The sequence below is a fragment of the Pomacea canaliculata genome, linkage group LG4 (assembly GCF_003073045.1).
Source record: "Pomacea canaliculata isolate SZHN2017 linkage group LG4, ASM307304v1, whole genome shotgun sequence".
NCBI lineage: Eukaryota > Metazoa > Mollusca > Gastropoda > Architaenioglossa > Ampullariidae > Pomacea > Pomacea canaliculata.
In genome coordinates this window covers 24,921,474-25,176,727 of record NC_037593.1, presented here as the reverse complement: position 1 = coordinate 25,176,727, position 255,254 = coordinate 24,921,474, and the positions used below count along the sequence as shown (strand labels likewise).

The 255,254-nt window shown below is 41.1% G+C and overlaps 9 protein-coding genes and 1 long non-coding RNA gene across 35 annotated transcripts; 5 read left to right on the top strand and 5 right to left on the bottom strand.

The window, feature by feature from the left end:
* Positions 1–7,709: 7,709 nt before the first annotated feature.
* On the bottom strand, positions 7,710–12,093 carry LOC112562332. Its single transcript, XR_003098843.1, has 3 exons — positions 11,261–12,093; positions 8,768–8,858; positions 7,710–8,058 (listed from the first exon to the last, which is right to left on the bottom strand). It is a non-coding gene; the product is annotated as an uncharacterized LOC112562332 (long non-coding RNA).
* Positions 9,806–67,076, top strand: LOC112562329 (GATA-binding factor A-like). 9 transcript variants are annotated; one of them, XM_025235537.1, is made up of 7 exons: positions 9,806–10,636; positions 24,077–25,350; positions 45,627–45,953; positions 46,193–46,246; positions 60,224–60,346; positions 60,606–61,167; positions 61,585–67,076. In XM_025235537.1, the coding sequence occupies exons 3-7, from the start codon at positions 45,906–45,908 to the stop codon at positions 61,980–61,982; spliced, it is 1,185 nt and encodes a 394-aa protein (XP_025091322.1). In that variant the 5' UTR covers positions 9,806–10,636; positions 24,077–25,350; positions 45,627–45,905; the 3' UTR covers positions 61,983–67,076. The 9 variants fall into 9 exon arrangements, with proteins under 9 accessions (XP_025091322.1, XP_025091323.1, XP_025091326.1 ...); XM_025235538.1 differs by lacking the exon at positions 9,806–10,636 and adding an exon at positions 16,337–16,939; XM_025235541.1 differs by lacking the exon at positions 9,806–10,636 and adding an exon at positions 16,966–17,181.
* Positions 67,077–67,887: 811 nt separating this feature from the next.
* LOC112562330 (poly(U)-specific endoribonuclease-D-like) lies at positions 67,888–70,184 on the top strand. Its single transcript, XM_025235545.1, has 5 exons — positions 67,888–68,021; positions 68,317–68,443; positions 69,193–69,340; positions 69,587–69,787; positions 70,045–70,184. Exons 2-5 carry the CDS (start codon positions 68,407–68,409, stop codon positions 70,130–70,132), a joined length of 474 nt encoding a protein of 157 aa, XP_025091330.1. The 5' UTR covers positions 67,888–68,021; positions 68,317–68,406; the 3' UTR covers positions 70,133–70,184.
* On the top strand, positions 70,131–71,479 carry LOC112562331 (poly(U)-specific endoribonuclease-A-like). Its single transcript, XM_025235547.1, has 2 exons — positions 70,131–70,270; positions 70,491–71,479. The coding sequence occupies exons 1-2, from the start codon at positions 70,202–70,204 to the stop codon at positions 70,710–70,712; spliced, it is 291 nt and encodes a 96-aa protein (XP_025091332.1). The 5' UTR covers positions 70,131–70,201; the 3' UTR covers positions 70,713–71,479.
* A 16,885-nt stretch (positions 71,480–88,364) lies between these two features.
* On the top strand, positions 88,365–102,901 carry LOC112562474 (atrial natriuretic peptide-converting enzyme-like). Its single transcript, XM_025235755.1, has 17 exons — positions 88,365–88,431; positions 89,246–89,443; positions 94,947–95,016; positions 95,166–95,434; positions 95,611–95,715; positions 96,279–96,389; positions 96,764–96,871; positions 97,356–97,463; positions 97,719–97,826; positions 98,141–98,251; positions 99,030–99,153; positions 99,306–99,410; positions 99,841–99,890; positions 100,119–100,290; positions 101,305–101,618; positions 101,950–102,106; positions 102,752–102,901. The coding sequence occupies exons 1-16, from the start codon at positions 88,365–88,367 to the stop codon at positions 101,988–101,990; spliced, it is 2,061 nt and encodes a 686-aa protein (XP_025091540.1). The 3' UTR covers positions 101,991–102,106; positions 102,752–102,901.
* A 429-nt stretch (positions 102,902–103,330) lies between these two features.
* Positions 103,331–172,041, bottom strand: LOC112562032 (neo-calmodulin-like). 10 transcript variants are annotated; one of them, XM_025234999.1, is made up of 6 exons: positions 158,534–159,241; positions 148,713–149,141; positions 119,214–119,244; positions 105,418–105,561; positions 104,573–104,827; positions 103,331–103,939 (listed from the first exon to the last, which is right to left on the bottom strand). In XM_025234999.1, the coding sequence occupies exons 2-6, from the start codon at positions 148,737–148,739 to the stop codon at positions 103,899–103,901; spliced, it is 498 nt and encodes a 165-aa protein (XP_025090784.1). In that variant the 5' UTR covers positions 148,740–149,141; positions 158,534–159,241; the 3' UTR covers positions 103,331–103,898. The 10 variants fall into 10 exon arrangements, with proteins under 10 accessions (XP_025090784.1, XP_025090783.1, XP_025090785.1 ...); XM_025234998.1 differs by lacking the exons at positions 148,713–149,141; positions 158,534–159,241 and adding an exon at positions 171,994–172,041; XM_025235000.1 differs by lacking the exon at positions 148,713–149,141 and having other exon boundaries at positions 158,534–159,233.
* A 4,373-nt stretch (positions 172,042–176,414) lies between these two features.
* Positions 176,415–183,554, bottom strand: LOC112563020. Of its 2 annotated transcripts, none has more exons than XM_025236704.1 (8): positions 182,619–183,554; positions 180,427–181,121; positions 180,087–180,203; positions 179,316–179,641; positions 178,437–178,529; positions 177,798–178,010; positions 177,415–177,483; positions 176,415–177,195 (listed from the first exon to the last, which is right to left on the bottom strand). In XM_025236704.1, exons 1-8 carry the CDS (start codon positions 182,789–182,791, stop codon positions 177,088–177,090), a joined length of 1,794 nt encoding a protein of 597 aa, XP_025092489.1. In that variant the 5' UTR covers positions 182,792–183,554; the 3' UTR covers positions 176,415–177,087. The 2 variants fall into 2 exon arrangements, with proteins under 2 accessions (XP_025092489.1, XP_025092490.1); XM_025236705.1 differs by lacking the exon at positions 182,619–183,554 and adding an exon at positions 181,630–181,802.
* Positions 181,889–213,053, top strand: LOC112563019 (oxysterol-binding protein-related protein 1-like). Of its 5 annotated transcripts, none has more exons than XM_025236700.1 (26): positions 181,889–181,983; positions 185,977–186,178; positions 187,410–187,495; positions 188,063–188,137; positions 188,891–189,002; positions 189,509–189,594; positions 190,232–190,376; positions 190,683–190,795; positions 190,932–191,069; positions 191,469–191,570; positions 191,879–192,001; positions 192,790–192,934; positions 193,152–193,258; positions 193,727–193,910; positions 194,591–194,681; positions 204,808–204,883; positions 205,482–205,616; positions 206,330–206,427; positions 206,796–206,972; positions 207,298–207,376; positions 207,718–207,833; positions 208,413–208,533; positions 209,523–209,657; positions 209,857–209,980; positions 210,307–210,397; positions 210,753–213,053. In XM_025236700.1, exons 2-26 carry the CDS (start codon positions 186,007–186,009, stop codon positions 210,841–210,843), a joined length of 2,922 nt encoding a protein of 973 aa, XP_025092485.1. In that variant the 5' UTR covers positions 181,889–181,983; positions 185,977–186,006; the 3' UTR covers positions 210,844–213,053. The 5 variants fall into 5 exon arrangements, with proteins under 5 accessions (XP_025092485.1, XP_025092483.1, XP_025092487.1 ...); XM_025236698.1 differs by having other exon boundaries at positions 181,964–181,983; positions 185,997–186,178; XM_025236702.1 differs by lacking the exon at positions 181,889–181,983 and adding an exon at positions 183,704–183,955.
* LOC112563021 lies at positions 211,929–222,166 on the bottom strand. Of its 3 annotated transcripts, none has more exons than XM_025236706.1 (4): positions 220,711–222,166; positions 216,309–216,703; positions 214,458–215,748; positions 211,929–212,067 (listed from the first exon to the last, which is right to left on the bottom strand). In XM_025236706.1, exons 2-3 carry the CDS (start codon positions 216,633–216,635, stop codon positions 214,462–214,464), a joined length of 1,614 nt encoding a protein of 537 aa, XP_025092491.1. In that variant the 5' UTR covers positions 216,636–216,703; positions 220,711–222,166; the 3' UTR covers positions 211,929–212,067; positions 214,458–214,461. The 3 variants fall into 3 exon arrangements, with proteins under 3 accessions (XP_025092491.1, XP_025092492.1, XP_025092493.1); XM_025236707.1 differs by lacking the exon at positions 220,711–222,166 and adding an exon at positions 219,977–220,512; XM_025236708.1 differs by lacking the exon at positions 220,711–222,166 and adding an exon at positions 217,849–218,382.
* A 595-nt stretch (positions 222,167–222,761) lies between these two features.
* On the bottom strand, positions 222,762–236,767 carry LOC112563017 (cAMP-responsive element-binding protein-like 2). Of its 2 annotated transcripts, none has more exons than XM_025236697.1 (3): positions 236,571–236,759; positions 233,843–234,061; positions 222,762–226,490 (listed from the first exon to the last, which is right to left on the bottom strand). In XM_025236697.1, the coding sequence occupies exons 1-3, from the start codon at positions 236,640–236,642 to the stop codon at positions 226,359–226,361; spliced, it is 423 nt and encodes a 140-aa protein (XP_025092482.1). In that variant the 5' UTR covers positions 236,643–236,759; the 3' UTR covers positions 222,762–226,358. The 2 variants fall into 2 exon arrangements, with proteins under 2 accessions (XP_025092482.1, XP_025092481.1); XM_025236696.1 differs by lacking the exon at positions 222,762–226,490 and adding an exon at positions 227,023–231,857 and having other exon boundaries at positions 236,571–236,767.
* Positions 236,768–255,254: the final 18,487 nt, after the last annotated feature.

The following is a 255,254-nucleotide window of genomic DNA, read 5'->3' as shown; positions in this document are numbered from 1 at the left end:
GGATGATCTCGGCAGAGTGAGATGTCAAGTGATACGACATACCCCATCAGTTAAGTATCCAGACAATCCAGACGAGATACGAGGCTGATTGTGTCGCTTAGTAGATTTAAAAGTTGTCTGCTGTTTCTAGTTCATTCTAGGATCCAATTTGTCAGAGGTAGGCTGTAAACTGATTCACTTTGACGTACCTACGACATCACATGCGACAGTTTAAGTTCTCGCTTGGGCCTGTACTGGGTGAAAACTCGTTCAAGATTGGGAGCACTAATTATTAGGAAAAGATTTGAGCGCTTGTCTTGAGTTACGTGCCTAGAAACGTTGACCGCCTACTTAGGCTCGCGCCTATACTGGTCTCGTTTTCTATATTTAAACTTCATTAAACAATTTCATAGAAGGTGAGTGTTTTACAAGGTGGGAATACATCTGTTCTATCGTTCCACAGGCAAAAGACGTTCAATACCAGCACGACCAAAGCACGCACAAACACACACGACCACCATAAGACATCACGAACACACGTTTTTTGAGAGACGATGTCATACATCTGTAAGTTATAGCCCCCGAAGCGCCAGGGAGACAAAAAACCGAGAGGTATAGGGAATGGCCTGTATGTGTGTATCTGATACGTCATTAAGGCTGTTTATTTGGCTTAGCCCTCCGCCGCTACTTTGGTGGACTTGAGTCGCAAGTAGAAGTCCACAGCGGAGACAGCCCGCGATTGTGATAGCCATTACCTAAACACTCGGTGAAGACGTGAGACAGTCGACACGCAGAAAACAGTCTGAGCTTTCATGTGCCAACAAAACCTTACTACTCTAGTGCATTTTCTCGGATGCTGACAGGCGTGGATTTGGTGTGGCAGCGTTGCTGTACTCTTTCATCATGAACCACGCGAGATTGCTAAATCGGTTTCCCGTAGCTGGTTTGGTGGTAGAATCTCTCATGGACTTAAGAAATCCGCGAAATGTGAAGAAAACGGGTGATTGCTTGATTTGGCGACTGCTGCTGCCTGGTGAGTGTTTAACGACGACCGACGACGACGATATGTTATGAGAGATCGAGCGGCTGCGAAGTGCAACACTGGACGACGTGCCTACTGTTCGGGCTGTTAGCTCTCTGTCATTCACCTATCTGGCTCGTTGACTCTTGGATCCAGACTCTTCGATAGATTGGACGAGACTTCATTGATGCATGCCATGTTCGCATTCAGCGTGGATGTTCGCATGTTCTTGCCCCTCGTGCTAGACAAAGCGTTGTTGGAAATATATAAAGTTAATGACTTGAATGCGAAGATCTTCTCATAATGTGAAACAAGCTAAGATTCTGTCTCAACTATGCTCTTACTTCGTCTGAAGCTAGCTTTTTCTCTGCTAACAATTTCTCATTCGTGGTTCTGATGTGATTTTGCATTACTTTCAGCACAACTTTACACTGGTGGATAATTAAGATTATGGTTCTTATTGGTGTGCCCCCCCCCTTTTTTTTTTTTTTTGAAGGGATATGACTATTGACAGCGTCATTTTGTTCCAACCCCTCTAATATCAAGGATAATTCTGTGTGCTTGTAACTCCACTGTATGAACGACGAAAACTGTTGATAAAACTCCTTCACTTCGTTGTCTTCGTCTATGAAGGTCAAAGGACATACTTGGACAACGGTGACATTCAGAGGCTGCTCAGAGACATACGTGGAGACTAACTTACTGGATACAGGTTACAGGTACTGACGGCTCTTACCTGTATACGACAACACCCAGACCATCCTCATGTCCGGCTCCCACCATTGTACCAGAGTTTATAGTCCTCGTCAGTTGTTGTCCCGCTAACCATGGCCATCTGACCGCTTCCACAATGTCCCACCGGTACCTTCCGATGCGTTGTTTATCTGTTTTCGGATTGGTGTCATGTACAGATGCTCCACGCACCAATGAACGTTTTCTCTCAACTTTATATTTGCTTTCGTTTCTAATCATCGAAATAATTTGTTTTTATTATTATTCGAATACTTTTCCTAGCTTTGGTTCCCATACACGTGGCTATATGCGCGGATGAGTGTGTAAATTAAAACCAAGAAAAACAAACAAACAAACAAATACATAAAATGTTTATGTTTTTAGTCGTAAAGGTGAGAGTGTGTGGCTGGCTGGCGGCGAGCCAATTAAAACTGTGACACGTCTCGACCAGCTGCGGTGAGGGCCCCCCAATCTCGCGGTGTTATCGCCGTTATCAGGCGCTACTGCACGATAACGGACACAAGCCCCGATTTACTGGCTTCGCACGGTTGACCTTTCCGCCTCGTGCAAAGCACGCGCACAGCCTGTTAAAACAAGTGTATAACCCTCTAGCCTTGTAGTCTCAAGCTTGTCTTTCTTTCTCTCCTCCTTTTTCAACTAAAGAGTGCTTGTGTTTATCTTTTCACGTATCGGAGGGACAGGCGGTGTTCTGCATCTGGTGTATGTAATTCGCGGATGAAGACAACATGATTTTTCTAAACTCTTCTTTTTTTGACCCCAACTTATGCAATTTTTTTTCAATCTCTTTCCATCCCCGTTTTTGTTGTTTTGTTTTTTGTTTTTTGGGTTTTTTTTTGGTTTTGTTTTGTTTTGTGTTTGTTTGTTTGTTGTTTTGTTTTTGTTTTTTGTTTTTTTAGATCAAAGAGATAAAGGAATGGAATATTTTAGCTTTGAAGGTTCGGTGATTATCGAAACTTCAAATTTCTGGACATTGACTGAGAATAATGTGAATAAAAGGACACACGTATTAAAAGAGATTGTCCAATGGGTAGATACATGTCATGATTCCAGTCAGGAAAATTTATATTGAAATGTATTATTTCTCACTTCACAACTTCAGCAGTTCAGTAAATGATTTAATAAATGTCTGGTTTTAAACTTACTGATCGACCGACATAAACATAGAAAACAGGAAAGCTTGAAAAGAATAAAAGAGAATAGCTTCCATAAAGTCTCCGCTCTCCTACAATTAAAAAGCTAACGTACAGACACGCATACACGTAACGAAACAGTGTCACATGATAAATTTGAGGAAAGGCGATGTGAGTGACATGCGGCTTTAGACGATGAGCGACGATTTCAACAAAACCTTCCACGATTAGGTGAAGGGTCCGACCTGCCAAGGACAAAATTCGGTGAACGCTGAGTGCGAAAGATGGAGGAGTTGAGTTTATTACGAGAACTCTTCAAGATCCTTCTCACCCTCCAAATGATAGCGATTCATGGCCATTGTTTCAAATGTCCACCCACCGGGTCTCACCTTGACAGAAGTTTGTTGGGGGGCGAGTCAAGCGAAATCTCCCAACTGCTCCCCGTCACTAGCTACCCCGCCGAGAGCGAGTGATAACTGTGGTGAAGTATCTTGATATGACATGTTTGGTACCCGGCAGCAGCATAGGTTGTGTCCCCTTGACGGGGGCCGCGTCACCAAACCCCACCCGTCTCCCGTCGTCGCACTCGTTGGGTCATAGAGGTCAGGGTGAAGGGCCGTAATCTCGAGCTGGCTATTTCTTGAACAGAAAGTAAACACTCCAAGCGCAGGGAAGGCCACCAGCTTAGTGGAGGATCCACTGTGGAAAATGTCGGCGAGGTTGGTCTGACCTTTGGAGGGAGACAAACTTCGTAGGCAGAGATTTTGGCAAAGGTGGAATTCTCTCAAACACTCTTCCTTGCTGTTTTCTTTTCGCATCGAAGTACAGCTCGTTGATTCGTTCACTCACTCTCTCTGTCTCCCTTCCTCACTCTTCTACTCAAACGCTCACCCTTTAGTCACTCACTGACTCACACCAATTAAAATCACATAATAACAATCAAGTCAAATGGACAAAAAATACCTCAATAAGGCAAAAGAGACATGTCAATCAGTTTGTCACGAAAACCAACAAAACATCCTAAAACAAAAAGAAAGAATGGGAGGACGATTCTGCGTGTTGGGAGTGATAGTCGGAGTCGAGGTGTTGAAGGCGATGTAATCCTAGTCTTGCGTTTGTCCCATGAGATAAACTGTTATTTGTCTCTCATTCTCTCTTTCTAGCTTCATCTTGTATGTCTTTAGAAGCAAGGACTTCACATTCTGGAAATAAATAAACATGCATCGCTACATGAACAATAACTGTACCAAGGTGGAGACTAGACCAACGGCAAAAGGGAGACAAATGTGCTCAATCGTTCCTGTTGTCTTCCAGCGTTGTCTCCCACTGCTGTTGATAAATTTTTATGTTCATCTTGTTGACGATAATGAAGATTTCGAAGCCCACACTTAAGAGATAAAATTCCTATTATACACTTCTTAAACTATTGTAAAAAAAAACTTACAAACTATCTTGGGTCTCTGTTTTGTTTAATGAATGATTGGGATTTATTGACATTCATTGAACTAAAGATAAAATCAAAATTAAAAACTTTAAAAAAAAACATTTTTTTTCTCTGAACTAAACTAGCAGTCTTGTTGTACATAAGACAAGAATGAAAGATAAACCCCAAGGTGCTTTTATGGATGTAGTGACACATCCAGCATACCTTGCTCACCTGAGTACCCGTGTATGATTTTTTTCTTTCTTTTTTCTTTGCTCTGACATGATAGGACGTTAGTGTCTGAGAATTGTTTGCGAAATACATCTATATATATATTTTTTTTACCCAGTACCTATTATTTATAGATGAATGAAGACTGAAGTAGGACTAGGGGCTTTTCCTTCAGGGTGGACTTTCCCGAGGGTGTTTGTCTGTTATGGTGTCAGAGTGCCATAAAGACCTCCCCACCGGACCCCTTCTTGCACACAGAGTTTACGATATAACCAGCGATTATTCTCTTGCGTGGGAGTGATAGGATGTGTTTGAGCAAGGGGTCGCTTCACTTGCAAGCGGATTTACAGAGTTTATGGACAGCACTCGACAGTGTGACCATGAGACAGGATATGGCCGCACGCAACCTCCGGCGGAGAACTTGTTTACCATTGGCAAGAACACAGAGCTGTGTCGGACCGCAGCTCCATGCAGCCTCAGCCCACCCGACACCCGCCTGGGATTATTATCCTACAGAATGTGCTTGCTGATCTTGACAAGATTAAAATTAAAATCTGGGAGTCAGCTTGGTTCCCACCTGCGAACGGTTGGGATGTTTACATGGAGTGTTCCAACGGAGGTAAACTACCAAATGTGAGTCCACCTAGAGTGTAGCTGGATGCTCATGAAGTCTATATCATATTGATGTCGAAAAAAAAAAAAAAGAAAGAAAACTACACTGGAAGTTTTTCCTTCAAAGAAGTGTCACCAACGTTTTGGTTTTTTTTTTTTTTTTTTTGTTCACCACCATTTAAGAAGACCGATTATCTTCACTCAAGGCGATGCAAACGTTAATAACATGTGTGTTTCTAGAAAAAATGAGTGTGAAAGAGAACACAGAAGATGAAAGAATTCTCATGAAGTCAACTGTGAACTTGGGAGATGTCGACACACCAGTTGTCCGTCTCATCATGGCAAGTCATCGGCAGATAAACAGGTCAGTAATTTTCTTACAAATGTGTTCATTCTTTTTTTATTTTATTTTTTAATTAATTTATTTATTTTTATTTATATATTTTTTTTTTTTGAAATACTTTCTAAGATATCAATATCTGTAAGAAATTATTCTACAATGTCCGCCATTAAAACCCTCGTCATTGACGTAAACTCCAAAACGAGATCCGAAGAAATACGGGGATCGGGGAGTGTAACAGGGTGTCTCCCCCTTTCATTTTTGTCTTCCTTTTTATATTCTTCTTCCCCTCCTCCTCATTTTACCTTCCTTGTCTTCAAACACGGTATCCAGCGTGTAATTAAAAGTATTACACGCCACATATTATCACACAGGTCTGCAGGTCTATTTTCCTTTTCCCTGGACAGGAATATTTCCTGTGATCCCGCCTCCATTTCGAATGTGAAGAAGAAGTGTAAGTCATGTTTACCCAAGTGAAAGATGTTGTCACTGAGCTCAGTGTCGGCTGAGTGCGTCTCCTTCTCCTGACAAGTGTTTTCTAAGCGCCCCACCGAACATTTGGTTTTGTTTGCTTCCATCGAGATGGTAAACATGAGTTAATGTGCGAGAGGCGGGTGTCGATCATACTTGCTACACACAAGTCGTTGTTAGTCGCATAACCCTGACAGAAGTGTGATGGGAAGGGTCGCCAAAGAATAAAGGAAAGAAAAAAAATCCTGTGTGTTCTTACAGGTAAGCGCCGCCAAGTGCTTGTGAGTGTAGACGGTGTAATTCAGGATGTTGTTGGTGTTATTATTGTTGTTGTTATGACAACTAGCTTTCATTTCCTTGCCTGCTGGTTTATTAGGTTAGTGGTAATTTTTTCTTGGTGATCTTGTTTTAAGGGAGTCAATTTTTCTCTTTTTTTCTTTCATTAATTTATTCATTTTTTTATATATTTTTTGTTTCTTGTTTAGGAGCAGAAATGTTCATTAGTTCTTTCTCCGGGTGTTTCCAAGGTGAATGAAGCTGTTTTATCAAGAAAAGGTTTGAGACAGGGGTGAGTACCCAGGAAACTCTGTGGTTATAGTCGATTATGACATTATGTGGGGTTTCTATGATAAACTATTTTGGATGCACATCTGGTATTCCTGACATTTGAGAAGCAGAACAAAATATTATCTTAAATTTAACATAACCACTGAAGATTTGTTCAGCTGCAAAAAAGCTATGTAGTGGTGGTGGTGGTGGTGGTGTTTCAATGAAAAATGAGCGCCAAGCAACTCATTGAAAACTTGACTAAAACAGTATTTTAATGAGTGTTTGTTAACGAAGAGGTTGTCATGTAATCCTTCTTGTCATTGCACGGCGAAGAAATATTTTATTACAGGAATAGTACACTCGTCGAGTTTATAATAGTTCACCAGAACAAAATAATTTATATATTGTGTGATTTTTAAAAATCCGGTATGTTGCGGGATGAGAAGTCTGATTCGGAAACCTGTTTATATCGACATAACATCTGATCTAGGATGAAAGAAAGTTTCGTGATAACTGCCAAAAACAACAACTTTGGAATAAGTTTATTTATGTGACATCCTACAAAATCCTAGGTCTTCAGTGCTCATCATCATGACTTACACAGTACAGCTAAGAGTCAAAGGCCAGCTGGTTAAGAACTAGGTCCGGTTTCTATAAATAAACCTAACTGTGTCAACAAGTTTCATAAAGTGAAGTATTAAATATTAAACAAATATACGTGAGTATTTATATCTATATATATATTCAAAAATATACAAACTCTTCTTATTTGTAGCTTCTTCCCTTCCCCATTCTTCTTCCGGTTTTGCAGTGTTGATTCATCTGCAACTTCCTATCTGTGAACCCTGTGTTTTCTGGCAGCATCCTCATATAACTGTTCAACTGGAATCTCTTGCCTCCTCAGTTTTGTGGTGGAGGTGACTTGAGATGAAAGCGAGCAGCTGCCTCAAGTGGCGCCTCTCCAGTTATCTCCCCTGCACTGCGGTATATTGCTTGGACTCGACGACAGTGGGGATAAGCAATCTGGCTGTGGCCTCAGCAACAAGAAATATATTTGGGGGCCTTCATGCAAAAGCTCCAGCCTTAAAAAAATCTTTTAACGTTTTATTTCACTCTCAAGAGGCTTCCGGATGAAATCAGATTAATTCTTTGTCAGATGTCAGGGGCTCCTGTCCAATTTATAAAGTAAGAAAGATAGAGTTTAAGGGTTCTAGGTATGGGTTTTATTTTCAGAGGTGTGCAGGTTTCCTGTCTTCTTTTTTTAGGATTTTTCTTACCTTATAGGAATGCCGTGACATGATGACACTGTTGTCTTAAAAGTTTTGTATGTTAAGAATGTTAACACGGAGACCGGATTGTCTTCACGGAGACACTTTCTTTTGTCCCTCAGTGTCCTTTATTGTCTTTCTCATCTTCCCACATGTCTGTCCCACCTAACTTCTGGGTAGTCCCATCGTGTCCTGGACAAGAATCACTTGGCCATTGGTGCCAACAGCGCTGTCCAGTCGTGTGCTGCCTTTAGTGATGTCAGCATGAGAACCACAACTTTCTTCACATGGAACAAAAGAATGCAGACTGTGGATGAAGACTAGTTTCTACTTCTAACTATTTCGTGATGATTTTAAGTAAATAAATTTGCAAAACACACAAGTGGCTTAGTGCCACTGATAAGGCATGGCTACAAAGATAATTTGTCTTCAGTCCACCAACCCCAGTCATTGTAGAGTTTTGTTGCTCTCGTCCATAACTGCAGTGATGTATGTAACTTTTGTGTCGGTCCATCTGCCTTCCTGCCTTTCTGTCATTCGGTCAGTTTGTCATACTGTCTTTCTCTGTGTCTGACAGTCTTACTTTTAGTCTGTCTTTCTGTCGTCCAACATGTCTTTCTGTCTGATTGCCTCTCTTCCTGATTGTCATTTAGTCTTTCTTTCTGTCTTTAGTCCTACTTCCAGTCTGTCTGCTTTTCTGTCGTCCAACTTGTCTTTCTGTCTGTCTTTCTAAATGAATGGATAAAAACCTAAAACCATTTTCTCCCTCGCCAAGCTCTTACTGACCAAATATTGCATAAGCTCCTTTGAATCAGCAAGTAATGTGTTCGCTAGCAGTTAAATTAAAATTTGCCTACAAAACTACGAGAATAATGTTAAGAAAGAATCTAACAATCGATTATAATAGAATCACAATAAGCCATTTACTTATTAATTATGAGGTGAGTTTGAATCCCTCCTAGATACTATCCCACACAGGAGAAGCAGTACCTGCTGGAAGTCATATGTATGATCACATCTCCAGTGACTGTTTCCTCTTATGGAATGTGCCTGTTATTTGTTTCAATATTTCTTCTGGCCACTGAAATTAAAAAACAGTGAAAATGCAAAGGTGATATAAAAGACATTACAATTTGATAACGGCAGACAAATTTTAAAAACATCCATTTGCTATACTAACGATGCATTGCGTTGAAGTCACTGTATTTACCAAATTATAATTCATAAATATGTTTACATTCATTATTTAGAGAAATATTACAACTTGGTTTGGTTCTAAATGTATTTCAAAACATAGCATTATTGAAAAACATAATTCAAATATTAAAAATTAAAGAATTTATAGCAATTACAAATTAATAAATAAAGAGTTCAAATGTAATCGTTAATCACTTAGAAATTGTCACATTTCACATTCGAAGACTGTCTGACTAATGTTGCAATAAATAGCCTTTAATATTTACAGCGTCAACAATATAAACATAAATCAAAAATATACAACATATTTGTGGAATTTACAACTTGTTCAAATTCCTGTATAACAACCCAAGGAACCAGTTATTGGTGATGAAACAATAATATTTAAATATTTTCTTTTCATAAAACATCATTTTGTTACTGTCTATCTGTTTGCGCAAACTTTGTACCTGGCCGGTTATAATTTTTTGTTCACTTTATTGTGATTTTAATTACATTCAACAAATATTAATTGAAAATGTAATTTAATTTATTTGCACGAATACAAAGTAGCTGTAAAATTATTTCTTGCCTCAGTCTTCTAATAGTGCTCACCATGTTAATCCCCGTGTGATCATGCTTAAAATGAATTTACACATCATCGCTTGTATCCTCACCGTGCACGAGCTTTTTATATTAAAATGTGGATATTTACAATCAATAAGCACACAGCTAATTAGGATGGCAATCTTTGTACTTACCTCCCCTAACTACACATTCCAAATGCCTAGAGCAGATCATTACAACTGCAACTCTGTGTCCTGTGCTAGACATCCCCTCCACTCTCTTCCCCTCCCCACCCAACACACTTCAACCGCCATTTATGACGCAGACACTTCTTCCACCAACCGGCGTTTGTTTATCATCATGCATGATATTCGATGAAGTAACTTCTTTATCGCCGCTCATCATCACCGTTCCCCACCTTCCCTACAACATTGCCGTCAGGTCTGACCTAGGTTTTCCCAACACGTCCCGATCTGCCAATCACTCGTCGCCTTGCCAGTCACGTGATTAAGCAGTTGGCCGTGCTCGGCAATCTCCGGCCACGTTCGGAGACTCCCGAGAGCGAGCAGTCAAAATTTTGTAGACGCAAAGTGTCGAAGATAACCCGATACTGGCCATAAACATCTTACACATCTACGAGCAAGGATTTGCGCTTTGAAGTGGCTTTATCTTGACCTTAAAAGCAAGCTAGAGTGGAAACTATTAATCCCCACACGGAAGGGGATCCCCCGAAGTTTGCGATCAGAAAAATCAAGATAAAGATTTTTAAGCGGGGCAAGAGATATCCACCCCGATCTCATCCAGCCAGCCATTACAAGTAAACTTGGCATACTTCTTCTCCGATTGCACGAAGGAGTGGCTACCGAAATAATAATTTTTTTAAAAAAAGGCGCTGACACCGAGAACGTGTGTCACATGCAGAAAATGATAATCTGCTTGCATATGGCGCAGGCTTGGGTTCTGTGAGAAATACCTGACATCTCTGAGTGTTATGTCAACGCCCGCTCCACACGGCCATTGCGGCATGATTCATAGTGGGACACAGGAGAAATATTGGCCGGCAAGGATCCGATGATTGGTTGTTGGTTTCGAATTTCACAACACTTCACAACGTTGGTGAGTACGGCCCACTTCATCATTGCATTTCAGATGTAAATATTTTTCAAAACTTTTATAGAAATGTCACATACTCGTACAACTAGTAACTGCGGGATTTTTTTGGCTCCTTGGACACTCCGTTTTCTGATTGTGTTAGGTTTGGTGGTATAACTATTATGTAACTGAAGAAGAATAGGAAATAATGAAAACAATCATAAAATGTAGGTTTGTGCGAGGACTAGAGGAAAGCGACTATATTAGAAATCCAACTGTAGTATATAAACAATTAATAAAAACGATCGCATCGGTTTGAAATGTATTGCAGTGATTAACCTTTGTACAAAAAAAAACCAAAAACAAAAACAAAAACAAACAAACAAATCTTGTGTCACAGAACAGTATGTTAAAAATATGAATCCTTGTTTTCCTTGCTAACATGTTTGGGATGTCTTGTGGGATCGTGAGGGTCTGTTCATGTATGTAAGCTGCTGCTGAACAGAAATATTTGAAAACAGCTGTCCCTGGTGCATGTGGTATTCTAGGAAGTACGTCGATAGACTGCGTAAAAAAGAACATAAACAAAAAAAGGAAAAATGAACATTTGGAAGAAACAGATAAGGAGTTTTTTAGCTGTTTACTTACCGAGCAAGTTTCTCAAGGATTTTGTGCGAAACACTGAATGTCTCACGGAGAAGGTTGACCTCAGATGTCACTGTTGGGCATTGGTTAACCTGGAGTTAAACTTTCAGTTTGAGTTCTCTTACCCGAATTATTCTGAACCAACCACCCCAGCTCGTACACCCCAACAGTGGTTCCTGTGTAGCTGACAGCTGAGTTTTGCCTGGTTTGGCCGAGGTGTACACGTGTGCCCCATGACAGTAAAGTCCTTATCTCTTGCGATGACAACACCATCCTGCACCCTGGGTGACCCTCATACTCCCACTTCTCCCCTCCCACACGACTGTAACACCCCCACAGCCTTCTCGTCCGTTCGCATCCTCTCTCCATCTACCCCCCTTTCCTCACCATCACCACCGGTTCGTGCGGTGTTTGAAGGAGGATGAAGATGTTTGGTAACCTTTGACCTCACTCACGAAAAGTCTTCATCGTCGGCAATATTTCTTGGCTTTAGGACTCTGTCCATCCTCTGCTTGGCGCGGGTGGTTTCCTATCCTCCTGCCTGACGACCAGACCTCACCTCCCAAACTCGGGTATACTCCCGCCACTCTCCACCCATCCCATGTCCAAAACTCGGACTGCTTCGGTCCACCTTGCCATCATAAACCGGGTGGTTTTTACCGCCCGCCTCTTGAGAGCTGTGACCCCAGCAGCCGGCACAAGTGATGGATGTGTTAATACACAAAGCTGTGAACGATTCTGAAGGGCAGCACCGCTGGGGTGTGTGCTTTGCTCTTGACTGGGGTGGCGGGTAGGTATCCCCGGTGCAGGCACGCGCGCGGACTCTGCTGGCCAGGCACCCAGACGTGCAGGTGGTCAGGTAGATGACCGGGTAGACAATATCGAGAACGGTGGGTACTAACACACCTGAGTACGATCTGATCTCATTGACCAAAGAAAGATGTCGGGTGCATGCAGCACAGTTAGCCGCTCTGGTCTTGACATTCTGTATACCTTCTTCTGTACTGCACATAATTATCAAATATTCTAGCAATATTCTGAAATGTGCTTCCTTCAAGATATATGACTTTTACAGCAACAAAGAAAGCATACATGGAGACAACCTTCAAAAAATACTATAAGCACAAACATATCTGCAACAACAAATAATAATACCACCACCACCACCACCAACAACAACAACAAGAACAGTACACTTAGTAAGTAACTGTTTAGTGTACAAACAGTTTCTACATGGAATTAGGTTTACAATGTCTGCTTCCATCTGATAAAACTACCAGAATTGAGGAATGATAATCATGTGATACATCATTGTTTTCCTTTATATTTCTGGTGGGAGATTTTTTTTTTATAATTCCTTGTTAAAATAATTTCTTATTCTATATTTCATCGTTTCCTTAATCCATTGATCAGACAATTCATCATTATAATTCATTATAGGAAAATCCGTAGTATTGTTGTGCTCTTCCTTTTTCTTGTCATCATTGTAAAACTTCATTCGTCTGCTGTAATAAGTCCTACAACGGAGAGATACAAAGAGGTGAATAAAAGTAGCAAAATAAAACAAATATGAGATTAAACATAATGAACAGGGAGGCATTTACAATCATATTCTTTACTGGTCAAAACTTATAACCACTCGTAGAAAATATTGCTACAAAAAATACTGAGCTTGTTTGTAAGAATGAGTTTTTTAGGGGGAGTGTTGCACATTTTTATTCAACCTGGATGAAATATGAAAGTGTATAGGAGCATGGAATATGCATGCGTGTTCGAGAGTACGGATGCTGGTATCCTGGGAAGTAACACGCGGGTGGACGGCAAACTCTTTTTTGTCGGTCTGATGTCAGCCTTAAACGAGCGGGTGTCAGACGATAATTGAGGACAAATACGGGTACTTTTAACATGTGACAACATTCTGGTTTAGTAGTTAATGAAGTCAATAGATATTTCCTGCTAGACATGTAGCCACTGGAAAATATTTCTTACAAAGGATGTCTGCAGAGAAATTTCTGCAGTTGTTATGAAGTCTTTTTCATGGACGGAGTCAGTGAAGATTGTTAGCCAGGGGAGAGTCGTCAAAAGTCGGTACAGAGGTTACCCAGGAAGTCAATGACGAGTCGGGTAGGAAGGCCGGGTGGTTATGGGACTGGTGTCCTAATCCGAAGACGCACCTTTTCGATACCCGTGTGGCGCCGGGAACTTTCCCCAGTCGACCCAGATTTGAAGGAGAGGGGTACCTGACTCCAGAGAGGGTCACTTCTCTAACGACTTCAAAAAAGGTCACCTAATGACCTTTACCTCTTAAGAGAGAAACAAGTCGAAGGAGAGTGTCCAAAACAAGGAGTAGTCAATGGAATGGTTATTAGCTACAAGTATTATGATGATGATGATGATGAGGAGGATGTGGAAGAGGAGGATACGATTTTTGACGCGTTCCTGATAAGGCGTATGCAAATTATTTTTAATTTTACATTGTGTAAGCAAATAAACTCTCTTGCCGACCAAAAGGACGAAAGCAAATGATGGCTGCTTCAAACCCCGTTCAACAGTTTACTCGATATCGGTCGAAGTTTTTCATAGGTAGTGCAGACTTGAAAAAAAATCTCTTAAAAAATCATTCATTGGAGGAGCCAGGAATCCAGAAAACTACACGATCTGATGTTCTCACGAGCTAGACAGCTATACCATCTGATTTTATGCTTATGACACCCGCGTCAGCACGCAGATGCAAAATATCCTTCTTCCCGCTTGTGTTTCCGAGGTTCTTTCACCATATTTAAGACATCAGACATTTTATTCATCCACCCGCTGAAGGGTGTGGAGAAAATGACTTTATACACAAATAGGTTCAAACACAAAGTTTCCTCAGATAAAGCTGGACTAGCTATGGACAGAGCTTGAATAAAAGTAAATAACAGTGTTTCACAACAGGAAAAACAATAATAAGACTAAGATACAGAGAGACAATATATCACAATAGGCTTCCTGTTGGGTCATAATTTTATATTTGTAGGTCTTACAATAATGGGCCTCATGCTTTGCTAAGAGACAGCGCTGAAGACATTTTTAAAATCATTATTGTGTCAGTAAACAACACAATGACTGAGTGCTCTCCTACCACTGGCACAAAATGTCAACAAGCAAGTTGTTGAGTTTTCGCCAGTGTTGTCCATAGGAATGGAAATCCCATGGGAATCCCATGGGAAACGTCCCATGGGATGGGATGGGATGGGACAGCACACATTTGTATTTCCCATGGTAGTCGATACTTGATATTGCAAAATAAATTTACTGTTATTTCATTCATCAAGGATTTAAATCTTTCCTCTGAATCATCTATTGTATGTGAAGTAGCAGGAATTATAGAACAAAAGCCGAAAAGTGGTTTTCAGTGTTGTCCATAGGATTGTTAATACCATGGGAATCCCATGGGAAACATCCGGTGGGATGGGACGGGATGGGACAGGCATAAATTGCCATGGGATGGGATGGGACGGAATAGAAAAATATGTCCCATGGACAACCCTGGTTTTCGCTGTCAAGTAGAAGAACTAAACTTTATTTAATTACATGCAAATAACAACCAATACCAATACTAATTAAAGCCGACAATGCTTTCGTGTTTGTCACAAGATTTTATATGAATGTTAATGTCTCGAGAATCTGTAATATTTTCACAACACTAAGCACCGCAGGAAAAGGACAAGAGTTTCTTTTCAAGGAAATTTGTTTGTAAGCCAAACTAAAACATTGAGATTAGCGGGCAACAGATATCAACAGAACAACTAAGTACCGTTACAGCTATTTCCCATTACAAAGAGGAAATTAGAGATATTTTAATATTCTATTTAAAAATATAAAATTAATTTTATTGTGAGCCTCGTAATTCCAAGAAGGTACCAAAATCTAAGGTACTTAAATATATTTGCAGTGTAACCATTACACCTTTGAGGGTGTTAGCTGATACAGAGAAAGTCTGTCTAAAAATAGCAAGCATGTCGTTAATCTCCTCTTGACAGAAGACACTTCACAAAAACTGCAATACGAGGTGCAGGTACCCGTATTGAACCAACGGGGTGTACAATAAGACCCGGGAGCTACAACGACCAACGGAAGTCACTAATACATTTAGTACTGTTCTATGAGGTGCAGGGTGCATGCCAGGGATTTCTACCCGTTTGATTTGTATAAGCTGATTAATATATAATTATATATATCTCAAAGTTGTATCGATTATATATATATAGCCTTAAATAAATATAAAGCAGCTTTAGAGCCTAAATATTTACAGTCCATATATTTTATATTGCCTAAATATCTATGTGTGCGTTTGGCTGTTGCTATAATATGTTTTATATTTTGTCAGTAAAATATTCTTCCATTTGAAACTTTTAACGAGTATGATTTTATGGAAGATTAATTGACGATTTTATGAACAAGAAACTCCTGTCTTTCCGACAATTTTTTGTTTTGAAACAAGAATCACACACGTGATTAGGTGCAAATAAAAATTGAATTGGAATTTCAAGAACATAAAATGTTTAAATTTTGAACGCTTTACAGAAATGTTTCAAGTGTCCGCGTGTGGAAGCTGTGTCTGTAAATACAGCAGCAAGAATTAATCGTTTCAATGTTTGTTGTTGTGAAGATTAGTGTCAGAAACAAAACAACTCTTGTTCAAAAGTCATCAGCTTGCTGTATAAAACGATGTACAGATGCTGCTCTGAGATCGTAGACAAACATGCTGAAGTAAGTAGTAAATGTTTGAAAGTCCATTCTTTACTAAAATTGTCTAGACAACATCCTCATATTCTTCTTTTCAGGATTTTCCCGTCTTCTACTATTGCTGCTTGCGTTGATGACAAATTTTCTCATCATCAATCAATACTATAAGGAATTAAAAATTCAAAAATCATTTTCGTCTATGTGAGAAATATTTCATTTCTTGACACGAGGAAAAAATTGGAAATAAAACGCATTTTCCGACGATCATGCGTATATAAAAAAATGAATATCCATCTAGGATGCCCGATTCCAAACTTCTATATCAGGATTTGCCACTTGTCCCGTTATACTGACGCGAGCTTCTGTTGTCAGAGGGACAGACAGAGCAGTCAACAACAACGACAACAACAACAAAAAAGCCACCGTCGTGTTCGACCATTACTGACTGCACACGTCGCTGGCTGTGAGGATTATTACACAAATGGCCGTCAGGGCAATGATTTAGTGTAGACAGCGACAGGACTGGTGTAGACATGTTGGAGCAGACCTTCCCCACCCGCTCATGATCGGACTCGAGCGCTCGACGGGTATATATAAATATAAAAAAAAAATTAAAAACACACGCGCACGAAGATCAGGTTCCAAAAGCCTTGCGTCCACCTCAAAATGGAAACAATCGCAGTTTGCAGCGCCGCTGACCTTTGCTACACTAACGTCTGCACTGAAGTCTTTCCTCGCCGCTCCGGTTGACCTTCTGGCCGCCCGCGGTCCCGCCTACCAATCAGCGGCCACCTTTACACACTTATGCAAATGAGGGGCTGGGAAACGAGGTCAAAGGTATCGCTGGGACGGTTAGTGGCTTTCCGGCAAAGCTTGGGCCCGCATAAAGGGTCGTAAAATTTTATTCGACATCGAGAGGACGGAAATCATCTCTGACTACAAACCTATCCGAAGGTATAGTTTTGCTTTGAGTGCGGGTGGGGACTGGATGAATTTTTTTTTTAAGATAACAACTGCTGCGAGTCCCTGTGGTCTCCGGCGGTCGTGGGCGAGTTTGCTGATGGCCTTGTTTGACGTTGTTGTGTAGTCGATGTCGGTGCGGCGTGGCGTGACAGCTGATGGCTGCAGACACGACTGTCACCCACAGGCCAGACGTCTACATCGAGGCCGTGCCCGGTCGAGAGAATTGCAGGCAGGTAACAAATCCGACACATTCCAGCCAAAAAAAGACAGTCTTGCACTCGTCCGCCATCTTGAGAAATCGTTCTTGGGTGTTGTTCTGGCACTGGTGTATGTTGTGATGGCTTGGCAGTAGGCGTTGTAACCGTGACAGGATCGGTCCAGCTTCGGAGGTTCTCGACAAGAGTGGTCTCCGCAACACGTCCTCCCTCCACGGGCCTGTCCCCGGACTGATGTGAGTCGCCGCTTGAATGTTTGTGCGGTCAGGAAACAGTTATCTCGCCTATCTGAGGGCCACAGCTTTGAACAGGGAGCACAGGTTTTTATCACTGGGGTCCCCCAGAGTAATGAAACGTTCCTTCTGATTTATCACTGCCATAATCGTGCACGTCAAACTTACGCACCTGTCAGCCCTGGAAATACACACACACACACGCACACACACACACCCTGATTGCGATAAACCCTTCGGCCGATAGCACCATCCAAGATTGTCTTAGGCCGCAACAAAGTAGCTCTTACCTGCACATTAATTCCTCCTTACCTGGCCTGTGTTTAGATTGCGTTTGTCAGGTTATTCAGCTACCCGGCGGCTGGGAAACTTTTTTTCTTAAAGTCCACCCTGGGCCATCAGTCATCGGTCACTTATGACCTTTCTCAATCTTCATTATTGTAGTTTCAGATTATGACTGATACATCTTGATTTTTCTTCTAGTATGGTTGACTTTTAGTCATGAGTTGCTGATATCAGATCCATCTTGGCATCAGTTTGTCCAACTGGAAACATCAAGTCTTTGAAAACGAAAGCAAAGCCAAGCTGATTTGCTAAATAATCTGGGCGAAGATGAGTCCGGGGCAAAGACCTTGTTTCCCACCAGGACGCGGCATGATCTGGATTTTCACTGTCCATGTCGGGTGGACTAATCAGGAAGTTTGGGTAGCAGGAAGTGGTGTGAGTACCTGGACAACGTTCTTAAAACCTGATTAATCACCATTCAGAGTCAAGGTGTTGTGTCATTAACGATATGTGATCTTTCTCTAAGTGAGAAAATATCCCAGAATGACTCCACTTACTGGAAATACACTCATACTGTGAGTTCCTAAATACAAATATTTGTTTGCTTTTCTCTAGGAAAACAAAGTATTTCATAAATTACTATTTTTAAAATGAATTTATTTCATGTATGTTCAACAAACAAAATATGGATTGAAATAACTCGCTTCTTTATTTGATTTTGATGCTGTTATTTGTTTCAAGGAATTACATATTACAATATGACGAAGATATTGCTTAAGAACAAATATGTTTACTTTTTGAAGAAAGCAGACTGACTGCATTTTATAGAGTTAATACTTAAGATGTCTAAACACCATCAGTCAATTTATCTGTCTGTAAGGTGGTTCTTAACAGGAGAACTATGCCGGAGGTTTGACAAAATTTTATTTTTCTCTTCTGTGAAGACTTTACCAGCCTTGACTAAACCTTCATTTATATTTGTCAGGTAAAGAACAAACAAAACAGGGTACAAATATTTTGTGTGTGTTATACAATATCCTTCAAGAATAATGACTGGTGTTTTACTTGCGACGATCAACTTGGAACATTCTTTGAAAATATATTTTTGCTCATGGATGACTTGTAAAGGTGTGAATGGAACAGTTAGTGGTGCTACGAGTTTGGTTAGGAAATGGTAGATCTCTTGTCTATTTGTAAACAGAAACTATTTCTACCTATTTCTCCGATTCAAAGCAGGCTGCATGTGATTCTGGAGCGAGTGTATGAATCGTGTGAATGCATCATTTCACAAAACCAATGTTTGTAGCCTTGTACTTAATATTATGACAGAGCAGATAAACCAAACATTTGCGCTCAGTAAGAATTGCAAAAAATAATGTCACAGGCAAATTTGTGAATAGAAACTGGCGAAATAACGAGAAAAATTACCGTTAAGAGATTATGAGGATAAAACTTGTAAACAATTGAATTAGCAATCGTAGACTTACATTTACACAGCATGACAAACTCGAATTAATTAATGTGTACATCTATGCAAGCATGCACGTGATTCTTTATAGTCTCATAAATCTTGTTTTTCTATACCAAATAATTGACTAATGCTTTTATGATAGAACTACATACAATTATAAGTTGCTATAAAATCTCTTATACTGGAGTTATCATTTCGCGCTTTTTTTGTACAAAATATCATGTCTTAATTTGTGTACATTTACAGATAATTAATGGCAAAACTGAATTAATATTTTCTCTACGTGGATTGATTTTCACGGTTACAAAAGAATAAGCTTTCATAAATTTGGGATAGTCTGTGCATAGACCTTCAGTGATTAATCACACAATTTTTTATTTATCTAGTGTTTACTCCTAAGGACAATTTAGAAAAACTTAACATCTGCACATTATAATTTTTTAATTCCTTTTTTTTAATTTTACGCACTTTTGCTTACAAAGTAGTATAATAGAGTTCTCTTAGGTACAGATAAACAAAGATAAAATGTTGAATTGTTTGCATACAAAATAGTATCGTACTATTGATGTCCGGTGCACTTAGTAACAAAAACTCTTCAAAAGCCAGCGAAATCGAAGTGAATGTTTGACTACGCGAGCTGTACACAAATCGTTGGCAGGATATTCCTACACCACAACTGTCTGATTGAGCAACAGATGTGGTGCAGCCTGCAGAATAAAGTTCGATGCACTGTGACACAGGGTTCGACAGAACCTACATATCCGGATCAATAGACTTTTCCACTGTCGCTGGCCGGGTGGCTTACCTGTCCACCCAAACTGTTGGGTAGTCACAGGTAGGCATGACGGCAAAATTCTTTCTTAACCTTATCGTCGTTTGAAATTTTGGATTGTCCTTTGTGTAGTTTGGGGGTCTAGTCACACTTCTGAGGCTGTTACATTATTTTATATTAAACATATCACCATACCTACTTTCGTTCAGTAAGTGGAAGTGATGAGCCTCGTCGCTTCATCTTTAAAACTCGTTGAGTACATAGGACAAAGAAATTCACTACAAAAATGTAGATTTTGAATTAATAAATATTTATTTTTGTAACGATTTACTTCATCTTACATAACTCTTATTTATATTAATTGTAAAGTCGTTGTTCTGAGAGGATTTTTTTTTCTCCTTCTGCGGAAAGACGAAGAAGTGAATGAGTGACTGAGCGGCGCAAACTATTTCTTGGGAAATGACAACTTTTATAGTTATTTATTTCCTATTTCGATTGATATTAGTAAAACACTATCAACATACTTTGTTGTTGTCATCTCAAAGTCTTTTCATAGCACAGCTTGTCATAAGTTGTTAATGGACTGTGGAGTTTAAGCATCAGTACTTGTGTGATTTGGTAAAAGTTTTATGTTCATTAGTTATGTTTACAACGGAGTAATGCAAAGTCAGCGGGAAAATAATAGTTTTTGGATGTATCTGTTGACATAATGGAATAGTTTTGGGAATTTCGTTCATAAAGAATTTGTTTTTGTTCCTTATGAATTATTTATTTCTTTGTTTATTTCTTTGTTTATTTCTTTGTTTATTTCTTTGTTTATTTATTTCTTTAGTTAGTTTTAGGAGAATGTTTCTCGTCTTGAACATCACATAAGAGTATCTTCTTCTTGTTAATCACAATGTATGTAAGTAAATCTGTGTGTGGTAGAAGCTGATGAATAAGCAGCCCAAACATTTCATAAGAATTTTATTATATCCTGTGTTTACTCGATGATTTTGTTGGAGAAGGGAATTTTTATTTATTTATTTTTTGGTCAAATTAATGGCGTGCATGTTAGCTAGGACCCAAAATCCACTTATCACACATCAAAATTAGTAGTTTTGTCATGAATAACCAAAATAGATTGTTTGAAGCACATTAGTTTTATATAAATACCAGCATCTTAATTTTCGAGCAATGATAGTTTTATTTTCATTTTTTGCATTCTTGAAATTTTGTTTTCCTTTCTTTATTAAATTCGCAAGTTTTTTTTTTCTTCCTTTCCTTGGGTTTTCAGTCTCTCTTCGATATTCTCCGATACTTTAAAAAAAAATAATTTATAGATATAACAATTTTGGTCTCCTTCTGCATTTATTAAATTTGCTCAAACATACGGACAACACATTCACATACATCCAGGGACACACACACACACACCCGACAAGACTTTCAGAAGGCGACAGGTAGGTTAACCATGTCATATATAAGCTCCTAAGCTTTCTCCTCCTTATACAGATGGGACTCGACAGGTAAACACCAATTGACTAATGGATTTTAATAAAGGGTTGCAACGTCGTCCTCCTCGTGTCTCAGCTAGTTCAGGGTGGCTGACACCCGTGTCACATTCTGTCGTCTGCCTCTCGCCATGATTGCGGGAAAAGTGTGACTGGGAGTTGTACCCGCGTTACAACGATGTTACACTGAAGTTACAGTTTTTCCTGATTTTGAAAGGAAATAGAATAAATTATTAAGGAAAAATTTCAAATAAAAAACTCATTTATTATGATAAAGAAGAAACAGTAATAGCTTTGGTAACAGATACAGAGCTATTTAGAAATTTTATTTTGTATTTTTACGACTGGAAACCTACATTTTTACTTTTAGAATTTTCGTGAATTTTGTCGAGCATTTGTTTTATTCTTTTAGTTTTGTTTTTGTCGATTAAATACAGCGTTTGTTACTGTATTCCACAATTACTTTTTTTAATGTTTCTTCTTGGCCTGATATGCTTACCTTCCCTCCAACAACATCATCCTGAATTATCCCCTCCCTCGTGTACCTATGCAGCCACCCATGCACCCAGTCGACCACAAACAAAATTCCAAATCACAAAAGTCTGCTCCATGAGATCCGAGCTCCGGGTATCACTGTGTACCCGGTTTCTAAGCAATTCAGGCCAACAATTGTTAGACATCTTGAGGACTGTTACAGAGACTCGGTAGAAGAAATTGTCTACCTGTAGATGGATTGTGACAGGTAACTAGGCGTTGCACATGCCAAACAGTTTGAAATTGTAAGGGTAGTAGACGTGGTTGTCGGTGAATATGTGGCGGTTTGGAGAAACGAATCCGGATGTCCTGGACTGGACAAGTTACAAGAACAGAAAGAAATAGTTCTGCTCTATTATTAAGTTCTGGAAAAATACGACTTTCGTTTTTGAGATGAACTGACTACAAATAATGGGCTGCAAAATCTGAAAGAAGTGTCTTGTGTGTCGTGCACCTACCATAGTCACAGTCCTGATGTCGGCAATGTATGTGAATATATTTAACTACTAACAATGGGAGAATTTGTGCAAAATACTAATTTGCGGTGTCAAAGCTTCTAACTTGTGATTTTTCTGCAAATGGGGATGTGTGTGGGTGATATGGCGACAACAAAATATGTGGTGCACTCAGATGTTCAGAAAGATTAACTGAAACCAAGCTTTGCTCACTCATTTGAAATTTTTATTCGTTAAGTTTACAGTTGGTCTTCATGCTGTCAAGGCTACTTTGTCTGGAGGGAACGAAACTAATGATCTAATAATAACAGGGTACACTATATATTTATGTTTATGTTACCTTTGTAAGTAGCGAGATCATCAATGAGGCACTTCTACACTTTAGTATTATTTTGTGTTTATAATTGTTTATATGTTTGTGTTTGGAGGAGTTAGAAATGGGCATAGAAATATTTTGGTTGGAATATTCTACCATGTTTATCGTCACGAAGCGTGAGATTGGAGTGTGCGTGCGTGCGTGTGTATGTGTGTGAGTGAAAGAGAGAAAGAAAGTGAGCGTGTATGTATGTTCACATCTGTCGTTCACTGCCCCGCTCAGCCTCTCTGTGGCCCAGTAGACGAGGCCAGCAGGCCATGATCTGTGTGAGTGTAGTCGCGCACCTAGCGTGTGTGGAATTCCATTATTATGTTATTTATTGACACCCGGGGTTCGTGTGGACGCCTGCGCTCTGTGGGCCTGCAACACACGACAGCACGGAGCTGAATTCGTCTGTCACTACAAACGGAAGTGGGTCTCCACTAACACTATGCCCCTGACCACGCATGCGCGTGTGAGTAGGAATCAGCCTCGTGCACTTTGGAAGCGCGTGATTTCCAGAAGCATTCTTTACAGAATAATAAAGATAATCAGATGAACAGTGAACATAACTTCTTTTCCCTGCATTTTTTATATTTTTTTTATTTATTTATTTATTTTTTTTTTTGAAGAACTAGTGGGGTGAAAATTTTGTTTTTTTTTTTCAAATTATTGGACGCACTAAAATATTAGTGAATATCCATCTTATGTTCTAATACAAACATCGTCAGGCACAGACGAGATATAACATTGTAATGATGCCAGATGACTAATTAACATCTTCCTAGCTCTGCCCTGGCCGTGGTTTTACTATGATATTGTAGAATTCATCTCTTTCTGTGAATTCCAATATTTGTATCAGGAGAACGGAATAGGGTAAGAATGTATTTAGGAAAAAATAGTTTGCACCCTGCTAACGCTTTTTAACCATTGTTCTGATTTTACAACAATTTTACTACAGGGGAAAAAACTTTCCAACTGAGTGACAGTAGTTTATAAATGTCGGAAAATGCGGATCAGCTGAACGAAGTCTGTTTGAGGTCACATGATCCAGGAGTGGCTGGGTTGTCAAATACTAATAACACTTGCGCCTTGAAACAGTGATTAAAGAATGAATTTCTGTGTTGTTATGGAGACGATGTTCATAGCAAAGCGCTGTGTCCTGTGTTGGTATGAATAAGAGTTGGTTGCCTTTTCTGCCTTGTAAATATTTATTTATTTATTAGATATTTAGACTTCTGTCTTTCTTTGTTGCTTTCTTTGTACATGGCTGATCTCTGACAGAGTTTGGAGGGAAAATAACTGTCTGTTGCAGACCCGTCGCCCTCACCTGCACTTCCGAAAGCACACGACACTCGGGTGTCATCGTGACGTAGGCAGCGCCGGGTCCCAGTGACATCATGTCCGACCACTTGTCAGACAAGAACGACAGGTGGGGCGACAGCTCCTCGGGAGCGTCGTCAGCAAGCCCCGTGCCCACCGACCTGTCCGGGCGACGGGGGGAGCGGGGAGCGGCTTCCCCGGGTGTCATCGTCAAGATGGAGAGACGAGAGACACCACCCTCGCACCTGGTAATGCCGAACTCGAACGGGTATTCTCCCTGTCTCGGCCTCCCACCAGTCCTTCCGACACAGCGAGATGTCGGCGGTGCCCCACTCGGTGCAGTCTCAGGTCATCCATGGACCTCTGACCATGACCTCCTCCGTGTCGGCCAGGAGCCTGGTGCAAGGTCTGGCTGCCAACGCCTATCACCACGATGACCATGGAAGCGGAGGAACCCTCGTGAAGGCTGCTTACGCTGGAGCAGGATCCATGCGACCTCAGGGGATGGGATTTGAGGGGCCGGGGCACCTCCTGCCGACGGAAGACGTGGAGGTGTTTTTCCACCATCTGGACAATCGCCCCACAGCGACAACCGTGGCTCTGGCGGGATTCACCCTGGCCTCAGTGGGTGCCGCTGCCAACAGCAGCTCAGAGTCGGGTACGAGCTTCACCCCGCTAACCAACGCCACCCTGTCGTCTGGCCAGACAGTCTACCACAACGGCGACACCGTGGGGCTGAGTGGGGGCAGCTTGATCACCCTGCAGCCCCCTACCTACTCCGACAACTCTTCTTACCTCCCCCAATGCCATCGCTTCTGGTTCCAAGCTCTACGCCCAACCTGGTGTCCGTGGGAGGATACGTCAGTTCCGGGTCCGCCGGAAGTCACATCTCTTCGCAGCATCTGCAGCATTCCTCAGCCGAACCTTCAACCTACCAACTGTGGGGACTTCACCCATCCTCTGACCCCCACTCACACGCGCAGGCGTACACCCCGCTCCCGCCAGCCTCCACCCTCACGTCCAAGCACGGCGGCACCTACCTCACGATAGGGGAATCTGGGTTGCCTCCCCTCTCCCAGTCCGACCAGGGAGGGGGAGGGGGTGGAAGAGACGGTCTTTCGCTTTCCCAGAGTCACGGAAGCGATGGGTACCCGGAGTATGTGACGAACGAGGGAGGATCAAAGTGGAGCACCTTCAACCTGACGCCCATGGGCCACAGGCCCCACGACACGTCGTCGCCAGCTTCATCCGTCAACATGAGCAGCGGTGAGTAGTGCTTAGTCTTCCTCTCTTCTCATACAGAGTTGCCCTTGTTGATGCGCGTGTCGTGAGGCGTCCATGAAAAAAAGTGCACTGTGTCGCCAGTGGAAAACTTAAAGAAGTAAAATTTAAAGTTTTTGAAGGTTATCATCTTTTTATCAGAAAGGCTTTTTTCAGTAAAAGTAGGTGGGGTCAGCAGGCTGGTGAATTCGTCCTAACCCCGTTGTAGCAATGCTCGGTAGTACAATGAGAATGAGACAAATGTTTGACTACCGCGTCACGTGATCTTTCCTGTCCAATGATAGTGTTTTATGTCAGCTGGAGATACAAACTTCTCCTCTTTTTGAAAAAGCCAAGACGCTGCAAGGAAAATGACTTCGTTGTTTGATATGTTACCTTCCACATGATTTACTTTGGATAAAATGCGAATGGTCCGTCTACTCTTGCCGGTATTGAGCGACCGGAGGTATATCCCTACTAACAGCTCATCGATTAAAGAGCAGTCGTTCCACAACTGATTAGGTGCAATCAAGCGTGGGATGTGAGTTATACTGACATCTCAGAAACGTTTATTTATAGGAATTAGGTGTTAGTACGATCCCATGGAGGTGAAGGGAGTGGAGCTGAGCGGATTGAGGGAGTGGGACGTGGAGCTGTGGGCCACTCACGAGCTGCCTTTATGATAAAAATATTTTAGGGCTTTTACTTTGAATCGATTAAAAATTCTCCCAGTTTTGATGTACCCCATTGGTTCAATGGAGAGTAGACTATTGGTCCCACGTGTATCAAGTTTGTCCAAGCCTCTAGGAGTGGATTGTCCTACTTCTTTAATTTGTAACACACTATAGCAGGATCTTAAAGGACTACACACATCGAAGCTCCCATCACCTGCCGTACACAGACGACCCTGACCCACGTCGCCATCATGACAAACTCGAGCGAAGCGCAGGCTGCGTGATCAGAGGTCAGCCGCCGGGGTAGGTGACCTATGACCTCACTGCACGTCATCTCGAAAACTTCATAATGTCTACAAAATTCGTGGCTGCACTTGACCACATGAAGTGTTGTTGCTGTACTTGGCCAGCTGGAGTGCCGTTGACCGCGATTTTAACCTCGAGGTTCTAGGTGTTGGATTTGTTTTTGTGGAGGGAATAGGGAGGGGGTCTGTGAGGCAGGTGGCGCTCTTGTTAGTCCAGAAAGGAATGAGATATTCAGAAAGGTGTTGTAATGTAAGGAACATGCGCCTTGAGTTTCTAGTTCACTTTTTTTTTCGTAGACTTTGGTCCCGTAAATTTAAGATTGCCCCTCCTCTTTCCAGACACCCTTCCTTCCTCTTGAAGTTGGGGTAGCGCTCCTCCCCGGTAACTACGACGTCCGGGTACACACAACCCTAACCCTGACGTGTCTCTGGGACAACCAGAACGAGGCTGGTCTACCCGGAGAGACAGGCATGCGGCTCCGCTAAGTGGGTCAAGACAGGGGCCGTGAAAAATTAAAACAAAAAAACACCTTAATGGCAAACTTATGCCAGGGACCCCAAGGTGTTGTGGGTGTTCTCGTCTTGGCCACCATATTATGTCTCCGTATTTTGCATCCTAATTGGTGATGTTCACATGACAACAACAACCTCTAGGTCATCTTGTTTTGCAACGAGTGCGTGGGTAAAGGAGTGCTGGATGGTGTTAACAGGTGGTTAAGGAAGTCTGAGGTGTAGATATAATTTTATAGACATAGTTGTTTCAGGACAAAAATACCCATCATTCGTGTTTTGAATTATTTCGCATACACTTACATATTAATGGGAGTTAACGTGTATGTCTTCCTCAATAACTCTTTTTTCAATATATGTCATGCAAACAAACAAACACACATGCAATTAGCACTTCCATTAATTGTCACCTTGGTGCTGAGCATATCCAAGTTTCCGTAATCCTATTTTGAATTTCACAAAGCGGATTGGAGAAAATTGCAAACTTTGAGCTAGAAATAAAAAAATAATAACAAATAATCATAATAGTATATTATTATGAATCTCCGGTTGCTTGTGATGCACATAATTCCAGTGATTACAATATTATAATGAAGAAAAAAAATCATGAATCGTTTGAACAAAGCAGACATGTATATGCAGACCTCTGAACAATGGCAATTATACACAGTATTTTATAAAATGACAATGAATACAAACTAATTATATCTGAGTGTCGAGGAGAGCATTCATCAACAGCACATCATGCCCCGATTAGTTATCTTTTCCAGAGGTTTACATCTTTCCTCTTCGAATTCAACTCATGCAGACGACGCTATTTTTAGAAACACTACCCTTACGTCACTTCCTGTTTTCTCGAGAAATTCAGATGTGATTATGAGAAAAAGATTGATATAATATTTCTCGTGCCTCTTCGTCATAAAATACCACTGGAATATGTTTTTGCGATACTTTTTACTCTGTTTCCAGGGATTTTCGCTGAGCCCTCAGTTGTCCTTTGAGACACTGGGGGGAACCATGGCTTGACCATATATAGCAAACTTATTTGTAAGTTCATTTTGAACGGCCCGAAAATGATGATATAAATATCATACTGGCCATTGGAGGAAAATAAGGTTCTCATCTCTGATATAAATTTTTTTAAAAGTTAGAAAGCAATTAGTCTAAAGTCTATAAACTAAGATTGAAAAACATACATGAATTATCTTAATTGCATTGGTGTCACTGTTTGAAAGGATATTAACAGTTAATTGTAAACTGGACAGTAGTAAACTTTCAGAGAACGAGAAACAAGCCAACATGGCGAACATCGAGAAAGTATTGTTTGTGATTGTCGAAATGATTTCAAGTCTCCACTTGTCTCAGGGATTCCAGCCAACAATTTCTACTTGGAATGATTCCATTTAAAAGTTTCCACTTGTAGGAGTGATTCCACTTTACAAACTGTTCCTTGTCACATGATTTCTGCTGACACTCTCCCCTTTTGGGTTTTATGGGGGGTGGGATGGGTGGAAGGGAGGTAATTCCAGTGCACATCTTGTATCTTGTCACTTGTGGAAGTGATTACAATTTGTTTGTTTTGAAGTGTGATTCTAAATAATATCTTGTGAATCGTCCAAGTGATTGTGACATACATTAGGCACTGATGGGATACAGTGTCTGCACAGCACTCTGCACACAAAAGGTTATTGCCCCTGTTTTGCGCATGTGATTGATTTTATGCTCTCTCGAAAAAACATTTCTCCAAGGGTGTTATCCTGTTGTTTAGAAACGGAAACAGCCTGGATCAGCATACTTCATGTCAGATGTACACTTATCAGGGGCGTTGACAGGTGCCTGCAACAAAAATGCAATGTTATTATTTTATTTTTTTTAATTTCAACATTTCATTGACAGAGATGTACGCCACTGCAGTAAACAAACTCGTTGAATGGCTAAACATGGACAATGAATGTCCTTTTCACGCAGAGCTTTGACACTGGGGTAGAACTAATGTTGGAGTGGGTATAACCACTGGCAAAAAAATTTCAAGTCTTGAAATTAACAAGAAATCCTGACAAGGAGCTCGAATTAAAAAATATCTGCACTGAGTTGTATTTGAGGTTCTCAAAACATTTTTCTACTTAATCAGCTTTATTCATTGAATAGCAATATAGTTTTTATTGGCAACTTTAACAAAAGGAAAGTATTTTCAACAAAAATTTGTAAATGAAAACTTTTCACAAAACTATTGTAAGATTATGAGTAGTTTATTCGTTTACGACTTGTAAATATTCAGTGTTTATTTGTTTGTATTGGCTCTGGTTCGTGATAAATACTTTGTTCTGTAAGCATGACGCAAATTTAGAATATATGTAACAATAATGAAGAGTAGGATTTCCCCTTTATTTCATGTATTTTATTTCTGATTTTACATCATTCACTTTTGGATTCTTTCATTGTCCCTGCTGCGCTCTGCTTCTCCAACCCTGCTCATCACACGGACGCATATATATATATACTCACATTTATACTCACATACACATGAACGTACGCACGCATGCACGCATACAGTAGCTGTGACTGTTGTTTAACACCGTGTCAGCAGCAGAGGAGGAATCATAGTGAGGGCAAGTGACAATATGCTGTAGTAAAGGTCTAGAAGAGTGAGCAATGTTTTTGAAATAACTGGATTGAGTTCATCATGGAACAGTTTTCTCAGCAGTCACCCACCCACTTCCGTTACTGAGAGCCACGCATGCGCAGAAAGATTTATAAAAACCACCGACAATTCTGACAAAATGAAGACGCCTTCACCTTCTAAGCTACTGTCAATGAAATAGCTTGTTAATTATAATGTAATTACAAGTATTAATTATTGTTTAATAATACGTGTCTACCGATATTCTCGTAAACGTTTAACATGTCTAATAATAGCGCTTAATTTTCATAATAATTTTAATGTCTTAAAAACTTGGAAAAACAAGATTGTGTGGCCCACATTTTTTTAAAAGATGTTTTAAGAAGTTAAGAATTATTTAGTCTTTTTTTACGTTATAACATACATCGTATATATATATACATACAAATAACACGAATTAAGTATGATTTACTTAATTTTGTTTACTATTTATATACAGATAGATTAAAGCATTTTGTTTATCCAATTTTTCCCCCAGACCCAAACAATGTTCTGTTGTCCTACTTCTTTCTTGCCTTTGAACCTCTAAAATTACTTTCTGTAGGTTTTTTTTAGAATTTTCTATTTTGGCAACTACAGATGTTTTTCTCGTCAATGTTTTATAAATTAGTGAGAAAACCTTTCTTTGTTATTCCCTTTGTTTCAGACTCTCTTTTTCTTTCTTTCTCTCTCTCTGTACACATCCTTATTTCTTTCTATGATGTTAATGCCTTGTTTACAATTAATGTAGCGTTTCCTTTTCTTCTACTTTGATGGAGGGCTACATGAAAAAAACCTTTGCTTATTCTGTTACCTTCATAAATAAAGATTTGTCATTGATCATTTGTCATTCGCTTTTCCCAACAACCTCGGCGATGACAAGAAGCCGACCAACGGAGGGAGGACGGGTTAGGGGTGAGGTGGGGTGGAGGCCTGACACACTCTTAACCTGCACGCGCTACAAGCACCCCGGGTACCGCGATCCCACAGACCAGCTCTGCACAGGCAGGGGCTCTGGCACAGGGTCTTAGTCTTGTTGACTCGCTTTTGTGTCAACTCGCTGTAAACCTGTCACGCCTGACAGATGGACGAGGTCTGCTGCTCTAATAAGCTTCTCAGGCCAGCGAGGCGGGGGTCGATCTGAGGGTTTTGCTCTCACACACCAGCGCCACAGGTCTGCTCTGTCCTTCCACACAAACAGATGTCGGTTATGGTCTTGATGACGAATCTTACTTTTCTTATTTATAATTATTTTTCTTTCTTTTGTTCGTTGGTTTGTTTGTTTGTTGATTTGTTTGTTTTGTTTTGTTGGTTTGTTTGTTGTTGTTTGTTGGTTGGTTGGTTGTTGGTTTGTCTGTTGGTGGTTGTTGGTTGGTTGTGGTTGTTGGTGGTTGGTTGGTTGTTGGTTGGTTGGTTGTTGGTGTTGTGTTGTTGTTGGTTGCTGGTTGGTCTGTATGTTGTTTTTGTTTTGGTTGTTTGTTTTGGTTGGCGGTTGTGTGGTTGGTTGTCTGTATGTTGGTTTGTTTGCTTGTTTGTATATTCTTTCTTTGTCTCTTTTTGTTTTATTCACATAGATTATTTGATGTAGGACTTTAGTTAGGGCAAATTGAGATAGTTTTGCCTAGTGTGTAGTTTGTTTTGCTTTTTGTTGTTTTGTTTTCGTGGTTTTTTTGGTTTTTTTTTCGAAATGCAGAAATGCATGAAAATAATGGTCGGTCGGTCGGTCGGTTGCTAGCAGTGTGTTCTCCCTGCAGGAAAGAGGGATAATGAAAGATGAGAAGACCTGAGTTGACGGGAAGAAACCTTGTAATTCTTGTCAATAGATGCCTCATCTGCAGAAAAAATAAAGGAAGATGTGCCTGGAGACGATAACCGAGTCGTGGACTCGAGGCTAATCCATGTTTACCACCAATGCGCTAGCGGGACCCCTTGCACTTATAGAAGTAACTGTAGGTACCCTGTGTAAAGTGAAAGGAGAACAAGAGTTTGACAGCCATGACATACGAGTGTACAGCTCAACAAAAAGCACACCGAGCTATAATTTTGCAGTTTTATATATTGTTCTCTCCTGTACTTCCTCCTGTATTCTTCGCGTTCTGCCCTTCATCTGTTATTGTCTCTTTTCTTCTTGAACACTTCTGACTAGTTTTTTGTTTGTTTGTGCTTTTTGTTTGTTGGCTTGGCTGTTGTTATTTTGTTTCTTTGTCATCTGATGTCTGCAGTTGCCTCATGATGCTTTTGATTCTCACTTCGAAAAGACATTGTTTAAGGTCTATCTAAAAAAAAAGAGTTTATTACTCTATCTAAAGTGCCCCATTCCCGCATGCCGCCATATAAGTAGACAAACCTCACTACAAAGATATAAGTCTAGTCCTTGACATAAGTCACAGCGATGATATTCTCACCAAAACAGAAGTGCTCTCTAATCAAGCCATCTGCCAATCAATCGGTCAATTAGCCAAGCGAGCAGTCAACCAACCATCCAACTAGTCATTTTTTAAAAAATTATTTCTCGAAAGTGAAGTGACGTATAGAGACTTTAAAGTACAACATCGCTCCCATCAAGTCTCAAGTTTCATGTTACCTCCGTCCACACTTTGAGCGTTGGACTACGTCACACTACGTCACAAGACCTCTACTATCAGTCAAGCTTAACTTTACCTACGTCCGTTACACGTCACATGACACATGACTGCTGTCATCCATTTTTCCTGGTGAAATGGTATAGTTTAGGTGGATTTTTGACATTTAAGAAGCTGTCAACAAATAGAAAAAAAATTCTTTGTAACCTTAATCCACATTTTATTTGTTACTGTCAGTTGTGACATCACCTTGTACCCCAGGCCCTCCTACACAGCATCACGCACTCCATTTTCTGAACTCAGCATTTTGCCGACATTTGCTTGACACGTGGACAGAAAACGGTTTCTTATTCATTCTTTAACGCGATCACTCCACGCCTCCGAGTTTTCTTTTCTTTTTGTCTGTCTGCTGTCATGACTCTGTTCTGCTGGCACTGGCACTGGCACTGGCAGTGGCACTGAGCATGAATCGACGTGAACTTTTTCCATTCACAAGTCGAACCCAAACAAAAGGCAGCAGTGGCAGTGATAAAGGCCTGCAGTGTCATTAGTGGCGAGTATGTTCTGTCTTTCTCTCTATCCCACGCCAGACAGGCCGGACTTTGCTGATAACAGTCGATGCTGATAAACTGTGTTTCCATACATCCCTCCCGACTGCGGGACAAGCAGTACGTGTCAATCGATGATGTGTGCGATGTATGTGTGACTGCTGGTCACTGTGTATCTCTCTTTCAGTCTCTCTCTCTCTCTGTGTTCGAGCGCGTGCATGTTTTGGTAATTGTTTGTGTGTGCATGTGTGTGTGTGAACTCAAGCGTCTCTGTATCTTGTATCTTAACTTTTGTACATTTGTTTGTGTGTGTGCGCTCTCTCTCTCTCTCTCTCTCTGAATTCGTTGAAAGTTCATCCACATATAAAACCCTCTCTAAGGCTCATAAAGCAAACATGTCGATAAACACATCACGACCTGTAAACATATCGTCCATGGAGCTGTAGTACCAAGACACATGTCGCCACAACTCCGACGGTCCCATCTCCACCAGGTGGAACGACTACCCCAACCACTACCTCAACCACTACGTCCTTGGAGCCTACCGACCTCGTCCTCTACACGGCACAATAATATATCACCAAACATCTCCACCGTCTTTTCCAGCTCCCTGCAAAAACAAACCACGTGATTGTGCTGTGCATCACGTCCATGTACCCGGTTCTTCCATTAGGGTATTTGCCCTGGACTACGAGGCAGCCTGCAGTTGTAAGTAGCAACCGAAGAATTCGGATATCCACCCTGCACTGGTGTGGGTAGCGCGTGTTTGAGGCGCTCATTGCCGGGTGTTTTCAATACTTCGTCGGCCAACGGACGAGGTCGAGCGAACTCTGCTTCGCGGAATTTCAAAGCAATCCGATGTTTGCCAGTCTGTTCCGTCTTCAATGACAACAGAAGCAGGATTGCTAATATGCGAAGGTTATCGCCACTTTTTTTTAGACAATCGAACCACCCCCATCTACCCTTCCATTCTTTCCAGATTTTGCAATAACATTCTCTAAAAGTGTTGGTGGGATTGTTTCTAATTTGGCTACCTTTTGATGACTTTAAATATTTATGATCAGATGTTTTGTTGTAATATTTAACTTGGAAATTTTGTCGTGTAACGGTGTGCAGTCGAATTATTCTTACTTAAAATCTTTTTTTTATTTACTAAGGGTTGGAATACTGGGTAGAGTGGCGTCCACTCTGTCCCCCTAAGTAAATAATGGCCAGAAGGATTTTCGTGTACTTTCTTGCAATTTTATATTTGAGAAATTAATTTGAAAGGAGTCTTTAATCGTGATGTGCAACCAGTCGGGTATGAGTGTAATAAGCCAGCAAGGCTGATTTTTTTTTTATTCGTTGCCCACAATTATTCCAGGAATAGCTACAGTCTGTCATGAAGAGGAAGGAATTAAAAAAAAAAACTTAGTTGGACATGCCCCCGTCTGGTATGTTTGAAAAATACCCCTGTGACAGTTAACAAACACATGGAGATCCAGACACCCAACCTGCGAACAGCACTCATATTTTTTCAAGTGTCGGGTATAAAACATTTAGGAGGGCAAAATACAGCTGAGAGTTTGGCCAAGTACAGATAAAGGTGCGCTAAAACTGCAATCCCAGAGAGTAAGTGCATCCACCTGGCAGATGACAGGTGTGACCAAAAGAAATTCAGCTGCGTTTCTTCTTGGAGCTGTATAAGTGGTGAGGCCAGCGGAAAAATTCAGCTTTTTCCATTTTGTTGTTTGTTACCAGTAACAACCCTCAAACAACTGTGTCCATTAGACAAGCTTACCTACAGATAAATATACACAGAACAATATTTTATTATCTGTACATAAATGTCACTGAAAATCGCCCGAAAGGTAGACTGCATTGTTCTGTCAACATCAAAGGTCCACAAAAATACAAATTTGTTTTCTCCAAAAGTGTCCTCAGCCCATCATCGTCATTATCATCCATTTCTTAACTGGTACTAACTAATCACCAGTAAAGCTGGTTCATCGATACCGGGCGTAGGTGGAGATGAAGGGGACCAGGGTAGACGTATCATTTATTGGGTCAAATGTCAAACGGTCGGTCTTGCACGGTGTTGAGCAGATCCTCCATGAAACGACCAGCAGCATCCTCCTGGTTCGTCATTCAATGTATACACACTAACACATTTTGTATGCTGATGTCACATTATGGACAGAAGTTAGAGGGAATGTTCAAGGTATGTAGTTAGAGTTCTGTGTGTGTCAAACTAGATTATCCTCCGTCACTGGAGGCGGCGGGTGTGTAAAGCGTTACAAGAAGATAAGAGTGTGTGAGAGAAAGAGGGTGTTACAATCAGATAATGTGAGATAATGCCGTGTGAGTGTAGAGGATGTTAAGGTTACAAGCAAAATTGAGAACGGTGGAAATGCTAGTTTGAATTCGTGGTTCTTGCTGATTCGCCAGTAAGTTCGTACGGACTTACAACCGGAATTTTTCGGGTCTGACCTTTGACCTCCCTTGCTGCACCTTGCACGCACTGCGCACGCCATACCTGGAGGTTAAAGTTCTGTGCACGCACTAAATCAGGCAAAGGGTACAACCACCCGTCTAAATATATTAGTGGCCCTGCCACATTACCGGCTTCCTTCTTCGAAACATCGAGTTGACCGCTCCTCACCTGCCTTCCCCTGCAAAACACTCGCCTCGGCTTCGTGCAAAGTCACGTGACCACTTATTTTCCCGACGAGGACCGAATGACTCCGATTCGTCAGTCTTACATGTTGTGAGATTAGTTGAGGATGGAGGGAAAGTGGAGTGAAACTATTTTCGAATGATTATTTCACTGATGCTGAGGTTGCCTTCAGTGATCGTCACCTGTGTGCTTGTGACACGTGACTTGACATCTTCGCAATTCTGTGCGAGTAATTAGACGGTGTAGTTCTTACTCAGTCGTCTACGGTGCGGCGTTTGAGGCTTCATTTCCCCGGGTGATTATTCGCGAGTTTCACCAAAATTAAATGTAATTTTGTGTAGTTTTGCGACCTACTGCCGAAAATTACGGACAAGTCGAGTATAATAGAAAAAAAAAAAAACAAGGAAAAATATATAATAAGTCATAAATCCTATATTATATGATTTGGTAATTTATTTTATTTACTGTTATAAATATAGATACAAACCTGTTACAAAAGCTAAATTTGGGAAAAGGTTTCAGAGCAGTAGGGAGTCTACATTGCTGGTATTGCAATTTAAAATTTCTGAAGCATGCTTTTGTATTACAGTCTGCAGTATACAAAGTAATATTGTTTTACTTTCATGTGTATTGAACTTGGTCAATAGTATTAAGGTTCGCTGGAAAGGAAACCCGAGTTATTCGTGGATTTTTCATATTTGTCTGGTCCTGTGCCCCAGATCCCTCGAAATATCAAGGGTCGACTGTTCTAACAAATTATTCATGCAAAACAATTTATCTTCAGTAGAAATGTAATGAGAAAGGGGCATACTGGGGCAGCTGACAGTGATGGGAGGTGGAGGGCTGAGTTTGCAACTAATTTTGTTGTGCATTAATATTTGTCAGATAATCTCGTGGCAAGTCCACAAGAACCCATTTCTTAACAATAATTTGGTACACATTTACTCTGCTTTGACACACGAGGGGAAAAAAGGACTTTGATGAATCGTGGGTCGTTGATGACTTAATGGATCACAATCGTCACTTGATGGTCATCTAAAAGATACAGATTCCTCCTTGACAAATTTTTGTAGCTTGGATAAAGTAACAGCTGCAATAGTACCCGTATGTATACTTATATGTGTCTGTAGACCCTGTGTGTGCCTGTAGTCTGTGTGTGTGTGTGCTTGCCCTGCTGTCTGTCCGTTTTCTTTCTCTCTATCCGTCATTGTTTGGTGGATTTGTTTTTGTTCTTTTGCACTTCGTGATACACGTTCAATAGATGTGTGACCTATTGACCCACGAGAAAGCATGCTGGTCGAGGGGATTTGCAGAGCGTTGCGATCATCACGTAGCGCAGGTCTCTGAAGGCCGGTAACTAGTTAAGAAATTTCCAGAACTTTGGCGAGGATGGGTGAGAGCCCGACAGCTGCCTGGGAGACCTCGCTTTACCTGAGCAAGACACCTGGGCGAGGCTGCCAGCTGTCACGACTTCATGCTCCATCTCGCCCTCCTCAAGTTGTCCCAGGGTTCGCCGAGACTCACACGCCCTTTGAGTGAAGGAGAGGGGGATGGTTGCCAGAACAAAAATGATCTTCGCAAGCTAGATTCCTTTAAATCATGTTATCTGCATTTTCTCTCCGTCATCGTCGTCGTTGTCGTCATCATCATCATCATCGACATCTTTTCCTTCTTCTCCTTCCTTATCTTCTATTGTTTTACTTGTCATTTTGCCCACAGTTTGATCAGCTTCAGGAGCACCTGTCCTCGTGTGGCTTCTGATCGAATGAGAGAGACTGTTCGATAACAGTTTGGTGAGAGAGTGAGTAGTGTAAAACAGGGCTTCTGTTTAGGCAAAAAATTTCGTACAGTACGCATTAAAAGTTCGGAGGACCCCTTCAATTTTCGCCAATGGGGTCCCCTTCAAATTTGGGAAAAGAACAGGGACCCCTTAAAAATCTGAAGAAGGGGTCCCTGGGACCCCAAAGAATTTAGCCTTAGGTAAGCCCTGGTAAAAGATCCTGATACACACTAAACCTCGACCAAACGAAAGTAGAAGCAATCACTTTTTTGAGACTTACTTTCCATTTCAAGTTTACATGTAATAAAATTATCCATTACTGGACTACATGTAGCAAAATTATCCTTTACTGGACTACATGTACCAAAATCGTCTGCAAGCCGTCTTCAAATGACAGAGTGCGAACTGAACGAAAACATGGATCACCTATAGCACTATAAATAGCACTGACGCTCTTGCAGTGCTAACACTAACATTCCTAACACTTACTAACATAACCTGTGTAATGGTGACGTGTAACACTCACATCCTCTCATGTCCTTTTCCTGTTTGTCCCCGGATCGCCGTAGAAAAGGTCTCTTGACTGCTTTGTCTACCCAAAGTTTAGCTTATATCTGTTAGTGTCCGTTAGCAAGTCGGGCCAGCGATAAATCCCTAGATTAGTCGTGTGGCTATCAATACTATCAATATGACCCGAGAAATTTCGCGAAGATTTTCGTTATCTGATTATGTAATATATCTCCATCTTGTTGTCTCTGATTATTCATTTCAAGCTTTGGAATAACATTTGCTTGACCGGAAGTGTTGCATGTTGTACACGTAGTTAAATGACTTCTAAAGAAATTCTGATGAAGATGTGTTAAGCTAGTTCTTACATTCCCAAATAAATATAAACATTCGTCCAGGTTTGGCAAAGTTTTTTCATGTAAAAAAAAAAAAAAAAAAAAAGGTAAAGGTCATCCCTTAAACTTTTCAGGTCGTTAGGGAGTGAGGTGTTAAAGACCTCACTTTGCTCGGGGTTAGCTTTACCAGAGGGCGGTGCCCATTTCCTCTCCCTCGCTGCCTTACCTTCCTCTTCTATGGAATCAGGTACCCATTCTCACCAGCTTGGTTGACTTTGTGAAGTTTTCTGCGGTACTTTGGTATCGAACCAGCGCGCTCTCAGTTCAGACGCCCCTTACTTCCTCTCCCTCTCTCTCCTCTTAGTGGTAGCTGTCGTTGCTGTTGTCCACAAAGTTGTCGTTCTGGAATTTGTTTCATGCTACATTTTAGTCGTTTTAGAATTCAAGGAGAAAAAGTGTCTCAGTATCATCAGGATTTTTTTTTCTCCGTCTCTTTAACTTTCTTTAATTTGCTATCATCAAGGTATGTTTTCCCCCCTTTAAACTTTCCTCCTCCTTTGGTTCAAGCCTCTTTATTTCCACACAGATTAAGTTTATTATGTATGTCATAAAGTTCGCTTCTACGCATTGTTCTATGCTAGACCTTGTTTTCGCTTCAGACAACCCCCTGCTTCCTTTACAAAAACCACCCCCACTCCTTCCCTCCCTCCTTCTCTTTGTGAGTTTCCTGCGCGTGTTTTCTGATAGCATTGCAAAAAGTCGCAGCGACCATCTGCGAGTTCTGACACAACCCAAGCTTTCGTCCCTGTTAGACGACCTGGCCGGCCAGTCCAGTGCCAGCCTGGAGGACAGGACCTGGGCCCCTCCTGCCCCTCCTGCCCCTCCTCCTCCTGCCCCTCTCCCCTACAACCATCCCACCTGCTTTTTCTCCTTCTCTTCTACACGTCATCGTGTGGCAGTTTTTCATGGCCATGCCATTGCCCTCGATGTAGGCATGAAAATCGTCTCCTAGATTGATTTTTGTTTCTTGTCATCGCTTGTCATTGTCACTTCCAGCTTGGAGATTCATGCCGTGATTTTCCAGTTTCTCTTCATTCATACAAAATAACTTGTTTGTTTGTTGGTCTGGTTTTTTTTTTTTTTTGGCTTTTTTTTTTTTTTTTTTTTTTTTTTGTTTTTTGTTTGCTCGTCTTTTTTTTATAATGTGTTAATTTGTATTTGGCTTGATTTATTAATATATTTTCATTGGTGTGTTTGTTCTGCTCCTTTCTTTGTTGTTGTTTTTGTCGTTCTTGAGTGTGGGTGTTGTGTGTGTTTGTGTTTGTTGTTTGTTTGTTTGTTTTGTTTTCATTTCATTTACGCACCCACTCACTCACCTCATACCCTACTCAGCCTCCGTTACACACATATTATATATTTTTCTGGCTGCCTGGGTATGAAAACTGTCATTACCATTGTAAACAATTTGCCTAATCTGTGGTAACAAAAAATTTGAATAGAACATGTCTCCCTCGCAGTCTGCTGTAAAAAACTTAAGCAGGACGCCACAACCGTAGGTCAGCTGTCATACAACTTCCTTCAGAAGACTGAGGACGGGTGGGCCATCCGATAAAAGAAGCCTTCGTAACCTCTGCATTTCTGCTGATCTGCTGATCTTGGCCACAGACATCTGTTTACCAAAAATAAAAAGGTCTCTCCTTTGCTTGCTTATTTCTGCTAATTATCTAGCTCTCGTCCTGATTGGTCTTACAAACACGACCGCACAGCGACACGTCAGACCCTTGTTCACTACGCCGCACTTTGAATCATGAAAAGACCTGAATGCGATTGTCCGCTACCTTGCATATCATTGTTCCGATAACATACCTATTATTTTCTGATAAAAACTTTATATCGATTTCTTTCTGTGTCTGCTCTCGACGACCGAGGGCTTTCGTGGATGGAAATACGTACAGGCTACTGGACTTCAAAAAGGTTTCAGCGATAGAGGAACATAGAGGATCAGACTCAGCGGGAGTCTGGTGGCGCAGCTGCCTGTGACAGCGTACCCACATCTTATTTCTGCTCCTCTCCAGGACTTGGTGAAATATAGCTCGCGCTACAGACCATTAGACCTGACAACGTGCCAGTCATAAGTTGCGACCAGATGACAAGATAATGGAGAAGGAAAACGATCTTTGGCTGTGGTCGGTTAGTATCACTAAGACAAGCCAGAGATAACTGCTTGCGCCACAACGGGAGGGAAGTAAAAGTGGTGGAAAAAAACGTAAAAACCTCCCGGATTTAGATTCTTCGTATTTATTTAAGATGTTTCGCTTGTCTACATTGGGTTTTCATTTCGATCAGTTTTAAAGACCAAGTCGAAGAGATTTATACAACAGCGCTTTGCTCCGGTTAGTGACAATGTGCTTCTATACTGTACAGGTTAAATAATAAGTCTGGGTTTTGTGCGTGGGGAAAAAAGTGTAAAGAAATTTCTGATGAAATGTAGAGAACACGGTTTGATAATAGTGATTGTTGAATTCGTTTCATACTGGAGAAGTGTGCATCACTAAATGAATTTTGTTTGGCTGTGTCAAATGACTGACGACGACAAATAGACCGAGTAAGCAGAAAGTTAGGAAAGAAAACGAAACTTTAATTTATCATTATACCAAAAGAAGTCATCAGTTTGCGATTCATATAAAATTTTTATAAACTTTTTTTTATCCATTTTATCATATTTGACAGTCTAGACTATAATAAGACGCACAAGAGAACACTAGTGACCATGCTATGCGAAAAAAAAATCTTTATCAAAACTGGAACATACCTTATTATTCTGCACATTTATTGGAGATGAATTTTTCGCACTTGAAATTATGTAAAAAAAATGTATGCGGTGGACTAACTGAATGCAAACATGGGAGGTGCTGGCGAGCTGCTTGTTTGTCCGAATGCATTCCTCGTATGAAGTGAAGGTAACAGATATAAATTCCGCATACTCGTAACCAGCAAGCTTTGTAAAGGAGGGGCGACTGATTCTCGCAGCAATAAGTTAATTCCACCATCCGCGAGACGCGAGTGCATAACACGTAACCCGCTGGTGTCATGACCGGGTGAGCTGGCTTCAGAACCACGCTGTGCTTTTTGCCCGGGTAACCCTGTGTGTACAGGGGCTGGGTGGGGAGTGCAGGGAAGGGGTTGGCGGGTGGCAGCCAGCTGGTCCTGCGATTAGAGGTCCCCGGCGAGTGAACAAGGGAGATAAGCCTGGCTTTATTGTGGCGCGAGAGTAAGAAACACCTGAAGTGAGGTTTTCTATCGAGGTCCTCGCACTGATATCCGCATGGCTGAACGGGGGCCGCTTGGCTGTTCCTGTCAACAAGAAACCGCCCCTTGCCTCCTCGGCCAACCTTCGCCCGTCGTAACGAGGACATGCGCGAGATAAACAAGGTTACGATTTGATAAGAATTATCTTTTCTTGAGAGAATGTGGGTCAAAAAGAGAGCAACGACATGAGCCGTTTGGTTAACGCACGGGACTGAAGGTATGAGGCCAGTGAGTGATTCCAGTGCGTGCAGTTGGTGTGGAATTGTTTTCAAAGAGTTTTCGAAAAACATAAATAAATTGTAGTCTTTATAAGTGTGTCTTTAATTGCTGTTTAAATGCTTACAAAGGTGATACACGGACTCAGGTGAAGGGGGGAGCGGACTATGCAGACAGGTGTGACAAACGAGGCCAGTATAAGTCCGCTAGTACAAAAAACTTTAGCTAATCTTACGGGAGGCCACCAGCTTGTCTGTAGGAAAGGAAATCAACTTAATAAGAAAAATTCACGAGATAAAGGATGATAGGCTGGAAGTGTGTCCGGTGATTAAAAGTGGTGACGTGAAAGCAAGGGTTGCAATATTACACTGTATATCGAAAGAACTCTTAACTGGCAAAGTGACGGTCGCGAACAGATAGCAAAAGTGTAATTTCTCATCGAGGTATACAGTGTTGTGCTGGCCATGTTGCTTCGCCTGGTGTGACGAGGAGACGACTCTTACGATATTCTTTGCCTGAAATTAATTTTGTATCGAACACAGAGAATTAAAGAGATGAATCTAATTTGGTTTTTTTTTCAATCGCTTTTTTTCTCTTTTCATTCCTTCGGCTCAATATACGAAGGACTTTTTCCCTTCTTTAAACTCGGATTACGTATGTATCCAGGGGATTTAGGCAACAGGTGCAACGAAGGAATTATGTCTCCTCCACGCTATTCGACTGTCTATCACTCACACATTGACGCCTTTCCCTGCCACTCGCCACAGGTGTTTCACAATCAATAAAAAATCCTGTTATAGGCCGTAGGGGGAAAATGCGGACTTTACTGCTGTTTTCTGGTGATTTTCGTTACTTGTATTTGAGTGGAACTATTTGTTACCTTCACAGACAACGGATCTTCAATTAATTGTTAAGATCCGAAAGTCTACGATGAAGATGGCTCTAAAAATCTCAGATGGCTGTGTGGGATGTTTAGGTTTTCCAGGTTTTAATTTATTCGCATTTGATTACTTGCAAGATCAATATTTTCCCAATAACCTCCTGCTTCTGATCTTAACATTTTAAATTGACTGCAAGAATTCGTTTAATCCTTTGACTTGTCTTTCATAAAATGAGCAAATATTTTAACTAATTGTGAACACTGTTGGCGGGGGAGGGGAGACATCTTCCTTTACACCCCATTAACCCAAAATATTTATTACTATTTGACTAAATAGATAAATAGGATGATAATGGCGTAGCGGAAATCGGGTAGGAAAGAAAAAGTAAACGAACAAGCAACTCTTTAACGAGAATTAAAGAGAAATAATTCTGAGAAGAGATTCCACAGCACATGCATCATCATCATCATTTCACTTTAATCTCCCCTCTCCAACCCCACAATAAAAATCTTTCACATTCTTGCTCCTAAAATAACAGTTAAATAAAAGCTCGCATTAGCCTTATAACTATCAAAAGTATCATCGATACAACAATGAGACCTTTCATCTGTGTGCGAAGTGTGACGTACAAGGATCGATGTGACACACAAACTTGTTTCTCCTGTCCGGCCACTTGAAGACACAGGAGATATATCTTCAGTTCTCTTTGAAGAGGAAAAAAACTGTTGACGGGAAATCGATGCCAAGTACAACTGCTGATGCCGGCGCGTTGCGCACGTGGCAGGGAGACTAGAGAGCGCACGCACAGCAAAATTCGCGCGTGCATCTCAATCAGCGAAAAAAATAATAAAATTGGGGGAAAAAAGAGTGTGTGAATGGCGAAGTTGACTGAGGACAGTCAATACTCTCCGCGCGCTTATCTGACGAGGGCAGCACCGCGACATTGTGACGACGAAGGGTTTCGCGTGCACCTGGGCTTGAGCAAACAGTTGCAGCTCGCGTTGCCGTGGAAGCGGGAGGCGGCAGTGGCCATCCTCACGATTAGAGAGCACGTTTGGCGGAGTAGCTGCGCTTGATGGGCTTGAAGAGTTAAATGGAAGAGCGCACTCAGGGAGATAACTCGTCTCCTTTGGTATTTCAGGCTGTGAGCAGAGAGAAGGGTAATTGCTTCAGCAGGAAGAAACATAGGGAGGAATAAAAGAACGGTGGATGAACGGAAGACAGCTAGGGGAAACAAACAAAAACAAAACAAAACAAAACAAACACAGAAGATTACAGGTAAAAAAGGGCAGAGGAGAGGATATCCAGGAATGAGTAATATTCAGTCACCAGTTGTTTTACCCCCAGAGTAAAGAAACCCAGAATGTATGCAAGGGACACAACTTAGGAATTATTTATCTCTCAGTTTTAAATCAGGTTTAAGCGAACAAAAAAGGTCGTTAATTGGAATGTTTGAATTTGTTTTAGAGTTGAAACTATAAACAAAGCTTTTCAGTTGCTTGTCTTTCTAGACACTCTGCTAATGAAAATTAGAATGAAAATAATTACATACTCTAGCAAGAAAAAGCAAAGAAATAATGATAAAGAAAAAATATTAGAAAAAGCAATTATACGGTTAGAAAGTAAAAATAAGTTAAATAAGAAGAAATTTATATAAATGTGTTTATGAAAAATATATGTTCTATTTATAAAAAAAAATGTCAAAAGAAAGCTTTTCAGTTGTTTAATTCTAAACTTTGAAACTTTAGCATTTCCATCAACATTAAATCATCGTCATCAACAGTTACAGCAGTTATTGTTACTGTTGTTGTTGCTATGTGTGTTGTTTGGAGGAATACTTTATATGGATATCTGCTGTTTATTTGCCATATTTCTGATTATTTTTCAATCATCTCTGAATATGTTTTGCCGACCAAAACGTTCTTCATGAAGTCCTGACATGAACTCGAATTTCCGTTCAGAGTTTGTCAGTGTAGCTGAACAAGACTTTTTCGACCTGTACTCCTCTCCCTTGATGAGTCTCAAACTGATGTTTTTTTAATACCACCCTCCCCACACCCATCTCTTCTTCTTCTTCTTCTTCTTCTTCTTTTTTTTTTTTTTTTTTTTTTTTTTTTTTTTTTTTTTGCAGGATTCCCATCGCTGTCTTAGCTGGAGTTATTCGTTCAAAGCTCTTAACTCTTTTTTCTTCTTACCATATATCCCAGGGTACACCTCTACTCCTCTGTGCCAGCTTCGTACACTCTCTTTCTATTGACTTACAACCCATCCCCGTTTTCCTCCCGATCAGAGCAGCCCGTTCTGCGACCTGTCTCAAGGGGTGTCTGCAGGCACGTTCAGCGTCGCCCCGAGATTCTCACCTCTACCTGGGTATCAGATTATGCGAACATAATTCAGCGGCAGGGTGCGGAGTGCACCCACGAGTTGATGGGGTTGGCAACTGTTTCTGAGTACTCCATGGTTTCTGGGTCGTAATATTTCAGTGGCATAAACCAAAAAACAACATAAAAAATGAATGAGAAAGGAAGATAAAAGAGATTTTATTGCTTTTCAGTACTTTCATATTTATTCTCAGGACCAAAATATGTTGACTGCACGCACTGGAACCTGTCGTATCATAAATGTAGAAAGAATGTTATGCTGGAAATGTAGAATGAACATTGTAGAATAAATGTAAATCAATGTTGTGTCAGAAATATAGAATGGATATTGTATCATAAACTTAGAATTGATGTTTTGTAGTAAGTAAAGATGGAAAGAGCTCAAATAAATCGCTACAGACGAATACAACTTTCCTCTTGAAAACAGATGAGACTACGTGCCACCAGGTTTCATCATGTATTTTTCGTTGTAATATTTGCAAAACAACTTTTTTGCTGTTTACCTTTCTATGTATACACTACAATATATTTTGCAAGCCATTTAGTTTGTGTTTTGTGTCTTCCGCTAAACTCCATTTTCAGCTTTTTTGTAATTTTCTTGTACACAATATCCCTTAAAACATTCGGATGAAATCCTGTTGTCTGAGCAATATTTTTAAACTGCTGATCAGTGATATATTTCTAATGTCATTTTGTACAGCTGGCTTGACATTGCCTTCGTTTTGACTTTCGTGAGAAAAATTATCCCAGCAGTCGTGATTTGGTCGATTGTTGTAACATTGTTTGCTGTATGGAAAAAGATTGTATCCAGACTGTCTTCTGACTAGTCCCTGGCATTAAGGTTGGGAACCCTAAGTTCCAATCGTTTTCGCTGACTGCAATCTCATTCAATTTCCAGATTTTAAAAGAAGCATTTGTTGTCTTTCTCACTGTTGACAGAAAACAACGAGTATTATTTTGAGGGTCGGGAGTGCGTCAACTGCGGAGCCATCTCCACTCCACTATGGCGGCGGGACGGAACCGGAAACTACCTCTGCAACGCATGCGCCTGTGCAAGGTCAACAGCGTGGATCGATCGATGATGAAGGCCACTGGTCAGCCCTCCCCCAGTCTCCACCCTCCCCATGCCACTTCCCCCGATCCACCCGTACCTCAGGGAGGGAGGTTAGGAGGCAGCCACCCACCCTTCCACAAACAGCCTCCTCCCTGCCGCCGGGGATGCAGCAGCCTCTTGCCTCAAGTCGACGGCTGCTAAACACTTTCAAGGTACTCCAGCATGGGTGGTCCGCTGAATGGTGGACTGGAAAAGTGGACTGGACGTTGTGGGTGGATGGGCAGATGATTGAAAGGATGGATGGGGAAACTAATATTTTCTTCTCCTTCTCTCTATCTGGTTGTTTCTAGTCCTCTCTGCGCCTTTCGACATGCGTGTGTGGGTGTGTGACCAATGTACTAAATGGCGATTTCAATGTATTTCTAATATGATTCCATGTTTGATTTGGTAGGACCAAGATGATGACTCCAACAAGAAATTCTTGTCAGACTCCAAGTTCGAGAAGGTAGACATTCCTTTTGATCGTTTATTATTTACATGGATTATTTAACCGTGAAAATGTGTGTGCGTTTGTGTGAATATCGACTATGTGTATGTGTGTGTGTATGTGTATGTGTATGTGTCAAACTGATCGGTCGTCTACACCAATTTTTTTTTTAATCTTTGAATCTGCCTTTTACAAGTAATAGATGTTCTTTTGCAATATTATTTATTTCTTATTAATAATAATCGTCATTATCATCATGCATTTTCATTATACCAATTATCGTGTACTCACCCCCAACACACAAACAACAACTCGCCCAGGATGTGAACACCTGAACAATCTATGTAGTCAAACATGGATATTCGTTGTCGGTTCTTTTTGAATTTCCTACTCGAGGAGCCACGTGACCACGGGTAAGATGGATTAGATGTGGCCCCGCCAGGCGTCGCTGGCTCATAGACTATATATATATATGTAGTGTCTGGCATCAGCAGCCCTGACGCGTATCGCAGACCCGCGCGCGCCGATGCTTCGGCCAGATCGTGCCCGTGTTTTCGTGACCTCGTGACCTCTCACCACACTCCGCCGCAGGGACCGACAATGAACCCTTTCTTCGGCCCCTCCATGCTGCCAGCTGCTGCAGCCGTGCTGGAGACATTCCATCGCTGTCATTAAAATGTCGTTGTCATCAGTTGCTGGATGATCTGTATTACACATATTCAAATATGTATATAATACGTTGTCATTTCTTTTTCTTCCTTCGTGCTCTTTTTTTTCGCTTGATAATCCTTTATTCGTTGATAATCCAACTTGGAGAGATTTTTCTGTTTTGCTTTAGGTCACAGCTCCGCGTTCTTCACCTTCTACCTCTTGTATTCTTTTTCTTCGTTCATTTTTGCTTGTTCCTTTAATCGCATGTTTTCTCTCCTTTGCCTTTCTTGACCTTTGTCCAAGAGTTTCCTGACTTGTTTTTATTTATTTTTCTTTTATTTGTAGACTTCATCATTCCATCTTCTCTGTCCATCAACCTTTGTTCTTTGATCCTCAACCTCTCTTTTCCTATCATCACTCTTTTATCTCTAATCTTCAAGCTTCTTTCTTTTTTTCTTAACCTGCCATTTTTCTTCATCTCTTGTTTTTCACTTTGTTCCTGCTTGTGATTTTGTTTCATTAACTGCCATTTTCCGTTCTTCTTCGATGGTCCTATTGTACTTGTCACACGGTCTTTGATACTTCATTTCATAATATCCTCCGCCCCTATCAAATACATCTAAAAACCGCTCATCTACCACCACCACAACTCTACAGTTCCTTTACTCATCATCCCACAAATCCACTTTCTCTTCCAGTTCTTTATTCATCCATATTTATCATTGCTCCCAGTAATTTTTTAGTGTTCTTTTCTGGGGTTTTTTTCGCGACAATCTTAGCGGAAACATCGAGGGTGCGAGTGGGAATCGGTTGTCTGCTGTGTGTGAGGGGAATGTTTCCCCCAAATTCTTGTAGGGAATTATTGTCAGTGACGTGCAGTGCGTCTTATCCTACCCGGGGCAGGGTTACAGAATCTTGCCTATCTGTGCTTAAACTTCTCTCGTAAAAGTCACCATGAGGTATGTACATAAGATAAATTGCATTTTAAACAAGAGTCATTAACAACTAAAATATCTCGGTTGAGGACTGCAAGTTCTTGGAACCATTAGTGCTATATATAAGGCTAAACGCCATGTCAAAAGAGTAAAGTTTTAGAAAAAAGATAAAGAAAGAAAAAAAGAAAGCTTACTAGGGGACCTTCTCAGCCGGTCAGACAACCGGACACGGTGACGAGAGTTCACCTTTGCTACGCTTCGTCACACTGCTCCTCTACGACTGGCAGACATGAAAAATCAAGGAAGGAAGACATTAACGGGACGGTTGGGGGGAGGCGGAGGTAAGGATAAGAGAATGGGTGTGGGATTTCTGAGTAGTATGATCCTAACCAGAAGGGAGTGGTTTGAAAGACTTGGGGAGCAGCTGGAACTAATCTGGACGTGAACTTTAACCCTACGTTCGTCCTCTTGGGTAGCGAACTGCAGCGGGTTGTAGATCATACGGGTGTTAGATGTGATAAAACATGTAAGTCTTGCTCATCACTAGACACGAAGACACTGATTTATATCGAAATCGCAGAATGGTACAAGCAAAGAGCACACATCAGAAAAAAATCCTAAAAATACTTTAGCACATAAGAACACAAACGTACACACTTTGTATTCTCTCTCTCTCCTCTCTATTTATCTTTTTTTTTTTTCGATGACTTGTGATGATCATGACTCTGTCGACGAGGTAATTTAGGTGCAGGACCTGTCTGTGAAGATGAATCAACTCCTACGCTGGTCACTGCACAACCACACCCTTGGGTAGGGGAACGAATCTTGCTACATCCGGGTCAGATAAATCTTAACACTAATTTTTCAAATGGGTGGGGGATGTTTTCGGATGGAGAAACGGCAGATATTTCCCTTGTGTTTTCATTCCTACATTTTACTGCCACCCTCCAGTTTGTGTCGACATTTTTTTCGAACCTGGGATTTTCGCGCATGCTCAAACGAAAACAAGTGTGATGTCTGTCGCACCATCTCCGGGACTTGCTGAATCACGTGACCCGAATCAGCAGTCCAGTAGAAGTTGTTGGTGTGAGCAAACAGCGACCAAGGGTGGACGAGGGAAGATCATCGCCAAGTAAGGCAGGAAGGAAGATGGTAAGGAAGAATACCCGGTGAGGGTCGGACCAGACACGGGGTTATGGAAGCAGACGTCTCGAGGTGTCGACACTTTGGTGCCTATCAGATGCCGCGCCCCAAGCGGGTGTAGCTATACAGCACCTGCACAACCGAGATCACCGCTGTACAAATATTGGTCCCAAAACTTTGCTTTCTTTGTTTACAAAAAAATTAAATAGTTGCGAAAATGCTAATAGTTAAATGTTGCTCTTAAAAGTTATTGTTGAACTCTTCATATATTAGTCTTCAGCATGGAAAATGACCGAATCGCTCGCAAGGTGTATCGTCGTGCCTGTCGTATAGGTGCACCTCTGTGAGGCCTGTAGAAGTCTTCAACAAAAATAGCGCTGTTTGATGTGCTGAATTAAACGGTATCGTTGAAGTTTTTCGCGAGCCGCCGCCATTGAAACCTGACCCAGGTGCGGCAATTCAGTCGGGCGAAGACCAAACACGAGTAACTGCCCCTGCTGTCATCGGGCGAGCCGCGATGCCGCTCTGCTTCAGATTTAAATCGCGGCCATATTTTTGCGCCGCAGCCCCTAGCGCCCTCTGTCTCGAACGACCGTCGGCAGTCACTCTAGCGGCTCCCTCTACCCAGCACCCCATTCAAGGCGCCTAGAGTTGTCTTTCTTTTCAAGCGTAACTCTCCGCACCAGGAATTTTCGGTAGCTCACGAGGTGGAGGAGGAGAGGGGAAAAAATTTAACTTGGCGTCTGGTGGTTTAAAAATCGTCTGCCGGGGGACAGTTAGTGTTTGTGCCTGTTGAAAAGCGTGCTAGGGTCGTTATAATCACGGGGTCTCTCTCTCGCGAGGCCAGACCAGCTGAAGGAACCGAGTCTTGAAGAACAGTCAGATGGTGGTTTTTTGGATGCAAACCAACATAGAGGTTGGATTCAACTGTGAAAATCGGAGTTTTCAATGAGTGAGGATCACTGCCACTTGTTCGGAGAAGTAAAAGAGTGACAAGCCCTTAATGTTGTGATGTAGCCTCTCTACCTACACCATACCCGTCCTGGAGGTCCGAGTCGACTTGTCTTCAAAGACCGCAGCTTCAGTGGGATACAAGCGAAGTCTGGTTACGAAGACGAAGGAGCTGAGGTGGACTCCCTACCTGAAGGTTGTCGCTGGCTGTTCTCTCCTGCTGAAGGTTTACTGGATGTTGTGAAGTTGCTAAGTGTAGACAATAGTGCCGTCGACGAGCAGTGAGAACATTTTGTCGTCCACAAACATGTGTTGACAGCTTTCATCAGACAGGTGAAAAGTGTGTTTTCTAGAGAAGGTGTGGAAGTTGATGCTGTTACTGACAGACAGATGCTCGGGGTTTCATCATCGTAAAACAGATGTAGACAGCAACATCATCATCAGACAGGTTAGACGTCTTTGCCATCATCCCTCAGGTTTAAGCAGCAGTGTCACCATCAGACAGGTGTGGACAACTGTGTCGTCGTTGGACAGGTGTAGATAGTGGTAGCCGTCGTCAGAAGAAGGTGCAAGATGCTGACCCTGGACACAAATATTCCTCGTCAGGTAAACATTATTAAGCTTCTTGCATGCTGCATGGGTCAGGTCCACAGTATAGAGTAATGTTAACACTTCTTTTTCATCTTCTTCGTTCCTATTCGCCCCCAGTGGAGCATAGGGCCGCAAATGTTAACACTGCTTCAAGTAAACTGTATGTGGGCATCCATACACCTGAAGCATGTGAGGTTGTCTCTTTGCCACGGTACAGACCCGCTGGTACCCTCGAGTTCTAGCCTTTTGTTTTCATCTATAACTAGGGCATCAGGGGGATCCCAGGTGCAGTCACCCTAGAACTACCTCGATGGTAGCCCGTTACCTGGGGTTCCTAACTCATTCATCATGCTTACATAGGAGAGGTTTTGAGTACATGTGGACGGACCACAGACTACACACCCTGTTCACTTCTTTCCTAGATGCTCCTGATAGACGCCTGGAAGCTTCATGCAGTTTCATTCGCTCTCACGCACGCGCGAACGAATGTATATATTCACAGTTTCGCGTCCACGCTTGCACACACACACACATACGAACGCATGAGCGTGAATGAGTGAGCAGAACTCACGCTCGCATGCAGGCAAGTGCTGCTCGAACGCTTATCAGACTGACGTTGCCGCGGCAACTAAGATGGCGATGTTGAAACTTATCCGTCATCACCACGTCGACCGGAGCACACAGCTCCACTGTGCCGAGCCGCCACCGAGTTTATGTTGGCATAATTAAGACACCGTTATGCTGCATTTTCTGGTTGCCGGCCGATAGGGTTCTGAAAAAAATATTTCCTTCTCCTGGTAGGGAGTTAAATTTTCTTACCTCAGATGCTCACAAGTGTGTTGTGTGTGTTTGTGTGTTCGCGTGTGCGTCCATGTATGTGAATTTTTGTGTATATTTTGTGGGGGAGGGAGGTGAGAGGGTTGTGTGTGGGTGTTTGACGGGAGGAAGTACAGAGTTAATCCAGTGCACATGCATTCAGAAAGGCGGCAGAACGTTTGAAGTCGTTGTGAATACTTCCGTCTGTTTTTAGATCCCACCCCCTCAACACCCCCCTCTCACACACATGCACTCACATATACATGTACATCCTTTTCAACCCTGATTCCAGCCCTGCCCTCGCCACCACCATCAAGCCCAGGCGCCTTGTGAAGAGATCTGTTGTCCTCTTATAATTAAGTTGTGCTTGTGGCTAAATATTATCACTTGAGCCTGGGACACAAACATCAGTCTGATGTTCTCACGACAGCAGATGATTCTTGTGACATGAAATCATTTCATGACGGGTAATGATTCTTCTGACAAGGAATAATTCTTATGATAATTAACGACTCTTATGACAAGGGTTAATTTTTGCATGTCTGTGTGACAGTGAAAACGAGATTTTTTTTTTCTTCCTCTGTAAAGAGGGTTAGGGTCATCAAACTGAACAAATGTTGTCGGGTTGTCGTTGGAGAAAGGTACAGGTAAAATTCTAAGAGGGAAAAGGAGGTAGGACATTTTGCAGAGTCCGTAGAAGGGGACTTTATCATCTTTTGTGTCATCGACACGATTAGACTGAGGAGATAGAATAATTGATTGGAGAAGTAGTGGTAGCCGTAAGTGGTCGGAGAAAGGAGAAAAGTGAGGTCAAAGGGAATGGTAAATAAATATAGTAAGAGAGCGCCATCTAGCGCCGGATTCAACTCACGTACATCCAGCTGTAAGGTTGGTAGGACTTAAAAATGACAGGACATCGCCAGGTAAAAAAAGAAACCATGTCAAAGTCATTGGCTCTGAGCGAGACCTTGCATTTGAGCAGCGAATTGAGGGCTAGGTGTGTAGGGTGGGTAGGGTGAGGAGGATCTGCCATTGTCCTCCTGTCGTCAGATGAGCTCCAACACTGGTCTGGCACACTTCACTTGTACCCGCTTACGACAAGTGTCATCTCCATGTGAATAGAGGAATTACTTACGTGACGAGGGTCACTATCACCTGCAAGATGCATCTTCAGGTTTTCCTTTTTCACAATAATGCTCTTTTCTCTCTGTCCATTTTTTTTCTCCCCTTCTGTCTTCACATCTCTCTTTTGTCGCACTCACGCACACACACATGCAATACAATTTTATTCATCCACAAGAGCTCTCTCTCTTGATGACCTCATAAAGCCATCCGACTTATTCATATACCCACCAGAAATAGCGGGACTGACAGTAGTCTAAGTTGATGAATTGTTCAGTTTGCTCGCACACCGAAGAGAAATGATCGTTTGAATGAGTCCATCTTGCGAGCTCCAGAGTGCTCGGCGCTAATGAAATATTGGCATTACACACACACCAAGTTATGAGACGAACAAACACAGGTCTCGGGGTGGGGACTGTCCTCATTGTACCCACCCAGGCCGACATTTTGTCGAGTGCGTGCAAGCAAACACAGATTTGCACCGAGTGCTGGCAGCAAAGGATCAGCTGTGGTTAGGGGCGTTTGGCTGGATCAAGTTTTTAGCTTCCTCCTCAGGTGTGCCGGCTTCGTCTATCTTTCTCTCCACCCTCGACATATCCCCTTCTCCCACCTCTGTCTGTCAGTCTGTCTATCTGTCTTGTTTGTCTGTCAGTCGATCTATCTGTCTTGTATGTATGTCGGTCTTTCAGTCTGTTGATACCGCTAGCTACCACACTGAAAAGTAATTTGAAGAAATTATAATTTTTTTTTTCCTGAGCCAGCCTGGGCTCGAGACTGCTCGAACGTATGAAATGTCCAACATTTCTTTTTTTTTCTATTCATCATCGGCAGAAATACAAGATTTTTTTTCTCGACTACAGCTTTGGCTGCTTCTGCTTCTTGTTTCACCACAGTCATCTCTCAGAGGATAAAATGAATCTTCTTTGTAAATTCTGAGGCCCTATAGTATGAGACTGAGGGGTGGAAGCCATTACTATTATCGTCGTCATCTTCTTCATCACCTTCCCCACTTTTTATCATTTTTTTTTCTTCTTCATCCTGCTCTTTATCATCTTCTACTGCTTAATTGTCATCATCTGTTTCTCCGTCATCATCATCAATGATTATAACAATCAAATAGTAACTAAACTTTATATTTTTCATCTCTTCATTCCATCTGTCTCTCCTTCCATCCATTACTCCATCTCTTTTCACCGTATATTTGCAAACTCCTGTCTCACACACCATCCCCCCACCACCCCTGCCCTCCAACAGCTCCCACCCCCGGCCAACAACACCTTCCACGTACTTGATGAAATTGTCTTCATGGCAGGCAGGTGCAAGTCTCCATTTCATCAGAATTACACCCACCACCACCACCAACCCCAATTTAAAGATCGGTCATACCCAGAATACCTTCACCCACCCATCTTTCTCCTGTCCTGCCTCTTCTTTCCTCTAGTTTTCCCTTCTACCTTCCCCACCACCCTACCCACCTTCCTGTTTCTCAGTTTCTCGTCTTACCTGCCAAACTCGTGCAGTCAACCTCAACTCCATGAGACTCACCATCTTCATGTTTCTCTCGGCATTAGCAAGATGCCAGACGTCTGAGGGGAGAGATTTCTTGCCGAAGTAATTTGTCCAGCTATCGTCTGTCGGACAGGGAGTGCGGCAGTTCGGGGAGAAATTCAGGAAAATTCAGGATATGAGTTTCACGATGAACTCTGTCTGTTTTCATTTCATGCGCCGTCAGGCCATTTTTTTGAATAAAAGTGTATGGGGTACTTGAACCTGGACTCCGTTGTCAGTCACCGGGTGTCGTGTACCCGGTGGGGCTGGCGTTTTGAAATGATCCTAGAAGGTATTTTAACTGACTAAACACTGCGGTGTCGGTGTCTTTACCTCCTGTGTACTTAAGTCGTCTGGGTACATAAACGTGTGCGCATGTGTATCGATACAAGACCCTCGCTCTTTTTTTCTGTTAAGGTGGACGTACACACGTTTAGACACGCACATACACATGCACGCGCGCGCAAACACACACAGCCTCTCTATCACACACGCATGAATACACAAACAAACACACTCGCACGCTTGTGTAATTGCACAGACGATCACATCTACACGCACATTCACACACGTACGCATCCTCCGACACAAAAACATACACTGTGATTTATGTTAAAACAGTCGTCATCGTTGTCATCATCATCTTTATCGTCGTCCTGGACATCATCATCTATCTATCTATTCCTCTTCGTGCATCAGGTTGCACATAAGGCCTCAACCAGAGTCCGCCACCGATGTCGATCGGCTGAAACCCGCTCTAGGTGACCCCATGTCCAGCCCTTTCCTTTCATCTCCCTTTCCACTGTTCTTCTCCAAGTTTCCTTTGGGCGGCCTCGTTTTCTTCGGCCGTCTGGAGTCCATCGTAGGGCGACTCTGGAAAGGTCTGCTGTCTGCTGGCGGAGCACATGTCCAATCCATCGCCAACGCCTTCGTTGAACCTGCGTGGTGATGGACTCGGTTTCACTTCTTCGGTGGAGTTCTTCGTTGGTGATGGTGTTTGGGCCAAAAGATGTTAAGTATGCGCCTGAGGCATCTGTTTTGGAAGACGTCAAGCTTGTTACTGATGGTTTTGGTCATCTTCCAAGATTCTGATCCGTAAAGGAGGGTGCTGATCACATTTGACTTGAAGATTCTCAGCTTGATCTTCTGGCTGATGTTTTTTGTCTTCCATGTGCTCCTGAGTGAGGCAAAGGCCTGACTGGCTTTCGCCAGTCGGGCTCGAATCTCTACCTCCGCATCCCCAGTGTTTGACATTTTGGACCAAGATAGGTGAAACTGTCAACTTCCTCAATCTCTTCTCCATTTAGTTTGATGCTGTCTTGGACTCTGGCGTTCACTCTCATACTGTTAGTCTTTTTGTGCTGACCTTCAAGCCAAGGTTTCCAGCTGTTTCTGAGAAGGCCTTTGTTTTTTCCTGCATGTCTTGGTGGCGGTGTGACAACAGGGCAATGTCATCAGCAAGTCTAAGTCTTCCAGTGCTGTTTGCTGTCATAGTCATGGTCCATCTGAGCCCTCTCCTCTCGCTGTCGGTGGAAGTCTTCATGATCCAGTCATGGCAGGATGAAGAGGAACGGCGACAGAATGCAGCCCTGCTTCACCCGGTACTGACGTTGAAGGGGTCTGTGAGCTCCGTGTCACAGACAACCTGGGATTTGAAATCGCTGTACAGCATTGCAATGACTGAACAAGTTTTGCAGGGACTCCGTAATGCCTCAGGATCTTCCATAAGGACTCGCGGTGGATGCTGTCAAAAGCCTTCTCCAGGTCGATGAAATTGATGTACAGCGGTGTGTTCCACTCGTTGCACTGCTCCAGAATCTGTCGCAGAATGAAGATGTGTTCGGAGCAGGATCGCCCAGGGCGAAATCCTGCTTGCTGTGGTCGGAGGTCTTTCTCAAGAGTTGCCGTCAGTCTTGACAAACAATCTTGCTGAAGACCTTGCTGGTGAGGGAAAGAAGTGTTATGCCCTCCAATTATTGCAGTCTCAAGATCTCCTTTCTTGGGTAACTTGAAGATGAGCCCTGTCTTCCACGCAACAGGGACCTGCCCTGATTCCCAAATTTGCCTGAAGATTTCAGTCAGCTTGGGAGCTGTCACATTCACGTCTGCTTTCAACATCTCTGCTGTTATTCCATCTGCCCCTGGTGCTTTGCCGCTCTTCATTGTCTTGACTGCTGCTGTCACTTCTTCCAGGCTTGGTGGGTCTGTGCAGATGTCAAGGTCTATAGCTGCTGGCTGGATGTCTGCAAGCTGAGGGGGATCTGGTCTGTTCAGAACTGACTCAAAATGTTCCCTCCAGCGCTGTAGTTTTCCTGCCTCTCCCTCGACGACATTACCGTTCACGTCTTTCACTGGCACATCACTGTTCTTAAACCCGTTGTTTAGCTGTTTGTTTATCTTGTACAGTGTCTTCAGGTCATTTTTACTTGCTGCATTTTCTGCTTCATCTGCCAGTTTCTCTATGTGGTATCTTTTGTCGGTTCTTGTCATCCTCTTTACCTCTTTGTTTAGTTTTGCGTATCTTTGTCTGAGTTGTTCCTTCAGGCGTTCTGATCTGGTGCTGTTGATTCTTTGTTTGGCTGACTTTCTCTCTTCTATCTTCTTCCATGTCTCTTCTCTGATCCACTGTTCTTTCTTTTCCGTTGGAAACCCAGTATTTTCTCTCCTGATTCCTGTAAGACTCGATTGAAGTCGTCTAAGGTCATCTCTTGTTGCTCTCCTAGTGCCTGGAACCTGTTCTTTACTTCCATAGCAAAGGCCCTTTCGGTGGCTGGATTTTTCAGTTTGCCGGAGTCCACTCTCTGCTGACGTGCCTGTTTTCCTCGTGATCGACGTAGCTTCAGAGAAACTGTGGCTATCACAAGAGTGTGGTCACTGGCAATGTCTGCTCCTCTGTAGGCTCTAACATCTTGAAGTGAGCTCCTCCATTTTCGGTTGATGATGACATGGTCTATCTGGTTCTTTGTGATCCCATCTGGTGATGTCCATGTTGCCTTGTGGATGTCTTTGTGTGGGAAGAGTGTGCCTCCAATCAGTAGGTTGTTTTCTTCACAAAAGTCTGCCAGTCTCTCTCCGTTGTCGTTGATGGTTCCGATTCCATGTTTGCCCATGACATGCTCCCTGCAGGTGTTGTCACTTTCCACTTGGCATTGAGATCGCCGATGATGAGCAACATGTCGTGGGCTGGAACGCTTTCTGAGGCTGCCTGGAGCTGATCGTAAAAAGCATCCTTGTCTTCTGCCTCAGAGTCATTTGTTGGTGCATAGCAGGCTAGCACTGTCAGCTTGTACTTGGAATGGAATCTTGCTCTCAAAAGCCTGGGTCCATAAGGCTTCCATTCCAGCAGTGCCTTTTCTGTTTTCTTGTTGAGGAGTAGAGCTACTCCTTCAGAGTGCTGAGCGTCTGATCTTCCTGAGAACAAGATGGTATGTCCTGACGCTAGTCTCCTCTTTCCCGTGCCGGTCCATCTGACCTCACTGACTCCCAGGATGTCCAAGTTGTAGTTGTCAAACTCCTTGACTAATTGGAGCATCCTGCCAGTCTGGTACAAGGTCTGGACGTTCCAGCACCCCACCCTCAACTTTTGCCTCGGCTTAAGTAAATCCGCTGTCGGGGCGCCAGCTCCCTTTCGGTTTGGCTGTCGTCCGTCATTAGTCCAGTCTCCTGGTGTGCTTCATTACCTTCGCCATCTGTGACGAGTTCTCTGGTTTAGTTTCTGTAACATGATTTTTTTTTTTACATGGTGGGGTTGTTAGCCCTACCACAACCTATTTTACCTCTAGGTGAGGTGTCCACCTTAGTCGCCTCTTACGACATGCCTGGCTGGATGGCAGGGACCCTATTCTTACAATGCTTGCTAGGCAAGCATACCCCGGGGTCCCACAGGGGCCGGACATCATCATCATCATTACAAATATCATCTTTGTCTTCATCTCTCATCCTTGGTGGATAAAATATACATAGTCCGTTAAATGAGCCTCTCCGAATTCCTTGGATATTTCGGCAGAACCTAAAGGATGTGTTTCAGATCAGCCACTAATTGTGTGTTGTTTACCTGGCGCGTGTAAACTATATTTATCAAACGATGTTTACACTATGAAGGGCTAGACCTTGCTGTCAGAGAGCCAGTGACACTAGACTGGACATCCAACATGTACACTTCATGGTCAGCATCAATTGCTTGCCTTTTCTACGTTCTCACGGGATAAAACTTTTATTTCCCAACCTGGGAGATGCAGGGAGGAAAGGGGTCAGGTGACTTTATAAATTATGTCCAGTCATCCTCTGGGGTCCGCTGCTTAACCACGTTCCTGGTGTCATGGTCATTAGCTGTTGGCCGCAGGAGCATGAGGTGGGACTAATTACCTACACGCCCCTTCCCATTGTCCCACAGTCCCCTGACACCGCAACATCCCAGGGACAATCGTTGGCTTGGAAGGGATGAGGTTGAGAAGGGACCCCCATCCTCAAAACAGCAAAAATTTAGCTGAGTGTAGACACAATAGGTCAGACGAACTGGTGAGAAAAATGCTCTAGAATTAGAGAAGAGATACCATTATTAATGATTTCACGATGTTTACAGGTCCAATAGAGTTTGTATATGAAAATCTTGGAGAGTTGAGGCTGCAACAATTTGTAGATTCAAATTTAAAACAAAAACGGAAAAGAATCCAAAATGTCATTTTTATTGTGTTATTCACAAAAACATAAAATATCTACATAAAACCAACACAATATTTAACAGTACATGTACACAAAACAACATTTATTAATGGGTAATATATTCGTCTAATAGTACATCTAAAAGTAACAAAAGCCATGCATGACAATGTAAAATCATTCGTCACCATCACCTTTACTGTGCAGTAAACAAACATCTACCCATAGGTACTAAGTATGTACAGCTGCCGCACATCCACTTGTAAATTACTCAAATTAAATTAAGCTTTTGTGTATGGCAAGGGCCTTCAATTCTTGTTTTCAAAATTCTTTTTTCACTCTTGACATATGTTTGCATTCCTCATCACAAAATTGTCGGAAATGTTTCTTCCATGTTAATATTAACATCACAAATTTGACTAACATCATATCGGCTTCCACGGCATTCCAAACTTTCTCATTCTTCTCATCATTCTCATTCTCCACACTCCCTTCCGCAAAATATTGCTTTCATCCTTTGGGCTAAAGCATGATTACCAATAGTACAGAAAATGTACAAATGTATGACCATTCTTTAATAATAACAGCTTTTTAATTTAAAAAACAAAAATATTATCAAAAATTAAATAGAGCAAAAGATTTCTTGTTCCGCTTGAAAGAAATTGTTTAATTGTTTAATCATTGATGTGTAACTGCTTCATTAATCTCCTTGTCATTCGTTCCATGCAATATTTATTCAACATACATCATTTATGTAAAGATGATTAGCGATGAAAATAGGTCTGAGGAATCTTAGGATATTCTTACACACATCGTGTGAAAATTCGCCCCAGTCACGCGCTCCATGATGTGTGTCCGGGGATGACATCCGTTACGGCGCGTGAACGTGTTCGCTGCCTGGGGAATGGTAGTCTCGTCCACTCCTACCCCGTGACGTCTGCTCCTGGGTCATGTGACTACACAGTAAACATATTAGTCACAGCATGAGCTTGAATAATGTTACCCTGTCTCGTGTAACACCTTCAGCTTCTACGAAGTTTCTCGAATCGCTCTTTCTTCTGTCCCTCCATTCTTTGCGAATGCTTTGGGGTGAGGTCGGGTGGCGAAGTCAGCAATACAGTGAGGATCATCCACCCTGGGTGAAGATCTCGGGTCTGGCATTCATTTCTGGGCCGTCTGCTTGGCCATGATCTTCCTTCAATTTCTGGCTTGACACACATCCCGTGACTTCCACTAAATATCTTCGTTCGTTTTATTTCTCTATCCGTTTGACTTATTTCTTCGTTTATTTTTCATTTTCGTCTTGTTCTTTCTCCTTTCTCCTTTACTTTTTTCAGAACCTGGAATAAAGGACTAAAGTAGTTGAGCCTGTGATGATAATAACATCTGTAACTCCTTCATCTAGCATCCAAAGTGTCTTCTGAAGTTGGGTCTTTGATTCTAATGGGAGGTTTGCAATTTAGGGTATATAACCGGTGAATATTGACTAGCAAGGTTGGGAAAACTTGCTGTACACATTCACACATGTCACTGCTGTGCAACATGGCTAATGTTCTCAGCAATGTGTTTGTCGTTTCAGTCAACCAGAAGGATGGGGTTGTCGTGCGCCAACTGCAGCACCAGCACCACCACCTTGTGGCGACGGAACAGCGAAGGGGAGCCGGTCTGCAACGCCTGCGGCCTGTACTTCAAGCTCCATCAGGTATGGAGGAACCGCCAGACAGGTGAAAGGGATCTGAAGTGAAAAGTGGGACAGACTATGGAGCGCGGTAGATGAGCTAAAATTTCACACCTTCAATAAAACAGAAGCTGTTGGGACCGAAGGTGTAGACCACAGTATTCACCCTAAAGATAAGAATATCCTGCTTGTTCATAGTGACGGTGTCCTAAGAAGAAAAAAAACAGAAAGGAAAGGAAGATGTAAAAAGTGTTTTTTATAAAGATACATTTTTTTCTCTTAGGTTGCCCGTCCCTTGTCTATGAAAAAGGATGGAATACAAACCCGCAAGCGGAAGCCCAAAGGTTCCGGCTCTAAATCCAAGGCATCCAAGGAGCCCCAACTCCCTAGCTACGATAGCAGCTCCCTCATGCAGCACCAGTCGTCTTCACAAATTCACCAGCATCATCAGCAGAGCCAGCAACATCTTTCACAACAACACCACACGCAGCAGCAGCAGCAGATGATGCACGAGAGCCAGAGCACGCTGCCACATACGCATCCCATCAACCCGTCCAACTCGCTTGTTATGGTAGGACACGGAGCCCGCTTGCCCACCCTGGGCTCGGCCTTGTCTGGAACCAGTTTATCAAGTTCCAGCTTGACTTCATCAGGTTTGTCCCTGTCAGGGTTGTCAGGGGGCTCCGCGATGTCGGGATCAGGAATGTCTTCTGACCATGGCTTAGCGGGACCAGAAACCGGCTCAAGGGGATCCAGTTTGGGATCTGGATCCCGATCGAGACCATCACAAGGTCTTCTGGACCTGACTCTTTCCAGAAGTGAAAATGGCACCTCTTCCATGACAGGTAGACAGCTAGTCATCATGCTCACCTAAAAGGGAAACGTTCTGACTTTTATTTGCAGAATCTTTATAAATTTCAGTTTGCGACCAAAAGAAAAAAAATAACCGGGGTCTACTTTACACAATGTTTACTCTTGACACAGTGAACCACTTACAGTTCATTGACCTTTATGGCCTCGAGCGATGATCAGGTCTTAAAAACTTGACAATGTGGGTTCAAAATGAGGTATTAGTAAAAGTTGTGTGAGATAGGTTAATGCTGAAAAAATGCTTTGAAGTGAGAGTAAAGGATATAGGTATGGCGTTAATGTACTTGCTAACAAACAGCTATTTTATATTTATATGTCATGGGATCTTAACAAAAACCTAAATGCGCGCGCGTGTGTGTGTGTGTGTGTGTGTTTGTGTGAGCACATTTCAGTTGGCAGCGAAGATATGAAGACGTTGCCCAGCTATTCCAGTGACTACCACATCCACAACTCGGCCGTCCTGGCTGCCCTGGCGTCCCCCATCAACACCACCAGCCATTCCACCCTGCTGCCCATCTCCAGCCTCACCTCGCTCGGCCGCCAGGCCATGGCCGCGGCAGCAGCCAATCACATCGCGTCTAACAACGGTCCCATCAGTAGCCCCATGGATCGCGTCATGTCATTGGACAGCATGTTGATAAAGCAAGCCACGGAGCCACCGTTCTCTCCCTCGCCTCCCAAAGCCATCCCTGTGGCCTCCGACATCCACAGCGAAACCGAGGCTGCGGTTCAGTCCCTTAGCAGCGAGGACATCCTGCAGCTCAAACCTGCATCCGTGTCGCAGACGTGATGAAACAGTTCCACTACTTCCTCGAGTGTCACCTTCTTCATCTACAGACTTGTGACAGGGTGTGATCGTTTGAGACACGAGTAGTGCAGGGCTCCGATTGTGGAACACGGAGGTTGTCAGTGAACGAACCTGAACCTGCATCAAAGACAAAACCGTCGCAAAACCTTTTTTTGCGAAACCCGATGTCCTGGATGCATTTTTGCACATGATTGGGTTTCTCGGTCGGTTTGTTGACTTTAAGCACCTACCCGGTCCTTGAACTCATTGTTTCAAACTAAAGGACAAGCAATGTCCCAACTACACTCAGTGAGATGTAGGTAGTCGTATGTACTAAATGCTTTGAAAGCACACTTTTCTTTGTTAACAGATAAATGAAGGGATAAAGGAAATTTCTACCACTAGATTTTTTTTACACAGGAAATGGAATACATACATGGCTTGCAAGGGGGATGATTTTTCTAGCTTTTTAATTGTAAAACTGACCGTTGAGAGGTCCTTAACCTCGGTGTCTTGACATCCGGGGCTGTCGCTACGGACAGGTGATAAAGTCAAAGCCGAAGTCAGTTTATGTTTTGTTTGCAGTTGCAAACAGTCACTTATACCTGAGGTAAGCAAATAAGAACTGGACACCCCCCCCCCCCTTACTCCAGTTGTGGGCCGTGGATGATGGTTGGTTTGCTCGCTTCATTTGAATTAAGGAATATCTCGGGAAAACTTCCAGGGAACAGCCTGATACCTCCGGTCCATGTGAGTGTCCACCTCTACAATAAAAACAGCATTAACTTTGAAATACTTTCCGTAGGCGGGGTCAGTAAGCAGTCATCTTCAGGACACTTTTCTAAGATTAAAAAAAAAATTTCTTGTTGCATTATTTTTCTAGCTGTCTTGATGGACTGGACATGTTTTATCATCCTCCCTTACTTGATAATCTTTGTACTGAAGAGGATGTTTCATTACGATAAATTAATAGGAATACGAGATGCTATAAATAGGTTTATCTTTACATTATTTATGCTCAATGATGGAATGTGTGACCCCTCCCCATCCCCAACCCATCGCAACATTTTAATGATTTTATTTCTTATTATACAAAGTGATTCGACAGCAATGAAGTGAAACCCTCGTCTCAGTAGCTCCACTGAGGTGCATGCTACTACTTTCAGTAAAATCAGTGCATAAAAATCGCATTATTTCATTTTCTGCACATCATTTGAATAATGAGCCCTTAGACCTTTTGACCTTTTAAGGGAAAAGTCTCCTCGGATTTTAAGGGCAAACTTCAAAGATAACAGATGGATGTCGTTCATTGTTCACACTGTTTGCTTGTTTCTTTTATTATTATTATTATTATTATTATTATTATTATTATTATTATTATTACTCATGGACCCTGCTGTATATGTGTTTATAGGGTAACGAACTGAACGGCTTGTGTATACAGAAATGAAGCGAGATGTACCCACATGATATAATGCCTGCACGTTGTCTCCAGAAAGTATTTACGAGAGCTGATGATATTGTTCGTTGTTATGCTTGTGTGCTTGACATTCACCTGGCTTCCACTTCGCCAGTGTCCCGAGCCAGTCGCGAGCTGCGGATGAATACACAGGAAACCATTTCTTCTTGTCCAAGTGTGTTCAAGGGAGCCAACCTCGTGGAGTGAGGGAGGGAGGGGTGAGGTGCATGCAAGCCGAGCGTTCACTATGGAAGATTCGAACTGCAAAGCCAAGCCTAGAGTTGTGGTGTTTGTTTGTCAACCTACTCGATGGATAACAAGTAAACACTCGTGGCAAGCAGACACAAAAAAGGACGAACTGTAAAAGTTTCAGTTGTTCAGAAAATGCCTCAAAACTATTGCTCCTCTTCTTTCGTAGCACGCTCGTGTTTTGTTGTTTTTCACAAGCCATATCTCGTGTGGATTCTTTTTTAAAATTTTGGACAGTAAGCACGAGTTTGTATGCAGCTTTTTTTTACCGACTGAAAGTGTAAATACTCTTAAAAATCATATTCGAGAAAGGCATAAAGGGGAATAACTCTCCCATTGAGGCGACGTGTGCTTTCTCAACCTATTTTATCAATGTTTTGAATTTTTGTTATAACAACTGAGACATAAAAGCAAACTGAGATTTTGATGTAGAATTATTTTTGCTTTGCAGTTAATTATGAAGATATTAGTTTTTGAATCGCAACTTATTATCGGATTTTATATGATTAGTCTTTAATGTGATCGAAAGTTGTAGAGCAAAAATCATATATTTTATCAGTTTTGTTCTTTGAGAAAAAGTGCTTTGGGAAATGTTGTTTTATTACTTTCAGCATCGTGCATCAGACCATTGGGATTCTGTCTAACAGAAAGAAAGTTTTTATAACTTTGTTTAAAATGCAAATGATTCAAGATGCGATTATACCTTAATGATTAGTGCAGACAAGATGCTCATTATGTATTTCTTTATGCGGATGGTTGTGCTGTTTGGTCATAAGCATTTTGACAAGCGGTGACGAAGATGAATATGTTAACTTGGTGTTGCACTCCGGAAGCTGCCAAAGGCTTCGCTGTCTTAGAATATACAGCTCAAATATTTGTGATTATTATTACGCCGTTGCCTCATATTATTTTTATTTTTTTGTCCGTTTAATATATTTCTCTACCTGAATTCGAAATATTAAAGGTCAGTAAGAGATAAAACATCAGCAATATACACTAGGCACACCTTCATCTTTTGTCTATCACATCCCTGATACAATTCATCCTCTAAAAACATGCGAATTAAGTTTACATTTGTGATTGATGAAACATTTGGAGAAACTATCAGAAGGAACATGAACGGTGTACTCTGGAATGAAAAAAAAAAGGTGTTACAGGTTTAAAAATCGGAGTCTGGTGCTGTTGAGAAGAGGATGGTGTGAAGGAGGGGATCTCTGATAGGTGACACCGGTGCTGCGCACGTGCGACACATGCCTCGCTTGCCAATCACGACTGGAATTCATGTTGACACAGTGAACCACTCTCAAGCCGGTCAAGTTCAGTCCTACGTACCACAGCCTCAGTACCCGCTACCTGCGCTTCGCAAGTGACTGCCGGGTGGGCGTGGGGTGGATGTGGGGTGGGGCTGTAAGTCTGTGACTGGCTCACAGTGGTAACCGCTGGCCTGGCTTGTAGAGGGAGGACAGCATCAACATGGATTCCAGCTATGAGCTATCAGCCTTCTCGACGTCCAGTGAACTTACTGTCTGACAACCTAGTCAGACTACAATATCTGCTACGTGTATATTATTGTGCTTTGTGTAATGCGAGATCTCCGTGAAAACTAGCGATTAACATGTGTAAGAGATTTGTCACTAACGCCTGTTACAATACTTCTTCTTCTTATATGTGTATGTGTGTGAGAGTGTTTGTGGGAGAGTGTTTGTGTGTGTGTGAGAGAGAGAAAGAGTGTGTGTGTGTGTGTGTGTGAAAATCAACATTTTGCGATGGAAAAGCAGAGGCATAACATGTACCTATTGCATTCTGATCTTATATTAGTATAAGGGCGCATTAAATTAACAAGAAAAAGTTTACCGCTTTTTACTAGGTAAGTATGAGTAAACCAAAACTGAAAAACTGTGTTGCAGCTGTTGACGGTAATATATTTCAAGATGCAGTGATTAGGGGAATTTTTGATGGAGTGTTGGGGGGGAGAGAGTGGAGGAAATAAATGCAAAGTGACAAAGCTAACTTCTTACTTCAGGCTTTACTTCAGAAATGTCTGACGATGCGGTTTGGTGTAATTTAGGGACCAAATGTCTAATGATCCAGTTAATGATAATACCCTTGTACAAAGGCTATAAAAAATAGTATTTTCATACCTGCCATTGAATAGAAGAAACATGTTTGTGCTCCCAATCTCTCTCTCTCCCACCCTTATTTTTTCATTCTCTCTTTCTCTCTGTGGGTGTGTGTGCAGGGGTGAAGGGGTGTTTATGTTTGTGAAAGAATAGGGGAGCAATAGGTTGTTTTTTTTCGCAAGACCTTTGCAAACGGGATGGTGTTGGGTTGAAGAAGTCCACTTTATGAGATTACTTTCCGACGTGAAATAGATTGTTTTGATGATATATAGGTAATATAGTTAATTCCCCTCAAGCCGATACAGTTACTAAGTGGATACCACGTAGCTTATAGTTATTTCACTGGTCTTGTTACATGACATTATGTGTTGATATCGTCATTTTACAACTACTTTCCAAGCAACAATTATGATAGTGGATCTGAAGTATTTTCTAGACCAGTTATAGATACTGCGTTGCTATTAATTTCAAAAGAAAAGCTGGAACTGGACATTGTCTGCTACTCCTCCATTTTCTTTTTCTTGTGTCAACCTTTATTACTCCCTGTTCCTACTAGAGATAGAGGAAAATATTAATCGATTCCTTTCTTTCATCCTTTTTCTTTCTTTCTTTCTTAAAGTAGACTGGAATTAATGAAATATGAAAGTGTCGGTGACTGTGTACAGCAGGCAGATAGTGGGTGAATGTTGCAATGGCTGTTTTCAATGAAGCCTAAGAATATTGGGCATTTAAATTTGTATTTATTTGTTTTCTACAAGACACTGTAGGTCCTATGCTGAACTGCAAGCCGTTCACCATCTCTCTGGCTATTATTTACATCTCCATTATCCCCAAACCATGCTATTGTTGTTTACAGAGAGGGAGTCAGGGTTGGACACAATACACTTCATTGGTTGTGCGTTTTAAAATAATACAAATACAATACATTTGTTAAAAGTGAAGAAAAAATGAGTTCATTACATCTTTTTTATGTCTTTCTGTATGCAACACAGGTTTCCACGGTTTCTAGAATTATGACCTGGATTACTTTTTTCGAGTATAAATGATATAGATTTTTTTTTCAAACTTTCTTCGTCAATACATATATGACTTACTTATTCCAGCCGTGGCTGACCTCTGTATAGACTGATGTTAGATGGGCTATGACACATTTTTTCACTTGTCCTGTTAGCTATGTCATGACTGACCATGCTGTCTTGCCACAAAACATTCATATTTTTCTTTGCATTTAAACAAAAGTAAAGGGTACAGTATGCTTCATCACTACAACCAGTCTTGTGTTGAATTGTCTGTGATGTTTGCTTGAGAGAATGCACTAGTTTCGATTATTTTATTATAAATACGTGTTGTGTAGTGTGAAATACATGGTGAAATGTGTGGGACCCGTGTATTTGGTTGTGCTGTGTGTTGCTAGCACATGGCGTATCTGAATGTTAAACACAAGTATATTCATGATAGCTGGAATACACACAAAGATAAGAACACTGATCGTATTTCCATGAGCTAAAAAAAAAATAAAAGAAAAAAAAAACTTGGATATGCACTGTATATGTCCTTACAGGAGAGAATGTACCGATGTCCACTCACGAGGCCATATTTCACATGTACTAGACCTTGGTTGACACGTACACCAGATCAGTCGTAATTCTTGTGCACTTTGTCTACTTCTGGAATAATTTTCTTTTTAGGGCTGATGAAAAGATAGAGATGTCCCAAATATGCACTTATAAAGGTGTTTTTTTATGTAGCAAAAGCTCACGAAATAGAAATAGAGGAAAACTTACTGCAATGTTGCGCTTTTGAATCTGGCCTGTCATTATCAAATGTAAAAGAATAATAATGATGTAATGTAAAAAATATTAATTAGCAGTAGATATAATTATGGAAGGAAAAAAATTATTCAACAAAAGAATGACTATTGTTGCAGTAGACAACCTGTAGACCAAGTATCATTTCCAGCAAGATTTTATCAGATATGACCATGACTATTGGGACTTGAGGCGTGGCAGTAAGGGCGGAGAGTGCGAGACATTTTTTCTGGATCGTCTTCGTGTACTGGATGTGTTTTTATACTGATAAAGAAACGCTTCTTAAATAGTCGTGACGACAACCTAGGGTCTGTTAAGTAACATAATTCTACATTCGTTACAAGGGGTATCACTGTATCCTCTTCTTTCGCTTCTTGTCGACTGATTGCTGCAAGAGTTGCATGAGGTTAGTTTTGTTGTTGACCTATAGTTGAAAGAGACGTTTGAGTGTTTTGTTTGATTATTTGTTTGTTTGATTATTTGTATGTTTTTGTTTTGTTTGTTTTTGGTGGGTTTTTTATTTTTTTTTTTTTTTTTTTTGGTTTTTTTTTTTTTTTTGGTGCTTTGTTTTTTTTTTTTTGTTTTTTTTTTTTTTTTATAACCGTCACGTAAACACTTTGGAAAACGTGAACAAAACGTTCTTCCATATTTCGCCGCTTAAGAAGAGCGTTTAATGAATCACGTGTGTTCCAATCGCCAAGGCAAGCGAGCAAGTGGACCATGCAGGGTCAAAAGTTACCTTCTTCGTGAACTCCTCATCACTGTTGCTGTTGCTACTGCTACACCACTTGATGACGACACCAGCAGTCTTTGCTCTGCTCGTCGACGGTGAGTGAGGTTGTGTCATCGCTGCTAATGGACGAAGATTAAAACAAAATGTTTCTGCCCCCGTAGCTAGCGCACGTCACTAACTGGTACAGATGATGACGTCAGCGTTCCATTAATCGCGTCACATAGACACCACATTGCGTTTCATAGACAATTTTAGCATCGCGTCACATGGACAAAGATCGCCAGCGTCACATACACACAGCATCGCGTGACGTAGATGGTTTCTGCAGCACAGTGCGGACAAACATTGTGAGGAGAAATTGCTCACACTAGTGTCACAGCTGTAACACATCTAAATTCCAAAAAGTCTGAAACTAATGGGATCTACACAGGAAACGATTAAACCTTTTTTTTTCACTCTGTGACCTCCACTTCCTTCCGAATCCATGCCTAGCAATTGCCAAGAAGCGCTTTCTTCACTTTCATTAAGTGTTAATGTCACATTAATCCGAATAAAATAAATCCCACTTTTATTCTTGATTCCAGACTATTTGGACATAGTTTCGTGATGGTTTGCTGTGATATTTTGTTGGTTTTGATGGTGTTGGTTTGGTTGGGTTTGACTTGAGTTTTATGGAATTAGAAAAGCTTGTGATACAAGTGCTCTTTGATCAGCCAAGATGCATCAGGGCTTAGAAGTGGTAGGTGCGCTTTGATGGGGTAGAAACGTAGCAGTCCTGAATTATTTATGTATTATTTATGTGTCACAAAACCAATGTCTAACAAAACTCCATTTCCTCTCGTAGACGTGAGCATCACGTGTACTTCTAGCATCAATGACGTCACAGAGGCTTTGTGGGATAGTGACGTCAACCGATTGCGCTCTGACCAATATACACTCAATCTGCAGTCACGTGCCAGCTCGTCGGCCAGAGAGGATCGTGCCTCGTCTCCGTGAGTCACGCTGAGTTGTAGTACTTGCTCGTTTGCCTATTTTTCTATCTCTTTTCTTCTCTTTTTACTCCCGTTCCTTCAGGCTATCACTCGTCGTCAGTTGCAAGAGCAGTTCTCTTGTGTCACGTGTCAGTTTCTAAAGATCGCACTACAGCGAAAGAGTAATGTCAATATCAATTAACGTCGAGTCACTATCAGTGTCAGTGCCATGGCTATAGACACTCTGTCACACTTGATTGATTACAGCTTGTTCACCTACGTTGATCCCGCTGTTCTGACGAGACCCACTTTCAAGGCCTTCGTCGCCCTCCAGGACAACTACGACCCCACTCCGCACGCAGACGACAGGTTGTCCACCAGTGACGTCAACGAGGCCGATGCGTTTCTTCCACGCGGTTCTACAGACAAAGGTCATGCACACCCTGCTGAAGTACCTCATGTGCAGAAGTAAGCCCCTCCATCCACTCAGGCGGCTAGGACCTATTTGGCCTAAAGGTCTAGAGGATGCAGTCTTGTTCAAACGACTCAAATCGGGGTACATTCCACCCTTAATTCTCGACAAACATCAACATGCCAGTAAGAGATCAGCAACAGGATTGTACATGGGGGAACTGGACAATAATATACTAATTAGGTGTATGTGGTGGAGGTGGGGCGTGACGTCTGTGTCTGTGTGTGGTGACGTTTTTCTCTGTACCCCGCAGACGTAGTACACAACGAGGAGGGTCTGCGCTCCATGTTGTGGAGCCTGTGGTTCGAACCCTACCCGCGATCCGCGCACGGGAGTCCTGACAGCTCCGGCTTCGAACACGTGATGGTGGGTGAGTTCCAGACTAACACAACAGTGAACGGACTTCACTCATGGCTGGCTATTACCTCAAGGAACGGTCTGAAAGCATTAATTACCATGGCTACGTCAGAACGGCAGAAGTGAGTCACTCGTTTCTTCTCCGATTTAAAAGGATTTGTTTTTTGTTTTGTTTTGCTGTATGTGTGTTGTCGTTTTCTTGTTTTATGCCATTGATCACGCGTTGTTTGTGGGTTTTTTTAAATTTATTTTATTGTTTTTATTTATTTATTTTGGTATTAGCTAAAACGAACTGACTAACTTTCATCGTCATTGACGTGTATCCCGATGTTCTATTGCCAGCCCAACATTATCGCCGTAGACTATGACTGGAGAGGTCGCCATAAATCCATGGGACTTTCTTCGTGGGTACCAAGCCCTGAGTTTGATATGGCCCTCTACTCCCTGTCTGGACTGACCAACACTTCGCAAGTCCTGCTTGATGGCCACACTGTCCATCTGCAGTTCTACGACCTGGAGCGTGTCAATGGCCTGCAGGTCGCATCCGCCTATCCGATCATCTAGGGTCAAAGTTTAAAAGGTTTAGCTAGAGGCTATTTATTTATCATATATATATATAAAAGTCAGTTTTTCAGTAAAGTAATATAAATAAGAGAATAAAGGTTTGACCAATAAATAAATATATTGCATTAATTAATGTCTTTGTCATGACTAACAAAAAGTTGAATCTTTAAAGGGATCTAACCGACGTTTGCAATTAAATCCCTCCAAACACTAGATTGCTTCCCTTGGAAAAACGCTCCTTCACTACTTTCTCTCTCACTGTGTGTTCATAGGGGTATGAGCGTGTACAGTCCAGTTTTTATCCTCTCCACCATGTGTTATAGACAAGACGGGGTGCTGGGGGGAAGAAGGAGGATGCTATAACTGTAAATATATTATTTGGATTACCCGGTAATGTTCATGGAACTGGTACACTTGTGAAGTAGCAGTCAGTGTTTTTTTCCATAAAAGTTGTGATATCAAGTGCATTTTTTTTTTATTTTTTTTTTAGAGTGTCAACCTTCGCATTTCTTTAATGTCCTCCCAGTCCAAAGCATTCTGTACACAGGTACGCTAGACTCTAGAGTCAAGCTATTTCCACCCAGAGCACTCCCGACTATTAACCCGGTATAAACACTCCCTTATCTGTGTGGAGTAGTTTGTTTTTATTTTGGTGGTTATTTTTACGTCTTCCAAAAATTAAAGCGTTTTTCGAAACTTTTAAAGTTTTAAACAGTTTCTTATACAAAGAACACGGCACATTGATGTACGGGCTTAAACACACTTATCACCGAAGCCACACATGAAGGTCACCTTACACCTGTTGGCGTCGCCCCGTAGGCGAGTGTCAGGTGGTTGGAAGGTGAATTGCTCATGCATGAGGCAAGGGGTCACGCCTGCGCAGTGGGTCACAGGTCAGCATGGCCCCCACTCTCTCACCGCTAACAGTTCGCCACAGACAAAACAGATGTAAATGAGACGACCTTGCCTCCCCAGACAACCTGAACTTGAGGACTGCTGTCACTTGTATGCTAGAAAACGGATATACCATACTTCCTTTACTTGAAAGGTTAGTGGGAGGACGGCTGATCGTCACAAGCGAATTTAAAACTCTCGCGGGCCAGAGTGCCATGCCCTTTGGTGTCGTCTGCTTGTCTCGCGCGCTGGAACGTGGAGTGCGGGAAACTTCAAGAGATCGATGGTGAAAGGTAAGACTTTTAACTGTTGCTAAAATGCGTTGTTTGTGAGTTTTCCTTGAATCAGAGGTAGGCAAGGGAAAAGTTGTCCAATCAATGATTCAGTGAACGGGCCTGGTTGCAGGTGAAGTTTTCAAGTCGACTTCCTAAGTCAGAATGGTCGATTTGTCACTTGAAACCGGTGACAAGATTCATTTTCAACACCTCACATGCACGCCAGCCAACGCTAAGTTTTGGAAGCTGAAAAATGGAGGCTTAACTTCAAGTCCGATGTGACACAGTAGGCAACCCTAGTCATAAATAAGCTTAAACATTTTACATAAGCCTAGCAAACACTAAACAAATGTCTCACTTAACAGTGGCGTAGAAACCGTTGTCAAATGGGGCAGCCCTCAGAAAAGACAGGGAAGAATGTCGTTTTCTATCAGCATGTTTGTCCCCACATAGCCACCATAGTCCTCCTGAACTAAAGTTTTCATTAGTCTTATTCTGTTAAGGTGGGTGTAATATTTTAGATCATAAAAAAAGTTATCACAACACCACTGCTGCTTTCTGGTCTGTGAGAACTTCATGGATTAGTCTTTATGGTCTGTTTATAATCATTGTTAGGATTATAATTATATGAGTTGTCATTTGGCTAACTGTTGTACATGTACTAAATCTGGTATTTGAAACATTTTGTTGTGAAAATTTATGGTCAGTAATGAAAAGTAACATAAATTATGTGATTTTTTATGTACTCATATGCTTTAGATGATAACGTGATGTTTAAATTCCTTGTCATCAGGTAAATTTTCATAAAACATGATGACAAGAAACTCAAGCATCATTTATTTTAAAAAAAGCCACTGATTATTTTGTCCATTGAAAAAAATAATGTTTTCTGTTCCTTGAGAAAAAATGTTTGCAGTATTCATAGGCATAAATATCCTTTGAATGCCCACATGAGACATGTAAAAATCTGTATCAGTAATTGTTCTTCTTTGTTTAGTAGATAAATAAACCCAGTTAAGTTTGGGTGTTGCAATAAACTGGTTTTTGTAATTTGCATGATTTTCTGTCATGGGACATCCATTTATTGAAATCAGATTTCAGTCATAATTTTTTCTTTACTTACAAGAATTAGACCTGAGTAAGAAATATATCCATTATAATGCCTAGCACATAGTACCATTGCCTTAGAAGTGTAAAATGTTCATGATTCATATAAAGGTAAACTTTTTGTTAGAAATAAAATGGAAATGAAAGGCAAATGCTTGTCTGAGCACAAAGAACATGCATGAGTATGTAACCATTCACTCATGTAAGCATGTGCAGGTATGCGTGTACATTTGCAAACACAGGGTACAAATATGCAAGAACACTTACATAGTCCTATTTATTAAAGATATGTATAGAGACTAAGAATCAATAATAAGTAATAAGTATATATTACATTTTATTTCCTTTCATAGTAGATTTGCATACAGAAGCAAGTATGGATAATGAGCATTAAAAAAATGCATGAAAATATAAAGTTTAGCTAAGGTAAAGAGACTTTCATAATTTACATACTATTATAAAGCAATATTTAGCTTTCTTCTTACTTTAATAGCCACTAACACTTTAGCTTAGACATTGATGCATGCAAGCACTTTTCTTATAACTCCATGTGTTAACTTGATTCTTTGAAGATGCACAACTAACTCAAGAAAATCAAAACCTGTAAATCCTACATTGCGCTGTGTGATAATTCCAGGGTTTCGCTACATGTCAGTAAAGATGAATAAGTTAAAAGACATGCAGGACATCAGGGATATTTTTAAGAGAATTGAGCATAGGATAGAATAAAAAATGGTTATAATAAAAAGCCAGAGTGCCTGACATATTTTGGCACTGATCCTGGTGTAAACATATCTTGCCGTAGTCTTCTCAATCATAGAATGGAATAGGTTTTCCACCCTTAACTGATGAATAAGATTGCTGAATGCACATTTAAACAGTTTGTGTCATGTATTTTTTTTAGTGTTTGCCATTCCTTTTCATAAGTGATTTGTTTTCTTTTAAGTTTTATATTCAGTCATAAATTCATCTGTTTAATGCTGATTTTCCCAACGTTCTGTATTCAAGCATGCCAAACAACAGCAAATGTGTAGCAGAAGCCAGTCCATGACTACTTTGCTCACATAAGACTTGAAACTCACTTGTACCTCCAAACATTTATGACAGTCTCAATACCATTCTGTTTAATTTTTATTTACTCACAGAAAATGTAACATATAGGTCGCATTAAAATAGCATCAAAGAGAAGTCATGCTTTGCATTGTAAGCCATGTTAGGTGCTTTATTACAGTTTTAGGGTAAAACAAACGACAGTCTTGGACTTTCACGAATGTGAGTTTAGCAATGCTACATTGTACACCATTGGTGAAACTTCTTGAAATGGCTAACATTACAAATCTCTAGCTTCTTTAAAGCACGAAGTGATGTACATTTTTGAAGCAAATGAATCTATGTTTTTAAAATATACATTTCACATGTATTAATAAGAGGCAGGGCTAATGAACCTGGTAGTTCAAACAGCATTCATTCTGTTAAAGGTACCTGTTTCAGGTAAGAATCAAAAGTAAATGTAGAATTTCAACACAAACTTCTCATAGGAAACAAATGTTGAAAACAGGTGTGTATTTATTTATGCACACTTAGAATTTAATCGACATCCGGAGATATGCCTTGCCCATTCGCAACCGTAAACTGCACAACCTGTTCGCACTGAAAGCACCTTGGCACGGCCATCAAGAATGTAGAATCCACGATAGCACAGCAGTTGAATCAGTCTGGCTTGCCACACCCTAGCTCAGGTATGCAGGACCCACACGTCGGTCCATTAGCATCCGACACCGGTGATACGCTGGAAATGTCAGGTATGCCCCGGGGGTGGGGATGGGGTGGTGGCTGTGTGAGTGAGGGCTGGAAATGTTGATGATGTATGATTCTGTTGAAGAATATGTAAACAATCTGCACCTTGGCTTGACTGCATCTGCCTGCAGTGTTTATCTCCTGGCACGTTATTCAAGCGTACAGACAGATTAAATATTAAATATAATTTTGTCTCTCCATTTAAAACTTTAGTTATGCCGTTTTCATGTTCCTCTCTCTCTCACACACACACACAGAGAACATTAAGTGTTTTTACTGCGCAGTAGTGTCGATAGACTATGTTGTTATTTCTAGACTATAGTGTGAAAGCGGTGGTTAATAGTGTTGTCAGCCTGATGACCCTCTAACATCTTCATGATTATGACAGACACGTCATAGGTTGAGTGAATATTGCTATCAACATCGGATAGCATGGTCACCATCACACATGGTGGAGTGAATATCGTAATTAGCATTGAATAGCTTTGCCACGCGCATCACGTGATGGAGTAGACAGGGGATAGCTTTGTCCCCATCAGACACGGGCATCGTGTGGAAGTAGATGGTTGTCACCACCAAACCTGTGTTAAATGGCAGTGTCACAAACATCTGCCGGATGGTGGGTTGTGTTGTTAGAATGTGGCATCCGTGGGACTGCAGCTAGCATCTCCTCTAAATAAGATTGTGACGATTGCATGTGTTATTTGCAATTATTACACAGCATGGTGGCAAAGTTTATTATCATTACTGGTATTGGTATAAAGTGAACAATATTGCAAGAACAATAACAATTTTTACGCACTGTATTAGCATGTATAGCAGATAAGCTTCTATTTTTGCGGTAATTATATGTATTTATGTAAACCTTTTTGGAGAAATTTTTCTCAACTGCCGTCAGTATTATAGTCTGTCTGGCCGATCCGGAGCTTGGTGTATAGGTGGTGATTGAGACGGATGTGGCCTGTCCTCAGCCTGAAAATAATAACCTGCTCAGCCCTTGTAAGCAGATTTCAGAACTGAGGATTACCATTTAGTCAGAAAGTGCTAAGTGTTTACACAAGTCTTCAGAATCTTGTGTACCCACAAACCTTAATCCTTCAAGAGTGTTCCTCTGTCCCATCCATCCCGTGTTGCTTCCTTCCTGTTGAGGCTAGGCACACGAGAAACTATATCTACGACGATTTAAGTGTATTTCCACCCATCATGTTAGAATGGACATTCCACACACAGAGAAGTCACTTTACAGACCATTGCTCCCAGTACACCTATAGTGTAAAATGGAACGATGTTATAAGTTCGTTAGCCTTATTATTTGGAGATGAAGCTTCGATTTACATATGGCTAACACAATGAATTTTAGCCGCTCAAGTTCTGTATCATCCTATAGCACACGAATAATCGTTCAAAAATGCAAGGAAGGGATATTTAAATTAGTGTTTGAAACAGCATTCATTACCTTAGCCAAGTACCTGAGTGGGAGCAGCTAGAAGAAACTAGCAATTGAATTAATAGTTTGGCGATATTTAATGCATCTTCGTGGTGATTAGCTGAAACTTGAACCTGTGGTTGTAGCTGCTTTTGTGTGTCTCTCTCCCTCCTGCACCCACACACACAAACCTGACTTTTTTTTTTTTTTTCTTTCTGCTTTACTGTTGTCGACAAACTTCGCTGAAGAGCTTATTTAAAATATAAAAAAGAGCTTCGCGTGTGTACATCTGTGCATGCGAGAGTGGGCGAGCCTACATAAATACAGACACGGATCGCGAGCATCCACGCCTGTATATCTATAGGCACAAACATCACCGAGATAAGAGTTCGTCTCTCTGCAAACTTATTATGTACACTTTAAATAACAAAATCCTGAATCACAATCGCATAAGTAAATACAATCGAAAAGAAAGGGCTTGCTAAAAATGTTTTGGGGATTACATGTTTACACCAAATGTGACTTAGTGCATGTCGAATCTTTGAAATAATTAATAATAATAATAAATAAGAGTGATTAAAATGGTTATTGGATAGAGTGAGGGGAATGGGGCAGGCCAGCTGAGATTTGAGAAATAAGCTGTGGACCGTGTATTCATTATTACAGTATCAAAGATAATTGGGATGTCCGTGAGGTACGTGAATAAACTTCTAAAAAAATAAATAAACAAACAGTGCGGACGTGATTAGGAGCCAGTTGCAATCTCCGCATTGAGGCTGACGCGAAATCACAGGTTGTCCGAGACGATTGAAGTTCGAGTGGGGTGCAATTTTTTTTCTAATGACTTGTTGTAAGATACAATTTCCCAATGTATGGATAAATACTCCCTTTCTGTTCTCTACAAACATCACCAGAAAGAGGTCAAGTTCGTGCCGTGACGTTTTCACATACTTACGCCTAATTAGCATATGATCCTCTTCTATTGGCTGAGGCCTTGACAGGTAAACGTGTCCAAGTACAATCTTGACGTCAGTGTTGCTGAACTTATTCTGTGGATGGTGTATGTAGGCGTGTATCACGAGATCTGAAGAAAAAGAATCTTGACCCAGTAATAAAAAAAATTAACACACCACTAAACCTTCAAGATCAAGAACAGAGAAAGGGAAACATAAGGATGGAAACCTGCAATTAAAAGAAAAAGGTTTTGAAGTCAGCTTTTTTCCAAGACGCCGGGAACTTTGAGGATGACGTAACACTGACAGTAAAAGAAGTAACTGCAGGTGAAGAAGAAGTCTGGTGATCTTCTCATCCTTCTTTTTCATTTTTCTTTTACCTGAGAGCGTTCAGGCACACTGGCGAGCAGCCACCCCCGCACCTCAGGTATGCAGTTTTCACATATAACCTGCATGGAATATCCGGTTCGCCGGAAACGTTGAGTGGCGATACGGATGCAGTCCACATCCGCTGGGAGTTCTCGCCTTAACCGTCGTGCTGACGTATCTCCATCACAATCTTTCCCCCTCGCGTTATCTTCCTTATCGTGGACCACCCTCTCTCCCCAAGACGCGCTTTTAAGGCAAGCGAAAGCACTGAGGACACACACAAAAAAAGAATTATCATACATCTCTCATCTTAACGTTTAATTTACATAGGCTATTTTAGTCTGTCGAACTATATGTCTTCTTCTCTCGCCCTCGCTAGCCCGCTCGCCATCCGACCCGCTAATGCCAGCGGAAGCAGTGAGGTGTCAGGGAGTGGCTCTGCGTGGCCCGAATCATCGGTAGGAGATGAATGTCTGCGATATCCTAATAGGGGGAAGGGAAATCTGGAAATGGAGAGCACTATCGGCTACTTGTGCGAATGTTGACAAAGATGATCAAGACCACAACAACTAAACACTGACCATGAAAATGACCACTGTTGCTGTTACTACTGTGATAAAATCATGGACTGTCTCCTTGAGATGCTGGAATCGGGTTTTTTAGAGGATTTGAGAATTATGATCAAAAGCGAAGCTAAGCGAAACAAAATACTTGATTATTAATTCAGTTATTAATCGTTTTTTTCCCATGAATACTTAACAAAGAGGTTGGGAACATGGTTGACCAACATGGTGGTAGCGCACAGCTTCGATGATGTCGTGGGACGGCAGTTGGTAATCAGACTAAACCCGTCCTCAAAACAATGAGGTTCATGCAGTTGGAGTTGACTGTCTCACCGGAGTATTTTGAAGCACTGATAATAAATAAGGATCGTGGAGAACACATCCAAACCTTCGCACATTCTTAATAAACTCTGAAATATCGTGTCCACGTGAATAAAATACCCGCATTGTAAAAATTAATCCTGCAATTTTTTGTTAGATTACTCGTTGCCTTCACTAAACAGTGTTGTTTTTGTTGCTGATGGCCGCCATTTTGTGCTGTTTTTGACTGGCTGCTCTGATGAACATTACCTCTCAAACAACAAGTCTTTATGAACAAACTTCTGGTAGCCATTCTGATCCTTGAAGACGCAGAATAGTAGATAATAAAAGTAAGGAAGACTCCATCCCAATTCCTGCTTCTGCAAAGCTGGTGCAGGCGAAGAAAAAGTACCGATACCTCCCGCTACCACTGAACTCGGTGTTAAATAATTGGTATATTCTGGTCCATATCTGTGGCAAGTTGTATATCAGAAACATCAATGACAACACAACCAGCATTTTAGTCACCGCTCTTTCATTCCGTGTGTTCGCAGAGGATGTTTGTTTTCGCCAGGCAGCTGTCTGCCACAGTTTACCGATGGTAATTACAGTCGAAATCAAGACGACGAGAGGACATCCAGTTTATGAAAAATCCGTAAAATATTCCATCCAGAAAGCTGAGCATCTCCTTATTCCTAGCTGCATACCCAGTGACATAAGCTGCCATAAAAGTTATTTTCCTCCTCTGGTCGTAGAAGCAGACACGACCTCGTACTTTGCCATAACCGCAGTCGGAGGAAACAAACCAGTTGGTATGACAGTCAGTATGGTGACAGCCATTGTTTTTGTCCTCAACAAAGTTTTTGCTTGAAGTGGGAACAGCACACAGAAACATCTCTCCATGGCAATTATAGAAGTCAAAAGTTTTGATCCTGCTGTGCAGCTGTAGAACAATAATATTTTGTTGTTCATCAGAAAGGTGTGAACACGGCCTGTAGGTCCGGAGAGTTGAACATGAAGATGTGCTCTACGTAGAGAAGGAAGTAGAAGGTAAGTGTAGCAAGGTCCACCACAGCCAGACTGAAGAGACAGAGGTTGACACGGTCGCTCAAGCCCTGTTTGAAGAAGACCATCATGTTGACAAGATTGGTGGGACCACCAAAGACAAACAACACCGTTAAGACCACAGCTGATTTCAGTCTGGCGATGAGCTGTTCCGTTTCCGGGCTGATCAGGTCTCCAGTTCCATCCGAAGAAAATGTTATTATGCAGCCCTCGTGTGTCTCCACAGAAATATTCCCTGTAAGGTTTGTCCCTGGAAGGCTGTAATGGGTGTTGTTGACATTGCACCGTTGTTGTTTGTCGTAGTGAAAGCCATAACTTGTTTCTTGATTCAGATTTCTCTGCAGTATTAATACTTCAAGGGATATCAGAAGAAGTTAATATCGTGTTTAAATAACTTTTTAAAATTGTAGAGCATTTATCTGAATGGGCGGATATATTTTTTAAATTAAGTATGTTTAATAACAGCTATAAGTTTAATGATTCTTGCAACATTCTCTTTTAAAAAAAAAATGTTTACATTAAACTCATTAAGGGAGTGAATGAATTTCTTTACTGCAATTTAAATACATTTCGTAATAATTTATCGAAGAGTTTCCCAGGTGAAGGAAAGTTTAACCAGTAAACCCAATTTTGATTTTTCTTGTCCACAACTGCACCGTAAACATGTCATTAGCTTTCAGAGGAGCACGTGAAATCTCTCCTTTGTTTGCACGCGCACACACACACGCGCGTTCGTTCAAAGGCAGGCACACCATAATGCTATTTTTTTCAGTACTTTTGTGTATGTGTGTGTTAGAAAAAAGAGATAGAAGGGTGTGGGGTGGGGGAGCATGTATGTTTGCTTATGAGAAGTTCATCCTTGAGTCCTGGCGTCTGAACACTTCTTACACCTCAAACACTGTCATCTTGGAAAGGCGGGTGTCTCAGATGATTTCCTTTGCACACGCAAAGACAAATTTTTATTAATGGAAAATTAATCATTTTTGCAAACTTGCCGATATAATTACATAATGACTTTTGTTTGGTAAAGGTGTAGGATGTGAAATTATTTTCTCCTGTATTGATGATAATTGCTGTGTTCGAGCACTTCAAAATAATCGTAGTGCAAAAAAATGTCTCCTTAAAAAAAATTGTAAGACATTCGGGATTTATTAAATACACACCTGTGAACAGAAGATGAAGATTGGAATAACCGCATGAATGTCCATTCAGTTTGAAATTATGGGATGCGAGGAAAAAAATACAGATGAGGGTGTCAGTTTAAATTTACCGTGGTACGATTGTCTAGTAAAAGTTTAGTCTCTTTTCTAGAATGCAGGACGGTGGCAGATGAATGCGATTTGGCGATCAAGTTATTTTTGAAGCTGTGGGTGGTGTCAAATAAATGTGATTTTTCGATCGAGTTACTTGAGGTCTTTGATCGTTCAGTTCACTGATGTCCAATGAAAGCAGCAGCGGCAGGCGTGGTGGTAGGTAGGGAAGACTCTGGACTCCGATGACGATGATAATACAGGAAGTGGGTTGTGTGTGCAGCTATTTTCTTTTATTAGATTCACAGACATCCGCCGTTTACTAACACGTCACTCACAGATTGGGTGGAACAAAAGGAGGCTCATGGACGAGACGGGAGGGAAGCGACTGGTGGGGAGCGGGGGAGACTAGGTTTTGTCTCGTCTCGAGGTCGGACAAGATGTCTGTTCATTCTAGGCCAGCTTCCAGCGTAAATACATCATTCTGACCCCAGAGGTCGCTTTTGTCATTTGGCTTCTGAGGAGAACAAATGTATGATTTAGACGCGCACACGCTCTCTCTCTCTCTCTGAATATATATATAAACAGATTATGCCCAGTGTAATCAAACCAGAGAACAGCTGTGCAGCCCCCGAAAAACACCCGTAAAGTCTGGTGTACTATCCCCTTTTTCACCCGTTTCTCATTACGCTTTCCCCTCCCCACGTGCACTCATATACACAACACGCTGGACACGTCTGGTTCACATCCCGCGCTGTTCACTCTTATTATCCCGGGAAATCGCTGGCACTCGTTTCTCAGCTCCCTGGCATCCTACAGACCTATCGATAGAAACTCCAAGACGTTTTCCAGTTATCTTCTGCATTCGAAAATTGATTTGGCTGTGCGAAATGGGGAACTATTCCCAATCTAGCAGCATTCATCGTGATGGCTGCCATGAAAAGTGTTGGGTTTTATTCTCTAATGAGTATGTAGTCGTGTTTTTTGTGTTATGGATTTGAGTGCTTTTGGATGAGGCGGGTAGAATATGTTTTTTTTTCCAAGCATATAGGTGTTATGCTTTATGACTAGCACCACACTTTACCCCTGCTCCTCCCTCTCAACACCTTTGTCAGATTTAATCAATTGACACACGACCATTAAAAATTCTCAGTTATTCTTTCTGTTCCATCCACTGACAAGCTTTCCTTTAAACTAGGGTGTTAGATCGAGGTACAGGGAAAGAGGTGGATATTTCAGCTAACGGAAAATTTTAAATATGTTCAAAGTAATGCGAGATAACTTTGGCAGCGTGAAAACGGTTGAGAGTTGTTCTCCCTTGCAGCCTCGCGCGTTTGGTGTGCAGGGAAGGAGGGCGGGTGGCGGTCGGGGTGCGGACGCCGTGGGTGTAAAGAAAAAAAAAAGAATAAGTTGGAACAGGTGAGTTAGGTGGTAAAGCGCCGTTCGCAGCGCCCTCTGCAGGCTGGAGACGTTTATGCGGCGCAGGGGCTTGACTGGGTATACGGCAAAGTCATTGCTGTCGGCAGTCGGCAAAGGTATTTTCTGTGATGTCAGATTTGTTGCTGGATGGTGTGACCTTTCCTTGTTGATGGAGCAGTTGCCGTGTTGCAGAAGGCATCTGTGTAAACAATTTGATCTCTCTCTATTTCTTTCTCTCTTTCTTTCTCGCACGCCGTTATCTCCGCCACACAGTTTCGTTTTAACTGTTATTTACTGTTGACGTTGTTTAGCTTATCGATGTTTATTCAGTGTCACAAGTTTCTGCCGAATGTTTACTCAAATATTATGAGTGGCCTTATGTACTTAACATGTGCCATTCAGTTGATTTCTCAGTTTATTTACTGTCACGTGTTATTGAAGCAAACAAAGGTGGAGAGGTCTGTCTGAGCATCCTCCGCCTGTGTGTCTAGGTTACGAGGAGCATCTGGAGGGATGAAGGTGAAGATGTTTCCAAGCAACTGATATCATTCAGACACGTGAACACCACTCTTCAAAGTGTATTTGAAAGCGTTAAAAAATGTTCGAGTTCTTGGCTGAAATCGTGCAGTACTGCGTGGTCATCCTTAGGCAGTGCTGTGTGTAAAAATGTTTTGTTCCTTCCCCACATTAGTAACAAAAAATTCCGGTTTTCCGTTATCCTGTTTACAAATATGTAATTGTTCGTAAGGACCGGCTGTAGACTAAGTAAAACTCGTGCATGTCACGGACACGGACAAAATCACTCTTTTAATGGAATTTTTAACAAGTTTTTTGATCAAACTTAATGTAATGTTTAGTTATATATGGAAAGAGGTGTTTTTTTTAAAAACTGTCATAAATTCAGACAGTAGAACAAAATACCAGCAATTTCGGAAAAAGCTCCTGCTGTGTCTGTGATCTGTCTCTGGTATTGGTCAGGGCGGTCCGGTAGTGCTGTGATTAGCGCCTGTCACCACACAATGAAGGATGACTGTCCTGGGTTCAGGCTCTCGTCTCCGGCAAGTCATTCTTTCTCTGCATGTGGCATCTCACACAGGGCTGGCTGCCTTGCCTTAGTTGCAGGCTCGATTTTACACACACACTTCCAAACCTGTCTGGTATTGGTTTCGTTTCGATGACTAGTAATGACACAGCTGTACAGGACAATAGCCAGCTGTGTGGCCGAGCCCCGGTCTGCTGTCTCGCACGTGCTGGCTCGTGCGGCGCGTGCCTGACCGTGCCTTTACTCTTCATTTCCGCCAGGCTGAGAGGAAGAGGGGTATTAGCCGAGTGATCGACGGTAGTCAATCTTCGCGCCTTGTCCTCCTCCATCTCCAGTCGGAATTTGCGGAAAACAGTCGCGAGGTGCTCCGCGAAGCGTGCCCTAGGACTCGGCATGAACACAACTGACACAAATCACGAGGTGCACGATGAATTAGGATAGGTTTTCCTACACATCTTTCATCCCATCGCCGCTGTTTCTCCCCAAAGCTGTAGAAGTCTCTGTCTTTGAGAGTCGGGTGGGGGAGAGAGACGGTAGGCAGACACATAAACTAGAACTGCGTGGGGCGCGTGCAGATATTGTTAACCTCTGACCCAAGAAAAGCTACGGCGCATCTCTAATCATCGGGCTTAAATTTTGTCTTATCAGTGTTCGTGGTCACTTTGAACATTCGTGTGATGTGTCTGCGAGTGACTGAGCGCGTGCAGGAGATAGCCAGTTAGGTTATTACAAACTGTTACAAATGTATCGTGTTTTTGGCCGCTCCTGAGAGCTAGACTTCATACAGGTTCTGTCGTGTGCACACGTGGTAAGTGGGTGTTAGAACCTATCCTTGTTTACCTACCAAAACTGTATGCAGCGTTTTACTAGGAAAATACTGAGTATTTCTCAGTCAACAATATGTCCCTTTAAGGTGATAGTATTTTTATGTCTTTTCTTTCTTTATATTTTCTCTCTTGTGACACAAACTAATTTATTAAAATGTTTTGTTAAATATAAAATAATGGAATACTATCATCTAACCCTCATTTCAAAGTCTCGGACAGATGTTCAATACTCAGAGGTCATTACGACTTGAACGATTGTATTGGACACAACACTTGTTTATGTTAACAACCTGGCTCTAACGGAATGGTCTAACTGCATGAGGAAGTAATTTTGGTTGCCATGACAACTTGGAATTTTTCCCCAATCGTTTTTTGGAGATTACTATGTTCGTGATTGTGTAATGATTCACTGGCGCTTATGACAAATGCGGGGTGTGTGAGGGAACCTCGACAGGATGGGGGGAAGAAGGTATAAAAGTCATGCACGCAGGCGGGAAACCCAAGAAAGCGATCGTTGTGGTCGGCCGACTGCATGCTCGGCGGACGGACACCAAGCCTTATTATCTTCTTGCTTAACTTGTCGCACTTTCCTGGCCACGTCAGCATCGGACTAGCGGCTGTTTGGGGGATTTACTGTCGAGAGTGGAAGGGGGGAAGCTGTGCGCGAGGATGGAGTGGCCAATCGGACCGTTGCTGGAAGTTGCCGACGATCGTCTGCCACAGCAGTTTGTGGTCCTGTGCCTTTGAAGTGCCAACATATTGATCTGCGATAGGGAAGGGGAGGGTCTGGCTGGCACTGTACATACAGACACTGTGGGTGCGGGAGTTTGGCAGACATTGAACGTGTGTTGGATATCGGCGTGCACAACTTTGAGTCATCATGAGGTAGGCTTTGAATGTCCTTGTCTGTCTTGTCTGTCTTACAGGCCGACTGCTGCCGGTTATATTACATCTGCTACTTTGGCGTATAAATACTCGTCAGTCTCTTTTCTCTCACCTTCACTTCTTTATTTGTCTCGTTTGTTCATTTGCTCGTTCAATCTCGTCGTCTTTGGGTGCATATAGTGTTTTACAGTTCTTCTCTTTCAATCTTTCTCTTCCTTTAGTTTTTTTTCTCTCTCTCTCTCTCATCTACTTCTCGCTTTCCGTACCACCTCTCCTGCACACACGACTGCTGGTAGTCTCAAACTGGTTTTTTTTTTTTTTAACTCATCGGCGCATTTTCTTCATTTTTCCTGCAGCGATCTTGGCGAGGGTATGCCGAGGGGTACGGGTAACCTTTTGTTTTAGAGTTAGGAAGAAAAAAAAAGAGGTAGAAGGACGGACAAATTTAGAGTAGGAGAATTCTGTTTCTTTTATTACCATTATCACATGTTGCAACACAGTTCTGTAGTCATTTGAGGCTGTTCCGAGAATAGATCGGGCGAGGGGAAGGAGTGAGAAGGAAATAAACTTTTTAAATCGTCATTTTTAACATATTGATTTCACTTTAACTAGTGGTTTGGGGGAGAAGTAGCGACAACCACCAAAGTCACAAAGCTACGCCTACTGCTTCCTCGTGTTTAAAGCCTGTGGTGTCGAATTTCTACTAAGGAAGATTGCGTTTTCTCGTAGTAAATCTTTTAACACACATCTATACACATATTTTCTCCCTCTAAGGTGCTCATTCATTGGCTTAAAGAAATGTTATAGCCATTTTGTTACATAAAAAGCCATAAGCTTGTAGGTGTAGAGGAAATTCAATAGACAGATGCAAAAGTAGTCTCCTCGTATCATAACTCAGACAAAACAAAGCTAGGTTATAAATCGACATTATAAAGTGAGGTGGGGGATTGTTGTTTGATTCCGAGCCAGCACTAAGGCAGCCTAGCCTGGGAACAGGTGCACACTATCATGAAGTGAAAAATGTACCACGATCCGTGTATAACTATTAAGACAAATATGAAGTAGTGCAGAAGCCAGGAATGAGGGAATGTCATATTAAAGTTTGCTGTGGGTTCAGTGATGTATGCTTATGATGAGGCACCTGTATATTTATGGTTCACAATATTTGTTTGGGTCCTGAACTTAAATCGGCGAGCTCAGAAAAACATGGAGGAATTTTGTCTGTTGTGCGTTAAAGCATTTATCAGACAGACCGAAGTTTTTTTTCCTAAGGTGGTTACTGGAAGTTCTGTTGAAATACAGTAAAGATGAATAGTGCTGGAGAGATAATTTCGGGCTATCGTTCGCCATTTGTCACGTGATTAACGAATTTTACCATTTGGAGCATTTCAGATTTATAGTAGTCCACACTTAAAAACTACGGGTCTAAAAAAAAATGAAAGGTAGGAGATGAATTTAGAGATGGATGGGTATGTCTGTGTGTGTGCTTGCATGAGTATACCGTTAGGCCAACTTTATGCCTCTGACCTTTACCTGCCCACACAGCCTGAGCCGACAGGTAGCGCTGCATCAGACATGCGCGCCCACCTCACACGAGACCTCCGGGGGTCAAACGCTCGGGATTAGTATTGCTGGATGGGTGGGGCTACTAGGTGGTGTCTGGCTGGGTGGTGTGTCTGGCTGGGTGGGGCGACTGGGTGGTGTGTCTGGCTGGATGTATCTCCTGGCACTCGGCGTCCTCAGAACTCGGCCGCCTGTCTGCTAATGTGGGTTCCATCTATTTTTAACCCCGGCCTACACCCTTTCACCACCCCTCTCCCGCATATCTATTTTTACTCACAGAGTATCGTAACTTTAAAGTGCAGTCTTTTTTTTTTCCTTTTCTTTATTTTCTTTTCCCCAACTTGGCAGCATACACTATACTGTGGCTAATATTTTACAAAATCAAGCGGACTGTTCCACTTGCTCCTTGATTCTTCATTTTCATCCAAACATTTAGTTTGTGCTTGTATTGGTGTCATCCGTTTGTTGTTTGTTTTGTTGTGGCTCACTGCCCACTCATTTTTTTTTTTGGTGTGTGCAGCGCATTGAGGTCGCATCCACTTAAGGAAATTTGCTTTACAAATTCAATTATTGAATAACAACAATGAACATTGAATCGCATCTGAAAAAAATTTAAAGAAAAATCATTCAACATTAGAAGATGTTCGTAGTGCTGTTTTGGCATGTTGCGTGGAGAACAGAGAAGAAGAATGAAGTATAGCAGGAAAGAGAATGGTAGCAATCCACCCTGACAGAATTATGGTTCCTTAATTATGGTCACATAGTGTTTTGCACCTGAAGTCTGTGATCAGCAATATTCGAGCCGTATGTTTGTTTTGTGTGCAGGGGATGGACCACTTTCATAAGCGGGTTACCCGAGTACAAACAACAGATGTTGTCGAGATTGGTGAGTTAATGTGTCTTCATCAACAATAAATTGCCTGAGTGTGTGTGGTGTGTGTGTGACCGCCTCAGTCCTCCCATCAGCTCGTGCTTGGCAACAGCAACTAGTGTTTAAGGATGTCTGTAATACCCGTAAGAAGAGGTAACTGTATCTATAGTTGTGTATATAATATAATTGCTATGCTGGCTAGCCACTTAGCTAGCTAGGAGTGAAATCGTGACGTTGTGTTCACGGTCCATTAAATTGTTGAACAAGCCCATGGTGTCGCGAAGCTGTATTTACTCTGCTATGAAGTTTCGTCACGAAAAACGTGCCCGAGGTCACTAGAGTTTAAATTCATTTTGAAATACCACACAAGTCACAGATTCAGACTTGTACACAAGCCTTGTTGACATGCAAATGCATTTAGCCAATGTTTATGACCATCCTGTAAAACTCTTGCAAACATTTACATATTCGTCAAACTGTGAAGGTTCCAGATTTGTATTAAGCTGAATATTAAATATTTAATCATATATAACAACAACATCGACAATCCCTGTGATTAACACCGCTTCTCTTCCCCAGTACACAAATACACGATCAGCAGACAGGAAATGGGGATGTATGTAAAAAGTGTGTGGGGGGGATTCAGCTGTGAAAGTTGTTTACGGTGTATGTGTGTACTTTGAATTTGGAATAAGGGTAGGGTGAGGGGAGCAGAAACTGCCAGCAGGAACACTTTTGTTAAATAGAGCCCTCCATACAGCCTCGTAAAAGGACCTTGATACATAATTTTCACACCCACTGTTGTTCGCAAGCCTGCCGCTATTGTTCGTACAGAAACACCTTTGGCGGTGAAGGCCAGTTGTTCAGGCAAAATCTCTCTCCTTACCTGTTCATAACGGCTCTTGACAAACTCGAGGGAAAAAGGTGTGTTTACTACCACAACACTTTTCTTTCCCCCTTTTTTATTTTTTTTATTTCAATTTCCATAGCAACTCGGCTAACGTTTTACGGTGTTGTCTGTGCAGGATGCAAAGCACACAGCATTAATGCCCAGGCGAGAACGAAATAACAACGCCGAGTTCTCGGTGTTTGATGTCGCGGAGGTGGAAACAGGTGAGTAGTGATGGAGCGCCCAGGTGCAAGAAAGGTGTGCGTATGTGTGCTGGTCAGCTAACTAAACATTTAAAGTGATAAATGGGTCTGGACTAGTCATTGTCTTATTTTAATTGATGTGCAATGCTAAGATGAGATACGTTTGTACGTGTTTATGCTGAAATAAAAACAACTTTGAGAAACAGTTCTGAAAGTAGGGGCATTACTTAAAAGCAGAATATGAGACGAGTGATTGAAGAAGGGGAAACATTCCACAGCATCACAGTTAAACGATGTCAGGTGTTACACAAATATGTTAATGTAATATAAAATCTATAATAAAATATATATGCAACTGTTTGGGCAAGAATTACGACTGTTAAAGAAAATAATGATACCTGTTTGCATCAGAATACATCGATTTCGGGTAGAAAAATCGAATGATATAGTCTGGGTTAGGAACAGCGAATGACATTGGTTAGGGTAGGAAAATTAGGTGATACCGAAATTGATGGTACAGTCAGACAACATCGTGATAGCCAGATGATTCACTAAAGGCAGAAGAAGAAACAGGAAACAGAAGACTTGACGAGCAAAGTGGAATATCCCTCCTCCTATTTCACGAATCTTCGATCAGAACACCTTTGGACAGAACATGGTGGCATGTTATCTAACTTAAAAAGCCAGCATTTAATGCTCAGTTTCATTTATCGTATGGAATTTTTGCCCATGGCAAGAGATGTTGTATAGCCTTTGATTTGTGGTGTGGGACTGGTGCCTGTAGTAAGAAGTATACTGACGACGGAATTTTTTCACCTGTCAATATGTGTTGAAGGTGTTAGAGAGAAACATGAGGACAGGTCTGCGACAGCATCAGCTCTGCCTCCAGCGACACCTAGTGCAGGTGCTGCCCTGACACCTGTCAACAAACTCTGGGTCACGCTCACTCCGCATGTGTTGAAAGTCATCATCATCGTTCTGCTGGTCGCAATTGTCATCGGACTGGTCGCCGTTCTCACCCTGGTTGGTATAAGTGAGTAGATTTTTTTTTTCTTTGGTATAATTGTATATCTACTAGTTTATATCGTGATTAGTCATCGGCTATTTTAAATAAGTGTAGGTGAGTGTACACACGCAGGTTAGTGTTTATGTATGCGTGTGATTGTGTGTGTGTGTCTGGTATGTGTGCATGTGTAAGAGCAAGAGAATGTACATAGACATTACATGATATCAAAGAGCCAAATGCGATGTACATTTCTCATTGAGGATTGTGTGAACCCAGGATGTCGGCCGGTATTTTATACACACGTTGCATGTGCGTGTCTGGTGCACCCACGCGCAATCTTGCGTGCACGTGTCCGGCGTGTGCGTGCATTTTTTTTTAAAGAAAAGTAGAACACGGGCGAGAGGGTGGGCAGACAGTATCTGTATTCATTCTGCACCAAGTAGATGGGTTAGTGTGCCTCTTATCTGAATAGGTAAAACACATTCCAGTGACTGACTCAGTCACTGACTCATAACCTGTTTTTCTTTTCCGTTTATCTATATATAAAACACACAACACATGAGAGACTTGCTGTAGACATTAATACATAATCACAAGGACTTCTCTAAACATATGAACAATATGCACTGTCCACATCCACCATTTTCAGCATGTAAAAAGGTGATAACACTAACCACCCAAACACACAGCTTAACACTGCGGCAAAGGGCAGCCAGGTGCACTAACCAGTTAATACCAACTTCCTTTTTTTCAAAGGTCAATATTTTCAGGTTATGCTAACCACCACTGAGTTCTTTTCCATATTTCTCTCTCACACACACACAGGTAGATGATAAACATCTACTTTGTTTATTTGGTTGACGAGTAAAGATCCGGTTTAACACTCAGGCAGGCTGCAAAGAGGCTTGCTGGCAGACAAGACAAGAAGAGCACTTCTGTCAACACTTTTTTTTGTTTCCTTGTTCCTTTCCTCTTTGCCCTAGCCCTCTAGTAATTTAGGATCTACAGTTTTACCCCAGCCCACCATCCTCCCCGCTGTCGACGGCAGGAAACGAGCGCATCACGAGGAGCGGCAGACAGGCGGAAGACGGTTTCGCTCGCCGCGTGAGCCGACACTGCCTGGCGAGGTTGGCGACAATGCAGGTGGCGCCGCCTGGCAAGAACACGTGCAGCAAGCGAAATCCCTGTGGGAAGAAATGTTTATCAAGAATTGTATCTGTTGGGTTTGCATGCACGTGGGTCACGAAAAAAAATTCGTGCGAGCGACATACGCGCCTCCGGGCTTTATTCTTCGCATCTCCCGTTTGCTGGGTTGGCTGCCCTGACTTGGGGGAAAAAATTCATCTGGAGATCGCGCCGACTGATTATCTCCCTCGATCACGTAAAAGTTTTTTTAAGAACACACCCGTTCAACACCCTTGACGAAATTAGCAGAGAAGCTTTTTTTAGAAAAAAACTGATAATCGTCAATGACAACGATGATGGTGGTGGTGGAAGTTCAGGAAACTTTCCAAAGTAAATTTTCCTTGAAAACGCTTTGTAAACGTTTTATAAAATTGTGATTGTATCTTTTAAAGCAAAAACCATTTGTTTTCGAAGCAGAACATATTGAAGTACGAAACAGGTGTTCAAAAAGCTATAGAACACAAGCGGCGGTAACCGAGAGATGTGAGCGAGGTATGCAGAGACTGACGAGGGCTGGCAAGAATCAGGTTAAACTACCAGTCAGCATGAGTGGCGAGGTATTTCTCGTTGCCTTTTTGCAGTCTGGCAAACTGTCATGCTGCAGTGCACCCTCGGGAGGTCGTTTCATGCTCCCTCGGAGGTTAATGGGTGCTCGCGGGGATATGTGAGACGAGTAACAATCCCACACCAGACAAGGAGCGATAAACACCGATGAAAAGATAATACGCTCTGACATTTTCTCGTCACTTTATTTTCACTTACAGGGGGCGTTGTTTTTGATAGCATCACGTGACTTGACATCCTCCTCGTCTTCTGAGTGGAGATTAGTGGTGGAAAGGTCCGTTTATCAATGTGTGTTTGTGTTGAAAGGTCCTTGTGTATTTGCAGGTGTGCGTCCGTGTGTATGACTAGGAGTGTGCGTGTAAGGTGGTAATAGGGAGGTAGTGGACAATGGCAATGAAACCGCCATGAAAGAATGTCCGCTGCAAGTCCCGAAGTGTGACTCACTTCACGCATGCCTGCACACAGCTGGGTTGCACAACAACACAAACAACGATGCATCCAAAAATGTACTTATGCAGTAAGCCATCGCCAAAAGAATTTGTGTAAAGGATATATGTATATCATCAACTACAAGTAATCCCTATACCTAAACTGCATGATGTGACAGAATGACCCCTGTTCTAAGAGCTACAAATGATGACGGAGCTGAATCCATAAGCATGAACATGTTTCCCCCTCAGATCGTGTGCTTGGTAGTTTTGTTGAACATCTGTAGATACTTGATGTTTGACAGTGAGCAGGCTACGTACTTGGCGAGTGAGCTTGAGTGAACAAGATACTTTCCCCGAGAACAAGCTAGATACTTGACAGCTAACAAGCGAACTTGACAATCAATAAACAGTGGTCACTGGATGTCACTTCTTGTTTGTGTCAGTGTTGTGACTGTTTGTGTTGTGAAGATGTGTATCATGTGACACAGTATTTGGCTTTGTGCCAGACGTGTATGGACATGCGGCAACGAAATACAACATTGTCAATGTGGAGTTCAGATAGGAGTCAGTCTTTGTGGTCATCGTGACCACATTTGTTTCTCTGACACCTGACAGGTGAACTAGCTGAAGGTCCCACCTTCACTTGCTAACAAATTGTCCCAAGAATTTTGTCTCTGGTTTTAGAGAGTTTTTTTTTAAACTGGTGAAGTTTACAATATCAACCGACGCGACCGGCTTAATTATCCGTTTAAATAGGGTAAAACTGGATAAAAGATGAACGATCCCTGCTTCGGCTCCAGACATATATGATTATATAAAACTGGGATGGTACCCCATAGTATATACAAGAGACGGGATATGATTGGCCTCACATGCAGTGTAGTCTTACGGAGAAGTGGTGTTCACTTTGCTTCAACCAAAAATACAGCCTTTGATGCTGATGTCATTCTGACTCTCCCCTCCAACACACACCACGACCACCACCTCCCCCACCACACCCCCAACGTGTGCTACAACAAACTGTCGTTCATCATAACGTTTATACACTTCATTGCCTCGGTGAATATCACATCAAGCCCTCGGCAGGCAGCAGAGAAGAAATTTCATCAGCAGACACGATATCGATCATGGCCGGGGACAGAGTGCGTGATGTAAACGCTTGGACCGATGGGATGCTTTTCTTCTAACGTGTTAGCTTTCAGAAGTAACATCCGAGAGGAACAATGATGCATTTTCTGGAACTGAATATACGTTCATAACCGGCCAATAAAGCAAGATTTTAAATTACAATGATAACCTACTACGGTATTGACAGGCTGCCATTGTTCTTTTTCCGTATCGCTCCCGTCTTTCCAAAGGTTAGATGAAGCAGAGGGCTTGCCTGCGGAGCTCATTCGAATCAGAGGATTTACTTTTCTTCTGGTATGGACACATGTTTGACGACATTTCTACATAACCGCCATGGAAAAACTTTGCCAGGCGTGCTCAAACCTTCGTCCGTTGGATCTTAAGAGTCGTTTACCGTTAGTCGTCTCATGGCTTGTTGTCAGAGGTCAAGAAACAGTGGATGTGTGGCAGGGATTGGAACGTCGATCCTTGCTGTTCGCCTCCGCCGTGAGGGTCAGCGAGTGCGTTCGATCGCTTCCGGTACAGGAGGTTACTGACCATGTTGAATAATGTCCCTACATAATAACACATCAGTGGTCATTAACCGCTTTTTTTTATTTTGTTAACTGACAGGGATGGACGAACATGGCGCTGGTGACGTCATAAAAGACTGTCTATTTGGCCGGTGCTGCAGTGAGCGTTGCATCGCCGTTACGGGCCCGGTGTAGGGTGGGTGTGGGGGCCACTCATGTTGTCGTACAGTCGCGCCTACTTGTATACTTTGTTTATTTGTCGTGGGGATAGAAAAGTACGCAGTTCCCGGCGGGTTTGTCACATCTGCATTTGCTATCTTTGCCTTTATTCTCCTCGACAACCAGCTGCACGACGAGGAGAATAATCGAAAATCAAGAAACGAGCGTTCGTACCCCATTTTCGTTCATAAGCTACCATTCATATATTGGCGCATTATGGGAGGAGAATCGCGCCACTGCAACTGTTTAATATATATATAGAGTAGATACTCATTTCTTTTCTGTACAGTCTGTACAGTATAAATATTACTATTTTGTCATTTGTTCAAGCGCTGTTTCTTGAGCATTTATTACCAGCGATTTTCTCTATTCTGCGACATCAGTTTAAAATGATGTAATACTTTTTTCAAGTGACTGTAAACTAAAACACATATTTTTAAGCTAAATATAGCACACATTTTCAAATACTGTGAACTTGAAAAACTTTTGGAATAGCCAGCAAGTTTGGAGAATATTTCCTATATAGTCTTGAGGTCCGTTGCAACATTTATCTGCTCTCCGTCCGGATAAGCGCTAAACTCGATTAAACCCTTTATCAGGTCTGCATGCGTACGGGACCAGATGCTGGTTGAGGCTTCAGGTAAGAGCGATTATTTTAGGGGGTTGGGGGGAATTTCGTATTTTTAATTTTCCGATGGGAAGGCTTTTTTCATATTACCAGTGAAGTTTGTTCTATTTTTCGGTGGGAGACAAGTTTTCTAACTCTCTTTTAACAGCCTTCACATTTCAATTTCGTAGGTTTTTATTTTTTAACTCATCAATCCTCTCTGTTTTTCTTTCTTCACCATCCCTGTTTTCTTCATCAGCGGCAGTTATCATTCAGACTGAAGATGAGAGCCAAATGTCTGTGTTAGCTGGAGTGGCTGTTGGGGATAGGCAGATTAGTAATTTCCTTTTAACTGTTACACTCTAGTCAGTTACAGACTTGTCTTCTCGCCGGCAGCAACCTTTTCAGAAGCGGTTTCTCTGGTGTTCATTTTAAATAACTTTTTAAAACTGGCATTGCATGCCATTTGCTGTATGTTAATAGACTGAGAGAGAGAGAATGAAAGACTTCACAGCAGCTGGTTGTAATGACTGTATGAAAAAATACTAAAGTCTCATGGAAATGAGGATACAAATGTTATAATTCTGCTGTAATATCACAATATCCTAAGTAGTGCGGAGATTCATTTCTATGTGTAGCCTTGCCAGGACTGGTGACCATGCAGCACTTAATTGTTAATGTTGGCCACTTATCTCTGTATCTGACAGCATTTTAAATATGACATAAGGAAAACTGAGTTTGACTGATGATCATTCTTGTTGAAATAACTGCAACAAAGTGACATTGCAACCAACATCATGCCCATGTTAGTAGCAACTTCTCATATGTACCAAGTAATTTACTATTCTGTCTTTTAACAAAAACTGTTTGTGAATGTGTTTCAGATATCTCTATCATTCTTGCAAGGCCCAATGTGACAGAACTGCCTGAGTCAACGACTTTTGTCATTACAACGTCCATAGAATCATCATCTGCTATTATCACAAAAGAGACATCACCACTACCAACATCATCTACTAGTTCAGCGTTGCCATCATCTACAACAGCAAATTATTCAACATCAGAAAGCACTGTGACAACTGAGGGAAATACAACTGTGACAGCTTCCTCTACAACCACTGCTACTTCTACATCTACTACTACTCCTACAACAACTACTACTACAACTACTCCTACAACTACTACTCCTACAACTACTACTTCTACAACTACATCTACTACAACTACTCCTACAACTACTACATCTACTACAACTCCTACAACTACTACTACAACTCTACTACAACTACATCTACAACTACTACTACAACTACTTCTCCTACAACTACATCTACCACCACCACCACACCAGTAACTACTACAACTCTAGCAGGTCTGTGACATTTATTTAGAAACATCTTTTAACATTTTGAAAACATTTTAATTGTTTGTTTTTTTTTCTTTGGTCAAGGATGTTCTGTAAACTAATAGATATGTTTCTTGTTCTGGGCTGGACTGCAGCATGTTTTCAGTCTTACACATTCTTTTTTGTTTAAAACCTGCTCGCAGATTGCAACGAATTCAGATGTGGAAGTGGAGAATGTGTTGCAATGCGATACCTCTGTGATGGTTTTCCAGACTGTAAGGATGGCAGTGACGAAGGCATTGGCTGTGGTGAGCGGTGCATCGATTGTATTATTTTAAAATTATTTGAGGTGTTTTCTGAAAATTTGGCTGTTGGGTGTACTCATAAGTCTTAATTTTCTGAGTAAAGCAATCTGCAAAAAGACTCATGTTCCTTTCATTGCTAGTGTTACTAGCTACTGATCACTGTTGATATCTAAAACTCATTCTTGAGGCTCCACAGGCTACAAATTCAAGGAATTGAAGTATTTGAATAACTTTGTTTAACATATGACATGTGCATAGCATTCAGTAACAACAATTTATACCATGAAAAAGCAAAATTAAATAATTAATCCTCGGTGTTAAACTCGAGGGATGTTCAAGTTCACATAAAATGATTAACACCAGGCAGTCATTTCATTCGGTGATTGATTCATTCACCCTTTGACTGATACCAGTTGATGAACAGTTATGCTGGTCCACTAGGACTGGTTGTCAGGGAACAGTTGGATTACTTGGACTCTGACTTTTGTAGAACCTGAGCATCTTTGGGGTAGTACAATTTTGAGGTGAAGAACTTTATACAATAATACGTGACCTTTGTGTGGCAGCGTGTGGTAATGGCCAGTGGCAGTGCAAAAATGGCCAGTGTGTAAATGCAACAGCAAAGTGTGACCAGCATTATGACTGCATGGACAAGTCAGATGAATACTCATGTGAAGGTAGCTCTGCATCAGATAGTTTTAATCAGTTACAGACTTTGCAGAAGAGCCAGGACTCACAAGGAACCAGTCACAAGTTAGGTGAATAATGAGAACGAGAGGTTGAAACATTAAAAGGTTTGATCCCAAAGCTGAAGAGGATATTCTTGGTAGTTCAGTAAGCAGGGCATTGTCATGGGTTAGCATCCATTTCTGATGCCATAGAGGGAACCCGCAGCCACCAATACTGGAGTAAACTTTGATTTTTGTTTCTTTTGTTATTGTTGTATGAGGAAGGTTGGTTTTCATTACATTCTTGTTTTATACCCAGATTTAATTATCAAGCAAGAATGTAAGGGTTTGTTTAATGCTGAACAATAGTCATTATGTTTTAGACTGCAGTGGATTCCAGTGTGACAATGGGATTTGTCTATGGGATGGATACAGAGGCCGCTGCGATCAAGTGTTTGATTGTAGTGACCTTAGTGACGAGATGGAATGCCGTGAGTTTTAGGTTCTTTTGCTTTTTTAAGCAATGAAAGCAGAATATTTAAAGAAATTCATGTCTGCAGCTACATCTGCTATATGTAAATAAAAATAAATACTTATCCCATCAGCCACAGTACTTTAACCTTTCAAAATATATAGAATTGAAATGTTTTGGAGACGAATTTGCAGTTAAGCTGGCCTCTTGATAAAACTTTTTTTTTTAATTTAATAAATCTTTTTTAATTAATAAGACATACAATAAAATAAGCCAATCCTTATGCAACTATTTTTCTATGAAAAATTTCTATTGAATTGTTTGGCTGATTTTTGTGAGGAAGGCTGCAGAATCCATGGGAGGATGTGGGTGTGAGGGGTGAGTGTGTCAGTGTGTGAGAAAGAGTGTATGCACATGTGCAGAGAAATGTGTGTGTGTATGAGAGAGTTCATAAGTGTGTATACTGGCATGCACATAATTGTTACTGTTGTTATTTTTCTCAGCTCCAAAATTTGGAACTATAAAATGCAAAAATAATGTTCAGATCCTCCAACAACAGTGGTGCGATGGTATAGACCACTGTGGTGACAACTCCGATGAAACCAATTGCAGTAAGGATAAGATAAATACCAATGGAAATTTTTAAGTACTTTCTGTCTCTGCATCATGAGATTAAATATACATGGAAGTATGAATAATAGAGGGCAGTGAATTTATCAACATCTTCATAGCAGTCATGAATTAATATTTTATAAGTTAAAATTGTGAAAAACTTGCATAACTAGAATTCTTACTGAGCCTATCTTTGCTTCAGCAATTGCTGATCCATTTTCTTTGTCATAGCATATACATTATTTCAATGCCAGAATGCAACAGGGCAAAAAGACCATGTGCTGATGGTACATGCCTCACACGAGCTTGGTTTTGCGATGGCTTTCCAGACTGTATTGATGGGAGTGATGAACATAACTGTTGTAAGTAAACTATCATTGGTTTTCTTCTTAAATGGCTGAATGGTTGAGGAGGGGAGTGGGCATGCATACATGTTCATGTAATAGGGAGGGGTAGAGAGAGAGAAAGTACAGAGAATGAAGAATGGTTCAAAAAATTGAAGACTTTCGAGTTGTTCCCCATTATGACATTTTCAGAATTCATAAGACATAGAAGCATTAGGAAAAATAGAATAAAGCTCATGTGAATACTACAGAATCAAATTCTCCTAAATAATTTCCCCATCCTATCATAATAAACTGCTATATACATCATGTGGAACTGATAATTTTGACAGCCAAATGTGAAGCCACCCAGTTCCAATGTCTGAATAGCAAATGCCTGGATCCCAGTGCTGTTTGTAATGGCTATGAGGACTGCCTGACAGGCGAGGACGAGCAGAACTGCTGTGAGTATCAACAGACTCTGAGTTTCAAGGCAGGTAGCTGAGAGAATGAAAGTCAGATAAAAGTACAGCTTTGTGCCCCCTAGTTTGTGACTCTGTCTTGTGCTATATTTAGATGCTTATCTGTGGTACAGTTCAGACAGCATTACATCATGGTATTCCATGCATTCTTCTGTTCTTTCCTACACACTGCCGTTTGCCAAACTATGTGCCCCATTGCTCATGGACACCCCCTTCCACCAAGAAACTACAAAGAAGTCATGTTTGTCAGCATCCAGACTAAAATCAGTGAGGAAGCATGATAGATGGAGTTTCCTCCCTTTAAATGCAGGGCAAGGCTAGTGGAAGGATCTGTTGGATGTTTTATCTGGCGAAAAGTTTTTTTAATTGTGCTCAAGCCTTCACTGTCACTAATGTAAACTGTATGGAGTAAGCAGTCGTAGGCACGTAGATTATTTTTTACAGGATTGACTTGGGTTATAAAAGGTGCACCATATAAATAAAAAAGAAGGAATGGTTAGGACTGGTGATGATCAGTGTAACTTGGTGTAGATGGCAATTATACATCATGAAATAATTTCTAATGTGTAAACTTTAGTTCTTTATTTGATCTTTGATTTATTTCAACTAAGTGACCATACAAAGAATGTTACAATGAGGGCTACACTAGTTTCTCAATGCTTCTCTCTCTCTCTCGCATGCACACACACATGCATCATATACAAAATATCACAGCATAGATTGCAGTGTTTAAATGACATTTTTGTTTACTATCTACCAGTTTCAGTAAAACAAGGAGGCTCGAAGGAACTGCTGGTCATCTATGCAGGACAAGAGTATGCTGTTTGTAGTGATGTTTGGTCCACAGGAATAGCAGAGCAAGTGTGTAACAACATAGGACAGCAGTGAGTGCTTGAGGCACCTGGTCATTTCACATGTTTTAAACAACCATTCTTTTAAGTATCATTTGCCATTTTAAATGATTGTGTAGAAAGAAGAATCAGCCCCATTTTATCCATCAATTACTAGTTTAAACAAATGTTTTTCATGTTATCAGGCACATGTCGGACTGGCAAGAGATTAAGCCTACAGAATCATGGAGACTTTTTGTTGCACTGAAAAACTCAGCAGAAGGGGCTGTCACCAGCAACCTCGAAATAAGGTGTTTATCACAATGTGCAGGCAAGCTGATATACTTATGTTCCTGATATATGTGTTATTTAAGAAAGCTATAATATTTATTATATCACTTAAGCACCCAGTTGCAAAATTAAAATGAATTTTATTTTTTTTATTTTAGAATTTTATTTTTATTTATTTTGACTTTTTTAATTTGTATTACTTTTGTGAAGTTGCCTGTTATGATATCAACTCTCATTTTAGCATTATAATATCATTTTTTGAATCTGCAATTTTTCAATGCCATTTATACAAGCTTTAAAAATAGTCATATTCTACCATTTAATATACTTATGTTGAATCTCTGAGGTATTGCTGTATCATATATCAATCTTTTTATGGGCATATAAATGTTCTAATCTCTATCTTATAAAGAAACAGTGCAATTTTAAGATTTAAATTTTTCATTTCAGAAAGTCTTGTTTTTCTGGTCAAGTCATCAGTATTTCATGTCAGAAGCAAGGTACTTTGGAAATATTTGTATTCAAGTAACATGCAAAAATGTTACTTTTTATTCTGTTCTTGTGTTGTCGGGTTTGTCAGAAAACTTTTAAGACATTGATTAGACAACTTTCAGCCAGAATCACAATTAATTACTTCTGTTCACTCATTCATCTCTCTCTCTAACTTGCTCATTTAAGTCTTCCCTAGAAAAAAACAATTAAACCCTGTTATTTTCTCCCCTTTGCAGAGTGTGGTGAACGCCAGGTCTCATTCTTGCAGTCCTTTGTGCTTGGTGGACAGATTGCAGCGCCTGGGAAGTGGCCTTGGATGGCCTCCCTTCTTTATCTAGGCAAGATGTTATGTGGAGCCACGCTCATACATCCACAATGGCTACTGACTGCAGCTCATTGCATTACAAGGTGAGATCATGGTACATGGCTGTAAACAGCGATTGAAGCATAAATATAAGTTTTACAGGGAAAAATTTTACCAAACTGTGACATCATTACTGTCAGTCGTTAATGAAAATAGTATAAGTTTCTTGTTCTGCATAAAGGTCAAGAATTATTCATTTCCTGTTAAAACTTATGTTAAGTAATCAACAACAGCAGAAGTGTTGGATAATATCAGAATAAACATTTCTGAATAAATCATTCTTTTGCAATCCAGAAATTATTTAATGTTATAAGCTAGAATAATCTATGAACCTGAGTTTTGTGATTTTGAACACTGCAAATCCAACAACTAACCAGTACCATATACTTTCATGTTGTATTAAGATATTAGCACTAAATGATAACAATAATTGTAAAGCTTAATTCAAACTGTATACCTATACACTTATTTGGTAATTTTTAGTATATAGTGTTTGAGAAAAATAATAGCATGATCTGGTATATCGTGGCATGCCATATCCATGTAAGTCTCCAAAACTGCTGAAGTATTTTGTATTAAAACAGATGAACTTGACCTTACTAAAGAAAAGTCACATTAAAATGATGGAGAAAACAGTAAGCTTTTATTAAGGTCAGTTGATGCAGCAATTTCCACAGTACAGTGTAACATTTTAAGGAACTGCATGGGTCCCAGACTGCAACACTAGAAAATATCAGATACCTTTTAAGGTAAAAATTACCTGTTTTAGCATCACAGTGGGAATCTCTGATCCTTATCAAGTCCTGACATGGAATTGATTAAAATGAATGTCAGTATTTTGCACTGAGGAAAGATGTCCTGTATCTTCAACGTGGAGGCTGATATATGAATGTGCTTGATGGGGGTATCCTGCAATTGATGTAAGTCTTGGGAAAAGAACTGTTTGTAAGAAACAAATATGCTTTCATCATTTTCTCAATTTTAATGAGAGAAGTTAAGGGATATACTTGAAATGTTCATGTGTCAACAATTTTTACTATATTTATTATATTTTGCAGTGCTGTGAGTCGGAACTATGACCTAACAAAAGCTCCGTTTTACTTTGATGTGATATTGGGTTCAGTGCACAAACTAGGGCAGTCTCCTGATGGAACCCCCTACCGAATCCGAGTCAGCAAAATTTTGCTGTCACCTCATGTAAACGTGTCGGATTATGGCACAGTGGACTGGGACATGGCACTTATCAAACTGTCCGTGGCGGTCAACCTGAGCAGTTACATTCAGCCAGTGTGTCTTCCGCATGCCCTTCAGGAAACTCCAGTTGGCTTAATTTGCTACCTTGCTGGCTGGGGCATCACCAATGATCAACAAGGTAATTTATAAACTTCCTCTAATGTTTATATTGCCAAAACTATAGTTTCAGTCATATCTTTCTCAAGAAAGTAATTCAGACAAAACTGACAAGAATCCGGGAAAGACACTGGTCTGCATGCCCAAGATACTGATGCATACTGATCACTGATTATGACCTGTGTAAAGAGATGGATTACATGTCAGTGTCATTGTTAGAGTGTACATCCAGAGTCCATTGTCCTAAATTTTTTTCCCAACATTGTTTAACTCTGTTGACTTCAGTGGCAGTGTCACTATTGTCTTCATTACATCTTTGTCACAGTGGCAGTGTCATTACTTTTCTGTCACAGTGGCGGTGTCCCCGGAGTTTTTGCGGGACACACGCGGTTGAGAATATGGGAGGACGGGGCTTGTGCAAACAACACCATACCTCCGGAAAGTCCCATCAATCTCAAATCCACTTTCTGTGCAAGCGGCATTCCAGCTGCCGTTCCGTCTGGCTGCCAGGTGGGTACCATACTGAGTCATGTGACTCAAGGGTGTGACTTCACACACACATTTATAGTGTTCATTCAGACGTTCATTCAGACTTTGTGTTTAAGAGTTTTCGCTTAAACTGAGAAGATGTGCAATAAAACAATTTGCTTCCAGGCTTTTGTATCTCGTCTGATGAAGCACCTACCCTTTCAGTGAGTGTAATAATGGGTTTGGATGTGCTAGTCATTTTAAGTCAATTTAATTAAGAGTTGATGTGTGACGTTTGGAAATTGAGTGACGTCCACCACTGATGAACCATGAAGAAACTAAGAAACCCCAATCGCCTTTTTGACCAACACATTTTTCTTTCTTCGCATAACTTCAAAAGTACTTTAAAAAACTGCTTTAAAAATAAATTTTTACCATCACCTCATTCTTGGAATTTAAAAAAAAAATGATTATTAAAATAGTTATAATTCTTTAAGAGCAAAATATTTCATCGCCATACCGTATGTTTTAGTGTAAACAGTTTATGACCTACAGGTTGATGTGATTAATATTTGCTTTATTTATTTACATTTTCTGTCTCCCAAGGTAAAATATGTGACATGATTGATCTTTTTTTATTATACCCAGGACGCTAGGATATTTAACGTAGACATGTTTTGTTTCCAGGGTGACAGCGGAGGTCCACTAATGTGCTTCTCTAGCGGTCACCGCTGGGTGGTGGCCGGCATCATGAGCCAGGGAAGCACTACATGTGGAACTTACAGCCGTTTCTACCGGGCCAACCGCTTCGCTCGAGTCTCTACGTCCGTCAACTGGATCAGGCAGCAGGTGGGGGAGCTGTAGCTGCCGGTGGATCCTCGCCTTCGTGGTCACATGCGAGAGCAAGTGCATGGAACACGTGCCCGCTGTCAGGTGGGTTCAGCCGTGTCCGCGTTTCACAGCTTTATTCCACATCCGTTGCGACAAAGCGCCGCGCTTGTCGAGGGCGATGGAGAAAAGACAGACAACTCTTCTGGCCTGTGATCACTACCACGATCTCCGCCGAGAGGGAAGTGCAGTGCAGATGCTCAATTCGGCAGCCATTATGCTTTCTTCGAGAAGTACAGCTGAAGTATACCGTTTTTTTCCAGAGGGTGACCACTCTATCGTGATATTAAGCAGGGTTGTGAATTGTATGATGGATTGTGAATTGTATGGTCGCATGATGACTATTTTTAGCGCTGTATTGACTATTGACTCTTAACGCCAGGCATTTATGTGGGTTTATTTTCCTTGAAGATTTTTTTTAAACACATGCAAAAAAAGGCACAATGACAATTTGTTGGTAGACATTGCCGTACATGAACCAGCGACAACAGACACAGTTAATGATCACATTTAACAGATAGGACTCCTCGTCACGAGCAAAGGTTCCGGTCCAGCAAACATGCTCGTTCCAGCACGATAAGCACAAGGTGTGCCCCACACACATATACACACACAAAACGGTATCGACGGTAAAAAAGATACATAAAGAATTTTTTTGTTTCCAAGTTTACGTTTAGCAGCCAGGGTAGACAGCGATGCACAATAAAAGGTACGGGTACAAGAGACGCCAGATTCCTGAGTCACTGATGCTTGCTGGAGCGAGCCGTAGAAGACAAGTCTCATGTAACACCTGGAAGTCCCGGGGTGACACCTGGAAGATGCAGTGCGGGTAGGCCGGCAGGGGGCGCGCGGTACCCGGTCCCAGCCAGCCTGGCGCTCGGGCCGTACGAGGAGGCAGCGGGAGGGCTGAAGGCACACAACACACAGGACAACAACAGTGCCGGCTTTACTTCTTCTTCCCAGACTTGATCCATACTCGAATGAACTCTGTAAAACGAACATTGAAGGGACTGTTAGACATTCGCAGGAGATATTACCTATTCACCACTCTCTCAACAGTCAAAGTGTCTCACTGTCGTCTGTCTCCACTAGAAGAATCTCTTTAACCTACTAGACAAGAAAGATACTGCGTTTCTTTCACCTCGCGGAAACTGTGCTAGGTCATGTTCTTCTTCATCCCTTCACTGTCTCGTTATGTTTATCTGTCGTGCTCTCTTTTTTTTTTTTTTTTTTAGCCTATTGTACCATAGTTCTGTTCATCAGACAGGTGTATCTATTAGTCCTCCCTCACACATATCGTTTCCACTCAACAATCATACTGTTTTTCTCACCCCTAGACTAGCGAAACTCGTTATCTGCCACTCTCCACCCTAGTTAAACGCATTTTCTTTATTCTTTTTTTTTTTTTTTTTAACCTTCTACTATCGCAAGCAGCCTGGTTTCCATTCATTTGCTACTTTCATCTCCTCATTTTTGTTTCATCTCACCGTTATTGTCCTCCTCTCGTCAAACCCTGGGAGGGGAGGTATTATTCATCTACGAATTTCTTTCCCCTCCTCCCCAGTCTAGATTCCACTAATCATCCACTACCCCTCTTTCCTATTGTCACGTGACACTAACCCTCGTAGTTGATCTTGCCGTCCTTGTCCATATCCGCTTCTTTCATCATATCAGTTAGCTCCTTGTCTGTCAGCGGCTCGCCAAGATTCTTCATGGCGTTCTGGAGCTCCTTGACGTCGATGAATCCGTCGCCATTTTGGTCGAAGACCCTGAAGGCCATGCGGACTGCCTTCTCTTGCTCGGCGGGGTCCTCCGCCTTCCTCATCTCCTCCTGCATAAAGGCCTTGAACTCCTTGTACTCAATCTTCCCGTTCCCTGAAACAAAAATAATATATATGACTTACTCCCTTGGTTACCAAAAAAACAAAAAAAAAAGAAAAGAAAATTCAAGATGCTATAATAGTAGCAGTCTAGACATAACTTGGGCTGAATATACACAGTCCATCTTTTCTAATCTGTACTATTAACCATTCCACAAAATCTTTATTATTGTTTTCTTTTTAAATTGTTCAAAACAAAGCTATAAATGTATTACAAAAAAAAGGCTTTTACACTAAAGTGTCTCAATGATTTAGTATGCAGCCTTCCTCCATTAGACATCGTCAGTAAGATTTTGTAACATGAGACTAGCGGGTATTCCTGTAGTCCTGCAATGTTGCTTTTATGGCTGTTTCCAATCATCTTGATTAAACCCATCTTTTAAACGATTATTCGGCCTCGGCAACAACAATCCGATGGAGAGAGACTATTCTGAAGATCAGCTAAGAAACAAGAATCTCAGTAATACAAATGTCGTTCAGTCATTTTCATTGACTTTGGACAACAATAACGATCTGAATGTTTTGGCAACATCTGTGTCTTCTAGTCCCTTGACTGTTTAAAAAAAAGTTTTCTGACGAACTGACTGTTTTTGTCCAGCTCCTTGATGATCTGTTGTACATCGGCCTCCGACACATTCATGCCCAGACAGCGCAAGACCTTGCCCAGTTCTCCCGCGCAGATAGTGTTGTCATGATTCCTATCGAACGACCTGAAAAGCTCGCGGATCTCTGCACACAAACAAAAATACAGGACATGCAATATTGAATAATTGCAGTCAAGGGACCGCGAAACTGACTCACCAAAATGCATCAAATAAGGAAAAAAAATTGATAGGCATGAAAATACAATGATGACGAGCTGACGCATTCGACCATTTTGGAAAGGGTCCAGGGTCAGGTAATGTCAACGGGCCGCCATCATCGCGACAAACCTGATGAATCAGAAATGTCAAAGCTTGATGTCATTAACAAAAAAGCTCACTTGTTTGTTATTTTGTTAAAATGATTATGCAAGGAAGGGATAATAATTGATTTAAATGTTGTTTTAGGCTTATTAAGCTAGAACCTCACTCACAGCGCAAAAACGAGTGTTTTGACGAGGTGGTTGAACTCTTGTAATCTCGAAACGGGTATAAATGCTTTCCCAAAGTGTTAATTTGTTTCTCTTGCCAAAGCTGGCTTTTTGAGCTGCAATGAAGCTTGACATAAACCTGATTATCGTTCGCTTCGAAAAATGTTGTGATGGTGAGAATGCCCGTTTCTTTTGTGTGACTGAGTCAAAGTGTTCCTTGTGATTAACTGAGCATTTGGCGAACATGCATAATAGTATAGACTTGTTAAAGATGCATCTTCCGTGTGCTGCTTAACTTCCATATCATTTTACTATTTTGCAGCGACCAACACATTGTGAGTTTGATGACAAAGATCAAAATTATACATGTTTTTTTAATAAGCTGTGTTGGTTCAGTGGTGTATGCTTTATTTGTGTTTGTACTTACACAGCTACGTATCACGTTTTCATTATTATACAGTTTTATTTCTTGTTGAAGTTCGTGTATTTCTAATGGCTCAAGCCAGCTTTGTTGTATATTTTACGTAGCCTCAGTTAGGGGCAAAGAGGAACTAAATTGTGCCGCATTAAATTTTAACAAAACAAAACAAAACCAAAAAACTGGGTTCAGTCTTGCTTTACAATGAGCAGGGAAGCCTGGGTGAATGGAGTCACTTTCTGTTCAATTTGCAAGCAGCATTTAATGAGTTCACTTGCTGAATATATTGACAGTGAACTTTCTGCCTCCAAAAGGGATTGAAATGTACATTTATTCTGCTTGCCTCCCCTCCTCTCTTCCTTTATTTTTCTTTCTCTCTCTTGAACTTGCAGCCATATGCTCCTCGAGGAGTAAAAAGGACCAAACTAAACTCTCTTGAACCGGAGTTGCTATATTTGTTACTCGACTTTATCAATAAAAAATGATTTATATATATATACACACACACATTGTAGTTATTGAAAGACATCTACAGCTCTACAACCTATAGTAAGAAAAAAAAAGATAAACTGAAAGGCTGAAACTGATTCTTGGCAGGAGAATTAGCAGTCAACTGTGAGAAACTGAAGTATAAATAGAACCTCTTCGGAGGTCGGAGGCGTATATACAAGAATTCATAAAAGAACAGGCATTTATCTATAAATAGAATCTCTTGAAAGGTCAGAGAGGCAAAAATAAAAGACGGGAGGAGTGAACAGTTGTTCTTGCTTTTATTTTTATAGCTCGTGGTAGGGAGGGGTGAGCAGTGCATGGAGCACGAAAACAAACATTTTCTGGGTAATTTCGCTAACCGGTTACTTTTTCGTGCAGTGTAAGGAGGTGGAGGTCAGACGGGCGGGGGGGTGGAAAGAAAGACAAACTGAGCACCACCGCGTAGTTACCGTTCCTGTCGATTGTCAAACCGGTTGTCGGTCCTGGCTACACAAACACACGAGAAACACGCATAACTAGGTCGAATATTTTTGTGTAGAGATGGTAGCAAAGATTTTGTGGCTTTAATCAAGAGAAATCAGAAAGATTTGGTTGCGGCTGCTGGACTTAAAATTTGTCTCTCGAGGCAGGACAGCTGATGATGTCACCGTCGTGATGGCGACCGCAGGAGACAGGCCGCAAGTCACCGTTTTGATAACTGCCACAGGAGACTGCAAGTTTTTACCTCTTCCGAGTCCCGCTAATAAAAGTTTCATCTTCCAGTGACCAACCTCAGTGCTGGTTCCACGCCCTCACGCAAACACAAAAAACTAATTACATTTACCGACACCTTATCACTCAATCCACCAAAAATTGTGTCGAGGGAGGAAATCATAATCAAATTGGCACAACTATACCATCGGCCGGAAAAATAACCTCTCTGACAACCGAAGCTTCTGAATAATAGACGAGAAGGAAGATAACTTCACGCTGAAAGTCATATTATCGGCCATCTTCATGAGAGTAGTCGATAAGCGATACAGCAAAAGCCATCTTTACATTAGGGAATACTAAAAGGGGTGAATTTACAGGTCAAACAAAAATCTTTGCTAGCAAACAAGAAAGGGATTTAAAACTGTGTACAACGTTTGAAGAGGTGTGGTGGGAGTGAATTGTGCTAGACTGTATAAATCAGGTGTCGGTTGAAAAAGAGTTCATACAATATAAAAAGTAGTGGGAACGAGTGCGGGGTAGTTTTGATACTTGTATGTGTGTCCTCTCAAGTAGCGTGAGACGGGAGGATAAAAGAGACCCCATAGCGACAAATAATAACTAAAACAATATGTTGGTTTTCTATGGTGCTTCACTCATGCCGAAAACCACATTACGGTGTATGAATGTGTGTGTGCATACACAAGATTAAACATTCCCCATACTTCGGGATTTCTATATCAGGCACCGCCAATTATCATCGCTGATCGCCAGCTGAAATGCCGCAACAAAAACATTTTAAAGACCAACGATACTTTCGCTTTCTCCAGAAACAGCCCTCGCTATGACGTCACTGAATTTTGGGGGAAACCATCTGTTTGGGAAGATGCGCGTGGACACACTGCCAACAGATGCTGAAAGTAGTGCATAAAAAACCCATAAAGTAGGCGCATTGCAAGAGAACAGTACTTGATGGCAAGACTGCTGAATATACAGTATATGAAGTCTTCGTACACTAGTTGGATTGTTTCCAGTTGGAAGAAAGCTAAACGATTGGAAAGGCCGGTAATGCAGAGAGACTTGCGATGCATAGCGTGGAGAATAGAATACCAGTTGGAGAAAGACTGTGCTCTTGTGTCTAGATGATGATGATGATGATGATGATGGTGACATAGCACAGCATTATACTAAGAAACAATTATGTCTACCCTGCTTTAATAATGCCAACTGTCAATACAAAAACCGGTCCTGAAACAGGTTACATTTATTATTAGTGCTGCCTGCTAAGGACTTCATGGATGTGCAGTCTCTCCCCGCCCACCACCTCACTTTCAGTCGTTTTTGTGACGAGGGAATAATTGTCAAGCGTCCTCTTTTATTTCTGGGCAATACAACTGCACGCTTCACTGCCTGCAAGCCCGTCAGCTTGGAACGTTCATGAATAGAGGATGCTGTTACCTCCATTTCCGATTCTGTTTTATATTGATAGCTGTCTGTAAAGACTCCTTCCACAAGTTGGGAATTGGAAAAGAATCACGTGGTCAGTCAACAGATGACACCCTTTCACGCTTGCTTTTTTTTTTTTTTTACTCGATTGTCCACGAGACAATAGATGAATACAGCGACCTCGACCCATGGAGCCAGGAACACTTCACAAACATGCTGTACACGTGTCAACAGACATGGCACACCCGGCACAAAGCTGTGGGTATGTGTGTACAGGGAAGGAGAACTTTAATAATCGGAAAAAATTGGCATGGGCCGATATTATAGTGTCAGAGTTAGCGCTCATTAGTCTGAAAGGCTCGACAACACTTCCTTACTTTGTCTGGAAGTGTCTACACACCTTGCGGCAAAGTGCATGAGCAGGTGATCATCGTGATGTCAGGACCTGCACAGGTAGTTTCTGACATCCTCACCTTGCTTTACCTAGCATTCCTCAGCATGTCTATTCTACACTCCAACTGTTGAGAGAGACAGAGATGCACATTGCATGCGTCACTCACACAAGAGCTTGTATGAAAATGTTTTCGTGCCCAAGAAAGCCAGACAGAGGATTCTGAAGTTCCTCGGTAAAAGGTCATGCAACTGTGCCATTCACAGAGAGACCCTGAGTGTTATAACTCATTCACACATCTGCTTGCCAATTCCCTCTTCACCTTTTGTGCAAGACATGACCATAAACAAAAGGAAATTCTCGAAAACTTATTCGCAATTCAAAAGCCGACATCACAGTCATATTATATAAGAAGGTTAAAGGTTATACAATTTTTCTTTTAAAAAATCAGACAATATTTTAGGAGACATATGTCAAAAAATTATATTTAAATACTCCATAAATATTTTTACTGGAACATTCGTTATTTCTATCAGACAAAACCTTGTCTCTATCACAGCACAGCTCACACAGGAGACAGTAAAGTTGCATGGAATGGTGCGAATTAACTAAATTAACTCGTCGTGAATGGTTACCACTGGCAACAAAAAGCGACTGCGAGGCAGGAAACGCCCTTGAAATAAGCGGAATGTAAATGGATCCGTTTGCTCGTTAGAGACCTTTGTGGGTTCTTTTATTTGTAACTAATCGATGACTTTCAAAACAAGAATGCAAGAGGCCCGCCATGCTTTCCGGGCAGATGCGCGCGCACGTATTGGCAGGAAGCAGACGACCCGAAGGAAATGTTTCTCCAGGGATTGTTCACGGTAAACCACAATCAGACCGTGCCTTGCGGTCCCTTCCTTTCATGCCGAGAGGAACGATTGGTTAGGTGAGAAACTGTTGTTCTCCCTTAGTGTTCTTTAATCTTTTATTTTCTTCGATAGGTGTGAAAGAAAGATGGAACCACGACAACAATGTCAGGACGAGCAACAGACGATTTTACGGTATTTTAAGTCACTGTCGTAAAATGAAAAATGCTATTAATAATCTTTTCATGCACGAATGCACAGTTTCACGCCTGGTAAACAAATTAATCTGAGAAACGTGGACAGACACACTTTTCAAATGATTCTTGCTTCCACACCGAGAGAGAGGGGGATAACGATACCTGGTTTGTCTGCGACTAATGTCGAACAGCATTCATTGTTCACGATATTAAGAGAGACAGAGAGAGAGAGATTGAGACAAAGATAAATGACTGAAAAGAAAAGAAAATGAGATGAAGGAATTACCTCGTGTGCTGCGCACAAAGCCCACATCGTTTTCGTCCACCAATACGTTAGCAGAACGTGTCGCCATGTCGGGTACCGTCAGTCACACTCCGCAGCAGTGACGTCGCACGAGCGTTCACTTTATACCTTTACTGTTCATTCAGTGCGCGTGCTGTTGATAGATTTTTTTTTTTTTTTTTTGGTGTCACTCCAGTGCTTCCATTGTTTTCATTCAGATAGTTGTCAGGTGGCGTGTTCCCTGTGCCACGTTCAGAAGGAACCACTTTACTCTTCCTTCTCCGGGTGCGCAGAAGCTTCAAAGCTGCAATGTTTGAATCTCCTCGAAAACAAAGAATGAACCTCTCAGTTCTGGAGGCAAGTATGGTCCCTCAAATCAGGGTGGGCTGAGGGAGTTTGAGTGATTTGCATAAAGCTACCAATCATGCACCCAGTCTGCAACCAGTGAACAGGTTTTCCAAGCAAACCGTCGCGCACTCCAAATTACACGTAGACAACGCTAGAAAGAGTCAAACAGGAGAGAGAAATTGTTATCGACCTTTTAAAAAAAAAAAATTACTTTGCTTGCATTAACTGCTCATACTCTTATGTTGGTCAATATTTCCTACCCACTTCAAGTCTTGTTGCTCTTTCGTTAAAGGCTCCTAATGGAAGAGAAAATTAGACTACTTGTCATCGAACGACGAGGAATGGCACAATCGAATGATGCCAACGAACGCGGGTCAATGTCTCTCCGTGACAATACTTTTAGTTCTAGTTTTAACCTTCATCTAATCGATGCTTCGACGGATACCTGCACGACGACAACTAAGATAACTTCCAGACAACGAGTGCTTTTGTTGCCGACAATCTCCTCCACTAGATGGTCCCTCCCGTTACGAAAGTTCCCTCGCTTTTGTCACCAGGTGTCGAATGCTGGTCGGACGCCTGCTGCAGCCTCCCAGAGCGATCTGGTCGCAGTCCCGGCAGATATTTGTGCACGTCTGTTGGTGATAAGCCCGGCAAGTGAATAACCGCGGTGGGCATTACCGTTAAGTAGGGCACCTGTCAGGTGAAGGTGCAGCTAAACGGCTTGCAGTCTTGCTTGCCCTAGCCTGCACTAGGCGCTACACAAAAATAAAGCCACTACATCTGTTTTCATGAAAAGATGGAGTTACCAAACAGGCTGAACCGCTTCAGAGAAATACAGCTTTTTTAAATCGAGTTTACAAAAATAACTGTCTTCCAAACACATTTTTATATTAACTGCTCTTAGACTCTCTCTTTCTCCCCATTTTACAAATTTGAGGACGTAGTTCCCTATACCTGGGCCTGAAAACCAATGTCTTATTTTAATTTTCTCTACGCAGTATTTTTCCGTCTTCTCTTTTAGTCTTATTCTTTCTATTCAATCATTTGATCTCGTCTGTTATTTCTGATTCTGACCGAACTGTATAGTGTTTTTTATCATCAAACAGTCAGTTAAAAATTGTTGCAAACATTTATATGCATAGGATGTGATAATTTTTCTCTTTCTGGCGAGGACCAAGTCAGAGTACTAAATGTTAATCCATAGAGAGTTGAAGATATCTAGATTATAGGAATTTCTTGCAAATTATTGAACCTCTAAGCAGTGCTATTCCTTGACATGTCATTCCAGCAAGAAACATTACCATGAAAACTGTATTGCTGAACATTCATTTAAAAAACCATATCCGGTATGTCCGGTCCTCCTTAAAAAATAAAAAAAAAAACTCGTATACTAAAGAAGAATTTCCGTCGGAATTTGTAAGTTTCAGTAGACCTGTTAAAAAAATCCTGTGGGCCTACTTCAAATCACCTGTGGACCTGTGTAACGAACCTGTTACAAACCACCGATAACAAACATTATGTGAGCCTGTAACAAGAGCTCCTATGAACTTGTAACATCTCTTAGCAACCTCTGACGTAACAAGCTACCTGTAACACAGCTCCTGTGGACTTACTCCTCGGCGTATAAACGAACCCTGTCAACCGTGTCACGCTCTCTGTCAGCACGCCCGTTGGTGCTCGCACAACGAGCAAAACTGCGGAAATTCTGACACTGACGGCAGCGTAAATAGCTGGGGGGGAAGTGACGCAGCGATGACGTCATCACTTGTGCTCGTCCTCCATCTGTCCATGATCCTGGTCCTGTGGGTTGACGAGCTTGAGAATCCAGCAGTGACTGTCATATCAGGGGCGTGTCCAAGGCGCCCCGGTGGTACCCTGCCCTTTTGTGGCCTTGTGCTTGCACTTTGTTTGTCCCGCCCGCTTTTGATGGGCATGCCAGCGCGCTGGCGCCTGTTGTCTGCGGAATTGGTGGACAAGCAGCAGGTGGCGCCACCTATGGCGCACTAGGCGTCGCTCGGGGAGCTACGTCGCCACAAACAGAAGCTTGTCACCGACTCTGTTGACCAACTCGGGTGTGTAAGACAAGCTGCGGGTAGCGACTTTCGGCGCAGTCTCTATACGATTGCTGCCGTGATCAAAGAAACTCTTTTTCACACCCTCACACACCACACACACGACACGTACAAATCTGTATATTGTCATCCGCTCGTTAAACAGTTTTAAACATTTTTGTTGCGTTTGGCAATGCTTCATTAGTTTGTGACAATGGTCCCGCCCTACAGAGCCAGCCTGTTCTCCACCCACCCAGCTGCCACCATCCCCCACTACCACGTTCCCCAATGCAGCAGGCAATTAACTCGCGATATTACAATGTGGGTGGAGGTATGGAGCTACAGGTGTGCTGTGAAGACCATCTCCGCCTCTCTACATGTCCTGTGTGACAGCGAATCGAACTGCAGGGGAAGTGCTGCCTGTACAAATGCACTAAACAATCGGTTTTTGCGATCGATTCATGGAACGCTGAAGAAAAACAAGAGAGAGAAAAACAATGATTTTCAATGAAGCTGTTATTCGTAGAGTATGCATTTCACAATACCTGTAAAAGTTATGAGATATTTGTAGAAACATTATCACGCCCAGAATGAGGCAAACATGAACCTTAGGGGCCGTGTTTGTGAAGCAAGGGTAAGTCGTAACCCAGTGGCAAAATAGAAGAATAAATAACAAACTTCTTGTCTGCAATGTTACTAGGCACTAGAAGATTCTCCGTGTTATTTGTTTGTTTGTTTGTTTGTTTGTTTGTTTGTTTGTTTGTTTCTTTGTTTGTTTGTTTGTTTGTTTGTATAATTCGCTGCCAGAGAAACACTTGCGGAAGAGATTCTAATTATAGAAAAAAAGTTCTGCAAAGACCCCAACAAATCTGTAAAATACCAATCAAACTTAGAAATGTGTTTCTGACATATTGGTCTCATTACTCTTTCTTTGTTTGAACATGAAACAATTTTTTTCACTCATTCATCACCTAGACCACTAATACCGGGCTCGGTAGGTTCTTCCAGACCAGAGGATAAGCAAAGTAGAGATTACAGTGTTAACTGCTTCGCCAGCACACGAGACACCCGAAAGTGAAGGAGTCTGAAGAAGTTGCAACATTGTTTTATATGCTTTTTCAGCAGGGGCGGCTGCGCTACGGTGATTTATTCTATCTCAGTAAGTGTCCATCTCAGAAAGTGCCATATCGAGAAAGACAATAAGTGTGGCTAAGGCGAGATCCGAACCCACAAACTACCATCTTGTCTTTATGACAAGCGATTGCGACTGAGTCACATGAACCAGTGAGAAAAACGTAGCACATGAAGTATGATAATAAAAAAAGTTTAAAAAAAACAACCAAAGAGGTAGCACTGGAAATAGTGAATAAACGGGAATAGACCCTCACACCAGGGGTCATAACTGTGGACGCAAACTTTCAGAACCGCCTCCGAGTTTACGCTACTTCGGTTCCATGGCAACACCGGTCGTGGCGCGTGCTCGGCACGTGGATTCACAGAGACGAAGAACTTCTACAGCAGGCCGTAAATGTCTTCAGAATTACTACTTTTTAAATCAGGTTTATAAGGCATTGTAATAGTACACTGCATTCAGTGTTTTCGTGGTCAAGATAAGATGGGACCTGGACTTACAGGGTCACAAGCTTCCATCCGACATGATCACCTGCTTAGCTCCACTTCCCATCCATAGTTACGATCCTCGGAGCACTGATTTCTACACACCCTGTCGGAAAAGAAGGAAAATATAAAAACATATGTAACTTTCCTTTTTTTCAACAGGTGTGAGCGTTTCGATTGAGGAAATGCGGGCAAACGGCAAAGAATTAGGAGCTTAGGACATCGTGAGAGTACAGTCGATGGTGCTGGAGAGTGCCAGCCATTGGCAAGTGCCCATTTTGAGAAACACGCAACGAAAATGTCGACCGACGATTTACTGGGTGTAGGGTGCGTCTCCGGTGCTCAGACTACAGTTGTTTGTTTACCGTGGGCACGGTCTTCACAGTCAGTTGTGTGCATTTGCTCAATTGTCACACCAGCTGTGTGTGTTTAAAAGAACAATCAGCTAGTGGGCTAGCTGGAGGGGTGAGAAAAGAAAAAAAAACTAAATGAAGTGGGGAGAAAAGAAAGGTAGTCAAATGTGGTCATGTGACACTTGCTCAGGTCAGACTGAACTCTAACATGCCCACCAGCAGAAATCAAAGCTCACACTGGTCACAATGTACACACAAATATTTCTATAAATTTCAGACAGGACAATAACGATTCACAAACGTTCGTTCATATCGAGCCCTGAACAAGGCACAACCACTGATTGCATGCAGGGTGAGAGACTAGGACTAATTAAGCAATAAACTAATTAGGTTCTCTGCGGTGTCACCAGGCTGAATAGCACGCACTGTGGAGTGGCCTCGAGTGACTATAACTATTGCCAACCCAGTGGTCGCCAGCCTGTACCGTGTCACACCAACGGGAAGCGAGGCCGAGGTATTGTTGGAGGGAGGAATAGTAAGGGGGAAGGCTGGAAGGTAGGAGTGGACAGAGAGAAAGGAAACGGCACGAGCTTGTACAGCATGATGCATGCTGGGAAGTTTGGCGGACGCTGGCACGTCCAGCTTCGTGGTGGTCCCCACGCGACAGTCACAACCGCAGCAGCAGCAACAGCACTTGGTTTATAAATAACAGCGGCGGCGATGCGGCTATCTGAGTCACGCGTGAGATATCTCGGCGGGTACACGTTGCCATGGCGACGCGACAATCGGCCTTGCATTTGTGATCAGCCTTATCGATCCACCCATCGAAGGGAGTGTGATAAACCTGATTTTTATGTAACTTTCAACACGAACATCTTCAGTCTTTCGGAATTATCCTGATAACAACTGTCACTGCTTTTAATAATAGTTTTAATTTAAAAGTGAATTTTTTTCAGAAGGTTAGGCTCTTAAAGTACAATACTTCGATAAAGAGCAGCCAGGGTTAACAAGAGTTTGGAGTCACTTCTGTACAAGCAGCTGTTTCTGTAGCTGCAATCCAACAATAACCATATCAGGGAGGACGTACAAACGAGAATCACAGGTATCTAGGCCTGCAAAGACCTTCTGCAACACGCACCGAGAATCCCTCGTCTTACTTTCCACACCATCTGCATGTGATGTAAGGAGTTGTGCGATACTGTCTGTGTTACTCCTGTACAAGCCAGACCACAGCTCACCAGCTGCAGCCTACACTGCGGGTCCTAGTGCAGGTAACTTGAGACAAAGACGGTCACGGAACGGTAACTATTACCACCAGGCACCAGCGTGCAAACGGAGGTAGAGTCGGGGGAAGGAACTGCGCAGGGCCGTATCATCACATCACAGAGATGCACACACACACGCGGAGAGGTGAGTAGGGATGAACAGAACCAAAATGATGGAGTGATGGAAAGTAAGTGCTGTGTGGAGAAGGAGGCAAGGGGACAGAACTCAGAGGACTGGAGGTTTGAGGGCTCGAACCTTGTCAACACACTACCTTGGGTACAGAACGATCTCACGGATTATCTTACAGTTTTCTCGCCGGCCGAACGCGACCCCACGCTCCAGTCGCTCGTGCAGTAGCTTGCACTCAGCTACCACCAAGTCCACAGATGACCGACACGCAAGACTGCGTTCCACCCACGCTCAACGCCCAAGCTGTGTGACGTCACATCCTTTGCCGCAATCATTCGACTCCTTCCGACCTTACCAGGACTTTGCTGCTGATCATCTCGTGTAGTAGGTGGGAGAAAGAAGCAACAGCACAAAACAGGATTTTACTCGAGAGACTGATCATATTGTAACACTAAATCAATATTCCCCGAGATGTCGTTGAGACTAGAAAAAGGACGAATAATTGATACAATGTCGTCTTACCTATTTATTGAACATCAAAAGTCCATTTTAGAAAAAAAATTTTCAAAATATTATGCATTAGGCTTTGATTAACGGTTTCTTTAAAGGTTCGGCAGGATCTTTAAAACCACACAGGCTGACATCTTTTATGATTTTTTTTTCCAGTTTTGTTGTCGAAGAGGCTGCCATCCTCTTCCAGAAAATAAACCCACAGACAGTTAAAACTTCATAACATTTGACTTGCACTCTTCTTGCTCCTCATAAAGGTCGTCTTTAAAGTTCAGACTTGTTCCCTCGCTGCAGACGACCTGAATCGAGAGGAAGTGCGTTCTTTGAAGAGCGCCATCTGAGCGATTTACAACGTCAGACAGCGAGGAGAGGATGTTGTTGATGACTTCTCTAAAAATGGCGTCCGTGTGTTTCCGTGGTATGACTCAGGGGCAAGGATTTCTAACAACAACCTCGGTAATAGCATCGATAATTGATAATGATGAATGATAGAAGAAGAAGTTAATGTGTTTTTTTCCGTTCCCAGAGCTCTTAAACTTTGAAAACACCCGTCTACCCCTTCAAAGTAAAGAGTGGGGTGTGCGAGACTCTAAAACTTTGATGGTAGTAAAATAACGGTCTTGCAATGTGCTTTTGTTTGTTAAACACAGATGGTTGTGGACAACATGTGCTACAAGGTGGGAAAGAAGACAATATACCTGACCTAAGAAAATAGGACTTCAGGAGGAACTCGAGTCTGTCAGAGCTCACCTCCACCTCAAAGCCTAACATTCTGATGTCAAGGAAACATCCGCTGATTCCTCAGATACCCGACCTCCTCCACCCTCCTCTGAGAGAGAGCAGCATCACTGTCGTGACTGGCGAGGAGGCAGTAGAAGGTGTTGGTGACGTGTGCGATAGGAATGTGTGTGTGCAGACATCAACAGTTATGACAGCCTTGGCCAACTGTGCACCGACTGTGCATCGGGGAAAGTTGCAGGAGTGGCAGTGTATTGGCTAACTACCTGTAGCCAAAGGATCACTCCAATAACCTCATTTGTTCAAGTTTTCTTTGATGCAAAGGAAGGATGCAGAAGTGAAACAAAAATGTAAAACCTGGTAATTGGAGGTAACTTTCACATAAACGAAATGAAACGTCTTCCCCGACCCCCACTCCACTCCACCCCTCCACCTACTATCCCTCCTTCAACCTTTCTTCTGTTCTAGCTCTTATTTATAATATAACATTCTCTCTATAACAATCCGGGCACACACATGAAAGAATACATAAACAATGTACTAACATACCTACACGCACACTTGCACACGCGCGCAAACACACACAAACTAAGAAGTGAGAGAAAAAGATAAGTTTTTATAAACTAATGAAGCAGATGAAGAAGACAAATCAATGGGAACTAAACTGAGCCAGTAATGACAATTAAGTAGAACCATAAGTTGAGATTAAAAGAAGTTTAAAAACAAGAAACGTCAAGATAATTATATTTTAAAGAAGAGAAATAGCAAAAAGCATTTTAAACTATCAATAAAAAAATAGTGACTTTTTTTTAGCTTCCCTCAATTTTTGAACAATCCTTCACTCGCTCGTGCCGTTTTGCCCTTTGACACGAAAAATATAAGAAAACGAGTATGTAAAAAGCTCCTAAGAAGTTCGACTGCGCGGAGATGCTAAACTAATGAAATACAAATTGTCTGAAACGCCCGTAAAATTTCACAAAACCCAGAACAGACCTGACTACACACGGTTAATGAATATTTCACAGAAGCCACAGTAAGGTTGCTTGTCCATTATTAACATGTATCTCGGGTCACCAGACCAGTTTACCCCGAGTTGCAGGTAGAAGTTCTTGGTGTCCTACGAGTGTTTAAAGCTGTTTACCTCTTTGAACCATACTTAGTTCATGTAGGTATTTGCTTTGACCTTAACTTTACCTTTAGTCTTCATTACATGTAAGTTCTAGCAATCTCCTACTGAATGCCATATAGTCTGTAGAGTATTAATGAGAAATAAATAATGTGCATGTTTTATATGTGACTTTATCCCGACACATAAATTTGTGGATTTTTTTATTTTTTATTTTTGTATGTGTGCATTAGTGAATGCTCCCAGGAGGAAACATCGTTTATTGTCGGATTATATTAAAAGACGCTGTTTAAATATTTATTTGCAACAGATTGGGCGTAGTTCGCTTCAAGTTACAATCTAAATACAAATCTTTATAAAAGAAAATATTTTAAAAAGATTATTACAGAAATGGGCTTACCTGTTTCCATGTCTTTCTCCTTCTTCTTGCTCTGGAAAGAAGAAAAAAATATTTAATTAAACGAAATAACACTTACAAAGTGTAGGTACGCTAAGTTGTAGATTTTGTTATTTTTGTGTCTGTTTTTGTTTCGAGGTTGAGCCGTTTAATTTATGTTTAAAGTTCGTTGCGGGCAGTGAAGTATGTGATATGTGATTGTGAAAGCCACAAAGGTATCCAGGGTAAACGGATAGATGGATTGACCTTAATAAATGGACAGAATATGGTAAATGTATGTATGGAGTAAGATCTATGAAGCGTGAAGAGTAAATGATGAAAGATGCGAAAGATCAGCGGATGGTGAGATGGACAGAAGGATTGAGTGACAGAGCGGGACAACCCTGCTTCTCTCTCCTTTTTCCTATTCATCACAGCACTAGGGGAGTGGTAGACCTTAGCGCACGCGCAAGGACGAAAGATCGTGAATGACGTCAGTTTTTAATGAATGCGTGTAGCCATGACGTAAAAGAGAGGTGTGACGTGATAGAGCAGTTCCGGTCTTGGGACGTTGGGAGAGAAATGGCGAGAGGAAGGGAACCTGGACATTTAATTGTGAGTGAAGATATTTCTTGTATTGTTTGAAGTGAAGAGCCATTGCTGCGATATTGTGTCTACAGGGTTTTGTTGAGGAACTGACGAACGTTTACGGTCTGTGTTTGTGTTATTTCAACGTATCAACGGCCAGACTTGTAGTTAAAACATTTTATATACGTAATTTTGTTTTTGTTTAGTAAAAGTAGGTAGTTTTGTTCAGTCAAGTCATTTTGTTTATTTATGTGAAAGAATACGTGTCTGGCCCTGTGTGTTCGAAAAGGAATGAGCGAGAAGCACACTTCGCGGTGTCGTGACACTATTCTTGCCTTCAAACCCGCCCTGTACTCCCACGTCGGCTTTTCCCCCGTTACCAAGATGGCGGATGCTTAGCTTGATGAAGTCCTCCCGTGTAAAGAAGCGTTCGGATTGATCGGTAAGACCGTTGGTCGTGAAGCGCGAGTGTCGTCGACAGATGCACGCCTGTCGTGACAAAAGAAGTGAGCACAGCTCACACCTACGTGAACAACCCGCGGACGGCGAGCAGTGGCGGGATAACCGCGGATTTCACCGCCGCCACGTCATGGGACCTAAGCTCTCGTGATTGAGGACTCTTCTTAGCACCTGCTACTCTGACCGGAACATCGGGTACAACAATCCGGATAATTAGCTTCAAACGGACATTTTTTCAAAAATCTGAACTCGCAAATTAATACCTGACCCTGACATTTTCACCAGCTAGTCGTCAGTGTCGGGAACTAATTTTATTTCGTCTGGACGCGATATTATCTACAAATAATAATATCCAATGTTATATCTCGTTGTTTTCGTGCAATTGTAATAGACCACACAGGAGCACGCATGCGTGCGCGCACGCACACACAGAGGGAAAGGAAAGGTGAGAGAGAGTAGGAGAGAGAGAGGAGAGGGCGCGATCTTACAAGCTCCATCGCAGCCCATTATCTTTATCTCTGAATGCTAAAATGATTTATCGTTTCATCCTCAATTCTATCTCCGGCGTCAAGCCATGCTGCCCAGTCCACGCGCCTATCGTTCCCATAGCAACCAGTTGCACTCTCTACATTTGCGTCCCCTGATTAGCTTGCCTCCCTTTCTCCACCCCATCCCATCCTCTTCCAAATTTTTCCTCCCGCCACTCGCTGTGTCCCTGCAGGAGGCGCGATTAGCTGTGTTCCAGACTTGGAGAAGCACGAAAAATCTCATTAGAACAGACGACTGATGACCTTTCAGGTGGGGTCGCGACAGAAAATTAGAGGAGGAAGATTACCCTAGTGTAACATGGAGAATGAGTCTGCTCCCCTATCACACTACAGCTCATCTGGCAGCAAAGAGAGAGAGAAAAAAAAAGGAAAACTTACCAGAAGTAGAGAGCGTTGCTTATTTTTTAACAAGGCTTTAATTCTCAAATTTATATTGCATGAAAGGATAAGTGACAGAGAAAACAAAAGCATCAAAAATCTCACAGACAGGCAGGGTTAGTGACAAACAGGCGGACAGGTAGAGATAGGACAGACAGACAGTCAAACAGAAATAGGGATAAACGGACAAGACAAACAAAGAACAGCTGACTTACGGGTGGAGATCGGATTTCGAAAGGATGAGGGAGGGGTAAAGCAGAGTATGTCATATGACTTCGCGTGAATAAAAACAGAGAGAAAAGAGAATATTCGTCGTACGGAGATTTGAAGGGAGAGGAGAAGGGCAATGATGAGGAAGGCAGAGACCAACCCGACTGTGTCTGATGGCTCGCTTATAAGTTACTAGACAGACCATTATTCCCACGACAGGCGCCATATTTCACGGGCAGGCTCGGCCACCGGAGAACGGACCTCCCTAAATAATTGAGGCGTCTCTCGCGATGAGATGCGACAACTGGCGGTGAGAAATGGCACGGAGTCAGATTCCGGCCGCCATCTTGTCACTGCTGTCCCGGGCGGGCCGGGGACTCGATTATATTAGGCACCATGGGCTTCCCCAGAAAGGTTTGTTTGTATGATTCATCGCATCCCAGAAAGGGCGACAGGTTTCAGACAATCTGACAAGCTAAGAGTCGCATGGACACAGGAGGCAGTCTAGAAAGTTTGTTGGTGGTGAAGGTAGGCTATGAACTTCGTTGTTAAGACAAGGTGACAGCGCGTCCGTCAAGGGGACCTAATATCATCTGTGCTGTTCAACATTTTTGTGGAGAACATCATGCGAAAAACCCTCCATTTCCATCACATTTGATTTTCCATTGGTGGAAAGAGACGATCTGATAGCAGGCACTAAGAAAGAACTGCAAACTTTATCAATGAAGTGGGAGAGTTTAAATGTATATCGAATGAAGACCATGAAAATAAAGTCGTTGTCATTGGCAACGACAGAACAGGAATCTACATGAATGGAGTACTGTTCGAGGTTGAGGTAAGCAGTTTTAAATACTCATGACCCTTTTTAAGATAATACCACAACAGATCATGATTGCAACAGTAGCAATAACTCGGCTGGACAGGATCTGGAGCAGTGACTACATCTGGATTCTTGAGTAGAACTGTGCTCAGAGAACATCAAACCAAAGACTTTGTGCCAAGTGTGGTCGCTACATTCGTAGGACACTGGAACCCTTACTTGCAACAGCAAACTGGTCTGGTTTGGCCATGTGACACCTCGTGGGGATTGTCCACGACGACATCCAATCAACACACAGCTTCGGTTGTCCTCCCATTGGCTGTCGCTTTGACAACATGAATACAGTTTGTGCATCTCGATAACGGTTTAGCCTCTGTCATGAATTTGTGTGTTGGTGCACAGTATACGAAAGAATTAAGAGCCTGGCCAACACACGTCTAACAACCGGCAAACGGAAGTGGCTGGCTCTTCACCTTTAAAAGGAACAATGAGCGGATGACGCAATCTGGCAACGTCGTCGCTTGATAACACTGCAAATGCCGATGATGCGGCAAATGTCAGCAAAAGTTTCCAAAACTCTTTTTATCCTAAAATCCGTGCATGGAAAGCGACCGACAGGATAAGGGGTGGGAGGGGAGTTGGGAGGACACTTCCCACGTTCCTTTTTCCACCCTGTCTCCATAACCCCTTCCACCCACAAAAAAACACTTCGATCATCGAAGTTTCATAATGTAGGGGAGGGATAAACGTGGAGCAGCTCGGCAAAAGGATGGGCAGAGTTTGGGGGATGGAAAGTTTAGCAAAGCTTCGGCGTTTTCAGAAAGTAAAAAAAACCGCCCTTGACGCTATAGGAAGAAAAGATGACATTCGGAAATATCAACGGTGCTTCAGGTAACTACGCTGTCTCCAGGTGATTAGCAAAGGTCCCCTCTCACCTGCTTCTCTTTCTTTCGTCGTTGATCTCGCTGTAGTCGCGGGGCGAGGGTCTACCGACGCTCCTTGGTCAAGAGTAAAAACGAAACCATCCACGTCCTGGAAGCTACCCACTGTGATTATCTCTGGCATGATTGGCTTGAGCTGAACTAATTTATAGATCGCAGGCCCTACCGTGCACATTCACGACAAACCTGGTTTACGATATAATTTGTACGACATTTGGAGAATAACCTTTGAAAGTATTGGTTATCGTTGCTACAAGGGAGGAACCATCCCCTTTTTCTCTCTTTTCCGCTCCTTCAATAATAAAAAAAAAAACGTGAATTGTTCAGATTAGAAACTGAACATTCTCTTATTCATACTGGTAACTGAAAAGTATGTAGTCCATAAGCAAGCTAAAAACTAGCTTGTTTGTGTACATAGTAACTGTCAACTGCGTATAGTCATTAAAAATTAGCAATTCATTGGTAATTAAAAACTATTTATAATAGACTACTAACTTATTTACCACAGCATTTTAACATCTGTCCTGTTTATATCAGTCAAAGAGAACCAGCGTCTTTGTCGCAGTTTTACCAACTATCATCATCATCATCATCATCTGTTCGGCATCTTCACATCCTTTACTGAAAAAAAGCAAGCAGCGCGCATGTGCAGCAGACACACATAACACACACTCGCATCTTCACATGTCCCACAGTCATCTGCTTCCACACTTGTTTAAATGTGGGATGTGTGGATATTAAGATAGTCTTTTGTTTTGGGGGGATAGTTGTCGCTTGCTCTGTAAACAAGTTAGTTTTTAGATACTGTATAAACAAACTACTTGTCAGAAACTGGTTTCAGTCAGGTCGCCAAGTATAGTCGACAACATGTGTCCAGTTAAGAACATAATTAATGAATCCTCTACGAGTCGGGGGAAAGGAAGCTCCAAGCGTGTAATTAGTGCCATGGACATGTTTCCCTTCACCTGACACCCCGCCTCCTCCACCCTCGCAGTCAGAATAACAATGGCGGACACAAAGGTCATGCTCCCAGTCCCCCGTTGTTATCACCACACTGGGTCCACCCGTCGACATCAGGTTACCTTTGATGATTGCCCACTGCTGAACAAATCAACAAATTATTCATACCACGACATTGGAGACTGAAGCTTTCTCTGTAGTATCCGTCGTGCAACATAAATTTTGATATCCAGAGTCAAGATTTTATTATTATTAAATCATATTTATTGAGCGGCCCTCCCCAGCATCCAGGAAGTTCAAAGTCCTCAACATTCATGAATATAGGGGCACGCAATGTGAGACAGAAACACAGAGGGAAGTCTCAGAAAGGGATGTGAGCTCCATCACACTTTGCATGCACACCCACACACAAACATTCCAACCCCTCCTCACACACACACACTCACACGTGCGCGATGAATAAAAGGTTACAAGAGACAACTTAATATTCATTTTAACGCCAATGGATCAACGTCACAGAAGTCACCATAGCAACCACTGTCCCTGAAGATCAAAACTGTGAAATGATGGAAAACTTCTCTAATAAAAGTTGTCATCGTAGGCAGAGAAACGCTAGTGATATTCAAAATATCTGAGAACACCATCAGATGTGACAAACAGACGATACTGATGAATGGCGAGAGGTGACAATAGATGGAAAGCAAATCGTCACAGTCTGAAGAATTTATTATTATTATTATTATTATTATTATTATTATATTTTAGAGATCAAAACTGATTTGTTCACACAAAGAACTGAAGTTGATTTGTAAACTGCAAAGTTTAGAACTATAACCGGCCTGCACCATTGTATAAAATTAAAGAAAGAGCAGCTCTAGTCTGGCTCCGTTGCCATGGCCACACACGCTTAAGTCCAAGACAGCCTGGAAAGTGAATGAAAGATAAAAGCCACTTGTAAAACATGGTTTGACTCCTTCCACGTTTTTACTACACCCCGTCTTTCCTTCTCCCTTCTTCAGTCGATCTGTCTTTACTGCATCATTGGTGCTGTTTATCTCATGTTGTGGTCACATTAGCCGAGGCATCGTACCGTGAAGCAACAGGTATCTCTTCTCTCACTCTCCTGCCTTTCGTCTCTCTCTCTCTCACATTTACGTGTTTCTGTTTTTCTTAATTTCTTATGTTTTGTGCAACACAAGAAGCCGGATAAATCAGAACACAGTGTCGGTATCCTTAGAGCCACCTGTAACAGATGGAGGCCAGGGTGAAGCCAAGCTCACGACACTTCAAGGACCTTCCGACAAGTAAGCATGACAGACAGCAGACGCTCGGGTAGACAAAAGAAAGAAAAAAAAGTTGGCAGCATTGACAAAGCAAAAACTTTAAATTCAAAGCAGCATTCACCGAGTTAACTCCGCTCATCAGAGGGAGGTTATTCCGATGCCTTCCCCAGCCACCCCACACGACCAGGTAAGCTACGTGCTGCGACAGGTACCCGGGGTAGGTACACTACAAAATCTTCGATCCCGATTTCTCTTTCATGTGCCGGACGTGCGCGGGTACCGCGGTGCAAGGTCAACAAACAAAGCGCGAGACGGAGCGACTGCAACTGCAAACATGGCTGCACGCCGTGCACCCGCATCGTGTGTCCTCATGCACTCGGGTGTGGGGCAGGAGGCGGGTGGGTAGTCCTGGCATTGTCCGTGGCTTGTCGGCTTATCTACACAAATATCGCTGTAACCGAACTGTCTGTATTTTTAGCTGGCTTTCTTCTTCGTCTTCTTTTTTAAACAGGTCAGACCAGTTCGTGAGAGCAAACTTGGAGAACGATAAGGTCGGGCCGTGAGCGTCCATTTTAAGCATCTCTTTAATGATTGATATTTTTATTTTTTTATTGTTTTGTCTCCTGCTTTCCATATAAGCTCTGTGTGTTTTCCTTCTTCAATTCTCTCGCCGCTATTGTTCAGAGCTCTTGGAAGATGATCAACAAAACAAAACTCTTGTTTCCTTTGAATAATGCATGCCTAGCCACCCAGCCATCCACCCCACATTCACAAGAATCGCTTTACATCATTTCAGACAGATATCTTTTCTTTTCATCTTTTACTTTCTCTGTGATATCGACACACACACACACACTTCCTCCTTCGTGCACGATTATTTACAAATTCTGCGGAGGTATTTAGAACAAAGAGAGGACAAAGTAAAGAGAACATTTGTTGAATGTTGTTTGACAGGCTTAGTTTTTTTTTCTCGGGTCGTCACAACTTTAGAGGGCTACCTGGCATGCAAAAAATGTTATCAAAGCTTCTCTGTGAAGCTTCGTTTAGTCTAGGGAGGAGGAAAGAAGAATTGTTGCTGTTTACACCGAGCCAGCAACTAAGGTTATATCATGGCAAGACAGCCCTGTAAACAGATGCCACATGCAGAGAAAGAACAGCGTGCCCGAGACGAGAGCTGAACCCAGGACAGTCAACTCACACTGTACTGGTGACAGGTGATAACCTTAGTCTATGGGGCGGCAGCTCTTACACTGTCCTCACATCAAAATCCGGAGAAGGAAGCAAGATAAGAGTGTAATGTGTGGGATACTTTTATGACATGGCCGACATACCAGTCAGGCTCAATTCTCATCCAAAATTTTTCTGTTTTATTTCATAAGCTCGCACGACATAAGGACAAACATGGCTGACCTACTTTTGTCTCCAAGGATCCCTAACTGCCCCTCCGCCGCCTCCCAGAGACCTCTGGGACCTCTTTGTCCTCTTTCTGGCTCTTGAAAAATATTCAATTTTTTCGGTCATCTAATCTTTCTTCCATCTCCCATGTCACTTGTGTGCTGTTTGCCTTATCGCTTTACATCATTGAATTCATTTCCAAGCTCATCGGACGCTTCCTCGCGCGCGCACACAAACACACAGTCAGATGCTCTGTGCGAATATGCATCCAGCAGGGCCCGTAATCTCTTTTCCAAGAGTTCACTCCCCTTCCTGCACCGATATGTCGATTTAGGCACGAATTTAATAACATGGCAAATTATGGGCCCGGACTGAGTAGGTGCTCGCGAACTACCGGAGGGACCGAGGGCGCATGCGCTGCGAGTTGATCCCAGGAGTAACATTAGTGAGAGTGTGTGTCCCCGGCATGCATTTCTATCAGTGTCAACGCTGGAAGCGGTCGAACATTTTGACAGTGTCTGGTTCGTAATTTCTCCCTGCAATCTATCCAATCTATTGAAAAAAAACTGTCCACATTCTTTAGCATCATTAACTGAATATTTTTTTCCCTAGTCTTTTTGTGCGGATGTTGCACTTTCCTTCTCTCTCTCCAACTCTCCATCTCTATCTCAGACATGCAAGCACACGTATATACACTTCCTAACAAGCGCAGAGAGAGATGGAATATGAGCATTTTGTTCTAAAAGTCTCGTGCTATGAACGCAGAGGTGCTTTCGTTACATTGGCTTTATTTGTCGCACACATAGTCCGTTATATTAATACATATAGGTTTATTGGTAGCGCATACGACTGTGAAGGTAGCTAATAAAAATGATGCAAAGGTATAGCTGGAGGGTACGAAATATTTCTTGACAGAAAGCACGTGTTGAAATGTGTTACATATAACCAGCTGCTCACTGGTGACGAATGTTACATACCTCTCATCCTTATGTGGATCAAAAGATTCGATCCCTGGGTTAAAGGTGCAGTGATTTTCACGAGAAAAGTCTGCGAAAAACTAAGTTATGTGTGTGTGTGTGTGTGTGAACCGCGCTAAGTTCTTGTGTCTTATCTAAGTCTTACTATCGATGTGAAACAAGAAGCCACTATTTTTTAGGGGGAAGTGGGATACGAATGCAGTAATGTTACCGAAAAACCTTGTCTTTAGAAACTCACCTGCTGACTCTACCCGCTCATGCACTCCTCGCCATTGTCGCGGTCCCCCGAGCGTCAATACAAGGGAACTAACCCTGACGATTACAGCATTAATGTCGCTTGGTTCCCCTTGCTGGACAGTTGTGTGGCCATCTTTAATCAGACTGTTGACGTTGCTGGGTCGAGTTCATAAGCAAAGTCCATGACGAGACAGCAGCTCTCGATTTCCCCATCCCCTCCATTCCCGTCGTTTAGTTATGCCTTAGGGAGGTTTCCCAAACCCGATGATTCGTGAGGTAGCTGGTTCGAATCCTGGATGGATTTGTGGCTGACAACTCCCTAAACCCACCCAGCAGCTGATTAGCTTATAATGGTACCTGACCTATCAGGGGAGGTAAATATGACGGAAGGAGAGAGTCTGTTTCCCCCCCCCCAGCATTGCTTTAGACACGTTGAACCACTTACATCCATTGCCTCAACTTTTTTCCTAGTTAAGAGAAAGTTCTGGTCCTGTTCTCGACACAGTGTTTTCCTGTGAGCATACTTCAAAAGAAACAGAAAGTCTTATGACAACAACATGCTCGACAACAACAACATCTATTAGATATCCGCTCCAATCTTTTATCCGCAGTTTAGACGAGAAGATAAGTTTTCAGACAAGCTGGCCTCGTTCATAAAACACCTAGTCGCTAATCCCCTTGTTCCACAGCTGAGATTAAAGGAACAGGCCGGTCATGAACGTGCCCTGCACACACTGGATGCAGGTGTTCAGCATCAAGCAGACACGAGTGCCATTCATGCTTGTCAGGGACGCCGGTGTGGGCCGACAGGTGAGGCCAGGTGCGCCATTCTGTTCACGCAGCACCGTAATGGCTCTGGCGGCAGGTGAACTGTGTGTGCAACTTCGTTATCACAGCAGTTGCTCTGCATTATCGTTCGGTGATGTTCTCGAACAATCGATTTCCCCTCAGGTTTGTGGCTGTGGGCGGGTGGAGATAAAGGTTGTGGAGATGGGTGGGAAGAAGGAAGAGGAAGGGGAGGGTAATCTTTTAGTACCTTGTCGTTATTGATGACGTCACGGCCTTGGGGATAGCTTTGTGCAGGCGATCGGGAGAGTGTGTGAGACGTGTGAGCGCGCAATTATGGGAGGGTGAGTGTGTGTGTGCGTGTGTGTGAACGCCCGTGCACGTGTACATAAAGTAAGCGAGCAGCTAGGAGCGGGAAGTGCGAAATCGCCTTTTGGTGAAATCACTTTCCCTCCCAAAATCAACAACAATAAGGGAGGAATGAGTACGTGTGTGTGTGTGTTCCTCGGTCGTACGCGATAAAATGATATTATTTTGTGTGTATGAGAGGGAACGAGTCACGAGCAACCCAGTGACATAATTATCATCGACTGCCAAGTCCCTGTGACATCAATAGAAGACATAGACAGCGACTATATTTATCCAAGAAGACAAAAATAAACTGGACAAGGAAAATAAATAAACCAGAGATTCGCAGGTGTAGTACGATAGTACAATAATAATCATTCAAACAGGCGGAGAATGTTTCAACTTTCCTATTATTATTATAATAAAAAGTTAAGTATTTATTTTGTGCGCTTGTGTGTGTTCAACCACGCTTTACTCTGTGTACCTGATTCTGGCCATGTGGAGGAAACAAAAGGAAGTAAGGAAGAAGAACTGCTGAAGAAGATAAAGGAGAGAAAAGACAGCAGGAGAGAAAAGGACAAGCGTTGAGCTCTGGGTCAGGACGAAGAGGAACTGTTCTTATCAAGAGAAAAGACGGAAGAAGAGACGAAAGAAAAAAAAGGTGAACAGGAGCAAAAGCAGATCGAGAACCTTTCTGTGGTGACGTCACTTGTATGGTAGGTCACACGTGGAGGTGGGAGGATGAGTGGGTGCATGCATGCATGTGCGTGTCTGTGTGGGTGTGGGTGGTGTGGGTGTGGGTGTGTGAGTGTTTGTGTGGGCGGACTGTGCATGAAGTGAGAGACAGCAAGTCACAGATATCGCTCCACACGACTTTCAATATCAGGACAATAATAAAACTTAATTTATACTCTTCCTGCTAAGAGCTTTCTAACACCAGTGCACCCGTCCTTCTTCCTTCCCCAAGCAATCCTCATCTTGAGCAAATTTCTAAATCGGGGAACCACGTTTTCTCTCTTTAGGTTCAACAGATGTTCTTTCTAAAACCATTTTCTGCATTTAAAATAACCTGAGCGAATGTGATTATGAGGGCAGCAGACGATTCGCTTCTCGTCTGTAATGCACTCAGTGGTCTTATTTAAACCTGTCCCGACCTCCTCCCGTGACTTGGCGATGTCCTCCGAAGGCGTGAATAAAGACAGTTAGGAAGTTCACCTCCAATCCTCCAGACCTCAGAACAGTTGCAAAGGAGGAAGAGCAGAAGCGTACGAAGAGAATATGGCAAGATAGAAGGGGAATACTTATTGGAAATGACTGTAAATAATTCAGTTCATCATTGTGTAGTCAACAAAAATACTTCCTTCATTCATAAGTAAATTTATTCTCAAAATATATTGTCAAAATATACTTTTTAATGGTTGGGTTTTTTTTTAGTTAGAGAGAGGAATAACGCAATGTAATCTCCCTGTAAATAGTATTTTCGATCCTATATGTAGCTAATTATCAAAATACCGGTAATAGACGATAGTCACGATGCTGAGAATGATGAAACAAGATGGAGACAGAGGCGAACCAGTCCGCTAAGAAAAGCGAGCAAGATTGTTGAGCAGGTGATACGAGTACACACACACACAGGCTAGCGCTCTTACCTCGGTCTTCTTTAATAAATATAAGCAAACAATTACTAAATAAATAAACAATTCAATCTGTGCCATCGTCCCTCTTTTCTGGATTTGCTTGACATATAAAACAGTTGCCCTCGCTGACCTTTGTGTCAACCCTCGTACTGAGAACACCATTATTAAATCGACATTTCCTTTTTTTTTTTCACGCTTGACTACACAATCACCGACTTTCTCCACGAGTTCCACAGAACTCCATCAGGGAGTATTTAGACACCGACTTTGTGCGACGAAGACGTTCCGGTGGATGAACTTAATGGCGTTGCTAGGCAACTGGTCTGAACGAAAACGCGGCCAGTGAGGACAGCACGTGGGAGGAGGACGATGCAACGGTCGAGGTTTAATGACGTCAATTCACGGCGAGCGACTCACAAGGTTGCGACAGTCCGAGGACTGTGAGAACTACTCACGCCGGCGCAGTGTCGTCTGAAGACAGGTGTTGCAAAAAAATTGCAGAATTTAGTATTCTGTGTTGGTGTCAGAGTGTATGTAGTGTGTGTACGTATGTATGGCTCATGTATACAGAATGTATACAGCATGTCGACAACAATTACATTACTCGCGTAGACACACGGCCACAGATTAAATAATGCCATCTGCAGCAAAATGGCGATCAGAATGTTTGTAGACGGATGCTAATGTTACCTCATCCTGACAGCAGTCACAACACAGACAGTGCGGTGTGCAACTACACCAATGTAGTGGTTTGACTTGATGACAGGATTTGGTGGAAGCTGTGAGATTTTTGTTGTTTTTGTTTTAGGGTTTCTTTTGTTTGGTTGTTGTTGATTTGTTGTTGTTTGTTTTGTTTTTGTTTTAGGGTTTGTTTTGTTTGGTTGTCGTTGATTTGTTGTTGTTTGTTTTGTTTTTTAGGGTTTGTTTTGTTTGGTTGTCATTGATTTGTTGTTGTTTGTTGGTTTTTTTTTGTTTTAGGGTTTGTTTTGTTTGGTTGTCGTTGATTTGTTGTTGTTTGTTTTGTTTTTGTTTTAGGGTTTGTTTTGTTTGGTTGTCGTTGATTTGTCGTTGTTTGTTTTGTTTTTGTTTTAGGGTTTGTTTTGTTTGATTTTTGTTGATTTGTTATTGTTTGTTTTATTTTGTTTTTGGTTTTGGGGTTGTTGTTTTTTTGCTTGTTTGTTTTTTTTGGGGGGAATACATTTGTTTGTGGACGTCCCAACTTGTGTGCAGGTATGATCGTTCGGACTATCTCTTATAAGTTTTGCAGCTTTGTAGTGTAAATATTATTGTCGGGACGTGACGTGCAATGGATTAACTGCTTCAGTTCACCGTAATCACATGTTGTTTTCTTTGGGACGTTCTTCTCTGTGGTATGAAAACCTGTCTTTGTGTATTTAATCGCTCATTGTTCTAAATTTTTCCTGTAGATAGTGAAAATGTAGACATGGCTTGGCTACAAAAGGTGCTGAAAAGTTAGAAAAGACGTCGAGGGCTTACGAGAGTTGACCTAAGATTACGAGAAACGACGAGAATTTACTAGAGCTAGAGCGCTTGCTTAACATCAAAGGGACTATGCTAGTATTCGAAAACGTTTTTTACGTTCTCGTTCTCTCTACTTTACCCACCCACCCTTGCCATTTATGTCTGCACAATCAAGTTAGTATATTTTTTTAAGTCATTGATGCACTTTTCGAGATTCTAAAACGTATCAGCTGTACATTGTTTATCGCAAAACAAAACAGAAATCTGAAGGATGTTTACACCTGTTGTTAATTACCGATGAAAGGTAGACATGTAAGGATGGCATCCGATTATTGGCGAGGGGCGATTTAAAAGAAAAGTGGGTGAGGTGACGTGCCAAGAGAATGAAGACGACGGTGCAGTAATTATTCCCGTCCTGTCTTCACGTCTAAACAAGCAACACACTTATTACAGCTTGGTCTACCTTATCATCGCCGTGTCTATGCAAGATGAAACTCCATCTTGTATCAGTTGGCAGATCAAAGACACTTGTCGTGACTTTACAGACCTAGTGGGGGGCATATTTTTCTTAATCATTCGGTAATGTTCAGTTTAAGATACTATTTCTTTATCTCTGGAAGAACACCTTGCCTTCCGTTCTTGCTTTTCGCCATAGGACCGGCCAACGGAACTCTAATGATAATAAAAAGTTTTGATTTGTTTATTGCTTTGTTTTATTGTTTATTGATTTGATTGTTTTAGTTCTTTTAAGAAGCAGTCGGGCTTTACGAACACGCGATAAATTTCCAAGAAAGCGCATTCGTTAGTGTTGAACATTTTCTTGAGGATGAAAGTTGACTCCTCATCTTAGTCGCACAAGCTCAAGCAAAGTAGTGAGTAGACGGTTTTGTTGTGTACTCACGAATAAAAAAACAATTCACCTGTGAAACAGATTAATGAAGTTGTTCTTAGTACAACCAGACGGTCTTGGAAATTCTGTGTCAGTGTGAAGATTTAAGTTTCTATTGAATGAAACCAGTAAATTTAGTATTTATCAAAAAGTAATTTACAAGCATTCTGTGCAAATGGACTGAAAAATACCGACAGTGACAGTGGTCAAATGAAAAACAAAAATCGTAATTTGTGTGGCTACAACTAAAGCGCCAAATACTAACAACAGGTGAAATTTTGAGTGGCAATGCGACAGACGAAGAGCTCCAGACTTCATCTTTGTCAACCGACACACCTGTCTATAACATTAGGTCCGAGTTTTCCAGCTGCTTAACCCTGGACATCATCCCGTTCAAGTACTACCAGATGTCTACTTGCCTATATAGACTTCAGTTTTGTATTGCAAATATGCTTTACCAACCCATGTCATAGCGACCGTGAGTCATTGGCATTCAAGATGGCATGTCATGTCATGTCTGTACTTGAGGTCCGAAGGCTGTGGATTAGATCACTCGGTTACTGATATAGTCTCATGAATTTTAATGTGAATAACACACACTGACACACAATTCCAAAACACATCAGCTCATCCACTGCACCCTGGCGTCTATTTTCTGCTGCAGTTGAAGCAGTTCCAACCCAAACTAAAATACACCGACAACGTGTAGAGCCAGGTCATTTGATCGCGTTGAACACTATTCCCCTACCTGCATTTTGACAATAAAAAAAAGCAGGGTAAGAAATAAAATCAGGCCGTACATCAGGATGCTGTAAATAGTATTCCCCTGCAAGCAAAACAGTCTTTCAAACTCCATCGAACTTAACATCACCACCACCGCAGTTCTAACGGTAATTATTGCAGATGAAAGATATGGTTCATAACGGAGGAGGTTTTTTTCGGAAGAAATTCAAAGACTGCACTATATCCCTACCTGCAGACGACAGTCAGGAATAACAACTAATAACGTATGCCATGTCGGCTGCCATGTTGACATTTGATCCTCCCCCGAAAAAAAAATAGGCGGCTTAGCGTGGATGTGAAGATGAAGAAAGCAAAAACCCGAGAAACATCTACAAGAAAAGTAGGACTCCAGCAAAAAAAATAAATCCAGCTAAAAAATGGAAAAATAAATGTTGGAGTAAAATCTTCAATTATCATATAATTAACGTTTACCTGAGATTGACTGGTCTTGGACTTGGCTTTGAAGATAGGCATGTTAGCTGTGTTCCCCTCTCTCCTTCTTTCTCTCTCTCCCAGAGAGGATCACAGAGACAGATGGCACGTTATACCGGCTCAACTCTCAAGTCTCCAGGCATAAAGCCACGGCAGTTGTCGGCCCCTGTTTTGGACGTAATGAATTTCCGTAGAGCAGATGAAGTGCTGCTCATGAAGACTGTTCTCCTCCTGCAATGAATCTTGCGCCGGGTACCAGGCAACCCGTCACAAGCGAGCGAGTCCAAACCCAGCGCTTTGTACACGTGACTTAGAGCCCACGTCCACTCACCTCAAATTTCAAACAAACAAAAAATATTCACCTTCCACACTAGTCCACTAACTCTTTCTAAAGTTCTCCAAGTTCTCAAGTTCTCATCATTACATGGAGTTTAACCTCGAGGCATCGGAGCTTAAATTCTGCCAACAGAAGAAACAAATCTTTACTTTTTAAAAACTAATAATCCGTGAGAAAACGTTGCTGGCCACAAGAGATGACGTCACTAACCGCCACCGTCTCGAAAAAGTAACGTTGGCGTCGAGACAAGCAGATGGTCAGGAACGCCCTCTGGCGCCTTCTCTTAAGACTCCGCTGAGTTACCTCGCTTGAGATAATCCCGGCCAGAAGACTAATAAGCCACCAGGACTTGCAAATCGGTATACTGAGGATTTCCTCCCTTAAATTGTCTTTAGTATTTTTGGTTTGTTTCCCCTTTTGGTTTGTCTTCAAAAACAAAAATAATCTGATAACAATAAACAGCGGAAAGTCTTGTTTAAATATCGAACCTGGACCAGCAGGAATGTCTCAGCATGTCTTATCTTGATTACAGAAGTTTGGCGAGCAGTAATTATCTCAGCAAAGTCTTGTTTTGAATATCCAACACTGGAAAGCAACAACGAACCGCGTCTGGAAGCTGCTTCTTGTCCACCTGCATGGAGCCAGGCAGAGTGTGGAACAATGAAGCGAGGTTTCCCACGTTCTTCACCAATTACCCGTGAATACCCGGAGTCTGCAGGTAATGCAGCCACTGGTTCCTTGCCAGGACACTGTCACTTATTATCTCTTCTCCGCTCCTCGCTACCTGCCTCATACCTCCTCACCGCGACGGGTAGGTGAATCCTCAACACACAGTCTTTCTCTCAACCCTCAGTAACGGGTGCCGCTGCTTCAAAGGATGCCGCTGACGTCACAACAGAATCCACCTGTACTTCAACCACCTCAGGAAACAATAATTCTCCCTATTGTCTCCAAAAGTCACGAGGAGGGATTGTCTGACAAAACCTCTGTAAATTTTTGCTTGGCAAGTTACTCGTCAGTTTGTGAAACCCTTTATCTGTATTGCCCGCAGTCACCCTACGTCGACAAGAGATGCGAAAAGAGATGTCATCGTTCAACAAACAGCAAGAAATAAACAAAAACTAATCAAGTAAGCTACTTTCAGGATTTTTTCGTGGTTCCTTTTACCTTTCTGTTTTGTTTTTTTTTTTTAACCCTTCGAGTTTGTCGGTCAAAATCCTCCCGCCGCGATGCAATTATCTGTGATGTAGGGGCAAGCTCAACAAGCAACAAGCAACCGACGATGCGATCCTGAAGCAGTTCGTCAGACTGATGCTCCTTGGCGAGGGATGTGTTCTGCACGTCAGAGCGTGGGATGACGCCGCTAACGGCCAAACAAACCGCCGCGCATCGCGACCACACCGCTGCCAACATACAACGTCAGCACCTGCAACTTGCGCAACCTTCGCGCCTTCCAACGGGAGAGAGAGATGGGGGAGGATGGAAGGATGGGGAGAGTGCGACAGGAAGAGGGGCCGCGCTATCTGGCGAGTCCCACAACCGCTGTAGGGGTAAAAGGTAGAGGTACCCGCAGGTAAGCTGACGTATACCCAACACCCGGTGCATGCCATGCACGCGCGAAGGTCTGGAACCACTTCTGCCATTGCTTGTCGTTCCCATGAAGATGCGCATGCGCGAGTTCGTCTTCCAAGCGTGATCTCGACGCCAAAGGAGACTTCACGCGAGTTGAGCGAGAGATAAGATTTCGGAGCAGAAGCGATGTAAAAGTCGGGCAAAAAAAAAAAAGAAAGAAAAACCTACATAAATAAAAATCGCGGTGATATAACATCCACCGTGCTACTAAAGAACCTCGTGCAAACTCCAATCTAATTTATCTATTTATTTATTTACTCATTTATTATTCATTCATTTACTTCCTAATCTTTTCTAAATTGATTTATTAACTTCCTGAACGTTAATTTCTTGATTCGTTCATTCGCTCCTTCATGAACGTTAACTCGTGGACTGCATATCGTCCTCTTTACCTTTCCTGATAACAAAACGAAATTAAAATATATATAAATAGCTCTGCACTGATAATCTCACCAACTGCTCATAAAAAATGGAGGAAACGAAAACATCGTGATTTGTGATAACAAGAACGAACTGGTGAGTAGTGACATCCTCCTCAACACTCAATCCCTGAGAACGTTGACCTTCGACCCGTCTGTACTGTAACAACCCACAAACCTCTATGACGATGCGCAGAAATCAGGCGCTACGTAGCCATGGAAACAAATGCTGCAGGCATCGCTGGACAAAATCACAATCCCATAAGTGCCTCGGGCGTTTATATATATGTGAGTCAAGTCTGGTTCGCAGCAGATATACATTGTATACTTGCGGATGGAAAAAAAATAATAGTTAAGGCGGGCAGTATTTTTCTAGGTTTTTTTATTAATGTAAATGAAGAGATAAATGTTAAATACATCTGCAGATTCGCTTGCTCGACATCTTGTTTAGATAACATGTTAAGGAATATTTATTCAACCAAGCTCAAGTGCAACACAAACTATTTACATCCTCGCACCCGCTGGCATGGAAATATATTAGTTTGGTTCTGACGCAGATTGGCAGACGAGACAGGCTGGAAGAATCAAGAAGACCACACTGTGGTACAAGAAGATGGACAGGACAAGACAGAAGAACGGACGGGCAGATGGACAAGATGAGGAGACTAACAGATTGACAGGAGGATGGAGAAACAGAACATCAGATGACTTATTTTTGACTGTTTGACGAGAGAAGCAGTTCTGTGGGAAAAAAAAAAGCTAGAAGACTTGACGAGAAAAAGAGAGAGACGCATGAAAACTGATGACTGACATACCCCTCCACCTAGCCACTCCCCCTCCCTACATACCATTGCTATGGAAACTGCACCACGAGTGTTAAGTCTGCATACCTGTGCTGCTCGCAGATTCCATTACCGACATGAGGTCAAGACAAGCACATGGCATAGACAACCCAGAATGCAGTGCGTTCTGGCTGCCATGTCGTCTAGACCTCAGCATCTTACCCTACAGCATCGTCTGGGTCTAGTATGCTAGGCTGCGAGTGGTCCAGCCACAGGTCCTCATCATCCAGACTGAATCACCTGGAAACTTTCACTGCGAGAGATGTGTCTTTCAAAGATAAAAATATGGAACGATGACAAGAACATTATACGGAGAATCTACATGGTTGTAAAGAAGTTAAAGATGCAAAAACGAGGCTATAAGATGAGAGACAAATGGTTATGTAATCTTTTGTGACAGGTTCTGCGAGAGAGTCCAGCATCCTGGCAGTGAACGATTTTCTCTTTTCTCTTTCTCTCTCTCTCTCATGTTGTATTATTTTTTTTCACCCAAAATATTGGCTTGAATATTGCTAAGCGCTTTGCATTCCCCAGGACCAGTGTATAGGACGTCATCAAGGACATTACTTGCATTACCTTGTGTAAGCTGGATTCACACGGTGCGACATGTCTACGAACGAGCTCGTCGCTTGCTCAAAATAAATAAACAGAAACAATCCTTCGCCTGGTTTCGCCACCAAGGTGTGATTACAAATAGCATCATTGTACAGCTGGCACCAGGGAGACTTCCATCAGTTATGACTGATTCAGACCATGAACTTTTCGTTTGACCTTTACAGCTTGCAGAGACAGCGGGATAACTCTGCCGGGTTCTAATCGGTATTTGGATCGTAGGACGAAGGAATGCAGTAGTTGGGGGAGGAAGCGTGATGGCGGAGCCTGGTCTATACGTGGACAGGCGAGAGGGAACCCTTGAAATATATACAAACAAAGACAAGAAAGCCTATAAATAGATATGATGAATAAAGTAAGAGAGAACAGATTGGTAAGAGAGACAGACAAGAACGCGAGAAAGAAAGAATGACTGGCAGACAGGAAGGAACGGGAGAAAAATAGGAAATCACACAGATGCTTTTCAAGATATTCGTGGGCGATTCCCACAGTTTAAAAAAACTTTCTGATTTTTAACCATTTTAACAATTAAAAAATTATGTCAATTATCAGACATTTTGATAGATGTGACAGCAAGCAAGGTAAGACGTTTGACACAACCCTTAACAGCCGCCGCACAACCTCAGCAGCTGCTGCACTTCGTCATCATGGCCACCCTTGCTCTCCCTCCCCCTTTCCTTGCTGACTGCCTTGCCAGAATCCGGCAGTCGTCCGCGAAAGCCTTCCTTCTTTCTTCCTTCTTTCTTGCTGACTTAAATTTCGCGAAAAAGAACTAAACAGAAAAAAGTAAAATTACGAAAACACTCAGCGTGTTACCGGTATCCAGTTCCTGCAAGAAGAGGGAATTTATTCTGTGCAAGTTGCTGGCGCTGGGTAGAAAGCGGCGTAACTCTAAGAAACCGACCGCAAAGTTCGAGAGTATTTTCCCTTTAAAAAAAAATTTAAAGCGAAAGGAAGTCGATCTCCCCCCACACACGTGATTTCTACAACCCATGTCGGTGTCTCGGGGAAGGGGAGAAGGAGGGGAGGAGGAGAAGGGATGGGTTGCGAGATCCGCTCCTAACCAATGGCTATAAAGTTAGCAATTAGCTAAACTGCTATTACTGGCAATGTCAGCTGACCGCTAAGTGTTAACCATCCTAGCTTAGCGTGATGCTACTGTACTCATTAGAGGCTCTAGTTATGAAGCCTCGTCCTTCGTACCCCGGGGTTAGATTTATCTCTCCTGAATATTGACAGCACTAACAAGCATTCTGTAGCCAGAGCTGGGGACCTCCACATCATCTGCCCTCCTCCAAGCTATGCGCATGTTCTCAGTTTCACGACCCCGCAACGTTTCCGGTCCATGGGTAATTTAGGGGAATAGAGTTACCTCGGCTTCCTGACTACGATGGGGTCCAAGATGGCCGGCTTTTTTCCAACCAGCAAGCAAGACAACCACTCTGTCCAGTAACACATCCATTGTCATTACAAACCTCCTTCCTTCATCAACAGTACTCCATCACGTCATCACTCCCTCCCTGTCTCACCCCCCAGACTCACTCTCCCACTGCTAAATACTCTCATACCTTCAGTCTTTCAGAATACTTCATACAGCAAGCGCCGCAGACAGATTTGGAAATAATGGACAAACTTTGTTAGGTATGTTTACATCATACTATCAATGTGACTTTGTAGGGAAAGAGAACCCGGACTGATCACAGCATAAGGGGCGTAACTCTTTCTGACAGTTGTAGACGATATGGGATAACTTTTACGGCTGATTGCATGCGTGTTTTATTACTAGGTGTGTCATGTATTGTAGGCTGGTGTGTTTCTGCATCCTTTTTATAGTGCACTGAGCTCCTTGTAAAGATTGGGCGAGTGTAATGGGCTTTACACGCGACCTGAAATTTATTGGTGCTTAAGTTATATGTGGAAAGCAGTTCTGAAAGGTCCATGCAGCCACAGACCAGAGTTAGCTGTTGGTCACAATCCAAATGGAAACCCCTCTGGTAACCTGCCGGTCCCAAGAGGAAGGAGGAGGGTTGGGCGTGGGGATAGCCAACTCCACCCTGTAAAACAACCCCTGCTACAGCAACCACAAAACCACAATCCACCTTGTTGCTTCTAAATCTGGATTATTTATAGAGCAGACGAGATGGGATCGCTAGAAGCCCACGTTATGGCCCAAGATCACTTGAGGTCAGAAACATTCGGGTTATCCCTCTTCCTAACGGTTCAGCCTTTCTCCCCTTCTGTGAGGATGGACGGAGTGGGTATACCTTCGTTGCCCCTTTGTCCATCTTTTGTATTCCCATTGTTACATTGTTTTCTTATTGTCGTAATACCCTCTTCCTTTCTGACGTATGTTGTTATCACTGTTATTGGGTCTCTCCATCTCGTGCGCGCACGCTGGCGTCAAAGCTGCCGTGCCGCAGGAGGACACAAACATCAGCAGCGCAACAACAGCAGCTCACCGCATGCCGCCAGCCACAAACAGGTCGCCAGGTTTCCGTTGGCGAGGTTGCAAACCCCATCACACGCGCACGCCCGCGCATGCGCGAACACTCCCCACCTCACCCCACTAACCACCCGACACCACACCACACCCCACCCCACTCACACCTTCCTTCAGTCTGCACTTCTCTGACGTCCCCGATAGCTCATCTGTTGATGGCGACAGAGCGAGGACCGACCAATGCTTTCAGGACTGGCATCTTATTCCGTAGATAGCTCCTTGCGGGGTTTCTCCTTCTGTTACTACGACAAACACAAACACATCGTGCACGTGCACGGACATGAGACACACTTCTTCAGACACGGGTCTCCTGAGATGACCTATGACCTATATAACCAGGTACAATGTCCACGATGGCTTGTGTCACGCCATCAGCCACTTACCCTATGATTATAATTGGGATGAACTGGTCTAGTCAAACACTGGCTACCTACATTCAATAGATGAATAACCTGCTTACATTCTGACATAGAAACGGCCTCAATCTATTCTCAAACTTACGTAGACACGTGACTAACAGATAACGGAAATCGTTTAAAAATTTCGGTTGTGGCAGACTGAGGTGTTACTATATTTATCTGAGCTATTTTTGTACAGGGCGGTGCCCGTGATTTGTACACGACTGGCGCGCTCCATTGATCTGAACACCCTGTGAACGGCCTCAAGCTTCCCTGCCACTAGAGGGCGATGCTGCAGTGACGTGGAGATGGTGTGGACCAATCAAAGTCTTCACACAGCAACCTACGTCACAAACGCATGCTCACTCATGCGTGCACGTGCCAGAAGGAGCACCGATGCCTAACGGGACTGTCGGTAAGTCAGGTGTGATGAGGACAAGGGGATAGAGATGCAATGACCCACGTCAACAAAAGTGAGAGTGGAGGAAAGTGTGTTTGTTTGTGCGCGCATGTGTGTTCACGAGTGAACGTGTGTGCTTACCTGCGTGATTTTTTTAACTGGTAAAATACTTATTTAAAAACTGTGATAACTAAGATATTTATGAAATTTTGAAAAGTTGCAGAAGAATTGAGAAGATAAAATAGATGATAGGTATATAACTGTAAAACATTTTCAAAAATGTGTACGTGCTGGGGTGAGATTTTAAACACCACTTTCTACACCTGTTAATGTGACTTTTTATTTATATTGAACAATCAAAGTGTGGGAAGTTGTTGGGTGACTATGTACATCAAAACCTCATCCTTATCATTTACGTAAACTAGTAGCAGCTGGTTTCCCCCTCCCGCCTATCACATGATATGTAAATGAGGGTCATGACCCTCTGGTGGACAAACTGCTGGTGAGTCTTACGTCCTTTTATGTTTATAACAGAAAATCTTCGCTTTTTTAATAAAAGATGAGTTTCTATATTTTCAGTCCTACTAGTCATAAGTTAAACGGTCACTTAGCCCAGACTCGCTTCCACTTTTCTTGCAATTAAACAGGAGAAAAGTAATTTATATTCAGTTCAAAGATTAATGACCGGATGCATATGCGGCATTGTACACTCCTAAATGACCATGGAAATCATTCACTGTTCTAGTTACCTAAGACAAAAATTAATTATAAATAGCTGGGGTTTTTTAAAAAAAATGCTACAGTTAAAGCTATAAATTTGTATCATATTAAATGTGGTAACGATATGCGTGGCCATTCGACTTGTAGGAAACATTACAGAAGTTAAAACCTAACAAAGTAGTAAGAGTCAGCAATTGGCCAAATTTTTAAAGAAGGTGAAGATGCATAATGTAACTTGTAAATGTGTTTTATACTCTTCAAATTATTTATTGATAACCCATTTTCCAATTAATATTTTGATTTATAGGAAAACAGTTATAACTTAATGTTTCTAACGTCTGAAAATTTAGGATATAGGTATTCATTAAGCGGGATATTTACACACATATATATATATTCTAATTTATTATTTGACTGATCACCGGAAACAGTTATGTGTGGAATGTATAAAAAGATTTCATTTCAGAAAAATTGTCTTGTGAGGCTTTTCAACTTTACAGTATAAATATGACTTTCTCGGTTGAAGGTTTTTGAACAAGTATTTTGTACCATTTATTTATTTATTTATTTTGCACCCAATTGTTATTTAGCATGGAACTTCAAAATTGCTAAAGTCGCGGTCGCCAAATGAAGACGTACCCGACTGAGTGGCCACTACACTAGCCCTTCTTAACGAATAAATTAGAAACATATCAAAACAAACAATTCACAAAGGATATTATATAAAGCATATTTAAACATTAATAAAGTTTGATGTGGTATACCAAATACAGAAAATATCGATCCTCACTCATACATATGTGTTTTTAGCCTCGACAGACTTATTATTGGTTGCTGGCATCGGGTACTGGAACAGGGCAAATCAAAGTGAGTTAGAATTGCCTGTTGCAGATGCCAGGTACTTTGAGGGATAACACAGTCTAAGTTAAAGTTGACACAATGTGAATACGAAGTATATTTTCTCATTTCTACTGTGACCATCTTCCATTTCCTAGTAAACTTATTTATTATTATCTGGTGAACTGTATTTTTTTTATTTACTAAATAGGCAGATAAATAAGGCAGAATCATGTCAGATACATCGAAGTTTACGGGTATTGCTGGCTAGTGCACAAATAATGTACAAACAGTACTATGAGAGAAAATATTTTGCACTAATCACAGTTAACATGTAAGTGTCTCGTCAATAGAAACGAGACCTGAACCATGATAAAATATGTATGACTACTCCGCAGTTCAGCGAAATTATTCTCTCCATGGAAGTCAAATACTGCTCGTATCAAATAACTGAGCTTTGTGTATGTGTGTGTGTGTAAAGCATATTAGAGTAAGCATATGTACGGTGAGTGTATACACAGGGAGTATATTATATGCTATAGCATATAATATACGTGCGTACCGTCATTATATACAGTTACATTATTTATGGACAGTATGAATGCTTACAGTAAGCATATGTACAGCGTGTAAATGTACAGTGATTATATGTACAGTGTGTATGTGTACTGTGAGCATATATACAGTATGTACATGTACAATTCTAAAGGTTTGATGGAGGATAAAGTGCGGATGCTTTGATGACGTCACATGGACCCGCTCTGGAACCCTCCATGGAATCGAGATCGTTCGTAAACACGTGCAGCTAAAGTGAATCGATTCTGTTTTCGAAATCGACATGTAAACACCGATTCCAGCACACAAATTACTTCATTTCAGGTCTTAACTGCTCAAAAATAAAAAAAGGTTCTCGATGAGAAAAATATTTGAGTATGATGCTCGGCGTATTATTTTCATACAACGGTCATTTAAAATGTGAGTAGGCAGTCACGTGTGCCGGACTGACAACGCCTGGTTAAGATGTTATCACATTATTTGTATGTATTTACTGGTCAGTTTATTCTACAGTTTAGCTCTAGAAATGACAGAACGGCGCAAAAAAGCCAGCGCCATGCACTGTGCAGCTTCCAGTGGCCGCTGTCGCTCACCACCGCCAGTGATGCAGTGGATGACTGAGCACGACAGCAACACGCCGGCCAGCAACAGTTGTTTTTCAGCCGCCAGACTTAAAAGTCGCAATCTCCGGTCAAACCTTTTTTTTTTTTCTCTCTCCCTTTCTTTCTTTCTGCGCCACTCACCTCCTCTTCCAGTGCCTGTTCGCTGGTCTGCTTGTGCCACCATCTCTTCATCTCGGGTGTGAGAGACTTGGACTCCGCGCCACTCGGGTGGTTGGTGGTCAGTCGTCGTCAGGGTGCGAGACAGCTGTGCGTCACTCAGCGTGCGTGTTTGTGTGTGTGTGTGTGCGCAGCCGCGGACAACACAAGGTGTCAACCCCCAGCCTGTGGGCCTGCGCGTGCGACTGTCCAGCGGATACCCGGATGTAGGTCATGGCCTCTTCCCCGCCCCTTCACTCTCTCTTTCTTTCCCAGGCGAGTGCGTCGTCGGGTGACGACGATGACGTGGCGCTCATCTCTTGGAGGAGACGACAATGATGCTGCTTGTTTCTGTAGCAAAACAGTCGTTGGTGGAAAGGAGAGAAGAGTGGAGTAGTCAGCCATAGCGTCCGTTCCAGTCATTTGCATACAGGTTGCTGGGTAGACGACTGCGAGGACTGAGCCGGCGTGAGGTCTCGCACCCGGCGTGATAATGGGTATGGATGACCGTGGCTCGCCGAGACGGCACGTCGCTGCCTCCGCAGCAGAAGCGTAGGGAGGGACGCGGTCCTGAAGTACTCAAACCTTATCAACCCGGTCTCTTTCAATCTTCTTTCCTTCCCTTCCCGCAACTCTCCTCCTTACTCCGGCATCCGCAGCAATCTTGCAAGTTCATCGCTTAAGTGCAGCACGAGGTCAATATAAATTATAATATTTATTGTATATAAATGCATATGCATTCAGCTCTGTCATTCAGGTCAATCATTCATCTGTCTGAGAGGATACAGGAATTTTTGCTTCCTGGACTGAGCCACCATGTTTAAAAAAAGTTCTTTTTCATTCTACACATCCTGAGCATTCCCACTCCTTTCAGTTGATGTAGGCAATGTAACGCTATACTTTATTCTGAGACCAGGTGGCACGTTGTTATTCTCTCCATGCAATCTCCATCCGAAAATAAAAATAGATAGGAAATAATTAGTATAAATAATTAACCGATTTCTCCCATGGGATTAAAAAAAAAACTTAAAATTAAAAAAAATATATAAAATGGATGCTTCCCACAACAAACCGCCACCCAGCACACACACACACCTCGGCCTCAACCACGTTACCGCCGGCGACCGCGCGCGAGACTTCCAGAAACTGCGCGAGAGCACGGGCGATGACGTCAGCGGCGGGAGGGACCGCCGGCAGGCGCGAGCGTGGCAGAGATTGATGTGCGCGCGCACAATGGCAGAGGAGGGAGCCTGCGCTGGTCCAGTTTCATTAATCTGCTGCAGCTGCTTGTTTACTGCGTGTAAGTGATGCAGCGACAGAAAGCTGAGACCGTGCGGCCCCCACACAATGGACGCTAGACATGCGCCATACTTAGTCCGTCATCGCAGTGGTGACCTGCGCACCACCTCCATCAACATCGCTGTTTACCTCCACATCACAGACTTGAATGTCGCAGCTGCTTACACAAGACTACGGAGCTTGGAAATGAAAGTGTAGAGCTGGTGGCTTTTGTTTCTGAAGATTTGCAAACGGGGGAAAAAAGCATAATGGTTGTAAAATATTAAAAGCCTCGCCGACTGGCCCAAGGCAAATAAATTATTGTTTGGCGGGTGACCCCTGCATGACGCCGATAAAATGATTGAATAAATCAAAAGATTTGTAAAGGACTACTTTGGCATTGAAAATAACGGCTAAAAGATTTTCAAATTTTTGAAAGTGTCATTAGCTTTAGGTGTGCGTACACATTAAAAATCAACAGGAGCGCTCAGCGAAAATCGCTAAAACTAAATCATAAATGTTACAAAAATATACTCCAGTGGTATTTTATGAAGAAGAGGCATGAGAAATATTATATCATTAATGTTTTTCTCTTAATAATATCTGGATTGTTACCCTTCTCTTTCTGTGCATGGTGATGTGTTTACTCTCATATATTGGAAACGTTTTGTGTTTCTGTACATGTTCGTAGGCTCTTATTTCGAGAACATGTTTACATGACTGTGCTTGGAGATGTTTATCAAAAATGTCATATTCTGTGCATGAATTTGTTGGAAACCCTTCTTCGTGATGCTTATATCGCTAGCACCAATTGGCGATTTTTAGTAATTGAAATCGAAATCTTTGTGTCCACACCAAAATTTGCTTCTAGCCACCAGATCCCACAGTTCTAAAGCAGAGTAACGTTACCCAGTGGTTTCCTTCTGACTGGAAGAGTTCGGATCCTGCACCGGGAAGCAACCGTAGACTATTACGTCGGCTGATATCTAAAAGCTCTCGTCCTGGATCCAAGGTGTGGCAAGAGTGTGGCTGTAGGTGTTCAGAAGTAAAGAAAACCCAGTGAGACACGGATGCCCCTCTTCATGACCACGGCCCCAAGACCGAACCCTCCCACTCGTGTGCGTGCTGTGGTGCCTTAATGACCAAAGAGAGCTTTTAAATCCGCGTCTGCATCATTTTCTCCTCCCTCTACTTTACTCTGCAGCTCTAACTACCTCCCGTCTTCCCCGAAAATTTGTTCTTGCAGCTGATGTCCTCGAGGTAATCTTGATTACAGAAAACGCGGCTAATGAGAAGGGCCGCTGCTCGTAACGACTACTACAGGCGTCTGTCTGCAAAGCGCAGCGACAAATGGCAGAAAGGAAGAGACACGGAAGCGGGGAGAGAGGTCTGGAATGGAAGAAAAAAATAATGCTTTGGAGCTGGATGTGTTATTGCACGTGAGATTAATTATAAAAATCAAACTCATGGATTCCTGATTCGGTTGCAGCGATTTTTTGAAGGACAAAATTGCAAATGAGGATGGACTTGAGGAACAGGCGAGAAAATGTAGTTTATAGAAGTAAGAGATAGATCGAAAGGAGCACACGTGCAGTCAAACAGAAGAGACAAAGGATGACGCATTCACGCATTCTGAATGAACAGACCTGCGGGTAGAGACAAAATATATTCCAGACAACAGAGACATGCTCGCACATACATGTACTCACAAAAATTTATACAAAATTATGTTAACACTGATGTGGACTGGGGTATCATCTATCCCCACGCGACTTTAAATAATGGTACTGATGCTCGCTGGTTCGGGTTTACGGTGCAGGGTTCGATTCCTGCTGCAGGGTTCGTGTTCACACCCTGTTCTCTCGCGGGACTGGCGAACAGACAGACAAACGCCACCAACACACGGTCCTGCGTCCGTTAGAGACTACAGTGCGATGCCACTTCAACAACAACAACACACTTGACATTACAACACATTATGTCCTCTCCTCCCTACAACCTACTCGTGCGAGGATGTTGTCAACTGGATCAATACTGGGAATTGTTATTCACCGCGTTGACACTTTGATTGCCATGGCAACGTCTTTTGTATATTAGTTATGGAATGGGCTTTATGTCTTGTCTGTGCTCGTGCATTCCAATACGAGCAGGGAGCATTTGAATGATCTCAAGACACAGTAGAATGTGACATAACACTGCGGCGAGAAAAGGACAAATGCATTTGAATGTTACCCTCCCATCTCAAGTAATTACAGTAAGAATGTGACTAATTACGATGACTGGAATGTCATGGTTATCCATCCTTAGTACCACATGAAAATGTACTGACTCGTGACTCATGTTATCATCCAATACATCGACTGCTGACGTCAAGCAGGGTGCTCGAACCTCCGGGTACTTTCCTTGTCTTGAAGAATTCAAAACCTCATCTGATGACGTCACTAACATCGTTCCCGTTTCCAACTTCCGTTGGCGGAGAATTAAGACCGTTATCTCCAAAGAGGTTTCATCTCGCGGTGTGTCGCTAAAAGCGGGTGTGCTTGCGACAGAGGACAGCGGGTGCGCAACAGCAGGTGCGCAAAGAGACGGGAGGGTATGGAAGCGCGAGGGCTGCTGATGCTGAAAGTGGAAGAGGACGGACAACGGTCTGTGGTGTCGTCTGCTGAGAATTTATGAGTGCACTTGCGCGGGTAAAAGTGTGTGGGCGTTAGGGATGGGCATTGGGAAGGAAAGAACGAGGCGGTGGACTGGGTGCACAGTGGTTGCTGGTTGTTGTTGGTGGTGGTGGTGGTGGTGGTGGTGGTGGTGATCATATTACGGTCACGATGGTGATGGGATGTGACTTTCTTTCTTCTTACCATTTATTTCGTTTCTTTTCCTTCTATTCTTTTCATAATTACATTTTTTCTTTCTTTCTTCCTTCCTTTTCTAATACTGAAACTAAAAAGCTGAAACGAGTAACATGGGAAGACAGACAAAAAAAAAACTTAACAAAACCTAAGTAAACAGTAGAAAGGTTTCACAAACACTAAAGCCGTTTAATTAAAAAAAATTATAAGCAAAATTTTTAAAAAATAGTTACCCCATCACTTGATGTCGGCGAATCCATTTTTTTTTCAAGTCCTGCAAAAACTGTTGAGAAAAAAGTCGCTTGCGTGCAAAGACAAGCCTGGGGGGACACTTGTCTCCACCTCCTCCTCCAGACAGTTACATGAGCTTACTGCTGTTGTGTCCCCTCGGCAAATAACAAATGTTTTGTTGCTGCTGTTAAGCAGGATTCTCTCCGACCTTCAGCATTCACCACACACTTCTTTTCTCCAATTCCCTCTCGTCGATTCCAGCTTTGTTCCAGCAGAACTCACAGACTCCACGCGGCCAAATCCTGCCACCCGCTCATTCAATACTTTCTTTTTTAAACACGATTTGTTGTCTTTGTCTTCAGAGAAAATTACTTCCTTTTTTCCCAGTCCCAGAAGCAGTTTGCCATGTAATTACAATCCACACTCAGCAGCTAGAGGGAAAAATGGAGCGTTTGTTTTATTGAAGACAAGGAAATGGACGATTGGAGGACAAAATTGTTGGCTGTCAGCATATTACTTTATTTTTAAATTATAACTCAAAAAATGGGGATAACTTTTGATCTCAGTGGTTTTTACACAAACTCTTAATTGAAAAATGACATATGATCACAAATTCTACTATCGAAAGAAAAAAGAAAGAAAGAATGACAGACAGACAGAAAGAAAAGCTGGAATGCACTTAAAATGTTGTCGTTTGCATACAATTTAGTATGAGATATAAATGAGCCTGAGACTTTTATCTGCAAGCTATTAACTAGTATACTTTCTAACCCCACTGTAACAGCTCAGCGGAGAGGGCAGGAACAGGCTTTTTTCAAAAATCATATAGAATAATAACTCTCGCAAATGCATCCAAAAACTACTGTTGCTTTCATTAAGTTTAAGAGGAAGTAACACTCATAATGCGAGTGTATATAAGGCTACTAATATACGGCTGAAACCTCTCACGTCTACTCACTTTCTACCCGCTTTCTTTTTTTAAAACATCTGGAGTTGGTATTGATAAGTATTTGTTTCATAATGATTGGTAAGTAGGGTTCATTATATCACGTGCATTTAGTGCAGTTATTCTTTTCTGATGCTTTACAGGTGATTTCTTTTTGTAAGAGGGAAGAGTGTGGAGGGTGATATAAAAATTGAATACCCGATGAAACCTCCCTTTGCGGTCAACCTGTCTATATATATACGATATAGTGTACATATATATATATCCCAAGACGGAATCTGAACCCGTGACATCCAGATTCTAACTGTAGTGGTGACAAGCAAAGCAAACGTCACCATCTTGACACCTACAGTAGAAGCAAGTTTTTTTTTAAAGATGTCATATAATCTCTGGTTTTATTGAACGGAACGCTCGTAAGGCAGTTATGGGTACGACTCGTTAGGTCACGACCTCTCCGAAGCTCCTCTTATTTCTAAAGCTGGCGGCTCGGCATTCAAGCGAGGAGAAATGAGCTGTCGGGATGTTTACTTCCTATTTTCAAATTGATTTTGGCATAATTCGGCTAAAGACGAGCACAGGTCTGCGTAAATCAAGCTTGCGAGAATGCATGGAGTGATTATGAACAGCAGATAGTCAACAAAACAAAACTATAACTCCCTCCTTCCTTCCCTCCAAACAGATTTCGCCGTTACCAATAGCAACAAACTTCGTCTCAGTGTCTTCGTGTGTGCGTCGTATCTAGGCGACCGATGAGCGAAAATTCCGACCGGGTCGTGAGGATCGAACTCATTTCATCACAACTCTTTAGATACAAAGTTATTAGCGACAATACTTAGCGACTGTAAAGGAGGCGCTCGTCATGATGCGTAGTTTACGTCACGCACCTTACGTCATATATCCCAGCGACGTCATTGTGCCCACCTATTTTTAGAGCCACGTAGAAGTCTGTGGCCAATGTTTAAATATCACATGCCTTTCACATATTCCGGGAGACCTCTCCGCGGTGAAAACATCCATCTCGCAGTAGCAGCAAAATCAAACAACAGAGTTTTGAAAAGGCCACCGACAGCGAACACTCGATCTCTCGTCCCCACCAGGAATCCAGCACGGCGACCTGGCATTCTCCAGATGATTTGGTCAATAACCACATCGACTCCATCCGTCTGCCAAGGCGTTTCAAATCCATTTCAACGAGGCCTAAATAAGGTCATACCCGAGAGTAGACTAGGCAGTGACCATAACCCTGTCTAACGAACTTAAAGGTGGAAGCTGATGGGAAAGGCCACTTAATCCACCCTGGAAATCGCTTTGATTGGAAACGTTGAGGAAATTCAAGATTGAAGGCAAATTTGTCATCCTAAAATTGATCGCGGACTGTGATGTAGACACCCTCGTGGAAACATTTCAAAGAAGTATTCGAAAACAAGTGAGAAAAGAAGCTGGACTAAATTTGTACAAGAAAAATAAAATAACTACTTTTTTGGAGCCTTTATCGCAAAATCAAAGTTGGTTTGCTTCAACCCCGTCAGTTGGCACGACACGCTGTCTAAAACCGTCATTCGGGTATTTTGGAGGTGTGTGGGAGGTGATGAAGGTGTGGACGACAAGGTGACCAGAGGAAGGACTGGCTTGAAGCTTGAAGACGTGGACAGGACCAACTCACCATCGCTTTATCCATGTGCTACCATGAGTACCAGAACCGGAGAATGAACCGTTCGTCAATGAGAATGAACAAATAAATGAAATACATTAAAACGGCGAGGGGGAATGGGTTATAAATGTGCAAATAGCAGCTCCGCGGGGTAAAACCCTAGACGGGGACGTGGCACGTCAGAGCAGTAAAGATGGATACCTGTTCATTCCGAGTGAAGGGAGGGTCGCATGCATGGAGACGGAAGCGCGCCTTGTTGACAGCAGCTATTCAGTGTTGCCAGGCAACGCTGGCGGTCGCAAAAGGGTCAGAACGCTATTGAAGGAAGGATGTATTTTGGGTTGACCTTTCCACGACCCCGTGAACTAAGCAAGGCGCTAATTACTGACGAGACACTTCAACTGTAAAGTGTAAAGGCAGAGAGAGAGAGAGAGAAAATCACAGAACAGCAAAACATTGCATGCGAGGGCTGACTCACTGACCAACACTCTTGACAGTAGTCACAGTACGACATCTCTGTCCACTTTGCTTTTCTCGTCTCTACTCTTTTTTAATATTGCCTTTTGTTTGGTTTTTTTTTTTTCTTTTTTCTTTCTTTCTACTCGTTGTTTTATTTTGCTTCGATGTACTTTCTTTTAAATAATTCACGTCTTTTTCTACTTCCTCTTCCTGCAGTGCAATTATCTCTTTTTTTTTTATTGTCTCCCTTAGCTTATCTTTTGTACTTCCTTTTAATTATCTCCCTTTGCTTTCTACTGTCGTCGGTTCTCTACTCCTCTTGCTGTTCTTTCAAGTTGTTATTGACGTTTTACTGCTTACTTTTATCTACTTCTTCCGATAACACTTCTCTACGCTTTCCTCGTCTTTCTTCTTATCATCTCACTTTGCAGCTCTTTCTTCTGCCTTATTTTTTTAAAATCTTTGCGAATTTAACACAAACCAATTTTCACTTGCAATTAAGGCCATTTCGAAACTTCCACCTTGTAAAACAACACAAACACCAGACCTGTTTTTTTCACACCTGCAGAGGAAGGAAGTAGGAGTGGAGGCTATGTTGTCTCTCAGTGAACAACATCTGAGAATGGTCTAATCAAAGCTGAACCACCACACACAGAGGAAAACTCGCTTTCTTTGGCAAACCTCAACCCTGGCCCTCCCCATGTAGACATGTCTCCTCTTTGTGGCAAAAGAACGGTTACTTTGGTGCAAACCACATGTGTTTGCACAGATTATAACTCCTTTCCACCTTTAAAAAAAGTCCCCACCCATAAAAAAAAATAAAAAAACAAAAGAAAACAAACCACACTCATTCACAAAGCAGAAGTGGAACTTCCAGCTGCTTCTGGAAAACAAAATCAGACGTCGATAACCTCGTTATTGTGCAAAGATAATTACGAGTATTTATAGCTCCTCTTGTGCAGGGCTGAGAAAATAAACATGGAAGTCTGGGAACAGTTCTGATTTTATGATCATAACAGCAGAACATGAGTTTGAGATCAAAGAAAAATTAGTCGAACGGCAATTATTTTGATATTTCGGCGACAAAAACCGCAGTTTACCTGCGACTTTCCTTTTTAGCTTGGAACAAGTACACTTCCTTAGAAAAAAAGAGGGAGAAAGAAAGATTTAAACACACGATTAAGCGCAAAATTTCCATATTTTTACATAAATGAGATAAGCAATCAGCTGATTCCAGTCAGCGGTTCGTGCATTATTGAAATATATTTAGTAGTAATAATAAATAATTATGAGCATGGGCGTAGGGACACACAGGTGGAGTGAGAGGGTGGAGGTAGGATTATTTCTTGTCTTTACATCAATTGCCTCTTCTACGCCGCAGTGTGCAAGCAGGCCAACACAAAAATAAAAACTTTTTAAATTTCCAGTCCAGTTCCTGATCCGGCATAAAGTGCAATTCATCTCTCGCTAAATTTGCAGAAACAATTTAATCTGCCCTCCTGGTTGATGTCGTTGGATGCATGACGTCACTGGAGGCGTGCTATGAATCAGAGGCTTTGAGGATGGCATCATGTATCCCCCCTTACCTTTCTTCCTCTCTTCGGCTCATCCTCCCTTCCTTCCTTCCTCCCTTCTCCATCAGCCTGCCACTCACACCCTGCTCCAACCAAAAGTCTCCAGTTTAAAAATTGACTTTAGTGGGTGATGCAATCGTAGGAAAAAAAACTGGGTTGATTGTCTCTCTCTCTCTTCCTCCTCTCGGCTGCTGGCTCGTCCGTGGTTGTGAGAGAGAGAGAAAAGGTCAGGAGAGAGTTCTCCGGCATCATTTCACTTATTTGCTACAGCTGTTTCCCCGTAGTTCTGGAGATCGATCAGCGACTACTAAATACCATTTACGATCTTATGCTTCTTGGCTGAGTCTTCTTCACTCCTTCGTTTCCACTATCAGTCCCTCTCCTGTCTCTGTAGCTTTTTCTCTTGATGTAAACGCGTTCACACACTCACACGTTCTGTTTACATCCACCTTCATGCATATTTTGATTTTACATGCGAATAAAATCACCTTCTTTCTCTCTCTCACACACAGTCCTTCTTCCTTCCTTCTTGTCACCTTCCCCTCTTGTCATTTTTTTAGTGTTCTTGTAAGAAACTTGTAATCATCTTCCTGCTCATTCATTTATATTTTTTTCTTCTACAATACTCTCCTTTTCCGTTTTCATCCTTCGTTAAAGAACACGGTTTCTAAAATTATCTATATGACAGCAGGTAGAATGTTTTACAGGGGACACACAGACTACCCCCCAAAGAAATACAGAAAGAATAAGAAAATGGATAAAATGGGAACTAAAACCAAAACATGAAGGTAGAAGGCGATGGTAAAAGAAAGATGACGAAAGAGAGAAGGAAAAAAAAAGGAAAGAAAGATGGAGGGAAAAACAGAAGTCAGGGGAATTAAAATGGAGAATGGGGAGGGGGAGCAGGAACTTAATATGTTCCAGCAGTTGAGGCTTTAATCGATGCCGTTCTCAAATAATCGGTGTAAAAAATCTCAGCGACCAGATTAAACAAAGTCCGGGTTCTTGACGCGGGAAGACAAATACTCTCAGGTTTCGCTGGAACTTGCTATCGAGCTCCGACTTATGTCCCCTTGCAACTTGATTAAGGCCCCTGATTCACAAGTCGCACGTGCCGCACTCTTGTCGCCTAATCTGCTTAACCATTTACGTTGCTAAGCATTCTTTAATAGCAACCTGTTCCTCATTAGCTGCTGATGGCAGGGTGTGTGGAGGTTGCTTCACTGCTTGAACTGTTAAATCTTTAATTGCTTCGAACGGGAATTGTCAACATTCCGTGGGATGATTGTTGCTTTTTTATTTTTTGGGTCGACTCGTTCCCTTAGCTTTTGATCAGTTATGCCTCTAAAAGTTTTGATATTTGTGCCTGTTTAGTGTCGGTTTGTAACATTAACCCACTAGCTGTAGTTACGTGCTATATAACGGAGGGAGGGTGTCAATATTTTACAATGAATAAAAGCCACTCATTTGAGAATAATTCAGGTGTAGAGATGCCCGTTGTGGAGGCCGTGTAGTCCCAGCTCTACTATAGAGTAGAAGCTTGCTGGTTGAGAGTCTGCTTGTTCCTTTGCTGTAAATCTTTCCACTGGCTTTACTCAACAGCTTCGTCGTTCATTCATTCATCGCTTGACTGATACCAATGGTCAGCAGGTCCGGTCGACTTCGTCACATGTGTCAACCAAATCTTTCTCGAAAATCTCGGGATCTACGGGGTCTACCCTCAATTCACCTTGAAGGACAATCTTCCACTAAGTGTCGTGCCAGGTCACATGACCGAACCAGACCACGCTTGATCATCTGCTGGACTGTTGGATGTAGTTATTGCCGGTGTCCAGCGAGTGTGACGACAACCTAACGGTTTTATCCTTTTGTAAAGACCTGGAGCAGCGTTCTCAGGCACTTGCTCTCGAATCCCTAGGTTCTCCTCTTCGTTTGGACAAGCAGAGTCCAGGTTTCACATCCAGACTGGCACTACGAGGGATTTCGATTGTACTTCGTATTAAACCTGATGTTATGGCTGCGCCAGATCCTGTCTAGTCTAGCCATGGCTGTTGCTGCTGTCGCCATCTCGATCTGGATGTCTGTCGTGAGGCCTGCCATCTTTAGAAAGGTGGCTCCGAAGTACTTAAAGCCGCACCCCGTTCATATACATGATTTGCCGTTGACAAAGACCATTTCTTTTCTCTTGTCGGTGCTGAAGCTGTCATGCGAAAAAAAAAAAAAAAAGATACCAGAAGTGCCACGCTCGTCGAGCTCTTACCTAGCTATTCGATGATTTGGAAAAGGCCTTCTTCGATGTCGAGTTCCACATCACATGCCATAACCCATCGAGTCAGACTGATTTATTAGGAGAGATCACGACAGGGGAGGTAAATGGCAGTGGAGGTAAATGAGAGAGAAAAAAAGATGGATGTTTCGTGCCCCTGACACGGTGAATCACTCACGCTCCCGAACCCACCTCTACCTTTAGCATTTGTCGAAATCATTGGACGAAATCTGAGCTGTTGACATTCAGACTAATTAGCTTTTCTCTCTTTCCTAACTCTCACCTCGTGGAGTCTGCTTGATATTCCTTACATGTGTTGACCGCGACTCGGTCGTCCGTCGTCATCAACAATGCCGTGCAGCTAAGACAGAGGACAAAAACATCGCTCATCCGCTTCCTATCGATCAAGCGGGAGATAATTCGCGCTGCATGTTGCTGAGGATTTCATTCGGATGTTTCTTGGGGGCGTCAGCGTTCTGGGCTGCAATGTTTTTCGGGTTCTCTTTCCCTGACTGAAGTTCTCGCATGCGAGCAACAGATTTGAAGTCCACGCACGCAGATGACAGATTTAGCAGCGCCATTTTGTCCAGAAAGAGTGAATTCCTCCTTCAAAAAATGGTTGAAAATTTGAAAAAAAAGAGGAATTGATTCAATGACAAGATTTCAAAGCGTCTTTGAATTTTTCTTTCTCGTGCCGTTGTGAAAAAAATAATAATAAAATATAGGTGAAGCATAGAGAGTTTCTTTCTTGTAGGTATTCACAAGTTTCAGTAGTCACTGAGTTTAGCTCAGTGGGTGGGAAAATATTAAAGAAGATTGAATACCAGCAGGACATATCCCTCACTATTCTGTCCTCTTACTGCCATCACCTCATCATTTTTACTCGCATACCTCTCCTATCTTCTTTTGTCAGATTTTAAAGATTTGTACAAAACTCTGTCACCATCCATTTACTGGGCCAGCCATCATTGCTGCTTCATGTATTTTAAAAAAACTTTTGTGTTTTGCGGGGCGTCAAGAATTTCAAATCCGCAGGAAAAATAATATCTTATACAATATTCTTTTGTACCAACTTCCATCTACTGTATTCTTTCACTGAAGAACGCGACAAGAAAACCATGACAACCACATTTAATGAAAATTACCAGCTGCACGTGAAAATGTCGGGACCTGTGTCTAAGCTTTGATCTACATATATATATCGTCATTTGTATGTACCTTGATAATCACCCCGTTTTCCGCCAATTATGGTGAAATGATTGGCCCAAAACACAATTATAATCACTTATTTCTTACTAATAAACATAATTATGGGGCTCATAAGTGGTAGATTAGTCAAAACACTATACTCACCGCTTTTTCTAATGCATTCAGGTAATGTAGATAATAAATAGATGTAATCAGAATTTTGACTACTAAAATATATGATTTGCTTGAAATAGCCATGTGGTTTACCGTTTGAAAATAGATACATACCCCAAAATAATCTTTCATACAAACAAATAAACCGATTTTGCTTCAGTGGACAATTTATCTAGTTCTGGGGTATCACAGATTTTATCATCGTTCGTCGTTCATTTTTCTAAAATTATCTATTCACGAAAAATGGCATATGTAAAAGGAATGTATGCTTCAAACAAAAAGCCAATGCAATCGTGAAAGTTTACCTGTAACAAATAGACTTATTGGATTTTTTAAAAGAGAAAAAAACAATAATTTGGATGACCCGTATGGTTTTCAGTACCACTGGCAATTTTATATTTGCCAAGAACGGCAATATTCTTCATACTAGGTACAAAGATGTTACTGGTTCACCTGTGATGATAAGACTGAAATTCCATTGCCAACAGGTAATCATAGGTAAAAAAAAAAAATACTATTTAAGTAACCTTTACTATATATTCTTGCCTTTTTCTGGGGGACATCACACACACGGCTAACTTTTCAGATAATGACTCCATATGCTTATCAAGGTATATCAAAAGAAAACTAAATGTTAATATTTCAGGCTGGCCAGCAGAAAATACAGGTGTAAGAGAAAACGGTTGAGTGTGCAAAATGTCTTTAAAGAAAAATTCCCAAATATTTCTTGCCATAATGAGTCATTCTCCAGGCATCCTCATGTATTGTGGAATGAAGAGAAATACTAAGACTACGATTACATAAGCGGGATCCTAGAAGAGAGATGTTTTATATCTTTTTTTGGACTGAGGGGAGAACACATTTTTGGTCTTATTAATTCCTTACTGCTTTTTTTTAATTTTTTTAATATTTTTCGTTACTATCTCCTTATGATTATCAACAACAGTAAACTATTTATACTGTACTTCAACAATAAATAATGCTGTATGTACTTCTGCGAAATAAATTGTTAAATGTGATTATTAATGGTTGCACTATTATTGTTGGATTCTGAGGCAGAAATTCCCAGTAACCCCTCGCATCCCCCGCGAAGACGTTTCTATGGAAGCACAGAGCCGCGGTGCCTTCACGTGCAAGAAAACCGAGTCCAAATTTAGAAATGGAAATATGTCACGAAAATGGCTTTCGTGCGATTGGCTGCAGAGGAAGATGGTGCTCAGACACAAAATAGACCCTGCTGCCAGTGACAGCTTCCTGTTTCCCTTGTAAAGTCAATTTGTGAACGTGTGTGTTGTGAGTGCGCGTGTGTGTGCGCGCGTGCGTGCGAGGGTAGGAAATTACCTACAATGACGAAGCGCGGAGGAGGGCGACGGAGGGATGGAAGGGATCATCTCTTCGCAACCTTTTACTTTTGTAAACAACACCTTCTCTGCACTTCCCTGTCGATCGCTAAATCAAAGCCTCACAGCCGTGCCTGCCTCTCTGCTTGCCTGCTACCACCATTACTACATCAACAACCACAACAACAACCATCCACTCTACTGTCCTCCCACACACACACTTACCGTGTGCAGGCTCTTTCTTCACCCTACGCCATTGTCAAAGACAAGTTACCTTGGTCGCACAGCCTCACTGTCTCCAGAATTTTTTTTTAAACTGCTGCAGAAGGTTTGGACGTGTCAGCCACGAGATTCCAGGGTCACAGGTCACAGGTCACACACACTGCTCGCAGCGTCAACAGCTCCTGACCTGTGTCCAGCCTTGCGTTCCTGTGCAGTCGCCAGATGTTTCCGTCTCTCCTCGCGTCAGAAGCGAAAGGTGGGTGGTAGGGTGGGTTGAGGTCTTCTGAGGGCGGGTGAGTAGGAGTGGAAGGTTGGTTGTGGGGGGGTAGGACCTCCTGTTCTTCCTCCTGCTCCTTCCCCCCTTCCTTCCACGTCGACTTTCCTCCTCGCTGGCTGGCTGGCTGGCTGGCTGGCTGCGACGGCTGTTCTGCGACAGGTAACCAACCAGCCTCGGAAGATGTCCAGGAATTCCAGACAAATTGGTGTTTGTCACTGGCACCAGGCACAACCTCTCTCTCTCTCTTTCTCCTTCACACACCACATGCAAGCACGCGCACCCGCCGCTACCAAAAGACGGACACACGGCTGCAGCAAAGCCGCAGTAGCTGCAGCAACAACACCAGCTGGCAAGACGACGACAACCAGAGAATGTGTCACGAGCTTTTAAGAGAGGACTTGTCCACTGGTAGCCAACGTGTCCCTTCTTTTTTCTTTTTTTTTTAAGTTTGTCCGTGCCGCCGCCTGGGTGGCCGGCTTGCTGGTGCCAGAGTCGGTGTGTGCTGGTGCTGGTGCTGGTGCCTGCTGCTCGACCCTGTCTTCATTTGCTGCAGCCAGCGCCAGACTCTGACGGTCACACATACGCGCGCGCCTTCACTCTCGTGTGCACACGTCACGAGCGGCTTCATCCTACAGCATCCTCCACTTCAACGGTCTGCCATTACGACATCTGGTTGCAAACGGCCCTTGAGTACAAAAATGATATATTTACACTCATGGGTATAAAGACGAAAACTGTACAGAATTTATTGTATTTTCAGCCTGTTTGTGTTGAGAGAGGAGGGGTTATAAGGTGAAGGGCGGTTATTGACCTTGCAAGCTCAGTTGTGTGGTGGTCAGGACTGTTTCTGACGTTTACTGCACGGGTAGATGAGGTTGTAATCATTGACTATTTGTACACACCCCACCGAATACGCACGTACTTTTGTAATGTCCTCCTCCCATGATATCATTGGAATACAGAATTGAAGCCTAATATCTTGGACTTAATAATCGCGTTTAGTATTTCTACTTGTCTCATGGCTGTCTGCGAGTGACAGCAGTTCAGCGAATCACTGAGATTTCGAAATAGAAGAAATGGCGATGACTAATGAACAAGAAGCTTCGTTAGGCTCTCGCGTGAGGCCAACTCACAGACCAGAGCTGTTTGGGGTAATTGGCCCTTGCTCCATCCCTCGTCCCAATGACACGAGTCTGTGGGTAATTTGCTGAAGAAATGCGATGTCTAGAGCCTGTCACTCAATCCCTTCCAGATTCTTCCAGAGAGTTAGCCGGCTAACCGGCTAATATTTTTACTGGGCGTTCGTGGACCTGCCGCTGTCTGTCTGTCTGTCTGTCTGTCTGTCTGTCTGTCTGTCTGCTCTGTCTGTACACACCTTCAACAAACCATTAAACATATTACAATGTCATTATTACGCTTCAATCTGATATTCTTTAGATAAATGGCCGCAAGACAAAAACAATTTCAAAATCATTTGAATGAAATTTGCTAGACGGAAGGAATTTTTTCCCCGATAATTTGAGCCCCAAAAATACATAATTATGCATTGGAATGCTACTGTTATTACTTTTTATGAACTCGATACAAAAGTCGAATAATGGAACGAACTGCGGTTAGAGAGGAGCATCATGCCGGGCTTGAAGACCGCGGCCAGGAGAAAAAAAGCAGATTACTACTGTTTTCGTAAATGTTTGCAAGCTATCGTCTAATTACTCGTTGCCCAACCTTTGATGGCAACACGCAGGCCACAAATCGATGGAGATGAGGGTCGCACGTGTCACGTGGTGACGTTCACTTGCTACTGGCTATAATTAGCGCAACTCACAATCCTGTGGGATCGTCGACATTCCTGTCGTCTGCTAAATCCTCTAATGCTGGAGGTGGTGTCCTCGAGACCAACCCATCACATTTTTTTTCCCTGTGTGTAAAAGTAAACCCTTGTTTACAAGGTATGTCGAAACAACAAAGTCGATGGCCTGGCGCAGGCGGTAGCAACATGGCGGATCAGATGTTGCGCAACATCATTACGTGACCCGAAACTCCTTTGCACACTATAGGCAATGGATTTTTCGACCTCTACAATCAATAGAAAAGATGTAATGAGAAGTCGTGGTCATTAAAATAATCTGAACCCTTTTGAATATATTATCCTCGCCATCTAAGGCTTGAAACCCTATGTTTGAGATCATCTCAGTCTTCGCAACAGGCCTCGTGAGTCAATAGTTTGAGTCAACATCTAGAGTTTCTTATACAAGCCTGTACCTTTTTTAAAAAAAAAAACTGCAGGTTAAAATTAAAAGGATATTTGAACGGTTCGACACAGGTGCATCATTCTGACCTCCACCCCTAACTTAACAAGATATTTATATTTTTGAAAACTTGCTTCTCAAGTTAAAAAAAATTATCTAATTTAATATTTTAGAAGCCACATTGTTTTTTAAGTTTTCTGACACATATTTGAATCAATGTATGTACCAGACAGCATGGTCCGTTATTTAAGGTCTGATTTCATCACGAGCTAGTCACCGGCGTTCCATTACGAGGCCAGGAATAAAATAAGAGTCGGGACGGTACCACATACAGTGGGTTAATAAAGCCATTCAGAACACTCTCCCCTACGCGTGACAGACATCATCACCGACTTCTACGATCTCGGGACATTATAGCATTATAGCATCGTCTGCTGCTGCTGTAGCCGATTCCCACAATCCTCCTCTGCGATCCGGAGACCCGGCTGTTACGCACTTGTCACCAACAGAGGGATGATCGGCTGTCCAGGGTTCAGATCTTCTGTGCGGCACGCTGTTTACAGGACCAGCTGCTTGGCAGTGATAACAGCTTTAGCTACTTGCTCGAGGCGCTCTAACGATCTCTCCACCCATCCTCGGCAGTCTACAGCTTAAGTCAAGCGAAGCGTGAAATGCTTGAGTCTGCTCGAAACAGGTTTGCAAACACACGTCTGCACAGCTACATAGCAATGCTCCACAGCATGGTCACACATGGACAGACTTGCATTACACTATTACATTGTTACATCCCTCTTCTTTATATTACACTGTTACATCCCTCGTCTTTTTATGTTACACTGTTACAGCCCTCACCTTCTACGTCACACTGTCTCCCTATCACACTACGTCCCAGTGAGACACACCCACTGCTACATACTACTGTGGACTCACACTGCCACACACACCAACATCACATTAACCTTTTGCATCCCACCTACACACATTAACCCCTTGCATCACACCTACATCCCGTTCATAGAGACAGCATCTCATGGAGGTGTGAATGGTTGTTATCTTTATGAGGTTCTCCCTCTGGCTGTGGATTATTGTTCGTCAGCTAACAATCAGATTAATAATCAGATTATTAACCTAAAAATCACGAGTGACTGAATGATAAGGAACAACACTGTGTGTACATCAACCATTCTTCACTGTTTGCCTTCCTCCGAGCATTACAGAGGTTACAATGGCTTCAGAGCTTCCTTAGTCGAGCACAGAAACACTCACAATATCGAGGAAATACAAAGGTCGCACGTACTTTACAGCCGGCAGAGCATTTCAAAATGTCATTCAATAAAAATAAATGGTTGCCATGCGCAGCGAACATTCAAACCGGCTCTTAATTTAAATTACTGTAATTTTCGGACCAAGAAGCAGCGACTTTTTCCCCTTTCCCCAGCTTTAAACCCTGCGGCTTGTTTGCAGATTTTCCACATTTTTCAGATTAAGATTAATGTTTCGATGAGCTCCATGTTAAAATGTTAATTGTTGACGTTTTTATAATGTTAATTATTTACATTTTTAAATCAAAGCAGCATGCAACTGAAGCATTCAGATCAGTTGCTGAAGCACACACCCTCGTCATGCCGAACAGACACAAAATGCTTGCGATGCAGCTTTCAAGTTGTATCTATTTGTGGCTTATATATACAGGTGAGCTTATACACCGAAATTTACGGCAATATCAATTCAAATGAACAGTTACTGCGAACAGCGATGCAAATAAACTGGGTGTTCTGAACAAATGAGTCGTGATCATCGTCTTCTGCATGGCATTAGAGGTCTTGATATTCAATTTTCAATCGTCAGTCGCAACGACAAGTCGACTTTGTTAAGTTTGGTCTGATTAGTGGACTTGCCGTTTGAGATCGGAGACTTAGGACTCGTTTTGAAGACCTTGCAGACAAGACGACAAAGAATTTTGGAAAACTTGGAAAAACTTGGACTTAATGCTAGGTCCGACTTAGGACTCCTCATGCAACTCTTCCCAACTTCTCTTAAAGCTAAATGAAGTTCACACGGCGAGAACCTCTTCCTGGTAAGAAGCAGCTGAAATTATCTTTGTCGTCGAGAAAAGTCGAGCCTGCAACGCCACGTGTCCACGTGCACATCCGGGCGTCACGTTGTCTGATCAACTGCTGACCTCACAAAGGTCAGTCTTTTTTTTTCTTCTCTCGTTTGCGGCTGGGGTCAGGGGCCACAGCTGCGGGCATGGATGACGTAAGAGACTCCCGTTACTCAGTTGGTGTGACTCACACAATCTCGCTCGTTCGCTCGCTTCAGCCCCCTTCCTATCTCGTGTTCTCTCCCCCTTTCTCCAACCTCTAACCTTTTTCGAGTCCAATCTCTACCGCCTCGACCCCAGCAGCCCCTGGACAACAGGTTGTGGCCACGCATATTGGCAAACCAAGAGTGGCGATAGCATTACAGACTATTAATCTTCACACCTTTTTTTTTTCTTTTTTTGCAATGTCGGACTAACCCTCCTCACATTGAAGCAGAAACAAAACTCATGCCAGCGCCTCCGTCATCACGAAGGAATTAATTTCGACTGCGTGAAAATTTTTTTCTGTTGGCTTCTGTCATTTTCCAATAACCGAGTAAAAATTCTTTTTCTGCTGCTCTGTCATTTTCCAATCGTATTCTTTCGTATTCTGTGATATTCCTGGTAGTGTCACAGTGCCAGTATTATCACTGTTCCTTCTGCATCATTTCTCAAGTTTCTGGAGAGCATCACAACTTCTTCATCGGGAAAAAAAAATACGGTAGAGCGCTTAACGTATCATTTGCTACGGTAAATCGGATTGTAAACGACTCTTTCTGGTGTGAAAATGTCTCTGTCGACTCTACAGGGACTGTCTGGCACCACGACAAATAAAAAAAAAAAAAAAAAAACTCACACATTTTTCATATCATTCGTTTATACATAACCTTTCTTCGACAATAACATCTATGATGAGATAATGGTATGAGATGCGAAAAGTTGGGGAAGGGGTTGCTGCTCCCCCTAGACCAGAAGCTAAACCTGATTTCAACCAAAATGGAAGCAAGCGACCAACACTCCCGCTGCTGTCACCGTCGTGTGCCAACGTTTCCCGCGAGGTTTCTCCTCCCAGCAAGATGAGATTTGTCTCCGCTCAGCCCCGGCTCCACCGGCTGATGGATGTGCAGGCAGCTCTTCCTGCTGAATAATTTTGACTTAAGGAGGCGCGAAGCGGGTACCCGTGTTTGCACGCACTCGGAACACCACTGGAACAGAGGCGCCAGATGTGAGTGTGGCAACATTGACGTCTGCCATCGACTGCACGGCGCGGCGCGCAATAAATCCTGCGCGGCGCGTGACTCGTTAATATTCATGAGCTGCTACGTGTCCCCCCCCAGTGTCCCACGAGGCTGTCGTTGAGCGGATGTGACGTCTCCGGCAGGACCGTCTACGTCACTCGACTGGGACGTAACTGAAGGCAACGGACGGAAGTAGTAAACGTCACATGGCTGTGCTGGATTTTTTGATTATTATGTGTTTGCTCTGAATAACGCGGATGTGTAAAGATAAATAGTTGACGGTTACCTCTCAAAACCAATCTCGAAATCAAACAGTTTAACAGCCGAATACACAGATGCTATTAGTAAGTCATAACAATGCAGAATTCATTTTGGTTTATTTTTTTTTTTAGAATAACAGTCTACGTTCGCACATACCACGTCACTGAAGGCCAAAGTCGATGAAAAAACTTCAACCATATTCTTTTATTAAGCTACCAAATCAAGTAGCCGGTATTTCTGAGGTCAAAGGGTATTAACTGTTATCCAGGGACAAGTGTGATATTGGAAGGTTTGTATCGCCATAAACTGAAGTTTAAAAAAAAATTAGAATTCACGGAATCACTATCTTTAAATGAACTAAACTCACTCCTCTGAAAATAATTTTCGGGGTGGTGAATCGCAGCTGTGTACCTTGGCAGCTGTGTGCCCTGCCAGCTGTGTTTCCTGCCAGCTGTATGCCCTACCAGCTGTGTACCTACCCTAGGAGGTGCTACTGAATAAGTTATGATCAAACGACTGGACAGTCTGCTGCACGATAACAATTCCTGAAACTGGAGTTAACTGAGTTTCTTCCCTTCCCCGAGTTATGGTCCTTATGTCTTCCCCGAGTTATGCACCTTGTGCCTTCCCCGAGTTACGGTCCTTGTGGAGACAGCAGTTCTAAGACAAACGTAGACTCGTTGTTATGGCTAAGACTTCAGGAACAATGTGTTCGAAGCTCTGGCATCACCTGCGGTCAGACGTCAATGATGTCACGTGTGCTTTTTCTAACCGACCTAAAAATGACTTCTAAACATTTTTTTTAATTTACTTGCAATTGTGAAACTTGATTGACAGCAAAATTTGAAAATATGTCAGCAACTTTGACCTTTCATTCGGAATAAGTCTTTCAACTTTCCAAGAATTCTCAAGAGTTCGAGTTTCTTTGCAGATAAATGTTTATGATTTCATAACACAACCTACCCTTAGACCAAATATCGTATATAATGTATCATCATTACATGTAATTCTATGTTATAAGTGGTCTATAATGACCATTATGTTCTATCAATCTCTCACAATCTTATGTAGTAGGTTTGCCTTTGCATATGTAAAACTCATTAGAAATTATTTCGTCCTCAAATCAATGAAAAGATTTTCATGGGGCATTTACCTACTCTATTAAATAAATTTAGTTTAATAAGATCATTGATAGAATTCTGACTGTTTGACAAACGGTACAAGATGCTTGAATTTTTTTTTTCACCACAATCGACCACTAAACAAAATAAAACCCCTTTTTTAAAAATTTTGCCGTCTGTGTTTCGCACCAAAAGGCATAGATTGTTTTTAACCCATCACCGCCTACACTCCAATCTTTCTTTAAATCTGCATGTATTTCATATTCAGTAACACTTCCCCTGTAATTTCAGACCTAATGCATTCGAGCTCATTTCAGCAATGTCACAACTACAAGAAGAATGGCTCTGAACTAAAAACATCGCCAGCAGCAGCAGCATCGTGTTCAGATGGTATTTAAGTGACATATGCCAAAACACCTTTGCACTTCGAGACACTGTACAGACATCATTTTGCTCGTAAAATTAAAAAAAATTATTCAATATTTTCCGGAAGTTTCTGCCTAGCTCAAATTTCTGCAAGAAATTATTACAAGATTCAAAACTGCTGAGTCTGGCGGCAGCAGGCGAAGTGGGCAAAGACAGAAGGAGAGAAGACGAGAACTAGAAATGAAAAGTCAAAGGTCAAAAGCTAAAAAGAAAATGAACTAAGCGTTGAGTTCATGGATACAATGCACAGAAAGTCAGGGGTCAGTGTAGCCATCAAGATTTCTGTGTCGGACAGCAAAATTAATGTGCCAGCGAACCTTAAAGGTTAGTCTCGAGAGAGGAGACACGCTCTGTCTCGTGCATCTCCAGTAAAGTTCATCTTAGGTCGATGGCTGCTACGAATGACAGATTTTCTGAAACTTCTGAGTAATACATTCAGGGTTTTGTTAAAATGAATGAAACCGTAAACCCGGATTAGGATCACCCTGAACATATAAAATACAAGAGATGACAAGAAAGAAGACAAGAGACAAGAAAAGACAATCAGAAAGACTGTGAGTTATCTCGGACCTCACGAGCCACGTTTAGGGCTGATGAAGAGGGAGGCTGAAGTCTGGAAAGGACGAATGTGAAGTTTCTTGTCATGCCAATGTTTGCAAACAAATTATATCGACAGCAGTAGTAAATAATTACCAAACACACCGGAAATAATAAATCAAGAATAAATTCTTGATAGCAGTTACTATGCACACATACACGCAAGCAAGCAAATTTATAATCCGGGTCGCTGAGAAAGCAAACATTACCTTTAGTCTTGCCTTCTAATAAAAAAAGAATACTGGAGAAACCATTGTTCAATCTGCACACAGCCATCTGCAATACTCTGTTCATTTCTGCCATTATTTGTCATCCATTTAAATCCCGACGGGACCCACGAGTGCCCGAGAACTGACCGACAAAAAAATGGCGGAGATGACGTTGACACGTGACCTCATATTCCCCGGTTCGTTCCCTCCGCCTCTGGGAGTCTTTCTCATTACGCTGGGCGTCTGTCCCACGTGTTGACTACGTCTTGTTGCCATGCGACCACGTCTTCCGCAAGCACGTATCTAATAATAGAAAATTATGTTTGCGTGTATGTGTGTGAGTCTGCCGCAAGAAAATATCCAACAATAGAAAACTGTGTGTGAGTGTGTGTGTGAGAGAGAGAGAGTTCGTGTGTATGTGTTTATATATATATGTCAGTGGGTGCGTCTGGATGGAAGGAGGTCCTGAAGCGCAGACGTTGCGGCCAGGGGTCCGCAGCAGTCCTTTGAGATTGCTGTCTAGGTCATTTCCTGCTTCGGAAAAAAAAGGTGTACGGATGTCTGGAAAAGTTCTCTGAAGAGATGAGGAAATAACTTGCCAAAAAAAAAGTGGAAAAAAAAAACTTCAAGCAAATGGACACCTGGATGACGATGCCATGTCGCTCGACTGAAAACATCAAAAGATGGCAAAGAATGTGGCTGCCACATCAACATGCTCGTGACAGGCTGTCGTCAAAGATGTTCTTGTCTTGAAACATTAACAATTGGGTTACAAGAGTTTATATTGAACAGAATCACAATTTTCTGTGAGGTACCCGCGCTTGTTTTCGACAAGTTGTGAAGCGAGATAAAACGGGGTCTCGGGGCAAAGAGTGGGTAAACAAGGGGCAAGTGTTTCATCTCCGAAGTGGCGAAGCGGTGTGCATCATCCGCAAACATTGCTTTATATTATTGTACCCTAGGGTATCTTTATATTACTGTACCCTGGGATATATTTGACACAGCTTTATAACCTGAGCCCCTGGGGTAAAGCTGTGTCCAGACACTTTTATAACTACGGAGACAAGACGCGTGTCCTCGAGGGCAACGACTAACCCTCGCTTCATACCTCCGACCTCTGTGTAGAGCATAGAGAAGTGTGTCGTGTATAGTGTTCCTTTTTTCCCTTTCCAGAGTTTTCGATTGCCCCGGTTCCAAACCCTCCCAGCCCTCCATGTCCCATACGCACTATCAATAAAGGCCGGCGCTATTATTCTTCTGGTCTTTGACTAATGTGTTATTTCTGCGAATGACGAAGCACTGGATTTTCCTCTGATGCTGTCTCGCCTGCGATGTTTATGACTCTCTGGAGTTTCTCAAGTCAATGGGAGACAGCTCTGATATCGTTACTTTACATCTTTATTTACCGCGTATTAACGGGAGAGGACTCTGGTTCCTGCCCCTTTGGGATTCTTGATGTCCACATTTGGTGAAACGAAAAGCTCGCCAAGGGAGCGAAGCTATTCCTGGCTACTGATGCAGCCAAACTGGCAAGAATATTGGATAATGTTCTCGATACAACCCGATACTAGTTTTTAAAAACTGCAAGAATATTGGAAAATGTTCTGAATAGACCACGACACACCGACTCGTGAAATAGAAAACATTTTTGTGACCATTTTTTTAACTCACGGTTTTAGAATTTAGAGTACTATAGGGCTACGCATAGTGGACATTTGAAAAACTGTCACAATGGCTGCTTCATTGATAGACCTTGGGGCAGTTTTACTGATATTTTCATGAACAAGTAGTCGAAAACATGATATTTCTCGAATGCGTTCTTTAGACATAAAAAAGAATGAGACTTCCTGCAACACTAGGGACATCTGAAGGAGGATACTCTGTCAACTGTCAGTTGACATTTTTGTAACTTTAAACAGTCATCTGCAATAGCAGCCATGATGTTAGAAGCCAACTCGCTGGCCACGTGGTCCCAATGTCGTACAGAGGAAGTCTCATTCATTCTACCGGAAGTACAGACTTGCATGCACAAAAGCAATCCGAAAATCTTAATTACTGGGAGCTTGGGTGTAATGATTCGGGCTAGATAAATGTACCCGGGAAGGTATAGCTTTCGCTGATTATACGGAGCCAAAAGAAAAAAAAAAAGAGGGTTAAGTCACATCCCTGATGACATTTAAACATTTTATAAACGTTTACAAATGATCGAGAGCCCTTGTAAACATTTATAAAATGTTTACATGTTATCAGGGATGGTTATGACGAAAAGAACAGCAGTAGGAAGGGACATCTTTTGAAACAAGTTTTTAAATGTGTATAGTTACTAGACTCTGCTAATTAAGGTAGAAGTCTCTCTCTCACCTCACTCTACCTCCCAACTTCCACCACTGTAAGTGGTTTATAATCTTTAAACCCTTTGTGCAAAGTCTTCTGCTGTTAACACACCTAACAATCGCTTTTGAAAAAACAACACAGATCCCAAAAGCGATCTTCTGATAATTCAGGAGAACAACAGTGCCCTCATTTCCCTCATGCGTCATATAGGGTCACCCGATCAACTAGCAATAATAAAAAGGGTTAAAAAATAATAAAAAGCACCAGAATGTGGAGCACAACACGACCACGAAAACCAAAAATGGAGCTGTTAGAGAATGAGTGTTTGGGGAGTAAATCACCCCATGAACTGCAGAATTGACGTTCTTTGAAGGAAGTGTAACTGAAATCTTTCTAAACCAGTGCTTTAAATAAAAAAAAAATTCCTTGTGTGAGAACTGACAGCCCCACAATTCCTTCACAGATGATTTTAGTTCTCCTTGCTCGGCAACACCAAGGTTTTGCTCAGTGACGTCATTCCCTCGGCAAAGCCCGGTCCATGAAAATGAAAAAATATTTTCGTTTGCTTTGTAACCATGCACGGCGTGTGTAAGCCACGCGAAAAAAAAAATGAGCTGTTCACACCTCTGTATGGCACTCCCATAGCAGTTCATAATTGACAAGTGTTTCTTTTCCAGTAAATTAGCTCTTTGTTTACAAAAAAAAAAAAAGCTTTTTCTGTCGCAAACTGCGTCCTGCATTATTATTTTTTAATTGTCTCTAAACTAATTCCTCGTTGTTGTGTCCAGTGTTTCCTTACTGACCTGTTGACAAGTTTTGGCCTTTGACAAATTACCTTAATTTCTGTTTGGTTTTTTTTTTTTTTGTTCTTTTTTTTTTTTATTTTTTTTTTTTTTTTTGGAATAGAGAAATGTTAGCTTCCCTCTTCAAATGTAAAAATTCCAAAGAACGGTATCTCTCTCTCATGGAAGTGACTATATATGCTGTCGACGGTTCCTTGCACCTAGGGACGGACAAGTCTGGAATTTCTGGTCTGAGACATCGACCGACCAAACGACAAAGCGGATTCGGTAGCGAACTTTCTCGCGAGGTCTCGCCTCTCAACGTGGCTTCATCGTCTGTCTTGTCTCTCTAGTCTCTCCTAAGTACCATCTGTCATCCGGTCTTGGGCTAAACGCTGGGATCACATTTTATTCAGATTTTCTTTTCATTAGATGCAGTTGGAGGATAATAAAGATTTCATTTACAGTCACAAACACTCAAACTGAAAATTTCACACAGCTGCGATCTCCTTTGAAACATGAAATAAGAATTAGTATCAAAACAGGAAAAAAAGATATGTGCATCAAAACAGAAAAACAAGGAATACAGATCAAGATGAAACTAACGAATATAGAGAGAAAGAAAGATCGGGGGAAAAAATAAGGAATACAAATTAAGAAGAAAATAAAGGGGTACCCAGTACCCGGGGTCGTCAGCACACAATACAGTCACACGAAGCATATCACAGAAAGCAGGGGAGGCGAGGGACGCCGCTAACCATTCAAAGTGAAGGTGGGGGATGGGATAAAAACTGTGGTGGTTTCAGTCGTAACGAGACACAATTGTTCGTTTGATCTTCCCTCCCTCTCTCCATGTCCCTCTGGGTTTGATCGTGTTCGTTCTCACATTAAGAGGTATCCAACATCTCCCGCAATTAGTTCTGCGCGGTAGAGTTTGTGTCCGTTATTATGAGTCACCGCTGGAATCGTAGATCGCAGAAAATAAAAATGAAAAAGAAGCAAAATTCATAGCAACAGACACCAACCATTATTATTATTGTCTCTCTTCTCTCTTTCACGCACACACATGCGGATATTTCCGATAACCTCTCGTTTCAGTTTGATGGTTGTCTGGACACATGCTGAGTTTTCACTATGTCCCAGAGCTGTATTCTCGGACTATTGCTTGACCTTTAGATGATTATTTTAACCCCGTGCGGCCTCACACGAGGAACCTGTTAACTTAACTAATCTTCCATATGAAAGTAGCGACCATACAAACAAATGTAAGACAAAGTATCAGGGGAAAAGGAAAACAGCATAGAAAAAAAAAAACGGTCCTCCTCAGAAAAGTGTCCGGCATAATTTACATAATAATAGTGATGTTGGTGAGATGGTAATTAATAGAGCGAGACAAATACTGGTTTCCAAAATAGTACATGCTTTCACAAAACTGCTAATTGGTTGGTAATTACTTGAATGAATTACTCCACACATAAAGCAAATATATAATATAAAACTTTAAACAAGAGAACAGAAATACTTAATTTAAAAAAAAGGAAAAACACATAGAACTTTAAAATAAATATTTAAATATATAACACCAATTTCTTGAAGTGCAAACAAAGATATTTACATTCGAGACAAACAGGGACAAACGAAATGGACAACAGTATATACAAATAAAGACATAAACTTTTAAATAAAAGACATGGTGTAAGTAAAATGGGATGACTCTTGTGCTCCAATAAATTAAGACAACATGGAAAATGTATAGAAACCAGATTTAAACAAATATATTCAGGTCATGGAAATATCAAACCGCAAAATAAACAAACAAAGACATAAAAACAATACTGGGGAATATTGTAAACAAGTAAATAAATTATTGTTATCATCGGACTTACTTCTTTGGCACTGAAACTGCAGCTCAGTGCCATGGCTCTCTAGTGCAGTTACTCCCCTTCGATTCCAAATTTCGTCGTGGACAGCAGATGCACTTCACCAGCGGCTGACAATAGCTGACACTTTCGTCGCACGATGCCAGGACCTCGACATCGCTCGTCGTCAGCTCTTCAGAGCCTGCTGAGCTCCTCCCTTGGAGTTCAGACGAGGACCGGTCTTTCTTGGGACCATGAGCCAGGGGGAGTCGAGGGGGGAGGTGCTACAGGAGTCGCGATAATAGACGAAGGTGCGAACAGGTCTCGCTCGCCCAATGGCGGTGCGAAACGTGATTTTGTCTGGTGCAAGGTGAGAGTTTCACACACTTTCTTTGGCTGCTGAGTTCACTGGCATCGGCCACACGGCCAAAAGAGCGAGGTTTCAATGAAGGGACTGAGGGATGGTGAGGTGAGGGGAATGGAAGTTTTCTGTCTTTAGATGGGAAACGTTTGCGCGAAATGTTCTTGTATTATTTTTTGGTGGAAGAGTTAATGAAAGTTGTGCTGCAAATTTTGTGAAGTTTTGAAATATTGGTTTTCTGGATTACAAAATAATAGATATGTCTTTATATACAGGAAAGGACAACAAAATGGTTGCTCGCTTTTTTTTTTTCTCTCTTTGGCGCATGGACACACACACACTTTTGATAAAGTGAAGGAGGTAAGAGTGAGTCCCATGGCGTGTCTAAAGGATGTATAACTGTTTAAGTTATGCTTCAGTGGTATCAGTTACAATAAAACTGTAACTGATTATACTTGGGACAGTTTCTACCCGATATTTTGTGCCGCTGAATGCTTCATCCTGCATTAGCAGCAGACAGTAGACATTATTTTTATTATTGTCTGAAATGTAAAAAAAAAAAATAAAAAAAAAGCCGTATGCAGTGTCTATGCCACTACATGTGGAATACTCTTCGTGTGCCACCTTTTATCTACCCTGGTAATTACCTACCAGCCGGGTGAGCACAGAATCTGAACGGGAAGAGAGGGTCCTATTATCCGCTTTTCCTCCAATCTTTGCTCTGATGAGGTTGGTTGGCTGTGTTAATGTCGAGTCACTGAGTAACAGCGAGCTAATCCAGCCCTGTATAAGCACCAGCCACTGAACCCCCATCTCCCATCTTGCACACAGACTAACACACACACACCCTCGCACACAGGTGGTTCAAAGTACGTCAGCACGCGCCAACTAGGCTCACGCATGGCTGCACCCAGAGCGAGGTCATGTATTTTCATCCCAGGAGTGTGTCTAGATAAGAACTTTACAGACGTCACAGGCCCTTAATATGACACTTATTTGACGACCTATCTTCACGATCTTCCCGTCAAAACAAAAATACAGAAAGGACGAAATAACAACTGAATGAATAAATGAATGAATGAAAGCTCACAGTACGTACTCTCCTCCTCAGAGGTCTTTGAGGCGACACGAGCTGCTGTTACTGGCTGTACAGAATGTCTCTGAGGGATAGCTGGAAGAGTAACATGATTTTAGTGGTCAATAATTCTGAAAAAATGGATGTACCTCTTGCTTCAGCCGTCATACCCATGGGGTCAGCCTCCTTGTGAAACCGCGTTCAGATCCAATGGCTGTAAGCCACGTGGGGAAGAACCACGGAGGAACTAATCTCAGACGGATACGTCAACGGTAAATTGAGCTGTAGTTCTATGCTTTTCTAAAATTAACGAAGAGAACAGAGGAGGAGGAGGAGGAGGAGGAGGAGGAGGACGATAACGACGACGAACAGTAAATTTTGCTGTGTACTGCCTTTCATCTTGTCATGTCAAAGACCTCAGACAGCACTTGAATAAGAGCTAGACGAGCAGTGGGCTCACCCATCCCCTTCCCTCCCACTTCACCAGCTCCCATGCCAGAAAAAAAAAATTGAGGCGAACACAGCTGATTAGTCCTTGGAGTCGAACTAGGCTGCCCATGCTTGTAGACTTTTCCAGAAAAAGATCGAGAGTCAAGAGACGGGAGAGCTTCATCTCCTGACTTCACACCACGTGGCGCGAACCTGCAGTGCTGTCCACGCAAACTTGCATCCAGACCCGTCGATGTGCCGATGAAAAGTTTCAAAGGCGGGCGATGCTTCAGCCAGACTTAAAGGGGCTGTAAATATTGTGATGCGGCGAAAAATGCCTTATATACATGATTTCAGTTCAATTGAGCAACATTTATTAATTAATTCATACTTTTCTTCGAGTGTGTTCATGTAGATGTCAGTTGTGCCGTTGCCAGTTATCATAACTTTGCTGTGTTAGTCTCAAGCAAGATATTCTCCTAGATATTGAACAGCACCTGTGATGAGATAACCCTTGATAAGTCTTCTGTACTGAGAAAGTGAGTTCTTGGTTATTCGTTGAGATGCTGTATAGCGCTTTGATGACTTGGACGAGGCCTCCTTCAATGCTGAATGTCCGCATCACATGCCAAAACCCCGCTTGCAAGACTCTGTCGAAAGCCTTTTCAAAGTCTATGAAGTTTTGAAAGAGATCCCGCTGGTGCTGAAGATGCTTCTCTATCAGGATCTGACAGTTAAAGATCTTCTCACCTCTTCTTCTACCTGGTCTGAAGCTAATCTGTTCTTCTGCTAGCAGTACCTTCGCAATGGTGCATATGCGGTTCTGTATCACTTTCAGCATGATTTTGCTTGGGTGGCTGATAAGGCTTATAGTTCTGTAGTTCTGGAACTGTTTCTGTGTCCCTTTTTTGGGGAGGGGTACGACTAGGGAATGCGTCCATTCCTTTGGCCTTTTTTTAGTTCCCAGACTCTTTGGCTCAGGGCAGTGAGGGCCTTTGTAGTTTCTTCCTCACCCTGCCAGACGACTTTTCTCCCTTCAGACTCCGTACACATCTTTCGACCTCTTCCCGTAGGACTGGTAGGTCTGCAGGTCCTAGTCTTGTTTATTTTGAAGGATGCTGGTGTCAGTCTTCAGATGAAAGTTGTACAGGTCTTTGCAATATTCAGTCCATCGGGTGAGTACAGTAGCACTTTCTGTGAGAAGGTGGTCATTGCTTTCTTCGCCCTCCTTGGTCACAGAGATCTGTGATATTGTCCGTCACCCAGGGTTGTTGCTTCTTCCTTTGACCCCCTAGAAAGTCCTAGGCTGTTGAAAGTAGCACCTCTTTGATGTTTCCAGTAAGGATGTCTACATCACATAGGACAAAAGTTTAAGCGTGTTTCTTTAATTGCTTGCTTTCTCCGTTATGCATTCTTTCACCAGATCACCATTCTTTTCGCTTTCTCTTCTTTCTAGCTTTCACCGTTAGTCTTCCTCGATCAAAGCCTTTTCACAAGACTAGACCAATTGATCTTTCGGCAAGTTGTGTAGCTTCAAACAAACGAGAGTGTAGTCTTAGCTTACCACACAGTTCTGTTGTCAATCGGGAGTCAGACAATCTCTTTAGTCGTTGCAGCTTTTTGTCTGCTTGCTACTCCCATGAAAGACTTTACAGTGTCATGTAACGCAGGGAGTTTCATAAAAAAAAATTGCTGACTTTTTTCTCATTAAAAAATTATATCTTCATGTAACTTTTGGATTTTTTATTTTTGCACTTGTAAACTCTGAAATTATATCACTATTTGCAAAATCCTTAAGTTTAAATTTGAATTAGTCCATTGAAATAACTCCTTCGATGTCCTTCAGGTTGGTGGTCTTGCCTCTAGCACTGCAATTTTTAAATGATGGTATGGATATCTGTGTTCGTGTACGTGTGTTGAAAAGCATTGTAAGAACAATTATCAGGTGATGTCAGATGCAATGATCGAGTGACAGTTTCAGCTTTGTCTCAAGGAAAAAATATAATGTGGGATAAAAATTTACTGTGTAGTCACCTTTAAGAATTTTCTAAAAATGACCCCCACCTTCCTTCCTCCAAACGAAACAGTCGACGATTTTTTTTTTTTTTTAAGGATGCAAAAGTAACTCCAGCTTTTCAAAGGAAAAACATTCATAAATCATGACCTCCCTTTATGGTTCCATGTTCTACCTGCTCCCCTTCCCAACATACATAGGGCATTTTAGTTGGGAAAGGAGGTCAGGAGACTTTCAACTGCTAGAACAAGCAGTTTGTCTTTCCTTTTCCATTGCTTAGCATGTTCTCCTTAATGTCTCAATTAATAAATAATTGCCTCAGTTTTGGCATCCTTCTTTTTGAAAACCCTGACGCTGTCTTCCAAACCACATTTGAGAATATTGTGGGCTTACTGATGCAACATATTAGCTGTTTATCCTTTTGGTCACACTCCCAAACTGCTCTGAAAGTCACTCCCAGGTCTTAAATAGTGTACCCAACTGTTAATACTATGGTAAAATAAAAACACATATGTTAACAAAGAAACATTTATCAATTGTTCAACACAAAATAAAGCCATACAAACAAGGCTATTCTGAAACATTTAATAAGGAATTTTTACAAAATGACAACAAAATGCACTTTAATATCATCCATTAAGTATACTTTTTCCATTGCTAGACGCCACATGACTAAAACTGCTCAAACACCAGGATATTGCGTTCTTTGCATTATAAGAAAAGTCTTCCTAACACTTGTAACATGTAACAGACTGGCCAGTCATTAACTTGTCACAAAATTCAAAGGGGTTTTATTTAGTCTTTATCAGGGAATGCACTCATGGAATGACCTTAATTCTAACTTCACATTAATGCCCACAGCCAGTAAGATAGCTTAGTTCACATATTTATTAACCATAGCATTAACACTAGCAGAAAGCTTATTTTGTGTTGCTGGAGAAAATAAAGTCTTGACCCTTTCCAAAATATCAGATTTTCATGTTTATTTAAAGACTTGAATAGAACAGACATGTTTGCTCAGATTTGGAAGAAATAAATACATTGTTATAAATAAAATTCAATCACTTGAAAAGAACTTTGCACTTAGCACAAAAAAACAGAAACAGTTTAACTTTGAAAATTCTACTGTCTTTTGGAAACTTGAAATCTACATTTTTAAAAATGGTATTTCATCAACAATATGCAGGTTTCAGAAATTACTAAACCTTTCATCATGATGTCAGCAAATAATGCTGCAGCAGTTCATGGTTTTAGCTGAACCTCATCCAGAATGATGCGTGAAGCAAAGGCTATGATGAAGCCCAAGACCACTGTCATTATGGCATTGTAAGTAAGAGCAAAGCTGAACACCTGGACAAACAATAATTGCCAATATGACAGATGCTACACTTGTATTATTTTCAGAACTCTAGCTTCTGTATTCATTTAACCTCTGTGAAACTCTGTGAAAATCATGCCAAGAGGTCATTGCTTAAAGACAAGAGCCAGGAATCATCTTGATATCAGTAACTTTTAAAAAATGCAACAGAAAAGCTAATTTCACATAAATAGCTAAGAGCAAAACTGTACCTTGAGTTGCAGTGGTTGTTGAATAAAGAATAATATCACATCGAGCCGTTCCCTCAATGGACAAATATTCTGGAACAAAAAAAAAAAACCACCTTAAACGTGGTCCAAAGTGCTGATAACTGAAAAAAGTAGACAAAAATTTAGAGTTCTGAAGGAATAAAAAAAATCTTATTTTATTGATATACTGATATTATCAAAACCATCCACCAAAACCCCACAAATCAAGCCTTCACTGAAAATTTTAAAAATTCATTCTGAACACAACTGCTCTATTGTAAATGTTTTATTGTCACCAGACACAAAAATGTAAAAGAAGTCTTTACAAAATTTTCAGATCTCTCCCACTTCCCCTTCATCAAGACATACTATAGCTGAAAACTAACCACTGGCAAACGTTGTCCTTCAGCATTGACTTCAGCATAGGCAGAGGACACCAGCAGCAGTAAGAACAACGGCACCATAAACTCAACAATGCCAAGAAGTGAAGCGTTATGTTTTGTCCAGTAGATGATGAAGCAGCTATCCCAAATCACTACAAATGCAATCCAGCTTGCTAGCCATCTTTGAAGGTATCGAGATGTTACACATAACCGGCGCTGTAATTTGACATTAAGAACGATAAATGGATCATAGAAATAAGAAGTATACAACTAACTAAAGAAGTACTCATTTAGCAAGCATACAACTAACAAAATCTAATACATCAATATAAAAATATCTACAAGCAATACTAAGTACTTAAATTTTGCTAAATGGGAGATATACACAAAACCATGGAGCCAAATGTAAAATATATGTCACAGAAGCTCTACAATTTTTCACACCTCTCACATCTAAACCTACTGATTTTACCATAAAACCAGAAGAAATTGAGAGAAAAAAGGCAAAAATCAACCAGATAATTTGTATATGTTCACATAAATTAATGTAGAAGAACACAATTTGTACTCAGAACACTATATACACAGTGTACCATAAAAAATGGGTGACACTTCACCATGAACCAAGATGTGGTCACTTACCACAAATTTCCAGTGGGAATACAAAAGATCCTCATTAGACAAAACCACATTATGAGGCTTATTGTGCAGAGAAGCTTGTGATGCTTGTGAAATCTGAAAAGAAAGATTAATCATATAGAACAGATGACTTGAAATACATTGCTTGTGCCAGTGCTAAACATACAGAAAATCTGAAAGAATCTAATAAAGGCTATAATAAGCTATAGCACAAAGTGATCGAAAACATGACTACTCATGTTTTTCTTGTGATTTCATAGTTGCAAAAAAAAATCTGACACATTTTTGCCCATATTAAAATGAAATGGCATGAATTAATTTTCATCTGATTTAACAAGTAAGACAGTTGAGAGTTAAGATCAAAAAGAATTTTTTTTAAGTGAAAAAAGCAACCATCCTTGACATACAGCATGAAGACAGACTTGCAGGTTGGAACATGTAGCTCTATGCATAATCTCACAGTGATTCAGATTTAACACAAACGACTTAGTCCCTCACTTCTTAACTCTTTCACGAATTAGTGTATAAATATGTGTGGCACCTACAGCAACTAAACACTGCAGCTGCACATGTGTATGCACCATATTCAATCAATTTTACTTCAAAACAGTGTAAGTAAAAAGGGATGAAATCTGGTAATTTAACTTCGTCGGGGATTTTATTTTTTAATGGAGCTACCTCCCTTAACACAGAAACATAAAGACACTGATTCAAGATGTGAGTTTTTACAGATGTATCTTTCTTTTCAGAAATAATGCTAACACAAAGACACAGGTCACAACAGCTAACTTCTTTAGTTAGCCATGGTAGAGACCCATGCATTAAATAATCTGTTCACTATGCTATCTTCATTTCCTCATTTTTCACCTCAAAATAGGTTACCTTTTCCCAGTCATTATCAAAAGGCTCTTCACTCAATGGCTCCACTCCTGAAGTGATGCCAGCTCTGACAGATGGTATTGTTGGTTCACAATCCTCATTAGCACTATTTTCTTTGCCATCATCTATTCCCACAGCATCAATGTTGATTGAAAAACTGTTAAAATGGTGGAGCCTAGGGGTTTGCTGCAGTGGAAATGATAGACGTCTATTGCTTTGACCTTGGATAGAATGCAGGAAGACACCTTGCGATGTTACATGCTGCTGGTTAGTTTCCATCTCCAAAGCACCGTCTTCATCATCCTCCCAAATGAACCAAGAGCCTGAAACTACCATACAGAATGTCAGCTGTTACTTTGATGAGAGAAGTCTCAGTACTATAAAAATGAAAATATGCCAAATGGGTGGCAAGCATGAGATGGTGAGCTTGTAAATAATTCCAGAGTTGTGTCACTTACTCATTTACTTCAAACAGGAAAGACAAGATGGAGACTGAGTGGTAGTTGTGTAACATATTGACATCAAATGTGGGTTTCTCGAGAATTGTCTTCACCAAAGCATTTTTAAACAAAAATGGAAAAAGGTGGGTGGTCACTGGGTCTAACTGACAAGTTGTTGACTGTCTTTAAATTAGCTTCAGATTGGTTGAAATTCAATGAGAAAACAACTAGGAGAAATACCATGAGAGATATGAAAATGGAAGCTCTCACTCATAGCCCTGCATCATTTGTATGCCACCCTCCTACGAAGCACGACATAGTAATAAAAGCATACCTTCTAATTTATTTTCACTTTGATCATCCACATTCTTTTGCAAGCTGAACTGCTGGACACAGATTGATTCATATGTCTGAGCATCAATGGTGAGTTCTCGCATAAATCTGCGGATAGCTGGAACAGAACAGAGTCCTTAAATAGCAACCAATGGATTTCTGAAATCATCTTTATTTAATAAAAAGTGAAAGTGTTTTCGCACATTTATGTGAGTATTTTAAAAAGTTGAAGTATATTTCTGAAAGTGAATGTGACCAGTGGGTGAGAATTACAGATGTACAGCTGTGTTGTGTTTTAGAATTGCAAATAAATTATCATTTATCATCTTCCTTCAACTCACCAATAGTGTGTGTCCTACAGACTGAAAAAAGGATATAAGCAACAATACAGTTCCAGATTAGGGTCAGTGCAGTGCAAAGTACTCTTCCAATGAGAAACACCCTGCAGACAAGTATGTCAGTCTGTACCATTTCACAGGAGTTGTCAGAAAACATAGCCACTGCCTCATAGCAGTTGCCTCCTGTGACAAGCAGCCCCAACAGGAATGTAAGCCACGAGGTTCGAACTTTCAAAAATGTCTTGGAATGGACACGCACACATTCTGCAAAGTTTTTGTTGGAGAAAAGGCGGCCAGCAAGCTTGTGGGCATACACACCCATGCAAGCCCAAATGAAGCCTATCACTACCTGCAGAGTCCCAATGACGACGGTCGTTTTAGAGTGCCGACTGCTGATGTCGCAAACTGTGTACCATGCCCCTGGTATGGCATATGCCAATGCAGCTGTTACTGTGAACACATGTAAGAAGGTGGCAATGTATGGTTTATCATTAGCACTCAGCTTTATTCCAAGAGACTTTCCCAAAATATACCACACTGCTGCTGGTAGGCGAGAATGGAGACGAACATTGTGACTACGGAGCTCCTCTGTTGATGAGGTAAGAATGTCCTGCATGTTGGGTGCACAATAATTAGATTCTAGAAACCGACTGGCAGAGGGCATTGTAGGATGGTGCCTGAGCCTATTACGTGACAACCTGCAAATGCAATAAACACAGTTTTAGCTGATATGAATGAAGAAAGCATATAGTAATTTTATAACACAAAGCTTTACAAAATATTTTTTAAAAAACCTTCAAGTCATCCAATGTAACACAATTCACAATATCTGAAATCCTTCCCTGTTAAAATACAATACACACATAACATATTCTAAGCTGTACCAGAAACTACAAGGGAAAACTCGAGTGCAAAGTTCTGATATTATTGGTGACCCTCAGATGACATTTTCAAAAACTGAAGAACATTAAAAGCCTCCCGTGTGGAAACTTGTATCCACAAGGAGAAGACAAATGGTAAATCTCCCATACAATCTGTGTGTGTGTGTAAATGTGCAATGACACAAAATTCCTAGAAAAGTTTATCAGGAAGCAACAATTTATACAACTGGTTCATAGTAATAAAAAAAACATCTACAAGAAGCTGATTGCCTGATATTCAGATAATGTGAATGCAAGTCTCTTTCAAATAATGTAATACAACCACCTGGAGCAGAATATAGGTTTCTGATCTCATCTTGTGCGCAACAGTCCTTCTAAACTATAGAAAAAGTACTTTCTAAAAAAAAAGAGACAGGCATACAGTCAAAAAAAAAAAAGGACAGAAGAAATACACTTTCTGTTCTACCACTACTGTACTTGTATCACATGCTCCCTCTGGTTAAAAATGTTACCACTGAACCAAAGGTAGTTTCCTGTTGAACTACTCATAAATGGTACAGATAAAGTAATTTACTTCCTTATTTCAAAAATGTGCCTTGAGTCAGCATATGCATAACATCTCAGCAGTAAAATGTGAAAAGATTTGAGCCTGCTTCAGAAAATTGTAAAGTCAAATGGGGTGAGTAATTTGCACGGAAAGAAACCTTCTGAGGAGTATTTATTAGAAAGAAACAGTTTATCTTTAATAAATTGAGAAAATGTACAAAGCATACCAAAACCATGCAGGTGAAGTGAAGACTTCTAGAATAACCAAATGTTAAATGGAACTTTGGTCTGATTGTCTATACAAAACATGCTAACTTGCAAACAGGCCCTTGTTCATTCACACACCTTTGTTCTCCAAACCTCACTGTCTCGCTCTTGAGCGAAAGTGAAAAAAGTGAATTCCTTCTTATACTCATAGTCATTAGAAACCCATTATAGTAGGACATTGCAAGGAAAGATGACCAAATGATTTTCTTGGAGGAGGGTATAGAAGCTTAGAAATGGGAGGTGTGGTGAAAATATCTAAAAGTATAGATTTTTTGCCAATAAGTATTTTTCTGGGGTTTTTTTTTTTTTTTTTACTTCTCTTAATAAATCAAATTTTGGTGAAATTAGTGAATAAAACTTAACAACGAAACTAAAAACAATTAAGTAATCTAAATTTCTTGAAGAGCACCCTTTGAAAGCAATACAACGCATATATAACATGAAGATGTGTACATAAACCGTTTGCAGCATAATTATTAATGAAATAAATTATTGTCATACCGCGGAGACTCATCGCATGAAATTCGTGTCTGCGTGTCTCGATGTCTCCTCCATCCTTTGGGCGAGTCAGAAATCTCATCTACTGGCATTCTGTTGACCACTTCTGATGGAGAGTCGCATGATGATAACAGTTTTGCATTGTCTGTGTCTTCAGCATAGGCATTCAAAGCCATTTCTTCCAATTTATCAGAATCGTTCCATTTCCTGAAAGCGTCTGGCAGTGTTTTCGCACTGATGACTCGCACGCCAAGAGTAGTCTCTCTTTTTATACACAAGTGGCTGGCAAAGGGTTATTGAGATCGAGTTCGTGGATAGAGTCATTGTTTTTGTTGTGGCATGGCAAAGGTCCATCCAAAAATAAAAATAAATCACGTGGTGAGAAGTACAAACAAGAATGAGAAAGAGCTGTGCATATGGATGACTGGATAAACAAAATGTCAAATGCCTGTTCCTAGATATATATATTGTGTATAGAACCATTTTCGTTTTATGTCCTTATATGTACACGTACACTCTTTCTTTGTTCTGTATTAAATTATATTCTGTCTTACACAAGGAAAACATTTTGAACTTCTACGTTGAACTGGTGATTCTTGATAGAAAGTATATTTTTGACATATGTGTTTAATGCGTGCGTTCTTTTTTTAAACAAAAGTTATGCCTTTACAGCACGTACGTTATACATTCGGGGTTAATACTGAATAAGGTGTTCAAGAAAGTGAGGTTTTAGTGATGTAATTAACAGTTATTGCAGCACTTTGTGATGCGCAGCGGCTATGCCTGCAGTGATATGCACATGTTGTATTTGTATATATTTATATAAGCTTCATTTCTCAAGTCTACATTTTTCAGAAGTGACGTACGTGAAATACATCCCCTCATCGTATGGAGTTATGTGTCCGTCTATTATTAAAAAAAAATCACATTTCATTTTCTACAAGTTTTAAAATAATAAGCCGTTTTGTGGATTTTAATAATAATAAATGTAGGGATAAGGTCAACGCGGGAGCGGGAAATCGGTTCACAGTTACTGCCGAGTCCGTTAATTCGATCTGTCCTCTCTGGTCAAGTTTCACATCAGTTGATATAACCTCATTGAAGGAATCAGCAGACACTTATCTTTAATTTGATGTAATATTTTAATGTCTATATACTTCTGATACATTTACTCGTTGTAGAGGAAAGTAACTGTCTCGAAATGTACGCGTAGTCCTACGACTGTCCCTCTCGAGCCATCGTCAGTTGTTACTGTTTTGCCGGAAGTTATTTTACCACATGACTGGGCGGACCGATAATGGCGATGATGTAAAGAATCCGTAGAGGACAGAGTCATTGAGGTTGCAACTGCTTTTTGCTCATTCCTGAATTTAGCTTTCCCTTAAGGTAAATATCATCCAAATTATTTTCGTATTTTAAGCTTAGAAGTTTTTATAGGATAATAAAAGCGCAAGGAATGCGTCGAGAGTTTCGATGATCGGGATGCAGACTGCTGGCTAGCAGACGATTTTTGTAGACAGTCGCTATACGTCAACTTTTCTCATACAATTATTTTAGATCTTTATCTTAACAAATTATAAACCAACTTTTTAAATTTCATGACAATGTTGATAGATATTGATTGAATGAGAATTACAATAAGATACACACTTAAATCAGCATCATTATTAATATGCACCATTAATCGATTAGAGCATAAAAGTCACCAGAAAGTAAAGCCAAGCCCTCTCCTTTTGTAGTCCTTGCCTTCCCTGATAAATCAGACACATCTACATATACTCATTCCAGCTAGGTTGGAAGAAAGAGATTTTAACGACATATCGAGCCTCAAATAGCAGTTATCTGCTTCAAAATCAAGTGAATTACCTTTTGGCATCGTAGCCTCCCCTGTTTTACTTACTGATACACTAAAGTGAGCTATTCTGCAGATTCATTGATGCCTGTACTATTTTGATCCACTCCCCAATTTTGCTGATACATGTGACAATCTGAATCACTCCCCAAACAATTTCTAGGTCATATTTTTGGGATAATAAAATCTGTTCCTTCATAACAGAACATTCAAAATAGTATTTATTACTCATTATGTTAGATGTGCAATGTCAGTTGCAAACGTTTGCATAAGAGGGAAGAGTGTGTGAGAGAGAGGAAGTGAGTGCGAAAGGAGATGGGAAAGGAAGAGACTTGAAATATCAGTTGAAATTCAAGAGAAATACAGCATAACGCACTTTTTTCCAAAAACTGAAGCATCAAAACTTGCCTTCCTAAAACTGTATAATTAATAAATAATTAATATCAATGTGCATTATCATTTGCTTTTTTGCAAATGAGCTTCATGACTTGATCTCTAGTGAAGAAGTGCGTGATATTACTGGAATACTTATAAATATGTAAATATAAATTTTGCATGATATTGGAACAATGTTTATGTGAGTAAAACAACAAATGAATGAAAACAACAACATAGTATCTCTCCAAAATTTCTGTTAACGTATAAGATTTAGTGGCAGCTGTGTATTTTTGTTTCACTAGTTTCAAATCATACTTGATCTGATTTGTCAGGAGTTCATATTTTTTATTTTATTTTTTTGTGCTGAATATGTTTCACTACCTCGATTATATTATCACCAATGATAAGTAAAAACAAGGTCATATTCTGTCTTTAGGCAGCACTCATTATACTGGCAATCATTGACATTTGCTTAAGCATTTATCTTCAGGTATAATTTCAATAAGCATAATAAGTTGTGATATAAAAAAGCAGACCCATCTTTAACACTAGATAAATATCCCAGCGATAAATATATATTATTGATCATGATGATTAGCTTACATTTTATTGATGCTTTTATGGACGACCTTTGATAACACTAAAATCCGTGGTTCTCAAATGGTGGGGCGCGCCCCCCAAGACGTGCTTACAAGGGGGGCACGAAGGTGGTCATTTTTTAAAAGTTTCTTATACTGGTATTAGTGAAATTAGCTTATATTGCTGGCTAAGTGGGGCGCGTGGACCTACCTTTGTTCGTCAGGGGGCATCACAAGTATAAGGTTGAGAACTGCTGACTAAAATGGTCATCACCAGCTTATTTGGAATGCAGTCCAGTTGCACAGCCTTTGAGTGCACTGTCCGAAAAACAACAACAGCCATAACCCATAAACTTATTAACACAAAACTATGCTGGTTGTCATTGAAGCATTGCCTGGAGAAAAAGTTTAATAAAATATGAACACAGCTTTATGTACTTTAGAACCTCTAAGCTATATATATTGAACAAATATTTGTCTGGAATACTATCTTACCCACTTCTTTTCCCCAGACTGTTAACTTGATTCTTCCTTTGTGCAAATCCTTTTACAGTATAAGCACTGCCTTCCCAGGCACAGTGATATGGAGAAGGAGGAGGAAAAGGATGCAATCTCCATCATCAAGGCTGACCAAGAATTTGAGTCACCAGAGGAAGAGCTGCTGTACTATGCAAGAAATGGTCTGACATCTCACATAGACAGTTTGATTCAGCAGTGTAGTCAAGATGGGATTAAGCTGAATATCAACTGTAAGGGTAAGGGATGTTAGAAGGAAATAGATATTGAGGTACAATGTAGATTAGAAAGGTTCAGAACCAATGGCACCCTCCAAACTAAGTTCTTTATCTTCACACAGTATTGAAATAGAGTAGTCACAGGTTTCATAGGTAAGTTTTACTGGTTAAGTTGTTGCGTGGTTTACCTCTGTAGTTCTTGCAATGCTTTGGCAGGGGCTGCCTGATACATGTACCAGCATAAATCTAAGCTGAGTGTATGTAGTGTATTCACAACATTGCTTTAATAAATAATCACAAGTCTGTCTTCACTTATTATTTTGGATTTATCTAAATTAGTTCAATAAAAAATATGTGCACCACTCACTAACAGAAGTTGTCTTCATGATTTGTGCAGCAGAATAAATTTAAAAAATACCCTTTCTTGTTATTTCCTCAAGTTATTTGCAAGTGATTCTGAAAGGGCTTTTTGTTAGCTATCTGTACTAGCAGGTTTTGCATATCAGATAAGAGAGCTTAGCATGCATTAATAAATTTTAACTCCTCAAGGTAGCAGGGGACAATTAAGTATCAGCCACAGGCAAATATGCTGAGTAGGAAGTTTCTGAGGTGACACTGTAGCACTTGTCTAGACAAGCAGAAAAAAAAGAGCAAAATGCCTGGTAAGCTTTTGTCCGTACAGTGATCTATGACTGCAAGCCAGGATATGATGTCATATATGCTAGTGATAAAAAGTATTGGTATTATAGCATGAAGTTTATTGTGCCATGGAAACTGAACAGTCAAGATATAAAAGACAAACTTTCGATTAGGGTACGTATTTAATGTGCTCTATTTGATGTTTTCTATTTGTTGTACAGGATTTATTTTAACTGTTGGTCAGCAATGTGTATTATGAGAGAGACTGAGAGGTAGAGATGAGCCTGATATTGATGTAAAAGCAAACTTTAGATGTATTTTTTTAATTTCATTTCATCTAGTTTTTGCTACAGAATGTATTACATGCAAATGACATGAGCATCAAACCCCACAAGTTAATAAAGATATGTTTTCAGAATGTTGCTATAAGGTACAAAGGTGATTTACAAGATTGTTAGCTGCAGCAGTCATGGCAAAATGTAATAGTAGTAGTGTGGGCAAACACAGTATTTTCTTCTGACTTTTAGTAGATGTTAGGGGGCTAGTAAATAGCCTGAATGACGTAACTCAATTTATTTAAAAAAAACTCATTTTCACAAGATCATATTGACAGGAAAGAAGAAATCTAATCGTGGCTGGACTCCATTGCACCTGGCTGCATACTTTGGCCATATCAATACTGTCAAGGTACTTTTGGAGGTAAGACAAGAACTGGAGTAAAGAAAGTAGGATGACAGATATATAAAAACATTAACATGACTTAGAACATGGACAAAAACTACTACATGACTATAATAACGTGATAACAGAAGGTATAGAAATATCACAAGAGTGAGATGAAAGGAAAATGTAAAATTTAATCTTCTTTATTATCAGTAATATATTATCATATTATATATATATTATCATAAATTTTAGCTGGATGGCATTTCTTCAATACACACTTAAGCTTCCCAACAAACAAGATACGGAGACCATCACCATACTAATTAGCGTAGTCAGACATTAATGTACATGTATAACTTGCTTTAATGTTTGTGTATTCATGAAGATGCTGCTCTAAATCAGTGTGTTTACATGATATGTGTAAAATGGCTAGAATCTGGTTGATACTGGAGAAAGATGATCCATAAATGCACTAATTATTTTCATTATTATTAATTACATATGTGCAATGGTTGTGGAGAGAAGGCAAATATGTATTTAATTGATATCTTTTTGTTTTATATACATATATTTCTGTTCTTGATCTGTTTTGTTTGTCAGCAAGGTGCTGAGGTCAACCTGGTCAATGTCTCAGGTGACACACCATTGCACCGAGCCTCCTATACTGGACGAGAGGTGGCTATGATGGACTTTTATTGAAATTGGTTGCTTTATTGTGAAACTTATTTACTGGTTAAATGTCTCAATGTCTCATAGTTATCAACAGGTATCTTAGTTTTAAGAGTTGTATCAAGAGTGCCTTGATATTATACATTCTAAATATAGTAGACTTTCATTTAACTGGCACCCACGGTGATTGGTTGATGTAAGAGAAAAGTAGTTTCTGGTTGATTGAGAGTTACTATTAAAAATAGGCCTGTCTAATACTACACCCCATATACCCAGTACCATACTATAAACTGTATTTACTTGATGAGTAATACTGAAGTATTCATAGAAAGAAAATAAGGACAACTAAGACCTAATTTAACTCAGTTTTCTAATAGAACCAGTTTTGTGAATGCAGTGTTCATATACAGCTTTAGTTAAATGGCAGTCAACAAACTTTTCAACTTCACAAACTTCACTAAAACATTTTTTAACGCCAAGTAACTTAGGAAAAAACACCCAATAGAGCTAGAGTTTACCAGGCAGACATCACATCAGGATCATCAGGATCTGATGATGTAGTTAGAATAGGATTAGAAGAAGTGGATGTGAATATGGATGGTTTACAATTTACATTTAAAGTATTATTTCTTCAGGTTTTTTTTTGGTTTTTTTTGCTGGATGCTTGAGAGAGAGAGAGATTTTATGTTTTCTGTGACTGAATGTGTCTGAATTTGTTTTCCTAATTTCTGTTCTCTTCTCTGTGTGTGCATCCTTAAGGACGTAGTGAGGACTTTGCTGGAATATGGGGCAGATGTTGCTGTTGTCAATGTAGAAGGTCACCAAGCAAAGGATGTGACACGCAGTGCACATGTTCAACAGATGCTCGAAGGTAAGCTATAAAAACGTGTTGAGCTACAAGTAAGGTAAAACTTAAAGGTAGTCCAGTGACCATTTGATCATCCAGGTGTGCAGTATTATTTTTCTCAGGACCAACTTTCTGTCCCTCACTGCATTTCTTGTCAGGTACCCATTTATCAGCTATGTCAACTAGGGGAAGTATATTACACCACCCAGGGTATTAAACTGATTGGTGGGTGTGCCTCTGGCCTCAGATGCTGGTGCTCTCACTACTTGGCTATCTGTTCTGTACAAGTTTTTAAATACCTGTGTATTCATATATGTTTGTTGGTTTCAGAAAAGTTATTTAGAACTGATACTTAACTTGTCATGAAGTAGTCCTTATCTTTACTAATGTAGGTTCATCATCTGTTGTGTCTTATTTTTTGTTGCTTACAGGGATTTATGTTTTGCATTGTTTCAAATTCATTAACTGGTTTATTGTTCAGAGTCATTTAATGGGGCTAAATATGTTCAAGTTCTAATCTTTGTGAGCAGCGGCAGCATCCCATGAAGCTCAGCAGTCCCAGAGTGAATTACTTGAGGCTGCCGCATCAGGGAACATGGAGAAGCTACACCTGATGGTGAGTAGAACACATCAGTGATGACAAAAGTTATGGGGTTTTGCAGAAATTAGTGGCTATCAACATTCAAGAACTTGTAATCAAAATTAATAATAAAACATGTTTCTAAGTTTTTAATAAAGTCTACAGTACATTTACTTGACTATGAAAGTAATGTTTTCTAAAATCTCTATCCTTACCATATCCATGTAGATTTTGTAATTAACAATTATGTTCCTATGTGCTTGAGTTAAAAAAAACTTCTTTCTTTAAATATGCTAATCCCAGTGTACAACTTCTACAAACTGGAGCCAAAAAATTTCATCCTCACTGTAAGATTAAATATTACAAGACTTGATTGATTTTTAAAGTACTTTTATTAAAGCATGAGCAACACCACAATATACAGTCAAGCAGTCATGTTTACTCTGTTTTACCAGTTCTTTCTCTTGAATTTGAACTTTATCACACTTCATGATTTGAATAATGAAATAATTATATATTTTTTATCCCACATTGATTTTCTTTAACCTAGACCATAGTGTCAGGTGTCTGACAAAGTTTAGCAATATCTTCTTGCAGTTTCCAACAAAATGTTGAGAATGTTAAGTTCCTACTTACTGTAGTTTAAAATTGAGCTGTTGATTGTTGTTGTTAGCTTTCTTGTCCTGGAGCACCAAGCTTAAGCACTGCAGATGAATTTGGCAACACAGCATTACATCTAGCGGCCTTGAGAGGCCACATGGAGGTTACTGTTTTTCTGCTGCAGAATGGGATGAACCCAACAGTGAAGAATTCTAAAGGTGTGAGAGAGAGAGGGAAAGAGAGCTTTCTATGCTTGCATGTGTGATGGTTGTGAACTTAACTCTCCTAGACTGCACTTTAATTGATAAACCATTTACATGCCATCTTAAATATGCAGCCATTTCATAAATATTCTTTGACACCAAAACAAGAATGAGAAATGTTTTCCATCAGATGCAAGAACATTCTTTGATATAAAAGGTCAGGATTAATAGCATATTTGTGGCTTTGGATGTGAATTTTATGAGCAGTGTTTATCATTTCTACCATCTGTGGCTGGGAACACCATCTGTTTTACTTCTCAGGTCAGACACCATGTGACTTAGCACTGTCACCGCAAATTAAACAAGTGCTGGGTGTCACGCCTATTAGGACTCTAAGACTACTTCCTGCACGATTTGAAGGTGCAATAAATAAGGTGAGAATTGGCTGGCTGATTTCCCCAGATTCATCTTCCTAATATCTTTCACCTTGACAGAAGTGAAAAAAAAAAGTGTTTCTGTCATGACCTGATAATTAAAAATTTTCTTACTGATGCTGATTCTTTTGTGCAGAAAAGCCGACTTGTGGGCCATCGGAGTCTGTGGGTAGTGCTGGAACGTGGCGTGCTGTCTTATTTTCAGAAACGCGGGGATGCTAGCACAGGAAGTCGAAGAAAAGGGATGAAGTATCTGGATGAAGCCCGCCTTATGGTAGTAGCATATATATTATCATTCACTGTCATTCCTAAATGAATAAAACAAGATTATCAGTTCTTCTCCTCTGTTTACTAAACCTGTAATTTCTCTCTCCTCTTCCTTCTCTCTTTCTCACTTCCTTCTTCTCTCTTTCTCTTTCAGACATCCTTAACCCTTTCTCTCTCTTTTCCAGTACATTTTATGGTGATCTTTGCATTCCTCATAAGGTGAGAATTGGCTGGCTGATTTCCCAGATCTCATCTTCCTAATAGCTTTCACCTTGCTTGCATTGTATGCTAGATTTTTTTTTCCTTTGAGAGTGTAAAGAAAGTTTTATTATTTGAACAGCATTTTAAAATCAGAGGGATTTACACTGCATAATACTTAATTAAATCCTTATCAAATATGTTGCAGGTTAAAGAGTCAAGTCCATTGGAAGTAAAAATATTTTTTTCTGATGGCATTGTGCACACACTGTCTCTTGACCCATCCCCAGATGCTGTGATTCTCCTTCAGGTCAGAAGAGTCCCATACACAGATTCATATTATTGCTAATAGCAGTTACAATAATTTATACTGATATTAATAACTTTTCCAGTAGGATAGCAGAAAGAATTATTTATTTATTTTTTAACATCAGTTACATAATGTCCGCTATAGATGTTAAATGACATTTACCTAGACTGGCACTATTAATCATCATGTTTTTCAAATTGTAATGCATATATTATTTATGTTTGGTGGGTGTGGAATGAATATTGTGTACGTTGCCCATTTGTGTAAATGGGTATGGTCATAAGATAATCTGGCATATCTTTTTACAGAAATGGTTAAATGCACTGACTGAGCATATAGCATTTAGTACTCACTACACCCATCAAGGTCTGCTCATGGATGAGGACCGCGAGGAAGTTGTTCCCCTTGGCACAATGAAGGACACGTTGCAAGTAGGCTATAACTTGCATTTTAATCCTAGTGTGAATTGGCCATCATGTGTATGATATTTGAGAAAGCATGTTAGTTGCTGCATCACAAAAAACAAAATTTATATAACAAAGGATTTATATATGTCTCCAAAGGGATATTATCACATTAGTTGGTATTTAGAGCTTTTGACCTTCGACAGTGAACATATATGAAACTTGCAGGGAATTAATTTTTTTATTATTTTATTTGGTGATCTATTCATTGATCATTGACCAGAAATCGAGAAAGGGCAATGATGCTCAAAGAAAATGAATATTTTACAGCATTATGTTTTACAGTCAATCTCATTAAAGATTTTTTTTTTGTATCATTGGCACTTGAGTTTTATCTCTTCTTGTTTGATCTTCAGGTTTTTTCCCCTCTCCTCTAAGATCTCCACTATGGCTCTTAAAACTGTTTTTTTTGTATTAGCAGATACTTAAAAACATGGACTAAGTACTCTGCTCTCTCCTGTAAGTTCTTGGAAGGTCTAATCTCATTGTTTGTTAAGGGATTGCAGATATCTCCTCACTGTAGGTCTAGATCTAGCCACCAGTAAATTAAAATAAATATACTCTGGAATAAAATTCATGAACCAAGAAAAAAAATCTGGGTCCATCCTGTTGATAAAAAGAGTGCTTCTGCAAAATTTACTTAGAATTAGACAGTGAGGACTTGCATAGTGCTAACAAACACCCACACATTACGACAGTTTTATTTATAGAGTTAAAAATCTTATAATATATAATAAAGACAGTAATTATTTCAGACAGCACAGGCACATCATCAGATTCTGGACAAACAAGTTCAGATGCTGCAGAACACTATGGAGCGACTTAGTCAGTATTTGGCATCCCAGGCAAGCAATAAAACCATCAATAGTCAGAGTGCAACATTGAGTGACCATCATCATGGTGAGTGCACTATTCAGATCATTCTCAGGAAGTAGCAACTAGTTTTGAGTGCCACTTTGCTCTCCTTATCTACAGTTTATCATATTCACTTTAACCCTTATTTTCAACCTGTGGTTATATTTACTCTTTTATAAAATGAAACAAATTATGGATTTATTTTTAAGATAGATTGTGAATAGTAAGCAAATCATGTTTGGAGATTATTATTGACTTCCAGAATTCCTACGAAGCATCCAAGTGCAGGGCAAGGAACTTCTGAAATCATCACGAGACATGTGTTCAGCTCTTTCTCATGCCATGACAATATTCAGTCAGCAAGAGGAGGTAATGCTTCTCACTCTAAGCTATCTGCATTCTTCTAGTACCTTATCATTCTTTCTTTATCACCTTCATACTTGTTCCTTGTTTTCTTTTATGAGCAATTCCAATTTAAAATCCTTTGCCTTAAAATTCATTTCGAAACTTGTTTTCATGGCTTAATCTGTTTATAAGTGCTTATAAGTTTATAATTATGCATTTTAAAAAGAAGGCTCTAGTTTACACTCTGACTGGAATCTCTTTTTGTCTTTAAAAGAAAGTATGCTTCCTATTACCCTCACATCGCTGAAAAAAAAAATGCTCTTTTTCCGATGAACTTCCTTAAATCAGACCCTCTGTAACTCAATTTTTTTTTTTTTCACTAGTCCCTTGAAGCTTCAACTTATAGAAATTTGACTGTACAAACAGTCTCCTAGAACTGAACCTGTTCATAAGTTGTGGACATACTGTACTAGTGTACTTGCTTTTTTTCAGGTAAGACAGGTACAGCTGCAGGAACAAATAGAGAAATGTCGTGTGCTGCAGGAGTCGTTACATGCTTTGGCCTCTGAGCATCATGAGCTGGAGCGTTCCCTTCACAGGCGGCCTTCACTTCGATCTATAAGAACTCTGACTGACAAAGAAGAAGAATTTTATGACTGTGATGATGATACTTATGGTAATCTTACTTTCTAGATAACTATTCCTGAATATTTCTGTGATTATGTTAGGTCGGAGAGCTTAGCTTACTGTGCTGTTTACTGCCCCTCTTAGATCACCAGTAGTTCAGTTTTGTGATGATACCTAAGCTGATCTTTTTTCCCTTTTCCCCTCATCTCTCTGTCTTTCTTGCTTTCTTTATATTCACCAGTACACCAAAGATACTGTTTATTCAAACTGTTGCTATTTATGTTTACACATTACAAACTGGGGACTGTACTGGAATAGGATTCCATGTTTCCTAATCAAAGAAAAAAAACATTACAGAATCAATTGTTCAGTCTCACCCTGAGCCCCTATTACAAAGTGCCGACTTTAAAGTTTGGAGGTCCTCAGTTCTTAGAGTTAGTCCATCATAAGCACCCCACATTTTTTTCTATCCCCTAATCTTACCCCTTTCCCAACCCCAACCGCTGTTCTACCCTAATCCTGACTCCCACTCCAAACCCTAGAGTTGAGCCAAACTCTAACAAATCAATGTTCCAAATTTATGGTAAACAATTTATATAGAGAGAGAGTTTGGTGGGGGGAAGGCATTTCATAAGTAATATGTGGCAATTTGTTGAATCTGAATTTCTCTTATGAATGGTACCAAGAAGATATCTGTTCCTTGTTCATATTTTATGCTTTATCTTGCAGGATCCCCCATCCCAGAAAGCTTTGCAGATGCACTTTCCCATGACCTGGTTTTTCGTGATGATGATGATGATGTTGATGGTGATCATCGAAGGTCAGTGAAATTTTTTATGTGTGTTCTTAAATCCTTTTTTTTGATCCTGAGAATACAAAAATACAAAAAGCCCTGAATACTTTTAAGCTTCAACTAACGTTTAAACAGTCGTGCGATAATTTGGGGGCAGCAATGTCCTGCCTTCACTCCAGAGAGAGGGTATGTGTATGTAAAATATATATACACACACATATATGCGCACCATGAACAAGATACAGGAGTGCCCTCAGGCATGGAATATAAGTTGAATGATACTGTAATGTCTGATGCTGCTGTAGATTTTGACAGGCAGTTGGTTGCTATAAATGGCTCGTTACATGGGAGATAACTAATGACACAAGAAGTTTGTCTATCTGTTCAGAGCTAAGGTGAATCCTCCTAACTTACTGTAAGTTGAACTTTCTTCCCAGTGTCTTATCAGCAGTCAGCAATTCTATGCCATGGATACTTATAGGAAGGGCCTCCAGAATGGAGGTTGGTCGTCCCCCATCCTGAGGACAGGATTTAATGAGGGTGGTGCCTATCTTCTCACTTTTCCAAGCCCTCTGTGGAGTCAAGTACCCATTTCCCACAGACTTTGGGGTGGTGGGGTGGGGAGTTCGTTGCGCCTCACGGATAACCGACATGCCTCCGAGTTTGAACATCAGTGCTCTTACGACTCGGATATCCGCTTCCCTCATTCCGGAAGAGGGTTGGGGGGAGAAAACTCGGATGAGAGATGGTGCAAAAGAGACTAAGGTGAAAGAGACGGAAAGGCTCGGCGCCATTCGTGAGCTACGAGCAGTGATGGTCAGATCTCATGCCAAAAGTCACTGAGCAGCCTGGTAGTTGTCTCTCTTCCCGCTCCACTCCTATAGCCACTAGCTTTAGTTGCTGGCACGGCGTAAAATGCAAACCAACCACACCAAGCCACCAACACTTCACCTGCAATTGGAAAAAAAAAACCCGCTGCGACCAGTCTGTGTCTGCCTTATGTACTTTTATGAGGTCGCACCGTATCATACAGTGGGGTCATGCCCGAAATTACAGGTTTGACAGGTCATGAACGGTATATTGTACGTATGGGGCCCGCCAGTCTAATGTCAGGCTGTCTGGGGGAAGGAGGATTGGAGGGGTACTAGGAATGGAGGAGGGAAGTTGAAACTCTCCCGACCAAGCCGTCTTAGCCAGGTTAGACTGTCTAAATTTATGTGCGCGTATGTGTGCGTGCGTGTGTAGGTAAGAACGTAATTGTTAAATACTTATCTCCATATTTATACTTTCTTTGCTTAGGCAGTCGGGGTTGTTTTTTTTAATAAACGCGCGAAAAAGCTGCATCCTTTTTCTTTTTCTTTTTTCTTTTTGTAATTTTATAACTTTAGACTACTCTCTGTCAGTCTTCTGTGACCAAAGTTTACGCAGTCGATCCTATACCTCTACCATAGATATTAGCTTAGATATTAGCGTCTGATACAACTTTATTAATCCACAATGGCAATTCCAGGCAGTGCTTATGCTAGCGCTAAATATATACATATACATGTTGACTACAATAAATTAAATAAGTTCTTTCTTTCACTATATATACACACATACGCCGCAACAACAATTAAGATAAAGTTGATGACCTTAAGTCATCTCACGCTAACAAGGCCAATGCCAGTAGAATAAATCAAGTGAGTGGCACGTGGAATGAATGAGTTGCACTGACCCACACTTCGCTGCCCCCTACCTGGAGCTTGCTGATGGGACGCGGTTGCTGTTGATCGGGCCTCTACCGATCCAGAGTGAAGTTTCTTCTTCGTCAGTTTATTCTAGTCTGTTCTCTGAGCTTGCATCCTTGGTGGCTCCCATCTACTTTTAAAGTGAACATGTCAACAAACATTCTTTGGGCCCCTGCCAATGCTGGCATTCATGGCAATGTCCAAGCGGACCTGTCTCCTGGTTAATTGCAGTCACTAATGTCATCTGACTGTCCTCACGGTCTATGTTAAGTCCTTGTGCAACGCCACTGGGACTCTCTGGACCAGAACAAGCTACACGCCATCCTTCCCTGTCTTTCTGACCGCCTGCTTCCATGCTGCCCTGTACGGCGGGAGGAGGTGGTTCTCTAAGATTAGGACACACCTATACCATGCAGTCGCACCTCTGACGAATTGAACCCCCACCAATTTGTCTCTAGTGTCATTTTTATACTATTTATACAAATTTATATATGTTGTGCAGTTTTTAATTGCTTGTCCTGGTTTCCATAATATCCGCCAGCAGTGTTTTTACAGCAGACTGTTTTTTTTTTCTTGTTTAGGTCCATCTGATCGTCAACCATTTTTTTTTCTTTCTTTCTTTCTTTTTTAATATTTGAGGTTTTTATATCCTGTTAGACTTTGGTTTCAGGTTCTGCTTTAAGGGTGGGGTTTTATGCCACAGCACTCCTTTTTTACTATATTACCTACAATTTTATAATTTTGTTCCTTTGTGTTGGAGTTGTTAAGGATGTTATCATATCACCTGGGGGTTTTGTGTCTCAACCTTTTTAATTTTAATACATTTCCTTTTCTCGTCGTGATATAGCCTTAGGTGCTGGCACGGCGTAAACACAAACCATCAAACATTCTGAAACACGGTTTACGATAGTTTGAAATGCTAGCTTCGGATGTAATTTGCCACCGAAAAACCACTATGGCGTATGAAACAGTTTGTTGATTGATTTGAAAGAAACATCTAGCTGCAGTGACATGGAGCAACAAAGTGTTCTAAGTAAAGTTTTTTTTTCGTTTGCTATAAACTGAAATGGGTTGATCAAGAATGAGGGCACGAAGAAAGGAAAGGGTAGAGATTGTCCCGAGTGAAGCAAGAGAGTGCAGGACGTATAGACTATGTGTTGACAACGCCCGTGGACTGGACACAAAGCAGTCATCTGGAACGCAGTCAGTGCTCCGGGGACATGATATTAGGTTTCTTTGCGATCGGCAAGACTCGCTACATCTGCTATGCTCAAACCTTTTTTAAACCAGGTGCCTCATGTTAAATATGGGACTTTATATGATTGATAAATTGTTCTGTGGTCGACAGGTTTGGGGGGACATCTATGGGACATATTGCAGAAATGTGACCGTGTCAAGAAGTAGGGCCCGTTATTTACCAAGAGGGTTGAACGTTTAACCGAGTTTGGCAGAGTCTTTGCATGACGGTTATCTAGATAACTGGTCAAATGTTCGTCCATTTAGAAGGGCCGTTAAGACCGACTTTGTCACCTCTCATCTCCCAGTGGTTGTAAAGTTTTAAAATATTGCCCTACAAGCACAATCGTCTCGCTGTAACCTGACGCTTTTTTCATGATACCTGCTGTGTGGAGTTTGTGGGTTTTTTTTTTTTTTTAAACATCGTGTTAACTTTCTTTAAGTGAATCCCTAATCCAGGGCAATGGGCGTGGTTTGAGATTTATCTATAGATTCTCACTCGCTAGTGTACAGTCACAAAGCGGAACGTGAACGCATTCCTATCTGTACACATACCTGCCACGCACGCACGCACGCTGTGTAACAAGCGACATTCTGGTTCCCTTTGTTCATTATTCCATGGATTTTAACATCGCGATCATCAAATATCGATCGGCTTAATCGATGCAAATATTATAATAACACGATCTTTGCAGTTCCTGTCATCTGGGTTTTCATCGATTGATACATTGTGTTATTTTGTGTAGATGTACTATGTAAGTCGTATATACGCAGTGAATAGCGGTTTCCGCAAGCTGTGTATCATTGAAGATACATCTAGCGATGTTTTTCTACAAGTGTTTGATGTTTTCGTCCTTATACCGTCAGTTGTTTGTTCCTTGCGTTGACTTCACAGCCCACCTAGGGATTCGTTAAGTGCTGTTGACCTCTCGTGCTATTGTAGGGAGCACAATGATATTCTGCTTTTATGTTTCGTAGAACAGCTGACTGACGCACGGGGCAATGAACAAACAAAACTTTTGAATCTTCATTTTAAAAAAGACGTGAAGGAAAGTGTTTTCTTTGGTGGTTGAAGGATGGGTTCGAGCAAGGTGGCTTCCGGGACAAGTAAACAAAAGCTGACGTGGGCATCTGCAACCAAAATTGTATTTAATATAGGTCCGTAGGGAATCGAATTTTCGTGGCAGACGAAGATTTTTATTCCTTTGCACCACCACCACCACCACCACTACCACTATCAGTCCTGTCCCCACCACTGACAGGTATTTTAAGGGAACCTTTCTGAACTCTACTGAATAATATCTTTGGTACAATCATGCGGCCTTGTCAGCCCGCGTGATACTGGCCTTAAAACAATGCTAATCACGCAGAGCGCTTCATTAATCTCAGTCGACAGTACTGTCCTTGGTCTGGTCGTTATATATACACATCAACAGTACATGTTTACTAGTTTTTGTTTCTGAAGTTTAGCGTATCATGGTGTTGTTGAGTGCACGAATCACACTCATGGTGTGAGATTAAGATTGTGATAAAGGTAACACAAACGATACTGGGGACGTGCTACCTAGCGTGTTTCACACTGTCTACAGGAGACCTTTGGGGTTTCTGCCAATCACGCAGTTCAGGATGACAAAACTTTTATATCAGTGAAGTCTATTTTCTGAAAGTGGGAATAAAATCTCAAATGAAATGTATTTAACAGTTATTTCTAACATTGCACCATGTAGATAACTTTGATTACTCGGTTAAGTTAAAAATCATTATCGTGATTTTTTTTTTAAAGTCAACATTGTATCAGCGTTTACATTTCTGCATTGTCTATATAGTTGTGGCTACATTTGTTTTGTTTTAAATTCTCGTCATACCAGAGCGCTATATGTGCGCAAATTGACCTAAAAAATTTTTGTTAAGCTAAAACAAAATGTGAACGACAATTAGCACGACATTCTTACCACGCATATTGCTTAGAATCACATCGAAGTGCTACGAAAATGCACCATAAAGAACGCATTCTTCAAATCTTCCACTTACTGCAACTTAATTAGCTCCATGTAAAAAGTGGGTGGCGAAAAAAATTCTACCCAGACGCGAGCAGGGTGCTTCAGGAAATGTTAGACACGAAAAAATTTACTACCGCCAATACTGGGTCAAATGTTTACCCAAGGTGGGACAGGGTGGGACGGGGGCCTCTCGCAGTCGAAGGGTTTGCAAAGGATTGGGGTGGGCGGGTGGCGATGTCATTGCAGTGATGCGCACTTTTTCAGGTGCATGCTGGGGAAGGATGTCGTCATCTTGTACAGTCATCATCACGATGTGACAGCCGCCTACTATTCCGCTGCAGTCTCTTTCTGTGTACTGCGACAGGGTGACATGTGCTCACAGTTGTTGCTTAACAACTGACGTCCGCTGTTTACGCAGCAGTTCAAAGATATATGTAGCTAATGATTACCTGGTTGGCGGTTTTCAATAGCTAGCGTTGCCGGCGTTAATTTTTCAGGTGGGCGCTCTTCCAGCTGCGATTTATTGTCAACTTTCGATCTACCACATCACTTAAGTCACGTTCATTGAATTCAGAAATCAACAGTCGTGGCATCAGTTTAGGGAACAGCGAATCTTTTGTACTCTTGCACTTGCTACCTTGATTACCTTATTCTTCGTTAACTTGAGGATGACAGGTCATTTTCAAAATTTGTTGTGATCACTGATGCAACAGCAATCTAAACATGTAAGATGGCCAGCATTCAGTGTATAAAATTCAGACTAGAGGGCAATGGGGTCACGTCGTTTTGAGTGAAGGAGAACCAGTGGTGTATCGTCTCTGACAGGCTTTCAGAGTTCGCTGCGCTTTGCGGACCAGATCAAGTGGTACCAACCGCCACGTCACGACCTTCGCTCGCTTATTTGTTGACCTTATTTGGTTACATGCTCCCAAATAAACATACACAAACCAAATACTGTCAGCTATATATACCTTCTTGTAGACATATAAATTATTCTGTCGAATTTGGATCAGAGTTGGACAAACTTTAAATTTGAATGGCTATCACACACGCACACACCAGTATATATATACTGTCAACATTGAGGCTTACATTATATTGATGTGTATATGGCAGAATGTATAAACTGCATTTGGTCCTTTAAACTCAGGAAGTCACATATATAGTTCGTACATAGGTGAAAGATCGGTCAATCTGATTATTAGATGTCCTCAACACCATGTAGATAAACTTGCACGTACACCACTATAGCAGGTATGTGGACTACCAAACAAAAAAAAAAATGCTCAAGATCGCAATCTGTTCTGTTTTCGTTCCATTAGTGCGAAGTAGTAAAAATCCTTTAGTGATTGTTCTCTGAGCCCTAGAGAGAGTCCGCTTTATTAGAAGAAGTAAAAACGTTAAGGAATTTTTTTTTTAAGGCCACAGATTGTGACCTATATATTTATCGATCGGTGTGGTTCATTTTTTTTTTAAATTGTCGTCGCCATAAATGGGGATGACGTGAACAGGCCATTTGTAATAATAACAGCATTAAAGGGATTCAGACGATGATGATTTTTTAAAAAACAGAACTTTTATAAATTTTTTTAAAAAAGAAAAAAGATCGTTAGCAATAATGCAAACATTTCTTCAAATGTTAATTCCTAGAAGAACGAAATATTTTATTAATCGTACTCTTCGAGATGGATTAATTTATCTTCCGTTGTGCGGTTCAAAGCCTTTCTCATTTGCCACGCAGACAGCTGTTATTGTTTGTGATATTTCTGTTGTGGTCGGGGCGCTGTGAAGGATTTCGTTTCGGTGCCACACGCCAATCCGAATTTTGTAACCGCCTTGCGCTGGCAGACGGTCCATGTCACTTCAATACACGACTTGTGTCATTCAATACATCGCGGCACAATGCCGGGAACACCTGTAGCGACACCGTAGTGAAACGGAGTGTGTCGGGGACTATAGCCAAACCTCTAGCTCACGAGTTTCGACCGGACCTCAGGCCACGGAAAGGCGTAGTCGCCGCTTGTCGTTTCGAGATGAAGTGCGTCGTAGATACGCTGGTCATTCTTGTTTTGTGAAAAGGCTTCGGTCAGTTTGTGAATGAAAACTTCATGCCTGTGGAAAAGCTATGCGCAGCGATGAACGAGGAGTCCGAAAAAAAAGACAAGCACGTCAGTGCCAATGGATATCGGTGAGTGGACTTGAAGACATTCCTTTGTTCAAGACAGAAGGAAAGAAACCTTTTTAGGGGGATTGTCAGCTAATCTAATCAATTACCTCGGAACCGCTGATTAGCTGTTTCCTAAGTAGCTCAGTAAGTTCCTCACTCCCGTGTGTAAAAAGCAAATCTGTTAGTAATGTTTGAGAAAAAATGCTGAAAGTTTCTGCCTACACAGTGTTTCGTGCTATGTGTCATAGTTAAGGAGTGGTGTGTTTTGAATGTGAACCGTTTTAGTTTGGTGTGGGTGTGTTTATTCTGCCTGCGTCGCATAGTTGCTTTGTGCACTCCTCGTTGAATTATTCAGTTCACTAATGCAAATCTGACGTCTGAAGATTCATTACACTAGATAGACCAAGGATAGCGTTGACGTCAATACTTCAGTGTAAATTATTGCCTTCAAACAACATATTTGTAACACTACACCCATAATTATATTTACTTTGTTGTGGACTGCAGAGCATAACATAAAGACAAGCTGAAAAGTGTTGCTTGTACCACTGAGATAAATTCAGGTGATGGTTGGGTGTCAAGAATCCAGGAACAGTGTGAAGCAATGGGGACTGGCACCCTGCTGTTCAGTTTTCCTCATATTCTCATGTGTAGATAAATTCTCAGTCCTTCACCTGTAGTGGGTGAACAGTTGGGTATATATTGCTCATTCACTGCCACTAGAGTTGCGACAGAGGGGCCATTACTTTTACAGGTGTTTTTCATACATGCAACATTAAGCCAGTGCAAAAGTTTTACATAGTGGTACTTATTTCCCCACCTAAGTCTAGCTAAGAAATAAGCCACTGCTTAGTTTTAAGTTTCAGAAGAATTGACAGTGAGATATGTGTACTGAAGGCATGCATTGTATTGGCTATTCACTGATAAAGGAAGCTGATGTCACAGAGATAGATAAATCATTATTGTAAAACCAGGGTTGTTCTTGATCTACCAGAAAGCAGAACTATTCTTATGCTTAAAACCAAAGCTATATATTCTGAACCCAAACTCGCTAACATTCTTATTTGGGGCCATTCAACCAGTTCCATGCTTCAAAAGACTTTATTTTGGAAATGCCTCTTGCAGTAACCAGTCTAGCTGCAGCATCAAGTTGTCCATTATTAAGATTTGTAATTTTGTGGGAGGGGGCGTAAAATTTAGTACTGTCATCTGTCTCTTATTCTTAGCCTTGTAATATGAAGTGCAGAGAATGGCAACATGCTGCAGTGAGTCAAAGCAGTTTGAGATTGTTTTCATTGAAGTGGGATCTTGTGGAAAGGAATTTATTATTCTTTTAAAAATCATGTTATTATTGGTGTTCTCAGGCAGATTTCTCAGCAGTGGGTAGTAGTGTTCAGTTCCCAACACCTCTTGAGAGATTATGTTGGTAAATTTACTCTCAAATGTGAGAGTTGTATGCTGTAGTTAAATACAAATATGTTTGACACAAATATATCTAAAAACAGGTAAACCAGCAAAGGGTGTGGTTTTATGAACTGTCAGATATAGAATGTGTGCCTGGCTTTTTTATGATGTACTGTAAATGTAATATTGAACCTGGTGGTGCTGATCAATACCTGCAGTTGATAAAGCTAGCAAAGGGGGTATAGATCCAGACCTGGAGTAATCTTGACTCTTTCAACTGCTAGATGACCATGTAGCAGTCAGCCAGTGGTGCATTGAGTGTTAACTGTTTGTGTAATGATCTGTGTAAATAAGTGTTCTCTTGTTCTTTCTAGTGTGAGAATCCCATTTTTAATTTGCTTTTTTGTGGCTAGATTTGGGATAGAAGGGATTTAATTGTGTTCATATTGCATTCACTGCTGTTTGAAATGAAATACTCTGTTTGAGAAGAGAATCAAATGCAGTCAATGAAACAAACCAAATGTGTCTTGCATTTAGATTTTGTAAGACAAATATTTAATACTCTGCACTTTGGGGGGCTGGTCACTCCTCTGTGCCAAAAAATGTGTGTTCAAATGTAAGCATTCATATGTGTCATGGCTGTCTCTCATTTCAAGCCGATTTGCACTCCCAGGCTGAGGGCAGGGGCTAGGTGTAAAATGAACTCTATTACAGTGCAGATGTACCATCAAAGTTCAAGGGAGACGTGTATGTCCTACATGGAATTGTCTGTTGTTTTGTTGGGGATTTTTTTGTTTTGCTTTTGTTGTTTAGTTTTTTGGGGTTTTTTTTTAAACAAATGTGCACAAGCTGCTTGACTTTATTATGTGTGGGAGGTGGCATTTGGTAATTTTTATCTTGACTTGGGCGTGTGTAGCAAATGGTATTTTGGTATTCTTTTCTTCTTTGACGTCATCATGAATCTTGTGTGTGGCAGATGGTATTTAGATAGCATTCATCTTGACATTGAATTCACTGGACACTGGTGATCTAATGACTGCTATTGTATTCGCATGGAGTGACCAAAGGTCATGTGATATTAGTTACATGCATGGTTTGATGTATTATGTGGTCGCTACATTCTCATATCTTCTCATACGTGATGGAGAAGTATTGTGCATGTCCCACTGGTATCTTGGTTTTGAAAAGGTTTTAACATCAGAATGTCTTGAGCTAACTTGCTTAATGACGAGTTCATATGCTAGTTTTGAAAAGTGTGGATGCAGGTGTAGCAGTTAAAAATGATGAATTCTGAAGAAATAAATCAAGAGAAGACTTCACTGTGAGAGTGATTGCTGTTTGTTTCTGAGGGTGGGGTTGGAGTTTTAAAAGTAAGTTTTTCAGTAGAGATCCCAATATTCAGGAAAGATTGTGTCAGCATCCACTGTAGTAACAATTTTGTCTCCTTTGTGTATTAAGTCCAATACAGAATGAAGACATTTTAATTGGGTTCAAATATTTTACTTAAGTTAGATCTCTCATACAAGTCCAGGCCAGATTTGTCATTGGTGTACAGTAGTTATTTTTCCCAAACAAGGTATCTATGATTCACCAGGAATAATTATATTTTTTTTCAGGACTCAGCTTCCTGTACCGATGTTCTCACGTGCTGATTTCAGTGTTTGGAGTATTCTCAAACAATGCATTGGCAGGGTAAGTATACCTTACACACAAAATAATTTGATAGAAGAGACTTTTTGTCACATACAAGCTAAATCACAAAGAACAAAAAGGAAAGCATGCTTGAAGTTACTTGTGAGCGAATGATCAGACAGGAAACTATTTCAGTAATTTCAGCAGGTGCGCCTGTCGGCTTATAAATGTTTGAATCTTTGGTGAATTTGGTCTTCTTCCAGAGAGATGTTATCTGATGACTTCATATAATATTTATAGTTTAAAAATAGGAAGTTAATGAAGACGTGGTGAAAGGACAATGCAACACTCTCAAATGGAAGCTTTTTTGTGTATGAAGTGAGCCATTTGGAACAACCCTGATTTTCTATACTTTTTACAGATTTTTTTTTCAACTTTCATGCAGACACCCTTACTGTGCCATACAGAATGATAACATATCATTAGGCATCTATCAAACTAGGCATTTAGTGTAAGCTTGAAAACTAGGGAAGGAAATGATGCAGGAGATAAAATACAGTATTTAGAACTAACTGTGTGTTTTAAAGCTACCAATGAGCTTTTGTGTGTGTGTGCACGTTCACATATGATTGTGTGTTTGTGATGGTTACTATTATAGGAGCTGTCCAAGATCACAATGCCTGTTATATTCAACGAGCCTCTGAGCTTCCTGCAGCGAATATCAGAGTACTTTGAATATGCAGACCTGTTACGAAAGGCTGCTGTTACTGGTGACCCTTTGTTACGCATGCAGGTGATTGAAGTTTTGAATATTCTCATAAAATCTGAGGCATTCTAATTCTAAAATTGTTAAATGTTTTAAGAAAGATGTTCAGAATATTCTGTTTTGGTTGTTTTAACTACTTATAACCAGCTTAGCTTGAGATGCTACGATGTAATGTACCTTTCTTATTAATTACTTCATGTTAATGGGAAGGAAATTCCCTCTAGAATTTAAGCAGTTTGGTGGTGCCAATGGTTAGGGCTTGTCGCCAATACAGTGAGGACTGTCTGTTCTGGTCTCAGCTCTCATCTTGGGGACGCTATTCTTTTCTGCATGTAGCAACTGTTTACAATGTTAAAAATGTTAACAATAATCCCCTAGTAAACATGCATCAATTAATCCTTATTACTATCTAAGACATATTATTATTATTTATTAATGATCTGTAATTCTAAATTCAGTCCTGAGAGAAAGTTCTTTTCTTGATGGTTAACTTAAGAAATAATGAACATAAAGTTTGGCACAACACTGCTTTCACTGTATCAACAGTCACTGGGGACTAATGTTCCATGAATCTATATATATGTATCTTACATACTTGTTTTAACTTTCTCCTTTCAATGTCAGTAAAGATGACAGAAAATTCCATAAAGCTGTTTGTTGTTTCAGTGGTGTTTCCTTGTTTCTTCCTGTTCAGACTTTGGTTATTACACTTCTTGTAATAATTCTGTTTTTATTTGCAGTATGTCGCAGCATTTGCTGTGTCAGCCATTTCCTCCAACTGGGAACGGATAGGAAAACCTTTCAACCCTTTGCTGGGTGAAACCTATGAACTGGAGAGGTAGCTGGATGCACAAAAAATCTTATTTTTAATGATGATAATGATGAGACTACAGATTAATTCCATGTTATAGTGTCCTAGACAGGTGAACTGCTAAAATCAGTAGTATTCTGTAAGAAGTTCAACTTTCAAAACCTAATAACTAAGTTATTTCTTTTTTTTAATGAGAGGGCATTATTAACTATGAAACATTTTATTGAACTGTTGCTTGACTGACTTAAAGAGACTGAAATGTCTGTAGTTATAAAAAGTGGGATGATATCAGGTGTTATAATGTTGTTACTAATTAAGCAGGTTGACCACATTGGAGTCTCCATTATCCCTGGTGGTTGTCTTCAACACGTGTTTCTGTCAAATTTCTTTTGCAGGCGAGACCTAGGTTTTCACCTGGTATCAGAACAGGTGAGTCATCACCCACCAATCAGTGCCTTCTATGTGGATGGTGACAACTATAGCATGCATGGGTCTGTCCTGCCTAAGCTGAGATTCTGGGGGAAGTCTGTGGAGGTGAACCCTAAAGGCAAACTCACTCTCAACCTTTCCAGGTCAGTGGCTGTGGTTTCTTCTGTTTCTGTCTATGTGCTTCCCTCAACCGACTGTTTAGTTACCAGGCAAGAGGCAAATGACTGAAAGACTGCCTCCCACACACACAACAAAAGTTGAGTTCAAGATAAATGTAGTCTCTAAAACTTCGCTCCTCAGTAGTAAAAATTTTATAGGACTAACCTTCAAGTTCAAACAGGATTGACCAGAAAATAAATATCAGTGGTTTTATAAAAATGCTATGTTCATTTATTCATGATACCACGAAAGTACCAGATAGTGTATATTTGTACACAAGTTGATAAACTGTTGACTGCCTTGTTTCAGATTTGATGAGGAGTACTCTTGGAACAATGTTAACTGCTGCGTTCACAATGTTATTGTTGGGAAACTTTGGGTTGAGCATGTAAGTTTAAGTCAAGAGGTTGGCTTGTGAGCTATGTAAAGGAACATTTGCTGTTGCAAAATACCTCATGTTGTGGACATGTTTAAACTGTATTTATCATAACATGCACCCAGACTCACAAGAACCAAATGTTTGGCTTCTTAGTCAGGTCATAGAAGAAATGTTGATTGTGTAAAATAACCTTTTGGATACAATTTCCTAATTAAAGTTTTACACTTTTCTTTTTTTCAAAGTGGAATACACTTTATTTCACATTCTTTTCTTGCTGGCATCATTCAGTGTGGAAACCAAAATCTAGTTGCAGCTGCAAAAAAAAATGATTGTCATTTTTTTGTGGGCAGACGGGCACCATGGAAATTGTATGTTCATCAGGGCTCAAAACAGTGCTGAACTTCAAGCAGTGTGGATGGTTTGGCAAAGACCTTCATAAAGTCGAAGGTTACATCTACAGTGCCAAGTATGTGGGTTTGAAAGTTTTGCAATCTTTGTACATATTAACAGATTAAGGGATTTCTCTGAACATGGCCCAACATAATCTTCTTATAAATTCTTATGATTCCCAAGGACACAGACGTGTGCATGTCATATTTTATACCATTATAATTGATTCTAATGTCAGTTGTATTGTTGTGTCTTCGAAAAATACTTTTTACTGAACTAGTTTGATTACTTAGTTTTCAGACAAGGTTGCCAATAACTTGAAGAGTTTTAATACCCGCCCACACACACCTTAATTGAAGTAGACTTTTTATGGGAGATTTCTTAATTCCTGGACCCTTGTTTGCCCAGTATTAAGTGAAGCGTTAACAATATCCCCATTTTGGTTTAGTTTGATGGATGAAAAGGCAACTTTTCAAATCGAAGATCATTCACTTTTCATATTGTATAGGCATTTTTTAAATGGACAAAATGAAGGGAATTTGTGTGTTTCATGGTTTATTGTATTAAGAGTCATCTCAAATGTTGGTGGAACAGAAGAGAAATAAAATAGCGTGGATTTTTACCAAGTACTTTGGTGCTTCGTCTTTCTTTGCAGCAAGGAAAAACTACGTGCTTTATATGGCAGTTGGGTGCTCGGTCTCTACTCTGCAGATTTCGATGAGTATGACAGTTACGTCAAGACTTCACGTACACCATCAAGTCAGTCATTGAATAAAGTCAGTTGATTTTGTTTTTTTAAATTCTGGTCATGCGTTGAATTCCTTTCAGCAAGCATTTTCTAGTGAATGGTTCTCTATTTTCAGATGTTTTACCTTATAAAAATGTCAGTAATTATAATAAGATGTTGGTAGAGGACAGCTGCGATTCCCTTGCCACGATGAACAAGTTCAAATATATCAATGGAATAGTCAAATGAAGCTGTCTTGTAAGTTGCAGTAACTACCACTAACAATTTAGCAGTAAAATCAGCTAGGAGGGGAGAATTCACTTTGAAGTTAAAAAGCTGCAGCTTTTCATACAAACATTTTACATGTGGTCTGTAAAGGCACTGTACAACACAAAAAGAGTTACATGCTGTACAAAGATATAGGTGAAGGTACATCTATCATCACTTGCAAACAAGAATCAGCCTTTGAGTAAACAGAGGATAAGCTTTGTGTCACCACAGTTCACATCTTTGCTGCTATCACTACTAACCTTTCACCAAAACAGGGCGACAGATATTCTTGGACTCTGTCACAAAACAGATATTCCAGTGTGTGGATGGAACAAATCAAATTTTTTTGATAAAAAGTTAGATATGTTGTTTGAACAAAGAAGAAATGTTATATTAAAAGTGTTTTTTTTGTACCTATTTAAACAAATAAACTTATTTTATGGCATAGATTTGTAAATTTTGGTTTGAGAAAAAAACAAGAAAAACATGGATTTTCAAATAAGAATATGGAAGATTCGTTCTCTGAATAGTCTTACAAATCGGTCCAGGGTTGTCACTGAAATTAATAAGTTTAATTTAAAAGTAACCATGTATTCCATACGTTATCAAGCTTTTCACCCACTTTTTCATGGCTTAGTTATAAATATAAGGCAAATGAAAATCACATTAAGGGCAAAATTTTGTGGCTGTTACTGTGTCCAAAAGGACATGGAGTTTCACCCTGTACTCTTGTTTTAGAATGGCGCCTCATCAATCTTCTTGTTTTAGAACGGCACCTCACCAACAGAAGCATCCAGTGACGATGACGCTCTGCCAGCGGTGGCCTTTGGTTCCTATGAGCTAAACATTCCTTCACAGGTGTGTTTGTGGCAGGCAACTCCAAGACCACCTAATTCTGCACAGGTGAGGGTTTCAAGTGCCAAATATTCTGACATTTGTAGAACCTTGCTTCTAGATGTTTTCACTTTTGGATAAATCAGTGAGAAAGAAACAATCTTTTGAGGCTGCATGTATTATACAAATTATTATCTTATTACATTGGTAAGTACACAAGATTCACAAAATTTGTGGTGTCCCTCAATCAGTGGATGTTATGTTGCAGTACTTCAGTTTCACAACATTTGCGATGTCGCTCAATCAGTTAATGGATGGGCAAGCTGCCATTTTACCCCCTACAGATGCTCGTTTTAGACCAGATATTCGGCTGATGGAGGAAGGAAATATAGGTTGGTCAGTTCAAAATCTTCACCTGTGGAACTGAAACCTTTTACTCTTTGTATGCATGTGTTTGTCATGGCTGGAAGAGATTGCTCTGTCTATCCAGCTCTCTTTTGAATGAGAGTTTGAAATTTTCACCCACAGATGTAGATGTTGGAAGTTTTTCCTCCTTTTCTACAGTATGAACCAAGATGTATGATATGTGGTTGGGTCAGGGATTTTTTAGTGTGAAGTATTTGATCAATTTCTAAAGATATTTATTCCTGATAATATGTGTATATGCAATGATTTAGCAAGTAGTTATTGATTGTAGTATAAATGTTCTTTGTAACAGATGGAGCAGCAGAAGAAAAGAATCGGTTAGAAGAGAAACAACGTGCAGCTAGAAAAGAAAAGAAAAAATCCAAACAGGAGTGGATGCCTCTGTAAGCTTTTCTTCTCATTTTGAAGATTTTTTTTTTTAATAATATAAATTCTGTCTACTCATTGTTAAAAGTGCCAAATAAAGTACAGGGTCAGATGATTCAAAGCAAAGAAACTTTTTTCCCTGTAAGGGCAAAAGCCACAAAAAAAAAAGTTTAAGTACATGTGAAAAAGGTTGATCAATAATTTTGTTAGATTTTTGAGGATTTAAAAAGGGGTGCAATTTTATTAAATATGTTATTGTTTTTTTTCTAAGATATTTGTTCATTGTTATGAAATAACTTTTATTACGTTTTAAATATTGTGAGATGTGTAGATGTAATTACCACAGTGTCTTGTTGTGATATTTGTTTACAGCTGGTTCAAGTACAATTCTTCCAGTGACGACTGGTTGTTCACAAACCACTACTTTGAACGATCATGGACAGCTTGTCCTGATATATTCTGACATTCCTTCTTGGGCAGCCTAGTGCAGGCAGCAGATCTAATGTATCCATGCTGTGACTAAAGGATTGAGTTCCTCAGCTTGGCATATGCGTTGGCACAAGTGTGTTGACTTCAAACTGTACATGTAGCAGTTTGCTCATGACATCACGTCAGATTATCAGTGGATTGTGGAATGAATGATCTGTGTGAAAATCTTACTTAATTGTGTGTTGCGATAGAATTTTATTGTTGGTTCGCTGCCTGTGACACCTAAGACATAACCTGGCTTCGTCTAATAGTAGAATGAGAGTAAACATAGAGCTGTGATTGCACCAGATCTGTGATGGAGATGGTGAAGGGGCCGGGAGATTAGCTGTTGGTATGCAAATCATGAGCTGATGTTGTTGCTGTTTTTCTGTATGTAGTTATTTCTTCAGGGCATTTTGTATACCTAGGGCTACTCAGGTAGGAGACTTTATGCAATGTAATGGGGTCATATTTCACCTGTATGCTGTTAGTAAAACACAGTTCTTTCATTCTACTAGTAGCATTGTTAGCCTTAAATACTTGTGCAATTTTGACAATTTAATCCACGTGCACCAAAAAGCCATAACCACAAACAATGACACTATTTGGATTTCTGTACCTATAAAAACAGTTTACTGGCATATGATCTGTAAACGATGCATTGTGTACAAAGAGACCAGTTTTGCTTCAGGCAGGTGGCTTAAAGCTTTCAAATTTCCCACAAGTTAAGGTAAAATTTTCCAGCTGGTTCAATTTCACTAATGAAACCAGTTATGTGCAAAAAGCACTAGCAAATAAGCAGACCAGAAACTGACAGTTGGGCAGACACAAGCACTCAGGTAGGAGCTGCACAGACTTGAAGCACATTCTTGATCAACCATGAGCAGTGCTTGGTAACAAGGCCATGACACGCAGTGAGCAGTAGAGGTGCCAAATTATTGTAACAGCTTGAGTCTGTCCGTGGTCCTACAATGCCACCAGCACAAGCACACTGGGGAAAGCTGAATATAGTTTAAATAGCATGCAGACTATTGTGGACATCTTTTTGGCTATTAGAAACACATCCTCATCACAGCTTGTCATTGTACAACTTTATTGTATGTAGTAAGTATTGGTCCATGACACTAGAATCAATTATACAACTTGAATTGTATAATTAGTCTTAAAGTCTTGTACATTCTTGACCAGTAGCTTTCAGACTGGCTCCTTACGTCTCCATCTGAAAAATATAAATTATTTTAAATAGATCTTTGCAAGGGTTTCACAATTAAGTATGAGTATAGTCTTGTATAAAATCTTTTAAGAATACTATAAAAGTGAACATTTGAATCTAACATATATCTGCAAACAAAATACTTTGGCCACTAAATGATGGTCATGAAAGAAGCGATGTATTTATTGCAAGCACCGATAATAGTAAAATCTCATAGAATGTGCAAAGTCTTACAACCCCTAGATTTTCTTTTTCTGATAATGCTTGTTCACTTCCATTTCATAAGCTGTTGCTTTGTCTTATGACATGTTTGCAGCAAGGGTACTATTGGTTCAGATTGCAGTCAATGGAGTTCCATTTTCTTAATTAATAAGAGAAATGACTAAAATCTGATGAAGCCTGAATCCGTCCATTCTGTTATTGAGCTGTAAGCCCAAGGCTGTTTCTGTAGGATGGTAAAATATGCAGAAGCTAAACTATTTTTAAGAAAATACCTTTAAATCGTGGACCAGGCAAAAGCTTTTGGAAATGGGAGCTACCATAAGAACAAGTGGACGTGGGGTTGAGCAGAAGCCAGCAATGAGCACGACTGGCAGATTTTAAAACTTGCCCTTGTTCTCAAATCAAAGTATCAAAAGAGCTTTTGGCTTTATGCAGACAAATACCAAAACATGGTGTAAGGAGGGAATCATGTTTCTAAGCTACATTTTTCAGCTCGTACATGTCTTGTCGCTTAAATCTGTTCATCAAGTGAATAAAACATGTTCTGAGTCCTTGAACACGGTAGTTTACTACACATGCGGCCAGGGAGACACCTTTAATAAATGAGAACTGAAAGCCATGATTTGTTGTTGTAGACAATGCTAGCTGCTTTAGAAATTCTGTTTGGTTATTCTAAGGTAAGCTGCATCTTCCATTCAGAGTATGACTGATACTTGGGACATTAGGCTGTGCATCTTGATTGTTAATTAAAGAAACACTTCAATCAACTAGCAAGTTTCTCTGAATCATTTCTGCTAAAAATTATAGGTGTATAAGGAACTATTCACTTTCAATTGAATCTACAGCACAACTTCAGGCTGGTACTTGGAAGCAGCCATGTTCTGTTGTTGCTTCTTATGTGTTGATCTCACTAAAATCTTTATTTCATCTCCTAAATGCAAAATGCTGGCAGTTTGGATTTGAAGATCATACATAAAATTTTGAATCAAAGCACAGTGATGGAAAGATGAGCAAACTGGAGAACACTTAACACTGATGTAGAATAAAAAAAAGTAAGCTTCAAGATATTAACTGGATGCTTTGATTTAGAAATTGCTGCCAGAGAAGTCAGCCCAGTGATCTGTGTGAGAAAGCTGAAGACTTGTCATTGCAAACCTTCTGTCACTATTTTGATTCTGGTTGTACTGTAAATAGATTTTATTTTAACCCAATGTTGCTCCAAATGTAGCCAGTCGCTCACATGCTTTTTGCTTTCTCTAATGTAGAACACAACCAAGACAAGTGTTTGCAGCCTTTCCATAAATTATTCATTTTTGAATGCTATACTGCATGCTATCTTTTGTGCTTTACACATTACAAGCTACAAGTCCCTCAATTTATAAATACAAACTCTGCTAGCCAGACTGTTAACAACCACCTACTATTACTCAACACTTTTCTTGTTGAATGGTGCATCTGTGTCACGAACATTGGTCAATTTAGTTTTCTTTTGTTAAAAAGTATACAAAATGCCATCCTTTATAAACAGTCCCAGTCCTGATTTTCAAAAATGATGAAACATTCTTCTGCAAACCTAAAATTGTAAGTGGAAATATTTCAGAAAGTATCATTGAAGTTCTACTTGATAGCTCACTTGCTGTTTTCTTGAGGTCAACATACTGCACCAACATATATTTTATCATGATAATGACTGCTATTATTATGTTCAAGGGCAATAGCATAAGGTAGCACTTGACCATCATGTGTTGGCTGCACCTACGGACTAGCGCCAACCCTACAACAGGATGACCTAACTCTTGCACTGCTGTTATACAACTGCAAAGAACCAAGCACTCCCTCATAATCATTTGCAGGCAAATCGTTGAAACCTGCGGACACCATAATCAAAAGTAAAAGTCTATACTTGGGTGACCAATTGGTCAGGGTTATGTGCAGTGAACAGCTTCTAGCTAGAACCTGGTGAAATATAGGATTAACATATAGACAGCTACATCAAGAGAAATCTCATCCACAATGTCATGGAAGCAATGATAATTTCTCAATCTTTCTCTCCAGAAGAGGCCAGTGCCTAAAAAAATGTTGCATGGTAGCTCTGTTCATCCCAAAATTTATTACTGAGTAGCATAAGAAATGTATAATTTCACCTGGTGCTAATCACGCACGTTAGTACTTACTATGTCACTCTGGCATCTGTACTGAAGGTACAGCTGGAGACTCCTCATCTTCCGATGATGAAAGGGACAGCAGAGATGTGAAGAACTTCTTTAGCCGAGATGAAGGTTTACGTCGTGGTCGAAGCATGGATGTCTGTGGTTCACAGTCATCTTCTGAGTCATCACTGTCAACCTCGATCACTTGTCTTCCTGACATTGCTGGTGCCACATCGCCACCTCCAGCTACCAAAGACTGAGGGACAACATTGAACACTAGCATGGGGTCAGGATGGTTCAAAGTTGCTTCTTCCGGATTGGCAGAAAAGATGTTTGAGGAATGGCCTGCCATGTAGTTTTCATTCACTGCTTGAGGATGGAAAATATCATTTTGACTGCTGCTTCCATTGCCTGTATGGCCTGCATTCTCATCTGGAATGGACTGCAACATCTGCTGAGGTTCATCACCTGCGCTTCCTGGGTAACCAGGTATGGCTTGCATGCCACCAGGTGCAAAATATCTGATGCTCATGTTGGGAGCTGGATTCCCTGCAGCAAATGCCATGCTGTGTTCTTGGTATGCAACCACTCCAGCAGTCCCATTGGAGAAGTGCTGTTGATGTTGCTGCAGGCTTTCTGCTTGATAGTGCGGATGTGTCGTATTGAGGTGATTTTCTTCAAGTTCATCAACATCTGAATCCGTGTCAGAGACCACTAGAGAACGGAAAAACCGTGTAAGTCGAGATCGGCGGTTGTGACACTGAGTGCTATCCTCAGACTCGGACTCACTGACCTCCCCATCATCTCCACGTTCGTCACTGTAATCGCTTTCTGAGTCATCACTGCTTGGTGAACGTCTGCTTATGGTTGCCACTGTGCAGAAATGAGCTGTGTGGGTGACACCATCTTCCCCTGGCAATCTTCTAGAATCTTCATCTATACCATTCTCATAAGTCCCAGAAACAACTCCCATAACACTGGCATATGCTGGTCCACCAAGTGTGTGAAAACTTCTCCTCCTTTCATGTTCTAGATCAACTGGAAACCTGGGATGAGGACTGCTTGGAAGCAGCCAGCTCTCGTCTCCTCTTTCATGGGAAATATAGGCTGCTTCCGGGCGAGAATGGTTGCCCTCTGCAGAGTAAATCCAAGAGTCATCAGAAAGACTTAGAGCCGGACTCTCCAAAGAAGGAAGTCCATTTTCCACATACTGCTGAGGACCCTGGTTCTCAGGAAGATGGGCAGTGGCAAATCTATCAGCAGAGCTAGATGCTGAAGGAAGATGAGTGGTGTCAGCAGTAAATGGAATCTTGACCTGTAAGAATCGTAAATCATGTAGTGTAGGCAGGATGAAATAGGAAATTTGTACTTAAAAACTGAATGCAACAAGGGTAGATTTTAAAGTTTACATATTTAAATATGACAATCTCCCATCAGGAATATTAAAATCCTACCACTGCAAAACACACTATACCAATCAACAACACAATGAAAACCTGTTACTTGACTAGGTAGCAATTGCAACATATTGTCAAGAATTCTCAAGTTAATGTGATGCCTGTGAAGGCCACAGACCAATGTGACCACATGCAAGTTGTTTTCTTCAGGACCCTTAGTCAACTCGACTACTGGCTTCGAATCCGTGTAATGATACATCCATTGCTTGTTGCATTAACAACCTAGTATTAATAGGCTACTAAATTTTCATACCCGTTTTACATTCTTTGCTGAGGTTTGTTATGCAGGTCATGTTACGTACAACAGATTATGTGAGAAAACAGACTGTAAACTGTCAAATATAAAGAACAAAAAAAGCTAAATGAACAAACTCATAAAACTCAAAACATAATATGCATAAGATTAAAGGGTACTAACTGCTGTCTGGTCATCCTCATCAATTCCAGCACTACCGGCTGCACTAGTGGTGCAAACCTGGCGCTGATATAGCTCCACCAAACGAACCAACTTGAAGTCACGAGGAAACACATCCACGCCTTCATGTCGGAAAGTCAGATCATACTGCTGTCGGCACTCTGGGCATGACAGAATGCATTCCCCGGAACGCACATGGAGGTATTTGCGGGTCAACATGTCATGCAGACAAGTTCTGCAGTACACGTGGCCACATGGCAAGCGACGTGGCTCCTCAAACAGGTCCATACAAATAGGACAGGTCAGCTCTGCCTTGAGGTCTTCCTCCATTATCTTTGAGAAGATTTCCGTGTCCAGGCCAGCTAGACAAGTTCACCACAAATGCATTCTTTCTAGTCCTAAAGCAAGAAAGAAGAAACAAATGTAAGAAGACATAAGATTTAAGTTTTCATGATGAGTACTGGTGAAACTTGCAACATTACTCCTACTCAAAAGGACATGCTACTTTTTGAACACACAGGTCAATCACAGCCTATGTTAAAACAAACATAAAAAAATTTACAGAAAGCCAAAGGTTTAGAAATTCACACAAACTGCTACATTGGCATTACATGCAAATTTTTTCACATCTCATCGTTTAGCTGCCTAATGCAAATATAAAAGCATCATCATCATCATCGAAAATGTTTGCAACAGTTTTCTGCATTTTTATTTGCCATGGCAGCCACTTTTAAGTCATTATGGTTGGGAAAATGCAACTGCTTTTCAAGTTTCTAGCAGTTAATAACAATTCATTTACATTTTTCTTGTGTACAGCTGCTGCAAGAAGGCAGATTTTAGAAGGGGCAAGCTGTAGCAGAGTATTTTCAAAGTTAATAACATTTGCTGTATTGCAAAACTAATAAATGAAAATCCATTCCTTTTCAGATCTGTCATGCATAGTCTTAAAATGTGTGCACTTAAGATGCATCTCTCTAGCAAATACAGATCAAATTTTAAAAACATCTTTCCCATACTCATAGTATTCTAATTCATTATTTGCATATTTTAATACTTAACAGCACTTATAGCATTTATTATGCTAAAACATGCACTATAGAAGTTGTTGCTGCTGTTGTTATTTGATTTCCTATGTATAAAATGCAAAGAGCCCTCCATTTAAAACTGTTAAAGGTTTTCAGACCTGCAGTTAAAACTGTTTGGAGTTGTTGTTGCTGTTATTATTTGTGATAGAAGACTTAAACCTTTTTCATAGCAGAATGACATAGTAAAATGTGTTTAGTGGGTAAAGATTAAAAATATTTATGGATACCATGACACATTTACCAAAAATAAACACACCTTTGTCATGTGTTTGTTATGATTATTCTTCATTTTCTCCAGAAATATCAACAAAACTACCTCATTTATATATTCAACTTAAAATACTCTGAAATAAAATGCACATCTAAAGCACAGGAAATCTAACAATTCACTTAAAACAGCATTGAAACTCGTATTCATAAATGAGTTCATGCATATATATGCATGTATGTGTACCCACCTGTGCGTTCATACCCCTGTTCAGTGTCCCATACTTTCTTCATCAAACAGTCAATGTACAAGCAGAATATAAAACAGAATAATCTTAACTTAAGTTAAAGAAACGCGTTTTGTCTATAATGTTTGTCAGATATTCACAAGACAATGGAAAGGACAACCCTCGATCACTTGTCACACACCTGGCCCCCTTTCTCCAAATTCCTTGACAGTGAATCACTACTACAACAGCACCCACCTTAACTTAGCTCTCACTGTCTCTTACATTTTAAGGCAGTGCAGTAAATGAAAATGCAAGTAAATGTCAGCTATGCACATCCCATTAGTGATCCCAGATTGCTCCTGTCACTAAAAAATACAGGCAGGATACACATGCACGCAATGAGCTGAATGGGATGATAAGCTGCAGCAATACAGATTGAATCTCAAGTTTTTTCTAGTGTTTCAGTTTGGCAAGATCTACAGTACTTTAGCTTTACATACCATCAGAATAACCTCATTTTGTAAAAATAATTTCAGCAACAGAACCACTACAAAATATAATTTGCTTATCTCCCACCACAATAAAAAGAATGTTATGTACGCTTCATTTCAACATATGTTATTATTGAAGAATTACTTTTGTACACATCGTGACTTTTCCTGAGATCTATCACAACCTATAAGACTTTTTTTGCGGGGTGGGGTGGTTTTCATTTTTAAGTGGTTTCAGAAGTCAGTTATGGCTCTTTCCCAGCAGGTACTTGCTGCTCCTTTAATGACTTTAACAATTTCAGAGAGCCATAAAAAATACAAAAATCATTTAGCAGTATGCTTTTGGTGTCTTTCAAAATGACTGGAAGAAGTTCATTAGATGATATTCATTCTCTAAGCAAGTAACTTGGTTCTCTTTGTGTGACACAAGATTCTGAACTACAGGTAACAGCTTTGGAAAAAAAAACAAAAAAAATTGAACTCTCATTTGCCCATGATGATTCAAAATCATGAACTTGTATTACTGGACTGCTAGCAGACAATTTTTTCCAGTTAACTACTAAAACAAGGAATGCTACTACAAAGCTTAAAGTTTATTCACATTTCAGATTAACTACTAAAATGAGGCATGCTACTTCAAAGATTCTAGCTTGAGTCAAATTCTTTATTTAGGCTCCCCGAGACTAAGCACCAGAGAACTTTGATCGCAAGAGGCTAAGCGTTGATCTTGGCAGACAGACATATCCGTGACAAAACAGGCTGATCATGGCTAGAGAAATATTTCATTAAATGTTCTGCATGTACTCACAATGGCTTGAAGTTTTCCATTACATCAGAAGTTTCAATTTTGGTAAATCTATGCATTCCTCTCCTCTACAGCCCTTAAAAAACTGTAGATCCCTTTGCATTTTTGTGACAAATCAAAACAGCATCACATTTAAGTAACCCATCAATAGTACCTTTGAGTTTAAAACTTATTTCGGCACTTATTGTTAGCCTGTAACTGTATTGATTATATGAACAGCCATATGACCAATAAAAATAATCTTTAAAAAAGTATTTTCTTTCCTCACCCACTTCTTCAGCCTTTGGGTATAAGACTGTTACTTTAAACCCCAAAAGAACTGCTCAGATTCTCCACCTACTAGTTCACACATAAATACACATATAATAGGCAAAATCAACTTTACATAAATATGTCTGAAAGAAATCAACATTCTACAAAACAAAACAAAAATCTGAAAATTCTTTATGCATAACACTTTGTTTTCATAATTCTATTTATTATCGTGGTGTATATTTAATGTGTGTGCATTTTAGTACATTCTATGACTTGCATAAATGTATTAGTTTATGTATGACACCTTTGTTATGTAGGGTTAATCACGTAGAACAAATCCACATCACATTAAATATTGTTTTATGTAGGTCTGTACAATGGTCTATTCTTGCAAAGATAGATATATATTCCCTGTGTGCATTAATGTCTACACATAAATACAAACAAGTTACATTTAACATATGGTGTGAGACTTTTTTGCCTATGCGCTATCTTCCAACAGAATCCTTTCCTGCTCAAATTCTTGTAGTATTGTTACATACATGTCTAAAATTTCAAGGTGTAATTTTCAGTTCTTATTTCAATTAAATTAACTGACCTTGTATATCTGCTTCTACCCAGTACCTCTGGCACCTGGTTACCAAATCACCATGCCTTATACACTTTCGATCGTCAATGCCACTGGCTCCTTTTTCCGGATTTTCTCTACGACCTCCTTACACGCTTCCCACCACAGCGATTCCAACCTGCGCCTGTCGGCTGCCAGACAGTCTCGCGGTGCCAACTTTATTTGTGCCAACACCTATCGCTGAACGTCTGCGCTCGAATAATTCACGGCGCGCAGTTGATAGTTTTCAGAAATACGAGCGCTTCTATGTGTATACTGCCAAGCCTCTTGCCAATCGCCAAGAAAAAAAAATCTTTAACACTAGTTTTTAGTTTCAAGTGTTGTCTTCGCATTGATCGAGGCGCAAGTGTAAGTGATGGCTTGCATCTGTGTCACATGGACACTGATACGGTGATTGCGGCGAAAGGGAAAAAAAATGCAATCACAAGTAGCTACAATCGATCTTAACCTTAGATAAAATGTTAGTTTGTAAATCTAAAAAAATCTAAGTACGACAAATTATTTTACACAGCCGCTACAAGACTACAGTAATTAAATCTCTATTCAAATTAATATAAATCCGGCAGAATTAAATAGCAGACGGCGGAGTAGCAAACCCGATACTCAAGGATCATCTTTTGCGATGCTCTTATGAGCTTCTGGTGAACGCTCTTTGTAAAGTAAGCACCAGCGCATTGATGATGTTTATTTAATGTTTCACTCACCTCCCGTCAAACAGTTGTCCATTTTCATGCCGAGACGTCTGGCATTGCTTTACGTGCTCGCACCTCCCCTTTCCTGCCCATGTTGACGAATAATGGGGAGATCACTCTCACTTACCAACGCAGATAACTCGCTGCGCCATGATAGCATCAGCTCCAACGTCCGTAATATCAGTTTACACTTTACAGTGACTAATATGCCACACCTTTAGCTTTGACTACACGCCCACAAATTTTGTAAGCATGCTAGTAATCAAGAAGAGGAGTTTTTATTAGTTTTATGCTTTCAAAGATGCTGAAATTTTCTTTCCCTTTTCTTAGCATTCAGAAGGATCGAACAGAAAAAATGGAACAATCTATGAAAAAAAAACCTGAAATATCCTTATTACGCTGTTTATTAAAGGCATTTTACTAATGGAACAACTTAACGCTACACTCAGTTCTTTCTTACCTACAGAAGCGCCCTTCCCTGCTTAATCATACCGACGAAAGTTGACATGTACCACCTGTTGCTAGAACAAAACCTATCAACATGATGTTTGTACATGTTATAATTGTTCTGTTTTTTATCATCTTTTTCGGAATTTACGTAATATTTTTTATTTCCACTAAGTAGCCCGAGGGCTAGATGTGAAAAAAGGCATAACGTTTGCTTATTTTGTTTCCATCATAAATAAAGATTTGTTCATAGTTCACGCCTATTTGTTAAACTGGATAGTACTCGATACCTCGATTGCACCTTGAGTGACGCATTAACATCAAAGAGTACTCCTTTCGCTGTCTTACTAGGCTTGCCTAAAATATCGAATGATTCACTTCCCAGGCATTAAATTTTCAGCTGATATGCATGATCTTGAGATACCCTGCTGAGGCATGCACATGTACATTTAGTCACTTGGGCAACACCATTAGTGTTTTGCATTAATTTAACCATTACGTTGACGATGAGTTGTAAGAACCGATTTGACCCAATCGTTTGGTGTTTTTGGTTTTGAGAAAATCGTTTTGCAGACTAATCAATGTGGTACATACTCCTTTTACATCAATGTGGTACATACTCCTTTTACATCTTTTATTCTTGTCATACAAATTCTTGTTTCTTGCACATCAATTGTGGCCCCATGTGACACCAGACTTGTATGTTATCAGCATGTTTCCCTCCATGGTTTATTAATTTAGTACATATTGATTTGTTTCTCCACTTCTGTTTCCATTTTTTTTTTTAAATTATCTGATTATTGCTAAACATCATGCCATTCTTTCAAAATGTTATTCAGTATTCAGCACTAAACCAAGCATAATTCAAATAAATAGGTTTAATTCAGTACCAAATCTGAGTGAACGATAACTGCAATATCATGTTATTCTAAGCTCTTATTCTTTTTCTTTGCATTTTTTGTATTTGATTTTATTCTTTGTTAGTACTGTTGTTTATTCTTTTATAGTTTGTATGTTGTTTTCCTGTCCCTTGTATATGCTGTCCATGTTTCGTTCTTGTTCTTAAGCGCTAGGATCATACTCCTTATGAGTGTATGTGCTTTAAAAATTTTGCATTTTTTAATCATTATTATAACTGTTCCGCATATGCTTCCCTAAAAAAAAAATTGATCTAAACAAATTAAATCACAAAGACTTATCGTCGTGTTATGCTTTGTTCCTTTATCATAAACTTAGGACTTAATTTCATATTAGACTATAGGTTAGCCTTTTATTTACCTTACCGTGTAGACTACAGCATTAATAAAATTGTAACATACCTCTTACCCGAATTCGTAGTCTGTAAAAATTTTGTCCACAAAACATCTCCCAAAAAACAAAAATCTGTCTTCATAAATGATCATACTTTGAAATATGCAGAAGAGTTTTAGCTACACTAAAATTAGTTTCATTAAGAAGCTTGTCCAGTTCAAAATGTAAAAGTTTCATGCATTTATGTATATGCATACACATTAAAACCTCAAAAATACAGTACCTTTACGTTCACATAGCAGTAATTATATGAAAACAACCTCTGCACACACATTTAGTTCTGATAACATAGCAAAAGCAACTGGTTTAAAAAGTAACAATTTTTTATTTACTTTAGTAAACATCATTGTTGCAATCATGGTTTCTACAGACTAGAGCAAATAAATTTATTTCAAAAGAGAAACCTTTGCAACCTTGCCATTGCTAATCATCCCTTAGTCACTACCCTGTATATAAAAACTTTCTAAAAACAGTTACCATTACAATTACTCTCTATTGCATGATTACATAGTTAATAATGATTCATCTCAAACGATTATGTTTTAGCCCTTAACCTGTCATTCACTTCTATTTTGTCATCAAAGCACAGTGGAAATATTCTGCAGAATGGATGGACAATAGCTTGTCTTCAATTTGTGGTCTCAGAAAATAGCAGACTTAGTTTTAAATGAAGTGTACATATATATGGTATGCACATGATACAAAAGAGAAATGTGAACTTGTAAGTGTTCAACATGTCAAATGACATCAGTGGTTTGAAAAATGATGGCCATGGTTCCAGAAAATAAAATTAAAGGTAAATAACAAGATAGTGGAACTAAATTCTTAAAACTTAGACCTGCATGGAAAAAAGCCATGTGATTGTATATCTATAAAAGCTTTTACGTCAGAGTTGTAAAATACACTTGCCAAAAGCAAGTTTTACCATTTGTCTCTTAACCTTTGTAACCACTATGAACATACACTTTTTTGGTTTCCAAATATTTCAATGTTCACTTTTCACTTAACATTCGGCTTGATCACAGGTATGAAATTTTTAACTTTTAAAATTCCCATGTCACAACACCTTTACGCCTTCCCCACCCCCCCACCCAAACAAAAAAAAAAAATCATTTAGCGGTTTTGACCATTACTGCATTAGTCAAGGTAATGATTTTCATCCATTTTAATTCCTTGCTAATCTGTAAATGTGGTCTGTAATGGTGTCAGTTAACATGCCAGAATTAAAGCTTTACTGGGCTGCTGGCAGTCTGCAAATACCAACACATATCTCAACTGTAAGGTCAAACTGGCCAATTAAAAGCTAACATCTGAAAATTCAGGAAGTCAAGGACTGGTCACACCAAAATTCTTAATGCTAACAATGGACTTAATGGTAAGTTGTTAAAATATGAAAATATTTTTATTACTGCAAGTCATTTGCCTCCAGTCCTGACAGTTTAGGGCCAATAAATCAAAAGCACAACAGTTCTGCTAATCCTTTCAGAAATCTGCCAGGAGTCCATTCGATAATGGTTCCTTGGTTTTTAGAATAATACACCTTTGTGTCCAAAAAGCCAACAAAGGTTTTTTTAAAAAAAAAGGAAAAGAAAAATCAAATAACATTTGCTCTGAATAACCTTACATAGATAATGTCAAAAACCATAATTTACCTCCACCCCATCAAGTAACTTCCCATGCTAACACTATTTCAAAATTAATCTTTTACACATCATACAAAGGTTTAATCTTTATGAAAAATGTTTACATTTTCATTAGGTGGCTTAGTAAATAATTATATACTTTGATGTATGACTCCCAAAAAATCAAATCTAATTTTGCAATGATTACACACCAAATGTAATTTGAAAGATACCTTACGATGTCTACCATGAAAAAAAAAAAGGAAGATTCATGCTAGTTTCCAACCCCTTACATCATTACACTCTAAATATATATATACACACAGAGGACAGAGCCATTAACCTGGTCACGATGACAAAATATTAAATTTAGTTATTTATTATGAGACTTTCCAATATATTTCAAATTTCACAAACAGAATCTTTTCATGTCCTAAAAAAAATATTGACCTGCATACTGTTTCTAAGAAACTGACAAGCTTGCAGATTCTTGAAGATAAAGTTTGGAAGCCCAGCATTTTTTACCTTCACAAAAGTGGTAAAAACATAAATCCACCTTTATGTCACCCATATTTCAAAATATCTCAAAGCTTTTGCATGGAATGGATTTACAGAATGCATATAGATGTACTAATGTAATATAATCAGTCTGGCATTCACAAAACTGGGAAAAAAAAATACATCAAAATTTTTTTTCATCTGAAGATGAGCCAAGAAAAAAAAAAGGAAATTTCAAATTCACAGACCACAAATAAGCGTGGATGTACTTCACAGCCATAAAAGTCCTGTTGGTGGCCAAAGAACATTTCTGGTACCCTATTTGGGAGGCCAATTTATACCGCATGACTTGAAATTCTTCTTGTAACCTTTGGCAGCCAATCCTCAATCACAAAATCGATCGTTTCCCACTTTTTTGGTAATAACATTTCCTAGTGTCAATGACATCCCAAACAATTCCATACCCATTTGCAAGAGGCGAGTCTATGTGTGCATTGATGGAAGTACAATGCCTTGTGTGCATACAGACATGTTGTAGGGTCTTCAGAAAAAAAAAAAACTTTGGAGACAAATCAGTCCACAAAGACAGCAATAGTCATTGTCTCCATATACATATATAAATGTATAATTTCTCTTCCTTGATTCATCTCCCTTTGTGGCATCAAAACTCGTGTTCTTATGGCACCTCAAGAATTAATGAGCAGGCTTCCAACAAGCTGTATGCTGATTTTTCATTACATTCCATGAAGCTACAGTGGGGACCCAGTAATTTCACTCACCAATCAGAGCTCGTTTGACATTTTCAAATTTGTATCTTGAAAATTCCTTTGCTTTTTATTTATCTAGAACAATGCCATTATATTAGAAAGGAATGTTGCCTGGGTTAAATTGAAAGGATTGCAAATGCAAAATTTCAGCATTTTCAATGACTGCTTACAATTTAAGACATTAATAAACCTCCAAAACACCTAATTCAAGTTTTCAAACAAGCAGCCTTTAACGAGTGCCTTTGTAAGTGTTCATTTTTTAAAATTCTTTACGTCACTGTTTTTGCACCTTTATTAATGCATTAAAAAAATATCATGTCCAGTGAATTTTATTTTCTGCTTTATGATAGCGAGTCAAATCCACTTTTACACATTCTTTTCCCTTCTGTAACAGATGAGGTCCCAATGCATTCTGTAGACCAAGTTTCCCATGGAGGTATGGTCTGGCTTTCAGTAGATTTGTTGTCAGAAGGCGTGCATAAAAATACACTGCATGGAACAAAATGCTAACCACTAAGCAATATAAAAACTTTGTGGTATTGTTTAAGGACTGAGGCTGGGACACCCCACAATTTTTCTTCAAGATATCACCTTACGAGGAGATGGTTTCAATAATGCTTCGATGCATTTTTAACATGGCTATTACATTTCACAGTTAATGGACACTGCCATAGAAGGGATATTTTATACAGTTTGTCAGCATGTGATACCCCAAGGCATTCCAGTTAGGCAGAAAACAGAAATGTATCCTTATTTCTGCATGGTTTGATTCCCCCTCTCATTTCGTAGAGATTTTTGTATAGGTGACAGGATGGGGGAATTAGGAAGGAGGGGTAGCATGCAGCTGAGTTTTGATGGGGCCGTGCCCAGATGATCACACCTCCACTTAATACAGACGGGAGGGTGGGATTGACCAAAATGCGAAAAGATAAAACTTGAAAGATGAGGGTCATAATGAAATGACCAATCCCCAGTTTTCCGAACAGAAGGAACCCTCGGAGCAGAGTCCGCCAACTTATGTCTCATCTTTGATGCGAACAGCAGCAGGTGAGGATTTGGAGTTGACAGGACTGTCAGACACCACAATTTTTTCCCGCAGATCATCAGGAACAAAACCATCATCAACGTTCTGACACCAGCGTCGATACTGCAACAGAGAACAAAGCCATTAAGAATACTGTTTATGAAGCTTTTACATGTAGTAATTGGTTTCATAACAATGAAAGCAGTCAGCAGTGTCAACAAGTGAAATAAAGAAAAACAGCGAGAGAGAGAGAGGATAGCCTAAGAGACACCCAAATTAAATATTTTAAACATCTCTCATCATTTTTTTTTTAAAAAAGACTTAAAAAGACATCATCCTAACACAAAAGCTGGCCAAAGGAAAACAGAGGTGAAAATGTAACATTACTTTTGATGTGTTCAAAACTATGTTCTGCAGACATGACATATTTGTACTATGCTTACAACACTCAGTGCCCATTTATTCTGCATGGTAAAGTACACTGCCATTCCTTTTGCATAGTATTTTCCACTTGGGGTCACCAGTTATGTCTTAAAATGGAGAAAATAATGAAAATGAAGATATTCTGAAGTAACATAACCAACTAAACAAAGCCCATGACCACTATCAATAGGAACATTCCAGCCAAATTTGGTGAGAATTGGACAAATGGTACTAAATTTTCAACTACCACATACACACAATCACACAATGCTTTATTATAAAAGATACATTTATATTTTTATTGATGTACAGACATTTTAAGTAAACCTACTGAGCATGAGAAAGATACTTTTCTCTTTGGTAGCTGTAGGCAGGAATTTTAGGTACCTCTTCATACAAATTTTATAACCATCTTTTTTATCGTATATAATCTTGAAAAGCTTTAGACTAATACTTATTGAACTCTGAATCTTCTGAGCATGTGGACAGAAGTGTGTGTGTGTTTCAGAGGGAGAGTGTGTGAGCAAATACAGAAAAGTTCACCTACCAACTTCTAGCCAAAACCTGGAAATAAACTTTTTCTTTGTGGTATGTCCATTTTCTTGCAACATGTGATTGAAACATCGTTCAGCAATAACACGTGTGATTAAATTATCTCTGTAGCATTTAAATAGACAAGCTTAGGGCTACGCACTTCACTGTGTTAACTATCACCGGAAAACATTTGTCCAGTCAGACCAAACCCACTTTGGCTCTATGGACAAAACACATTAGTTTCAAAATATATTTCTGTGTAGATGAATCCTATAAATTCAAAGACAATAGAAAAGCTGATGGCACTAACCCTACCACTGTAAAACAGCAACAAGGGACAACGTACTTGGGTAAGCAGGATACACAAAAATTAATATTGAGTGTACTTCTGATACATAGGAGATTAAAATAAAGAAAATGGATGAGTTATATGTCAGCTGTTTGAAACTAATAATAAAAATAAACATTTTGATGATTCTTCCAGTGAAATACTCTAGGTAACATTAGTAAAAGATATTATGGCATCTTAATTAATAAAGATAATAAAATGAGAAATTTTATATAACTTCAATGTCTTTGCATGGTTGGTAGCACAGTGAACTAATCTTCAAGTGAATGAATCTTTTTACAATACATTCCAAAATCATGATTACAGATTTCAAAAGCAAAAGCAAAAAAGCAAAGCAAGCATGCAAGCAAGGGTGGATAGCCCCAACCTGTGATGTCAGTGTAATATCGTGGCTGAATGAATGAAGCATGCAAAAACATAGACAGCTATATAAATTACAATAAACCATAATTAGTGATCAACCAGGCAATCAGAATCTTCGTAGACATAGGGACAACTCAAACCAAGAGTGCACAAGTGTATGTGCACCCACATGTACCCATCCAGTTTGTGTGATACACCCAAGGACTTGTGAAACATAGAACCAACGCCATTAGTAACAAAAAAATATAGCACTTTATTTACTGTGACTAGCCAACAAGGTAATTCATGCCAACACAAGTAAACAATTAGTTGCTTGAAAGGTAAAAACTTTTGTAGAACATGAGATAAAAACTTGAGATTGCTGCTGCATTAACAAAGTTTTGATAGAATAAACATGGCCAAAAAAATTGTTGGAGCATGTCTGCCATTGTTACCAGTCGGTTCTTTGCAAGAAAAAAGTATACAAAATGAACAGAGTATTTTGTCCAAGCATATTGTGTGAATTGTATCCAAAATGAATGCACCTGAACAGGAATGTTGATTTGTAAACATGGTTTTCTTTAGAGTAAGGCTGTCTATAAAGTCTTTTCCTTTGCAAGACATGCCTAAAAACTGTACATAGTACCGAGTACTGTTTCACTCTCTTGTTACAAGGAAGACAAAAATGGAAGCACTCTAAAATAAATGAGTGGAAAATGTCACACAAGAAGCTATTCTTACTAGTGCTTTAGACAAACAAACACAGATAATCTCAAAAGTTTTAAAAATACATGCATATATATATGTAATCTCTATTTAGCAATTTAAGTGTAAGGGAGTGAAGACTGATTTCAGAAAATGCAACATGGAGAACATTTCTTGCTAGGGTGTCTAAAAATATGCAATACCCTCATAGCATCCCACACAAGACAAAAAAGAAATTCTTGTTCTAATAAAAATGTACAGTTTTAAAAAAAAGCACAAGTCTTTACTTTTATCATACAAGTTATGATACATGAAAATCTAGAATACAGTGTCTACATCATGGTCATTATACAGGGTCGTCAGCAGCTGCAACTACCATTTGAAACTGTTCTCTCCCCTCAAAACCACTTTATTTAAAAATATAACCAAAAGATAAGCTAAGAACTAGTTCACAATGTATGTACTATCTGTGACAGCAGCTAAAGTGCCTGCACCTTGAGCTGACAAAAGAAAGTCATCTGACAAAGTATATTATCTGACATATAAAAGTCAATATCAGCAAACTGTTCATCTAATCAAATTTTTTAAACTCCAAAAGGGAACAATAAATGCACTTTTAAATGTAACTGTATATAATAAGGCAAGAAATGCACTCCAATAAAAAGGCCACATTTCTGCTGAAGATGACAAGAATTTATCTCATTGACTAACCTGAGTGTGAATATCCATTTCTTTGTCCTTCCATTAGAAATAACTATTTCATAAAATTTTTCTTTATCGTCAACATTTTTACCTTTTTGTAAAGGGGTCAAGACCCCAGTTCTATGTTGAAATAGTGCTTACTGAAATAATTTTTTGATGCCTTTACACTGACTATTGGATGTGTTGTAACATCATGCAATTTAGAATTTTAAAATCAAACCATATATATTTGGCCAAAGTAGGTTTTTTCCCTTAAATTTATGCATTCCATGACAAACTTAATACAGATTTATATTATTTAACCTATCAGAGTCTATAAGTATATTTTTATACCCGCTTTCCATTAATCCAAAATGTTCCTCAAAATAAACGATGCAGCTTTTGTATAAAATTAAGTCTGGTAAAGTTTTTATAAAACAAAAAGGATTATTTTTTAAGCTGACCAGCAGCAAAATGTAAGAAATGCAACAAACAAGGAAAAAAGTTTCCAAATTATGAATAATAAACAGTCAATAAATTGAACACATCTTGATTTAGTTTACGTGCAACATTGCGAAGAAATTATCATGTCAACATGAAGCCTGAATAGCAACAATTTTAATTTATATATTACTTAACTGATATTGTCATTAAAGTACACACACACCAAGCTGGATTTTCAAGGCCTCCAAATTACAAAATATTACTGTGGGAACAGTCAACTGTCCAAAGTTTTCAAATGGATTTCAAATAGAAAGTCTTGAGCTACTGTGTACATCGTTTTGCAGCTGAAGGAACTGTTTACCAGTCCAATCTGTGAACATCCTGCTGCACTACTACTGAAGAACTTATAACAAAGGTCTGACTTTCTCACATTTGCGTAGAACTGGCCAGTCAAAAGATCAATAACAGTTTTACAAAAACTTGTGGCAATACCTTTTGCTCAGTCAATGGAGATAATCCCAAGAGACACATTTAAAAATTGAACTCAAAGACCCCAGCATTACCAGTTTGGTTCATAATGTAAGCAAAGTCCTCAAGAGGCAGTGTGAAAAAGCCATTATTGGCTGAACATGAAGCATAAACAAACTATAAAGATTCAAGTCAACATCATCAAGGTGAACTATGCCTCATGAGCTCACTGATTACTGTAGGGATATTGGCCTCTAAATTAATTGTCTCCTCTTGCTGTAATGTATGAGAAGTCAATGGTGCAGGGGAGCATGTGTAAGTTGGTGTTCCAGTTCTGTTTGGTGTTGCATTGCTAGATCGACTGACCGAGCTGGAAGGTGTGCCTGAACCTGAAAGCACACCCTGGCGAGAGGACATTGTTGCGCTTTCAAGATTGTCTAGAAATGAGTACCAGTGAGGAATGGGCTCAGAAATGCTGGCTGTCAGTTCCGTGCCCATGGAAAATGAATCATGCGAGATAACTGGCAGTGACATGCATGTCTGGACGCTGTCCAAGAAAGCAGGACGAGACACTGTATCCAACATCGGAATAGATTCTCTACCTTCAAATTTTGCTATGGGTTCTCCTGATGGACCTGCCTTAGAAGCAGGTAAAATAAGTCCACTCTGATCACTCACTCGACTGCTGGAAAATTCTGGTACACTATGCTGGGTTTCTGAAGGTCCAGGAGCCTGAGAGTTGTTGCCTGACAATTTGAGTGGCTGTCCCATAAGTCGTGAGAAACCTGGCAAAAAAGATCCAGGTGAATGGTGCAGAGACAGTGTTTTTGGCAGACTAGACACATCCTGTGTGGCACTCCCAATAGATGAAAGTCCGTGAATGTTAGTAGAGGACAAACTCCTCTGAGACGATGCAGGCTGTCCTCCAGCTGTCTGACTATTCATTGAAGTTAGTATCCAGTTTGAGGCTCGTTGAATTCCACTCATTTCTGACATTAGTGAAGCATTCTGCTCTTGACTGCCTGCCTTTTGGCAAAGAAATGGTGTCTGATAATGGCCTCTTTCTCCTGAAGCAGAATGAGGAACTGTAGAGGTGTGGAAGGCAAGCCTAGAATCAGTCTTTAAAGGTGAAATTGTAGTGGAAGGGTGAGACAAAGAATAATCCGATGAAGGTAGAGACATTCTAGCAGGAGACGATGGTAACAGCCTTGAAGGTGACGTTAGTGTGTAGCTACTCGACGGTGAAAATCCTCCTGTGACGGTAGACAGGTTAGAGTACCTGTCACTATGGTACACAGAATGTGGGGATGCATCTGATGTCTCTGATGAGCTGCTGCTGCTGCTGCTGCTGCTGACAGTCAGAAGAACTGATGGTGGATGGTAGGGAAGTTACTCTGCAGATTTTCCTCTATTCCGTGGTGCTGTTGCTGCTGCCTCTGCATGCTGAGGGGTCCCTCTGCTTGACTCGATTCTCCCGCTACAACGTGCTTGACAAGCTGCTGGGGTAGGATGCCAGCGTCTAGCTGTTTGCACCATTCCATGTACTACAGGAAGATAAGAGGAGCCAACATAACATTTGGGAGTGGTGAACAGCAAAGCTATCCACACTCACAACTGGCATTACCAAAATACAATATTATAATGCTAAACTCTCCTGAACTGAGCAAACAATGGCATCAGCTTGAGGTCAGAATGATCCACAAATGGAAAGGTGGTAATGACCATCCTATTTAGAGGGGTTTTTTTTTCCTTTCCCAAGAAGAATGCATGCCACTGTATTAAGCATACACAGAGGTTATGTTTCTATAAAGAATACATCGGATGTATGAGTGCTTCAAATGTCGGCAAGAAGAGAAGGACTTGGATTAAATATTTTCACTGCCAGTTTTTCCACAATATGGTGCCATAGACATGCTGGTGCAGTCTATAAAAATGTTGATTTTTAGGTGATGCATAAAAAAGATTTGTGGTTTTCAGAAGATAAGTGTGTTAGAAAAATTACAAACGAATCAATGGCACCACAAGTGCTCTTCATCTCCCTTATTGAACCATTCTTTCTCACCATAAATTAAAAGTTTGCTTTAAAACAGCTCAGTGATGAGTTTAACATTTCGGTTTTTTAAAGTCATCAAACATCTGTAACAGTAGTGAATGCTGCTTTCCTGGAACACCCCCTCCCCACTCTAACACACGGGAACAAACACACACACATACACAGAAATGTATTTGTATATGTACCTTTTCATTCTTGATTTCAGAACTGTATCTACTCAAAAAACAGATGATTCATTATTCTTGTTTTCTTTTTAAGACAAACGCCTTTCAAAATTTCTAAAAGATGATGCCATTAGTTTACAACATGTTTCAAATACTGTCTTGCTGTACATTTTGTTTTTGATGCAGGTCAGTGGGACCTTCAGAAATTAGAATTGTGCAAAATTTATACCCACCTGTATTCTTTTTTTTTTTTTGGGGGGGGGGGGGGAGGGGTGGATGGGGAGAGCGTAATTTTTATGGGGAAAATCAAAAATCTGTTTTCTATAAACTTTTTTAAAAATAATCTAAAACAAAAATAAAAATCCAGTACCACACTCACCATTCACACATAGCAAAACTAGTTCAAAAATTGAATCCTCCTGCTTATGATGTTTTAACCAGAAGTTTGTTTTGCGGTAAACAGTATTTAAGACAAATTGGTCCACCTTTCACAAATAACATAACATAAAACATCAACAAAAACTTTCACATAAGACAATGCAAAAGTGGCAATAAAGATGCATATAATATATAATACACATGTATGGAAGTATACATCTGAGCATGCAAATAATAAAGGGAAAAAATACGTTCCTTCCCCACCTTTCTACCCTCTGCCTCAATTGCAAAATCTAAAAGTATTCTGTGCATGATTGTACTCGCCACCCTAAAAGGTCATTCTGTTGTCAAAGATGAAGAATTTTAACTGAAATATCTGTATAATAGCCCACTTAAATGCATGGCTGGTCTCAGTGGATAATGTAGTAGTTTGGAAAATGCTAAAGCTTTATTTAACAAATAACATCAGAACAAAAACAAATGCATTACAGCCTTGCTGTCACCTATGCCATGACAGAAATGGTCGGAGTTATAGAAATCATGTGCATGCAACTTTACCATAGCGTTGCACCACTTATTATATAGTCTTGCACATAGGTCGGTGGCTGCACGGGCTATTCATACCAAGGGAGATAACCAAAAACAAATTAATCTCAAAGCATAAGGAGTTTGTGCCTGGTTCTTTCCCTTTTAGAGCGATACACGTCAGAGATCGTTATAAAGTCAGACGGAGACACCAACGATGTGATTTACAACATGAAAACTTCAGAGACAAACTCTTCTGTATCGAACAAATATAATGGAGGATCTATTACAGCAGATAGCAGGCAATGCGATAGCAGCAGTGCGCAGTCGAACATTACATTGATTTAATTTGTTTTGGAAGTCAGCAGCACATCAAAAAATAAGCGAAAATACGCAAAACGATACTCACCCTCTCTAGCTCCTCACGCAGTGAGAAAACTGTTTTTTCTCGTCGGCTGACCAGCTCTTCGAGGTACTGGTACCGAAGTTTTTTCCTCGCGCGGCATTCTCTAGCGCTTTGCCGACTTCGCTCAAGCTTGGCTTTCACGTCAATCTTTGACGGCTTTCGGCCAGGTCTCTTTCCAACACGTTTTGTTGCTTTTTCGTGTGCCATCTTTGAAGTATGAACCTAGAAATTAAAAAAAAAAAAAAATCACTATTTAGCCAGATATGGAAACGAGTTTATTTTCGCTTTTCGGAAATAAAGATCCGTTAACTGTATTTTTTTTTTTAATCTATATATACACAGTGGTTGAAGCGTAATCTTTCCAGGTGTTAAAATTTTGTATTTGCCATTTCTTTTACACAACGGAGTGTCTGGTGAAATAAACTATCCAGACGTGTTGAGTCTAGCGCATGCCTTATTTTTATTCACCGTTAATAAATTTATATAGTCGATTCTCGTTATTCGAAACGATTGTTTCTCAACATGTGACGTCGTCCCTGTAGCGTCTCCATCGCTCATCACCATCCTTTCCCCTCCACCTACTAATTCGCCAACTTGTGTAACCCCCCTCCCACCTTCTCTCTCTCACACACACACACGTGCACACGCACGCAGGCGTGCACGCACACGCGTCCACTCTTACCATATCTGCGATAGGACGCAGCAAGCACTTCGCCAGAGACTCAAGTTGGTTGTCAAGCATAATTCTTATTGGAGAGATCGGAGATCAACACTATCGCCCCCCCGTGCAACTTGTGCCGATAATCTGCACTACTCGGCGCTTTTCTACTCTTAAGAAAATCTCCATACTGCCACTACACGCTCAAGCCAGTTCCATCTGGTACCGGGTTCAGCTACATAAAGCCCGGGGGTGGGTGCAGAGGGCTCATCACAAGGGGACGCGGGGCGAGCGTCTCATGCTGTCCCAACGGGCGACGCGCAAGGCGTCCACCCAGCCACCCGCTCGACATCTGTTCTTCTTCCAACCCCTACACTACTCCCCTCACCTTCCACCCATGCGAGTGGATACCTTTACCCAGCAGGCAAAAACTGGATGAAACTGGCAGCTCGCGGTACAGCTGGGCGACTCTGTGAAAAACTATTTTCCTATGTTGATGTTTGGCGCACGAAATCGTTTGCAAGTTTATGACTTGATGGTGAGCTATTCGTCTTCTTTCTGCTTATCCTGCACCCTTAACGTATTACAGGACATTGGCGTCGTCGTTGATAAATGGAACGGGGTGGGTCACAATCAAACTTCACGGGATTATCAACTCGACCCTTGACCTTTTAGTCCGCTGTTTCATCTCATCAGAGACGCGTCTCTAATGTCATCACTTGTCAACGCGTATGTCTTTCGGGTTGTGAACTGCTACTTAGCACAGTATTAAAAACGATGGAGAATGAAGAAAATTTAGGTTCTAGAAAGTGACTACTGTGGGATGCAGTATGAGAAAGTACTGAAAATATTTGCCCATCTAAATATCCTTTCCGTTAACACAAACAGTGCATAGCGTCAGTAACAGGAAGACGCTAACACAGTTGCGCAGGCGCACTGAACAAGTGGCCTGACCTCAGAAACAGCTTCCGTAAACATCACGCGAAAACAATCATTTCGAAAACCGTCGACAGCAACTCGGTTGCAATTCTCAATGACTATGGCCCCAAAAATTACTTTATGCTCAATTATTAATCTCTCAGCTCTAACAAGAGGCAATTAAGGTTCTCTGTTCGCTGAAGGGGACCTTCTAATCCTTCAGACAGTTTGTTTTCATTCTGACATTGTTTACGTGTTCGGCCTCACGAACAACCGTTGATTAACGAATAGAACGTCCCTTTGAATAATAATGATATATTATTTTTACGAGTGGTTTCATTTACACTATAGTAAACGTAAACAATTCCTCTACAGTCTCTACAAATTATTTTACAGACTTAAATTGTTTAACTATGAAAACTTGCTCTCACGTACCATTATATATATGCGTGTATAAACTATCCAAACATTGTAGTATTCCGATATTTATTAAGAAGCAATTTGTTCTTCTCACAATTAATACAGAAATTAAATGATTATTATTATATAGTGCATCTTTACATTGCAGTGTTTGCGACATATATAGTATATGGTGTACGTGTCGTGTAACTGGGACAATACAAAGGTCACACAAAACAACAGGTAATTACGAAACAGAAATTTGTTACATTTCGTAGACTTTCAACAACATTATGTCAGCCCTGTTAGTTAATAACTTGATAAATTTCACGTACGTTCTGATAAAAGCCAGATTTTATGGGTCTCACCTACCAAAATTATCTGGATTACTATAGGTGATTAAGTTTACAGATTCGCATCTATGTCAACTACACAATGGGTTAATTATCCCCAGCGTGTCTAAAACGGAAAATATACCACCTGAGTACTTTGTTCAAGTATACATGATATATCATCAGCTGATCGTCAAACCTACGTACGTAACCTTATCTCAGGTGATCGCGAGTTCTCTTAACTGCACAAACCTTGAATTAGCACTCATTTTTGAGAGATTTCAAATGTTTTAGCTAGCACTATGCGGAAACAGACATGGCCTTGAAGATTTTGGATGGGATCAACGTTCAAACTACTACAGCTGCAAAACATGTGATTCGACCTTCGGAAAAGCCCTATTTAAGGTAAACAAGCTGAACTTACTTCGTCTGGTCTTCCCGAGGCGACCGAGGTCGATGGTTTCTCTGTCTCTGACTCACTGGATGTTCTTTTCATATGCTCTGTGCAGAAATAAGTATCCGAAAGTAATTGCTACTCAGAAGAACAGAGCTTGTGTACAACCGCCCGTCGAACTCAAGTGATCAGGCATATTTTTCGAGGTCGACTTGTTTTGTACTCCTGACCGTGTGACGTCACCAGCACACAGCCAATAGACGTGGAGTAAACACTGTGACGTAGAAGGCTATAAATAGTGAGGAAGCTTCTAGGGCGGTCGAGGCTAGAGAAAAATCAAGTCCCTGAAACAAATCGCCGAGTCTTCTTAGCAGTAGGTTTCAGAATGCTTTGTTTCTACCATATATATAAATCATTTCGAGTGCTGTTAGGAATGTGGTTAACGTATTGATTTGTAAATATTTTCGAAAGCTGTATGAATCTGTGTAATACACTGTTACGTCACCATGGTGTAGTGAGAGCGTCAACAAGTGGTGAAAGGTCGATCGGTGCCGAAGGTCAGAAACTCCTGGTGTTTCCGGCGCGTGTGGGGGTCCTTCTTACACATGTTGTGATGCTGCTTCACAGAGACATGCTAGTGTGACGTATGTAATTTATAGGTACATATGTACAGCATTATGTTAGCAGTACATGCGGACGAAGTTTACCACGACTGATTAAAGGGAAGAATTTTCTGGAAGAAAACAAGAAAACCTGTTCAAAAATCTATCAGTTTAAGGAAACAAATTATGTGATCTACGTAACCAAGTAAACCTTTTTATGTACAACCACCATGGGGTCGTGGCTATATGTTCTGTGTATAGTCATGACACATTTTTTCCAATGATGCAATTGCTGGTCATGTTACATAATCACACTAAAAAACAGATGCGAGCGGGTGTCTGTGTGGGTGTATCTCTCTCTCTCGACACACAGATACTCTTAGAAGCAAATTTGGAAAGATGGTTACAGTTATCTTTCCTTAGCCAAATGACTAAAATTTCTTACTATACTGCTGAGACCCAACAAAAAGGCTGAAAATGAAAAAGAAAAACAGAGTAACCCGTGATTTCTGGAATTATTAAAGCATTTCGTTTATAATCATTCTCAGAACCTTAGCACATAAGTACATTAGAAGATAGTACATAAACACGCGAGATGATTTTCTGAGACAATGAACAGTTAAAGCCAAGCACAAAATATCAATACTCAAACAATCGTATCAACCTCATTTATCTTGTCAGTGTGAAAAGTCTAACATTAAATTAACCTTTTGCAAGCAATATTAAGCAAACAATAGTTCATATAGTTCATTTTTCTGAGTGCGTGTGAGAAAGAGGTGTTTGTTTGTGTGTGAGTCTTATCAGACACACATCTCTAAAGCTGTTAAAGCCGTTTTTATTTTCCTGATTACGAAAGAACGTCTGCACCGCAGGAGTGCGACTACGTCAGTCCCCGTTGAGGTAGTATGTACTTAATGCGGAGAGTGCAAGTATACCTTAGTGAAGCTAGCAACTACAAACGGATTCTTTAACCCGAGTCTAATAATTTTTTAAAAAGATCCAAACTATTCGGGTTCTCATCTTCGTGACTGATAGGGTGTAAGGAGGGCGAAATGGACAATATTAGAGACGACTACCCGTGCTTCAAGGGTGGAAGAGGTGAGGGGAGGGAAGGATGCGTTCGTCAACGTGTCTGTAACGGTTTACAGTAAGATCAGCAGCTTAGAAAACACATTGTTCGCTACACCACAGGTGATTGGATACTTCCAGCGGGTACCTGTAATTGTTCATCCTCAGAGCTCCTTCTCTCGTAACGCGACAATCTACTTACTCTCACGTGCTGATGAGAGAGATTAGTCTGACACATGCTGAATGGTGCGACAGGTAAATTGATATGTACCTGTCGGTTGATTTATACCTGTACTGCTCTCCAAAGTCCCGCTGTGCACGTGTTAGTGATTCAGTATCAGCAGACACCCTGACTTCATCATTTCAAGTCTTCGGCCGGTGACAAGAGGCACGTGATGTGACTGCGTGACAACCGCATTACTCGCAACTACTCTCACAGACAGACGGAGAGACAGGCAGACAGAAAAACAAAAGCAAATGGAGGAAGAATTAGAAAGACGAATACCACGAACGAAACTGAATGAATATAAACTGTATAAGCTGGAAACATAAACTGAAAAATGAACATAGATCAGTGGTTCTTAACGAGGTTCGATCGAACCTAGGGGTTCGGTGAGTCGGTCTCAAGATGACACTAAAGAAGTCAATTCGTGATAACACTAAAGAAGGAGCGAATGGCATATGAACTGGTTCGGAGGTTAAGACTGACATAGACACTATAAGCGGGAACTTGGCGAATATAGACAGTGTAAGCGGAAACCAGATGGATAGAGACAGAACAAGCGGAAGATAAGGGGGAAAGAATACAAAAGTTGCACATATTCCTCGTGAGAAGCAAGTTCAAGCTAAAAGCTGACAGAAAGAATTAAAAATGAATGAATGAAAGGGGAGGTAGGAAAGAATTTTTTTTTCTTAATCACGGAAAGAAAAAACTGGGTCATTAGGGAAGAGAGTACAATAAATCGGTTTGCGGCGGAGGTGGTGTTGACGCATTGTTGGCCACGCCTCGGTGTGCGTCATGCCAGGCGGGTGACCACGGCCAGCCGATCAACATGTAGTGCGGGTCGGGGTCGATGACTTCTTGCACATTCAGGCAACTGCAGTGCTGACCGAATTCTTTTTATGAACACGAAAAACTGCACCAGCTCTTCCTGTTGGGCTGTTCCAAAGTGGGCCATCCTCATTTGCTTTTATGACATAATGAGGAAAAACGGGCCCAAACCCGACCCACCCGGTTAATGATGTTTACTTCCACCCACGCAAGGAGGGCGATGATGTGGTGTGTACCTTAACACAAGAGTGAGAGGCGGGACTTCGCCCAAAAATTGTTTCAATTATGAGAATAAATAAATAACATCGTCTGAGTAATGTGGCATCGAACTGAGGCAATTCCTCAACTTCGATCATATTCTACCACATCCGCCACTGTACTCTTCTGTTAAAATCTTGTTTTGGTGTGAAAACAGACCTGGTTAGAGCGGAGATGAAGAAAGGGCAGAAGAGGGCTTCGTGACATAACTATTGCGAGGCTGGCGGCGACATCAAACAATGCTGCTTGTTGTTGTTGTTGTTGATGATGTTTCTGCTAATGAGAAGAATAAGGATATTATTATGCCTGGCTCCTTTTACGCATTATTTATTTACAAGGCACACACATGCACAATTCCAGGCACCATAACAAGCACAAGGAGAATAACAAGAAATGTGAACGGTAGTGACGTCATTCTATTGATGGCGGCTACAAGACTTATCGGAATCGCACGTGGAAGTCGAGGGTGAACGACCGGCAAAGCGGAAGTCCACGATCGGTCCACTTGGCGATTAACTGATCAAGTGTGTCCTGTTCCAAGCCGCGCTAGGAAGTCAACAGTTAACGAGATCAGACGATGCTATCATGTCGGACCACACGTGCAGTGCCCGCTCGCGGTCATCGCTGCTGACGCAACGTACCGGGCTCGCAAAGGGGAGATAAGTACCTCGTGACGTCATGGCAGAGGTGCGGTGGCCTCCTCAGTACCAGGCACGGTGCCTCGCGCTCTCTCGTAACACAGACTTGAACCTTCGTCACGTGACGCCAGTGACCAATGAAATGAACGCTCGCTTCTAAAGCTAGCCAATCCTCCAAATCACGTGTCTAGTTGCAGGCTGCCACTTCATGGAGCTGCACCTACGCCACTTGTAAAATAAATAGAATGTGATTTATGCTAGTTTTCTATCTCGTCCCCTTTCCGCTTCTCTCAGGCTACTGTTGGCTGTTTCTCAGCAATTATGACTTTCTAGGTTCGTCCTCTTCCACGAACGTTTTTTGTATGTCGCGCACTGGATAGACTTTGGCAGAAGGGGAGACAAGTGGGGAGATAACCACCTTTCATCCGGTTGTTGGATATGTTTGTAGGCTGCGTGTCTTTTAACATCCGTGAAAAGATGCAGAAGGAAATTTAAAATGTTTATATTTTTTACTATAAAAATATGTTTCTATCAATTTTAGTTTAACATCTGTTTACAGCGCACTGTCTCCAACTCTAACATTTTTAAACAATGCATTCGGAGACTGAAAGAAAAAATTCTCACTCTCCCTACATGAGTATTTCTGTTCTCTCTCTCTCTCAATTCGAAAAGGAAGTAGTCAACCATCTTTATCATATAATGACCCTTATAATTCAAAACAAATTAGAACAAATTCTGCAACGAAACGTCGGCTCCTTTACAACACTGCCAAAAATCGCTCCTGACCCACCCTTGACCAATCAGTATCCCTCAGGGGCTGTAGTTATAAGGAATAAGTTAAGGGTAAATTGTTGCCCCTGAGGTAAATGATGAAATCAAGGGCAAGCAATATAGTTTCCGTAGGTAAGATGTCCAGAGCTCGTGGATGTTGCTTCTCGTTACTTTACTCCAGGCGTCTTTGCCGATGTTTTTGCAGGAGTAAAGCAACATCCGATGGACACAAAGAGACGACAAGCTTCCTCTTTTGTGAGCACGGTCCCTGGTGCGCACCCGGAAGTTGTAAAAGGTCAGCTAATGATGACAAGGTGACAGTGTCCACTAGGCCGATGCCTACCAGCAGAAAAAATCGTAGTAGGTCTTATTGATGTTGCCGCTATGAAACTAAAGTTCTGAGAAACCTAAACACTAAGAGTAAAAAATATGTCTTAGAGTTTGCCTGACATATGAAGGACATAGTCGTTGATCGGGATGTCTGTATATTTCTTTGCTGGGTTAATTAGTTGATCACAGCACTTTCGCCTGTCCTTTCTGAGCGGGTTGAACCCTCTTGTCTGATAATTAATCTGACCTCGCAGAGTTCACCTTTTACAGTACGAAGGAAGATGTGTTGTTGGAATAGAAGTCCCGTGAAGTGCAAAGTTTGTCAGCCAATGAGAGAACATTTTAGAAGGGGATAGAAAGGAAAACAGGACCCGTGGACAGGAAGTTGGTACTAATAAAGAGCGAACGAGAAAAAGGGCACTAGAGGGAGAGAGAGTTGGGAAATGGGAGGTAAATAAGGAGTCAGTTAATCGAGTGAACTCAAGAACTTCCGGCAAGAAAAACAAATAGCTGCTGTCTTTTCTTATTTCCTCTCTTCTTCTTTTGGGTGTGTTTGCATATATGTGTGTGTGAGCGCGCGTCTTTCAGTGTACCTATCAGATGGTGTGTGTTTGTGTGTGTGTGTGTGTGTCAGTGTGCCTATGTGAGGGTGTGCGTCTGTGTTTGCACACGTGTGTAACGTAGCTGCATCTGTGCGTGCATGCGTGTGTTAGTGTGTCTGCGTGCGTGTATGTGTGTGTAAGTCTGTGCTTTAGTTGAGTCGGAATGTTGAGTTCACTGCTCATTTCCTTCTACATTTGCAAGACATACCCTCAGTTATCTGGCAGTTAAGCAGGATGTGATGTCAAAGTGGGGGAACGTCTCTTCCAATGGCTCATCTGGTGGCGGAATCAGGTGATGTATGGATCCAGTCAGGAAGTATTTATCCGTGCCAGGCCGGACTCTGCTCACGTCCACCACGGACAGTCAACAGCAGAAGGATGTGGATGGCCAGGTCAGGTCGTTCAGGGCGGATGTGGCAGAACTGATCCTTGACGTGTTTATTCCTGCAGAGCATAGTCTCTGAAAGCTGCTTGCCTTGTTTACGAGTGAGGTTCAGTGCCAGTGAAGAGTATCTGGGAACCACGGTCTGAAGTGAGCAAACACGTCCGAAATCAGGGCCATGCAATCAAAGCACGCCCCAGATCATGGCCACGCAAGGCATTAGACAAATTAGGGCCTGTGAATTATTAATTTAATGCATTTTGTGCAGGCTGACAAACACGCGTGCGCGTAGTCTTCAGGTACGAACTTACAGATGAAGAAAGGAGAAGGGTGTGTATTAAAATGTTGTCGCTTGTACAAACGCCATGTTTTAAAAGCAAAGCTAGCATCAGTGTGAAGTGAAAGGATAGTTGGTTTTTTTTCTCTCTCTCTCACCCCCCCCCTCCCCCACAGACACACGTCTCACACACACACACACGCAGACACAAACACCTCACTGGGGTGTCGGCGGCGCGGGGCACACGTTGTCGCAGTGTCGTCTTGCCGCAGCCCACGTACGTCACGCAGAGAAACGCCACATCCTCCCTCGCGGTTACATCACAAGTCCTCGTGCCTTTCATGACCGGAGGATTACCATTACATGAGAGTCATGAGTTATCATCGCATCAACACAAAGAATTTAGTCCTTTCGGAGGTTTAACATTCATAATACTGTACTTGCTCACCAGGTAAATGTAGGTTTTGTTTCCTTTCAAAATAAATGAAATAAATGAGCATGAACGCTCCCGTAAAATCAAATTACTCGTATCTGATAGAGATGCATCCTCGACATCAGCGGGATCTCTATCACAACTTCACACACATGGTGGTGTTTTACAAATGTACACGGTCACAGTCCGTTGAATTCCGTTTTCGGCAGGTAACAATAAGTAATCAGCAGAGAAAATGTTTGAAAATTTCCAGGACGCATAACAAAGGATGAAAATTCATTTGTTGCATTTGTTGCAGTCTACCTCGAATGGAGGACAGCTACCCTCCGATGGCTGTACAAGGATATTTTAGTAGTGAGTGGCCAGTCACCGTTACTGAAAGAAAATATTTTTAAAATATTTTTTTATATTCATTTTTTGAGGACTATAGTCGATGCCAGCTGCCGATCAAGAACTCGAGTAGCTAGGTGACTGTCACGGTCATTCGCAACCATAGGATCGCTGATACTTTAATTAACTTTATGCTTTGCTTTTTTTTCATTAATAATAATATTTATATCCCAGCCCTATGAGCAAGTTCATGGCGGTTTACAAATGGCATTAATCATAACAACAATAACAATAGCATTAATCACAATAGGGAGAAATTTAAGAAACCAACCAAGATGACGAGTTTTCTTCTGCAATTGTTTGTCATTCTACTGAGTAGAGCTTAGTCGCCTAGGGCTGTGTGTGTTTGTGGGTGGGTGAGTGTCAGAGATAAAGAAAAAAATAAGTATTAAAATTTAACTGGGAGGGATATAGTTGCATTACCTGGGCTGATATTTGACAACCGGAGCAAACAGAGTCACAGCTAGATGTCTCAACATGGCTTGGTTACGCAAAAGAAGACCTTAAATCACACAAACACCGGGGGGAAAAAAAAGAAAAATGCTAGGGTGTTTATAAATGAGATAGAAATTCAAGAGAGAGAAAGAAAGAGAGACGCTAACAATCACAAAGAACGGTTCACAGAGGTTAGATTATATTACTAAGGTGACCTGTGTCACGTGATGCGGACCTCAAAGTCGTCGACCGGCATTCACAAAGAAACCGGCAGGCGTCAGGTTAAGGCCACATAACTACAGGTGTTACAGTCGATTTGTTCATCAAACAGTGCAGGTGTCCTTAACTTACTCTGACATGGTGCAAACCATACAGTCCCGTTGTTGCCTCCTACCCGTCCCCCTTACCCAGATCGCATGCTAGGGGGTACACAACTTTTACCTGAGCAACCCTTCCACGCCCACCTGTCCCATTACAGCTCTGTACCCGAGTCTTTCCTGACACGATGGAGAGGTAGGGTAAAGTATACAGCATCCCGTTCTCGTGATTAATTATTACAACATTGGGCTGAACATCATCCGATCGCAAGCATCAGTTAAGGCGGTTAACAGTTTTGGTCAGTACTAACAACATCTATCCCAATCAGCTGTTCAGAGTGGGAGGTACAGGTGAATGAATGCTGTGAAGTTCGGTCTCCAAACTTTTTTTTTTAAAAAAAGAAGAAAATTTTGAATGTGCGCCCGCATGAAAAAGAGGGCCGAGAGCTTGCCAAGCAAGTTGCTCGAAGGGCTAAAAATACTTTTAAAAAACAAACAAACAACAAAGTCTCCTCCTACGTCATACGCCTACGTCACCTAGGCGGAATCCCGCGTGAGCCCCTTTCGCGTGGTTCAAAGGTCGTGGGGCACGCTGCCGCTGACGAAAAAGAGCCGGTCGTTACTGGTTGCGGCTGGTTGCGCGCGCACATTCAATGTCCGCCGTCTGGCGTCTGTCGCGTGATGTAAGCCTCGTTGCGAGCAGACGATATTTCGTAAACTGGTCACAGATACCTCCACGCCCACTCTTTCCACTCAATGCCGCCGGTTCGATAGTGCAAAAAGTTCCTTTTATTACCACAGAATCTCGTTTCGCTCATTGCGAAATCAGCGTTGCCTTTTAATTATCCGTAAAAATCAGCGAAGCTGTCTGTTGCAATGAATAGTCCCCCTCCCACTTAGATGCTAAAAGGTTCATGGATTTTTTTTTTAATTTGATGATGATCATTGTAAGCTGCTCGCTAAATCTTCACAGTTCGCCAACTAATGTCCCATCCCATATTATCTGGTCTGATTAAATCTTAAAAATAGATAAAAACTCCTGTGGGTTTTTTTTAAATTAATGAATATATATATCATACATAAAGCACTTCCGCTAAGGAATTGTAAGCTTAATCCCCGTTAGTGTAGTGGTCAAAACACTTGCTTGTCACCACTGCAGTGAGAAGATCAGGGTTCAGCTCTCGTCTCGGGACGCTCTCTGTATGTGACACCTGACCACAGGGTTTTCTCCGGGTACCCCAGTTTTCTCCCCTTACCCCATTACCCCCCAACAGTGTTAAATTACCTCAAGGTGAAAGCATTTTCCTACTAAATAAACCAACCAACGAATTACAAGAACAGGTAAGAGCACAGTTGAGCTGTCGTCTGCTGATACAGATGCATCCTCATCATCAGCGGGTTCTACCAAAACTTCACCCACATGAGCAGTCTGCCACGACTGTGATGTGAAAATTCATTATCGAAGAGAGTCTCGTCCAATCACTGAAGTGTTGTATAAGAGCTCAACAAAAAAACTGCTGAATAGCCGGATGGATTTTTTGTTTAAACACAACAGTAGATGACCGACAAACTGCCCCCCTGCCCCCTATCACCTGTTCTGTTCAACATTTTTCTGGCATGAAACCCTTCACGACCATCACGCAGACATTAACAAAGAAGTACCAACAGACTTACAGTTACATATGTGGAAAGGAGACAACACTGACAAGAAGTAAAGTCACGGCAAAGCAGACAAATGCATGAACGGAGTAGGGAGGAGGTGAGCAGCTTTCATCACTTGGAGGCCACTCTCTCCTGGGACGACTGATATCCACATCAGGATCGCATCAGCAACAACGGCCATGGCGAGACTGTTCCTGGTTTGGCGCAGGCATAACATCAGGTTTACTACAGGTTTACTACAAAGTACGATCTGTGCTAATCGTAAACCGTTTCTGCTTTACGGATGTGAAACGTGGACACTGCTGGCCGATACTAAGAGAAGACCAAAACATTTCAGAACAAGTGTTTGGGATGCTGTTTAGGTTTCCCCAATTTCTTGCCGTGCTTTTCATTTTTGGTGATGTCACTGAGACTTTCTCTCTCTCCTCACTTTTGTCAGACTATGAAGCTGGAAAACAGAGTTTAGGATGAATGATCTTCATATAACAGCATCACACAATGTTAGCCATTATAACATCACATGTTTCCCTTTCCATTTGTCGTTGTCGTCGGGTATCAAATTAAAAAACAAAATGCAGACTGAACTTTGTCGGCTCATGGCGATTGTCTGGCTAAATCTGGTGGATTACAAACAGCTTCACAGTGCAGTGGTGGAGTCAGAGATGTCAACACAACACCGCCAGGATTAAATGAGGCACATCCATTTCTTTGTTCGCTGTCAGTGATATAGAATAAAACACCAGTTGTCGTACAGCAAATGCGCATGTTACCTGAGGTGAGTAGAGCACACAAGGCATTAGGGGGGTAGGGGAGCCTGGGGAGGTGAGGGTGAGGATGGCTTGAGTGAGCGCACGCGCGCGTGTCAATGAGCATGCAGGATGCATCGTGCAGGAAATAATTCGAAAGCTTGCATTACAGGAGATATATATATATCTTCTTTTGTTGTGGTCATATCTTCTCTACTTACTCATATATCTTTTGCAACATTTGTATCTTCTCCTTTGTTGTACTCATTTCTTCACTTTTGTGGCAATTTATTCTCTCTCGGAAATAACTAAATTTTTTCTTTTTCTACATTTCTTTTTACTCCTCTACTCCTTAAAACTTCTTCATTTTATATACATATTAATAGGGCTCTGACTAAAGAATGAAGATCCTATTATTTCAATAGAAAAAACAGTTCCACTGGACAAAAGTTGTAGCTATTTGTGCAATGTTGTGCATTAATCTATGATATTGCACACATAAGAATAGTGGATTGAACAAATATGGTATTACAAAGGAGATGTGATTATATGTCTACAGTTGGAGTTAAATGCCTGATGGTCACAGACATATTCCTGGATTCCAACGGAACGAAGATATTTTGACATGCTGGCTTTTATATTCTGCTTTCCTTTGTAAATATTATTTCTCGCCCCCTATCTCAAATGTCAGAACGATATAAAAATGACATAAAAGAATTATATCTCTCTCTTTCTCTGTATTCCAGATTTTTTTTTCTTTTCGGACACGCCTCCTTACAGCCAAACATTTTTTTTTTCACAATCATGCACAGGTTTTCTTTTTTAAAACCTTACAGTTACTGCGAAGTTTCTTTGATACAGTTTTTTGCCTTGTTCCGGACGAGATGTTAATGGTTCTGTGTACAGAGCGCACCACGGATTTTATTTAATGTAGGTCCGTGTATCGCACACTTCAAATGCGAAGTTTTTTTTTTTTTTTGGTCGCGCACGTGTCGTGTGAGATCCAAGTTATCTCCGCAGCTAGAAATTCCCTTTCATTCGTAAAGGAAATGAAAACAAACTTGACTTTGGTTCTTCGACATTGAGGTGCATGACAGCACCCTGAATGATGCATACCGGTTTTATCCAGACAAGGGCAGCGTGGCAACGGGTATCGAGGAGAAAGCGGGACGAGGGTGAGGGTGGACTACTGACTTCTCTAACCTTGTAGGTTTGGTTAGAGTGCGTCCTGTAGCCAGTCAAATAACTGTTCAGTGCTACGAATCCGGTCTTTGCTCTTTCCTGCTTTTATTTACCTCTCTATTGAACTTTTATTTACCTCTCTATTGAACTTTTATTTACCTCTCTATTGAACTTTTATTTACCTCTCTATTGAACTTTTATTTACCTCTCTCTCTCTCTATTGAACTTTTATTTACCTCTCTCTCTCTATTGAACTTTTATTTACCTCTCTATTGAACTTTTATTTACCTCTCTCTCTCTATTGAACTTTTATTTACCTCTCTCTCTCTGGCAACAGCTGTGTGGCAGGTTGCGTGGAAGCTATTTTTAGACTTGAGTGATGCACGGTAGAAAAGCCGTCTACTGTCGGTAAAAGATTAACTGTTGACAGTTCTAGTCATCTGTTTGTCGACAGGTGAACTGCTATAAGTAGCAATCATTGTGTGTAGGTAGAGGGTTTTTAGAATTAGAATGTTTAGAAGTCTGTTCATTGTGATTTTACCAAACTGTATTACCCTCCCCCAGGGCCGTGCTTAGGGGCAGGCGGACGAGGCATCTGCCTAGGGCCCCGCGCTATTGACGAACGTTACAAATAAATTAATCGTAGGCTTATGTTGTAATGTGTATGCAGCGTGCTGTCAATGATAAAAGACGAGATATCCCTGAGGAAAAAAGTGACTTTAGATCCCAACTAAAACCGTGTGATCGTGGCGTGAGGGCCCCGCACATGCCCTTTGCCTCGGGCCCCGCGGGGGCTAAGAACGGGCCTGCCCTCCCCTGCTTATGGTTTTCTTAGTATGGATCACAAACTTTTATGTCTCTGGTATAGATACATCGATGGCCTGATTGCATAGGTGAAAGGTCGTCACATGACCTATAATAAAAGAATCATAAATATCCTATATTTATCTACAAAAAAGGCTTTCCAAGTGTCACTAAACTACGACGCGCCAAGTCCATATAATTAAAGAGTCCAATATTTTAGTTTATTTCTTGTTACTCCTCGAGGAGTTTACATAGGGCCACAACAACACCTCGCCAGCGGACCCTGTTTAGGGCAGCCCCTACTCTGTTGGGCCCATGTGGTTTGGATGTCCTTTGTCTTGCCATCTACTATTCTTTTCCAAGTCTGCTTTGGTCTCCCAACTCTCCTCTTCCCCTGAGGGTTCCAGTCAAGGTCCTGCCTGGCAATGGTGTCAGCTGGTTGTGACAGGGTGTGTCCTATCCAGCCCCATTTGAGCTTTTTGATGTCTTGGCTAGTGGCATTCTGGTTGGTTCTTTTCCACAGGTTCTTTCCCTGATGTGAATGAACAGGTAGACTAAAACGACATAAATATGCTTTCATAAAACATCAAGAGATAGCTTTCTGTCTATGGCGAAGAGAAACTGGTGAAGAGAGTGTGTTAGCAATAGTTATATCGCCTAAAACACTAGTTAATGACAGAAAAGGTATCGGACGGGAGGTCAGACTAGGTAATGCGCTTAACACATGTTCATTATTTTAGAAAATTGCAAGTTATTGGACTGTATACTCCGTGTTCCCCTAAGTTCAGATATTGGGAGCCTCTTGTGTGTGTGATTACTTTCATGTTCTTATACAGGAGTGGCATGGTCAGTGTGTGGGCTTGAAACTATCAATTGTAGGCAGACGTTTTCAGAGTGTGTTTATATATTATTATGTGTGTGTGTGTGTGACGATGGTTCAGGTAGTCAAGGATTAATACAGTCTTCATTAAGTACTGCTACTGTGTGGTGAATGGTGTTAAAGTTATCTCACTTATCTTGGAATAAGCTTTTCTAATTGCGGTGCCCGTCTTCTCTCATCCCCCTTCCCCAACTCTATACGGAATCAGGTACCCGTCTCAACACCTGGGGTGGAGTAGGGGTGGGTGGGGGTTAGATGCTGCGTCACGTGGGTATCGAGCTTCCAAGCTCGAACGCAACTGCTTTAAACCACTCGACTATCCACGCCACCAGAAATTTTATACCGACGCCACGCTGCATTGGAATGATATCATCTTGCTTTTTTTTTTTTTTTTTTTTGAGATACGGGTAGCCTCCTTTTTCAACGATTATGTTTTGCCCTCAAAAACCACAATAAAAAATGCCTACCCGTCACCTTGACAAGCACCCGTCACGGTACCGTTCCGAACCGGTTTGTGCCGGGTTAGCCCGTGTTTGGTGCGGTGCACTCATCAATAGACGTTCCGATGGTTGGGGGGGAGATGGGTTATGGGGGGGATGCGCCCACTTACTCCATACTCCGCAGGCGCAATTGATTGACGTGGCCGTCAACTAAACCTCTCCTCTCAGAACCGCCCACAGAGCTCCACGTGCCCGAAGCGTGACTAGAATCTCACTGCGCATGCTCGAGAAATCGCGAAACCAAAGACGCTGACGATATGTTCCTTTGGGGCAGAGGGTGAAGGTGAGGGGTGGGGTGCGAGGGGGAGAGAGGGTAGATCGCACTCTGCCTTCCGCTAATGCAGCAAAACACCTTGGATCTCTCTTGGATCTCTCAACACGGCGGGGACCATAATGTATTTTCAGAGGTTGAACAAGATGTGAAAAACGGTCCCACCCCCCTACCTCTCCACCCCCCCTGACATGCGCTCCCGTGGTGCTGCGACATTTCAGTAGCGTTTTATGTTCCCATGACAGCAATGACCCTACTCAAATGTCGTGCCATACAGCCCCTACCCACTAGCCCCACCCACCAAAAAAAAAAAAAGGTTATAACACCTGATGGAAAAATTTATGTGTTCGGTGTCAGAAGGGTACAACATTAAATTAGGGTTTTTTTTCAGTTTTTTTAACACTGCACATTAAAACATGTCCATTCATCTTTGAAGCGAAGTAACACGCGCGCGCGCGCACACACACACATACACTATCTCTCACTCACACACACGCACGCACACACACAGTATCTCTCACTCATACACACGCACGCCCACACACATATACACGCACACACTCTCGCACACACACACACAAGCACCTTTGAGACCTTCACGTACTAGTCTCCAATAACTGCCTCACACAAACGACTCATCAAAGGTATTAGAAAACTGCTCTTGATCATGATGGTGGACATGTTATTACCTTGAGTCACAAACTATCAAAGGACTGATATCACAACACTGTCCACATTGTCACATGCCACTCTCATTTCGGCATACATGTAGTTCTCGCAGTTGCTGAGGAAACAACCAACCCTCGGCATAGTCCTGTTTTTCCTTAGACTTGTTGGTTGGGTGGGCGGGTGAGTGGTTGACTGGCTGGCAGGCTGTATGGCATAGAACAAACACTTCCCATGTTGAGTACTAGCACCTTATATGACCAACTAGTTGACTTAAAAATAGAACTGGTCCTTGCCTGAAGGCAGCTCATCGCCAAACAAATCATGGACGAACGTTTGACCAAGTATAGCACAGTTGTTACCTATCCCCATACCTTGTCAAATATGTCCATATTTGTTCAGTTAAGGACAGCTTTTAATCATACTAAGCCGAAGAAAAAATGTAAGCTTGTCCAGGTTTATTTCGACTGTCACCGGCAACATGACCACGAAAACCAAAAGAATTATTTGGCTTCAAGTGACATACTTTAATATAACAACGAACACGTCATCAAAGTACACTGAGAATAGCGGAAAGGTTACTCCCCAGTCTTCCTAATCTTCCTCAAGTAAAAGAGTGGGAAGATGATATGCTTGGGTGGCCTAATGTTACGGCGATATTTACATTTACTGAGTCCTTTCAATGGCCGTCGACGGGCAAGAGATAAAAAATTATAGAAGTTTAGAAAGTCTTATACATATTTTGTAGTATTTTATGTGTTTATACATTTGTGCCAAATAAATTCAGCTTATGTTTGTTACCTTCATTACAGTCCCTTGTGCATGGTAAAAACTGTAACAACAGTTAAAGCTGAGACAGGCTTCGGTACACCACAAACTTGTATTACTGGACCACTGGCAGACGATTTTTTCCAGCTTACTAAAACGAGGCACTAGGCTACAAAGCTTCCGGTTTAGTCACATTCATTGTTTAGGCTCGCCGAGACTAACAGTGGAGAACTTCGCAAGAGGCTAAGCGTTGGTCTTGACAGACAGCAGTCCACCCATACATGTCCATGGGTACACCATTGAGCTAGAAACGAAAGTCCCCGTCCCTAAACTATTCTTAGTAACAAACATGGCTGCCGCCAGCTAATGGGTTCGCCGAGTGGAGAAACCTGTCCATATCTAGTAGCACTACCGAGATCTTTAGATCCCCTAAAGCCATTTTTAATACGGTAAATGTGATTACAGTGAAGGAAGATGACAAAGCTTCAGATAAAATAAAGCTACAAAGCAACACTAACACCATTCATTATTGTAGCATTATTGTATCTGCATAGGCACACTGGCTTCATGTGTGTGTGTGCATGGACGTATACTGTATAGGTATTAGTTCGTGGTGTGTGTAAGTAAAGAATGATCTATGGCTGTAACAGCTCTGACGTCAGAAGTAAATTCGATATCTGAATGAATGGCACCATTTATCCCCAGAGCTTTGCAGGCCAGAAACATCCGAGCCCAAAGCTGAAACGAACCCAAACAAATAAATATACCAACATTGGAACAACACTCACCCTAAACAAAATAGTCATTCAAACAAAACAACTATAAAATATAAAAATGTAGAAAAGTGGAACAAGATTGAGTTACAGATCGTTAAACTGCTTGAAGCACAAAACTGCAAGGGGCAAGATCTCGTTTTCATAAAGGTCAGAAGAGCTTTGTTTTACGGTGGGTAGGAGTGAGTTATGGGAGGTCTAATCCTGCAACAGTAGTGATAACTGAAAGTCTTGAGTTGCTGTGAGTTCAGCAACATTCTGAATTGAAAACCAGAGTAGCTTGAAGACAAGAGAACGAATAAGTAGAGCAAAGGATCACGCACCCTGGCTCCTGCTGTGTAGTGAATGGTAAGAAAATGACACGTGATTAAGTAGATGTCATCACCTGATGTCACAAAGGGACATAGGATTAGGAAATACTCTAGTAGAACGAGCTGTCAAAGTAAGGAAAATCTATTTCACTAACGAACAGACACCATGTACACCCTTTTCCCTATAACTCTCCAATATCCGAACTGGTGATAACTCAAAAGAATATTGTGGCTGCAAATGAGGTTGTGTTGTCAGGGCGACTTCCAGCCTGGACACCCAAACAAGAAAGATGATCACACCATGCTCTGTGGGGTCTGCTCCTGAAGGACAACAAGGTCGCTGGGGAATTGGCTTGTTTTTATTTAGGGGTAACAAGGAAAGCGTGAGGGTAGGACTGACTGTGAGGCCGAGTAATAACACCTACCCCTCGATATATATATATGCGTTTGTGTGAGAGTGCGAAGCACGCTCCCCACACACAAACACCGAACATACGAGTTGCCGCATCACTGCGCACCAAACCGGTCCTGGATAATTCACGAGGCAAACATTTCTTGTGTTGACCTCAATGTCTGTCCCACTGATCCGCTTGTATCATCAGAACTAGGAAACTAGGTGAAGGGTAAACAGAGCCCTGGACATTAGACAAAGAAAGTCGATGCAGGGTATATTTTTAGACACTTTTCTGCAGCAATTATATCTGCGTACAGTAAATGGAAAGTTACTGTCGGTTCTGTGAAAGCTTTCTAGCACTTATAAACACTAGGTTCCGGAACTGCCAGCTTCCACCGCGGCGAACATCGTACGCAAAGGTCACTGTGAGGTCGCGGTCAGCAGGACGTCCACTCGCAAACCGAGATCAAGTTCTGAAAGATGATACCAAGGTCCTGAAAAAAAAAAAAGCTGGACAAGAAAATGCTGAAAAGATATAGAAGGAGAACCCAGGACAGAGTGGTTCTGTCTGTTCACAACATTCCTTTGTCGTCTGCTGCGGTGGTTCTATATGACGTAGATGAAGATAACGTGATGAGCTCCTGATGACGTCGTAAGGACGTTGAAAAGGCGTTGTTTTTTTTTGCGGGGAGGACGTTCAGACGTCATGAGGAAGTTGTAAAATCTTCGTAACGAGTGTGTTTGTGTGTGTGAGAGAGAGACAAGAGAACAAAGTTGCGTGCACACCCAAGAAGAAAAATTTTTGTGTGTATGCAAATGAAGGAAGATGAAAGTACGTGTGCGCGCGCACGCAAATAGAATGTGCTTACGTGTGCGTATATGCGAGAGAGGTTTGCGCGCTTGAGTATGAGTGCGTACACATGTTTCTATGTATGCATAGAAAGATAAATTCCCTATATGTTTGTGCGAGAGATCACGAGGGGGTGTGAGTGAGAGAAAAAGAGAGTGTGTGTGTAAAACGTTGGAAAGATGCTGGGACTTCATTAGAGTAGGCGAAAAAGATGGCTGCAAATAACAGTAACATATTTGCCCACAGGCATTTATAAAGTTGGTCATTGTCATTGACTTAATACATGACTAGGCCACTAAAGGAATACCAACTCATTCATCATAAATGCTTTATTTTTAATAATTACTGACGGGGCTCGTTTGCTGCGTTGATTTATGATAGACCCCCTAGCTACCCCAATGCACCCAACTCTCCTCCCCCCACCGCCTCGGTGGGGGAGGTGATGGATGGTGGGGAACAAATAATGTTATGCACATTATCTTAACAGGAAGAGGGAGCCAAGTTAATTGCTACGTCCGTTTCATTCATCTCCAACAACAAGGAACCAGGTCACGGTTTGCGTAAATTGTGGCCAAGGTTCTCGACAAGTACACAAGCCATTACGACGCCAACGGGACGTAATTCAATTATTGTCTTTCCTTGTCACCAGTCTCTCTCCTCTCCTCGTCAAATTTTCTTCCGGCTTGACTCGCAAACACCGACAAATAACGTCCGCTTGGCATGTTGCAGCAGCTGCTTGACTGACGCGATGGGCACGCGGCGCGCGCGTCATTAGCGGCTGGCAGCAGATACAACGAATAAGACAAGATATTCATTTACTTAATGCGAGCACCCTGAGTGGTTTATTCGCTCAGCTCAAGTGTCGTGACAGCTAGGCTGTGGGCGAGAGTATCACTGTACTGACGAGTTTACGGAAACTGATACTCATCTTGGTCCTGGTTGGATAATAGTAGTCTTTCGAACATTAAAAACACGATCGAGCGCGTGTGTACGTACTCAGGCGCGTGCACACACCCAGCAGTTTATGAACAAAGAGAGAGAGATGGGAAGGATGAGAACAACAGTCATAATGATGGTGGTGTTAATAACGATAATTTTATTTTGCCTGTAATTATTAGAGGCACATGTTTCTCTGATATCCCGTCTGTATGCATGGGTAGTGTGTGTGTGAGAGTGAGTGTCGAGTCAGCAACCAATTTACAGACCAGTAGACTGTCCTGTCACATGAGGTGCCAAGGTGTCTGAGCCGACATATGACACTCTACTGTAGCCCCGACGAGAGGGACGGGCAAGGGGTAGGGGCTGCAGTACCCGGGGACGCCCCTGTAAATTCTTTGCGATTTTTTATAGGGG

What these genes read in the sequence shown, in the direction of transcription:
- LOC112562330 (XM_025235545.1), top strand. Translation starts at nt 68,407, where the DNA reads ATGACGACACCAGCAGTCTTTGCTCTGCTCGTCGACG. An exon ending in CTTTGCTCTGCTCGTCGACG is followed by an intron (nt 68,444 to 69,192) that starts GTGAGTGAGGTT and finishes TTCCTCTCGTAG; the next exon opens with ACGTGAGCATCACGTGTACT. An exon ending in GAGGATCGTGCCTCGTCTCC is followed by an intron (nt 69,341 to 69,586) that starts GTGAGTCACGCT and finishes GATTGATTACAG; the next exon opens with CTTGTTCACCTACGTTGATC.
- LOC112563017 (XM_025236696.1), bottom strand. Translation starts at nt 236,642, where the DNA reads ATGAAAAGAACATCCAGTGAGTCAGAGACAGAGAAACCATCGACCTCG. An exon ending in CCTCGGGAAGACCAGACGAA is followed by an intron (nt 234,062 to 236,570) that starts GTAAGTTCAGCT and finishes TTTAATTTCTAG; the next exon opens with GTTCATACTTCAAAGATGGC. An exon ending in TGCGTGAGGAGCTAGAGAGG is followed by an intron (nt 231,858 to 233,842) that starts GTGAGTATCGTT and finishes ATCTTCCTGTAG; the next exon opens with TACATGGAATGGTGCAAACA.
- LOC112563021 (XM_025236706.1), bottom strand. Translation starts at nt 216,635, where the DNA reads ATGGAGGAAGACCTCAAGGCAGAGCTGACCTGTCCTATTTGTATGGAC. An exon ending in ATGAGGATGACCAGACAGCA is followed by an intron (nt 215,749 to 216,308) that starts GTTAGTACCCTT and finishes CGATTCTTACAG; the next exon opens with GTCAAGATTCCATTTACTGC.
- LOC112562331 (XM_025235547.1), top strand. Translation starts at nt 70,202, where the DNA reads ATGGCTGGCTATTACCTCAAGGAACGGTCTGAAAGCATTAATTACCAT. An exon ending in GCTACGTCAGAACGGCAGAA is followed by an intron (nt 70,271 to 70,490) that starts GTGAGTCACTCG and finishes TTCTATTGCCAG; the next exon opens with CCCAACATTATCGCCGTAGA.
- LOC112562329 (XM_025235535.1), top strand. Translation starts at nt 59,628, where the DNA reads ATGAGCTTGAATAATGTTACCCTGTCTCGTGTAACACCTTCAGCTTCT. An exon ending in GTGAGGATCATCCACCCTGG is followed by an intron (nt 59,784 to 60,223) that starts GTGAAGATCTCG and finishes TTGTCGTTTCAG; the next exon opens with TCAACCAGAAGGATGGGGTT. An exon ending in TGTACTTCAAGCTCCATCAG is followed by an intron (nt 60,347 to 60,605) that starts GTATGGAGGAAC and finishes TTTTTCTCTTAG; the next exon opens with GTTGCCCGTCCCTTGTCTAT.
- LOC112562032 (XM_025234991.1), bottom strand. Translation starts at nt 105,700, where the DNA reads ATGCGTCAGCTCGTCATCATTGTATTTTCATGCCTATCAATTTTTTTT. An exon ending in CAAGGAGCTGGACAAAAACA is followed by an intron (nt 104,828 to 105,417) that starts GTCAGTTCGTCA and finishes TTTTTGTTTCAG; the next exon opens with GGAACGGGAAGATTGAGTAC. An exon ending in CGGCAAGATCAACTACGAGG is followed by an intron (nt 103,940 to 104,572) that starts GTTAGTGTCACG and finishes TTCGTTTTACAG; the next exon opens with AGTTCATTCGAGTATGGATC.
- LOC112563019 (XM_025236698.1), top strand. An exon ending in TGGAGAAGCTACACCTGATG is followed by an intron (nt 189,595 to 190,231) that starts GTGAGTAGAACA and finishes TGTTGTTGTTAG; the next exon opens with CTTTCTTGTCCTGGAGCACC. An exon ending in GATGGAGGAAGGAAATATAG is followed by an intron (nt 209,981 to 210,306) that starts GTTGGTCAGTTC and finishes TCTTTGTAACAG; the next exon opens with ATGGAGCAGCAGAAGAAAAG.
- LOC112562474 (XM_025235755.1), top strand. Translation starts at nt 88,365, where the DNA reads ATGCCCAGGCGAGAACGAAATAACAACGCCGAGTTCTCGGTGTTTGAT. An exon ending in TCTCACCCTGGTTGGTATAA is followed by an intron (nt 89,444 to 94,946) that starts GTGAGTAGATTT and finishes AATGTGTTTCAG; the next exon opens with ATATCTCTATCATTCTTGCA. An exon ending in ACGACTTTTGTCATTACAAC is followed by an intron (nt 95,017 to 95,165) that starts GTCCATAGAATC and finishes CAACTGTGACAG; the next exon opens with CTTCCTCTACAACCACTGCT.
- LOC112563020 (XM_025236704.1), bottom strand. Translation starts at nt 182,791, where the DNA reads ATGGCTTTGAATGCCTATGCTGAAGACACAGACAATGCAAAACTGTTA. An exon ending in TTGATAATGACTGGGAAAAG is followed by an intron (nt 178,530 to 179,315) that starts GTAACCTATTTT and finishes CTTTCTTTTCAG; the next exon opens with ATTTCACAAGCATCACAAGC. An exon ending in AACAACCACTGCAACTCAAG is followed by an intron (nt 177,196 to 177,414) that starts GTACAGTTTTGC and finishes TTGTTTGTCCAG; the next exon opens with GTGTTCAGCTTTGCTCTTAC.